This window comes from Saimiri boliviensis, chromosome 5 (assembly GCF_048565385.1).
Source record: "Saimiri boliviensis isolate mSaiBol1 chromosome 5, mSaiBol1.pri, whole genome shotgun sequence".
In the NCBI taxonomy this organism is placed as follows: Eukaryota; Metazoa; Chordata; class Mammalia; order Primates; family Cebidae; genus Saimiri; species Saimiri boliviensis.
The window spans coordinates 34017180-34305537 of record NC_133453.1 but is presented as its reverse complement, the minus strand read 5'-3'; the positions used below and the strand labels follow the sequence as shown (position 1 = coordinate 34305537).

General features: G+C 38.5%; 3 protein-coding genes across 6 annotated transcripts; 2 read left to right on the top strand and 1 right to left on the bottom strand.

Annotated features, from left to right (window-relative positions):
- Positions 1–60688: 60688 nt before the first annotated feature.
- On the bottom strand, positions 60689–68464 carry LOC141584553 (syncytin-1-like). Its single transcript, XM_074399169.1, has 2 exons — positions 68278–68464; positions 60689–62596 (listed from the first exon to the last, which is right to left on the bottom strand). Exon 2 carries the CDS (start codon positions 62589–62591, stop codon positions 61179–61181), a length of 1413 nt encoding a protein of 470 aa, XP_074255270.1. The 5' UTR covers positions 62592–62596; positions 68278–68464; the 3' UTR covers positions 60689–61178.
- Positions 68465–91100: 22636 nt separating this feature from the next.
- ADAM23 (ADAM metallopeptidase domain 23) lies at positions 91101–258395 on the top strand. Of its 4 annotated transcripts, none has more exons than XM_003925736.4 (26): positions 91101–91646; positions 92875–93092; positions 125508–125584; positions 172119–172182; positions 183844–183926; positions 185003–185066; positions 188791–188863; positions 189675–189748; positions 191513–191578; positions 198378–198449; positions 200566–200729; positions 201718–201802; positions 202778–202868; positions 205250–205298; positions 207374–207473; positions 211194–211265; positions 211848–211937; positions 213228–213308; positions 223634–223684; positions 224402–224465; positions 225724–225829; positions 228864–228983; positions 230940–231108; positions 233673–233784; positions 247028–247118; positions 254686–258395. In XM_003925736.4, the coding sequence occupies exons 1-26, from the start codon at positions 91433–91435 to the stop codon at positions 254732–254734; spliced, it is 2499 nt and encodes an 832-aa protein (XP_003925785.2). In that variant the 5' UTR covers positions 91101–91432; the 3' UTR covers positions 254735–258395. The 4 variants fall into 4 exon arrangements, with proteins under 4 accessions (XP_003925785.2, XP_074255268.1, XP_074255269.1 ...); XM_074399167.1 differs by lacking the exon at positions 247028–247118 and adding an exon at positions 242899–242989; XM_074399168.1 differs by lacking the exon at positions 247028–247118 and having other exon boundaries at positions 91370–91646.
- A 23193-nt stretch (positions 258396–281588) lies between these two features.
- FAM237A (family with sequence similarity 237 member A) lies at positions 281589–285869 on the top strand. Its single transcript, XM_003925616.4, has 2 exons — positions 281589–282000; positions 285724–285869. The coding sequence occupies exons 1-2, from the start codon at positions 281589–281591 to the stop codon at positions 285855–285857; spliced, it is 546 nt and encodes a 181-aa protein (XP_003925665.2). The 3' UTR covers positions 285858–285869.
- The last annotated feature ends 2489 nt before the right edge of the window (positions 285870–288358 follow it).

Below are 288358 nucleotides of genomic sequence, written 5' to 3'. Positions count from 1 at the left end.
TGAGAACTCCCTCACTCTCACTAAAACAGAATGGGAGAAACTGCCCCCATGATCCAATCACTCATCAGGTCTCTCCCTTGACATGTGGGGATTACAATTTAAGATATAAGATTTGGGTGGGGATACAGAGCCAAATCATATTATTCCATCCCTGGCCCCTCCTAAATATCATGTCCTCTTCACATTTCAAAACCAGTCATACCTTCCCAATAGTTCCTCAAAGTCTTAACTCCTTCCACCATTAGCCCAAAAGTCCAAATCCAAAGTCTCATCTGACACAAGGCAAGCTCTTTCCACCAATGAGCCCATAAAATAAAAAACAAGTTAGGTACTTACAAAATACAGCAAGGGTACAGGCATTGGGTAATTCTTCCCATTTCAAATGGGAGAAATTGGCCAAAACAAAGGGGCCCATAGCTTTATGCAAGTCCAAAAGCCAGTGGAGCAGTCATTAAATCTTAAGCTCTGAAATGATCTCCTTTGGCTACATGTCTCACATCCACAGTATGCTGATATAAGAGGTGGGCTTCCAATGCCTTGGGCAGCTCTACCCCTGTGGCTGCTTTTATGGGCTCATATTGAGTGCCTGGTGGATTTTTAGCTGCATGGTGCAAGCTGTTGATGGATCTACCATTCTGGGGTCTGGAGGGTAATGGCCCTCTTCTCACAGGTCCACTAGGCAGTGCCCCAGTAGGGACTCTGTGGGAGGGGCTCCAACCTCACATTGCCCCTCTGCATTGCCCTGGTAGGCATTCTCCATGAGGATTCTGCCACTGCAGCAGACTTCTGCCTGGACATCCAGGCATTTCCATATAGCCTTGGAAATCTAGGCAGAGGCTCCCAAAGCTCAACTTTTGTCTTCTGTGCACCCACATGCCCAGTGCCACATGGAAGCTGCCAAGGCTTGGAACTTGCACTCTCTGAAGCAATGGCTCAATCAATGGCAAATATCTTGGCCCCTTTTAGCCATGGTTGAAGCTAGAGTGGCTGTGATGCAGAGCACCAACTCTTGAGGCTGCACAGAGCAGTGGGGCCCTGGGCCTAGCCCATGAAACCATTTTTCCCTCCGAGGCCTCTGGGCCTGTAACTGGGAAGACTGCTGCAAAGATCTCTGACATACCCTACAGACATTTTCCCTTGGCTATTATCATTTGGTTCCTTGTTACTTAAATTTCTGCAGCCAGCTTGAATTTCTCCCCAGAAAATGGATTTCTCTTTTCTACCTCATGATCAGGCTGCAAATTTCATAAGTTTTATACTCAGCTTTTCTTTTAAATAAAAGTTCCAGTTTTAGATAATCTCTTTGTGAAGGCATGTGACTGAATGCTTTTAGAATCAGCAAGGGCACTTCTTGAACACTTTGCTGCTTAGAAATTTATTCTACCAGATACCCTAAATCATCTCACTCAAGTTCAAAGTTCCACAGATCTCTAGGGCAGGGTAGAATGCTTCCAGTCTCTTTGCTAAAGGATAGCATGAGTGACCTTTACTCCAGTTTCCAATAAGTTTCTCATCTCCATCAGAGACCGCCTCAACCTGGACTTCATTGTCCACATCACTATCAGCATTTTGGTCAAAATCGTTCAACAAGTCTCTAGGAAGTTCCAAACTTTCCCACATCTTCCTGCCTTCTTCTTCATTTTTAATACATAAAGGATTATTTTCTTCAACTTTTAAGTTCCAGGATACATGTGCAGGATGTGTAAGTTTGTTACATAGGTAAATATGCACCACGGTGGTGTGCTACACAGATCATCCCATCACCTAGGTATAAACCCAGCATCCATTGGCTATTCTTCCTGATGTTCTCCCTCTCACAACCACTCCATTTTCTTCTGAGCCCTCCAAACTGTCTCAACCTCCATCTGTTATCCAGTTCCAAAGTCACTTCCACATTTTCAGGTTATCTTTATAGCACTGTCCCTCTCCTGGTACCAATTCTCTGTATTTGTCTGTTTTCACACTGTTTTTTTTTTTCTGAAAAAAAAATCTCTTGCCATGCCACTGACTGGAGTACAATGGCCCAATCTCAGCTCACTGCAACCTCTACCTCCTGGATTCAAGCAATTCTCCTCCCTCAGCCTCCCAAGTAGCTGAGATTATAGGCACATGCCACCATGTCTGGCTAATTTTTTTGTGTCTTTAGTAGAGATGGGGTTTCACCATGTTGACCAGGCTGGTCTTGAACCCCTGACCTTGTGATCTGCCTGCCTCAGCGTTCCAAAGTGCTGGGATTACAGATGTAAGCCACAGCATCTGGCCCTGTTTTAACACTGTTAAAAGAACTGCCTGAGACTAGGTAATTTATAAAGGAAAGAGATTTAATCGACTCACAGTTTTGCATGGCTGGGAGGCCTCAGAAAACTTAACATCATGGTGGAAGGTGAAGGAGAAGCAAGTATCCTCTTCGCAAGGCAGAAAGAGAGAGAGCCTACGGTGGGGGGGGGAACTGCCACTTTTAAACCATCAGATCTCATGAGAACTCCTTCATCATCGTGAGAGTACCATGGAGGAAACCGCCCCCACCCCCACCATGATTCAGTCACCTCCCATCAGGTCCCTCCCTTGACACGTTGGGATTACAATTTGAGAGGAGATTTGGGTGACGACACAGAGCCAAACCATATCAGCTCTCAAATGGATAAGTAATGGAGACCCTTTATTAATTGGGTTTTTATATATATGCATAATACATTTTTATCCTTGAAGGTCCAGTTTTAACTTCTGTTGGGCCATATTAACTATTTTAACCAGATGTTCACAGTGTCATATTTTATCAAGCCAGTTTGTAAGTACTAAAAACTTATTTTAATTTTAGTTTATTATTGTGTTAGAGTATATACATCCAATATAGACAGCAGCGGATACTCTGACTATGGGAAATTTAGGCAAAGCTATAAAGTGAGGCATAATCATTTTTTTCTTTATATTATATTTAGTTACCTTCTCAAGATCATAGGGAAGGACAATGTTTAAATTTCATGTGATTCCCACGTGACTATAATTTGAGCCCAGTATTGATTAAATCCATGAAGTTTTGTCAACTGCAATATTTTAACAAATGCTAAAGTTAAAACCTGTGTTGTAGAGGCATAAAAGCCAGTCAGACCTTTTAAAATCTTTTTGTTTTAACTTAGTATATACATTTTGGATTTCCAGTTGGGTCAAATTATGGGACTTAGTTTAGATTTAGTTATATATTATGATAGGTAGACAGATGATAGATAGGAGGTATCTATTTGTTACATTCCCTCCCTCCCTTCCTCCCTTCGTCTTTTCCTCTCTCCCTTCCTCCCTTCCTCTTTCTCTTCCTGGTAGTGCCTGAGCCTCCAATTTTTTTCCCTCATTGTCTGTGAAACGCCTTCCTAGTACTTGATACTTTAAAAGGTTTGTTGAAAACCTTACTCCTTAATGTAATAAAAACTAAAGCTGGGCTGGGTGACTCGTGCTTGTAATCCCAGGGAATCAGAAGGATTCTGATACGGGAAGCTTGCTTGAGCCTAGGAGTTGGAAGCTGCAGTGAGCTATGATCATGCCACTGCACTTCAGCCTGGGTGATAGAGTGAGACTCCATCTCTTAAAATACACACATACAGACACAGGCACGCAGACACACACACACACACACACACACACACATACACACTGGCTGTAACTATTCTAGTACATTATCACTTGGTAGTAGTGTAAATGCATACTATACTTTAGATATATTATGGGGATAAATAGATTTATGCAGGCTTGCTGGGGCTAACGACTATTTTTGAACAAAAATGTTTTTTGTTTATAAAAAAACTGGAGTTGGTATTAGAGGAAAGTCAGTTATAAACTGCAGAAAATCAGCTGATAAAATTGATTCTGTTCTTGGAGATGCCATAGAAGCTATTCTGTAGCTTTTGGTTTAACCTTAAATGAGACTGTATGAAGCCCGCGGGGCAGATTCCGCAGTGACGGAGACGAGGTGAGAATGAGGGAGCTGGTTGCAAAAATAATAATTTCCAATTTTTGTGAAAGTACCACATATGAAAGAACCAATTTAGACAGATACATAAGAGATGAGGAAGTGCATTAAAATTTATTGTGATGAAATCTTATTCCATGTTTCCCTTACAGACAGATTGAATTTTTTAATCTCTAAGCAAATTTCCATGGAAGTGAAGGATAAACCAAATTAGGTGAAACTACATGAAACAGGCATTTTTCTTCCCCTTTGTCTCTCTTTTTCTTCCCTTTCCCTTCATCTTCCTCTCACCATCTTCCTCCTCTTTTTCTTCTTAGATGATTTTATCCCATTTAGTTAAGTAAATTGTTGCTGCAGTTGAGAGTTAATATAGCCAAGAGTCAGGGTTTAGGCCAATATGCTTTGTGTTTTTCAGTTTATAAGGCAAGCTTAAGAATTTAAAAATACAGATTTAAGTTCTAGTTAGTTGTAAATGGACAATTTAAAATGATTTATAAAAATTACCTTTCTTATTCAAGTAAAATGTAACTTTAACACTACTGCTATTTTTAGGCTCTAAAATGGTCTTGAGGGAAATTTCTTCTGAGGCTGTAGGACTATCAAAATGACGTTAAAGCTCTCTAGGATGTGAGAGAGGCAGCATGACAATTCCAAGTAGGAAAGAGATCATGGCTTATTTTTGCAGTAAGAAATGAAATAAGAAAAGCATTTTTTTAAAATGAAAGCTTGAACGTAAAAAATATCTGAGCAGTTCTGTGCTTCTTCCTGCTTTAATATGACATGACATATTTATGTCCTTTCTGCATCATGTATATTTACGTGAACAGAAAACATCCTCAAGGACCCTCAGATGCTGCAGTAACCTTCAAGCAAATACAGCAGACAATATGTGACGTCTTAACTGTGGTATAGAGGGAGAAACCTCTCCAGCTTCCTTTCAACTTTATTTGTTCATGGCAATTTAAAGGCCTTGCTTCATTGCTCTTTGCTGGTTATCTGGCAGGTAAGCCTAGTTAAATAAACCTTCCCTCCAGTTTTTTTTTTTTTTTTTTTTTTTTTTGAGGTGGAGTATTGCTTTGTTGCCCAGGTTGGAGTGCAGTGGTGCAATCTTGGCTCACTGCAACCTCTGCCTTCTGGGTTCAAGCGATTCTCCTGCCTCAGCCTCTCAAGTAGCTGGGATTACAGGTGCCCACCACCACACCTGACTAATTTTTGCATTTTTAGTAGAGACAGAGTTTCATCATGTTAGCCATACTGGTCTCGAACTCCTGACCTCAAGTGATCTGCCTGCCTTGGCCTCCCAATGTGCTGGGATTACAGGCGTGAGCCACTGCACCCAGCCACTTCCCTCTAGTTCTTAATGGGCCCTCACCGTCTGTTCCTGGACTTCCATACCCCCCATCTAATTAGGCCTAGACAGGAAGTCAGACATAACCTTTTAAAAATCTGATCATGTCACTTTTTTGGTTTAAAAATCACCCACATCCGGTCCCATATGTTTCTGGTAAAGGCGAATATGTATACATGTCTTTTGGAGGAAGGTGTTTGCCAATATTTATCAAGAGTTTAGAAAATATAGCCAGGCCCAGTGACACGTGACTGTAGTCCCAAGAACTTGAGAGGCTGGGGCAGGAGGATCACTTGTGGCCAGGAATTGGAGGCCAGCCTGGGCAATATAGTGAGATCCCATCTCAAAAACCAAATGAAACAAAAAAACCCCTACTAGTCGAAGGTATATAAATATATATTTATGAGACAGAATCTTACTATGTTGCCCAAGGTGGTGATAAGGGATCCTCTTGACTCAGCCTCACAAGTAGCTAGGATTACAGGCACGTGCCACAGCACCAGTTTAGTTGTTCTACTTTTATTTATTTATTTTTAAACTGATTTTATTTTATTTTATTTTTTTGAGACAGGGTCTTGCTCTGTTGCTCAGGCTGGCGTGCAGTGGCATGATCTTGGCTCACTTCAACCTCCACCTCCAGGGTTCAAGGGGTTCTCATTCCTGAGCCACCTGAGTAGCTGGAAATACAAGCACATACCATCACACCTAGCTAAATGTTTAAAAATTATTTTTAAAGAGATGGGATTTCACCATATTGCTCAGGCTGTTTTTGACTTCTTGGCCTCATGTGATCTGCTTTTGTCTGTCTTGCAAAGTGCTGGAATTGTAGGCGTGAGCCACTGTGCCTGGCCCAGCAGTTCTACTTTTAAGCACCCATCCTCAGCAAGTAGTTGTAGAAAAGTGCTGTATATGAGAGATGTTTATTGCAGCCTTATTTAAGATAATAAAAAATTGGAGAGAAATCTAATGTACACATAGGAAAGAGTTAAGTAGCCATCATATATCTATTCAATGAAATCTTTCGTAGCTACTAAAAGTACTTAATTATAGTATTTTTAGCATGGGAAAGTGCTTATACTATAATGCTAAGTAAACATATTAAAATATAAAACTGTGTTAAAATTCAAAATCACAAAATACAGAAGAGTTGGAGCCTTCATTTTTCTCCTCTCCTCTCCATCACTCTACCCTGAGGTGAGGTAGAGAAGTGGTCTAGATGGGGGGATAATACATCCTCATATTGCCTTCTGCTACTGCCAAAAGCTAGTCTTTGAAATGCCCAAAGAAAAGTATTTACTATAATAGGAAAGAAAAAAGTATTTTCAATGCTTTGGTGTTTCTTTATTTTTTATTTTTTTAAGACAGAGTCTTGCTCTGTCTCGTAGGCTGGAGAGCCGTGGTGCGATCTCAGCTCCCTGCAACCTCTGCCTCCCAGGTTCAAGTGATTCTCCTGCCTCAGCCCGTAGTAGCTGGTATTACAAGCTACTGCCACAATGCCGGCTAGTTTTTCTACTTTTAGTAGAGAAAGAGTTTCACTATATTGGCTAGGCTGGTCTTGAACTCCTGACTTCAAGTGATCTGCCTGCCTCAGTCTCCCAAAGTGCTGAGATTACAGACATGAGCCACTGTGTCTGGCCTAAAAATTATTTTTTAATCAACATATAATAATTGTACATATTTATGGGGGACAGTGTGATATTTTGATACACACTGGGTATCATACTGATATATACAATATGTTATGATCAATTCAGGGTAATTAACATAGCTATCACCTTAAACATTTATCATTTATTTGTATTGGAAACCATTTAAAATCCTCTCTTTTAGCTGTTTAAAAATACACAATAAATTGTTGTTAACTATTCACCCTACAGTGTTATAGATTACTAAAACTTATTTTTTCTATCTAGCTGTAATATGATATCCATTAACCAACCTCTTTCATCCTTCCTCCCTCCTCTTCTTCCTAGCCTCTAGTAACCACTATTCTACTGTCTACTTCTATGAGCACAACTTTTTAAGGTCCTACATATGGGTGAGAACAACTTCTTTAGCTCTTGTATATGAGTGAAAACGTGGTATTTGTCTTTGTGCCTGATTTATTTCCCTTAACAGAATGGCCTCCCAGCTCATTCATGTTGCTACAAATGATAGGTTTTTATTCTTTTTTACAGCTGAATAGTATTCCATTGCATATATATCATATGTTTTTTTTTTAAATCCATTTATCTGTTGATGAACACAGGTTGATTTCACATCTCGTCTATTGTAAATAGTGTTGCAGTACACATGGGGGTGCATATATCACTTCAATATACTGATTTCCTTTTCTTTGGATAAATATCCAATAGTGGGATTGCTGGATCCTATTGTAGTTCTATTTTTAGTTTTTTTATTTTTTAAATCTCCATACTGTTTTCTGTAAAGGTTGTAGTAATTTAGGTTCCCACTACTAGTGTAAAAAGTCTCCCAGTGAAGAAAAGCCTCGGACCCGGTGGCTTCACGCCGACTTCTACCAAATCTTTAAAGAAGAACTAACATCAATTTTTCTCAAACTATTCCAAAAAAATGAAGAGGAGGGAATTATTCTCAACCCCCTGATTTATGAGGCCAGCATTTTCCTGATACCAACACCAGACAAGGACACGACAAAAAAGGAAAACAACTGGCCAATATCCCTGATGAACATAGATGTCAAAATCCTCAACAAAATGCCAGCAAATCCAATCCAATAGCACATCAACAAGATGATGATAAGTGGGATTTACATGATGATAAGTGGGATTTATCCCAGGGATGCAAGGATGGTTAAACATATGCAAATCCATAAACAGGATACCTCACCTAGACAGGAGAGCATCTCAACAGACACAGCAAAAGCATTAGATAAAATTCAGCATCCCTTCATGATAAAAATGCTCAACACACTGGGCATAGTAGGAACATACCTAAACATAATAGAGCCCATATATGACAAACCTATAGCTAACATCATACTGAATGGGGAAAAACTGAAGTCTTTTTCTCTAGGAACTGAATCAAGACAAGGATACCCACTTTCACCGCTTATTCAACACACTTCTGGAAGTCCTAGCCAGAGCAAGAGAAAGAAACAAAGGACATCCGAATGGGAAAAGAGGAAGTCAGATGGTCCCTGCTACAAAAATTTGGCCTAGGAATCAATTTAATCAGAGGCAAAATATCTCTACAATGAAAACTTCAAAACACGGATGAAAGATGTTGAAAAAGACACACAAAAATGGAAATCCATCCTATGTTCATGGACTAGAAATATTAATATTTTAAAATGGACCATACTACCAAAAGCGATCTACAGATTCAATGCAGTCTCTATCAAAATGGTGATGACATGTTTCACAGAGATCGAAAATATAATTCTCAAATTTGTATGGAACCACAAAACACCCATGTAGCCGAAGAAATCCTGAGTAAAAAGAACAAAGATGGAGGCATTACACTATCTAACATCAAAATCTATATAGTAACCATAAAAGCATGGTATTGGTAGAAAAACATATACATAGACCAATGGAACAGAATAAAGAACCCTGAAATAAATCCACATATTTACAGTCAACCAGTTTTTGGCAAAGATGCTAATAATATACACTGGGGAAAGGATAGCCTCGTCAATATATGGAGCTGGGAAAATTGGATATCCATATATAGAAGAATAAAACTAGACCCCTATCTCTCACCATATAAAAAAATAAACTCAAAATGGATGAAAGATTTAAAGGTAGGACCTGAAACTATAAAACTACTAGAAGAAAACAAAAGGGAAATTCTTCAGAACATTGGACTGGGTATAGATTTTATGAATGCAGTGCTATTTCTTTGGCACCAAAGCACGGCCATTGAGGCATGTGGCTGTGATGCTTTAAAAGGATGCATAAATGGGGCAAGTAAACATCAACAGGCCTCTGGGAAGGATTTCTAAGCAAGAATGTAAATACTAGTTGTGGGTAGCTGAGGTTATTGGAATAGTAAAGTAAAAGATCATCTTCAATATATATGGGATCTATATGTTAATTCACGCTGAGGAGAATGTTTCTCTATATCCATGATATGTGCTTTATCTGTGAATTTCCCTCTCTCTCTCCCCCTCTCCCTCCCTCCCTCTCTCCCTCTCTCCCTCTCTCCCTGTCTCCCTCTCTCCCTCTCCCCCTCCCTCTTTCCCTCTCCCTCTCCCCCCTCTCCTCCCCCTCCCCCTTCCTTCCCCTCCCCTTTCCCCTCCCCCTCCTCTCCCCCTCCTCTCCCCCTCTCCCTCTCCCTTGGTGTGCACATGTGCATGTGCATTTGATTCAGTGGTTAACTGCTGAACTATTAGGAAGAAATAAAGAAGTATATCTTTACCTCACAATGGTAGAGATATCCCTTTCCATATTTTATGGAATGTTATTCTAGACTCAGAAACTCATATTTTGGGAACCATCCTGAGGGATTGCCTATGGATTGATTAAAGGAATGGAGAGGGCAGAAGGCAGGGGTCTAGGTGAACATTTTTTTGGGTGGTGGTGGTGATTTTTCCTTAGACTATTGAAACAATCACATTTGGTGCCTGGCTGAAAGTTTTTGTTTTGCTCTACAGTCTCCTTTCATTGCCTCCCATCTCCCGGTAAGGCTGCTATTCTCTTCCAGCCTTGTGGGATACCGTTGTGAGGAGACTAAGAGGTGAGTCCGTAATGTCTCTGTAAGGCGTTTCCTACCTCACCCTTCCACCAGATCAATGGCACAAATAGCAGCATTGCCCTGGGAAGGACAGCAGCCTGAGTTCCAGGCACTGACAAGCAGAAGAAAGAGCCATGGCAAGAACAGAACAGGAAGTGGGGAGCAGGACACCATCGGGAGGAAAACTGCCAAATGGGTGACTCCAAAGTGCACTGAGACCACGGGCTTCATTTCCAAATAGATTAAACAGAAGTGCGACCTCAGCTTGTTCATTAGAACAATCTGAAGCTTTTAAGTGCAGCTAATGCTGGGCCCAGCCACCTAACAATTGAATCTGAATCTCTGTGGACGGGTTCTGGGCATTAATGTTTTCTGAAGCTTCCCAGGTGACTCTAATCTGCAGCCAGGTTGAAACCACTGCATTAGAGGAAGATGATCATGAGTGGGAGAAGCTCACCTCGGGTAATAAATGTATCATATAAATCTCAACAGCAATGTTGCAAAAACTTTACACATATTAGAAAGTCTAGGAGGAAATATGGTTGATTCTCATGATGATAGTTATGTTCCACAAAGTCTGGGAACACTGAATTAGTGAGTACGGAGTCATTGTTTCTAGGGGAAATAAGTATGTGTGTATACATCTATCACTTGCGTAGATATACACACACATGTATATATCACATATCTCAGATTATAATCTTAAATCCTAAAAACAAGTCATCTTGGTAGATTCTGCTTCCTTTATTTTACAAAGGAAAAAAACGAGGTTTGGAAGTGTTAAGAGACTTGCCTAAGGCTGTTGCAATAAATGTCAAGCTGGGCTGCCCCTGTCCTACTGGCTCCAAAGCTGAAGCTTCTTGCACTTCTCTGCCCTCCCTGCTACCTTCTGAATCCTCTGATCACATCTGTATAGGAGCTGAAACAAGAAGGCAGAGCATGGCCTTCTTTGATGTCAGTTATGAGCATCCTCCGGTTAGAACGACTCAAAGTTTGCATTGCTGTCTGCAGTCCATGAATGACCACAAGTTTTGATTTTTGGATTATGAATAAATTTTAGGGGTAGGCAGCATTTGCAAATACAGAATCTGCATTTGCATATCCTCTGTCTTGTGAAGATCAATTCTATATTATAATACCGGCAGTAATTGTATGTGGATAGAATTAAGTGACTTTTTCTTCCCTATTTCTCTATTGTTCTAAAATGTCTTTAATGAGCATGTGTTGCTTTTATTTAAAAATGTAAAAAACAAAAAATATTGTCCATGGCTACCTATAGCCTAATTTCTTTTCAAAGTGTGGGCTTGACATCGTTATGTCGGAATTACTTGAGGAGTTAGTAGAAAAGGTAGATTCCTCGTCCCTTCCTTCCAAAACTACTAAAATAGAACTCAAAGGGATGTGAGAAACGACATTTGACAAACTTCCCCAGATTACTTTTATGCATACTAAAGTTTTAAAAACATTTGCTATAATAGTCTCCAAAGACTGAGGATGAAATAAGGGTGTTTTAGATAAAGTAGCTGAAGGAATTTACCATTTACAGACCATTGCTGAAAGAACTACTAAAGAATATACTTCAGTACAAGAAAGGACTTAAAGGAAGAATTGGGATACAAGAAGTAATGAGTAAAACACTTGGTAAGCATGGGGTGAGTCTGAGTAATTGTTTTTAGCAAAAACAAAACAAAACAATTTAAAAAATGAATAAAAGGGAAAGGAAATCAAAATGAGATAAAATTAAAAGACAACATGTAAACCAAAAAATAAAATTCGAATCTACTCTTCCAACTGAATGAACCCCCTCCTCTCAACCCGGGGCGATTTTGAGAGAAACCTAAAATACACACGCACACACACAAAACATGATTTCAGGTCATATTGGTAAGGAGGTTCTGGACAGGCCTCATTATACTCTCCTCCTGCTGGAATTTAGGCTCAGCTGATCAGCATTAACATTAAAACAGAGATCTTAAGACTGACAAAACAGATTATTTGTAGCAGTAGGATACTAAATTCCAACCTGACTCCAGTATGGCATCACATGACAGGGAGCAGACCCTGACAGTATCTAATTATTTTACCTCAAAATATAGTTCTTTGGAGTATTTTGAAATGGCCCTGCAAAACTGTCTCTTGTAGGGAAAATTTATATTCTGTAAAGAATCCTCTTTTCTTTCCAGGACTTTTTCTGAGCCAGAAGAGATCTAACCAAGAGTCTGGGATCTTTTAAGATCTGATGAGAGATATTTGCCATCTATTCTCTCTGAAGCCTCCTACTTGAAGGCTTCATCTACATTACCAAGAACCTTGGTCTCTACAACCCCTTATCTTAACCCAGACACTCCTGTCTATTGAATCTGAGTCTTCAGATGAGAACTCTTTCGGCCAATTGTCAATCAGAAAATCTCTGAATCTACCAATGACCTATAAGCCCCGCTGCTTCTAATTGTTCCACCTTCCCAGACCAAACCTATGTGTACTTTACATGTATTGGTTGATGTCTTAGGTCTCCCTAACACATGTAAAACCAAGCGCTGTAACCAAATCACTCTGGGAACACGTTCTTAGGACCTCATGGGCCATGGTCACTTATATTTCGCTAAGAATAAACTTCTTTAAAGGTTTTACAGAGTTGGACACTTTTCATTGGCAATACGTAACATGGAAAAAGTAGACATATGATTTGTGTTAAAGCATTCTGATATCTTTGTAGTTTGAGAGAAGGGGATACTGATGAAATTTTTCAGAGGGAAACAAATGCATAACCTAAGGAGAATTCATCTGAGAATAAATGTAGAAAGTATAATTTTGAAGTCTGGAGGAAACAAGTGGATTTAAAAACTATTATCCATAAAAGAAGGTAAAAAAAGAAGTCACAAAAAGCAAATGCTGGAGAAAAGATATTTCAAGCTAAGGGAATTGTGGACAATGTAATAGAAGTGAGAAAAATGCTCCATTGTTGAGTCTAAGATTTGTCTTTAATCTGCTTACACAGTATTTACTGAGCCTGTTATGATTTCATGGATATTGGCAGAAGACATGCGACTCCTGGGTAAGTTACAAAGTCTATATTATCTATATCATGGCAAGCAACATGAGCATTGTCAGGGAGGGAAAATTTTTCCTCTATCCTCTTAATTTCTTTAAATGGGGGCCTGCAAGTTAATCGTTTTTCCTCCCATTAAGACAGATTAATGGGAGGAAAAAAGTTTTGTTTGTATGCATATGGGAATTAACAAAAGAAGTAGCTAGCTTCATTAAACGGTTAAAGTTAGAGGTGTATGTACCTAACTTGGGAAAAGGGAGGGAGGAGAAAGGGCTTCTATGGTGAAAACAAATCGGTTTCTGGGGAACAAATGGGAGGTAAGAAAGCTGGTGATAAAGCTTGGTTATGTGGGTGCTGGTGATCTTTTCCATCTTCTCCATGGCCATAAAACTCTTGTGGAAAAATAATTTATGGTAGATTTGCTCTTGGCCTTTTTTTTTTTCCTGGGGGTAAAACCCACCCCAAGGAGGGAATTTATGGTAATCTCATTTCCCAGAAGTTGTTGCTTTCAGTCAGGTAAGGAACGTTCCAACAAGGCTTTCCGCATCTATTAAATCTCTAATGTTTTCAATTTAAAATAATCTTCATACCAACTCTAGGGTTCTGAGTGGAACCCCAGATCTTTGCTCTTTGTCCCAGAGGGAGACATTGCCTCATCCCTGAAGGTTGCTTGCTTCAGGCATAACCCTAAGAAACGGCCTCGGTAAAGATTAGTCAAAACCTTGAATTCTTGATACACCCAGCGAGACACGTAGGAGCACAAGAGACACACAGGGGTGTGTCTCCTGACACACATAACTAAGAACCCACGAGTAAATTGGTTTCCTGGGCCATATGCTGCCTTGGGTTGGGGAAGAGAAAAAGGAGTGGAAAAGGAGGTGAGAGAAGTAAGGTAATTGAAAGCCCTGTTGCTGAAGGCCTTGTATGGGCGGCATGCTATGGCATTTGATCTTTACCCTGCATAGTTGAGTCCACCAATCTCCAGCACAAATTTGAATTGTTGCATTCCCAACAACAAACATTTTTTTTGGTCATTTAATACCAACATATGTGTATTTATTTGTTTATAAATCATATACCTACAATACTACATTATTATGTAGATTTTAAAACATTCATAAAATAGGATGTAAGAAGGATGAGTTAAAATACATAAATATGTATTAAATATTATGTCTAATTTTTTTTGGTGATTATAACCCAGTTTGGGGACCATTGCAGTTTAACATCGATAATCTTTGGAAATGTAATCATGACATCACAATTTATTTTCTATGACCCACTTACCAGTAATTGGGGCTTCTTGCCAAAAAGTGTTACAGTGAACATCCTTGAGCAGCTATTCTTATGTCCTTAGAGGATTTTTTTTTGTAATAGAAATGTTCAGAAATGATATGTGCTTTTTACATTTTGGTAAATGATCTTAAATTGCCCTACAAAAAAGCTACACCAATTTACTTTCCAAGCTAGTCTATAAAGACTCCTTTTTCACTCTCTCCAAGACTAGGTATCAATCTTAAGAATGTTGTCCAAACTAACAGGTAAGAAATAATACCATGTCAGGCCAGGTGCTGTGGCTCATGCCTGTAATCCCAGCACTTTGGGAGCTGAGGTGGGTGGATCATTTGAGGTCAGGAGTTCAAGACCAGCCAGCTGTGGTGGTGCATACCTGTAATCCCAGCTACTCAGGAAGATGAGGCAGGAGAATCGCTTAAACCTGGGAGGCAGAGGTTGCCATGAGTGGAGATCACACCACTGCACTCCAGCCTGGGTGACAAAGTGAGACTCTGTCTCAAAATCAAAAACAAACAAACAACAACAAAAAAAAAACCAAAAAAAAAAAAAACCCAAAAAACTTTTTAAACAGTCTGCCTTCTTTTCTTCCCTCATTTCATCCCTCCCTCCTTCCCTCCCTCCCTCTCTCCCTCCTTTCTTCCTCTCCTCTCTCTTTCTTTTTTCTTTCTTTTCTATCTCTCTTTCTCCTCACCTCTCCTCTTCTTTCCTTTAATTTTTTTTGAGACAGGGTCTTGTTGTGTTGCCCAGACTGCCTTACTGCAGCCTCAACCTCTTAAGCCCAAGTGATCCTCCCATCTCAGCCTCCCAAGTATCTGGGACCACAGGTGCACACTGCTGTGTCACGCTAATTTTTAATTTTTTTGTAAAGGTGGGGACTCACTATGTCACTCAGGCTGGTCTCAAACTCCTGGACTCTACTGATTCTCTTGCCGTGGCCTCCCAAAATGCTGGAATTGAAAGTGTGAGCCATCACACCCAGCCCAGTATTTCTTTAATTATGATTAAGTTCAAACATTTTAAATTGGCTTTAAGCCTCTAAATTGCCTGTTTTCTCTCCTATGTCACTTTTTTGTGTATGTATGTGACGGAGTCTCACTGTATCACCCAGGCTGGAGTGAAGTGGTGCTACCTCAGCTCACCGCAACCTCTGCTCCCTGGGTTCAAGTGATTCTCCCACTTCAGCCTCTCCAGTAACTGGTATTACAGGCATGTGCCATCACGCCGGGCTAAGTTTTGTATTTTTAGTGGAGAAGGGGGTTTCGCCGTGTTGACTAGGCTAGTCTCGAACTCTTGACCTCAGGTGATCCACCTGCCTTGGCCTCCCAAAGTGCTAGGATTACAGGAGTGAGTCACCGTGCCTGGCCAACTTTTTTAAAAAAAATGTAATCTAATGTATCAGTGACTTTTCTGTAGGTACTGATGCCTGGAGTGGCATGAGATGGGTGTCTCAGCATCCACAGCCTTGAGTGACAGATTAGGAGTCAGTGGGGACAAAGTAGACCTTCTTGTTTGTAATGTGGGGATGGGGCAAAGCAAAGACAGCAAAAGGGAGGCAAGGTGGGAAGCTCTTGGGATAGCTAGGTTAGATCACACAGGAAAGATGAACGTGGGCTCTAGAGGCAGACTCCGGGGTGCAAATCCCAAGAGTAATATTTATAGAGTGACTTTGGGAAGTGGGCCAGGTGACTGACCTTACTGTGCCTCAGTTTCTTCATGTAGAAATTATTAGTATTTTATCTAAAGTTTACATGAGATAAGATATCATGGCGCCTGGCATGCAGTGATTGCTTTCTAGTGAAGATATAAAGGTAACTTGAGCTAGGTTGTAGGAGAAATGGAAAAGAATAGACATACTGAAAGACAGAGTCTTTAGGACAGGGAGACTACTAGAATGTAGCTAAAAGGGAGATTGAAATGAGTGAACGGCATCTTGCTGTGATTAAAATCAGGACCATATTAATGAAAGCAACAACCAAACGCAGTGACCCTGTGGCACAGAGGTTCAACAAAGAGATCCTGGAACCAGACAGCTTGTCCATATTCCAGCTGTGCTCCTTACTAGCTTTGTAACATTGGGCAAATCAATGTCTTGGTTTTTTGGGGCGTTGGGGACAGAGTCTCACTGTGTCTCCCAGGCTGGAGTTCAGCAGCAGGATCTTGGCTCACTGCAACCTCTGCCTCCAGGATGCAAGCAATCCTCATGCCTCATCCTCCCAAGTAACTGGGATCACAGGTGTGGGCCACCATGTCCAGTTAATTTTTGTATTTTTAGTAGAGATAGGGTTTTGCCATGCTGGTCAGGCTTGTCTAGAACTCTTGACCTCAAACGATCCACTCGCCTCAGCCTCCCAAAGTGTTGGGATTACAGGGGTGAGCCACTGTGCCCGGCCATAATCACTTAATATCTCTCTACCTTGGCTTTTTCACCTGAAAATGAGGAATAATTAATCATATTTATCTTATAGATGAAAAAATGAAAAATGAGGCAATACATGCAAAGCACCTAGAGGACTATCTGGCATGGAGTATGTACTTTAAAACATTAGCTGTTATTTGGGTATGGCCCTGTTGTCCCAGCTACTCGGTAGGTTGAGGCAGGAGGATTGCCTGCGCCTCAGAGTTCAAGGTTGTAATGTGCTGTGATTGTGCCTGTGAATAGCCACTGCACTCCAGCTTGGACTACATAGTGAGACCCCATCTCTGAAAAAACATGAGCTGCTACTACTAACCTTTCTGTGCTGTATCAGGTCCTCTTTTACTCCCATCTCATTTTAGTTTTCTGAGATCCTTATTTCTTTCAGTATGCATCCACCTATCACCAAGATGCTGTTCTTGTTTTCACTGGGCCCTAAATTTGGGGGCTTTCTTAAGTCTGCCCTTCTACATTCTAGATCTTTCTTATTCTCTGCTAAGCTAATAATATTCTACGTTATTAATAGGCATTGATAGCTTCAATTTATCTCTCCCAGATGACATTTGCATTTTAACAAGAGTTTTCAAGGCCTCGACTCAAAGGAGTGAGTAATGTGGTTATTTTAGGTATCCTGGCAGAGAGAAATAGTCCTTGGGCTGGGAGAGCTTTCCTAAACTCTAAATTTATATCACGCCAGCAGCTGCCTACTCTGCTCACTCAGAATATAATGTGGGGGCTGAATTGGTGGTCAGGGAATAAATTAAATCAATTAACTAATATTTCGATCACAAAGAATTATATTAGGTAATGTAGGGAAGAAAATGAAGATTAATAATCCTTGTTTCAAGAAATGTATAATCTAGTTGAAGAAATCAAGATGTATAAAATTTTTTTAAAAAATCTATTCTCACTGCCAAGGTCAAGACAGACCCGAGAATATAACCTACTGGACCATATACTGGTGTGAGGTCCAGGGGGCCAGATCATACCAGGGGGAAGATTACCTAGAAAGCTGCTCATAAGATTACATCACCACAGAGCTGAAGCAAGAGCAACTGTTTAGAATCGGAGCAGGCTCTGCAGTCAGAGCACACTAAAGAGGGAGATCCTGCACTGTTATGCATCAGTTGCAGGGTCTGCATGAAGAATGAACAGGAACTGAGAGCCTGGAGCTAGGACTGGAGTGTGTGGCAGGTGAAAGGCAGCGGGAATCCACGTAACCTGGAGGAGTATTTTCTTTCAAGTGAATTCTGACATGTCTTGCTTAGGTGGGAATGGGCTTCTTAAAGGGATCAAATTGGGATGAACAAATCGTAAGATCTGTTTCCTTATTTGTGAAATGAGGAAGGATGAAATACGTTGGCTTTAAAGTGAAACCAAGGCTTAACCTGATTAAGCCCACCAATTCTGACCTGCTTTGCTTCCTTTTAATCACTTCTAATTGATCTTAAAACTCCCACTAGCTTCCTTACAGATAACATCTCTGACTGTGGGTCATTCTGGGTGTTTAACGTTATTTTTCAGGAACTGTGGGGCAGCTCTTGTTCAGTTGAAGCTGGTTGAGACCACTGACCCTTCAGCTGGGCCTGTGCAGGTGCCTAGAGAGTGAATTTTGATGTCAGAGGCCCACAGATTCCACCCCTGAGATCATGCTAACACCACCATTTTGTGCACATATGTTTTGTGAAAACATGTAGTTCAATTACATTTGCATAGAAACCCCAATTACCTCACATTTACTACCTGTCAGTCACCTTTAGCCATACTTTGGACCACCCAGATTTCTATCCCATAAGTTCCCTCAAGCCCTATTTTTGGGAAAGTAGATTTGAGACCTGTTCTTCTGCCTCCTTGCTTGGCTGCCTTGTGAATAAACTCTTTCTCTTTTGCAAAACTCTTCATTTCAGTGATTGACTTGCTGTGCATGGGCAGAATAAACCTGGCCGATAGCCAAGTTTCTCCCAGCTCTAGTGACTTGTAAGTCAATCATCCTAAAACCAGACAAGTAGGCAGTAATGAGTAGTATCTAAATAAGTCATATAGATCCATGGTTTATGATTTGGTTTCCCAAACGATAGTCCACCAGCATTCTTTCATTCACCTGCTGTGAAATCTTTCAATGCTCTTACACTGTCACTTGAATCAGCTAAGAAAATGTAGATATTTTAGTTTTCCAAAACTTAAGTTGTCTTCTTTACAATTTCTTGCAAGGCAGGAGAAAGGAAAAAAAGCAAATTGAGCCCAATTCAATGATTTAAATCATCTTTTGGATCTTTGGTCTTTCAGTTTTTACCCTTCTTCTCCCCCCATGATCATCTCAATGGATGCAGAAGGAGCTTTTGACAAGATATCTCTTGGGGTATTTGTTGATATAACCTTATAGCATCAAGAGAAGGGGAGTCATTGGTTCATACAGTGCCTCCTGACTCCTTACTGTACCTCGTTGATGTCAGGCCTGAAAGCATTCAAAGCTAAAGCCATTGCCTAGTGTTATTTGATACTGTGATGTAAACTCCTTGAGATTTGCTTATGGCTTCCATTTACCCCTGGCTTAAGAACCCTGCTCCCCATACAACTTCTTCCCTGACTAGCACTTTCTCTTGTAACCACCAGCCCAGCTTTCAACTATAACTGAATCTCATCCAGGTTACATTTCTCAAACCATGCTCACCACTTGATTTACTTCGAGGAGCTTGTGTCTCTGCTGTGTGATGGTGACATATGATGAACAAGACAGTGTCCTTGCCCTCATGGAGTGTATAGAGTAATGGAGGAAACATATGATAAAGAAGTCAGCAAACAAGTTTATACATACAAATTTTTAAGTGCTTTGAAATATGCAAATAGGACTCTGGGTTGAAAATAAAAAAGGAGACCTGATTTAGAAGTGATTTGGCAAAGGTTTTTCTTTGAAGACACTTGAGTTAAGAAAGGAAGAGAGGCAGCCAACTATGTGAAGATGTGAAGAGTAATTCAGACTTAAGGACCAGCAAGGGCAAAGGCCCTGGATGGGAAAAAGTCTCCATACGGTTTGGAAAAGGATCCATAGATGTTAAGATTTTCCTTCCATTCTCATAAGCAAATGACATAATCTTCAGGTATGACTAAGACTGCTACACAGTCATGCTGAGTATTAAATAAGACCCAGGCTGGGATCAAGCAAGTGACACACTCATCCTGTATCCAAAATTTAAGAGATCACCAAAAAACTCATTACTCAAAAGACGTGATACTTTAATGCAATATTTTAAAAATAAAAATCAATGCAAATGATGAACAAAGCATCAAATTTTAAAATAAAAATAGGATCAGTATCATTGACCTTCCTTTTTGTCACAGGCTCCAGTATGGCTTGGTGTAGTACTGATATAAGGATTACTATTATCTGAGGATGAAGGTAATTTGCTTGCTTTCCAATTTAGATGCTTTTTATTTCTTTTTCTTGCTTAATCACTATAACTAGATATTCCAGTGCTAGATGTATTCCTCCTGTCTAACTGAAACATTATATCCTTTGATCAACACCTCTCTTTCCTCTGCCACCCCTCCCCTCAGCCTCTGGCCACCACCATTCTACTCTCTGCTCCTATGAGTTAAACTTTTTTAGATTTCACATGTAAGTGAGATCATGGAGTATTTGTCTTTCTGTGCTTGGCTTATTTCACTTAGCCTAATCCATGTTCATCTATATTGTAGCAAATGACAGGATTTCCTTCTTTTTTTAAGTCTGAATAGTATTCTAGCATATACACACACACACATACCTGCATACATATACATATATATACATATACACATACACATATCCACCAGATTTTCTTGAACCATTCATCTGTTGACAAACACCAGTTGTTTCTATATTTTGGCTATTGTAAAGAATAAATGCTACAATGAACATGGCAGTGCAGATATCTTTATGAGGTGAGGAATCTGTTTGACTTGGATATATTATGTAAGCCAAATTGGGATTGATGAATCCTATGGTAGTTGTATTTTTAATTTTTTGTTGTTGAGACAGAGTCTCACTCTGTTGCCCAGGCTGGAGTGCAGTGGCGACATCTCAGCTCACTGCAACTTCTGCCTCCCAGGTTCAAGTGATTCTCTTGCCTCAGCCTCCTGAGTAGCTGGGATTACAGGCGCCTGCCATCATGCCTGGATAATTTTTGTATTTTTAGTAGAAATGGGGTTCCATCATGTTGGCCAGGCTGGTCTTGAACTCTTGACCTCAAGAAATCTGTCCACCTCGGCCTCCCAAAGTGCTGAAATTACAGGCGTGAGTCACTGTGCCTGGCCTCCATTTTTACTTTTTTTGAGAGAGCTCCATACTGTTTTCCATAATGGTTATAATAATTTACATTCCCACTAACAGTATACAAGGGTTCCTTTCTCTTCACATCCTCACCAATACTTGTTATCTTTTATCTTTTTGATCATAGCCATTCTAACAGGTGTGAGATGATAGCCCATTGTGATTTTAATTTGCATTTCCCTTATGGCTTATGATGTTAAGCATTTTTAAAAATATATTTGGCAATTTTTATGTCTTCTTTTGAGAAATGTCTATTAAGATTCCTTTGCCCATTTCGAAATTGGGTTTTATTTATTTATTTTCTATTGAGTTGTTTGAGTTCCTTACATATTTTGGATATTAGCCCCTTATTAAATGTATGGCTTGCAAATACTTTCTCTCATTCTGTAGGTTGTCTCTTCATCTATTGATTGTATTCTTTGCTGCACAGAAGACTTCAAGTGAAAATGTAATCCCATTTGTCTATTTTTTTCCTTTTTTGCCTGTCATTTTAAGGTATCCAAAAGTTCATTGCTCAGACCAATTTCAAGAAGCTTTCCTCCTGTGTTTTCTTTTAGTATTTTTACAGTTTCAGTTATTAAGTGTTTAATCCATTTTGAGTTGACTCTTGGGTGTGGTATGAGATATGGGTACAATTTCACTCTTCTGAATGCATATATATAATTTCAAACGCCATTTATTTCAGAGCCTGCTCTTCCCCCATTGTGTGTTCTTGGCATCCTTGTTGAAGATCTGTCGACCATAAATGAATGGACTTATTTCTGGGCTCTCTTCTATTCTGTTGGTGTTTATGTCCGTTTTTTGCCCAGTACAATGTTGTTTTGATTACTGTAGCTATGTAGTATATTTCAAAATTAGGTAGTGTAGTGCCTGGGTTTCTGTTCTTGCTCAAGGATTGATTTGGCTATTCAGGTTTTTTTTTGTGTGTCTGTGCTTCCATACAACGTTTTGAATTATTTTATCCACTTTTGCTACAAATATCCTTGGAATTTTAATAGGCATTGCATTGAATCTACAGATTGCTCTGGGTAGCATGGACTTTTAAAGAATATTAATTCTCGACAAAATTCAATAGCCCTTTATGCTAAAAACTCTCAATAAACTAGGTATTGATGGAACATATCTCAAAATAAGAAAAGCTATTTATTACAAACCCACAACCAATATCATACTGAATGGGCAGAAACTGGAAGTGTTCCCTTAGAAACCTGGCACTAGACAAGGATGCCCTCTCTCACCACTCCTATTCAATATAGTACTGGAAGTTCTACCTAGAGCAATTAGGCAAGAAAAAGAAATAAAGGGTATTCAATTAGGAATATTAGTATATATAGAAGACCTCATTGTCTCAGCCCAAAATGTCCTGAAACTGATAAGCAACTTCAGCAAAGTCTCAGAATACAAAATCAATGTGCAGAAATCACAAGCATTTCTATACACCAATAACAGACTTAAAGAGAGCCAAATCAAGAATGAACTGCCATTTACAATAGCTACAAAGAGAATAAAATACCTAGGAATATAACTAACAAAGGATGTAAAGGACTTCTTCAAGGAGAACTACAAACCACTGCTCAAGGAAATAAGAAAGGACACAAACAGATAGAGAAACATTCCATGCTCATAGTTAGGAAGAATCAATATTGTAAAAATGGCCATCCTTCCCAAAGTAATTTATAGATTCAACACTATCCCCATCAAGCTACCTATGACCGTCTTCACAGAACTGGAAAAAACCACCTTAAACTTCATATGGAACCAAAAGAGAGCCTGCATAGCCAAGTCAATTCTAAGCAAAAAGAACAAAGCTGGAGGCATCACACTATCTGACTTCAAACCATACTACAAGGCTACAGTAATCAAAGCAGCATGGTACTGGTACCAAAACAGAGATATAGACTAATGGAACAAAACAGAGGCAACGCCACGTATCTACAACCATCTGATCTTTGACACATCTGAGACAAACAAGCAATGGGGAAAGGATTCCCTGTTTAATAAATGGTGTTGAGAAAACTGGCTAGCCATGTGCAGAAAGCAGAAACTGGACCCCTTCCTGACACCTTACACTAAAATTAACTCCAGAGGATGAAAGACTTAAACATAAGACCTAACACCATAAAAACCCTAGAAGAAAACCTAGGCAAAACCATTCAGGACATAGGCATAGGCAAGGACTTCATGACTAAAACACCAAAAGCATTGGCAACAAAAGCCAAAATAGACAAATGGGACTTAATTAAACTCCAGAGCTTCTGTACAGCAAAAGAAACAATCATTAGAGTGAACCGACAACCAACAGAATGGAAAAATTTTTTTGCAATCTACCCATCTGTCAAAGGACTTATATTCAGAATCTACAAAGGACTAAAACAGATTTACAAGAAAAAAACAAACAAACTCATTCAAAAGTGGGTGAAGGACGTGAACAGACACTTTTCAAAAGAAGACATATATGAGGCCAACAAATATGAAAAAATGCTCATCATCACTGGTCATTAGAGAAATGCAAATCAAAACTACATTGAGATACTATCTCATGCCAATTCGAACGGCGATCATTAAAAAATCCAGAGACAACAGATGCTGGAGAGGATGTGGAGAAATAGGAACACTTTTACACTGTTGGTGGGAGTGTAAATTAGTTCAACCATTGTGGAAGACAGTGTGGCAATTCCTCAAGGACCTAGGAATAGAAATTCCATTTGACCCAGCAATCCCATTACTGAGTATATTTCCAAAGGATTATAAATTGTTCTGTTATAAAGACACATGCACACGTATGTTCACTGCAGCACTGTTTACAATAGCAAAGACTTGGAACCAACCCAAATGCCCACCAATGATAGACTGGACAGGGAAAATGTGGCACATGTACACCATGGAATAGTATGCAGCCATAAAAAATGATTTTGTGTCCTTTTTAGGGACATGGATGAACCTGGAAACCATCATTTTCAGCAAACTGCCAGAAGAACAGAAAATCAAACACCACATGTTCTTACTCATAGGTGGGTGTTGAACAATGAGAACACATGGATACAGGGAAGGGAGCTCACACAGTGAGGTCTGTTGGGGGGGACTAGAAAGGGGGCAGTGAAGGGTAGGGAGTTGGGGAGGGATAACATGGGGAGAAATGCCAGATATAGGTGATGGGGATGGAGGCAGCAAACCACATTGCCATGTATGTACCTACCCAACAATCCTGCATGTTCTTCACATGTACCCCAGAACCTAAAGTGCAATAAAATATATATATTTTAAAAAAGAATATTCTTCCAATCCATGAACATGAGCTGTTTTTCCACTTATTTGTTTCTTCAATTTATTTCATCAATGTTCAACTCTGTCGATCTTTGCTTCATATGTTTTAGTGGTCTGTTACTAGTTATTAGCTGTTTCTGCACTTAATATATCAGTCCACTTCTGCTGGTCTCCAGAGTTTCTCATGAGAATTGCTTTTTGGCCTTTTGGCTAAGATCAAGTGCAGAGTTTCTCATGAGAAATCTGCTGAAAATCTAACTGAGGATTCCTTGTATATAACAAGCTGTTTCTCTCTTGCTGCTTTTTCTTTGCTTTTGGCTTTCAACAGTTTGATTGTAATGTGTCTCAATATAAGTCTTTTTGAGTTAATCCTACTTGAAATTAGTTTTGCTTCTGGAATGTTTATGTCTTTCATTACTTTTGGGAAGTTCTTGGCCATTATTTCTTCAAATAGTTTCTCTTCTCCTATGACTCACAATGTGCATATTGGTTAGCTTGATTGTATCTCACAAGTCCCTTAGGCTTTGTTAATTTTTCCTCAATTTTATTTATTTCTTTTACTCAGAGTCAATAATTTCCAGGGTCCCATCTTCAAGTTTGAATCTTTCTTGTGAATGTTTCCTTTCAGTTATTGTACTCTTCAGTTCCAGAATTTCTTTGCAGTTTGTGTTTAGGTTTTCTATCACATTGTTGATATTTCCATTTTGTTTATATTCAATTTTCTTGACTTTTTCCATGTCTTCCTTTAGTTCTTTGAGCATCTTTAAAACAGTTGTTTTAAAGTCTTTGTCTAGTAGATCTGCCTGCAGATATTTTCTAAGGACAGTTTCTGTTAATTTATTATTTTTTTTCTTTTGAATGGGCCATGCATTCCTGTTTTTTATATGCCTTGTGATTTTCTGTGGAAAACTTACATTTTAATCTAATGGTATGTTAACTCTAGAAATCAGATTCTCCCCCTTCCTCAAAGTTTGCTGGGTTTTTTGTTTTGTTTTTGTTTGTTGTTTGTTTAATCCTATCTCTGTGCCAAGGATCAGACTGAAGCATGAACTTAAGGGTATTATTAGGCTCTTTCTGAGCCTGGACCTTTCCCTGAGTATGTGAAGTGAGTCTCTAATTTCCCTTTTGTATCTAGGTGCTTTTGAATGCCCTACTCTTCAGTGCCTGGCTCCTAAAAAAAGAAAAAAGAAAAAGAAAGTGATGGTGGTGGTGTTGAAATGGCAGCCCTTTAAGTGCCCTGGAAGTCACTTCAGTCATGGGAGAAGGGATTGCAGTAACGGGAAGGGGGTGCAAAAACAATTGCCACCTGCCTCTTTCTCTGCATCTCTGTGATCAGAAGCAGCAATCAGCAATTAGAGCACAGATTCATGATATTTGGAAGACAGAATCCTTTTTGCCCACCTTGACTCCTGCAGCTTACCTGCAGGCTCTTCAGAAAAATGCTGTCTGCTGTGGGACTATGGGGTGGGGGATGGGTATCTGTTGCTGTTATAAGAGCTGAAATTGACCAAAATTAACCTGAATTTACCATCCATGCTTTTTCCTAGAAGTTACAAGGCTTTAATAGATGCTAGAATTAAAAGAAATATATCAGACAGATTCTGCCAGTGCAATTGTTGTTGAGTTGAGGAAACAGATTTATGGTGCTTCCTACTGTGCCATCTTCCCAGAATCTTCTCTCCTCTTAAGAATTACTACAAATTCAAATTTATAAAAGCAGAGCAAACATGGTGGCACACACCTGTAATTCTCATTAGGCTGAGGTGGAAGGGTTGCTTGAGCCTGGAAGTTTAAGACTAGCCTGGGCAACATAGTGAAACACTGTTTCAAACAAAACAAAACAAAAAACCAAATTCATAAAAGCTGGTTGAACATGGTGGCTCAAATCTATAATCCCAGCATTTTGGGAGGCAAAGGTGGGTGGATCACTTGAGGTTAGGAATTTGAGATCAGCCTGGCCAACATGTCAAAAACCCATCTCTACTAAAAATACAAAAATTAGCTGGGCATCATGACCCATGCCTATAATCCCAGCTACTCAGGAGGCTGAGGGAGGAGAATCAGTTGAGACTGGGAGGCAGAGGTTGCAGTGAGCCAAGATCTCTCACCATTGCACTCCAGCCTGGGTAAGAGAGGAAAACTGTCTCAAAAAAAAAAAATGAAACCCACCTCAAAAACTCCCAAAATTCATAAAAGCAGATTACAATGTTCTTCTTTAATTTTATTTTTTATTTTGGATCTTGCTATGTCGCCCAGACTTGTCTTGAACTTCTGGCCTCAAGTAATTCTCCTGCCTTGGCTTACCAAAGTGTTGGGTTACAGGCATTTGCCATCATACCCAACTGTCAGTGTTGACTTGAATTGGTAATGGCTTTTATTGTTATGCTCATGTTCATTTACATAATAATATTTATTAACATATATGAAAAATAATTAGATTTTTCATTTGTTCTATTTTTTCTTGTATTGTTGTAATCTCGATTATTCTTCTCAAATTCTTTTTTTCTGCTGAAATTTAGAAATGAGTGGGATAGATAGATTGCCATAAAAATGTTTGATAAGTGCTAATATAGCCCATAAAGTAATGACTGGATCAATATGAAAATGCTTTATGGTGATGTAGTGTAGAAAAATCATATAGAGGTTTAAGCTGTTATTTGTGTCTCCCACCACTGGGGAGAAGGCTAATCTGTTAAGAACTGTAGTTCCCAGGGCTAGAGATGGAGTAGGGGCTCCCCACACAATTCAGCGGTAAGTTTGAAACCAGAGAAGTGCCTAAAGCGGACAACAGTTGTACAGCAGTCGTAAGATTGAAGGAGCTGTAAGGCAAGTTCTAGGGGCAGCTGAAGGGAGCTGGAGGCAGCAAGGACAGCCAGTTTTGAAACAGGAGTCATAGCTTCTGTGGTCTCACATTCTTTGGGTAGCAGTCAGAAGCTCTGACTAGATTGGGTGCTGTGAGTATGAGTAGATCCAGACAATATCACTCACTTTCTTATTCTCCTTTAAAACCATCTGAGCCATCAGCTTCCCTTACTCTGTCTCCATGCCTTTGCTTAATTGTATGCAGAAAGTCAAGTTACTGCAATCAGAGTAGCTGACAGAAGGGTAGATTCCTTGTGTGTTCTTTGCTAATTTCACCATCTGACAGTCAGCATGCTGTCAGCTCTCCATTAACTGGACTGCAGAACCACCTCCATTGAGCAATCAGAAATCCTGAAATATCCCCATAGAGTAAGACTTTGGCTATCCTGGTCAACCTCCAGGAGAAGCAAGACTCAAGACAGGCTATTCCCTTGATCCTGGGTGTCCATATGCAACTGTATTTAGCATAGAAAGTCTTGGAGTTTGCTAGTTTTCTCCTGGAAACACAGCTGCAGTCTCTCCACTCTTAATTTTGAATGTTGTGCTTAGAGCAGAACCACCTGTCTCTGTATCTGTATTTTCTTTCCAAAGAGCTGAGTGATTGCCTGGAACAGCTGTGGGTATTTGTGTTTTATTTTTATAAGCCCTAAGCAACTGAGTGAAAAGCAAAGCCGATTATGTCATTGAGTCCTTTAATATGTATGAACAGGAAAGCAGAAAACTGAGTTAGCCATAGCAAATACAAGGTTTGCATAGAAGAAGAAACACTGAATTTTGCTGGGGAATCAATGAACAAAGAGGCAAAATGTTTGCATTTTGGGGAAAGACTTTTTTATTTTGTTTATGTTGATTCAGATAAATTATCTTTACACGACATCTTTTTAAATCCTGCAAACACTGAATTTATCACCACAAGACGTAAGAGAAGCATAGTGGAGAACATGCTACATACAAGTTTGGCAAACAGAGTCAGATTTTTATGTGCAGCAACCCCTACACATTTGTTTTTTCTTTGCACTGTTTAAAATAACTTCCTCTTGGCCAGGAGCAGTGGCTCATGCCTGTAATCCCAGCACTTTGGGAGGCCGAGGCAGGCAGATCATGAAGTCAGGAGATCAAGACCATCTTGGCCACCATGGTGAAACCCTGTCTCTATTAAAAATATAAAAAATCAGCCAGGCGTGATGGCACATACCTGTAATCCCAGCTACTTGGGAGGCTGAGGCAGAAGAATCTCTTGAACCCAGGAGGCGGAGGTTACAGTGAGTTGAGATACAGCCACTACACTCCAGCCTAGCGACAGAGTGAGACTCGGTCTCAAAAAAAAAAAAAAAAAAAAAAAAAAAAAAAACCCGTCCCAAAAAACCCAAACCAAACCAAACCACCTCCTCTTTGTCTTTGAATTGTATAGAGTTTAAATGCCACTGGAAAGTTAAACCTTCACTCTGAAAACTTATTTGTACTATCAAAACATTGTCAAGAATCTAGTAGCTAGAACCAGATTTCATGCCAAATGCCAGAGGATCTTTGGCTACTATCACTGGAGAGTTTTTAGGTCAGTGTAAGTGAGAAGACAGTCTTATTTAGTATTGTGTAGCAACTTATTTAGAATTACAAGTTTCTTGGATTCTTGAGGGCTACATTTTGGTGGTGGTGGCAGTGGTGGGTGGTAACATTTCAACAAAGTGGAATTTCTAATCTTACTATGACAAACCATAGAATCCTTCTACCTAAAAAACTGTCAGAAAATTTAGAATATTTTATTTGCTTTTTCTCCTTATTTCCCTTCTTATTTTAAGGTGAATCCAGTTTATCTCAGTTGCATTTTTTTCTCCTTCAATATAAAAATGCTACAAAATTTTATTTCTAAAACTTTGGAAAATGCAGAAAAACCAAAAATAAGAACAATCATATTCCCAAGGGCAAGCATTGTTAGTGTCTTACTCAGTCCTGTTTGTTTTTATTTTTGTTTTGTTTCATAATTGTGACCATATTGTATGTGTGATTTTGTTTTTTAAAAAATTAGCCCTCTCATAAGCTTTCTCCAGTGTTATTAAAATTATGTAAGCAACTCTTATTCTTTCTCTTTCTTCTCTTCCTTTTCATTCTCTTCTTTAAAAGTGTTTATTGCCTTCCTTCTTTCCTTCATCAAATACCATTAAGGAGACTTCTGCTTTTGGACAAGACAGAATAATAGGAACTGGGGTTTTCTTCCAGCATATTAGGAGGTGGTAGTATGAGTTCAAGCATGTCATGGCAATTACAGTTCATGAGACATAATACTAAAGAAGAGAGGTCTGCACAGAAAGAAGGCTCTGGAGATCTGAAGAGCATCCCCTTTGAGTTTTTATCTGAGTACTGAACAGCATGTATGTGTGAAGAAACTACTCAAGTTTTCTAGGAGGAAAAATTATTGGGGTTCACATAGAGTTTGGAAGAGTTTGTATTCCTACATACCAGAGTGGATAGAACTCATAATTTGTGGGTATTAGTATCCTCAGAAGGAAAATGCCTCAACAATGGGATGAAGTTAATCCTAGGTTAAAAACTGCTCTGATCCTGTATAAAACAATTATGAAAGCAGGTCTCAAAGGATCAAACTGTTTCCAAGTAACTGAATTCTAAGAACAAAGCTCAAGAATATTTACAGAAATATAGAAAAAAAAAATCCAGTACTCAAAAAGATAAAATTAGTAATGTCAGGGATCCAATAAAAATATTACCAAATATACTAAGAAGCAGGAAATATGAGCCATAGTGAAAAAAGTAATCAATAGAAACAGACTCAGTAATAATATAGATGACAGAATTAGTAACCAAGGATATTAAAACAGATGTTGTAATTATATTTCTTATGGTCAAGAAGGTAGATTATAACTTGAGTATGTTAAAAAGGAACATGAAAGATATTTTTTAACTGTAAATCAAACTTCTCGAGATAAAAATACAACACCTAAAAGAAAAAAAACATTGGATGGAATTAACAGCAGATCTGTCACTTCAGAAGGAAAGATTGATAAACTTAAGGCAGAATAATAGAAACTGTTCAAAATGAAACCAAGGAAAAAGACCATTGAAAGTGAACACAGCCCCAGGGAGTTTAGGGAAAGTTTAAACAGGCTAATACACACATAATGGGAGTTTCCAAAGGAAGTGGGAATAGAAAAAAAATTCAAAGAAATAATGGCTAAAACTTTTCCAAGTTTAATGAAGCCTCTAAACCACACAGATTCAAGAGGTTCAAAAAATGCTAAGTATAAGAGACATGAAGAAAACCATGCTAAGTCACGTCACAATTAAATTGCTTAAAACCAGTAATAAAGAGAAAAAATAATAAAAGCAACTAGAGAAAAAAGACACATATGGAAAAAAGAACGAAGATTAGAATTATCACAGACTGCTAACTGGAAACAGTGCATGTTAGAAGACAGTGCAGAAACATCTTTAAAATACTTAAAGAAAAAAAACCTGTCAACTTAGCATTCTACAGCCAGCAAAAATATTTGTCATACCATAGATGTGTATTGAACATGTAGTTACCATGACATAGCAATTCTACTCCTAGGTTTATATACTCAAGAGAAACGAAAGTGTATATTTACATAAAACTTGTACAAAAATGTCATAGCATTCCTAATGTTTACAAAGTGAAAACAACCCAAATATTCATCAAATAATAAATGAATAAGTAAAACATGGTGTACCCATATAATGGAAAATTACTTAGCAATAAGAAGAAATGAAGTACTGATAACATGCAACAACGTGGATGAACCCTGAAAATGTTATGGTAAGTGAAAAAAACAGTAAAAGATGATTAGATATTTTATGATTTCACTTATATGAAATATCCAGAATGGGCAAGTCTATAGTGACAGAAAGTTGACTAATAGTTGTTTAGGGCTGGAGGTGGGAGGATAAAATGAAAAGTGGCAGATAAAGCAAGTTAGGATTTCTTCAGGGAGAACAGAAATGTGGAATGGATGCTTAATCTTTTGAATATCCTAAAAATATTGAAATATACACTTTAAAAGGGTGAATTGTATGGTATTTGAATTATATCTCAATATAACCACTAAAATGATGATAAAGGTGAAATATTTTTTCAGATATAAAAAGCTGAAAGATTAATCAGCAAAAGACCTGAAATAAAATATTGAAGTTCTCAGGTAATACCTGAGAAAGAAGATGATACCAGATGGAAATCCGAATCTACACAATGGGATAAAGAACACCAGAAATGATAAATATGTGGGTAAATATGAATATCCTTTTCTTTTTTCTTTTTTGGAAGACAGGGTCTCACTTTGTCACCCAGGCTGGAGTGCAGTGATGCAATCTCAGATAACTTCAACCTTTGCCTCCTGGGCTCAAGTAATCCTCCCACCCCAGCCTCCCAAGTAGTTGGGACTATAGGTATGCATCATCACTTCCAGCTGATTTTCATAATTTTTTTTGTAGAGAGAGGTTTTTGCCGAGTTGCCCACGCTGGTCTCAAACTTGTGAACTGAAGCAATCAGCCCACCTCTGCCTCCCTAAGTGCTGGGATTACAAGCATGAGTCAAGCACCCAGCTTCCTTTTCTTTTTATTTAAAATATTTTTAAAAAATATTCTTGAGGAAAGCAAAAAAAATATGATGGACTTTATAACAATGAAAAATTAAAATGTGTAACCACAAGACCTAGACCAGAATGGAAAGAGCTGGAACTTTACTGTTGTAGGGTTTTAATATTATACATAACATGGTATAATATTAGATGTATAATATAAACTCTGAAGCAATCACTACAAAAACAATACTACATTTTATAGCTAGTAAACCAACAAAGGATATAAAATAGAATTGTAATTAATTAATTCAAAAGAAGGAAGTAAAAGAGGCAATAGGAGACAAAGAATAGGTGGGAAGACTAGAAAAGAAAAAAAGAAGGTAGATTTAAACACAATCATATCAACAATCACATTAAATATAAATGTTCTAAATTCTCTAATTAAATGCAGATAGTCAGACTGCATTTGTTTAAAAACAAAAACAAAAACAAAAAACAAAAAAAACGCAAGACCAAACTACATGCATGGCTTAACAACAAGGATGCATTCTAAGAAGTGCATCATTAGGCAATTTTCTCATTGTGTGAATATCATAGTGTGTACTTACGCAAACCTAGAGAGTATAGCCTTCTACATACCTAGGCTATATGATATAGCCTATTGCTCCTAGGCTACAAACCTGTACAACATGTTACTGTACTGAATACTATAGGCAAGTGTAGCATAATGGTAACTATTTGTGTATTTAAACATAGAAAAGCTACAGTAAAAATACAGTTTTATAATTTTATGGAACCACATTTGGTTCCATATATAGCTCATCATTAACTGAAGCATTGCTATTTGATACCTGACTGTATATGCTGCCTACAAGAAACTTACTTTCAATACAAAGACACAAGTAGGTCTGTGATTGCCTCTTATTGGATTGACTTGGATTGACTGAACTAAATCTCCTGTAATTTCCCTTCCTGTATATATCCTATTAGAGTAGACCACAGGAGGGATTCTTATGGGCTGTTTGGAGGACGGAAGCAAAACAGCAGCCATTTGGTTGCTCACACACATTGTCTCTTATTTGCTAAGTCACCACATTTATCCAGAAGCAGGGCTTCACCTGCAATTGCTCTGCATTCTCCTGAATCGTTCAGCTTCTCTGATTCCTTGACCAGCTCTGTGATGAAGAACCTAGCTTCTGTAGGACATCCACACAATCAAGAAACTTCAGAAACCAGTAAAAGAAGAACAAAGTATACAAAAAGGAGGCAGGAGAAAGTTAATAATAAGAAAATAAATGAAATAGAAAATAGGCAAATGTTATGGAAAAATCAGTGAAACTAAAAGCTGGTTCTGTAAGAATGGTAATAAAATAAATAAATCTCAAGCCCAGCTGATCAGAAAAAAATAGAGAAGACATAAATTACCATAAGCATGGGTGAGAGAGACGACATCACTGTAGGCCCTACAGGTAAAAGAATAATACATAAATATGAATAACTTTATGTCAATACATTCCATTTTAAAATATATATTTTATTGCATTTTAGGTTTTGGGGTACATATGAAGAACATGCAGGATTGTTGCATAGGTAAGTACATGGCAAGGTGGTTTGCTGCCTTCCTCCCCATCACCTATATCTGGCATTTTTCCCCATGTTATCCCTCCCCAACTCCCCACCCTCCACTGTCCTTCCCCTAGATCCTCTTACAGACCTTAGTATGTGATGCTCCCTTCCCTATGTCCCTGTGTTCTCATTGTTCAACACCTGCCTATGAGTGAAAATATATGGTGTTTGATTTTTTGTTCTTGTGTCAGTTTGCTGAGAATGGTGGTTTCCACGTTCATCCATGTCCCTACACGGGACATGAACTCATCATTTTTTATGGCTGCATAGTATTCCATGGTGTATATGTGCCACATTTTCCCTGTCCAGTCTATCATCAGTGGGCATTTGGGTTGGTTCCAAGTCTTTGCTATTGTAAACAGTGCTGCAATGAACATACATGCGTGTATGTCTTTATAATAGAATGATTTAGAATCCTTTGGAAATATACTCAGTAATGGGATTGCTGGGGCAAATGGAATTTCTATTTCTAGGTCCTTGTCTTCCACAATGGTTGAACTAATTTACACTGTCACTGACAGTGTAAAAGTGTTCCTATTTCTCCACATCCTCTTCAGCATCTGTTGTCTCCAGATTTTTTAATGATTGCCATTCTAACTGGCCTGAGATGGTATCTCAATGTAGTTTTAATTTGCATTTCTCTAATGACCAGTGATGATAAGCATTTTTTCATATGTTTGTTGGCCTCATATATGTCTTCTTTTGAAAAGCGTCTGTTCATATCCTTCACCCACTTTTGAATGAGGTTGTTTGTTTGTTTGTTTCTTGTAAATCTGTTTTAGTCCTTTGTAGATTCTGGATATAAGTCCTTTGTCAGGTGGGTAGATTGCAAAAATTTTTTCCCATTCTGTTGGTTGTCGGTTCACTCTAATGATTGTTTCTTTTGCTGTGCAGAAGCACTGGAGTTTAATTGGATCCCATTTGTCTATTTTGGCTTTTGTTGCCATTGTTTTTGGTGTTTTAGTCATGAAGTCCTTGCCTATGCCTATGTCCTGAATGGTTTTGCCTAGGTTTTCTTCTAGGGTTTTTATGGTGTTTGGTCTTATGTTTAAGTCTTTCATCCATCTGGAGTTGATTTTAGTGTAAGGTGTCAGGAAGGGTCCAGTTTCTGCTTTCTGCACATGGCTAGCCAGTTTTCTCAACACCATTTATTAAACAGGGAATCCTTTCCCCATTGCTTGTTTGTCTCAGGTTTGTCAAAGATCAGATGGTTGTAGATGTGTGGCATTGCCTCTGAAACCTCTGTTCTGTTCCATTGGTCTATATCTCTGTTTTGGTACCAGTACCATGTTGTTTTGTTTACTGTAGCCTTGTAGTATAGTTTGAAGTCAGGTAGTGTGATGCCTACAACTTTGTTCTTTTTGCTTAGAATTGACTTGGCTATACGAGCTAATAAATTCCATTTAGATGAAATAGACAAATTCGTTGATTGACTCAAAATAACCAAACTCACTCATGAAGAAATAGATAACTAAAATATTCCTATATCCATTAAAGAAATTGAATTTGTGGTTAAAACCTTGCTATAAAGATAACTGCAGTGTTAGCTGCTTTACTAGTCAAGTCTACTAAGCATTCAAGAAAAAAATATTACTAATTCTTCATGAACTCTTCCAGAAAACTGTAGAGGAGGAACTACTTCACAACTTATTCTGAGGCCAACATTACTCTGACACCAAAATTAGACAAAAACATTGCAAGAAAAGAAAAGTTTAGACAAATATACCTCATGAACATGGGTGCAAAAATTTTTTTTTTTTTTTTTTTTTTTTTGAGACGGAGTTTCGGCCTTGTTACCCAGGCTGGAGTGCAATGGCACGATCTCGGCTCACCGCAACCTCCACCTCCTGGGTTCAGGCAATTCTCCTGCCTCAGCCTCCTGAGTAGCTGGGATTACAGGCACGCGCCACCATGCCCAGCTAATTTTTTGTATTTTTAGTAGAGATGGGGTTTCACCATGTTGACCAGGATGGTCTCTATCTCTTCACCTCATGATCCACCCGCCTCGGCCTCCCAAAGTGCTGGGATTACAGGCTTGAGCCACCGCGCCTGGCCGGTGCAAAAATTCTTAACAAATTTTAGTAAATTGAATCCAACAATATATGAAAGGATAATATGTCATAATCAAATGGAGCTTATCCATTGAATGGAAGGTTGGCTGAATGGTTTAAAAAAATTAATGTTATTTATGTTACTAACAGACTAAAAAAGAAAAACCATGGATCATCTCAACTGACTATAAAATGTGTTTGGAAAAATCCATCATCCATTCCTAATTAAAAAAAAAAACCTCTCAGCAAACTCAGAATAGAAGGGAATTTACTCAACCTACAAGTTATTTCCGAAAACGTACAGCTGACATGATACTTAATGGTAAAAGACTGGATACTTTTTTCCTAAGATGAGGATCAAGTAAAAATTGTATGCTCTTACTACTTCTATTCAATTTTATAATAGAGATTCTACATGCCAGTGAAATAAGGCAAGAAAAGGAGGTAAATTTGTCTTTATTCACGGAAGAAATATCGTATATGTAGAAAAAATTACATAATATATTTTAAAAGCTATTTAAACTAATATGTGAGTTTAGTAAGATCAATACATAATATTAGATGACAAAATCATTTGTTTTTTCTATATTCCAATAATGAATAATCAGAGATTGAAATTTAGGAATACTACTTAATAATAGCAATTAAATATATGACATGCTTAGTGATAAATTTAACCCAGGATGTGCATGGATTGTGCACTGAAAATTATAAAGCATTGCAGAAGAAATTCAAGGAGATTTAACTAAATACAGACCTATGACACGTTCATGAATTAAAAGCCTGAGTATTGTTAAGTGCCAAGTTTCCCCAAGTTGTAATCCCAATCAGAATTCCAACGAGATTTTTAAAAAAGTAATTGACAAGATAACTTTCAAATTTATATGGAAATACAAAGAACCTGAAATAACGAAAAACTTTGTAAAATAAGAGGAAAGTTTGGGAGCTGACTTCAAGATTTATTATAAAGATACAGTAATCCAGGCAGTGTAGTATCAGCATAAAGTTAAAAAACTAAACCAATGAAACACTACAGAGTCTAGAAATAGACCCATATATATGTATATTCTAGACATATATATATATATATGCACACACACATATGTATATATATATATATAGTCAATTAATTTTTGACAAAAGTGCCAAGGCAATTCAGTGGAGGAAAGGGTAGTCTTTCAACAAACTGGTGCTAGAAAAATTCTATAAAGCAGGGCATGGTGGCTCATGCCTATAGTCTCAGCACTTTGGGAGGCTAAGGCAGGCAAATCGCTTGAGTTCAAGAGTTTAAGACCAGCCTGGGAAACATGGCAAAAACCTATCTCTACAAAAAAATACAAAAATAAGCCGAGTATGGTGGCACATGCCTGTAGTCCTAGCTACTTGGAAGGCTGAGGTGGAAGGATCAATTGAACCCCGGAGGTGGAGGTTGCATTGAGCTGAGATAGTGCCACTGCACTCCAACCTGGGTGACAGAGCAAGTCCCTGTCTCAAAAAAAAAAAAAAATTATATAGATACCAAAATAAATATCATCCCTTATGTCACATCATACAGGAAAATAAAGTTGAAATTGATCATATCCCTAAATAAAACAATAACTTTTAGAATAAAATATAAGAGAAAACCTTGGTGATCTGTTTTTGTCAATGTTTTAAAAATGTAGCATATAAAGCAAGAAATAAAAAGGGAAAGTCAATTATTTGGACTTCACCACAAAATTAAAATACTTTGTACATCACAGACATTGTAAGAAAGTGAAACGACAAGCCACAGAATGAGACAATATCTTTTGAAAGATATCTGACCAAAGATTACAGTATAAAAAGAATTGTTACAACTCAAGAATATGAAGACCAAAAAAACAAAACAAAACAAAACTGGTAAAAATGGGCCAAACTTACATAAAAGTTAATATAAGAATGGCAGATAGGCCCATGGAAAGATGCTCTATAGCCTTACTCACTAGAGAAATGCAAATGAAAACCACCTCACACCCACTAGAATGACTAACATTATAAAACCTGGTAAAATTACAAAGTATTGGTAGGGATGTGGATTAACTGGAACTCTCATATAATGCTGGTGTAAATGGCACGATCTACTGGGGAGACATTTTGTTAGTTTCTTAAGAACATAAACCTATACCTACCATACAACCCAGTCATTGTCCTCTATGCAGTGATCCAAGACAAAGTAAACCTATGTTCACAAAATAAAGCCTAATAAAGCCTAGTGAATGTCCATAGCAGCTTTATTTGTAATGGAAAAAAACTGCAAACAATGGCCAGGCACAGTGACTCATGCCTGTAATCCCAGCACTTTGGGAGGCCAAGACAGGCAGATCACCTGAGGTCAGGGGTTCGAGACCAGCCTGGCCAACATGGTGAAACCCTGTCTCTACTAAAAATACAAAATTAGCCAGGTGTGGTGGTGCATGCCTGTAATCTCAGCTACTCAGGCAGCCGAGGTGGGAGAATCACTTGAACTCAGGAGGTGGAGGTTGCAATGAGCTAAGATCACGCCATTGCACTCCAGCCTGGGTGATAAGAGCTAAACTCCGTCTCAAAACAAACAAACAAACAACAACAACAACAACAAAAAACTACAAGCAACCCAAATGCCCTTCAGTGGGTGAATAGATCAACACACAGTGATTCATCCATGCAATAGAATGCTTTTCAGCAATAAAAAGGGATGAACTATTGATCCATGTAACAGAATGGATGACTCTCGAAATAATTATGCTGTCTGAAAGAAGCCAAAGATGAGTGCATACTGTGTGATCCCATTATATAAAATGCAAACAAATCTATGGTGATAAAAAGCAGATCAGCGGTTGCCTGGGAACACAGAGGATTATTGTGGAGAGGGGCAGGAAAGAGAGATTATAAAAGGGCATAAGGAAGCTATTTGAGGTGGATGATATATTAATTATCTTGATGGTTATGATTTTATGGGCATATATCTATGTCAAAACTCAACATGTTGTGCACTTAAATATGTTCAATTTACATTATACCTCCATAAAGCTGTAAAACAAAAAGCCATTAGGCAGATCCACACAAGTTAGCCAGCTTACAGAGGCAGGTTCAAATGAGTTTTGGGTGAGAGAAGGAGGGGGATGCAGAAAGATTGGCCATTTACAGGACAGTTCATATAAGAGGAGCCAGACTTTTCACTGTTGGAGTTGAGCACAATTACAGAAAAAATAAAAGGAAACCAGAATGAACTTTGGGTCGTTAGACTTTGTGGTATCAGTGAGAACCTCATGGTTTTTATGTGTGCAGATATGGAAATCTATAGAGATTTGGTACTTGCTGGACAGAGAGTAAAGCCAAATAAATATAAAAATAAAGAGAGAGAGAGAGAGAGAGAAACATCAGACAAATCCACTGTGTAGTCAAGAGTTAACATACTAGACTTGGGACTTCTATCCTTAGAAAGGCCTGCTTGCAAGCTTGCCATGATTGGTAGCTAGGAACTTGGATTTAAAGAGGGTTCCCATCACACAATATATGGCTCATTCTGCCTAAACTGCTTGTAAAAGAATGAGGATTGTGTGGAATTCTGCTTTCCTTTGGGGAGTCTGGAATTTTGGTACTTGCTGGACAGAGAGTGCCTATGTAGCCAGCCCAATAAAAACCTTGAATACTGAATTTCTAACAAGCTTCCTAGTAGGTAACACTTCACATGTGTTATCTCAGCTCATTGATACGGGAATTAATATGTCCTGTATGATTCCACCAGGGGAGGACTCTTGGGAGCTTGCCTGGTTTTCTCTGGACTTTGCCCATCGTGCCTTTTGCTAATTTTGCCTTTTATTTTTATTTGCTAATTTTGCTTTTTATTCTTTGGCTTTAATAAATCATAGCCATGAGTGTGGCCATCTGCTGAGTCCTGTGAGTCCTCCTAGCAAATCATCAAACCTCGGGTGATCTCAGGGAACCCAACACACCCACATTGAAAGATATGCCACTAAGCGATTGTCCTATAATCTTTAAAAAATGTAGAGGTCATGAAAAAGGGTCATAACAGCTGTGAACATATGAGATCTTGAACTGCATCATTTTCTGTAAAGGATGTTTCTGGGATAACTTGCTAAACTTGAATGACATCTCTGGATAATGGGTCCATGAAAATTCTTTACGCCAACCTTGCAAGTTTTTGGTAAGTTTAGAACTGTTTCAAAATAAAATATGTATTTTTTATTTTCTTTTTTCAAGACAGGGTCTCATTTGGTCACCCAGAATGAGTGCAGTGGCAAGATCTCAGCTTACTGCAGCCTCTACCTCCCTGGCTCAAGTAATCCTCCCACCTTAGCCTCCTGAGTAGCTAGGACTACAGGTATGTGCCACCATGCCAGGCTAATTTTTTTTTTTTTTTAGAGACGAGGTTCTGCTGTGTTGCCCAGGCTCTCCTTGTACTCCTGAGCTCAGGTGATCCACCCACCTCAGCCTCCAAAACTGCTGGGATTACAGGCATGAGCCATCATGCCCAGCCCTAAAGTATCTATTTTTTCAAAACTCTGAAAGCATTTTTTAATCAGCTGCATAATATTCTACTGCATGGTAATCTATCATAGTTTCTTTAGCCTAGTGATTTTCAACCCTGGCTACACATGAAAGCCACTCGGAGACTTTTAAAAAATATATATGCCTAGGTCTCAGTCCTGGAGATTTTGATTCAGTTGTTCTGATATAAGGATTTAGGCAACATTATTGTGAAAATATAGCAACCCAAGTAATTCTAATGTGGAACGAGAAATGAAAACCAGAAGGCTAAGAAAAACTGTAGTAATCCCTTAATGTTGATTATTTAGGTTGTTTCTAGCCATAGTATTTCAATACAAATATTTGTGCCTAAAGCTTTTCCCTCATTTTTTATTATGTTCTTGGTATTAACCCCAGAGGTCAAAAGGTATGAATATTTTTAAGGCTGCTATTGGTATTTTTCCAAATTGATATTAAACGCAAGTTATTCTATCTCTTTTCTACTATATATAGGTACAATGTTCTCAATTTTAAACATCTTTGTTAATATGATAGAAAAAGGTGTTACATTATTATAATTTTTATTTTAAAGCTTTCTTTAGAGGTGAACTATTTCCAAATTTTGTTATGCATTAGTGTTTCCTCTTTGGGAAATAATTGTTATATTCTTTTATGTATTAGGGTGATAGTCTTTCCCAGATAGTCTTTCTCAGATAGTTTTATGTAAGTGATTTATCATATGTAAGTGCAGTGTTTCCCCAGTTTGTGGTTTGACTTTTAATTTTGGTCATTTTACTCTTTAAGAGAAAAAACATTTTCTTAGGAATGAGAAAATATGCTATAGCAGCAAGAAGAGTTGCCAAATTCAAGGCTTGTTCTATATCTAGAAGGAGTTCCTAAGACAGAAGAGGAAAAAATACTGCAAGCTGTGGCTAAGGAGTTCTGTGTTTTGTATTCCTAAGGTGTTTTGAGGGTTGAGGAATATGTATCAAACCCAATAGGGTTTATTTTATTCTTATTCATAGGACTATGTGCCCTATTTTAAGTACCACCTTAGAGAGAACGACACATGCTAGAGTTATTTTTTTCTCCTTGGTCATAGGAAAATCAGATACTAAATTAGTTGTAACACAGCCCTGAAAATAAAAACTTGCAAAAAAAAAATGAGTTCACATAAAAAGTGTAATGTGGGTTGGCAAAAACAGAAATAAACAGATCATGCTGTCTATTGAGAAGATATTCTGGGCTAACCCCACTCACAGTCACTGCAGTATTCAATGTAATAGGACAAGAAGTCTTATCACAAAATGTTATTTCAGAAAATGCTGTAAAAAACTTATATCCCAAAAGATAAGTGAATTGCACACAGAGCTGAGAAATCTAGGCTAGTCTGCAAAAATCCATTCACCCCTTCATGGTTAGTGGAAGGATTCCGCCATGTGGGGGAGCTCAAATCTCACTTCCCTTTGCTATTACTCCACCCACAAAGTAGTTGATTACTAATATTGGATTTGTCAAGTCCAGGAACACAGTTTAGGTCACTATGCTTGGGCCTGGAACTTTCTTTGTGCTGAAGGAAATGTTAAATATGGTTCCTGGCGGCAGAATTTCTTTTTTAGCTCACTTTGTAGGGTTTTTTTCTCCCTTGATTGACTTTTTAGGAAAACTGGTTTCCTACTCAACTGGGTGATAAAATAGTTTGAAGGCTTTGCTGAGACCTTTGTGCCTCGCTGGCTCCTGGAAGGTCTTGGGGGGCAATGGATGGTTTCTAAGAAAAAGAAAACTTTTCCTATTTCCTTGCTTTAACTGAATTTGATTGGAATTGCCTTTTTTTTTTTTCATTAGAGCCAAACAATAAGGATGACTGCAGGCCAGGCAACATCTTCCGGGTAATGAGACAGAACTGATTGTAGTAGCTTAGGAATTAATTTCAAGGGCAAAGGAAGGCTTGTCTCAAAACAGACAGAATTTCACTGTAGACAATTTTGGACTGATGGTGCTGGTATTGATGGACAGGAGGAACAACCTCAGGGTTTTATTTTTCTTCTTATCTCTTTTTGTTCTACCTGGACTGAGATGAATCCTGATAATGGCAGGAATTTTGTAGCACTAAAATTATCCAGTAAATCAAAGTTATGAAATTCATCACTAAACAAATGAAGACGGGTGAAAGTCATTTTTTCTTTCTTCTCTTTCTTCCTTTCTTTTTGTTCATTCATGCTTCTTTTCCTTTTGGAGGTGGTTCCATTTAAGATTTATCAGCAATTGCTTTTCCTATTTAAAATTGATTTTTAATTATATAAGTGATTTCTGAATACTTCCTCCTTCCAAAAAACTGGAAACCTACAGCTAAAGCTGCTATTAAGTCCTTTCTGAGCACTATCCAACTACCCTGATGCCATATCCTAGACATTAGGGTAAAGTAGTATGGGAGGGCTGGAGCCAGATTGCTTAGACACAAATTAAACCAATTAGCCAGCTATATAAGTTTAGACAAGTTACTTGACTTGTCTGTGCCAGAGTTTTCTTATCTGGAGAATGGATATTAATGCCTACCTCATAGGGTGATTTTAAGGATTAAATGTAATAATATTTGTAAAGCACTTAAACACCATATGGCATGCAGAAGCACTTAATAAATGTTAGCTATTGTTATTCCACTTCCCACTTGTGATATATGCTTCTTTCTGTAGATCATCCAGTGAGTTATGGTTGCACCACTGCTCTCCAGCCTGGGTAACTGAGTGAGCTGCTGTCTCATAAAAAAAAAAAAAAAAAAGAGATCGAGAGAGAGAGAGAGAGAGAGAGAGAGAGAGAGTGAGAGTGATATGGTTTGGCTGTGTCCCAACCCAATTTTGTTTTTGAATTCCCATGTGTTGTGGGAGGGACTGGGTGGGAGGTAATTGAATAATGGGGGCAGGTCTTTTTGATGCTGTTCTCATAATAGTGAATAAGTCTCATGAGATCTGATGGCTTTATAAGGGGGAGTTTCCCTGAACAAGGTCTCGCTCTCTTTGCCTGCTACCATCTATGTAAGATGTAACTTGCTCCTTCTTGCCTTCTGCCATGATTGAGAGGCCTCCCCAGCCATGTGGAGCTGTGAATTTATTAAACTTTTTTCTATATAAATTACTCAGTCTTGGTTATGTCTTTATCAGCAGCATGAGAAAAGACTAATATAGTAAATTGGTACCAGGAGTGTGGCTATACCTTGCAAAGTCATAGGGGTGGAGCTGCCTAAGACCATGAAAATCTACCTCTTGAATCAGTGTGACCTGGATGTGAGACATGGAGTCAAAGGAGACCATTTGAAGGTTTAAGATTTGAGGCTGGACATGGTGGCTTACGTCTATAATCCCTGCACTTTGGGAGGCTGAGGCAGGTGGATTACCTGAGGTCAGGAGTTCAAAACCAGCTTGGCCAACATGGTGAAACACCATCTCTACTGAAAATACAGTATTAGCTGGGTGTGGTGGTACATACCTGGCCTGTAGTCCCAGCTACTTGGGAGGCTGAGACAGGAGAACCACTTGAACCTGGGAGGTGGAGGCTGCAGTGAGCCAAGTTCATGCCACTGCACTCCAGCCTGGGCAAGACAGAGTGAGACTCTGTCTAAAAAAAAAAGATTTGACTGCCCCACTGGAATTTGGACTTGCATGGGGCCTGTAGCTCCTTTTTCTTTGGCCATTTTTTTCCATTTGGAACAGCTGTATTTACCCAGTGCCTGTATCCCCATTGTATCTAGGAAGAAATTAACTTCCTTTTGATTTTACAGGCTCATAGGTGGAAGAGACTTGCCTTTTCTCAGATGAGACTTGCTTTTTCTCAGATGAGACTTTGGACTATGGACTTTGAGTTAATGCTGAAATGAGTTGAGGATTTGGGGGACTGTTGGGAAGGCATGATTGGTTTTGAAATGTGAGAACATGAGATTTGGGAGGGACCAGAGATGGAATGATATAGTTTGGCTGTGTTCCCATCCAAATCGCATCTTGAATTCCCACTCATTGTGGGAGGGACCTGGTGGGAGGTAATTGAATTATGGGGGCAGTTCTTTTCTGTGCTATTTTCATGATAGTGAATAAGTCTCATGAGATCTGATGGTTTTATAAGGGGGAATTTCCCTGCACAAGCTCTCTCTCTCTTTGCCTGTCACCATCCATGTAAGATGTGACTTGCTTCTCTTCGTCTTCCATCATGATTGTGAGGCCTCCCCAGCCATGTGGAACTGTGAGTCCATTAAACCTCTTTTTCTGTATAAATTACCCAGTCTCAGGTATGTCTTTATCAGCAGTGTGAGAGCAGACTAATACAGAGAGAGTGAGAGAGGTAGGTAATCCTTAGGGGGAAATGGATATGGAACAACAGGAGTAAATAGTTAGATTGTGTTGCTGTAGAAAAAGAGGTCAAGAGGTAACCAATATTATGAGTTTTCAGAATATCATTTTAGTATCATCTGTGTATATGTGTTTGACAAAATAGTGGCATATGCATGTTATTCTACAGCTTGCCTTTTTCAATTAGCAATAATGTTTTGAGATTTATCCATGTTGATACAAATGGATCTAGTATATTCATTTTAACTATTATTGCTACAAATACTAGTCTGTCATAAACAGTGCTGCCTGGATCCTTTGAATAAGTGTCTGCAAAGTAAATATGTGCCAGAGTTTCTCTCAAATAGAAATCTATATGTGGAACTGCTGGGTTGTAGGCTATGTGCAAATTGCTTGAACCAATTTATATTCTCACAGCAGTATCTGAGAGTACCCAGTTCCTCAAAACCTTGCAAAAACCCAAAAGTAAAATTAAACCTTTGTGCCAATCTAAGGGAGAGAAACAGAATGTCATTGTTTTACTTTGCATTTTCCTGGTTTCTAGTGAGATTGAGCATCTTTTCATGTTTATTGGCCATTTGCATTTTCTCTTTTGTGAATCATCTGTTTATAATCTCTGTTCAGATTTCTATTATATTGCCTGATTTTTTTCTTATTAATCTATGTGATGATCTTTTGTTAAGTATGCTGCATATACTTTTTCCTAATCAGCTTTGCTTAGCTTCCAGCTTTTCTTCATGAAGTCTTTGGTCAGACAGGCCTAAATGTTAGTGCAATCAAGCTGATTGGTCTAGTTTCTCATTTTGGGGGGCCTGCTTTTCATTTTGCTTTTCGATTCTCATTTAAGAAATCCACATATTTGTAAGAATCTTCCTTTATATCCGTTTATATATGTCTCTTTCTATATACACATACAGGGAGATACATATTTTAAGTGGACCCTTTCTATACATGAATTTGTCATCTCAGAAAATATAAAGGCCTCTGGTGCCAGAACACTCTGGCTATAGATACGATGTTTGCTCAGAGTCAGAAGAAAAACTACAGATGAAGAAGAAAGATTCAAAATATGATAGAACATCAGAAAAGTACTGCTTGGGCTTTAGTAGTGGTGAGTCTGAAACATGAAGGGAAACAGGACTAGCTTTAAGAATAGACTTTTTTCTTGAGGTTAAGTGGAAAGAGAACATACTGGGAAGGATGACATCAATCAGACAATCGTGTAAACCTACATGTTGTAGAGGAGGAATGAGATTCCTCTAGGAATAGATGAAATTTGGGAAAATATGTGAATCTACATGAAAGAGATAGGGAATCTGAAATTAACTGGAAGTGGTGGTGCATGCCTGTAGTCCTAGCTACTCAGGAGGCTGAGCGGGGAGGATTGCTTGACCCCAGAAGTTGGAGGCTGCAATGAGCTGTGATCATGCCACTGCACTCCAGTCTGGGCGACTGAGCAAGAACATGTGAGAGAGAAAGAGAAGGAGAGAGTTAGGGCATCCTAAGGAGAGGGAAATATATATTGAACAACAGGAGTAAAGAGGTTGTGTTGCTGTAGAAAAAGAGGTCAAGAAAGCAGTATTTCTGTTGGTCTGAACAGAAGCTAGAAAGCACGTAGGAGAAGACATGATGCTTTTCCCTGCAGCACTGAAGGCTTGAGAAACATCAACAACAATAACTCCAGTTCAGAAATGTGTTGATGGAAGGATGTTTCAGCTGGCATAAATGTGGAGGTAGAGGGGAAATCTAACCTACGGAGGAGGATTGTTGGGACAAAACATTTCCAAAGTATAAAACAGTAGCATCTTCAGCATAAACAATATCATCAGACTTAAAACAAGCAAACAAACCATCAAACCAGCCAATCATGGTATCTGGTGGGAGATAGAGAAATAGAAGTAGGAAATTGGGTCTAGGGGAAATATAAGGCCAAGAACATAGAGTGCTTGGAGATGCCTTGTGTAACTAGGCAGAGCACTATTGCAAGAAGGCAGAGCCTGCACTCTTAGATGGGGCTCCGGCTCAGTTCGTATGTTGTACTGCATTTGGGCATCAGGAAAATATGAAGATAAACATAAAAGCAAAGGAAGAAGTTTTTAAAATGCAGAGTGGACACAAATAGGAAGAAAAGAACCTCAGAAATTCCTGGGGATTGGTGATACCCTCAATGCAAATTTCTGAATTGTGCAAGAAACACCAGCATATAAGAGTGTTGGACTTTTCAATGAAATTTGGAATTTAGTACCACAATTAATCTCCTGATCATGTTCTTTCCAACTGGGTTTAAGTTCATGAGAGTTGACAAGGAGGAACCCTGGACAACTGCATGGATTGACTGGCATGCTGGCAATCCCGTTTTGTCTCCTTCCTCCTTTTCTTTGAATGTCTGTGTATTGGAATCTTACAGTGAATATGTGTTTGGGCATCATTCATTCCTCAGCTGACATACCTGCTACCTTTGATTAGAATATTTTTGTGTCTTTGAAAGCAGGGCCATCCTTAAGCAAAGCTGTGATGTTCTTCAGTTTCTGACCCTGATCTACAGATTTGTCTATAGCTACACCCTTCTTTATCTTCTTTCCATACTTCCCCATCAAGTGTGTTGTATGTATATCTTTAACATTTTCTTCTCTGCTCCAAACTTAAAAGACATTAGCTGTGGAAAAAAAAAAACAAACAAAAAAAACCCTAAAGCTAAACATTTTCATGGGCCAGAAATGGAAACACTCAGTGGTAAGCTGGACTGCAGTATAGGCCTGCTGGGCTGTAGGTCCAGAAATAGACAGAGTGAGGAGGGTGACTCCTACAGGGCGATGAAAACCAAAGTGGCCCACATGTGGTGGGGCACCAGAGCCAGCATCACTGTGTAAAACCAAAGGCTAGGTGGGCCTGCCTGACCATGAAAGGAGGTTGGAACCGCTCTGATCGCTGCTTGAAGCAATGGCTTTATAAAGCTGAATCTCTGTAGGGAATGGGAGGAAATAGAGCAAGCCAAGCAGCAGGATCTATTTGGCTCAGTGACTAGATCTACAATAGTCCCATCACTCTGGGCTAGGAGCACCATACCTCCAGAGCAAGACCTGGTTCTGGATTTGTGTGCTAAAGTTCTCCCTGGGGGCTGAGTGGAGGCAACTGCAGAACTTACACATAGGGAGAGGTGACCACAGAGCAAGTCAACAACCCAAGCAAAACAACAGCATAAACAACTCCACCCAAGAGTGGTCTACCGACCCAAAGATACATAGTTTCCATTAGGAAGACTACCACTAAAAAAGACAGTAACAAAATTATCAATCAGGAGAAGAATCCACTCCTAATGAAATACAAAACAAAATAAAATTATCAAGTGATTTAAAAATTATATTTCAGGTCTTTAAAGGGACAAAGAAGAACAAGTGATTATTTGGACCTAGTAACAAAAGTTATATGTCAATGAATAATATTTTAAAAATTACTGGGGAAATAGAAAAGACTCAAATCTCTCAAGCCCTTGTCGTATAAGTAGTTTTGATTGGCTACTTCTTATTCATTCAATCAATTTTACTTGAGATGTGTAATGTGCCAAGTGCTGTTCTAGGTGTTTGAGATGCATCAGTGAAAGACAGAAAGAATCTCATGGCTCTTGAGTTTACATTCTAGCAAGGGCATGCAGTGAGCAAAAATAAATAATTAAATCATCTAGCTTTTCTAAAAGTGATAGTGCTGTGGGGTGGGGTGGGGGAGAAAAGAAACAGGGCAGGAGAAGTGGGGAGCTCTGGAGTGGGGGTGGGTTGCGAATAAAAGTCTTATTTTATTCATTTAAACAGGTTCTGCAACACTCACTAGAGCGTGTCAGGAAGGTGGGGAGACAGAGTATCAGGAAAAAGAGCTAATGCATGCTGGGCTTAATACCTAGGTGATAGGTTGTAGGTGCAGCAAATCACCATGGCACATGTTTACCTATGTAACAAATCTGCACATCCTACACATGTATCCCTGAACTTAAAACGGAAAAAAAAAAAACCCAGCTTCTAACGAACTTATATCTGATAAATGTTAAGCCTGATTTAAGTTACTCTATATATATTAAAGCAAAACATTTCATTTACAAATGAATTTCATATTTTCATTCATCATGTAGGCTGCGTTTAGCCTGAATTAGTGTTGTTTTCATGTTTTTCTGCTTTTCAGTTGAGAGGAAGTTCATTGAAATCATTTTTGCTTTCAGAAGAATATGTGTGTGGCTCACTAACGTACACTTGTGTTTTTCTTAGCTCTGTAGATTCATAACAAGGTGGGATTTGTCAGGCAAGCTACAGTGCTTGGAGTTGAAGGGAACCAATCATCACAGGACAATGTCCTGAGAAATGTCAATCAAAGCTGGAAGTCCACCCAAGCCAACAATCTAAGGAGACATGGTAGAGCGTGAAAGTCCACATGGAAGCCCCAGGATGGGCAGAAAACATCAAGAGATTTGGAAATGGAGAGTGTAAATGTCAACAAAGAGTTGAACTCTTCACTGTGATCAAAGGTCTGTGACACAGCCCCCAGAAGATCCTGAGAACATGTGCACAATGTGTTCAGGCTACAGCTTGGTTTTATACATTTCAAAGTGATATAAGATATCAATCAACATATGTAAGATGTACATTGGTTCAGTCCTAATAGGCAGGACAACTCAAAGCAGGGGCTTCCAGGTCATAGGCAGATTCGAAGATTTTCTGATTGACAATTGGTTGGAAGAGTTAAGTTATTATCTGAAGACCTAGAATTAATGGACAGCAATGTCTGGGTTAAGATAAAGGGTTGTGGAGACAAGGGTTTCCATTATGCAGATAGCCTCAATAGTAGGGAATAGATTGTAAAGGTTAAAGAGTCTGTTCTATCAGTCTTACGGTCTCTGTGTTGATGTTAATGCTGGTCAGCTATGCCTGAATTCCAAAAGGGAGGAATGTATAATGAGGCATGTCTGACCCCCACATCCCATTATGGCCTGAACTAGTTTTTTATGTTAACTTTAGAATGATGTTGGCTGAGAGGAGGTGTCCATTTAGATAGCCTGGGGGCTTAAAATTTTATTTTATGTTTACAGAAGACAGAAAGAGAGAGAGAGAGAGAAAAATAGAGCCCACTGTGGCTGCTATTTACAGAGTCCTGTGGCCTGGGATTTTGGTAGAGAAAGAAAGAACTTTGCCCTGGCCTGGACATGTATATTTCCTTCTTGTTTAAAAAATAATATGTAATAGTCTTTCTAATGCAACTTGAAAGCAAAAATTTTTTAAAATGTCTACAAAATGATTTTTTTTTTTTTTTAAACAGAGTTTTGCTCTCGTTGCCCAGGCTGGAGTGCAATGATGCGACCTTGGATCACTGCCACTGCCACCTCCCAGGTTCAAGTGCTTCTCTCAGCCTCCCAAGTAGCTGGGATTACAGACATATGCCACCACACCCAGCTAATTTTGTGTTTTTAGTAGAGATGGGAATTCTCCATGTTGGTCAGGCTGGTCTTGAACTCCTGACCTCAGGTGATCCGTCCACCTTGACCTCCCAAAGTGCTGGAATTACAGGTGTGAGCTACCATGTCTGGCCTACAAAATGATTGTTCTAAGTGTGGTCAGAAAAGATGAATTCTACAAGGAAGGTGAATGCTTCAGTTCTCTCGAGGCTGCTGCTTCTCCTGCTAGATCTTGATCAAGAATACTACCTGATGGGCAAAGGTGAGGCCAGTGGAACCTACACATATTTCTAGATATGATTTGAGGAGCAGGCACTTGAATGACATCTCTATCACCAAATTGCACCTCTATCACTTTCCATCTTGCCTGAAATTCCAATTCATGTAGATTAAGATATTTTCTTTAGAAAATCCACATTAAAATGTAATTGTGTCACATATGAATTCATCTACAAATTAATTTGGCAAACAAACAACAGAATCTAGAGATCAAGACATTGAACAAGAATGGAGAAAGAGAGTGGAAAAAAGAGACAAGTTAAACCAGAAGAACATCTTCTGGGGAATTGTGATGAAGCCTTTCTGAACCCCAGGAGGATGTAGAAAATTATCCAAAGGGGGCATTCAGGCAAATCTTACTAACACTTAATTTTGTTTCTGTACTGAATATTTATAGATAACCTTTTTAAAATTTGACATCTATTTATAAACATTATTTTATTTTGTTATTTCTAGGTTTTAAAAATATCTGCTATGGAAATAAAGATAAAGTAGACCTTAGAGATCCAGGAAGGACTATTGTATACAACTTTACAACCTGCAAGAGAAGGTGCCAAGATCCTTGTTAGCATAACTTTAATTTCAGCTGGTCATAGGATGTTGCATGGCTTGGAAGTATTTCTGGAGCAGATTCTGCATTCGAGTAAAAGGAAACTTACAGATCAGATAACTACAGGGATATGGCTGTTGGGAGGTTGGGAGCCATCAGGGAATGGGGATGATCAGTTTTTTTCTGAGATTTTAGGCTGAAGTGCCCAGTAGCCAGTTTGGAAGACCTCAGCCTGAGGTAGAATCATGAGCCAGCAAAACATGTGACTAGTAGACCAGTCAGGAATCAAATGATGGCCATTTCCTAAGGAATGATAGATGCCTTAGTGCACTTTAGATAATGCATTCTTTGGAGTTTACAAAATGGAGAAATGCCAACTTAAGAAATTGTTTAAGTAAATATCCATAAACACTTTGAAATCATTAACTTTTTTTTTTTTTTTAAGATAAGTCTCCCTCTGTCGCTCAGGTTGTAGTGCAGTGGTGCAATGATGGCTCACTGCAACCACTGCTTCTCAGGCTCAAGATATCCTCCTGCCTCAGCCTTCTGAGTAGGTGAGACTACAGGTGTGTGCCACCATGCCTGGCTAAGTTTTGTACTTTTTGTAGAGATAGAGTCTCACTATGTTGCTCAGGCTGGTCTGGAACTCTTGGACTCAAGCAGTCGACCCACCTTGGCCTCCCAAAGTGCTGGGATTACAGACACAAGTCACCATGTCTCATGTTTTTTTCTCCTTTTTTTTTTTTTTTTTTCAGATGGAGTTTGCCCACTCTTGTTGCCCAGGTTGGAGTGCAATGGCACAGTTTTGGCTCACTGCAACTTCCGCCTCCCAGGTTAACCAATTCTCTTGCCTCAGCCTCCTGAGTAGCCGGGATTGCAGACATGTATCACTATGCCTGGCTAATTTTGTATTTTTAATAGAGACATGTGTTTTACCATGTTGGTCAGGCTGATCTCAAACTCCTGACCTTAGGTGATCCATCCGCCTCGGCCTCCGAAAGTGATGGGATTACAGGCGTGAACCAACATGCCTGGCCTCACATTTTTTTTCAGTAAAAATTACTACTCTTTTTTACTTTCAAATGGCATGTTTCCTTGACTTGGTCTGCTTGTTGTCCATTACCCTGATTAAAGGTAGCTATGCAGGTAGAATTGGGAACCGAGCACCCAGAGTTGGTGGCTTATGGATACCTCAGCATTTATCCTCTTCCTTTTGTCCTTGTTGAGAGGAAAAGACTTTTCCTCTACTTTCTTATGTTCAATAACAGGGGGCCTGAAAATTAAACTGACAAAAGATAGACTAACAAGAAGAAAAGGCTTATTATTCAAATAATAAAAGAAGTAGCTAGCTTCATAAAGAACTGAAGTTTATACACCTACCCCAGTAGGAAAAAGGGAAGTGGTAGAAAAGACTTCTATGGGAAGAACAAATAGATTTCTTTAGAAAAGAAAAATGGGCTTTAGGAGAACAAGTAGGAGATTAGAAAGTTTATGATCATGTTTGTTCACGCAGGAACTCTCCGTCTTTTTGTTGTCTTCACGGTCGTGCAACTCCTCCAGAGAGTAGATGTACTCTCAGTTTTCTTCTTGGGTGTAGACTTGCTCTAAAGAAGGAGTATATGGAAGCCTCTTTTCCCACAAGTTGCTGCTTTTAGTTATATGAGGGAAGCTCCTAGAAAGCTACTTTCTACATCTGTTAAATCTCAAATATCTTCAGCTTAAAAGAATTTTCATACTAACTGTGGGGTTCTAAGTGGGTCCCCACATCCCTTTTACATCTCGGACTAATCCCTAGAGACACTGACATTTCTTTGTGAATTAAAAATTTTTAAATGTCTTTATGTCATAGAACTTTCCATTTTAATCATAGAAAACCTAACGCAAATAGATTTTAAGTATGAGGGAGAATTTATTGATTCACCTACCTGGAAAGTTCAAGAGTAGATGTTACCAAGCTCTCTTTCTTCAGCTAGCAGCTTTGCTTTCTTCTATATTGGCTTTCTTCTCAGGCAAACTCCCTCTTACGGTGGGAAGATGGGAAGAAGGCCCCTCTCCCAGTTGCTTTAGTAAATGTATAGAATTAGCTTAAGTGAATAATAGACCCATCAATGGACCAATTACTGTGGCCAGTGGGATTCCAACTAGCTAAACCCAGGTTATATGCCCACCCCTGGACCACATTGTGGGCTCAACCCTTTTGAACCTCACATATTGAAAGTAGGTGAAAGATGAGTCCAGAAAAAAGTTCACTTACCAGAGGAAGGTAAAATGGATTTTAGTGGCCAACACCAACAGATGCTCTTTTTATTTTTGTTTTGAGACGGAATCTCGCTCTGTCACCTGGCTGGAGTGCAGTGGTGCAATCTTGGCTCACTGCAACCTCTGCCTCTCAGATTTAAGCGATTCTCTTGCCTCAGCCTCCTGAGTAGCTAGGACTACAGGCATGTGCCACCACGCCCAGCTAATTTTTGTATTTTTAGTAGAAATGGGTTTCACCATGTTGGTCAGGATGGTCTTGATCTCTTTACCTTGTTATCCTCCTGCCTTGGTGTCCTAAAGTGCTGGGATTACAGGCATGAGCCACCATGCCTGGCCCCACAGATGCTCTTTATAGTTTTTTTTTTTGTTGTTGTTTGTTTGTTTGTTTTAAATGTTTGGTGTATAGTTAAATAGCGTCCTTAGGATTTATGATGAAGTTACTATTTATTGGATGTTGGAGATGCAATATGATTCAGGATGTGTGAGGATATAGAACTATCTGGGAGTTTCTTCATAGCTAATGGGTAGGTACAAGAGCCTCCCAAATAAAACAGTGGATAAGGCTCCACAAAATGAAAAAAACCGAGTTGAAGGAAAATAAGTTCCAGGGATGACAGCATGACGACTAGGTGACAACAGTTAAAAATACTGTTATTTTATACTTGATATTTGTTTAGAGAGTAGATCTTAAGTGTTCTCACTACAAACAAAAAATCTATGTGAAGCAATGGACATGTTAATTAGCTTGATTGTGGTAGTCATTTCACAATGTAGACACATTTCAAAACATCACATATACTGTAAATATATATATATAACTTTTATTTGTCAGTTACATCTTAGTAAAACTAGGGAAAAAAAGATGTGTTCCCTGAACATCTACACCCCCACCACAAAAAAAAAAACCTAAATTGAATTGAAGGAAATTATATTTGCAGTCTCTCCCAACAATAGTCTTCCTAATTATCAGTGGGAATGGTTTTAAAGATGATAGTGTTACTGGAAAGGGGTCCAATCCAGACCCCAAGAGGGGGTTCTTGGATCTCACACAAGAAATAATTCAGGGTAAGTTCCATAGAGTAAAGTGAAAGCAAATTTAGTAGGAAAGCAAAGGAATAAAAGAACAGCTACTCCATAGGGCAGCCCTGAGGGCTGCTGGTTGCCCATTTTTATGGTTATTTCTTGATGACATGCTAAACAGGGTCCTAAATTGGACCTCTAACCCAACCTTATCCTTTACCCAGATACCCCACCACTTACCCAAAGTTGGTCAATCAGTGCTGCAGTCTGTTTCCTTTGGGTGGGGGTGGGCAAGGTTCCTTCAGCATCATCCCTAACATGGTTCGCCATAAAGATGTTACCGGACCCCACCACTCACCCAAGTTAGCCTTTGGGTCGGTGGTTTCCTTGGTATTATTGCTTCGTGTCGATACCCACCCATGGGGTCCAGCAACATTTTTCTGGTGACCATGAAGCGACAATACTAAGGAAATCCCTGACCGAAAGGCTAATTGGGTGAGTGGTGGGGTCTGGTAACAATAGAAGGGAGAAACTGAACTGGGTAGGAATTGTTAAAAGTATTGTGCCATTAGCAGGGACATATTAGGTTGCTGCAAGAGTAATTGCAGTTTTTTTCCTTTAAAAGTAATGGCAAAAACTGCAACTACTTTTGCACCAATCTAAGACTTCATATAACCTTTATCAAAGTTGAGTCCTGGAACTTGGTATCATGAAATTAATAAAATTTCCTAAGTATCAATCAGTCAAACTAGGTTCTGATTTCCTCATGTTATCCTAGCAAACTCAGGGTGTTTATTAAGGAAGGTGTCAGGAGAAGCAACAAAATTAACAAGACCTTTCTGTACTATGTAAACTGGTTCTCAGTATGTGTGTGTGTTGTCTTGACCTGTCACTTTCTTAAAGAGATGGTATTATTCCCTGTAGCTTTCTGCACATGGAAGGTTATTGATGAGACAAATGGATTCCTATGCTAGCAAAAAGACTAATTATTGCACTTCTCTCATGTCACTAATTGACGGTCTTTCTGGACATTCCCCAATTTGAGTTATAGTCAATGTTAATTGGGATTACTCATATTTTACTCTTAATATTTACTTTCTTTTCCACCTAACATACAGCAATTGTAGTTTGTCTTGAACACAAAGGGCCACTCAAAATAATAACAGCTAAATCCATTTAATGCATATTTGACTCCAGTTCAGGTCTTTATAACTTTTTCATTTCTTTCCTTTCCTTTCTTTCTTTTCTTTTTTTTTTTTTTGAGATGGAGTCTCACTCTGTCACCCAAGCTGGAGTGCAGTGGTGCCATCTCGGCTCACCGCAACCTCTGCTTCCTGGGTTCAAGCGATTCTCCTGCCTCAGCCTGCCAAGTAGCTGAGATTATAGGCCTGCACCATGATTCCTGGCTATTTTTTTTATGTGTGTGTATTTTTTTAGTAGAAATGGGGTTTCTCCATATTGACCAGCTGGTCAACATGAATTCCTGACCTCAAGTGATCTGCCTGCCTTGGCCTCCCAAAGTGCTAGGATTACAGGCATGAGCCACCATGTCCAGCCACTTCTTCATTTATTTCTGATTGCCATAATATTTCTAAGCCAATACTGATTGAGACCTACTCTGTACCAGGCATGGTCCTGGGAACTCTAGATGGAAAGGTGGTTAAGAATACAGTATTTGCTCACTGTGATAAGTCCTATAAAGGATTCACATATGTAACCCAAATATCTCCAACAAGTTTCTGGCTCTTGGATGAAAAGACTTCAACTGTTTTCCCCTATATGTGTGTCAATTAATAGCATCTCTCAACTTACCTTCTCACCTTACCTCAATCTTTCTTCTCTCTGTGAATCTACAAAAATGGGAGTATGTTTCTCATCCAGTTTATGTCAATAGCCTGTGCTTGCCATCCTTCTGTTTTGGCAGCTTCCATCATTGTCCCTCATTAATTATTAATAACTATCTATTGGTTTGTCCACATGGATAGTGCCTAACCTCTCTCTTGCTATACTTGGGATGTGTACCCAGGGGAACTAACCTGTTTCCTACCTTTGGTGTTCACTCCTTTCTTTGGCTTTTTGCTAACATTTCCGCCCCCCCCCACCCCAATCTTTGGTAGGGATTGAGACAAGGGATGAGAGTGAGGTAGAAGAGAAAAGAGATCTTCTGGCAAAATTGCTTAGGCTCATAATAATAAGGTTTTTTGTTTTTGTCTTTTTGTTTTTACTTTTTTCCCTGATAATCTTGCTTTTTAGCTTCATAGTATGTAGGCAACCAGGTGGATCAATGAGGGTGGCTTAAGTCAAAGCTCATTTGAACTCAGGACAAATGTTTCCATCTATACAGCACTTATCCTTAAGCCCAGATCGCTGTGGCAGACTCCTCTCTGGAGCCTGGCTTATGGTGGCCCTTTTCCCAAGCCCACTGGACATGCCTATATATTTCTGAATCTTGGCTGTACATAGGTTCAAATTCATTCCCATGTAGTCCTCAGGAGTCATGCAAATAAGTATGTTTTGATCATCTTTGCTGTTAACAAGTATCTCTAAAACCTAGTAGCTTTAATAACCATCGTTTTATTATTTCTCATAGTTTCATGGGTTGATTGGGCTCAGCTGGGCAGGCCTGCTTGTCTCATTTGGAATCTCTCATGTGGTTACCGTCAGTTGGTGACTGGGATTAGAGTCATCTGGACTTTACTGGGATCACTGTGCCTGTTTATTCCCTAAGGAGACTCACTCAAGACCTCTTCTGTTCTTATGGTCACTCCATGCGGTTTCTGTCACAGGACTTCTTATGTGGCAGCTTAGGGTTTCCCAAAGCGAGCATTCCAAGACAGAGAAAACAAAATCTGTCAGTTCTTTTAAAGGTTAGGCTAAGAAATAGTGTAGCATAACTTCTGCTGAAGTCTAGTGGTTAACTCAAGTCACAGGCCAGCCCAGATTCAATATTGGAGGCTTATGCAAGGCCATGAATACTGAGTGTCATGGTATAATGGGTGGTCATCCTTGGAGACTCGCCAGCACAGTCCACCCGCTGTTTCTCAATGATGTATGTCCTTCCTCCATGCAAAATACAGTTTTCTCCCTTCCAAGGCTATTAAAGTCTACTCATACTATGACATTGGATTTGGGTTTTAAATCCAGGTTCATGTCACCTCAATCATATGTAGGCAAGCTTAAGGTTTCTTGGGTTTGGCTACTGTCACCCTGAGGACTGATCAAGTAAAAAGACAAAGAATTTGCTCCTCACCCACACACACACATACAATGGTTAGGCAGTGATGAAAAATGGAAAAGGACGTCCCATTTATGAAAGGAAAAATAGGATACATAGAGCAGTCACTGGTTCATAGCAATTCGGAAATTAAGTTGGGAAAATATTGCAATTCTTTGATCAAAATTCAGTTCTACTCCCTAGTGTGGGCATCTGTGGCTCTGGGTTCCACCACTTAGGCTTTTGTTTTCACTCTCTGAGTCATCTTTTATTTTGTATAAGAAATGGCCTCACTTTGGGAGGCTGAGGCGGGTGGATCACGAGGTCAAGAGATCGAGACCATCCTGGTCAACATGGTGAAACCCTGTCTCTACTAAAAATACAAAAAAATTAGCTGGACATGGTGGCACGTGCCTGTAATCCCAGCTACTCAGGAGGCTGAGGCAGGAGAATTGCCTGAACCCAGGAGGTGGAGGTTGCGGTGAGCCAAGATCGCGCCATTGCATTCCAGCCTGGGTAACAAGAGTGAAACTCCATCTCAAAAAAAAAAAAAAAAAAAAAAAAAAAAAAAAAAAAATCAAAGAAATGGCCTGTATTTACAGCTGAGTAGCTTCCTTAGCTTTCTTTCTATCAATACAAACTTGGAGCCCAGAGACTTCTTTTCATTTTAAACTATGTTTGCATCTTTTAGTCCAAGCTGATAGTACCTTATGAGTACAGTTCTCTTAAACTGTGTGAGTGTCCGATAAACCTTACAGGGTTCACTTGATTAGACGGAAGCCACATGCACAACTGTTTCTGAGACAGACCCTGTCTACCTTGGCCTAGGAATCAGGGTGCTGTGGGATAATGTCTTAATATTCTCAGAAGCTCTATTGTCTGAGTGAGAGTGTCTATGAGACATACCATTTAAGGTTCTTAGAAGTCTTTCTGGTAGATAAAAGGGTCTATGAGGACCCTTCCTAAGGGTTATCACTTCCTAAGATCTCAACAAATTAGCTATATCACTGATGCAAAATTAATCCTGGGATCGTGTTTTGCTAGAAGTGTCCTGGATTTGATCTTTGCTCTGAAATCATCTCTTCCAGGATCTTTCACTGCCTGTAGGAGCTAGAAAACAGAAAGTGTTAGGTTTGAATCCAGAAAGTCTTAAATTCTGTTATCTTTTCCCCTAATTTTGGTTAAAAACTGAAGAGTTACTTTTTTAGCTCATTTTGCTCCTCCTGTATGTTAACACAGGCAGCCAAAAGAAGCCAGTTGGTGCTTTCGATACAGTCATATGTGTGCGGAATTGGTTTCAGGAACACTGCAGATACCAGAATTCGAGGATGCTCAAGTGATTTATTGAAAATGGTATAGTATTTGCATACAACCTATGCACGTCCTTTTGTATACTTTAAAACATCTCTAGATTACGTATAATACCAGATACAATGGAAATGCTATGTAAATGATTGTTGTACTGCATTTAAAATATTTGTATTATTTTTATTGCTGTACTATTATTTATTTGAATATTTTCCATCCATGGTTAGTTGAATCAATGGATGAGAAACCCATGGAGGCAGAACCCACGGATATGGAGAAGCTGCCTGCATTCTGACTGAAAATCTCCCAGCCAGAGCATCTGTTTATGACATATTCTTTCTGTCTTCCATGCTGCAGGTGATAGTTTTGCTAATTGGGCTGCATATAATTCAGGTCACGTTTTCTTCAGTTTCCAACATCAGTTTCCTTGGTGTCCTTCAAGTCTTCGCTATTCATCTCCTCAAGGAGCTTTCCAGCTCCTGCCTGCCACTAAATTCCAAAGCCAATGCCATATGTTTTAGGTTTTTGTGATGGCAACACCCTACTTCTATGAACCAAATTCTGTTTTGGTAATTTATTGCTGTGTAACCAACTACCTTAAAACTTAGTGAGTGCTTAAAACAGAAACCAGTTTATTAGCTCTCCTTGTTCTGTTCTGTGGTTGACTCGGCACAGCCATGGAGTTTTACAGATTTAACTGGGGTCTTTCTTGTGGCTGCAGTCAGATGTTGGCTGTGGTGTGGGTCACCTGGCGGCTGTGACTGGGCTCCCAGGACAACTAGGCCTCTCCCATCCTCAATATGGCCTCTCTGTGTGGCCTTTTTAGTCATGTAGCTGTCTTTCTTTCCTTCTTTTCTTTTCTTCCTTTTCCTTTCTTTCTTTCTTTTCTTCCTTTCCTTTCTTTCTTCTTGCTTTCTTATTTTGAGACAGATTCTCACTCTGTCACCCAGGCCCAGGCTGGAGTGCAATGGTGTGATCTTGACTCACTGCAACCTTCGCCTCCCTGGTTCAAGCAATTCTTGTCCCTCAGCCTCCCAAGTAGCTGGGATTTCAGGCACATGCCACCACACCTGGCTGATTTTTGTATTTTTAGGAGAGACGGAGTTTCACCATGTTGGCCAGGCTGGTCTCGAACCCCTGATCTCAAAGGAGCCTCCCACCTCAGCCTCCCAGAGTGCTGGGGTTACAGCCGTGAGCCACTGTCCCTGCCCTAATTACATGGCTGTACTTCCTACACTGTAACTCTGGGCTCCACAAATGGAATGTTCCAAGAGAGAGGAAGATGCAGCAGCCAGTCCTTTTAAAGGCTCATACTGGTGTCGGACCACTTTGACCATATTTGACAGGAAATCTTGAGTCAGTGTAGGAGACAACCACATGAGGGCATGAATACCATGAGGCATGAAATTTGGTTTCCATCTTAGGAGACTAGTTACCACATAGTATATGTGACTAGATATTTGCAATTTGAAGACAGTAACAATGGAGAAGTATTCCTTAATTATGGACACATTCTGTTAGAGGATCTGCTCCAGTTCAGCTAGGAACATACCTACGTACATTCAGGTATGTTTATGGATGTGTGTGTGTGTGTGTGTGTGTGTGTGTGTGTGTAGACAGATATTTAAAAATTTGAAAATACATGCAGTCATTGCCTAATAGCAGACAATTCACAGAACATACTTTGCTTTGTGAGGTAATATGGAGGAAAATGGGAAAGACAAGAAGCATTAACCTGAAAGTGAAGGGATTCCTCATCTAAACCAAGTATTGCTACTGTACAGTAATGTGACCATGAACAAGTGCTCTGTCCTGCAGAGCAACAAACAGGAACCCGAGCAAGCCTGTCGTGGATGAGAAAGGGATGGGACAAGAGGCGCGAAGAATGGCAGCAAGACAAAAGTTCTGATCAAGCTGCAAAGTTTATTTCAAAATGGGTTCCTTATATAGGGAGGGGAGAGGGTAGAGAGGGGAAAGGGGAAGTAGTTCTGATAGGCTGGGAGACGAGTGTTTAGCTCATGATCAGCTACCCCATTGGTGCAGCCATGCATGTTCTGTGCGTGATCAGGTCCTCCATTGGTGGCCCTGAGGCATGTCTTGCCCGTGATCAGGTCCTCCATTGGTGGCCCTGAGGCATGTCTTGCCCGTGATCAGGTCCTCCATTGGTGGCCCGCCACCACGCCCGGGGCATGCTTTTGGCGGGGAGGGCTGATGCAACCTTTTGTTCCAATAGCATCAGCTTAGCCTGGGTTCCCAACATCTCCTCCCTTTTTCTTTAAAAAAGAGGAGGCGGACCTTAACCAGCTAGAGGAGGTAGAGGCTGTGCTCCTCCTGAGCCTTAATTTTCAGGCTTACAGGTACCTTTTTGGGAGGAGAGGATTTTTCGAGTACCAACCTCTATGCAAGCCAGCTTACCTCTCAGGAGACTCGACAGTAGCCTTAGTAAGGCCTCTCCTTGCAGTGCCTTGCCTTGCACCTAGCGGTGTCCATTACCTTCGTAAAGCATAGTGTCGAGCGGTATGCTGCTCCCGTAGGAGGGGAACCGGCTACAGTCTGCCATATTCTAGATCACGCGTTGCTAGTTGGTGATAGTGGATTTGTATGGGCTTTCCCAGTAGGGAATTGAGCTGATCCCTGATTAACGCTGTTACTCGTCTTAGGATCCAAGGGGCAAAAGAGAAGAACAGGATGATAGCGAATAAGGGTCCAAGGAAGGGGAGGAGGTAAGGGAGAAGTCCATTGAGGCCGGTGAGGAAGGGATTGTCTGCAAGTGCCTTGCGTCTTTGTTCGAGGTCTTCTTGTAGATTTTTTATTTTATCTCGGACAATTCCTGACTTGTTGGCATAAAAGCAGCAACGTTCCTATAGAGCCAAACAGATACCTCCCTGTTCTGCAGTGAGTAGGTCTAAGCCTCTTCTGTTTTGTAGGACTACTTCGGCTAGGGAATCTAGTTGGTCCTGTAAGTCATTAATGGTGCTAGACAAGGCTTGGACGTCGTTAATAAGTTGATGGGAAAGTTTTGTGTAAGATTGAACAGCCACCCCGAGTCCTGCTGTACCGGTAGCGACTGCTGTAGAGACACCCAATCCTACTAGTAGGGGAATCAGTGTAACGGCTCGTTTCTGCCGCCCTGCAATATAGTCAAAGGTAGGGATAGGGACAGGGTCATCACCAGAAATAATGTCTATATCTGGCAAGAGGGCGGCTAACACACATGACCCTGTCCAGTTTGCAGGCAGAGCAGTAAAGGCGAGGTTGTTGCCGCAAACAAAAGCTTGGCCTGGGCCAGGGCAAAGGGCCTCACTGTGGTTGGAACTACTGGAGCAGTTTACAAAGTTGGCAACGCCAACCGGAATATCAAAGCTGTTGTTTTGTGCACCTTTAAAGAAGCAAGGGTATACTTGGGAAGGCATGGGCTGGACTCTAAAGGGTAAGCTGGGGGTGCAATTATTTTGTGAGGCATTAAAACTAGATATATTGACAGGGAAGGCTAGGGGCATGGAGGTACCTTGATTTAAGCATAACCAGCAATTTTGGGCTAGGCTGGGGTTGGAGATATTGAGGGCCTGGTGGGTGGCTGACAGAATATCAAGCATTTGCGCATCAATGTCAGGTCCTCTTGGTTTTGAGCGAGCTAGGGGGTGGTAGGATAACTTAGGGAATTGGCTTTGAATAATAAGCTCTATTTGTTTTTGTACATAAAGCTCTCTCACAGCATCTTGGGGTCCGCCACCGTCGGAGACGTGAATAGGGGCTTGCTGATTCCAACAAACCGATTTTCCAATCGTGCCATCGCATCCGGCCTGGAGGACCCCATGAGGTTGTAGGCCGCTGGTGACAGGATTGGTTTCTGAGGTGCTCATTGTTCTTTGTAGAATGGCAGTAAAATAAGTATTATTGCCTTGAGTACACTGTGAGAAACTAGAATAGCAGGAGGAGTGCATCTGGGATTTAATGTTGTTTGTGCACTCGCTTGGGCACGGGCCTGGGCGGCCATTAATGACCGGTATACTAGGAGGCTTGCGCACACAAAGCCACTTAGGTGAAGATACTCCATTCCAATTGGTGTCATAGGTAAGATAGGCATTTTTGTCCCCACAATCTGTTACCTGAGTGTAAGTTGGGGTGGCATAATTATTGGTCTGAGTCCCCCCTTTACAGTCACATGGCGCTCCAAAGAGGGCAGTGTAAATGTCTTCGGATGGCTTTCCAAGTCCTCCCTTTGTGACTGGGCAGAGGCGTGGGTGCAGTAGGAGGATGAGGATGCAGAGCATTCTTTCTGGAAGAAGAGAAAAAGAGCTCCTCAGGGCGAGCCTTTTGGCCCTGGGGCTGTATTTGGGTTACTTGGCCTGTCACACAAGGGGGCTGTCTGATTATTGATGTGTCTAATTAGTCGCTCAGGGAGCCAGCGGGGGCCATCCTCCTTTTGATCGTATATGCAGGCTGAGCCTCGCCCCCATATGAGGACAGGGTCAGGGCCCTTCCAAACACTGGTGAGAGGGTCACGCCACATAACCGTAGCATGCTGCTGAGAAGTTTGGGGATGCCATAGACGGTCAGCTGCCGAGCGACCTTGACTGTCAAGCTGTAGAAAATTTAGTTGAAATAGGGCATGACTAAGAAGGTTTCTGGGTTGTTGCATAGAAAACCCAAGGGGGGAGCGGGCTAAGCGATTTAGGGCATTTTTTAATGTTTGATGAGCTCGTTCAACTACTCCTTGACCCTGGGGGTTGTACGGTATACCAGTAACATGTTTGATTTGGAGTTTTTGGCAAAAGTCTTGGAAGTTTTTTCCAGTATATCCTGGGCCATTGTCTGTTTTAATGGTGTGCGGTTTTCCTATGGTAGCAAGACAGTGGATAACATGAGAGATAACATTTTTTGATGCTTCACCTGTTTGGGGAGTGGCTAAGATAAAACCACTAAATGTGTCAACAGTAACATGAACAAACCTCTGTTTTCCAAAAGGAGTAAAATGAGTGACATCCATTTGCCAAATGGCATTGGGGACTAAACCACGGGGGTTCACGCCAAGATGGGGTACAGGGGTGGCTACGACACATTGTTTGCAAGCTTTTACAATATCTCTGGCTTGTTCTCTAGTAATTTTATAGAGTAATCGTAGGGTGTGTGCATTGAGGTGATGTAGGGTGTGAGCTTGAGTAGCCTCATGTATTGGGTCACTTATAATGGGGAAAATCTGTGTGGCAGCATCAGCTAAGGCATTGCCTTCAGCCAGGGGTCCTGGAAGATTTAGGTGGGCCCGAAGATGTCCGATAAAGAAAGGGTGTTGTCTGTTTAAAATTAGCTGTTGCAGTTTAGAAAATAAGGGGGTAGCATTGGTTGAGGATTTGATAAAGGGGACTGTCTCCAAAAGAGGGACTGATTGAGCAATATACGCACTGTCAGTGTACAAGTTAAACGGTTGGTGAGCTAGAACTGTGAACACCTGGAGAATAGCATAGAGTTCAACAAGTTGAGCTGACAGGTAGGGGGATTTTATTGAGACGGGTTGATTATCAATAACGTATGCAGCAATTCCGTTTGAGGATCCATCAGTGAAAACTAGCGTGGCTTGAGGAATTGGGGCAGATTTTGTGATCTTGGGGAATATGAACTGGTGAAGCTTGGCAAATTGGATAACAGGGTCACTGGGGTAATGATTGTCTATGTCTCCTGTGAAGGAGGATAATGCAATGGCCCATTCGTCAGAGGTTTGCAGGAGCCAGGTTAATTGATCCTGGGTGTATGGAATGATTATAGAGTGGGGGTCCCTGCCAAACAGTTGGCGGCCAGTGTACCGACCCTTAATAATTAACATGGCGAGGAGCGAAGGGTAGGTGAGTAAGACCTTTGATGGGGAGGCAGGTAGATGGAGCCAAAGGAGGGGGCTTCCGTATTTAGTAGGGTCTGTACCGTTTGGTTGCCAAAACACCGCGGTGGGTGTATGGGGAGTTGGGAGCAAGAGGAGTACTAGGGGAAGGTTATACGAAATTTGGTGAACACTTTGATTTTGGATAGCCTTGTTGATGAGGGCTAGAGATTGCTTTGCTTCTGGGGTCAGTGCTCGAACCGATAAAGGATTTGGATCGCCTTTTAGAATATTGTTAAGGGGAACAAGGGCACTGGTGGGCAATTTTAAATAGGGTCGAAGCCACTGAATGTCCCCGAGTAATTTTTGGAAATCGTTAAGGGTTTTTAAGTGATCAGTTTTTAAGCAGACTCGGGGAGTAAATACTTGCTGATGGTGTAACTCAAATCCTAAATAAGAAAATGGCTCAGACACTTGTACCTTGTCTGGAGCAATTTTTAGTCCATATGAGGTAAGACAGGATATAATGTGAGCATAGCAGGCCTTGGCTGCCTCGGCGCTATCACAAGCAAGAAGGATGTCATCCATATAATGGAGGATATAGGCCTCTGGCCACTGGGATCTTACTGGGGCAATGGCGGCAGCAACAAATTTTTGGCACAGTGTGGGACTGTTGGCCATGCCCTGTGGCAGAACCTTCCACTGATAACGAGGCATAGGACTTTGGAAGTTGATTTGAGGGACGCTAAAGGCAAAGTAAGGTCTGTCTTCAGGGTGTAAGGGGATGGTAAAGAAACAATCCTTAAGGTCAATAACAATTTTGTGATAGTTTAGGGGAATGGCTACAGGAGAAGGAAGACCAGGCTGAAGGGCTCCCATGGGGACCATTACCTTATTAACGGCTCTTAGATCCTGTAAAAGACGCCAGCTACCTGATTTTTTCTTAATGATAAATATAGGAGTGTTCCATGGAGAATTTGTAGGTTCAACATGTCCTGCTGCGAGCTGTTCCTGTACTAACGCAATGGCAGCGAGGGTTTTTTCATATGTAAGTGGCCACTGATCAACCCACACAGGGTCTGTAATTTTCCAGGAGATTTTGTCAGCGTGGGGTACAGGAATGTCAATGGCCGCTACGGTAAATTTTGGTGGAATCCTAGGCCTGTTTTGTCTTTTTTGGGGGTAATAGTAATGGGCTGGGTGATTCCTTGATTATTTTTTCCCAACCCTTGGCCGGGGAGATACCCCTGGCTTAGCATTTGGGTCATGACAGTATCGTTGGGACTGCACATGACAAGTTTCATTTGAGAGAGGATGTCCCTTCCCCAGAGATTGACTGGCAGATTGGGGAGGACATAAGGGGTAATGTGACCATTATTGCCTTCAGAGTCCTCCCACTTAAGCATTTGAGCACTTTGTTGGGGGTTGGTGGCCTGGCCAATACCGCGCAGGTGAGTAGCAACGGTTGTTAACGGCCAGTTCCTCGGCCAGTGAGTGTAAGATATAACGGTGGCATCGGCCCCTGTATCAAGAATGCCAGAAAAGAGCTTACCATTTAATTTAAGTTTCAGGGTAGGCCGCTGTTGAGAAATTTGTTGAACCCAGTAGACATCAGAAGACCCAGGGGCACTAGCCCCGCGGTAGGGCTTATGGAAATTGGAGTTAATTTGTTGGAGGGGGAGAATGACTATTTGAGCTAGTCTGGTGCCCTTTGGGATGGTGACTAAATCTTTAGTTGTAGAGAGAATGATATGGATTTCTCCATCAAAATCATTGTCTAATATGCCGGGCAGAACTTGGATCCCTTGGAGGGTAGAGCTGGCTCTGCCTAATATGAGGCCGAATGTCTGGGGTGGTAAGGGTCCATATATTCCAACTGGAAGTATCAGAGGGCTATTTTGGGTGGTTAGTATTGTGTCGGTGGTGGTACAGAGGTCCAGTCCTGCACTGCCCGCTGTTGCTCGCCAGAGGTCTGTGACGTAGCGGCGTGGTTGATTACTGGGAGGGCAGGGGTTGGCTGGCGGTATTGGGGGGTGAACTGTGAAGCCCCGGAGTTCATCCCGGTAGTGGGGCCCTGGGGCTGGCCCCTGTTCAAGTTTCCCTGCCTAATAATGGGTTGTCCATTAATGTCTAATCGAGAACGGCATTCTGAAGCCCAGTGAAATCCTTTTTTGCAGCGAGGACATTTTGTTGTGGGACCTAAATTTTTTATAAGGCTAGCCTGTGGGGCATTAGGTTGAGTTGGGAGTTGAGTAGGTGGTTGTATTTTTTGGGGGCAGTTTCTTGAAAGATGGCCGGGTTGGTGACAATTATAGCAAAGGCGGGCCTGGGCTCCAGGCAGTTGCGCGGGGGCAAGATTTTGGAGGGCAGCTCCTATGGCTAGGCCAACAGCATGGGCAGAGCCAATACCAGAGCAGAGGCGAACATAGTCGCAAAGCTCCTTCTGCCTAAAAGGCCGAATTGCACTTTGGCAAGCGGGGTTAGCGTTTTCATAGGCTAGGTGTTTTACAAAGGAGCTCTCACTTTCCCCGGAGCCAAAAAGGCGATCTGCCGTCTCCTGGAGGCGGCTTACAAAATCACTGTATGACTCATCGGGGCCTTGTCTAATCTTTGCAAGGGAAGTAGTAGCCGCTCCCTTTTGAGGGAGTCGCTTCCAGGCTTTTAGGCCTGCGGACTGAATCTGGGTTAAAAGCCCTGGGGGGAATTGGGCCTGTTTGTCATTGCTCTGATAAGGGCTGGCGCCCAGGAATTTTTTAAGGGTCCATCCTTTGGAGGAGGCCTTACGCGCGTTGCGCTCTGCAAACTGTTTGGAAATATCCTCATACTCAGACTTCCAAAGGATATTGTCCCCTCCGCTCAGCGCAGCACGAGACAAGAAAAACCAATCACTAGGGGTAAGCCATCTTTCACTAAGACTCTCTACAAGGGCCACGGTAAAGGGGGCAGTAGGACCATAGTTAGCAACAGCAGTTTTAATTTTTTCTATGGTCTTTAGATTTAGCCGCTTATAGGAATGGGTGTAGGTAGGCTCGGTGGGCTCTGAGCTTTCCTCCTCCTCATCCTCTGAGTCAGATTCTCCGGAGTCTGCTTCCTCCTCCTCAGGGATGGTGTGTGTGTCAGGGTGAGGAGACGCTCGGCCCGTGGTATTGGAGCTAACCTGTCCCTGACTTCTGGTAACGGGAAAAGCCATAACTCCCGCGGGAGGTAGAAGGGCCAAATCGGACAGTTTTGTGACTAAGGTTTTAACCCCATCAAGAAGAGAAACAGTCTCATCAATGGGACCGGAGGGTTTGGCTAGGGCTACACCGGGCAAGTTTGGGGCCGTGGGGGAACCAGGAACGCCTGAAGTAGGGGCATGCAAAACAGGAGCCGCAACTGCCACTGGGGGCACTGCTGTAGGAACATAGGGCGGTGGCCGGAAAGGTGGCAATGCCGGGGTGTTAGTTAATTGGGGCCAATCAGGGTTGTTATATTGGGCAGCTGCCTCTTCCAGATCTGCTTGATCGGCGGGATTTAGTTGATCATCCTGACTACCCGAGTTATGGAAGGTTTTAGAATTAGCAAGCAAGGGCAAATGTTGGGGCGGAGTATGCGCCCGAGAATGAGGACTTTGAATGGGGGGGTCCGTAAGGGTTGCAAGGTTGGGGTACAGTGAAGACTGCCCTGTATCATCTGAACCAATGTCAATTGCAACCGAGGGGCAGGTAGAAGGGGCCCTAGAGGGAGGGCGAGAGGAGGCCTTTTCAGAGGTGGTAATTGTTACAGGGGCTTGTCTAGATGGAGGTCGGGAGTGGCTAATAAGAATTTTGTGACCCTCCTTGCAGAGGCGTTGAATGTCAGGGGAGTCGCCCTGATTAGTAAGGACGTCCCTTATTAAATTATAATAATTAAAAGTGGTGATCGGAATAGTCTCAGGACCAAAAACACGGTAATAGTCGTTCAGACAATCACCAACACGTCCCCAAACACGGGAGTCAATAGACCCTTCCTGGGGGAACCATGGACATGTTTTAAAAATGAAACTAAAAAAGGAGACAAGGTCTTTCTTGCGAACCCGAATTCTACGCACCTTGAGAGATTCCTTTAACTGACTTATAAAGAGATCATTTTCACTGTGTGAAGATGCTTGTCCCATGACTGGGTCTTACCTGAGTAATGCCGCCGTCGAAATGAGGAACGAACTCCAGGAGTCGGCTCGCGGTCGGGTGGTCCGCGGTGCTCCGTGCGGGGAATCGGTTAATCGGGACGGCCGTGCAGGGAACCGGTTACAGGGGACGGCGGTCCACGGAGGCCGGCATCGAGCCCCACGTCTGGGCGCCACTTGCTCTGTCCTGCAGAGCAACAAACAGGAACCCGAGCAAGCCTGTCGTGGATGAGAAAGGGATGGGACAAGAGGCGCGAAGAATGGCAGCAAGACAAAAGTTCTGATCAAGCTGCAAAGTTTATTTCAAAATGGGTTCCTTATATAGGGAGGGGAGAGGGTAGAGAGGGGAAAGGGGAAGTAGTTCTGATAGGCTGGGAGACGAGTGTTTAGCTCATGATCAGCTACCCCATTGGTGCAGCCATGCATGTTCTGTGCGTGATCAGGTCCTCCATTGGTGGCCCTGAGGCATGTCTTGCCCGTGATCAGGTCCTCCATTGGTGGCCCTGAGGCATGTCTTGCCCGTGATCAGGTCCTCCATTGGTGGCCCGCCACCACGCCCGGGGCATGCTTTTGGCGGGGAGGGCTGATGCAACCTTTTGTTCCAATAGCATCAGCTTAGCCTGGGTTCCCAACAAACAAGTTCCAGCCTCTCTGGCTCTTAGTTTTCTTATCTTAAGAACCTTTCCTGTTTAAAATTCTTGGACACTAATCACATGTTTTTCTCTTACTCATATTTCAAGACTGAGCTGAAATGTTACTCTGTTACTTTCTCTGTGATGTCTTCTTCCAAATCTAAATAGAATCATATCCTATGTAGAGTGATATGAAGTTCTCAGATTCATGGCCACCAAGTTAGCAAAAATGTTTTCAATGTTTCACTACATCTAGAGAACAAGGGTATGTGAAATCAAACAGTAATTTGAATTATTTATCTGTGGGCTGAAAACAGAATTTGTCATTTTTTAGGTTTCTGCTTTTCATCATGGATATAACAGGTAAAGTTCTCTATGTGGATGGCTGTTTCAACAGTTGTTTAAATAGATGTTATTATGGTTGTAGGGTAGCCTAACTGCTAAAACAAGCAACTCCAACATTTCAGTGCCTTAACATAATAAAAGTTAAGTTTTGCTCATGTAATAGTTCAATATGAGCATTTGTGGACAAACAGTTCCTGGGCAGCTCTCCTGTGTTATTTCCTCACCGTTTTTTTTTTTTTTTTTTAATTTTTTTTATTTTAAATGCCATTGAGGACTTCTCCAATCAACTTGCAGGTGAGGCAAGAGAGACAGGATTGCATATGGAGGTTCTTCTGGTCCAGGTCCGGAAGTGATGTCATCTCTTCTTCCTGCATTCCATTGGCCAGAACCCAGTCATGTGACTGACTACTCATAACTTCAAGGAAAGCTGGGAAATGTAGTTTACCTGTGTGCCCTGGAAAGACAGCAATTACATATTGGTGAGCAGCTAGCATCCTCTGCCACAATGTCCTTTTTTCTGTTTTTCATATTTTACTCCACAAGCCTTTGACATTTATTTATCTGTATTCACATTCTATTTTTCACTTTAATATTAGAAAATTCAGAAAATATAGAAAGGTAAAGAGAAAAAACCAATAATTTTCCATAATCCTATCACTCAGTAGCTATTTGGTTATTTTTGGAATAGTTACACACACACACACACACACACACACACACACACACACACACACACACATATATATATATATTTAGGATGGTTGAAATTATAATTTTATACCACTTTGTATTCCATTTTTGATGACCTGATAGTGCAAGAGAAGTACTTTCCTATGTCTCCAAAACTCTCCATAAATGATGCCTAAAACGTTTTATAAAATTCTGTCACATGATAATTTACTGTGTGAGTAGGAAGAATAGAGAGAAAGGTTTCAAAAGATCTAGTGTATCAATGAATTCCTGTGTTAATGGTAAAGCAGCTCAGCGTTATAGCCTCAGGATGGGATAAGGGGAAGGAGGCTTCTTGATAAATACTTTGTCTGATATATTGCATGCTCCATTAGAAAAATAATCTTAGTTTAAAATTGATAATTTATTATCAGCTAAAATGCTGTTTGAGATTAATTTCTTTTTTCACTCTCAGTACATTAAAACACAAAGTGAGTGGCAGATTATACTCCAAAAACAGAAGAGATTAATTTCACCATTTGAATTATTTTGCATTTTGATAACCTTCTTGTTTTTTTTCTGTTTTCACCCCTAAGTAGTCAGAGTTGTTATAAACATACAGCTGCTTATTTTCCAGCCCATTAGAAGTAGTGTCGGACAGTAACAGGGCTTTCTGATGCTCACACTATCAGATTTATGAAGTGGAAGAAAGAGATTCCAGCAATAGGGAAAATTCACTTCCAGGGAGGAAATGCCAACCAACCATATTGCTAGTTAACGTCAACATGGATCAGCAGCAAGAAATTCTGCCTGATCATATGCAAAAGGCTGTGTCCCTTTTTGGTAAACTCTCCACAGCTGTCACTTCTTCACAAATGAATCTTTATGCATTTATATATCACTTTGTATTCTATTTTTCATCACCTAATAGTACAAGAGAAGTACTTTCCTATGTCACCAAAACTCTTCACAAATGATGCCTAAAAAGCTTTATAAAATTCCATCACATGATAATTTACTTAATGACTTATTATTGTGCAAATAATGTTATAATAAATATCTTTAGGTATAAATTTTTATTTTCATTTTTGAAATTTTTCTTAGGGAAAATTCTTAAAAGCCCAAGGGTATGAAAACGTTAAGGTTTATGGTTCACATTTTCAGAACTGTGCCATGTGGTTGTGTTTCTACCAGCAGTGAATGTGTGGATATCTGACACTGTCACCTGCATTTTATTATTTTTGAAAAAATCCGTGCAGATGATAGTTAAGTATTAACATCAAGTTTCTCTGATCAAGCTGATTCTGAGTAGTCAGTACAGTATTCTGAGGACTTCGGCTATTTGAATCCTGCCCCTTCCATTCCCTGGGGTTAGAAGGAGCCTGTGTGTTCATGTCTAACTTTTTTTTTTTGGAGACAGAATCTTGCTCTGTTGCCCAGACTGGAGTACAGTAATGTGATCTCGGCTCACTCCAACCTCTGCCTCCCGAGTTCAGGCAATCTTTCTGCCTCAGACTCTCGAGTAGCTGGGATTACAGGCACCCCCTAACATACCTGGCTCATTTTTTGTATGTTTTAGTAGAGATGAGGTTTCACTATGTTGGCCAGGCTGGTCTCAGACTCCTGACCTCAAGTGATCCACCTGCCTTGGCCTCCTGAAGTGCTGGGATTATAGGCGTGAGCCACCATGCCCAGCCCATGTCTATCTTTCAATAAAGATTTTTGAGTGGTAAAACCCTCTGCTAGATTACAGGGAAATAAAAACAAATAAGCTATGGTCACTGAATTTAAGGCAGAGTTTTTGAACTGATGTGTATAGGCATAAGGTTGTGCTAAGATACTGAGCTTCTTGGCCTTTGGAGGACTTAGGTGGGACCTGAGGTGACTAGAATAACTGGGCTGTTCATTTCTGTCAGACAGTGAGTGAACTTTGTTGTTTACCCCAGAGAGTCATAGAAATATTATCATTCTCTATGTGGGCCCTGATGTGACCAAGATAGGAAGCACTGCCTCCTGGTCATCTTCTAGGTCTTTGTCTTCCTCAGAAACACAGACTCATGGGCAAGAACAAATACTTTGTAAGTCAACTAGTCTTTCTTTCATTGCCTCCAACACACACACACACACACACACACACACACACACACACACAGACACACACACGCACCCCATGCTGCTGATGGTGGTGAGGGACATAATCACATTCTCCATGACCTATAGCAGGCGCCCCCAAACTTTTTACACAGGGGACCAGTTCACTGTCCCTCAGACCGTTGGAGGGCCACCACATACTATGCTCCTCTCACTGACCACCAATGAAAGAGGTGCCCCTTCCTGAATGAAGTGCAGTGGGGGGCCGGATAAATGGCCTCAGGGGGCCGCATGCGGCCCGCGGGGCCGTAGTTTGGGGATGCCTGACCTATAGTATAACCTGGTAAAATACAATATTCCTTACTATGGGCTGAATTAGGCTCTTTGAAAGGCTGCAGGGCTAACTTAGGTAAGATTAAATACATTATCTTTTAGTTGTAATGATTTGTGGTATTTCAGAATCTCCCTAGTTGGGAAGGAACATGGTGAATTGCATTTTTCAGAGAGCAGAGTAAATAAATCCTCAGTTCTCTAACCAGGTTCTGTATAACTTAAAAGACAGGTAGAGGCCAAAATATCACCCTTACTGATGGAGAACTTCTGTTCTCTGTGGGTATCTCAATCCCAGTAGGAGAAAGGAAATTCCAGGGTAGGAGAAAAGAAAGCTGATGTAAGCATGCCCAGTTTATTATTCTCAAATTTACTCATCAGCTAAATCACTTCTGTATGCCAGAGATGGAAAGAGTACAGGGACAGAGAAAAGCAAGAGTAGACTGCAGCAGACTTCCACCTCCTTGGAAAGAAACATCAGGAATGGAAGAATCATTTCCTGCCAACAATATGTTAGAGCAGAAGGTACAAACTGGGAGATTTAAATAGGTAACCGTGGGCCAGACCACAGACACACTGAAAATGAAAGGCAGTAGAGACTTACTGTAGATACTTGAGAGGGAGCAAGATGAAGACAATTTAAGAAAAAGCATAAAACAGAAATAAATAAATTTAAAATGATTGTTTAGAGAGCAAAGAGAGACTGGATGTATTAGCAAATCTAAAAGTAAAGGTAAAAGCTTAGGCATTGTTTTTGGAGGACATTTCAAGAACAAAAACGAAACACATACAAACACATACAGAGAATAGGGTTATTCGGTGTTGATCCATAGGACAGAATTATATAATCTAAAGTGGAAGTTGTGCCAATATGAGCTTTGGTTCAGTGCAGGGAAGAGCTTAGGATTAGAGCTGCTGAAATTTATATCGGCTATTAGACAGGTTTTTCACAGAGCAGAAGTCACTACTATGAGCCAGGTCTGGTCCAGTTTCATGTTTTCTTTGACTCCAGGCAGTGTTTCAAAACAGTAGAATGAGTAACACTTAAAGATTTTAAAGTTATTAAGAATCTGGATTTCAAGATTCTTCTGAAAAATGGGAAAATCTAGCAGCACTGGGCCCATTTGCCAGAAAATAACAATTGAATAGGGGTGGCCTGATGTAGAAAGACGTGTTTTATCGTTTGCCACAGTCTTCACCGCTCCTTATTGCCTGGTACTTTTACTTTCTTCATTACCTGCCTAATCCCTAGAGGACTTCGACTTTTCAACCCTTGTTTTATAGAAGTCCCTCCACTGACAGGGAGGATGGATTCAATGACTCTTGACTCCCAGCTTCTCTGACTCTATTATCTTTGGCCATTTTATCTAACTTTATCTCATCTTAAATATGGCCATGTTTCTTTTGTGTTGTGCTGTTTTTATTACATATGTTTTATTCTAGTAATAGTCCTTCTTGCTTGGGAACAACCATGTGAGGTTTTTGTCAGGCAATGAATGCAAAATGGCCAACAGAATCTTCAGACAGGACTGATCCCAGGTCAAAGGGGACATGGTCAAATTTGTTGGAGTGATTGTTTCTCTGACTCAGCACTCATCTCACTGGGAAGGAAGGGTCCTTCGGGTACTTAGGAGTCCTGTTATTCCAGCTTGTCCTCATTAGTCACTACATAACATGACCTCACAGCACCCTGCATGGCTCCTGGTTGGTCTATTGAACTGCATGTCTTAAGTGATGAGACATGATTCCAAAGCCATTGCAGATGAATATATTCCCCATAGTCAGTCAAGGAAATCTGATCCACAAGAGAGTAGGTAAATCATGTGATTCTAGAGAAGCTAGGAAAAGATGCAGAGGATGGTGAGGAGACAGGAGCAATGGAGGGGGGCACAGAGGGCCAAGGAGATAGTGGTAGGGAAGGGGAGGGACAGGTAGGGGTAGGACAGAACAAAGTGTGAGTGCATTGCAGAATGGGTGCAGGATGAACTTTGTCAACTAGGGATTCTGATCACTGTTATCACCTTTATACAAAGTTTGTACTACACTGGAGATGGGTTACTTTTGTGTTTGCCTCACCTTGTTGACTGAACATGGCTTGTATCTCATTTCTTTATGGTGATTGATGGCCAATAAAACAGAAGAAACTTTGCTATTATGTTACAGCGACAAGGGACCTTAGATGCCATAAAGAATATGTATGTTAATAATAATAACATCACTACACAATATATGCAGTGCTTTACTTCACGGGGTGAAAGTTAGGCTTATAAATGTAGCTGCATCTCTGGGAAATGTTCCAGAAATGGAATAGGATATGCATCCCTGTGTATCACCAAATTACAGCCTATGATCAGCTCCAAGGCTCAAACCAATAAAGCATGGTTTTCTTCTATGATATAAATATCATCAAATATTAGAGACATATGCCACACCTGTTTCCATCTAACAATTTATAGCAACTGGCAAACAACATTTAACTAAATATAAATACCCAAATATAGTAATTGATCATTTTGCAATATGTTGCATTTTACCAAGTGCTTCCATATAAACCACTTTTTGAACCCTCGTAAGACTGATTCTGGACCCTTCAATTGTGGGTCGCCTGGTTCTGCCACTGCACGTCACTGCCTTTCTGCTGCTCTCAGTAGTTCTTGGGTTTTGCTAAGATGCATTTCTTGTTAACTCTTTATTAAAACAAATCATCATAAAATGGATTGTGAATTCCCAAAAGAACAATGTTATAATTGAGGGTTGCTTTTTTGACTTAGAACATGAAATCTCATAACAAATAACAAAGATTTATTACCAATATATTTTTTAAAAGATAATAAAATTAAGTGCCATAAAGAGGAAAGGAATGTCTTTACATGTTGATTATGCAATGGCTCAAATATATTGTAAAGTTTATATAAAACCCAGAAAAACTCTACCTCTACTATATCATAAATATGACTCATTTAAAGTGAATATGCTTGCTAGAATATGTTCTGTTAAATATGCAAGATAGACCTACACATTTTAATGTAACAGTGATTTAATTCAACAATGATAAAGTTTCCAGTTTTATACTGTAACTAACCTTTAAGAAACTACTACTTGGGTAGTTTTAGTTTATGTCAAAGATGAATATCTACAATTATCTGAAACATTTACTAACTTTTTTCATATACTTCACCCAAAATAACAAGTTAAATGCATAAGCAGATATGAAAATCCACCAGTCTTGTAATGAGACACAAAAGAAAGAAACTTGCAAAAATATGAAATGTAAAAGAATCCCCTCTTCTCACTATACTTTTTTATTTTGGAAAATAGCAATTTTCATGAACATATATTATTTCTATTCTTATATAATAATTATTAATATTCTAAACCAATCAATATTTAAAAAAACAGTTAAAATATAACCATCAATAAAATATTTAGTGATCATTTTCTTGTCATTTTAGACTTCAAAAAAACTTTGGGATATTGTTTTTATAATCTGAATGTTTTAAAAGTTGGGCAAAACAGAAGATTGATGCTTCTGTGGCAGGTTCTCTGGGAAGCAAACTTTGAGATGGAGTTTCACATAGAGGATGCTTTCTAGGGAATGGCCTTGGGAAGGAAGGAGGTAGGGAGAGAAGCCAGCTGATCTGAGAGCTATTTGGCACACCTCACAGGGAGCTCTGGGGTGAGAAGGGCCCATCAGAGTTGTGTTGCATGGGGCAACATTAGGGTCGCCAGATAAGATGCTGCACATTTGAATTTCAGATTCAAATTTTGATTGAGGTTTACTTATTATAAAAATTTATCATTTGTATGAAATTCAAATTTAATTGGGCTTCCTGTATTTTCCTTTTTTTTTTTTTTTTCCTGAGGTGGAGTCTTGTTCTGTAGCCCAGGCTGGAGTGCAGTGGCATGATTCGGGCTCACTGCAACCTCCACCTCCCAGGTCCCGGTTCAAGCAATTTTCCTGCCGCAGCCTCCTGAGTAGCTGGGATTACAGGCACGTGCTACCACGCCCAGCTAATTTTTGTAATTTTAGTAGAGACGGGGTTTCACCCTTTTGGCCAGGCTGGTCTTGAACTCCTGACCTCATGATCTGCATGCCTCGGCCTCCCAAAGTGCTGGGATTACAGTCATGAGCCACCACGCCCAGCCTGCATTCTGTATTTTTATATGCTAAATGTGGCCAGGACTTTATATCCTCACCTCAACCAGTTTTTGGCTGTGGGTCACCCCAGAAATGATGTGACCCTGGGGGCATCATTGCTCTCCACTACTGAAGTAACCCTTACAAAGGTTGAGAGCTGAGGGTGTCTGCTGACAACACTCCCTGCAGCTGCCGCAGTGAGCTTTCCTGGAGGGCCGTCTGAGCAGCCCCACTTCATGTCCATCACACCATCCTTTTGCTGTTGTTTTTAGTAAGTTTCTCTAGCAACCAGAAATCTTTAAAAATAATTTAATTAACCTTATTACTATTATTAAAGTAGAGACTATTTTTTTCAAAACTAGTCTCTGTAATATTCAACTACTAGATACATAAATACATACATAAAAAAGCGCCATTGTCCAATCCCCATTGTTGTGTCTGTCAGGGACTGTTTATTGGTAAGGACTAGGAGGATCATAAACTTGAGCTTGTCTAAGATATTTTAGTTTATGCATCTTATCCCTTTCACTGCAAAAGCGTCATGGTTTGGTAAATAATTTATGTGCTCTTCCTAGCTAGAACCCTCTTAATGCTGCTCACTCCAGGTAGATGTTACCCTCAACTTCTGTAGAATGGGAAACAGAGCAGCTGAGCTTTATATCCTGTTTTATCCAGTTAAAAAAACAGCTCCCAGTAAGAACTTTGATTGGCCTCACTGAGCCAATCAGTTGTGACTTGAAGAAGAAGTAGTGCTGTGAGTGGTCCAGCTTGGGTCAGGTTCCCGACCCTAAATGAATGAGCTGTGATGGGTGAATGGGGGAAGGCCCTGGGGGAACAAAGTTCTAAGGGATAGACACGGCCACCATGGGGATGTACTTTCTTATATTTATTTTTTACTTTGTGAAAATAATGTTTATTATTACATTACATTACATTATACACCAGACATCTAAACATTTTTTTCAGCTATACTTAGAAAACGGTTTCGAATAGATTAAGTTACTACCCACTAGAGCTAAAGATAAAGGAAAAATTAAAGTGGGATGTTCACAAATAATGTCTAAGTCTGTTATGGGAAGATCATTACATGAATTGTATAAAACAATACATTGTAAACATTGTATTTGTAAATTACAATGTATAATTTAAAATGTACAATTGTACATTACAATGTACATTACAGTTGTACATTGTAAATTGTACAATTACATTGTAAACAATACATGTAAAATTATTTGCAGTAATCAGGAAAACAGTAAGTGTTCAACATGTCACCTAATGATTATTATTATATTTAAAGAATTTCTGAGCTGATAATTATATTTAAAGAACTTCTGAGCTGAGTATATCTATGACTCCTCCGTTCAGTATTTAAGGAGAAAAATCTGGACTTACTTCTGATATCTGAGCAGGGGAGATTACCAAAGAGAGGTCCACGACAGATTAATTCAATGTTATGTGCAGTATTGCTTGTTATTTACTCAAAATTTCTCTTTCAAATTTTAGACACTACCCCTTCATTAAAATAATTAAGGGTTTGGATGGTTATATTCACCTTATCTACACTGCTTATGATTTTAAAGCCTTAGAAAATATTCTTTCTCATTCTTTATTTTGCCAGATGGTACAATTCTTATCTTTTTAGATTTTCATCTGGCAGCAGCTTTGTCATTTAAAATGATTTTCCTGAATTGTATCCAATTCCTTAATATGGCTTATACATCAGAGTTTGGTGTAATTTTGATATTTTCTATTTTGTTACCAATGGTGTAATGTTCGCATTTTTTAGATGAAATTGTTTTATCCAATTCAAGGAATAGTCAATATTAATTAACTTCACAGTCTGTTTCCCATATTGGATCTGAGTGTGTGTGTGTGTGTGTGTGTGTGTGTGTGTGTGTGTGTGTGTATGTGTGTGTGTGTATGTGTATGAATGCCAGTTATAATTTGGATAATAATCTATGTGTGCAGTGATGTTTCAAGGTTGGAAGAATGGCTATTTAGATATGTAAATAGTTTAGACTACTTTTTCCAAAACTTACTTATGGTTATTAAAATTCTTCTAACATCTTTTCCTTATGTCCTAAAGCCTCAGAAAATCTGTTTATCGTTTATCCTAGTTCACCCAAACATTTGAATACCTGAAAGAACTTAATAGTTTTTTTGTATGACCGGGCATTTTAATATGACATCTTTCAGATAATTTATCAAAATATCAAATAAAAAGTCTTAGATTTGGATTCTAGAGAATCCTAGATTTTATCTTTTCCTTCTGGAGAAGTGATTATTAGTCTCTCTCATCGATTACTGTTTTTAAGCCATGTCTATATCCATATCATGAATAGTCAAATCCTATGACAATCCAACAGAAATAATACAGCTAGTTCAGCATTGGCCTATATACCGCAATGCACTAAATGACATTAGGTGTGCAAAAGCATGTTGTGTGGTTTAAGGAGCCATACAAATATTGGCTATTTTTTTCTTAGGACAACAGCAGAATAAAATTACTTCTCTTCAGGGCTTAAGCTTTTAGAGTTAGGTCTTTAGAAATCTGAAAATCTTAATATGGTAAAAGCTAATGTTATCTGATATGGGGAGGTAGTTAATAAATGTTGCTATTATAATTGATCCTATTAATTTAATGGGTGGTTATATTGGTTAATTTAAAATTTAGAAAAAAATAAATTACCTGGTAAGTGGAGATCTTGGCCTTCTCTTGTAGAGAGGTACTCCAACGTAAGAAACAAATCAGATTTTGTTTTGGAATTATACAAATAATTGCATACAAGGCTACATTCAAAAATATTTAATGTGAAGTTAGGAATATAATTAAGAATAGTTCTGTGTGGGGATCAATGTGCCAATGGTTTTATGTGTTGTTGTTGTTTTTTTTTTTTTTTTGTTTTTTTTTTTTTTTTTTTTTTTTAGACAGAGCCTCATTTTGTTGCTCAAGCTGGAGTGCAATGGTATGATCTTGGCTTGCTGCAACCTCTGCCTCCTGGGTTCAAGTGATTCTCCTGCCTCAGCCTTCTGAATAGCTGGGATTATAGCTGTGTGCCACCACATCCAGCTAATTTTTGTATTTTTAGTAGAGACGGTCTCACCGAATTGGCCAAGCTGGTCTCGAACTCCTGTCTTCAAATGATCCACCCATCTTGGCCTCCCAAAGTGCTGGGATTACAAGTGTGGCCTTCCAAAGTGCTGGGATTGTAAGCGTGAGCCACCATTGACAGACATAATATTTTAAACAAATATAAGAAAATATAAAACTGTGTTTATAGCCAGGAACCATGATTTCAAATGTTACATTTCCTTTGAAGACACTGTTTCTGGTGGTTTGCTTTGGGGCTGTAGTCAAATAGATTAGACAACATCAGTTTGTTTTTTTACTCTAATTTTAAACAAAATTGATCACTAATGAAATGTGGAATTCATAGATTGAATTTTAGCAGTTTTTTTGTGTGATTTTGATTGTGACACCTGATAGATTGACAGTATTTGTGAGTTATTATGGTATGGTTGGGGGTTTTTGCTTTGGAGTCAGGCATATATGGATTTCTGACCAAGTACTGCTTTTTAGACTTTAGACAAGTTACTTACCTTCTCCAAGCCTCAGTTCTCTCATCAGCAAAACTGAGAGTAACAATAGTAGCTCCTTCATAAAGTTGTATAGAGAGTTAAGTGACATCATCCAGTTAAAATGTTTAACACAGCATCTGGCATGCAGTAGGTGCTACACAAATAATTCCTTTTCTTTCTCCACCTTCTTCTTGTTATTATTTTATTTTTTTTATTCCCTGCATTCTTTTATGTTTCTCGCCAAATTTGGTACTACCTAAAATAGGATTTAAGAAGCTGCAGTTGTTGAGTTTGTAAGATATATTAAGGGCATCATAAGAAACTCATCTGATGAGAAAATTTTTCCTTGGAAATCACCTTTTGTATTTGAGATACAAAAGATAAGAGAAGTAGGAGAAAGACAAGTGTTTTATTTGGGTAGATTACCTCCAAACATGTGTGACCTTTCCTTTCATACTGGGCTTTCTTCATGCTGCAGAATGAGACTATTTTATGCTGCCGAGCTGTGGAATTGGGCTTACAGGAATCGGTAATGTAGGGACCCAGACCTCATAGCTGTATCCTTCTCTTTACAAAGCAGTGTCACATGGGAGACTGGAAGTGGATACATTGGAGAATGACTGGAATTTTTCTAAGTCAAAACACTTTTTCAATCAAACCTTGTACTCAACACTATGAAAGTACTGGAAAGCCAGGAAAAGGCTTGGATGTTAGTCCCAGCTCTGCACAGACTGTTGTGTGACCTTGGAAAACAAGCTTAAACTCTGAGCCTTTGTTTCCGTAATTGCACAACGAGTTTGCACTCCTAGATGATCTCAGAGGTAACTTCTGGCTCAAATGTTTTCTAATTCTATATTTTTTAGGTACTCCAGCAATTATATTAAACTTGTTTCCTATCTTTCCTTATTCAAGGTTAGCTTGTGGTAAGAGCAGAAATAGGAAAGAAAACCTTGGGAACGGCACAGGATTCCAATTCAGGGTTTGAATTCCAGTTTTGATGCTGATCAGCTATGTAACCTCAAGGAAATCTTTTTGCCCAGTGTATCTTAACTGTGATTTCACATTTTATTAATCTGGGAGAATTTTCAATAACACTGATGTTGAGCCCTAGTCTCGAAAATCCTAAACACTCAGGGATTGGTAGAGTATCAAAGCTCTCTAGGTGCAAAATAACTTCACAATGAGATATCACCTCACATCTGTTAGGATGGCTACTATCAAAAAGAGACAAATGTTGGCGAGGGTGTGGAGAAAGGGCAGTGTTGTATACTATCGGCGAGATTGTATTAAGTTGGTGCAAAAGTAATTGCGGTTTTTGCTATTTTTTTTTTTTTTTTTTTTTTTTGAGACTGAGTTTCGCTCTCGTTACCCAGACTGGAGTGCAATGGCGCGATCTTGGCTCACCGCAACCTCCGCCTCCTGGGTTCAGGCAATTCTCCTGCCTCAGCCTCCTGAGTAGCTGGGATTACAGGCACGCGCCACCATGCCCAGCTAATTTTTTTTTTGTATTTTTAGTAGAGACAGGGTTTCACCATGTTGACCAGGATGGTCTCGATCTCTTGACCTTGTGATCCACCCGTCTCGGCCTCCCAAAGTGCTGGGATTACAGGCTTGAGCCACCGCGCCTGGCCGGTTTTTGCTATTTTAATGGTACTTTTGCACCATCAAAATAGATTAGTGCAGCCATTGTGGAATACAGCATGGAAGTTCCTAAATAAATTAAAAAGAGAACAACTACATGACAGAACAATACCTCTTCTGGTTATATACCCAAACAAAGTGAAATCATCACTTTGTAATAATATCTGCCATCTCCCATGATCATCACAAAATTATTGACAATAGCTGAGCTCTAGAAACAACTGAGGTGTCTGTCAGTGGATGAATGCATAAAGAAATTGTAATTGTGTGTGTATGTAAGTTTTTTTCTTTCTCAGTTGTTGCACAAGAGATGCATGTAGTTTGAGGGTACATGTGATAATTTAATACATTCATATGATTTGCAAAGATCAAATAAGTCATACAATGAAATTTTAATCAGCCTTAAAAGGCAAGGCAATCCTGCCATTTGTGACAACACGAATGCATCTGAAGGACATTATGCTAAACAAAATAAATCAGACACAGAAAGAAAAATACTGTGTGGTTTTGCTGATATGTGGGATCTAAAAAGAAAAGTGGAATATATGGAAACAGAGACTAGAGCTGTGGCTACCAAGGGAGGAGGGCGGCAGAGGGTAGGATGGGAGGGAGACTTTGGGGAGTTGAGTGAAAGGGTACAGAGCTGCAGTTATATAGGATGACTAAATCTACAGAGCTAATGTATAGCACGAGGACTATAGCTATTCATGTTGTATTGCATACTAGAAATTTGCTAAGAGAGTAGATTTTAGGTTTTTTCTAGACATACACAAAATGGGTAGTTATGTGAGTGATGAATATGTCAACCTGTTTGACTATAGTAATCATTTCACTATGTATATCATAGCATCACATTGCACGCCTACAGTGTATACATTTTTTTTTTTAAAGCTCTCTAGGTGATTTGAATGTGCCAGTATTGAATGTGCCAGGATTGCAAAGACCGGCGAGTCTTAGTGCCCTTACATCTAAGCTGGAGCTCTTAAAAACAGTAATAGTAACTGCCCTCTCTGTGTCACACTGTTGAGGATCATGTAAAGTAATATAGACAAAAGCACTTTACAGTGTGTAAGTGCACAGTAATAGTTAAAGCAGACATTATTAAAGGACTTAGCCTTCGGTATTATGCAAGTGGGAGGGATTACATTAGCATATTAATTCTGTTTGCTGGGGTTCTAACCTCCTCATATGAAATTCAGCTGCTGTAGTTGAGCCCCCAACCCCAACCCCCAGTAAGATGCGGTAATTTACTTCTCTAGAAACTCCTAGTGCTGCTCTGGGACCCAGTGAGGACTTAATGATTATCTGTTGACTCAGTGATTATTCCTAATAAACACAATTTTTCCAAGTTTTGCAGAGCACATACTATCACCACGAATCACCATGACATGCTCATGTACCCCTTTGTGCCACAGCTTGTAAACATAAAAATGTGGGATAAATAAGCCTAATGTTTTAGGGTGGGGAAAAATTAACTGTTTTTCAAATGTATCCTATTCTGTCTGAATTCCTAAACTCGGTTTAACATAATTTCCTTTAAGAACTTAATTTTAGGTTTCTTCAGTGGTTACTTTTCTTCCGATATTTTCATGCTTAGCATTGTAACACATTTTTGTCTGCTTGATTACTCCCCTAGAAATATCTGTTAACATCCAAGATGGCTGATCACTAGCAGCTCGGGATTGTAGCTCCCAGTGAAAACGCAAAGAACGAGAGGACGCCACACCTTCACATGAATTCTTGTTGCTCACGCACCAGGAGATTCCCAGCGGAGGAGCCCCACGGGTCGCCAGCGCGACTCTTGTGACCGGTGAGGCGGTTTTGCTGGCGGCTTGGAGCGTGGGTTCTTGGTGCAGAGTCAGAAAAGCACCATCAATCTTAATGCCGCTGATCTAGTCAGCGCAGTGGGTTGCTCAGATTTTGGCGCTGAGAATCAATAAGTTGGACGTCCACTCAGAAACCCAGTTACAAAGACGGTAATTATAAAGACCACAGATGGATAAATCTACAATGAAGGGAAGAAAACAGTCAAAAAAGGCTGAGAATACCCAAGATCAGAATGCCTCTCCCTTAGCAGGGGATCCCAGTTCCTCATCAGCAACGAAACAAGGCTTGATGGAGAACGAATGTGTTCCAATTACAGAAGCAGGCTTCAACATGTGGATAATAAGAAACTTCTGTGAATTAAAAGAACTTGTTCTAACACAATCTAAAGAAACTAAGAACTATGAAAAAAGGTTTGACAAAATGTCAACAAAATACAAAATTTAGAGAGGAAAATAAGTGAATTGATGGAGCTGAAAAACACAATACAAGAACTACGTGAAGTATGCACAAGTTTTAACAGCAGAATTGATCAAGCAGAAGAAAGGATATCAGAGGTCGAAGACCAACTCAATGAAATAAAACTAGAAGACAAGATTAGAGAAAAAAGGATAAAAAGGAACGAGCAAAGTCTCCAAGAAATATGGGACTATGTGAAAAGACCTAATCTACGCTTGATAGGTGTACCTGAATGTGACGAAGAGAATGAATCCAAGCTGGAAAATACGCTTCAGGATATTATTCAGGAAAATTTTCCCAACTTAGTAAGGCAGGATAATAATCAACTCCAGGTAATACAGAGAACACCACAAAGATATTCCTCAAGAAGAGCAACTCCAAGGCACATAATCGTCAGATTCACCAGGGTTGAAATGAAGGAGAAAATACTAAGGGCAGCCAGAGAGAAAGGTCAGGTTACCCACAAAGGGAAACCTATCAGACTTACAGCAGATCTTTCAGCAGAAACCCTACAAGCCAGAAGAGAGTGGGGACCAATATTCAACATCCTTAAAGAAAAGAACTTTCAGCCAAGAATTTCACATCCAGCCAAAGTAAGATTTGTAAGTGAAGGAAAAAAAAAGTTTTTTGTGAACAAGCAAGCACTCAGAGAATTCATCACCACCAGGCCTGCTTTACAAGAGCTTCTGAAAGAACCACTACATATAGAAAGGAACAAACAGTATCAGCCTTTCTAAAAAATACCAAAAAGTAGAGAACATCAATATAATGAAGAATTTACATCAACTAATGGGCAAAATAGCCAGCTAATATTAAATGGCAGTATTAAACTCACATATATCATTATTAATTATAAATTTAAATTGACTAAATTCCCCAATTCAAAGACAGACCGGCAATTTGGACAAAAAACTAAAACCCATCGGTATGCTGCATCCAGACACATCTCACATTCAAGGATACACAAAGACTCAAAACAAGGGATGGAGAGAGACTTACCAACCAACCAGAGAGCAAAAATAAATAAAAAGCAGAAGTTACAATTTTTGCCTCTGATAAAATAGTCTTTAAAGCAAAAAAGATCAAAAGAAGCAAAGAAGGACATTATATAGTGATAAAAGAATCAACATAACAACAAGAAGAGTTAAAGATCCTAAATATATACCCACCCAATACAGGAATACCCAGACATACAAGACTTATAAAGAGACTTAGACTCCCACACAATAATAGTGGGAGACTTCAACATTAATATTAGACAGATCAATGAGACAGAAAATTAACAACGATATCCAGGACTTGAATTCAGATCTGGAACAAGTAAACGTAATTAACATTTATAGAACTCTCCACTTTAAGTACACAAAATATACACTCTTATCAGTACCACATCATATCAACTTAGAAGTTTAAATGAAATGTTGGTTGGCTCCTTGTTTGTTATTCTCTTCCCTCATTTTCTTTCATGTCTCCATTATTAAGGACAATTATAGGCATACCCATATTTAGATTGCATTCTAGCCCGGGCAACAAAGCAATACCCCCATTCTCTCTCCCTCTTCCTCTTTCTCTTTCTTCCTCTTCTTTATTCTTTTTCTTATTCTTCTTTTTTTCTTTGTAAAAAAAAAAAAAAAAAAAAAAAAGAAAGAAACCTCAGATTGAACTTAAAAAAAAAAAAAAAAAGAATTCCTTGGGTTAATTTCTGCTTTAAATACCTACAGTAGGTTGCATTGTTCTGTGTGAACCTTGTCTATTACCCCTGTCTAGCAATAGAGAAGATACAGAGAGACATAGGAAAGAAGATCACAGGAAGACAAGGCAGAGGTTGAACTGATGTGTCTACAGACCAAGGAATTGCAAGCATCACTGGTCATTACAACAACCTATTTAGTAAGGTTATTGTAAGGACTAAATAAAATAATGTATAAATGAGCAGCGTGCCCGGCATGAAATAATAACCCAATTTGCATTATTATGATTGTTCATTAAATTACATATCAGACTTTTCTTTGACAAGGGCTATAGCAATAAGCAGAAAAGAAAATTCTTGCCAGTTTTCACCGGGAGAGAAAAAGGAATAAACAAAGCAAATAATTAAAATACATAGAATGTGGCCGGGCACAGTGGCTCACACCTGTAATCTCAGCACTTTGCGAGGCCAAGGTAGGGGGATCACCTGAGGTCAGGAGCTTGAGACCAGCCTGACCAACATGGCAAAACCCTATCTCTATTAAAAATATAAAAATTAGCCAGGTGTGGTGGTGCACACCTGTAATCCCAGCTACTTAAGAGGCTAAGGCATGAGAATCTCTGGAACCCAGGAGGCAGAGGTTGCAGTGAGCTGAGATGGTGCCACTGCACTCCAGCCTGGGAGAGAGAGTGAGACTGTGTCTCACCAAAAAAACAAAACAAAACAAAACAAAACAAACAAACAAACAAAAAACATTGCTCTTTTGGTATTGAATACTTTTTCTTTTCCCAGTAGTGTTGAAATCAGTCATACAGTGACTTCTGAAATGGTCCTACTGTGGTCTGGTCTTCAGAATGAGTAGTGGTGTAATTAACACAGATTTGCAGACTTATTTTCGTAAACTTGAAGGTTGCCTGTGACATGGTATGTGGCTCTTTGTCAGGAGTGTGTATTCCCTGCCCCGTGGCCACTCTTCAGGATTGAGTTTGAGAAAGACAGGCAGATCCCAGATGGTAATAGGCTCTGGGAAAGACCAGAGTGCATGTGTTACTACATTCTCTGACCACTCATGGCTCTAGCATGCATTCAGCATGCTCTATTCACCATAAACTCTAGCTTGCAAAACAGAAGAAATGTCTAGAATCTTTTTGACATATGTATTTTTTTTTTTTTGGTGAATGACTTCTGACTTTTCTCCCATTATCTACATTTGAGAATTCACTCTAAGGGGAGAAATATGTATTTCCTTTCTTTCCTTAGGAATCCCTTCAAATGATGAACATCTTTTAAGAATTTAATGACTACTTATTGATTAAGCAAATAGCTAAATTACAATGGAGAGCAATCATTTCTGGAATTAGAGCCCTCTGTATTGTGGCACATGCTTCCTTCCCTTTTTCTGCTTATACGCATAGGACATAATACAGCTGATGAAACTGGAGAGAGAGAGAGAGAGGAGAGATTTAAAAATGGCTGACAAACTAGGGCCTGTAGGCTGCATGGTTTTTACATTCTTAAAGGTTTGTAAAGGAAAAAAAATGCAGCATAGACCATATGGCCCACAAAGCCCAAAATGTTTAGTCTTGTGCAGAAAATGTTTGCTGACTCCTGAACCATGTGGCAAATACCAATCATGAAGCCCACTCACTTTTTACTTTCATGAAGAAGCGCACTGTCTTTTCTCCTTTGAAGTATCCACTTCCACCAGTAAAATCAGTCTTCACAGCTGTTCTAAAAGCAGGCTGAGAAAGCTCCTCTAGCTGGCTCTGTAACACAGGCTGCCCCAAAGAGCTCCTGGGTGTAGGCTGCTCTTGAGCCAGAGCTGCTGTTTGATCTTGGTTAGTGCTCTTGCTCTCACTCCCCAAACCTCTCTCAGTATCAGAATCGTCCACTGATTTGCTGCACACCTTCTTTGACCTTGGCTTTTTGGCCAAATGCTTATTCTACTCCAATTGCTCTTATGAGCTACCTTCCCCCCACCTCCCCAAACCTCTCTCAGTATCAGAATCGTCCACTGATTTGCTGCACACCTTCTTTGACCTTGGCTTTTTGGCCAAATGCTTATTCTACTCCAATTGCTCTTATGAGCTACCTTCCCCCCACCTTTTTTTTTAACCTTCTTTTACTCTCTGGGCCTCTCTTCTGTCACCCCTTCTTCCACCTTCTTCCGCAGCATCTCAGCCCTCTTGAGGCCAATGCCTTCCACAGTTAATATTTCTGTTCCTGTCCTTTGCTTGATCCTGTCTAGACCTAGTTTTCTCACTGGTTGCAAAGTGGGTCCAGTTCTACCACTGGAAACAGATTTTGGCACATAGAGACCTCTGGTATCCTGTCTCACAAGACCAATGGATCATTTTTGTGAACAGTATGACAGACCCTTTCTGGGTATTGCTCACATGCACCCTTCGCGGTAGTTACCTAGTGTCCATATTGCCTGGTATAATTGCCTTTCCATGGACCTCTGGCCACCTGCCTTCACCTATGACTGCAGCATTTCTCCATTCTTACCACTTTGACTAGATCACTCCAATGGTCCTCTGATGCCTTAGGATCAGACACACATTTGTAACCAGGGTAACCAGGGCCATTATAGCACTCAAGCTTCTGGTATATTTCTTTGTTCCAGTCCAGCTTGCTGAATCCCTCCCTTTCCTACCTGTGAGTTCCCCTCTAAATCAGCATTTATTGAATGCTGATTCTATTCTTGGTACTATACTAAGCTCTGGAGTCAGAGATGACTAAGATGCAGCTTTGCTCTCAGTATTTTTTAATAGAAGAAGGATGATATGCACATACACAAATACAGAGCAAAGCAGAGGTGGTGATTAAGAAAGCCACTAAATGTTATGAAAGCACAGAAGGGAATATTTAGAAGTAAACTCTATAACAATAAAAATTCTGAACTACCTAATAAGAATATTACTAACTCTATCAAGTTGACCAATTAAATTATTATTTAATCAATTCATATTTGATTCTGTTTTTAACCTTCCCTTAAATATATGGCTTAAAGACTAAACTTCCAGTAAAGTTTTTCTAAGTAACATACTCTTTCTCTGACTCATTATTTCATTTACTGATACCTTATTTTGACTCTAGCAATGTCTGTAAACATTAAAGTTCCATAAATAAAAGCAGTATTTTGATTATAGTACATAAGACAACATCCTTCTTTGTAAATACCCCAACCCCTTATTAGAAACTATATTGAGGTTGGGTATGGTGGCTCATGCCTGTAATCCCAGCGCTTTGGGAGGGTGAGGCGGGTGAATTACCTGCGGTTAAGAGTTTGAGACCAGCCCGGCCAACATGGTGAAACCCCTGTCTCTATTAAAAATACAAAAATTAGCCAGGTGTGGTGGCACATGCCTGTAATCCCAGCTACTCAGGAGGCTGGGGCAGGAGAATCACTTGAACCCGGGAGGTAGAGATTGCAAGATCACACCACTGTACTCCAGCCTGGGTGACAGAGCAAGACTCCATTTCAAAAAACAAAACAAAACAAAACAAAAAGAAACTAAATTGAATCCTCATTCCATACCCCAAGTGCATGAAATGGTGTGTTGTTACTGGTGGGTGCGTTTGGTCAGTCCAGGTTGGCTGGTAGGTTTATTTATTGGAACAGACTTTAAGAGGTTGTCACTCGATTGCAAGAGATGCCTTTCAAGTAACTTGCATCTGGATGCTTTGCACCTTTCATTTCCCTCTCCCTTCTCATTCCTTGTACATCTCCTTTCTGGGTTGCTTTCTGTTAGGCCCCTTTTCAGGATGTACATTGTTTCAAATATAAATTTGGAAGACCTAGCCAGAGCACGCTTGACTTGAGGGAGACACCCCTAGAACACTGACCTGCAGCGGGCACTCCAGGGGGGCTAGAGTGTTCAGTAGCCTGCTCCAAGTGTGACTTCTGCTTGTGTATACCACCAATTTCTTTGTTCATTTAGTATGTATTTTTCAAGTGATTTCTCTGTGCCTTAAATACTACGTTAGGTCTTAGGGACACAATAGTGTGTAGAAGGGGAAACTGTTGTTGCCCTCACATGGGAAGTAGCATCAGTTACAAATGTATATGGATAAATATGTGGTGATAATATCCTAGCTCAACATAGAAAGAAGTTAACTCGTTATTAACCTAACAGTTCTGTAATGTGTGTGTGTGTATGTGTGTGTGTGTGTGTGTGTGTCTGTGCATGTGTATGTCTTTCTCTTTTCTTTTTGTTGAGTGTAAGTGGAGAAGATAGCTAACATTGAGTTCTGATGTGGCCATGGTACTTTCTACCCACATTCTTTCTTTTAATCATGGAATTCTCCACCCCAGCCCCCACCCCGTAGATGTCGGAGCAAGACAACATTGTTACGACTCAGACTGTCGTTGGGAGGGTGAAGAAATGATTGCTTGCCTTATGAGAGTTTGGGGGCAGAAATATGCCACAGACTCTTATCTAAAGCCATCAGATTTAGTGGCTGTGAAAGCACTGAAGTCAGATATTTACATTTTTTACAGCAACGAGAGAAAATTTCCCCTTTCCTCTGCAGAAGTCAGGACTAGATCTCAGAAATAGAAATGTGTCCTCCTAAATGCGTGCCCACCCCCGTGGTTGACAAACAACGGATTTCCCAAGATAGCTGCCACACGCTCGGGTTCTAATCTCTGTGTTGCTTCCCCGCCGGAATGTCTAAGTCCTTACCGAATATGCCCAGTCATACTTTCTGAACTTTTGAGCAAACACCGTCCGGCTTCTTGTGCTTTCCTCAAAGACCCCAGGAGGGAGAGAGGACACAGGCCGGGGCGAAGCGCCCCTGCGCGGGGGATTCCTGCCACTCCGCGCCACCCTGCGGCGCAAACGCGCTTCCCAGCTGCCGGTCCCATCCGCTGCTGGCACGCTGAATAAGGAGCCGCGCTATTTTTGCCTCCCCGGCTGCAATCCTTTATTTTTACATGCAAGAAGGAAATAAATAAGGGATTAAGAAGGAAATGCATGGCCTTAGTTTATCCCGAGCAGGAAGGGGTTGGAATAGGAGCGGGTAGGTGAAGTCTGGGGTGGTGGAAAAGGCAGGAGGATTTCGACTGGTGGTTCTCTCCCGATCATCCCTGTCTCTGGCCTGGACGCCCCCGCACTCTCTTTCTGCCCCTCTGGCTTATCGGTGACTGCCAGATCCCCCTCCACCGCCCCCGTCTTTGGAGGTACCACCGTCACCTCTGATGGTGCCTGGGCTGCTGCATCACTCTGCTGCTTTTCCCCGTTCCCCGCCTCCCACCAAAGCATGCGCAGTGCGTTCCGGGCAACAGCAGCAGCAGCACAGCATCCAAGCAGCAGAATCAGCATCCGAAGCCCCGCTCGGGCGCGCTCTCGGGTGGAGGGGGGGCGGTGCGCACGCCCGCTCCGCGCGTCCCCGCACCGCTCGCTCCCGCGCGGCGCCTCAGCATCCTCAGGCCCGGCGGCAACCCCCGCAGTCGCTGAAGCGGCCGCGCCCGCCGCGGGAGGGAGTAGCCGCTGGGGAGGCTCCAAGTTGGCGGACCCCTCGACTCCTCTGCGGTCCGCCCAGGGAGTGGCTGCGAGGCGAGGCGAGCCGGGACAGGGGGCGCCGCCCAGCCCCGAGCCCCGAGCCCCGAGCCCCGAGCCCCGAGCCTGGAGCCCCCTATCCTCCGCGGCACCATGCGCGCCGAGCCGGCGTGACCGGCTCCGCCCGCAGCCGCCCCGCAGCCAGCCCGGCGCCCTCGCAGGCCACACTGAGCGGCGCCCGGGAGCTATGAGCCATGAAGCCGCCCGGCAGCAGCTCCCGGCGGCCGCCCCTGGCCGGCTGCAGCCTTGCCGGCGCTTCCTGCGGCCCCCAACGCGGCCCCGCCGGCCCGGTGCCTGCCAGCGCCCCGGCCCGCACGCCGCCCTGCCGCCTGCTCCTCGTCCTTCTCCTGCTGCCTCCGCTCGCCGCCTCGTCCCGGCCCCGCGCCTGGGGGGCTGCTGCGCCCAGCGGTGGGTATGGCCCCGTGCCCTCTGCCTTGGCTTTCCCGCGGGGCCCTGCGGGGGAAAGGGCGCGCGGGTCCGTGCGCTCCGGGCTTGTCCCCGGCTCGGCCTTTCCGTCCCTCCCTGCCTGCCTTTCCACCCTTCTCGTTCCCAGACCCTTGTTCATTCCAGCTCACTTTTGGAAGTCCATTTCTGTTGCATTTACTAAAAACCCATTCCAATTCTTGTTGGTTCCACTGGGAGGTGTTTAGTGGATCCTGGGTCCCTCAGCGATCTCTGTGCAACTTGCGGAGGGGAAAGCAGAGGATGGGAAATACAGCGAGGGAGCAAGTTGCTACTGGCGTGGTGGAGCCTTAATAGAATGCGGGGAGGATGTAGTCATAATAGTGGCAATGGGCTGTTTCCTCAAATTTGCTATCGGGCGTATTCAGTGCGGTTGGAATTAAGGTGGGGGGAGGCACACTCCGGGGACCAAAGAATTAAGGTGCCGAAGACATACTTCGTGCACGACCTTTGGTTGTGATTTCTCAAAGTGCTTGTCATTATAAGGAACAGTTAATATAATACAATCTTCAATACACATTGATGATTGGCAATTATCACTAAAAGCAGAAAGCTAGCTTTGTCAGGAAAATAAAAAGAAATTGGAAAGCTGCCAGCATCTGCATCCCTACATGGAAAAGAATGTTTGCTCATCTCAAAGTTAAAAGATAAGGGAACTGTCCATTTTGTTAAAAGTGTCAAGTACTGAATACATTCGGTTTCCATGAATTCAGTACTCAAGTTATCTCAGCGTTCTTAGCTCTCGGATGGGATGCCACTAGAGAGAGTAGAGTTGTGCTTCTGTGGACTTAGAGAAGGGGTGGAGATCGGGGGCAGAACCCCTGAACATGTTCATTTAATGACTCTTCTTCCCTCGAATTCATTCTACCCCCTCCCCCAAACACTTAAATTATAGATTTGAGTCTGACTAGAAAATGTATATGTAAGACATAAATCAAAATTAAGAGTGCACAGTTGTATAAGCCTTACTGGCTATTTATTAACCTCTCCAGGCCATTTTATTGTTGAAATAACTTGCTTTACTGTAGCTGTACTTCTTCACTACGTATAAAGAGAAAACTTTGTGTTTGCAATTAAAGGAAAAATGCATTTTAGTGCTTATATATTTATGGGGTAAATATGTGTGTTTGTGTATGTTTGTTTCCTGCCTCCCCCGCCCCCCCCCCCCCACCAGCTCCGCATTGGAATGAAACTGCAGAAAAAAATTTGGGAGTCCTGGCAAATGAAGACAATACATTGCAACAGAATAGCAGCAGTAATAGCAGTTACAGCAATGCAAAGCAGAAAGAAATCACACTGCCTTCAAGACTCATATATTACATCAACCAAGACTCGGAAAGCCCTTATCATGTTCTTGACACAAAAGCAAGACACCAGCAAAAACATAATAAGGTAGGCAGGAGGCTGGCTTTGCAAAAGTAACTATCATGAAGAGTTTTCCTTTGATTTGATTTTCTGCCAGAATCTGATTTAACAAATTTTACTGCAGCATTTTATTAAGAAAGCAATTAACATGCTAGGAGAGAAACTGGAAGGAATTAACTTGGGATCTACTGGGATAGGACTGTTTCTGTTCTCTGACTAAAGTGGAACTAGAATTTTCTGATACCTGAAATGATATCTATGTACCTTTCAGGTACATGTAGAACGTAACAGTAGTTAAGTGAACGTGTTTTTGATTCTGACTTGTTTCTGTGAGGCTTTATGTAAGGGTGCAGTATTCTGCCTTGATATAAAACTGCCTCCCAAGATATAAAAACCGCTTTCAATCTACACGTGTAAGATTGCTTCAAGAAGCTATTTGGCTGCAGTGTCTCCATCAGTCTTTCCACTTAGAAATTGAAAGTTTAAACAGTCTCTTTCTTTCTTTAATTGATCAGTAGGAGGAAAAATATTTTTTCTGTTGTATTTTCCATAGGTAAACAATTTGACATTTAAAAAGATTATGGTGAGTATACACAAATTATTTGCATAATATGAAGATCAATTTTGGTTGACATAGTTCTTCAGTACTTAATCTGCATTGATTATGAGCAGTTGCTTTACTTTCAGGTTAGTTCAGAAAGTGGGACTGATACTTACAAAGGTTTCAGTGGAAGACAAATGTGCTTAATATCTAAAGAGTTTAAGGGATCTTTTTCTCTGCTCACTATCCTTTACTTGAATTAATATTATTTTGGACCCCAAGCAGATTTACACAATGGGTTATCTGTGCCTCTGTTGTTTATTGGGAGCAGAAATTAGAGTCTATATGTTAAATGTTTCATTTTGACCTATGTTTGTTCAGGTGAGAACAGTTAACTGTCTAAATATCTAGAATTTAAGAAAGTATCTGCAGTTTACATTATTGATTTTATTAGTTTTCTAAAATATAGGTGAGTGGTTAACAGTGTTTATTCCCATTTTACAAATGGGGAGCTAGAAATTTAAGGCTTTTGGGTGATTTTCCTAATATTGTAAAGCGGCTAATATAAAATTCAGGTGACCTGAATGTTTAAGTTTTACTATTTTTTACAAGTTAGGTCTCTGAGAAAGTGCTTCCTTCACATTGAATATTACTGGAGAGGTGAACTTTCTTTCACATTATTTTGAAGTGGCTGCTACCCACCATGGCTGAGATAAATGGGTCTCTGTTCCAGGCCAGCCCTTTTCCCCATACGCTCCTATATAACTGAATGGGCTGACTACTAGGTCATGTCTAACTCATTTGTCTTATCGATAGGAGAAATGGGTGTTGTCTTTAAAGTAGAGAAATCCAAGGCCCTTTTGATAAAATGCATTGAGACTTTTATACCTTTTCTTATGAATGGGACCTTCTAGAGTTAAGTGGTTAGTTCTCAAACTCCAGCACCTTTGCTTATGGTGCTGGAGGAAGGAGAAACAGCTGCCTCAAAGCCTGTTTCAAAGAATGCTCAAGCCCTCCTCAGCAGAGACTTGAGATTTCATTGGAACTTTTTAGTAACTCAGATGTTGGAGGCTATGACTAATGCTTGCCTTATAATTTAACCTTATGTGGCTGTTTTCTTTGGTGGGATGTGGTTTGACTGTAATATACCTGACTTCCTATGATAATAAGGTTTGTTAAACCTGTCCCCACCACTTACCTAGAGGAATAGACTTCTCACTGTGGATCACCTGCTTGCCCTTGGAATGATTCTATGTCTCACCCTCCCCCCTACGCTCAATCGTAGTTGTAGTTTTTTTTTTTTTTTTAAATACTGTACTTTGAAAAGAATGTTCATATGGAAATCATATTTGAAAGCATTTTTCTTATTAGTTTAACTCGATGAACATTTGTTGCACCTTTCTCATGTGCAAAGCAGTATGCTAACTATTCAAAGATAAGGTTAAAAGGATGAAAAGACATGATCCATCCCCCAGGAGATGGGAAAATGAGATGAGCAAGGTTCTAAAAGTGCTCCCGTATGGGTATAGACAGTGTTGTTTGGTGTGTACCCTGAAATTTCCCTTAATGTTCTGTGAGCTCCCTTTTACTTCTGTTTTTAGGCATCCCTTGAAGTAGTTGATAAAAAGTGTTCCATTTGCTTTCTGCTGTATCTTAGGATGACTTGCTTAATAACAGCGATGAGAGATACTTGCCAGTTCTGCTGCTTTAGAAATGTTTCAGTAAGAATAGAATTTCATTTCTGCTTTCATATAAAGAAGTTTTGATTTTAGTATCTCTGTTATGTACCTTTTTTCCCCTCCCCTGATTTCATTGCACTGAAGCACATTTTTAATGAAAGCCTTAGAAATGCTGAATCACTGTGCCTTTCTCATGGATCCCTAGGCTGGGGGTAGAGGTGGAAATGGAAATTCTCAAATATAGGTTGCAAGGCCAAGTTTCACATTTATGTCTGAAGAAATTTCATAAATGTTCAGTGTTGCTTAGTCTTTATTACTGTACAGCTATGAAAGTTAACATGTTTACGAACTCTTCCAGAATTTGTGAGTGTAAAAGCAGATTGTGCAAACCGCCTCTTTACATACTAATGCTTCTGAATGCCTTAATATTTCTTTGTCAAAGAATGTTGAAAAATCTTTTTTATCTCCGTAGAGTGATGTATAACTAGTTGTCCAAATGCCATTTTTGAAAGTGTAAGTGGCACTCCTAATAATTATGCCAGGATAGTAGGCATAAACCAAGGTAGTCCAGAGCAGGCAGGGAGTTTTGACACGTTGGATCTAAGTGCTATATTCCTTGATTTTTGGTGCTTACCAGAATTCAAGATTCTTTAAAGACAGTTTTATTTTCTGACAATTTAGTATAAATTCTTTCTTACTAGCTAGGAAGTCAGTGTCCTGCCATGTAGCAGTATTAGGGTTTGAAATGGAAAAATTTAATTTCGCTTTGTGTGATATTATAAAATATATTTGGTAATTATCCTGTTTCCTGGTACACAGCTTTGAAGACCCTTGGAATCTCCAGAGTGATGAGTGTCTTTCATATGCCAATGAGATGACAGGTGGCTGGGGGTCCCTAGATAGCTTCAGGATGGGAGCTGGTCACCAGAAAGACCAGCACATTATCAGAGGTTTGGGACTTTCAGCCCTCCATCTCAAAGAGGGAGGCAGAAGGTTAAGTTGATCACCAATAGCCAGTGATTTAATCAGTCACGTCTACATAAGGAAGCATCCATAAACACCCAAAAGATTGGGTTCTGAAAACTTTTGGATAGCTGAACGTGTGGAACTTCCTGGAGGGTGGAGTTCCTGGGGAGGGCATTGAAGATCTTTGCCCTATGTGTCTCTTCCATCTGGCTGCTCATCTGTATTCTTTGAAATATCTGTTATTACATAGTAAGTGTAAGTAACGTATTTCCTGAGTTCTGTAACCGATCTAGCAATTATGGGGATTTTTGCTACCCCAGTTTATAGCTGGTCTGCCAGGAGCACAGGCCTCCATGTGGGGCTTGAGATTGGCATCTGAAGTGGGCATCTGTAGGCTTGTGGGACCAGGCCTTCAACCAGTGGATCTGACACTGTCTCCAGACGAAGAGGTCAGAATTGAATTGAATTAGAGGACAACGAGGTGGTATCTGATGAAGAATGTGCAGAATTACTTGGTATGTGGGAAAAACGCTCGCATACATCAGATGTTAGAAGTGTTGGTCTGAGTGTTGTATGAGACTAGAGAAGTTCTTACTTTGTTATCAAGATCAATCTTTTTCACTTGTAGAGACTTTTATGGGCATAAATGGAATTGTATGATTACTAAATATAAGCATTTTGTTAACCACTAATGCAATATATTAATAAAATGGACCATGCATTTAAAAAGCAGGAGAAATACTAGATTCATTCATTTATTTTGAGATAATCCTATGTGGTCTGTTCCTAGGAAGGTTAAGGAAGCTTTTCATGGAACTTTAGTCAAAAAATACTTATCCTATTGGGTGCGGTGGCTCGTGCCTGTAATTCCAGCACTTTGGGAGGCCAAGGTGGATGGATCATCTGAGGTCAGGAGTTCGAGACCAGCCTGCTCAACATGGTGAAACCCCATCTCTACTAAAAATACAAAAATCAGCCATGCGCAGTGGCACATGCCTGTAATCACAGCTACTCAGAAGGCTGAGGCACAAGAGTTGTTCGATCCTGGGAAGTGGAGGTTGCAGTCAGCGCCACTGCACTCCAGCCTGGGTGACAGAATGAGACTCTATCTCAAAACAAAAAGTGAAAAAACTGCTTGTCCTGTATCATATTCCCTTAGAATTTTCTTCTCTTCTGGTTGAGAAGGGATTGTGAAGACGCACGATGCGTAGCAGTGGAGCTTGGGGAAAGCTGCCTGTAGTTGGCCCGTGTGCGGCTCAGTCTTTTGTTGCTTTCTCTGCTACCCACCACTCCAGTTGAAGAGAACAGAGAGAAGTTTAAGTGAATTTAGATCTTGATAATTATTTTTATTTCATTTTCTATTTTAGGACAAGACTGGTTCCACATTTCTGGACTTTCCAGAAGCCAGTTTTTCCGTTGTTGTTGGTATGGGACAACAGAAAGAGGAGCATGGGACGAAGAGTCCCACCTGTCTCTGCCATGAGGTGTTAGCACACTTTTTTACGATTCTGGAACATATATTTTTATGACCTTTATTATAAGGAATTAATTAAAAAATCAATAGAAAGTTTTATACTGTGGAATGTTGGGAAAAGATTTCCCTTCTGGAAATTTCTTTAACAAGCCCAGATTTTAGTAAAGAGCTGTTTGTATAACCTTATGGTATATACCATGGACATACCTTGCTTTTCCCTAGCTTAAACGAATTTGATTGTTTGACAAGTCAGTATTGTCACAGGGCCATTTCTCAGATTTGATTGAGGGGCAACTGTTACATTATATGGTAATGCAAACCTTTGTACTGATCTTAACAGCCTTCCCAAGTTTTCCAAGTCTTCCTAAGCAGTCATTACAAAATTGTAATATATAGAATTCAGGCTTGTAATGATTTCACTTTTAATACTTGACATGTAGTAGGCCTTCTGTTGAATGAATTGATGATTGAACACTCATGTTAGAGTATAGTGGTTTTCCATGGAATTTATGTTATAATCAAACTAAAATTCAAAAGGACTTTCAAAATACCATTAAGTATTTTTGGCACTGTGCTGGATCAGTAGGAGAGATAATTTTGGTCTTGAGTTTTTAGCACTGCATAAATCACACTAACTATATGCCGATACTACTTAAAGTAGCAAAAATACTTATATCAATAATTCTTAGATAATGTCTCTCACTGCTGCCCGTCGTTAATGTGATAATCAGTAGCTGACTCTCTGGCAGTTTCTGTTATTGTTATGGTGGAGCAAGATGTGTCTTTCTACTCAAATAATTTCCAATAAATCCGATCTACACATGGTGGGTGGTCAGTTTTGTTTGATTCAGCAAACATTTATTAAATGCCTCTTTTGAATCGGGCAGTGCTAGACGGTGGGGAAAATGAAGAAGACTAACACTTAGTCCCTACCTTTGCTCACTGATGGAGTGTCAGCATCAAGGCAGCTGCTAATGTGTGGTTTGTGTTAGTGCAGTTACTAGTGGAAGGAACAGAAGGCTGTAGGTATCCAAAGGAGAGAATAATCATTGTCTAGGGAAGTCAAAGAAAACCTCATAGAAGAAGAAACAATTGAGCTGGTCCTAAAGATCAATTAGGAGATAAGTTTGTGCAGAAGGCAGAGAAAGGAAGCTCCACAGAATTGGCAGAGCAGAGGCTCCAGGTGCAAAGGCCTGACTTGCTTGGGTAGTAGCAGGGTTTTTGAGTGGTGATTGCAAGAAGGGAAAACGCAAGTGTAGGAAACTTAAAGATGGGGTCTCGCTCTGTCACCCAGGCAGCAGTGCAATGGCACGACCTTGGCTCACTGCAGTCTTTGCTTTTTGGGTTCAAGTCATTCTCCCACATCAGCCTCCTAGGTAGCTAGGACTGCAGGCCTTTGCCACCATGTCTGGGTAATTTTTCTGTTTCAAGTAGACATGGGGTTTTACCATGTTGACCAGGCTAGTCTTGAACGCCTGACCTCAGGTGATCCACCCACCTCGGCCTCTCAAAGTGCTGGGATTACAGGTGTGAGCCATCGTGCATGGCCTAGTATAACATTTGTTACCAATTTTTGAATATCCTACTCAGTTCCTCTAGGAACCCGTGACATAGACGTTTACAGATGTAGCAGTTGAGATTTATAGTTAATATCTTCAATAAGGACAAACAGCTGGTAAGTGGCAGAGAGAGTCAGGATTTGAACCCAGGTCTTTACTTTGTAGAGTCATTCTGGGGAGAGGTATGATGTATTGGGAGTGGCAGGAAGTAAAAGTTGAAGGTTGTGAAGACTGTGAAGATATGAGGGCTCTGGATTTATTTCATATCAAATTGTAAGTCCTGGGAAGTCAAGAGGTGAGTGCATATTGATTGAGCATAGGTGAGTGCCAGTTATGTGACTCCCCAGTGAGCTTTACTTTTAGTAGGAAGAGACAGACTGTAACATGCCCACTGCAGCAGTGACAACCACACGAAAATTTTAGGTATTGACAAGTGCTGGCAGAAGATAAAAAAAGATATGATATGGTAGAGAGTGGTGGGTGTGATGATTTCTCTTGAAGAATCAGAGATTGGGCTTACAGCCCTGGGTGGGAGTAATTCACCTAGGGAGTAACCCACCTACAGGTGAGGTGTGGCTCCTCTTTAGATAGGATGGCACATGCTGTTTACTGCAGTGCCCTCACTCTTGTTGCTAACATGAACCCATCTGCATTTCCGGTCCCTTTGGGCATTTGAATTTGAACCCTTGTCTTTGATTCTTCTCTTCCATAAAGTCCGGACCATTTTTGGACGTTTTGTCCTGGTTTGGTCCAGCCATTATCATGCTTTCCAGAAGCCTATGGCTGAGCTGTGCTGTTGAAAGTCTTGGTTCAGTGTGTGTTCCTAAATAATGCTTTTTGCTCACAGGTTGACTATGTAACTACTAGTATCATTCTGTCTTAACTTATTCAGGCTTTGTTAACAGGATGGACCACTATCCTTCTCTTTACAGCTGGTCAAAAAATAACCCAGGAGGCCAGGTGCAGTCGCTCACACCTGTCGTCTAAGCATTTCGGGAGGCTGAGGTGAGAGGATCACTTAAGGCTAGGTGTTTGAGAGCAGCTCAGGCAACAGAACCAGACCCCATGTCTACAATAAGTTTAAAAAATTAAAAAGAAAAAGTAACCCAGGAGCATTTGCTCAGTGGTGATACCCAGGGTTGGTGGCATCACCCAGTGTGAAGGTAAATCATGTAGGAAAAGAGCTCTCCTTCCTGCCTTCCTCATCTTTCTCAGCCATATCCCTCTGTTTTTCTAGCCATCTAGGAGTGAACCTTGGGAGTCATCTTTGACTCCTCTCTCTCCTGCCTATAAATAGTCACCGATTAAGTCTTGACATTTCTCCCATGACTCCATACCTCCCCGCTTCTCTGCATTGTGTTCTTGTCATCGCTTCTGGTTTCTCTCTCTGTCAATCCGTCAGTCCCACTGCTGACAGATTAATCTTCATGGAATACTTATTTCATCATGTGACTCCCTTTATCCACATTCAACAAGCATAATTTCAGCTAGATAAATTTTCCTCATGGAGCAAGGGAGAGGATGTAAAATTCTCTTGAGGAGAACGGCTGCTTTCCTTCTTAATGCCACACATTTGCTGTTCCCTTCTCCTTTCAGCATTTTTCCAGGCCTGTTTACCCAAAGGTCAGACCATAGCAGGAGATAATTTTGTATGATTCTATTAATTGCTGTCCAAACTCTGGGGCTAGTTATGGGAAACCCTTGTGACCAGTGGCAGGAACCAAATCTGTCAGTAATGTGTTCTTAGGCTTTTAAGTCCAAATTCTGTTAAATTCCTGCTTCAGAACATCATGTCATCTCCATCTTTAAGATCTGAGTAATTAATTGCTCCTAGAGTATGCATTTTTTAAATGAAAATATTTTATTCCTTTCAAGAATTACACAATTATAAGGCTTTATTCATACAATGTATTCAGTTCACAATTGATATGGGCACCCTTTAACCTTATGAAAGACTCATTCATCATGTAATTCATTCATTCAGAATCTACTGAGTGAATTTTCAATTTTAAAAGGGAGTCTTTGTATTTAGAATTTGTATAAATTCAGTATGATTTTAATTAGATTTAATGGTAGACATACTATTATAAAAAGGCTAGATCCAGTTATTACGTTTTACTCAGAATAATGAGAAATTAAAAACATTTAGGTTAATTCATGGCCAATTTGAATAAAACTTTTGCTTTCTATAAAGTGAGATGAGAGGTTCAATCTCCATCAAAGGGCACCCCAGGCTGGGACAGATGTGAACCTGTGAATTGGCACAATGTTTCAAATAAAATTTTGTTATATGGGTGTCCTCTCTGGCTAAAGAATAAAGAGAGGCTGATTTCCTCATCTGAAACATTACACATTGATAAATTCAAGCCCTATTTGTTGTGAAAGCTGTTTGTTACCAAGATCTACCTTAACACGAAGTGTTCTCTAAGCCTTTTATTTAGAAATGAAAAGGATGAAAATTCAAACAGGTCTCCTCTACTAATAGTCGCTAATTACAGAGTAGTTAAGTTCAAACAAACCAATGAACCAAAGTGTAAATAGAACCTTTATATTAGTCTCTTCTCACACTGCTGTAAAGAACTACCTGAGACTTGGTAATTTATAAAGAAAAGAGGTTTAATTGAGACGTAGTTCCACAGGTTGTACCAGAAGCATGGCTGGGGGGAGTCTAAGGAAACTTACAGTCATGGTGGAAGGTGAAGGGGAAGCAAATAAGTCTTACCATGGCTTAACAGGAGAGAGAGAGAAAGAGGAGAGAAGTGCCATACACTTTTAAATCATCAGCCCTAGTAAGAACTCACTATCATGAGAACAACATGGGGGAAATCTGTCCCCATGATCCAATCACCTCCCACTAGGTCCCTCCCCCAACACTAAGGATTACAATTCAGCATGAGATTTGGGTGGGGACACAGAACCAAACCATAACGTTCCACCCCAACCCCTCCCAAATCTCATGTTCTTCTCATATTTCAAAACCAATCATACCTTCCAACAGTCCCCCAGAGTCTTAACTCATTCCAGTGTTAACTCAAATGTCCAAGTTCAGAGTCTCATCTGAGACAAGGCAAGTCCCTTCTACCTATGAGTCTGTAAAATAATAAACAAGTTAGTTACTTCTAAGATACAATGCGGGCACAGACAGTGGGTAAATGCTTCCATTTCAAAAGCGATACGTTGGCCAAAACAAAGAGGCTATAAGGCCCCATGCAAGTCCAAAACCCAGCAGGGCAGTCACTAAATCGTAAAGCTCTGAAATAATTGCCTTTGACTCCATGTCTCACATCCAAGGCACACTGATGCCAGGAGTGGGCTCCCACAGCCTTGGGAACCTCTACGCCTATAGCTCTGCAGGGTACAGCCTCTGTGACTGCTTTCATGGGCTGGCATCAAGTGCCTATGGCTCTTCTAGGTGCATGGTGAAAGCTGTTGATGGATCTACCATTCCGAGGTCTGGAGGGCAGTGGCTCTCTTCTCACAGCTCCCTGAGGCAGTGCCCCAGTGGGCACTATGTGTAGAAACTCCAACCCAATGTTTCCCCTGTGCCCTCATAGAGGTTCTCCATGAGCATTCTTCCCCTGTAGCAGATTTTTGCCTGGATAGCCAGGTGTTTCTGTACATCCTCTGAAATCTAGGCAGAGGTTCCCAAGCCTCGACTTTTACCTTCTGCATACATGTGTGCCCAATACCACATGGAAGCCACAAAGTCTTGGAGCTTGCACTCTCTGAAATAAGAGTTTGAGCAGTACCTTGGCCCTTTTTAGCCGTGGTTGTAGCTAGAGCAGATGGGACACTGGATGCCATGTCCTGAGGCTGCACAGAACAGTGGGGACTGGGCCTGGCCCAAGAAACCATTTTTTTTCTTCTAGGCCTCTGGACCTATGATAGGAGGGGCTGCTGTGAAGGTCTCTAAAATGCCTTTAAGGCATTTCCACTCACCTCCTCTTATGCAAAGTTCTGCAGCAGGCTTGAATTTCTCCAAAGAAAATGGGTTTTTGTTTTCTACCACATGGTCAGGCTGCAAATTTTTCAAACATTTACACTCTGCTTCTCTTTCAAATATAAGTTACAATTTCAGACCATCTCTTTGTTCACTCTTAATGAACATATACTTTTAAAAGCAGCCAGGCCATAGCTTGAATGCTTTGCTGCTTAGAAATTTCTTCTGCCGGATACCCTAAATCATCTCTCTCAAGTTCGACGTTCCGGACACAGATCTCTAGAGCAGGGCATAATACCTCCAGTCTCTTTGCTAAAGCACAGCAAGAGTGATCTTTACTCCAGTTCCCAATAAGTTCCTCATTTCCATCTCAGATCACTTCAGCCTGGAATTCATTGTCCATATCACTTTCAATATTTTGGTTAAAATCATTCAACACATCTGTACGAAGTTCCAGACTTTCCCACATCTTCCTCTCTTCTTCTGAGCCCTCCAAACTGTTCCAACCTCTGCCTGTTACCCAGTTCCAAAGGTGTTTCCACATTTTCAGGTATCTACAATGCTCCACTCCTGGTACTGGTTTTCTGTATTAATTCATTCTCACACTGCTGTAACAAACTACCTGTTACTAGGAGATTTATGAAGAAAAGAGGTTTAATTGACTCACAGTTCCACAAGCTGTACAGGAAGCATGACTTGGAGGCCTTAGGAAACTTATAATCATGGCAGAAGGCAATGCGGAAGCACTCACATCTTACCATGGTGGAGCAGGAGAGAGAGAGAGTAAGCAAGGTGGGAAGCAACACACACTTTTAAACCACCAGCTCTCATGAGAACTCACTCACTATCATGAGAATAGCATGGGAGAAATCTGTCCCCGTGATTCAGTCACCTCTCACCAAGACCCTGCCCTAAAACTGGGGATTACAATTCAACATGAGATTTGTGTAGGGACGCAGAGCCAAACCATATCAACCCTGGACCAGTGACTATGAGAGCAGCATGGGGGAAATCTGACCCATGATTCAGTCGCTCCCCAACAGGTCCCTCCCCCAATACTGGATTACAATTCAACATGATACTTGCTTGCAGGCACAGAGCCAAACCATGTAAACCTTGGACCATTGAGTGTATTGCTCCTGAGCTTCAACCAGTAATTACATAGCTGGGCACACTTTTTACCTATCTGCATGGCAGCGAGGGAGTCATCCTGTCACATTTTAAAAGAATCTCAGGTGGTAGTGGGAACAAAGTAGTTACATACTCCTGGACCACCTCTTTTTGCCCTCAGCAGGGCTAAAGATTAAATTTAGAAGTAGTCAAATCCAAGCACAGCTAGAGACATCATAAAGGACATTTCACAGCCATGAAGATGGAGGTTTTTGAGTATCTATTGAATTCCAGTACCTGTTTTAGAACCTCCTTTCCCTTTGTGTGGTTGTTGAAGAATTTACTGCATCAAGTTGTAGTCTGGTTCACTTAATTGGGTGCTTTGTGCTGTCTTTTAATTGTAAGCAGACCTGCTAATACCCTACACTATATTAGCTGTATTGCAGATGGGCTCCATTAACAATGTGAATTAATCAGTGCTTAGGAGAGTCCTCTCTCTCCATGTTTATCCTCGCTTTTTATGTTTTCAGGTAAGTACAATGCATGAAATCAACTTCAGCTCAACTCTCCAATGCATTAGTTATAAATATAATATATAGCCTTTCTATGGAACCTGAACAGTTTTATTGAGGCACCTTCATATCTATAATCTCATATGGTCCTCGTAGCATAGCTGCAAAGATGATTATTATTTCTGTGTTCTGGGTGAGGAAATGCAACCAGAGGATGAGTCAAAAGCCCAAACAAGTCAGGTCAGTTTGCTGTAGGTCTTAAGAATTATTATCCTGACCAAACGATATGTCTGTGGGTTGCATAGGGAAGCTTCTGTCCTTTGTAGACACCTTCCTTCTTGATGATAAAGACCTCCGAACTAATTACAGCTGAACTGTATGCATTGTATACACACCTCCCTTGGCCTTTCTCTGTGATATGCTGGTTTTCTCATCTTTTTTTTCTTCCCTAAATGAGTACTCCAGATAAATAATCTTGTTTACACTTGTAGCATTTTTAGAATATTTTGCTTATCTGCTTACCTTTCTTTACTAATCTTGTTTAACTTTTGTTTTCCTCTAGCAGTTTTTCCTTCTTTTTTGTATACTGAACAAAAGTGGTCATGTTTGGTGTTTACAAATAATATGTCAGACATTTGAACCATTCTAGAAGTAGATTTTCTCTTTTTTTCGAAAAAATATTTTCTAATACAGAAAATTCTATGAAGAAGTAGGTCTTTAAAATAAGCTGAATTTAATTAGAACTGGTTAATACAGCCTTTATTTTTTACTAATGGAAGAAATGATATATACCCAATTTAAACTTTTGTCAACATGTGAAATGCAGTATAGCCAGTGTTTCTACACTGACATCATATTTTGGTGCAAAGCAAGGAAATTGGCATTTTAGTGATCCAGTATAGCCATTTATTTGTGTGATAAATACAATTGTGCTTCTAGGCTGTACAGAATATCAGAAATTTCTTTGACTTCTCTCTTCTGGAGGAAGAATAGTTGGAGGTCAAGTGTCTGGAGGTCTGACAGATTGGCTGTCACCAACTATCTGGAACTGGACAAGTTACTTAGCCTCTCTAAGCTTCCTTATCAATTACATGGACATAGTAATAGTGCCCATCCCAAAGGCTGTGGCTGGCCTACATGGCATCCCCATGTAAAGTGGTTTGCATGGTGCCTGGCATATGGGAAGTACACAGGAAATGTTACCGATTAATGACTGACTAGAGGCTTAGGGAATCTAAATTGTGAACTGCTCTTTCATGAATAAAGAATTTCTTTTACTAAAAAAGAAAGGAAATTTAAAGGTAATTGTGAGACAGTCATGGCATGGGGTGATTCTCAGGATCTTCCTGGTTGTATGGCTGCAGATGAGCTTGATTGGTCTACCTCAGACAGAAGTGAACACCTAAGAAGAAGAGACTACATTAGGATGCACATGATGTCTCAGAGACTGCAAGCCCTGGACCACATAGAGGTAGTTGTACCGTGGGGAATAGGGAAGTTTTCCGTAAACCTTTGCCTATAATCAGGGCACTCTAGGTCAGGCTTGGAAATTAGGCATTTTAGTGGGTTGTCGAGGTGAACCATTTCCTTCTTGGAGCTAATTGCCAAGATGTGTATGATGTGGCCTCAAATACGTATTCTATAAATAGCATACATTCAGATGATAAATTCCCCAAGAAGTATTCCAATTAGACATCCACCCACCTCTCCCTTTCCCCCAACTCCCCAAACAAAATTAAACCTAAGAAATACTTTCATCTGCCTTTGGTAGTTTTCTGGCTTTGGAATGAAATGTAACGATTATAAAACCATGACAAATAGAATAGGATATAGACCACCCAACCAGAAGAAATTTAACAGGGTAGAAATATCAGATATAAATTCTGTTTTTATTTAGACACTAAGATAGTTGAATATGTTATGACTAGGAGATAAGATTTGATCTTTGCATCTTAACAGTCTTAACCAAGAAGAGTTAACACACTGATTCCCCTCTTCTTATAAGTTATGGCTAAAATTATGAGAGTTAGTAAACTTGGTAATTACTGTGGACAGCCCTGTGTGATGTAATGGACTTTCATCTCTGCAGAACGTTTAGACTGTAGTTAGAAGCATTTATCACTGTTGGGATGCATGAGTACTGTCACTTGTTCCCTTCAGCAGCAGTGTGATACTGGGATGATGCCGTCTTATTATTTTTGGCTTTGCAGTTGTGTGTTAAACAGTTTTTGGAAATGGTTAATTATTATTATTTGCATTTATAATTAACTATAACTATATCCTTATTTCTTCTTTTATTTGGGACATTAATCCTTTTAAGACCTACTAATGCATTTTAGGATTATTACCCAAATAGTATATTTATGAATTGTCTTGTCTGCCATCAGATCTTAAATTTGTTTTTCCATTTAGTTTTTCAGAGTTCTTGTACTTCCCCTGTGTTTTCACACCATAATGTGTTAAACATTTATTAGCTTATTTGTATGAAGCACTTGTTTGTGATGTAATCATTTGAGAATCTTTGTTCTTTCACAGAGAGCATAATCTCTTCTTTGATACCCAGACCTACATATCCAGCTACTTATCCTGTGTCTCCACTAGGATGTCTCAAGCTCAACATACCCAAAGTGGAACTCTTGATTGCACTATCTCCTACCCAAGCCTGTCCTTCTCACATCCTTCCCATGTGGTTAAATGGAACACCACCTTCCAGTTGCTTAGGCCAGAACCCTTTTCCTTTCTCTTCCTTTCAAGTATCAAGCCAAGCCATCAAGTCTTGTGTTCCCTTCAAAAACTATCTGGAGATCCAACCACTTCTCCTTTGCTGCCAACCTGGTCTAACCCACAATCTCTCACATGAACTGTTACAGTATCTTCTTTCTGTCTCCCTGATTTTGTCCCTCTCTTTTCACTCTGGTTCTCCTGTGTTTCACGCATATCAGGCAGAGTGATCCTTTTAAATTCTGATCGGATCATTTCATTCTCAGTTGGACCTCCAGGCATTTCCTATGTACTCAGAATGACCTTTTTTTTTTCCACCTCCAATCATAATATGGTCACTGAAGAAAATTAGGTTACTGTTAGTTGTTATAGTTGGTTGGCAGGAAGTGTTCTTTATGTTTATGTATTTAAACACATACCCTAGAAAGACTATTGAGATATAACAAGCTGGGCACTTATAATTATTTTTTTAATTTTTGGAGGAACCTCCATTTTCCATGGTGGTTGCATCGGTTTATAATCTCACAGATGGTGCACAAGGGTTCCAGTTCTCCACACCCTTACCAGCACTGGTTTTTATTTTCTGGTATGTACATATTTTTGAGATGGAGTCTCACTCTGTCATCAGGCTGGAGTACAGTGGCACCATCTTAGCTCACTGCAACCTGTGCATCCCAGGTTCAAGCAATTCTCCTGCCTCAGCCTCATGATTAGCTGAGACTACAGGCATGCACCACCACACCCTATTTTTTGTATTTTTAGTAGAGATGGGGTTTCATCATATTAGCCAGGATGGTCTTGATCTCTTGACCTTGTGATCTACCCCCCTCAGCCTCCCAAAGTGCTGGGATTAAGGTGTGAGCCACCATGCCCAGCCTCTGTTATTTATTTTTAAAAAGTATTAGCCACTCTAATGAGTATGAAGTGGTATCTTTATAGTTTGGTTTGTGTTTCCCTGATGATTAGTGATGTTAAACATCTTTTCATGTGTTGATTGGCCATTTGTATATTTTATTTGGAGAAGTGTCTATTCAATTCTTTGCTCATTTTCTAATCCAGTAGTTTGGGTTTTTTTTTTTTTTTGGTTGTTGCTGTTGAGTTGTAGGAGTTTTCTATATACTCTGGATGTCAATCCCTTACCAGATATATGATTTACAAATATTTTCTCCCATTCTATGGTTTAGCTTTTCATTCTATGAATAGTGTGCCTTGACAAACAAAAGTTTTAAATTTTGATGCAGTCTGATTTATTTGTTATTTTTTTGTTGTTGCCTGTGCTTTTGGTGTTATATTCAAGAAATCATTGCCAGATCCTATGTTATGAAGGTTTTCCCCTCTATTTTCTGCTGAGTTTAGTCATTTTAGCTCTTATGTTTAGGACTTTGATCCATTTTGAGTTAATATTTAAATGGTGTAAGGTTAGGGACCACCTTTGTTTTATTTTTGTGTGTGGATGTCCAGTTTTCCCAACAGCATTTGTTGAAAAGACTGTCCTTTCCTGTTGAATGTTTTCCCAGTTGTTTGTGTCTTGTTTAATTTTTTTCATTATTTTTCTTTTCTTTCCTTTTCTTCCCTCCCTCCCTCCTTCCCTCCCTCCCTCCCTCCCTCCCTCTCTCCTTCTGTCTGTCTGTCTGTCTTTTTCTTTCTTCTTTCTTTTTTTTTTTGAGATGAAGTCTCCCTCTGTTGCCAGGGCTGGAGTGCAGTGGCATGATCTTGTTTCACTGCAGCTTCCACCTCCCAGGTTCAAGTGATTCTCCTCCCTTAGCTTCCTGAGTAACTGGGATTATAGGCACCTGCCACCATGCCTGGCTAACTTCTGTACTTTTAGAAGAGATGGGGTTTTGCCATGTTGGTCAGGCTGATCTTGAACTCCTGACCTTAAGTGATCCACCCATCTTGGCCTCCCAAAGTGTGTGATTATAGGCCTGAACCACTGAGTCTGACCTGAAGTAGTTTCCTTTTATTTGTTTTTGCATATTTTATCTCACAAGTTCCTTTAAAAGGGAGACCAGACTATGAGTAGAATAATTAATTGGCTGTGCATTAGGTAGCCACTTTTGGGTAAGATTATATCTGTAGATTTGGGTGCATTAGGTAGCCATTTTTGGGTAAGATTATATCTGTAGATTTAAATTTCCCAATTTTAAAAATAAGGAGGTTGTAGCCTGGTGACTTCTTTCCCCAAACCTCCGTTGGGTGAGATAAAGGGGCCAGGCTCTGGAAGTCGAAGCAAAAAAAAGTGAAAAAAAAAAAAAGGTTGAATTAGATTTGGGAATCTCAAACTTTAGTGTGAGTTGGAACCACCTGGGGAAGTTGTTGAAAATATTTTGTGTGTGTAGTTCTGTATGGAGTCTAGTTGTTTGCGTTTTTGTAAGTCTCAGGTAATTTTGATGTGGATGCATTTGTTCTCTAGAACCCCTTATGGCCCTAAAATTCTGTGAAATATCCTTCAATAAGAGGCATTTGGGTATTTATTAGAGGACATGAAATGAGGATATCGACCATTGAATTAGGGATTGTTCGTTATTCCAAGCCATGTTTGCATTTGTGGACTAGCTGCCCCCTGAGATTTGGGCATATTGGATGGACAGTAGGAATTATGAAGTGAGGACATTTATTGCTTGAAAATGAAGAGAGTAGCTGGCTTCAGGAGTGGCTGGTGTGAGATGATTCAGGGACAAAAGAGCTTTTGCAAAATAGAAGCAGAGGAGAGGGGCTAAGGAACAGAGGTCAGCAGAGAGGCTGCTGGGGGTATCATACTGCCCCCTTGATTTATCGCTAGGAAATCCAGAAAGTCCTGATTTACCACCACGAAGTCCAGAAACAAAGACAAGGATTCTGGTCTGGGAATTCCAAACAGGAGTTCTGGGAGCCCAGAGCAAAGGAATGTTACTGGAGGTGAAAAACTGATGACCAATTTGCATACACATGCACACTTATGCCTGTAAAATTAATGGAAATATGTTGTGTAAAATTAATGGTTACTCTGGTATATTTACTTACATGGTCTAAGAATTCAGAGTTCATAAAAATATAATATGGAAAGTGAAAATTTCTCTCCCAGCACTCCCTAAAGGCTGTTACATTTCTGTTTTTAGTTCTCACAATGTTAAATAATTTATCTGTACCCTATTTTTAGATCCTTCAACCTAAGTACTATCTTTTGTCTGCCTGCTTTGAAAGGCAAAGACTATGTCCCACTATGGTGTTCTTCCCCTTTTCACCCTACCACTTTGATTTTTATCCCTTACTTATTTTGAATTTGCTGTGGTTTTAGCAGTCATTTTACATTTAAAAAGGACTTGGAGCAGCAGGATTTAGGGTTAGAATTCTGTGTTCAGTTGTTGTCTTCTACCTCTGGGGAGAAAAGTAAACTTGGAGCCTCAACAGGAACAGCTGGAACCCAAGTACTCCCATTTGAGGATTTGCTGGGAGCGTACAAAGCCTCAGGAGGTTGATGGTGAGGGATGGAGAGACATTTTTGTGGAGGAAAAATTGTATATTTCCTGCTCTGTTATTTTTTTTTAAAGTTAAGAAAGGGCCAAAGGATGAAGGGTCCATACAGATTTTGTTATGGGTTCATCAGGAAGCTACTGATGGGTTTTAAACAAGGAAATACCATTACCCAATTTATATTTTAATAAGATAATTATGGCAGCTCTCTGGAAGACGGACAAGACAGAGGCAAGAGTGGCTGTAGGATACCAGTTGGGAGTGGCTTGCATCTGTTCAGGCAGTGATGGTGTGGACTGCACTGGGTGATGAGCAGAGGAATTGCAGGGAAGCAAGTAGATTTGGGATAAAGTTTGGAGGTAGAGACTCCAGATTGTTGCTGGTTTGGAGGTGGGTAGACTAGAAGAGGAGAGGAATTATAGTAGACAGATTCCCTTAAAGATGTCCGCATCCTAATCCCCAACACCTATGAATATGTTCTCTTACATGGCAGAAGAGACTTTGTAGCTATGACTAAACTGAGGCTATTGAGACGGGAGTATATCCTGGATTATCTGGGTGAACCCAGTGTAATCACAGGGGCCCTGATACAGTCAGAGAGAAGAAGATGTGATGTTGGAATCAGAGGTTTGAGTGATGTGAGGAGGGACCCACAAGCCAAGGAATATGGACAGCCTCTAAAAGTGGAAAAGATTAGGAAAGAGGATCTTCCCTAGAACCTCCAGATAGAGCCAGCTCTGTCAACACCTTAACTTTTAAACTCTAGACTTTGATTTTGGACTTTTGACCTCTAAAGTATAAGATAATAATTTGTGTTGTTTTAAGCCCTGACATCCAGGGAAATTTGTTAGGGTAGCAAAAGGAAATAATCCAGAAGTCAAAAATGACTTTTATGCTTTATCCTGGAGAATAGTGCTACTGTGTCCCAACATGGGGCTGAAGAGGAAGGTGTAGAAGGCTGACAGGAAACTGAGCCTGTTCAGCTCAGGAGGACTGTTGGTCATCTCTGTGCACATGTTAATGACCTCATTGTCCCTGGGCTCAGGGACAGGTCAGGATGAGATGGAAATGTGGTAGCCTTCACTAGGCAAGTGGAATTTAGAGACCTGGGGGTTTTACCCATGGAGAGACTATATTACGTGAATTGTGAAAAAACGGCTTAGTAATTTCCAACAGATGCCGCACAGAGACCTATTCCCTCTCATTGCTTGCTGTCTAAATTATAGTTGTTTTCTTTTGAGTCATCAAATGACATTTCAAAAGATAATATGAAGTTGCCACTTTGGGAGAAAGAAAGCAATATTAAGCAGCTTTTTCAAAGATCAGATTTCTGGGCTCCGTAGATAGTTGCATTATTTCTTCTGTTATTATTTTTTGAAGGATACATATGAGCTTATTTGACAGATTTAAACCTGTAGTTTAATTTGGAGGGAAGGCTTCTATGGCTATATATTTTTAAAAACCGAATTCTTTTCAGGGTGATTATATTTAATTGTTGAAAGAACGAAACTCCCATTTTTGTTTGCAGCAGTTGCTTCTTGCTGTTTTGTTTCAAGGGCCTTGGTGACAGCTGAAAATAAGCTTTGAAAATAAAGTTGAATTTTGGCTGGGTGCAGGGCTCACACCTGTAATCACAGTACTTTGAGAGGCTGAGGCAGGTGGATCACCTGAGGTCTGGAGTTCAAGACCAGCCTGGCCAGCATGTTAAAATTCCATCTCTACTAAAAATACAAAAATTATCTGGGCGTGGTGTGTGCCTGAAATCCCAGCTACTTGGGAGGCTGAGGCAGGAGATCAGTTGAACCTGGGAGGTGGAGGTTGCAATGAGCTGAGATTGCGCCACTGTACTTCAGCCTGGGTGACAGAGTGAGACTCTGTATCAACAAATAATAATAATAATAAAGAAAATAAAGTTGAATTTTGTGTTGAGGCAACACATCTAGAGGAATCTATACATGCATCTTCTGTCCATATAGAGCTGGGGTTCTCAACCAGTTTGCTCCCTGCCACTGATGCTCCCCCATAGGACATTTGGCAGTGTCTGGAGATATTTTTGATCGTCACAACTGGGCGGTGGAGGCTACTGGAATCTAGTGGGTAGAGGCTAGTGATGCTGCGAAATGTACCACAGGGTACAGGACAGTTCCCCTAAAATCAAAGAAGTATCTAGCCTAAAATGTCAATAGTGTTGAGCTAGAGAAACCCTGAAATTGGATTTGTAAACCTGTAAGTTAGGAATACGGCAATTGTTATCTTTCTGTCACTGAGCACTGTTTCCTACATTGCATCTAGTTGCACAGTGAATCAGCTGGCTTAGTCTTTTTCTGCCCTATGTACTACAACATTTTCTTTCTTTGTTTTTCTTAGAGTTGGGTTTTTGCTCTTTTACCCATGCTGGAATGCAGTGTTGTGATCACTGCTCACTGTAGCCTCGAACTTTTGGGCTCAAGCAATCCTCCCACCTAAGCCTCCTGTTTAGCTAGGACTATAGGCTCGTACCACCACTCCTGGGCATTTTTTTTTTCTTCTACTTTTTGTAGAGACAAGATCTTATTGTGTTGCCCAGGCTGGCCACAAACTACTTGCCTTAATTCATCCTCTGGCCTCAGCCTCCTAAAGTATTGTGATTACAGGTGTGAGCCACTGCATCTGGGCTACATTCTTGCAGATTCTCTAATTTTTATTTTGTGGGAAATTGGCTAATTTAGTATTCACTGGAATTGGATGCAGAAAAGAGTTTGCTTGAAGTCTTTATTTAAATGGATTTTAGAATTTTCTTTTTCCCAAGATAAAAGTGTTAAATTTATTATAGTCTTCTACTTTTGGAAAAAAATTAATGTACTATAAGTAGCTTTTATACTGAGCTCTTTATCAAGTGTTAATAACATTATGTTTCCTCTAATTCTGACTAACCGAATATTGCCCAGATATAGTTATTTGCTTATTTCAGGTAATTAAAAACATCATCTGAAATAACTACTTGAAATAATATGAAATTGTAAAAATTGCTTTGTTTCTTTTTTATTCTTTGGCACTATTACAATATTTTGAAGCATTGTGAATTTTTGAAAAATTCAAGAAAAGTTTCCTTGCTGTCATTTGGTGACTTAAGTAGCAGCACAGAGAACAGATGTAGGGATGAGGTGATTTACACAATGCTTCAGAATCTTTTTGTTCCTTAATTTCACAATATATGTCTTCTTCTGAGTCCTCCAAACTGTTCCAGCCTCTGCCTGTAACCCAGTTTCATGGCTGCTTCCACATTTTCAGGTATCTTTACAACAATTTCTCGCTCTTGGTACCAATTTTCTGTATTAGTCCATTCTCACATTGCAATAAAGAAATACCTGAGACTGGTTAATTGATAAAGAAAAGACGTTTAATTGGCTCATGGTTCTGCAGGCCGTACAGGAGCCATGATAGAAACTGCTTCTGGGGAAGCCTTGGGGAGCTTTTACCCATGGTGGAAGGCATTCACATGGTCAGAACAGGAGGAAGGGAGAGGGGAGGAGGTGCCACACACTTTTAAACAGTCAAATATCATGACAACTCACTATGGTGATGACAGCTCCAAGGGGGATGGTGTTAAACTCTGAGAAACCGTCCTCATCAAATCCTCATGATCACCTCCTACTAGTCCCCACCTCCAATGTTGGGAATTACAACGGAACATGAGATTTGGGTGGGGACACAGATCCAAACCATATCAATTAGTTTAAAGATTTATTCTTTATGTCTAACTGCCTGTTCCACAACTCCACTTGGGTATGTAATGTGCTTATCAAACTTAGATTCAGAGTCCTGAATTCCTACCACCACCTCCTTCTCCTGCAGTCTTCCCCGTCTTAATAAATTGCTTGCTCCTTCTGGTTACTCAGGCCAGACATTTTAGAATTTTCTTGTCTCCTCTATTTCATTTATAATCCATGTCTAATCTGTAAGCGAGCCCTGTTGACTTTGCCTTCACTGTCTCCCCAGAATCTGACCAAGTCTCATCAACACCGCTGTTCCCCAAGTCAAACCCCCATCACTTCCTACCTGGATTATTATTGCAACAGCTTCTTCACTGGCCACTCTGTTTCTCCCTTGCCACCTGACCACTTTAGTGCATTCTCCACACAGTAGCTTCAGGTGAACTTAAAAAAACAGAAACCTGATCATGTCCTTCCTTGCTCAAAATCCTCAGCAAATTACTATTTCATTCAGGATAAAAGGCAGGGTTCTTACAGTGGCCCACAAGGGGCTACACAATTGACCCCTCATTGGTTCTGTGACTGTTGCCTGCACAAATCCTCTAGTCTCCCTCCACTTGAGCCAAACTGGCCTTTTTATTGATATTCTTTGAATAGACCAAGTGTGCCCCTGCCTCAGGTCTTTTATAACTAGCTGTTCCCTCAGCCTGGGGTTCTGTTAGGTATTTCCTTCACTTGCACCTTCACCTCCTAGTCTTTGCTCAAATACCACCTCTTCAAAGACTCTTTCTTTGACCATCCCTTTAAAACTGTCACCTCTCTGTTCTACAAATTCCCTAACTTTTTTTTTTGACTCATATCTACTTTAATCTTTTTACTTATATCACTCATCACTATCTAACTTACTTTGTGTTTACTTTTTGGTCACATTAGTCATCCCCAACAAAACACACACCCTAAAATGTAAACCCTGGAAGACCAGAGCTTCTGCTTGAAATGTGGGAGACACACATGATTATTTGCTTAATGAGGAAATGATTTCATGTGTGATGTAGAAGCCAACAAGGCAATATATAATCCAGGAAATAGTCATATTCCTCAGATGTATAATAGATATATTCTATTTTTATTTCGGTATGTCTTCAAACCTCTATGTAATTTCTGGGTTCACATTTAGAAATAAAAATGAGGTTTCTTTTTCCTGAGATGGAGTCTTGCTCTGTAGCCCAGACTGGAATATAGTGGCGTGATCTGGGCTCACTGCAACCTCCGCCTCCCAGGGTCAAGCAGTTCTCCTACCTCAGCCCCCTGAGTATCTGGGATTACAGGCATGCGTCATCATGCCCAGCTAATTTTTGTATTTTTAGTAGAGATGTGGTTTCACCATGCTGGCCAGGCTGTTCTCAAACTCCTGACTTTGTGATCCACCCGCCTTGGACTCCCAAAGTGCTGGGATTATAGGCGTGAGCTACCACGCCTGGCCAAAAATGGAGTTGTAATAAGCCTAAAACATTACATGGATGTGGTGAAACCTATCATCTGTGTATGAAAATAGAATATTCTTCATAGTGGTCAGTGTTCTAAATGTTTTAAAATTGTGCAAATACCAATTGAGTGGTTAATATTTTCCAGAGCTCTGTGGAAGTTGGATATTAGAGAACATGAGGTCATATATCAATATTAGCTTTTCTACATCTAGCTTTGGGTAAAGTATGTATAGCACATATATTTGTTTTGAAAATAAAATTGTGAAACAGGACAATTGTGGGCCTCTATGTCGATAAACAGGCCTTAATCTTGTTACTTAGGAAGTCTACTGGCACTTGCATTCTTTTAAAATGGAGAAATCCATTTTTGGCATGACTCCCAAATTTGAAAGTTACTCTTTTCTTCCAAAGGGATAGAATGCAACCCATCCATAGTCATAGATAAGATCAGAATTCTGTGCAAAGGACAGAGCCAGACATGGCTGAGGACCAGAGAACACTGACCTTTCTGTAGCTGTAGTTCTCTGTAGATAAAAGGGATCTCTGCCCCAGTAATATGCAACTTGCTGAGGGTAGTCAAGGAAAGCAAAGGCCTCTTTGGAATATCATTGTCAAACAGCTATATATTTAACATGAACTTTGAGCAATCTTATAAACAGAGCCTGAAAAATTCTGCAAATGGAAATAACAGCTCTGGTATAGAGATCCCAACACAAATCACTGGGTAGAAATAGTATGAAAACTACCAACAAGGATCAGTGAATCGAGGTATTTCAAGAGAAGAGAGCTCTGGCTTGGTCAGATCTGCTTAGCTTTCTTTGATTATGTGTTTTCAGTAATTTATAAATGAGGGAGAATTGGAGATTAATATTTGAATCTACTCTGTATCATTTATGGTTTGCTAGATTCAACAATGCTCAGATGGACTGCACAACTACAGTACTGTAATTTTCATGTTGCATTTCAGAATTACTCATTTTTAACTAATTCTTATGTGGTCATCATACGGGCCCAAGTTACAGGAACTTATATTGCCTTGGATAGATATTTGCATTGACATGAGTACACTGGGTGGTTATAGTCAAAATTCCAAGGACAGAGTAGGCAGACCAGGGAAGTAGGGCTCCTTAAGGAGAGTTGCCTCACATGAGGCTGTTTTTTTCTTTCAGGATAGTATTCACATTATATAAGCAAATTTGAAAAACTGTCGTATAATGAGTCACAGACACTAAGCATGGTGCTTGGTGTCTTGCTTTCCAAAACTTATATTTTATTTCCATTCTTTTATTTAAATTATTTAGTGGGTGTTCAATAATTCTGGCTAGAAAGACAAAATATGTTCTTGCTTTATGATACAAATGTTAGCAGAGAGAGAAACCCTTTTTCGAGTTGTGCAGTTTGGTGATGTAGGAATTGATGAGGAAAAAGAAGAAGGTGAATCACACCTCAGCTACTAGATTAATGCATCAAATTAAATGTTACTATTCAGGAAGGCAGCCGAAAGAAACCGCTTCCATGGTAACTGTTGTCATAGTTGTATTTTTACTCATCTTTCAAAAAAATATGAAAGTGAAATAATACTGCTGTAGTGATACTTGTTCTGCTTTGCCCATTTTAAATAGCGAGTGCTCCGAAGGCTTGTAATTCAGTCTTTCTTTTTAGTTGGCATTGCCAGTTTAATATCCAGCAAACATTAATCACTAATGGTAAATGTATAGAAGACATTTTATATACATGTCCAAGGATGCTTTGTCAGTGAAGTGTATTGTTACAGAGTCCTCCAGGGTTGCTAAATAATCACTAAAGAAAATCTTAGTTTGACCTTCCCCCCACCCACCATAAGATTAAATGTAGCTTCTCTTCTTTGGCTGGCCATGAAGAATTTTAAAAAGAATAGGGCAGCTAATGTGATTCACTGGAATATGTATTCACTGGAATATAAATGCCTACATCCTCTTTTTCTTCAGCGTCCATCTTTTGTGTATTTAAGAGTACCTTGGCCAGCCACAGTGGTTCATTCCTGTAATCTCAGTACTTGGGAGGCTGAGGTGGGCGGATCACTTGAGGTCAGGAGTTCAAGACTAGCCTAGCCAATATGGTGAAACCCTGTCTCTAATAATAAATAAATAAATAAATAAATAAATAAATAAATAAATAAATCAACACAAAAATTAGCCAGGAGTGTTGGTGTACACCTGTAGTCCCAGCTACTTGGGAGGCTGAGGCATGAGAATCACTTTTAAACCAGGAGGTGGAGGTTGCAGTGCTGAGATTGTGTCACTGCACTCCAGCCTGGATGACAAAGCGAGACTCCATCTCAGAAAAAAGAGTACGTCAAACTGAGGTACACAAGGAAAGGGAGGAAGATGAATTTGGAATCTCTTTAAGATCGATTTATTCAGAAAAGAGTTCTTGTATAACGTTTGGTCAGAAAATAAAATTCACATTAATTCATGCTTTCCTTTTTTCTGTATCATTAGATTGCATAATTGAATATAGGCTATATTTCTTTTACTGTAGAAATTCCATCTTTTCCAAATAGGAAAAGATGGCACAGAGAACAAAGTCAAACAATGATTTGCTTCCTTTAATGGGAGATGTTCATCTGTGGCCTGTGAGAAGAGTGTGTTTGCTGATGTTTGGATCTTGTTTTTGTAATAGCCTTTGAAAGGTATGACTTAAGCTTCCTAATTTAAGGCCAAAAGATAGATTGATTAACAAAATACATTAGCATTTTCAGGTGTGTATGTTTTCCCCCTACTTGTTAATCTTGGGAAATGTTTTATTTTATGATAAATGTCATGTTTAACTCATACCACAATCCACATTGCAGTGTAACACTCCAGAATGGAAGGCATCCTGTGTTTTACTTTAAAAGCATATTTCTTAAGCATTTATTTGTTAGCAAATAATTAGAAACACTTTGTAATTTCATCCTATCAAATCAATCCTAGAAGAGCTGTCTGAATTCTGTCTTTAAATGCGAAGAAAGTCTTTCTCATAAGCCATTCTCAGCTCTCTCCAGCCCCCGGCAGACTCACTCCATTAATTCAAATGTACTTGTTGCCCATACTCCAAATTCAGTAATTAATCTTGCTTATATTATATGTGGAATCTTTACAAATAATATTTATGCCAGGTGTGGTGGCTCACACTATAATCCCAGCACTTTGGGAGGCTAAGATGGGAGAATTGCTTGAGGCCAGGAATTTGACACCAGCTGAAGCAATACAGTGAGACCCATCTCTATAATAATAATAGTAATAATGATTCTTATTATTTGATATATTACATTTTTCACTCTTTGCAGTTACTCATTTTATTTCCTTAACCATATTATAATCTTTTTGATGTCAGTGCTAATTCTCACCTGGGCACAGTGGCTCACACATGTAATCCCAGCACTTTTTGGGAGATCAAGGTGAGTGAATTGCTTGAGCCCAGGAATTTGTGACCAGCCTGGAGAACATGGTGGGATCCTGTCTCTACAAAAAATAAATAAAAATATTAACTGGGAATAGTGGCACATGCTTATGGTCCCAGCTATTTGGGAGACTGAGGTGGGACGATTGCGTCAGCTAGGAGGTCAAGGCTGCAGTGAGTTGTGATAGCACCACTGCATGCCAGCTTGGGCAACAGAGCGAGACCCTGTATCAAAAAAAAAAATACTAACTCCTATATATTTACATCTGCTCTAGTATCTTACATAAGGTAGGTATTCAATATAAATCTGTTGATGGGTTAGCCCATAATACTATCAATTGGAACGTGGTAGAAGAAAACATGATAATATTTTTCTCCTTTGAACTACCTATTTAAATGCCTCATGGCAAGAATGTTCAGCAAATTACCCTAATTTGCAGAACTGCCTTCATGTAACATTTGCAGCTGTTTCACTTCTCAGGAAAATGATTCATATTATTTTAAAGACATGTCAACTTGAACAATGTCAAAGCATAATACATAATGGTAATTAGCAATAAAAACATAAAATTTACAAATTTTGCAGAGTATAAGTGCACATTGGAATTTGCTAGATGGTGGCTAACCTGGGAGGGAACTTTAAGGTGGAGCTAATTGATACCCTTCCAAAATGTTACTATATTCTTTTTTCTGTTTTTCCTACTTTACTGTCTCCTTCCTAAATGATTGAGTTCTTTCAGTGTGGCTGAGCTACATCGGTCACATAATTATTATTACTGTTTCCTTTGAGACTGGGTCTTGTTCTGTCACCCAGACTGGAGTGCAGTGGCATGATCTTGGCTCACTGCAGCCCCTCAAACCCCTGAGCTCAGGTGATTCTCCCACCCCAGTCTCATGAGTAGCTGAAACTACAGGTGTGCGTCACTTCACCTGGCTAATTTTTGTATTTTTTGTAGAGATGGGGTTTCACTATGTTGCCCAGCCTGGCCTTGAGCTCCTGGTTTCAAGCAATTCTCCTGCCTTGGCCTCCCAAAGTGTTGGGGTTACAGCGTGAGCCACCGCTCCGGGCATAAATATGGCACTTTTTGTCATTTAACTAACCAACACTTCATATTTCTTCCTTTAATGTATGACCTTGGACAATAACATTACTTAATCTCTCTGTGCCTTTAAAAAATGTTTCTCTTTTATAAAAGGGTAATAAAAATGTCTGGTCTACCAACTGCATGGGGTGCTGTGTTCTAGATAGACATGATAGTACTTTGAAATGATTAAAACGTAAGAAATATGAGGCACTATTATTTTTATCCTAACACAAGCCTGTGCGATCACCAGTGTGTCAATTTAGAATGAGGGATTAAAACCAAATTACAATTAAAAATGGCTAGTTACCCAAGTTGCTCGATTTCTACTAAATTTTAAAATTCAGCCTTATAACTTTTTTTTAACTCTGGGAAAGTGTTATTTCCCATTTTTCTTTTCTAGTTATGGGTACTACTCTACAGAGCTCACAAATTCTTTCCAAGTATTGAAGAATACTGTTTGAACACCTATTATGTGTGAAACATAGTTGCATGAAAACGTGTATCCTGCAAATGACTGCTTTTTATTTTTATAATTAGATCCAGTTATTTTTCTTCTGTTTTCATGTCTTTATTAACTATTCTAGAATATAAGTTCCAAGAAAACATAACGATGTCTCTCGAGCTTATTCAATATACCTTACACAGAGCTGAGCATGTATGAGATCGCTTAATGTCGTAACATTGCTTGATGATAAGGTACAAAACAAGTCCTAGCTGAAGAACCCAACAGCCTTCTTAAAGTTATTTAATGTTATACCATTAGATGCCATCTACTAGAAAGAAAAAATAAAAACAAAAGCACATTGCTAAGATGTGTAAGTTGTTCTCCAATGAAGGAGGTTTGTGTATATAATTGAGTTTAATTGTTTTTGTTTTTAGAGCTCCTGTAATTTCCCTGTGCCAGATTCTGAGTTAAAAGAAAAATACTAAAGTGGTTAGGCAACAGCTGTTCTCAGTCCTTCAGGGTGGTAATTCTGAGCCCAGGGACGTGCTCATTCTTGTTGTGAAATGATTTTCTTTGGCTGTAAAACCCTGCATTCTTCCACAGTGCTATTATAGTCAATGTGCTTATAAAAGCAAGGCTATTTAACAGATATCCCAAAAGAGAAAATAACTAATTAAGACCTAATATGTGGTTCATGACCTCTTCTCTGAAGTATTCCTAGGATCTGATTTTGTATTACTGAACACATTTCTAAACCTCACTGTATAGTTCCTTTGTAAGATAAGAACAATACTGTAGGTAGTCTTTGTATTTTTAGCGGATTTCATCGATGCTGGTCAGTTAACTAACTCCAAAATCTATTAAATCAACCAAAAATGATATGGCTGTGTGTTATAAGACTTTGTACTCATCCCAGCCATTCTTCTAGCTTTTCTACCATTTGGAAGAAGCAAGCCAATATTTTATAAAAAAAATTATAACTGACAATGTGGTTTATAAAATAATAATGATGAGGACTCACTTTACATCGTTTGAAAACATATTTAAAATGGGCATATATAAAAACTGTATGGTATTTTGTTAAAGAAAAAGTGACAAATTGAAATGGTATAACATAGAGTCCAGAAGTTAAACACTATTTTAATTGTGTCTAAGACAGGGCAGAAATAAAATGATAAGGAAAAGTAGCACTTGTCAAGTATTTATTTTGGTATAGAGAAGAATGTGTACTGTATATACATTTGCAGAATGTATAGCAATGGAAAGAGAAACAGAATGTAAGATAACACACATCGATATATTTAAATGACTTAAAGTGGATGTAAATATATTAGATAATACTAATTCCATTTGGTACATTCACAAAGAAGATGAATATAGTGAGGAAATCTTTTATAGAAAATGTGCTTCCTCTTAGAATTAAAATAAATTAAAATATTAAACATTCTGACTGATAAATGTAATAAAATCAGATTTTTTTTTTTCCTACGGATGAACAGATACGTTGTTGCTGGCATGGTAAATTGATTCAGTTCTGGAGAGAAATCTGTTAAGATGTTTAAATTATATTAATGATAATGATGATGGCATGTGCCAGAAATGGTGTTGAGTGAGTTTGAGGGAACGGTCCTTTAGGGGAAGGCCCATTGTTTTGGCCACATGTCCTTGTTTGTGATCATAAATGTCACTGATCATGTCACAGGAAGCCTGCCAGTCTCCATCCCACCTTTTCAGATTCATTGTTTAACATTTCATCTGAAAGGCATTTTCCTACACTGATCATGTCACAGGAAGCCTGCCAGTCTCCATCCCACCTTTTCAGATTCATTGTTTAACATTTCATCTGAAAGGCATTTTCCTACAGGCCATATTCATTTTTTAAAAATTTAAAAAGCTTCTTTTTCTCACATTCATTTTTGACATGATTTTTGTAAATGTTTTCCTCCAAGCCCTGAGTGTCTTTTTCCTTTTTCCCCGACACGAGATTCTTATTTATCTTTTGCATTTTTGTTCAAATAGCGCCTTGTCAGTGGATCCTTTCTGCACCCCTCTGCACCTGGGTGGGTTCAGCCTTCGTCCCTCTGGCCCATTAGTCAAGCTGAAGGTGGCAGTTCTGCTTGCCCCTCCGGAGACTATCACTTCTTTGAAGGTGGAAGCTATGTCCCAGCTATCTTTAGATGCAAAGTGGACTTAATATGTTTGTATGGAATGATTGAATGCAAAAGCAAAAGAAAAACCCAATTATGATTTGCTGGCTCTTGGATTAAATTCTGTTAAATGGAAGCTAGTCACATTGACTTGGTATAAACCTGTTTTAGCAATTATCAAATTGTGTAACTCCTACAATTCTGTAAAATGAAGATACTGCATTTACCACCAGATTATCTTCTTTTGCAACAGAGTTGCCAGTGTTTGTACTTGTCTCATTGCTTATTTGCTATAAAACAAGCCTTTTACTGGGTTACTGTCAAGTTCTTCTTAGTGTTTATAAAGATGTTCAAGGAGGTATATTTATCAGCTCTTTTAGACTAGGGTGCCACTAATGAACTCATCTCTACTATATAATATTCTTAAGAGAAACTATACTTAAGGATTTATTTTATTTTCGGGAATTAAATTTTATATAATTAAAGCTTTTTGGATCCAGAGCCGAAAAATCTCTCCTTGTACAAATTATTTATCAATATAAATATCTTTATGCAAAAATTAATGCTTCAAGGTACAGAATGGATTTACATTAAAGATTAGTGGATATTTGTATTGAACAGAGGTTCTGCTATGGATAACAGAGACCACACTTAACAGAAGTTTCTCTCTCTCTCTCTCTCTCTCTCTCTCTCTCTCTCTCTCTCTCGTAGTTGCATAGATACAGGAGGCCCACAAGTATGGTGACCCTGTTTTAGAAGGTTGTTTGGAATTCGACTTGGCCTCCTATGGCATTAAGGATTTAGGAGCCTTCTTTCTCATTGTTTTGCATTCCTTTTTACATTTATGGATTGATTATTATTGAGTGACAATCTGATTTGGCAATATGCTTGACTGAAAGTAGAAGTCATGGTTTATTTGTAGTGTTTTATAGGTTTGGTATAGCAAAACAGTCTTGACAATGAATATTTCGTGAATTACTTGGAAGGGCAGATATTTTGGGGAAGAGTCATTAATCTAGAACTGTTTGCAAGACCACTATGATATGTGTTGTGGAGCTCAACACCCAGGGGAGAGATAGGAAAGGAGAGACGGGGAGAAGTAAATAAAGTGCTTCTGAAACCCTGAGTGTGAAGATTGTGTGAAGGAAGACTTCACGGAAAGCACTGCAGGTGGGATGCCTTTGAAAGATGGAGAGGGTTTCAATCATCAAAAATATAGCGGAAGGCAAAGAGGAGAAGGGATAGTATTGGGAGAAAGGTGGGAATAGAAAGTACTAAGAGGGGGATGCCTGGTGTGTTCATGCTGATGTCCAGTTACCATGCATGGAGCACTTCACAGATGATTTGCAGCATACATTGTGCCTTAGGAATGCAGTTCTGGAGGAAGGACATTTGTGAGTCAAGGAAGGAGGGTGTAGGTGTTTCATTTAGTCTTGTTCTTTTTTTTTTTCTTCTTGATAGTGTGACAAAGGAAAGTTTTATGTTAGCTAATACTTTGACAGAACTTCATTGATTTGTTAATTTGCAGTACTCAAGATGCTTCTGTGAGCTATAATAATCTTTAACACCTAGTAGATAGGATTCATGTTTACATGGAATTATCTTTGTATTTTGAATTAAGACAAAATAATGACAGTATTTGTAAACATATGACTCTTAAAGGGGACATAAACTTTCAGTATACACAAAAGGCCAGGTTCTAAGTGCTTTCTGAAGTTAGAAAGTTGTACTCTCCCATTTTACTGTCACATTCTTCTGATACATCATTTAGAGAAAGTTCCAGAGAAAGTTCTAATTCCTGCTGAAGAGCAGAGCACTGACATGATTTTTTACTTAGGTGTGCAAAAAAAATTGGTTATCTTTGTGCACAAAACAGACTGAAATCAAGCTTTAATTGGTAAGACTTTTGCATAATTCATCACAGTCACTTTGGAAGTCCAGCAGAATATGCTGTTGGTTTTTATCTTAGTGGGTTCATTTTCAAGGATGAGTTGTCTTACTAGCTCTTTGCTGCCCAAATATTTAGATTTTCCTAGCAAAGCCATGATACTGTACCTAGTCTCCTAAAGAAATGAATTGTTATGTGAAGATACATAAGGAAATGAATTGATACATAAAAGTTACTCCTCTTAAATATCATTCTTGGTAATAATCCGTCTTAAAGACAGGAAAGGAAGTTAAGGTTCTTCTGTCTTTCTGAATCCATAGGCTGTCCATCTGGCCCAGGCAAGCTTCCAGATTGAAGCCTTCGGCTCCAAATTCATTCTTGACCTCATACTGAACAAGTGAGTATTTAGTCATAATCCTCTTAAGAAGCAGGTGCAATAAAGCTTTGTTTTTATAATATTGGTTTAGTCAAAATAATGTCTGTTGTTTAACAACTATTTTCTAGCGTATTATGTATTATAGAGCACATAAAGTATAAAAATCTGAATGGTCAATTTTTTTTAAAATAAATGACATTTAACATGTTAAGTATCTCAAACACAGCACTTATATATTATAAAATGGAATAAACATTTGAAGAAATGCTAGTTAATTAAATGTTAATTATAATCATCACTGTATATAAGAAGCATGATAAATTACTGATTCAAGTATAAGTTGACTACAGTCTAGAAATTTCTTCCATTTACTTTTTATAATGCAATTCACATGACTTCTGTGGGAGGAACAGAGTAAGTGATGACTTGCAAATACTTATTTTGAGAAGATTCTTTGCTTTATCATTTGCTCTAATATGGTTTCTTAGAAATTTTTGTCCTGATGAAAATTTACCCAGTTGTCTCTGAGCATGTGTTTGTTGATATTTAAATGCTGTTTCCTAAGTTGGAACCAGTTGTACAGATGTCATTGTACAAAGTGTGAACAAGAGCTGTTGACTTAACTAAGGCTCTTCAGCCTCAAATAGATCTAGCACTGAGCCTTTCTTTGGTGAAAAGATTTTCTTTATGGTTTTCTTGAGTTACAGAAATTATAGTCAGTATTTTAAGCTTTGTCAGAATTTTGATCAAGACTGCATCTTTGCAAGAAAAATAGCAGTTAATACGATCATACACTATAATGTAGGTGACCACAACCAATATTTGAGAAATTGCGAAGATCATAAAGAATAACTTTAAATTTCTTGTATGCGAAATTCTGTGAACTCTGCAGAAAAAAATGCAAAGTCAGCTTGGGTGTTCCTTACTCAAGTGTTATTGCAGCTTTAAGTCAGAGTGAATCAGCAGAACTCAGAACTGCCTGTGTAAAGGTATTGCAGGTTTTCCTCTGTAGTTGAGTTATGTTTCACTGTGCTGTGTCAGCAGTTTACTTGCCTAAGAGACTTGTCTTGCCAAATCTTACACTATGTTGAGTGGAAGACAGAGCTAATTTTAGTTTCAGTCTTCAATTCCTTTAACTCTTACTTTGGTGGAGACCATTGTTTCAAACTGTAGCGAGATGATTGCAACCAATACTGCTGTGTATTTTGAAGAATAAAATATCACAGCCATAGCAGAGCCTCCCAGTCAATTAGCACATGGCAGAGAAAGGGCCATATTGGATGGCCAGGGTACTTAGAGGTCTGGAAATGTGCCAGAAGTTATCAGTAACATTTAGCATGCAAAGGAGTCAAGTTGAGTACCTATTATGAGCAGTCCCTGACTTGAGGAATTTAGAGTCTACTTGGGGGAAGGTTGATAGACAAATACATAATTTTAGAAGAGTATGAAATGTGCTAGAGGTTAAAATGGAAAGTTATGGTAGCACCAAGGAGAGGCAGCTCTCAGGCTGGAGGAGTGTGAAAAGGCATCTTGGAAAAGGTGATGCTTGAGCTAAATCTTGAAGTGTGTTCTAGGCATGTGAGATAGTGTGTCTGAAGAGGCCAGGCCATGTTGCAGTATGGAGTGTTAGGGGAGCATGAGCCTTTTGTTGAGCTTCCTCATAAATGACAAGGTTGAGGCAAGGGAGATGAGTTGGGAGAGGTAAGCCTAGGAACAGCTCGGCTCATGGAAGTTCTGGTATTTCATGCTCAAGTGCTGGGTCATTATCCCCTAGACTGAAAAATCAAGTCAGGAGAATAAACAGAGATCCTGTTCCCAGAAAGTGCTAAGAGGCATGGAGAGGGAATGCTTTCAATACATCTTCAGTTGATAAAAATTACTAGGATTGCTCCATGTGGACGCAGAGAGGATAGTTAAAGCCAACAGAGGTACCTCGATTGGTTGGCTTGGTGAAGGGTGATGTCTAGCTTAAATTGGCAGTATTGGGGAACAAACAGGTTAAATGGCAAAGAGAAGAAAATGTGACATCATAAGAGACATAATAGATTTGAGGGGCTTTGGGAGATACATGAGGCCATGTCTAGGATGTAGCTGGATATAGCCTCAGGGGAGAGATGGCCAGAGATGGAAGACATGGGAGCTATTTTTATATAAAGATTAATGATCAACATGGCTGTGAATGAGGTTACCCAGGGAGGATAAGTAGAGTAAGGGGAGAGAAGCTGGGAAGACAGGTCAGAGGTGGGGAGAAGAAGAGGAACTCATGAAGGAGATTGAGAAGGAGGAACTGGAGAAATAGGACACTCAGGAGAGTGATTAAACAGAGTTTCAAAATGGGAAGGTGTGATTTACAGTGTCATCTGCAGCAGAATGATCTACTGGCATATACTGTAGAATAATCTACTGAGGTAAGAGGCAAACTTTGCCCTTTGTATTTACCATTTGAGCAGTCACTGGTGGTTGGAAAGCAGCAGTTTCAGTGAAGCTCTGGGTGGGGGAAATGAGAGAGGACAGAACCCAGGTTACCATAGGCTAGGAGTGATTGAGAGGAGATGATGTGGAGGCAGCAAATATCCATTGAGGAGGTTTGCATGAGAAGAAAAGAGAGCAGAAGACATTGGGGTCAAGCCAGGTCTTCTTAGTGATGACAGAGCAAGTTGGCAGACTGAGAGACAAAACTGGTAAGAGTGACAGGTTGAAGATACAGAAAGGAGAGAGGAGATAATCTATTGGGCAAGAGCTGGGTAGAGACCGAAGGGAATGAGAACAAAGCACAAGGGCAGAACTTAGTTTTGAACCAAGAAAGACAGGTTGTCCTGCACTGGTGTGAAGCTGTAGGGTGTGTGCAGGTGGAGACTGATTTACAGGTGACAGGATGGAGTTGAAAAAAAAATACTTCTGAAGATCTTCTTGGAGACATTGTTATCTACTGGAGGGATTGGGATGGAGATGGAGGTTGGGTTGGGGCTTGAGGAAGATGATGAAATGGCTGGGAAGAATGGGTGAGGAAGCCCATCAAGGTCAAGTTCAAGAATTTTTGAGCAACCTTTGTTAGAAATAATGTGCTACGTGTTAGTCTTTGTGTATTTCTTCCTGGTGGTATTTTTAACATTTATTGTTATTACTTTTTAAAATTAGAGTGCTTTGTCAGCAGTGTGTGAATGAAGGAGGCAGACTGTAGTGTGGACCCAGGGCTCAGTCTCTCTGGTAGCGCAGAAGAATAACAACGGAGGCAAAGCTCTTTGAATACTCATGAATAACTTGGGTAGTTAAGTATCATGCTCCAATCTGGGTAAGAAGAGAGATATGGTCAAGAGGAAGCTATGAACTGGGGGCAAATGGAGGTCTCTGAAGGGGTAACCAGATGCAGTGAGTGAGAGGCCATAAGACCTGCACTCATGTGGTGTCTCCCCTGATATGGTTTGGCTGTGTCCCCACCCAAATCTTATCTTGAATTGTAGCTCTCATAATCCCCATGTGTCATGGGAGGGTCCTAGTGGGAGGTAATTGAATCATGGGGGTGGGTTTTTTCCTTGCTGTTCTCATGATAGGAATAAGTCTCAAGAGATCTGATAGTTTTATAAAGGGCAGTTACCTTGCGCATGCTGTCTTGCCTGCCACCATGTAAGACATGCCTTTGCTCTTCCTTTACTTTCTGCCATGATTGGGAGGCATCCCCAGCCGTGTGGAACTGAGAGTCCACTAAACCTTTTATTCTTTAGAAATTACCTAGTCTCAGGTATGTCTTTATTAGCAGCATGAGAATGGGCTAATGTAATACCTCCCCCACGCTGTCCTGAGCCTTCTGAGTGCAACCTGAGTGTGCAAGGCTGGCATGATGAACTGGAAATGAGGGAATTGTGTTAGAATATGAGATGCATTGCTGAGGGTGGGCTCTACTTTAGATGACTTCCACTGCCTGGGATTAAACAAAAAGTCTGATATGTGTTAGAATAAAGGTAGAGAGTCAAGAGAATGTTAAAGTCAGCAATAGAGAACCCAAAAGATGTGAGGAAGGAGGGACCTCATTTCCACTATAGGATGATCATTGCCACATTACAGGCAAAGGTGTTAAGTTATCAGAGGAGGGAAAAGGTGTATGGTAAGTAAGTGTATGGGCTCAGGGTGTGGAGGAATGAGCACATAGGTGGTGGCCATAGAATCTGCGTGGTTAGTGACCTCACCAGACCCAGACGCCCAGCTTCTGAGGACTACCATGATGGGAGTTCCTGAGAGGAGAGCCTGGTTTGCATCTGGCTTGCAGAGGCATCTCATGGAAGTACTGTGTGTTTTATTTATTTGTTCAGCAAATGTTGAGTGAGCATTTGCTATGTGCCTCTGGCTGTTATAGGTGCTAATGTTGCTGAGAATAAGATAGACAAGACTTGTGCCTCCCCTTTTAGAGCTTCATTCCAGAGGAGGAGGCAGACAGTGGACCACCACATAAAGACATATGGGAAGGAGAGGGACTGCAGGTGGAGTGTCCAGCGTGATTTAGAAGGTCAGAAGAAGCAAAAAGGCCTGGCTGAGGAGGGAACCTGAGCTGAGCCCTGGTTGTCAAAGAGGAGCCACCACATGTTGCTGGAAGGCTGAGGGTTCTGCACAGCTGGGACAGCAAGACAGCCAGGGCTGAGGAGTATGTGGGATGTTCAAGATGGACAGAGTCCATTATGACCAGAGTACAGTGCAGGGCAGGAGATGGTGAGAAAATGAGGAGAGGAGATCAGAGAGGAAGCAGCTGTGCAGCCAGGTCATGAAGGACTGCGGTCCATGGTGAGGAGTGTGAGTGGGGAGCCACTGGATGGCAGTAAGCATGAAAGAGACATGGTCAGATTTCTATTTTATTTAGCCCCAAAGGTTCTAGTCATGCCCTTAGAGGTCCTTTAATTACACTCCTTTTAGGGTACTCCTCTTTTAAAATTTTGTTTTGTTTTTCCTCTAAAATAATCATTGTTCCAAGTTACATGTTTTAAAAAGATCACTAGGGTAACATTTTATTCTTTTTTCTTTCTTTCTTTTTTTTTGGTGTCAAACAAGCATTTTAAGTATTTTTAATTTTGATTTTTACTATCTACATTTTTGAGGTATGATTGACATTAGATCAACAGTTCTTAATGTTGTCAGGCCTTGGACGTCTCAGAAGGTCTAAGAATTGATTGTCTCTTCTCTGTGTGTGATTAGAATTATGCCAAAGCCTAAATTACCCATAATTATATTTGCTGGTGTTTTCAGCAAATGTTTACTGAGAATAACCATGATCAGAGTGACGTAATGGTTGAAAGCATGGGTAACTGTATGATCTTGGGCAAGTTTCTTAACTTCTTTTCTTCTTTTTTCTTCCTCCTCCTCCTCCCCCTCTTCCTCCTCTTCTTTCCCCTCTTCCTCTTCTTCCTCCTCCTCCTCTTCCTCCTCCTTTTCCTCCTCTTCCTCCTCCTCCTCTTCCCTCTTTCTCCTCTCCTCCTTCTCCTCCTCTTCGTCTTCTTTCTCATCCTCCTCTTCCTCCTCCTCTTCCTTTTCATCCTCCTCCTCTTCCTCCTTTTCATCACCCCCCAATAAACCTTGTACCCATTAGCAGTCACTTCCCATTCCCTTCTCCCTTAAGCCCCAGATGAGTACTAATCTACATTCTGTCTCCACGAATTAGCCTATTCTGGACATTTCATACAATGTGTAGCCTTTTGTGACTGGCCTCATTTACTTAGCATAAGGTTTTGAGGTTCATCCATGTTGTAGCTGAGTAATACACCATTGTATGGGTATATTCTAAGCATCTTAAGCTTTAGTTTCCTTTTGAAGCTGTAGGTTGTTGCAAGGATTAGATGAAGTAATGTGTGATGCTTACACATGTTTGTTAACAATGAATTATTATTACCTCATTGAGACAGTCACTGCACTGGGATGTTAGGGGATTCTGCATTCAGGAGAAGAGTCATTGATCTCATGGAGTTTATGATCTGGTGATAGCAATTCAAGTCATAAAAATTGCTGCCTGTCTTCCCTTTGGTTTCGGTCAGTCCTTTTCTGACTTCAGTAAGTGAGAAGGGAGGGTGCACTCTGTAATCTTTTCTCTTCTGAAAGTGGGCGGAAGAAAAGAAAAATGGAGACAATTTGGCAGGCCCTGGGTTGATATGTCCTCAAGGTAGTGAGCACTGGGAATTCAGATAACATACTTCCATTGAGTTGAAAGCATGCTTGCGAGACTTGGTATTTGTCCAGTTTTCCCAGAGCTGCTCACCAGACATCCATTAAAGAACATGACACAGCTTGCAGCCTTTTGCATACATGTGGATATGTAAGTTTCCAGGCCATCTGACTGGTCCAAGGTGAACATCCAGGCCTGCAGCATGCTGTCCTGTTTATTGTGAAGTGAAATCCCTGTGTTTCTTTTGGCCCCTGCCTGATACAGAGAGGGAAGAATTCTAAGGATGCATCGAGGGTAATACCTTCTTGGTTAAAAAGACAGCAGCATGTTCCTAATAGAACACTACTCCAGCGAGAGAGTGTGGGGATGTGACCCGTCTTTGTATGTTCATCTTGAATGATGCCCAGGGAGAACTCTGGGTGAAATTGATTTAAGATATCCACATTGGGTGGCCAACTCCTAAAACTGAGGAGCAGACCCAAAACTTGGAGAGTAAGGTAGTTTTGGATTTAGGAAAAAAAAATTTATTCTGATTTTCTGGGAATCAGGTGTTTGATTTAAGATGAATATCTAGAAAATGCTGATTTAAAGAAATATATGCATGCAGTGATTTGCTCATTAAAAGCAGTTCGCACTGTACTTTGGAAAGAAGCAGACAGCCACACTGATGTAGCTTCAGTTAGCTGAAATATAGAGCCCAACCTTCCTGCTGACTGGTGTGGTTAATTCATTCTTCATTCAGTCAACAAACATTTATTGAGCTTCTCATTTGCTTAAGACACTGTGCTGAGCAACATGAGGGAATTCAGAGCCATGTGAAAGAATTTCTCCTCTTCAAGAGCCCATGGTCGAGAAAAGATATTACTGTGTATATGAACAGTGTTAAAACATAATAGAAAGTCACTTGAGAGATCTTGATGATGAGAAAAGGTTTTCTGGGGAAGGTGGGATTCCATGGGAGTCCTACAGGATGCTGCCTTGGTTTTGGGTCCCCTAGTAGCAGACCCTGAGGCAAGGATTCCAGAAAATAACTGTGAGATAGTGGGGAAGTGAGATAGGGAAGAGGAGGGAGCTAGGAAAGGTGAGTTCTCAAGCTGTGTACTCCTCTGGGCAGCTGGAATTCTCACTTGAGAGCCCTGGGAGTCCGTGGGCTCATGCCAGAGAGCTATCCAACCTAGAGGCATGCAACTGGAGTTTTGTCCACCAACTGCTAGTCTGTTGTTGGCTGAGGTCTGTTTCTCTGGGCAGTAACTCTTTACTACTTCCTCCTGGGTAGAATAAAAAGCCCTCAGGCCCAGGATCTCAGGCACTTCCAGTCAGCTGCCTTCAGTGTGTGGAAGTGAATGCCAAGGGCATAGTGGCAGGGCCCAGGAGAGCCCACAGCAGGTGCTTCAGACTTTGAAAGATGTAGGAGGAAGAAAGACACAGTCTCCACGAGAAGTGGCCGGCAGAGGTGTGGGAGCCTGGAAGCACCAAACTCCTGGTGTGAATCAGGACTGGTGAGGCCCCTGTTTGAAAGAACTGAAAGAACTACCCAGCTGTGGACAGAGGCAAACTGCCTATTGGAGTCCCCGGATCCTACAGGGGATATTCTGCTTCATTTGGCCAAACTTTTTTTTTTTCAGCTCTGTGGATTTGGAGAGTGAACTTAAATGTGGTGGTAAGAAACATGTGGAGAAGAAACAGGCCTCCTGCTTTATTTTTCTCTTGTGGTTGAGTAAGATCAGGATAGGAGCCAGGAGCTGTAGCTCGGTACAGCTTCAGGCACCTTGAGCTGTACCAGCCTGAGCTGTGGTGTCCCTGTCATACATCTTGGTTTCTAAGTTTCTGTGAATCCTGAACCCAAATTGGCTGGCCTTTTTCTCTCCAACTAGCAGCCCATCATGCTCACTGCTGACATTTCTCTTATGTCTCAGAGAGGGAATCAGGGAAGGCACCAGCCCTAGGAATTTGGAGTCAAGACTTCCAATCTCAACTATACTGTAGAGAGCTGGGCACATACTGTGGGCTTTAGTCCGAAGGAATTAGAGGAGATGGTGTGAACATTGCTTTCAGTTTCAGGAGTCTCTGGGTTTATGATGCTGCTAACTCATAGGTTAAATGCTTTACTTCCCAGTTTCAAGAGATCTACGGAAGGAAACCTTCCTATTATGGTAATAGACACTGTGCCCAGCCCTTTACCCATGGTCACCTATTTAAGTTCCTTTGATAACCCTGTTAGGAAGATGTATTATCCCCATTTTACTGCTGAGTAACATGAGGCCTGGTGAGATTCAGTCACATGCAGAGACTCCAGCGTGGTCTGTGTGCTTAGAGTCTCTTTCACCGTGGCTGCTGTGGTCACAGCACTGGACTACCAATTTGCAAGTGAGCTGAACCTCATTCTCATGATTGCATATCTGTTCACATTAAGTGAGAAAAAGAGTGGAATTGTTTTGGTCAATTTGTAACAATATAAGGAAAACACAGAAGGTCCCAATAGGATTGAAAATAACGCTGTTCGTTGAGCAGAACCATCTGTCGTGCTATGAATTGTGTGTCTCCTCCTCCCCATTCATATGTTGAAGTTCTAACCCCTAGTACCTAAAACTGTAACTATATTTGGAATATAGTCTTTAAAAAGGTAACTAAGTTAAAATGAAGTCTTTTGGGTGGTCCTTAATTTAATATGGCTATTGTCATGAAAAGAGAAAGTTTGGAGAAAAGAGAAAGTGTGTTGGAGAAAAGACCATGTGAAGACACAGTGAGACAGACAGTGGCTGTCTGCAAGCCAAGGGGAGAGCTTTCGGCATGAAACCAGCCCTGTGGACACCTTGATCTTGGACTTCTAGCCTTCAGAACTGTGAGGAAATACAATTCTATTGGTTAAGCTACTGGTCTGTGGTACTTTGTGGCATCCTTAGCAAACAAATACTAATTCACTTACTGCTTACTTATTGCAGTGAGACATTCAGCATTAAGTGCTGCTTGTTAATGGGTAAAACTGTTTATCTCCTATACTATGATTTTCAAGTGCTGTTTTGAGAGATTGTGGTTTCTTTTGCATTTAGGTACTTTCAGAAGATTGGAACTATTTTGGTAGTTTTAAAAAAGTGTATGATAAGGAACCTTAAGAGGCAGAGATCCCCAAAATTGCTGTAAATATTGATTGCCACTGTCCTGTGTGCAATGTGATGTAGTAGAATATTGCATTTTATATGTCCTAGAGGCCCGATAGTATTCTGAGCTTTCCAGTACTGGTAGGAAGGAGTTGCTGCAGATTTTTCTCTCCTGAAGCCACCCTTTCCTGTCTAATTCTGAACATGTTAATTCTAGAGTCCTGGGTAGCTGTTTTTGTTGCCATATTTTCTCCGATCAGGGTGATGAGACATTTCTGGTTGAAGAGTTAAACCTATATTGAATGACTTGGGTATTATCATTTGCTTTTGATGACTCATCTTTATGCTGATAGATCAGGTCCAGAAGATCTTGAAAAAATTTAAAATAAAAGAAATATAATCTAAATTTTAATAGATTCTAGTTCTATTTATTTAGGGCATCTGTCTATGTGATCTACTTTCAAAATGGTTTGAGAATGACGTTCACAATTAAACATAATAAGATTATTAAAAATAAAATTACAGCCAAACGATTGATACTTACCTACTGATTCTTGATTTTCATGGATGAACAAAATCCAGCATAACTCTTGGGTGGTGAAATTCAATGGATGTTTACCCTCTGCCTGCCCCTACCCCTGCTTGCCTGCTGACAATAATTATTGTAAGTGACTGAAGAATATTAAACACCAGGCTAGAGAAAATGAGGAGGGCCATGGGAGCTAGATTTAAATTTTCTAGGTTCTGGGAGATGAGAAAACTGGGATTGCCCAGAAAAGAGGACCCTGTGGCTACAGTCTCTAGCAGAAGAAAAAAAAGTATGGCAACTACGAATTTCTGGCAAAATCAAAAGAATTTAATTGTCAACGGGATCATGTTACACTGTTTATCTTATCTAGGATATAAAAGACATCTCTATTGAGTCAGGAGACTATTTCTTGACCGGTGGATAAAAGGAGACCCTTCACAGTTATCCACCCCAATGTAGAATATGGGCAAATAAAACCAGAACTCGAGTCATTTTTCAGAGCACTTCTTAGTCTTTTGAAGACAAAGACAAAGTAATTTATAAAAATTCCAGCAGAAGTTAATCATGACAAAAAATTGAAAAGCAGAGAGAATTAGATGTGACCAAGTGTCTGAAATAAGTTAATTACAGTAGTTACTGAATTTAGATCTTACTTTTCTGACAGTTACATGAGAAAGGTAAGATAGTGGGTTGTGTAATTTTCATCATCTGATATAAGAAGTTTATCTGTCGAGAGATATAAATGTTTCCTTGTCAAAGAGGAATTTATCCCTTTATGCCTGATGTAACAGGACATTCAATAGCGTAATGGTTAATATGTACAACCATGGTTTTGCAAATGACCAGAAGTATTTCTTAAATGGACTTCTCAAACTGATCCTCTGTATTAGCCAAGTGCATAAAGTTCTTTCTAACCTCTGAGTTGACTGGTAGATTTCCATTGACAGAAGCCTTTCATGAACGATTCCAAGCACTTTTATTTCACAAATGTTTACTGAGTGCCAGACACTGTTAAAATTACCCTAGAGAAGCCCTTCCCTAGAAGGGCTTCCCATGAAGCTTATAGAACAATGGAGGAGGAAAGACAAATCTGTAGGCATTTAATGACAGTCTGAGAAGTACTGTGATAGGAAAAATAGGGAAAATACAGGATACTTTTATCCCACATGGAAGGGGTGCCTAACCCAGATTAGAGGTGGAAATGGACAGGGAGCTACATGTTTGTGGAGCTAAATGTCTCAACTAAGGCCTAAAGCTCATTTAAGAGTTGGTCAGAAAAGTTTTGAAGGGGAAGAGAGTGTGGAAGCCTGAAGGTAAGCAAGAGACTTGGGGCATGGAGTGAGACAAAATGGAGGCTTTGAGAGGTGAACAGAACCACACAGCTAGTAAGTGACAGAGCCAAGATCAGACTAGGAATGCCCATTGTCAAGGCTTTGGAGAGTTGAGACATTATTTTAGTTCATTTGTGCTGCTTACAACGAAATGCCATAGACTGGGCAATATATAAACAATAGAAATTTACTTCTGGTGGTTCTGGAGGCTGGAAAATTCAAGATCAAGGCTTGGTATCTGGTGAGGGATCTCTGCTTGCAAGATGGTGCCTTGTTGCTGTGTCCTCATGTGGCAGAAGAGCCATATGGAAGAGTCAAATTAATCTCATTGATGAAGGCAGAGCCCTCATGGCGTAATCACCCTGCAGAGATCGCACTTCTTCATAGGTGGGGCTTAAGTTTTCACATGAATTTTGGAGGGACCCATCCATTCAAACCATAGCAGACCTTTTTCAGTGATAAAGAAGTCTCACTGAAAATGTTTGAAAAGCTCTACAAAGGTGAACTTTACAGAAACAAAAATCTTTATATCATTTATGTTTTACCCTTGCCTTATTTTGAGTACTATTATTCATTGCATAAATTTAGCCCAAACAATAATTTATTAAACTTTCCCCTTGGCTCTCTATAGGTTTATATAAAGTAAGGGCTTGACGTCAGATGAAATGGCTCATTAGGACTCTTGGTGGTCATCTGTTGTCAATGAGAATTGTGTTATCTTAGAACCATTTTTTTGGATGATTCATATACTAAACTAGAATCATCATCTAGAGTCATTTCTCCTAATCTTTTAAAATTAATTATAAATTAGAATCCCCAAATAAGAATACTAACTATGGTTTATTATGGGCTGTTTATGAAAGTGTACCCTTTAACGTGTTCATTCTATTTCTTCTTCCATGATGATATCCACGAGCCTTAATATAATATTTAGATTGTGTTTAAAAACAAAGTAATCTATATTGGCTTTTTAATTTTATTTTTTGAGAAGGAGTTTTGCTCTTGTTACCCAGGCTGTAGTGCAGTGGTGGGATCTTGGCTCACTGCAACCTCCATCTCCCAGGTTCAAGCAATTCTCCTGCTTCAGCCTCCTGAGAAGCTGGGATTATAGGCACCAACCACCATGCCCAGCTAATTTTTGTATTTTTAGTAGAGGTGGGTTTTTGTCATGCTGGCCAGGCTGGTATCGAACTCTTGACCTTAGGTGATCCACTCGCCTCGGCCTCCCAAAGTGCTGGGATTAAAGGCGTGAGTCTGGCCTGTATTGGCTTTTAAAATGAAACATTTCTATAGAAAGTTTCAAGTCCTTTAATATACTTACAGATATATTTGTCTGTTTTACAGAAACATCTTTCAAATAAGAAGATGGAAGTATCTAATACATTGTAGAGTGCACATTTCATTTCTTCCTCCTTTATTTTTTGCCCAAGTGAGTTCACACATCCAATAAATTAGACTAAAATACATGTGACCAGAAGGATCTTGTAGCATAAGGATAGACTATATCTCTTATAAATCCCCAGGATTTTTTGATTTTCTTAAATATCCCTGTCTCAACTTTATTGAGGTATAATGGACAGATAAAAATTGTACATATTTAAGGTATACAAGGTGATAATTTAATTTTTGTATACATTGTGAAATCACTACACTCCAGCTAATTAACATATCCATCACCTCACATGGTTATCTTTTTTTTTGTTTTTGTGCCAAGAATATGTAAGATCTACTCCCTTTGCAAATTTCAGTTATACAATATAGTATAATTAATTATAGTCACCATACCATACATTATATTCCCAGAACTTACTCATCCTACACAATGGAAACTGAAACCCTTTGACCACCAAGGAATTCTTGGAAATTTACTAGTGTCCGAGGCTCTTCCTTATTACTGTTCATATTTATTCATTAAGCACTGAGCTAATACTTGACCCCAAAATGTTTGCTCTTTAAAGCTGTTCAGTGGCAAAGCGTTTCTTTATATGATTGCTAGAATTTGCCCTCCTTGTGCACTGTGCTAGCTCATAGGGAAATAAGAATGAGATGTAGCTCGTTTAAGGAGCCTACAATTTAAGGTGGGATCAGGGAAAGCTACACAGAGGAGGGGATGGCTGAGCTGTTTTGAAGGATGAGTAGTTCAGTACTTCTGGGTGTGGTAAGGGACAATAACTTTTTGAGCATCCATATATTTCAGCTGGCCATTCAATGGTTGATAGCGAATGTTTACTGGATAAATACAAGTGATGGATTGTTGATACAGCTTAGCTATTTTGCATATTTTTCTCACTGGTATTTCAACCTGACACAGCTTTAACCGCCAGAAGTTTTATAACCTGCAAAAATGACTGATACCTTAGCTGAGGTTAAAAATGTGCACGTGATCTCTCCTTGAGAGGTTTTGTTAACTCTGTTGCTGTGAAATCAGTAATGCTCTTATGTCTGAATGTAAATATTTAGTGACACCAGCGCTTTTAGAAGTAAATAATATGTCTGTCTTCATGCAGCTTTGAATTCCTGGGTTCTTTGTATGCTTTTGATTCAGTGAACTATGAAAAAATGAACAAACTACAAGACACCATTAGATATTTTTCATAAAAGCAGCTTGAGACAAGGTTTCCAGGTTGATGGATTAAAGGAAGCCAACTGTTCCTGTACCCAGCACCGTGAACAATACCAGTACTACATTTTTCTTTTTTTGAGTTTCTTTCTCCTTAATATATGCTGTTTGGAAGCATTTTTTTAGGATTAAAATGTTGCATGACTTGCTTGAAAATTTATTTTTGCTATTTATTTATTTATTCTATCTTCCTGTAAGGCCCAGATTATAAGGCTTGCGTCATGCCTGGTTGTGTTGATCAGATATCAGTGTAGAGGATTTCATACTCGTTGCATTATATCTATTATCATGTAGCCACATCATATAGGAAGGAAAAGAAAACCAATATTTTTGTCTCTTTCTTTGAAGACAGCTTCCTGATAAGTAGTAATTAAATTATGTGACTATCAAAGTACAAAAAGAACACAATTTCTTAGATATTATTCCATACATGTGTACCACAGGCATGTAGGTAGTTAGCCGTGTTAATGGATAATATATTCATGAAAAATGGGTGCTCAAAAGTGGCTTTTAGGAGAGAAACAAATCCTTGTATATTAGTAAGGTTTATTTCTACCTCTGCAGTGAATGACACAGGGTCTGCAATCAAAATGCTTTTCTGTAATCAAAATTTGAGCTCTATTTACCACCCTCTGAGTCCATCTGTAAGAGGGGTCCCTGGTTAGCTGGGAGATACTTTCCTGCCATCATTTTCATCCACTGTTGATGAATCACCTTCTCTTATCTGCCAACTCTGGTAGGGCTTTGAGTGTCACAATCTCATGGTTTTAATTATTTATTTTTTAGTAGAAGATAAAGTTTTCTTACTGTTGAAGAAAACATAGTCCAACCTCTTTTTTGAAAGTTGGGTTTAGGTGTTTTTCTATGTTTAAAGTCAAGATATTAAAGAAAGCTGAGAGGTGAGCCACTCACTTTTTCTTTTCTTTGACTTGGTTAATTGTATAATGTTTGAATTGGAGGGATTTATACAGGCTACTGAGTTGAAAAGAACTTTGATTGTGACACCTCAGTGAAAACAATTACATGTTTATTTGTGTATTTGTTTCCTGTTTTCAAGAACAACTTGTAGCTTATTAAAAGTCAGCTTTCTTTTTATTATGACATGTTGGGGTTACATAAATCTTTAAAAGTCATGCAATCTAACTCCCTAGTTGATTTTTGAATCTCTTCTTATCCCCATTGAGACCTCTCCTGGTGTATTCCTGAACACTTCCAGGCCTCAGGTAGCTGATTCTTAAACTATGCTGACTGCTATCAAGTACTTTTTTTTCTGTCATTCTGTAATGTTTTACCCCTGGTTTCAGTTTTTGCACTTAAAAGCAACTCACCCATGGAGACTGAACATCAGGCTACTTCATTCAGTTATCAACACCTCCTGGAAATTGGTTCCTGACATGTCTATTGTCCCAAAGATAACAGCCAAAGTTCTGTTCATATGAATTTACTTAGAATACAAAATAAGAATACAGAACATTTTTCAAGAAAAGAGTGGAAAGTTATAAAAAGAATTTTTCTAATACATAAAAATACTATATTTTAAGCATATAAGAAGCTATTTATAGTTTCTTCCTGCCAGTATCCAGTACTATTAAACAGTAGGAGATTGTTATAGTCTGAAAAAGGATATTTTGAGTCTATAAGAACTTTCTGCAAGGTGATGGCAATCTCAGGTTGAATTCTGCGAGATTTTTCCTGTCTCAATATGTTTTATAGATGATTTGATGATAATATCATCTATTAAGAGAGCAGTTAATACCTACCCATTATTAAATATAAAACCCATGTGTTAAATATAATTTAGTTTTATTTCTAACATTTCATTGAAATGTGATAAAATATTTTAGCATTCTGGCTAGAATTTAAATGCAGTAACACAAATATGTTTTTAGCATCTTCTTTACAGAAAATATTAGGTCATCGTAAAAATTAATTTTGATGCCAAAAATGAATTTGTATCTGATTGCATTGGGAAGAATAATGTTAAAATGCACCAACTTCCTTTTGCCTTAATTTTGGGAATGATGGTGGTGTATAAAAATGATTTAGAAACCATCAGCATGCAATACCACAGTTTTGTGATTACTATTATATTTTGTTATTCTTAACATATTTATCATCCAAATCTGATTGAAAACTCCCTTTTTGAGCATGCACAGCAGGCACCTGTATATAAGGGCAAGTTGTTTAAACTGGTTCTTTGGCTCTTTGTTCACAATGGGTCACCTTTTGATGATTTTTATCCAAAAACATTATATAAATAACTGTAGTTATTTTCTCCTGTGTTACCTGTGAGCCGGCAGAAACTCTTCTTCTGTGTTTATAGATTTAAAAGAGTTTTTTTGTTTGTTTTTGGTTTTGTAATTATGACATGAAGCTTATTGCTGCTTTAATATGTAACACAAATGTTGGCCAAAAATTGGTATGTCTCCATTGACTTTGAAGAACTGTAGAAAAGAAGTCAAATGCTTATAAATCGTATGTTTTGGTGACTATAAAGGATACTCCTTGAGTTTCTAGTGAACTTCAGGTACAGAGGGTTGTTGTTAATTGTCTTTCTTATTCATGGCACATTACATCACTGATCTGAGCAAAGCCCCAATATTATTTAATGTTTTTATTATCTTTATCTATAATCTTCAGTCCCCATCTTATTTTCCCTGCCCATATCCTAATGAGGCAACCATCTGAGGTGTTTTACATGATCTTTTTATTATATGTGTTCTTAAAATATATAGTTTGTGGGCATGTAATTTTATTTCATAAAAACTAGTGTTATGCTATACATCTCTATTAAATGCAATGTTTAAAGATCTATATGTAAACCTGTGTATATCTTTATATCTAACTGTGGCAGAGTACCCTATATTGTGTCCCTAACTGCTTCATCCCCCAGGGAAAGATATGTAGATTCCCTGTGGCTGTTCACACCACAAGCCATATTATAATGTATATGTATAAATCAGGAAGGATAGAGCTCATTTATACCTATACATTAGCTGTATAGGCCGATGGGCTTTATCCATCCTGATTTATACACATATATTATAATATGGCTTGTGGTCGTGTTGCTGGTTTATTGGGCCAGTGTGTACTTAATTTGATGAAGTACTTACTTCAGGATCGTCTCCAGAAAGGCTGCACTGATCTCCTCTTGAGCAAAGCATGATGTTCACTGGAGTGTTCAAATCTCATATTCGTTTTTGGGATGGACTAGATGACTTTTTTTCTCTAGGCATAGTTACTCTCTGTATGTTGAGAAGCTAATTGCTTATTTTCACTGATTAATGATTTCAGAAACGCAAGGTTAAATCTTATGAGGTGAAGCAGCATCTCCTTTAGTATAAATTAGTTCCCTTGGGACTGCATTAATTTGGTTAGGCCACTGTGATCCTTACGGGAATAGAGTTTTGCTCTTGTCATGCACTGTGCTGTCCAATGTTGTCATGGTAGTAACTTGAAAAGTTAGCATAATTAAAAAGGAGGAGCATATTTACTTTACAGGATTAGATTCATACTTATTTAAAGCTAAGTATTAAACCATGTACCAAAGGAGACCTTGGTACATGTGGAATGAGAGTACAGGTTTGAATGGATGATTTCTTACAGTAAACAAGAAGGTACTGGTCTGAAAGTTAAAGAAGAGGAGATAATGAAGTGAGAAAAGAACAAGGGAAAAAGAAATACATTGCCCATCAGCTCCTAAAACTGGGCCTGACACAAGGTAGAGGGTCAGTCAATATTTGTATAATGAGTGAATTAATAGTGTGGTGTGGTACATGTTTTAGATTTATAGTTACATATTTTGACTTACATTCTGATTCTTCCACTGAAGGGAAATTATAAGACCATTCTGACCCTTGGTATATGAAACTGTAAACTGAGATTGATGGAAGGGCTAGTGGAGGTACAGTATGTGAAGGGACTGGCATGTGTAATCGGCATTTAATGGGTGTTTCATTCCTTGGACGAAGTATACTTTCTATTACATGACCAGTAATAATCAACTTCTTGTGCAAATATTCTAAATTGATTCTGGTCTTGGCCTTTTTGGTGGCTGCTGTAGGGATTTGTAAACAGTCTGTTATTTCCTATTTTACTATTCATGGAAGCATTTGATTGAAAATACAGTAAGGTTCTACTTAAGAACTACTCAGAGTTATCATGACTTCACTAACACAATTGTGTTTGCTGCAACTATGTAAATTTTGACCTAATTTTTTCCCCATCACCTAAAACCTATAAAGACCTATTTTGAAAGGTCTTATATTTTAAAGCCTCATTTATACAAGTTTCTGGGAATGGATTTTTACACATTAATTAAGTCAGTTTTCCAGATAACTAAAATGTATTCCTTGGTATATCCTTGATATATTCATGATCTATTTCTTGATATAAGTTTTATATTACTTTGATATATCTTTAGTACAACTTTTTAAAAAAGGTGCCATTTAAAAAATCCTCTATAATATGTTAAATACATTTTTTCTTGAATAGAATATATTAGATGTAATTTACTTTTTTAATATGCAAAATTATTGTTTTAACTGTTTAATCAGCAATATGATAGGCTTTGTGACTGTTTTCTTATCATGTCATATTTGCCTTCAGTGAACCTGTTGTATCAGCCTAGCTTTTACTTAATTTGTTTCTTTTTAATGTGTTAGAGCCAGAATAAGAAATAACTAAAAGTAGTAGCATTTTATTTAAGTTATGGGTTAGTAACCTTGAATAAAGACTTGAGGTTTTCTCTGGCCAAGTGTAAGAGATGCCCTGCCTTGAAGATAGTGCTTTTGAAGACTCAACGGCCTTTTTGGCTTTGTATCCTAGATGCTAGCCATGTTCCAGGTGATTAAGAGTATCATGAATCTGAAGTCTGGAAAACAAAGGGCTTTATTTCACTTTTTAGCAAAATAACTTTGGAAATGTAGCTATTAATTTGACACATACTTTGTAGAGTTACAGAGTTTGTACCAAATTTCACCATCTACAGATGAAGACCCAGAAATTTAGCAGTGGACTCTTCTGTCCAGGGTGCCCTTGGGATGTGTTGAGCCTTAGAACCCAGGACTCTGGACTTTCAGCCCGTAGTTCTTACCATTCTCCTTTACTAATAGGGACAATATTGCCTCCAGGGTTCTTATGTGTATAAGCTATAGATTATGTATGTGGAATTATTAAATGTACCCTCTGTACCTAAATATTTCAGAATATTTAAATAGTAAAGATTAAATAGAAAGAAGAGTAAGTATGTCAAAACATTCATGAAGATCCTGGGACTGAGAATATGTTTGGAGTTATTCAATACCAGATTTGATCGCTATATGACTTATTCTCCGTTCTCCTGACTTCAGTAAGGGCCGAGTGGCTTACAGGGTAAGAAGGGGCTGTCAAACCTGCTAGCTATAGAATTTGCCAGGAGGTATATGTTTGTAAAGTAAAGCTTCTAAAATGGTAGTTCAGAGCTGGTTTTCACTTCCAGAATTATCAGCAAAAGGATAAAAATTTTAGCTCAGACAAAGTTAGCAGAGAATCCGGGCAAAATAACAAAGTTACCTGGAATCCAGGCAAAATAACACTAATAATCAACTTAATATGAATATTCTACACATTTCCAATGTACGCTGCAGTGTACAAAGTGTGTTGTGTGAACTAACTCATTTAGTCCTCACAGCAACTGGTGAGATAGTTACTATTTGTATTAGTCTGTTCTCACACTGCTACAAAGAAATACCTGAAACTGGGTTATTTATGGAGAAAAGAGGTTTAACTGGATCTTGCTTCTGCAGGCTCTACAGGAAGCATGGCTGCAGAGGCCTCAGGAAACTTACAGTCATAGTGGAAGGTGAGGGGAACCAGGCACGTCTTACATGACCAGAGCAGGAGGCAGAGAGAGAAGGGGGAGGTGCCACACACTTTTAAACAACCAGACCTTGTGATAAGTCACTCACTGTCATGAAAACAGCACTTAAAGGGTATGTCCTCCCCCATGATCCAATCACTTTTCACCAGGCCCCATCTTCAGCACTGGGGATTACATGAGATTTGGGCAGGGACACAGACGCAAACCATATTATGGTTATTATCCCTGTTTGCAGATGATGAAACTGAGATGGGGGAGTTAGATCTTGCATGTTAAGTGTTTACGTCTAGTCGATGGTAGCCCTGGGATTTGATCCACATTGTGGCTCTGGATCTCTATTGGCTCTGTAAAGAGGCAGCCTTATCTAGTTGTAAGTGCAAAGGACAGAGAAAGAGTGTGGGGTTTTTATGGATGACACAGATTTGCATTGGTTCTTGGGAAGATCCAGCCTTTTTTAGTTCTGTATTGACACTTTATAGAATGTATCATCACATTAAGAAGTGTTAGAGTTCTCTCTCTCTCTCTCTTTTTTAGAGTTCTCAGACAAGACAAAATAATTTATTTCCTGTTAAATTAACATAAGCCTGGTAGAGGCTACCAAGTTTCATGAAATTTCTTACCAAGACTCTAGCCAAGCCTTTTGTTTCCTCACCATGACAACTGACAATTTCTGCAAACAAAAGGTGGTCTTTTTCTACACAGTTACTCTTTGTTATATTTAAGCAACTTTTGCAGAGGAAAGGGCTTATGGGTGGGGATGCATTACCATGTGCTGATCCTAGACTCTGTAGGATGGTGGAGAAAATAAAGTAGAAGCAGAATACAGGTACAAAAAGTAGTAACTTCAGCTGAAAAGTGAAATGTAGTGGGCTATGCCTCTGCTCTCAAGGTTCACCAAGTGGCTAATGTTTTGCTAGGTAGAGGAAAACTTCAGTATAGGAGTCTTTCTCCAGGTCTTCTCCACCTACTCACAATATGGGCTGTCATGGACCTTAACCGCCCAGGTTCCCACTCTTTGACTTTTACTCTTTCAAGCATTTCCTCAGTTATATCTTGAAATCTATATTTGCGTATTGAGGTAAACAGAGTACCATCATTTGGATTTTACCTTCTAGATTGCAGGTCTAGTCTGTTTATTTTTATGGATGTTTGCTCCCTGAAGGATAAAGCCTGTCATGCTTTGTCATCATTTGGAATTTTTTTAAAACTTCTCTGCTGTTCACAAAACAGTCTAATTCTTTAAGCAGGTGTATAGTCATGCCCCTTAGTTTTATCTAAGTGAAATGTGAAAAATCTTATTTTCCAATCAATCAAACTTGCATTTTGACATAAAACAGCAGGTATTTGTCAAAATTAGTTGTTGGGTAAACCTAGAAGTATAAGTGAAAAAGAGTAGGATGGCTGAAATCATTTTTAAAAATGGAAAAAGGTGCTCAGAGGATCTGAAAAACATTATGGGATTAGATTGTACCTTACCTTGCAATGAAAGAAGATTCACATCTATTTTAAGGACTCTCGCTTTTCAGCATTCACATACTGAGATATAAATGCTGGGTTATTTTTGTTTTAACTATAAGAAAGTATATTTAAAATTTGATTGTTGATAAAACCATGACATTGCATATGACAAGTTGCTTTCAGATGCTTGCATGGTAGGTAATATAGTTTGGATCTGTGGCCCCACCAAATCTCATGTCAATTGTAACCCCAATGTTGGAGGTGAGGCCTGGTGGGAGGTGATTGGAGCATAAGGCAGATTTCTCATGAATAGTTTAGCACCGTAGCCCTTTGGTATTGTCCTCATAATAGTGAGTGAGTTCTCATGAAATCTGGTTGTTTATAAGTAGGGTAGCACCGCTGTCTTTGCTTCCTCTTCCTCCTGCTCTGGCCATGTGAAGTGCCGGCCCCCACCTTCACCTTCCACTGTGATTGTAAGTTTTTTGAGGCCTTCCCAGAAGCTGAGCAGATGCCACCATGCTTCCTGTACAGCCTGCAGAGAACTGTCAACCAGTTAAACCACTTTTCTTTATAAATCACCCAGGCTCCTGTATCTCTCTCTCTTTTTTTTTTTTTTTGAGACGGAGTTTAGCTCTTGTTACCTAGGCTGGAGCGCAATGGTGCAATCTCGGCTCACCTCAACTTCCGCCTCCTGGGTTCAGGCAATTCTCCTGCCTCAGCTTCCTGAGTAGCTGGGATTACAGGCATGCACCACCATGCCCAGCTAATTTTTTGTATTTTTAGTAGAGACGGGGTTTCACCATGTTGACCAGGATGGTCTCGATCTCTTGACCTCGTGATTCACCCGCCTTGGCCTCCCAAAGTGCTGGAATAACAGGCTTGAGCCACCGTGCCCGGCATCCAGTATCTCTTTATAGCAATGTGAGAAAGTACGAATACAGTAGGATTTATTGTATGGCTTTTTCCCAGGTGTTTCATTCAAAAATGTACTTTTCTTGATGAAATTTTGTCTGAATGTCCACGGTGTGTTTTTTTTTTTTTTTTTTTTGAGACAGAGTTTCGTTCTTGTTACCTAGGCTGGAGTGCAATGACGCGATCTCGGCTCACCGCAACCTCTGCCTGCTGGGTTCAGGCAATTCTCCTGCCTCAGCCTCCTGATTAGCTGGGATTACAGGCACGCGCCACCATGCCCAGCTAATTTTTTGTATTTTTAGTAGAGACGGGGTTTCACCATGTTGACCAGGATGGTCTTGATCTCTTGACCTTGTGATCCATCCGCCTCGGCCTCCCAAAGTGCTGGGATTAACAAGCGTGAGCCACCGTGCCTGGCCCCACGGTGTGTATTTTTAAGCCAAATCTAATGCTTTTGTTTAGTCTCACTGATATAAAAATGCAAACTTGCCTTTTAAGTTTCTAGGTGTCTTTAAGCTTTTCAGGAGTCTTTTATTTCCTGATAGACTTTATTTTAGCCCGTAAATGTATAGGCTGGTATTTGATGGTGATTATAGAGCACGGGTCTGTAGACGATGATCCCATACAGTCTGCTTGGGTTTCCCTCATTTCTAGGTCTGTCTTCCAGTGGAGGTAAGGGTTTAATGAAATAAAGAAGAAGAGACAAAGATTTTTTTCTCCTTTCTAAATAAATTGCCTAGTTCTCTTTATATCACTTTACTGACAGGCCTTAGAAACGGAAGGGACTAGGCTGGGCACGGTGGCTCACACCTGTATTCCCAGCACTTTGGGAGGCCGAGGCAGGCGAATCACCTGAGATCAGGAGTTTGAGACCAGCCTGGCCAACATGGGGAAACCCTGTCTCTACGAAAAATACAAAAATTAGCTAGGCGTGGTGGTTCATGCCTGTAATCCCAGGTACTTGGGAGGCTGAGGCAGGAGGATCACTTGAACCTGGGAAGCATAGGTTGTAGTGAGCTGAGATTGTGCCACTGCACTCCAGCCTGAGCAACAAAGTGAGACTCTTTCTTCAAAAAAAAAAAAAAGAAAGAAAGAAAGAAAGAAAGGGGCTTAGTAAAGCCGTCTGCTTTTCAGATATCACCAAATTAAGCTAACCATAGCATGCATTGAGTACCTCCTAAGTTCCACATGATAAAATAGGCATTTTGTATTTGAGTAATAAAGACCTTGTCTTATTTCTGAGAAGTCATCAACAACATAAGACTTGTAACAGAAGCACCTTAGTAACTCAATGAGTAATTTTTCTCTCTGAGATCACTGACAAAGTTTAGTCTTACTGATTTCCATCAAAAACCAAGGATTTATTAAAATAGCAGATTGCCATGATGAAGCAATGAATATGCCAAGTTACTTGTTCATCCTCAGTATTGCAATTAGAGACCTGTTGTCACCAAACCATCATATAAAAAGAAGATAGCAGTAGATGTTTATATTAGTTTCTTTTTCACTGTCAGAAATCTTTGTACTTTTGAGACATAGAAGAATAGCTGTTAAATCAAAAGCAGTTTTTTGTAGAGATAATGTTTTTGAAAAAGTGGCTCAGCTCATTATAAAATGTCAAGTTGATACAAAAAGAATACAAAGAAAAAGTGAAAAACAGATTAGTATTTAGAAGTAACCATTATTAATATTGTTAAACTTAATTCAGAGTACTCTCTACGTATACTGATAGAAGGCTTGATAGCTTACAAATATGAGATTATTCTATAATGGTATTTTAAATATAAATGATTAAATTTAACAAAATTTGAATTCAATATTAAATTTATTTTTCAGGGGGAGATTATTTGTGTGTGTGTGTGTGTGTGTGTGTGTGTGTGTGTGTGTGTGTGTGTTTGGTTGGGGGGCTGGAGTCTCGCTCTGTTGCCCAGGCTGGAGTGTAGTGGCACAATCTCAGCACACTGCAACCTCTGTCTCCTGAGTTCCAGTGATTCTCCTGCCTCAGCCTCCTGAGTAGCTGGAATTACAGGTGCCTGCCACCATGGCCAGCTAATTTTTGTATTTTTAGTAGAGATAGGGTTTCACCATGTTGGCAAGGCTGGTCTTGAACTCCAGACCTCAGGTTATCCACCCGCCTTGGCCTCCCAAAGTGCTGGGATTACAGGTGTAAGCCACCACATTGAGCCTGTATTTTCTTTACCTCTGTATTTTTGACATTGTAATGAACTTGCATTATTTTCATAGTTAAAATTATATGGTAAAAAATAAACTATGTAATAAAGACAAGTATCATTAGTGGTGATGTGATAAATGAGTGATTCCTTCTCTCCTACTGAGCCCATGGCTTTAACATTACCTAATAGTTGTGGGAGTCATCATCACTGGTTATTAGAGAAATGCAAATCAGAACCACATGAGATACCATCTCATACCAGTCAGAATGGTGAACATTAAAAAATCTGGAGACAACAGATGCTGGAGAGGATGTGGATAAATAGGAACACTTTTACACTGTTAATGGGACTGTAAATTAGTGCAGCCATTGTGGAAGACAGTGTGGTGATTCCTCGAGTACCTAGAAATATAAATACCATTCAACCCAGCAATCCCATTACTGGGTATATACCCAAAGAATTAGAAATTGTTCTATTATAAAGACACATGCACACGTATGTTCATTGCGGCACTATTTGCAATAGCAAAGACTTGGAACCAACCCACATGTCCATAAACGATAGACTGGATAAAGAAAATGTGGCACATAAACACAACAAAATACTACGCAGCCATAAAAAATGTTGAGTTTGTGTCCTTCATAGGGATATGGATGAATCTGGAAACCATCATTCTCAGCAAACTGGCACAAGAACAGAAAACCAAACACCGTGTGTTCTCACTCATAGGTGGATGTCAAACAATGAGAACATGTGGACACAGGGAGGGGAGCATCACATACTGTGGTCTGCTGAAGTGGATAAGGAGGGACAGTGGGGAGTGGGGAGGGTGGGGAGAGAGAACATGGGGAGAAATACCAGATATAGGTGATCGGGGGATGAAGGTGGTAAACCACCTTGCTGTGTGTGTACCTATACAAAAATCCTGCATGATCTGCACATGTACCCCAGAACCTAAAGTACAATTTAAAAAAAAAAGGAAAAATAGTTGTGGGAGTCTTTCCTTTGGATCCCAGGCTTGACCTCAGAATCTTTATCAACATAGTTTTGTAGATAGTTAGACCCAACTGCAGTTAGTCTTGAATTAAAACTAATTTCCTAAACTTAATATAGACAGTCTCTTTAGATCCTTCCTAGTTTTTGCTTTCTAATTATGCATCATAGTTATGAAGTGCATATACTGTGCATGAAATCACATTAAGAGGAATTATACATGGAGGAACCCATGGTCTGTGATTCTAATTATGAGCAACTTCTTTTGGGACTTTAATATTTAATAATAAATATTAAATTTAAAAGAAAAACAACTGAAATGAAAGGAATTGGTAAAGATCAGATGAATACTGTATTTCTTCATAACCAAAGATATTATTTGCTAAAAAAATCCTACTGAAGCTATGAAGAACCTTGTTTGGGGTCATTTAAAAAGAAATGTCTCAGATTGTATATTTAAGAGGAGAAGAAATTTATGTTCTAAGACTTCCTTCACTTTTCTTCATCTTCATCTGTACGATATTCATTTTACATTGCCAAGATTTATGAAATTTGTAGTTTGTTTAGTAACCACAATGAATATTAATTCTTTACTTAAAGTAACTGGGTCCAGCATGGGTCTTTTTTAGCATGGTTTCTCTGTACTTCCTGGATTATTTGTGTTTTGCTTGACTGGAATTAATTAAAAAGCAGATTGTCCAAGAAAGACTTTTGAGTGTTGTATTTCATGAGCTCTTGAACAGTTGGAAATGTTTGAAGAATGACTTTGCTGGATATGAAATTTTGTATCATCCTTTCTTTGGGACTTTATAGAAATGGCTCTGCTGTCCTTAACCTGGAGATTTGCTCAGTGACTGTGAGGCCACCTAGTTTTTCCTTTTAGAGAGCTCTTTTTCAGCCTTAGATATCATATTATTTTTCTTTATCAGTAACTTCCAGGTGTACTAACACTACTCATGTTAATTGTTGTACCAATTTTTCCAGGAACATGGTGATTTTTTTGAGCTGCAAATTCAAGTCTTTCTTTGATCTTAGGAAAGTTATGTTCTGTTATATTTTTATTTATTTATTTTTCTCTTCCATGTGTTTTATTTTATTTAGGAGTACCAACAGTGTATATCTGATATCTTCTTTGTCTGTCATCTCTGTATCATTTTATCATGATTCCTGACTATATTTTTATTGTTTTTCCTTTTCCTAATTTGGTTTGCACCGTTGTACTATTTTTTTTATTTCATTTTTTTCCTCCTCTGAGCTTTGCCAGCTTCTTTTTCATTTTCTTTTATGATGTCTCTTTGACTTCTTTTACAAAAGAGATTTTTTCTATAATTTCTTTGAAGTCAGAGTATTTGAACATTCCCTCTGTTTTCTTATGATGCATATCCTTCATCTCCCTTGGGCTTTGCTACTTTCCTTCTTTCTTTTCTTCCCCATTATCTGTGTTCTCTTCTTTCTCATTATAATTCATACATGCATGAGGACCGCTATTTGCTGAGGCAGAGTGTGGGGAGGAGAGCCAATGGGGACCAGGAGGAAGGAGTGAGCCAGGGTTTCACAGCTTGTTTGGAGTTTGTTGCTTTGATCACTCTTCACTGGTCTGTTGTTCTCTGCGTTGGAGAGGTGCATCCTCCCTAGAGGCATTATCTGGTCAGTGGAGCTCGTAGCAGAGCCTCCCTGGAGCTCTGTGTGGCAAGCAGGCATCTGAACTTTCACATTTCTTCACTTCACCTCTGAAAGGTCCTCTGACCTGTTGAAATTCTGGGAATACACGTGTTGCTTAGACTTCTCAGTGTTTAGCTTTGTTGTTTTTTTATCAACTTGAAATTGGAGTCATTTCTTTCTAGAGGGAATGTGTAGTAGTTGTTTCTTCTTCTTTTTTATTCCTTTGTTGTTATTTATGAGGAATGTATTTCTGCAAGAAATCCAAACATGGAAAAATTAGTGATAGTCTAAGACAGAAATGAGAGGGAAGGAAACATTTTCATTCTCTGGAAGTATTTTGACTGTTACATATTTCTCTTAGGTATGTTACTGTGGCAGTGGCCTTGGATGATGAGGTAACAATCAAGTTCTGTTAGGAACGTTCACTGAGTTATTCAACACTAGGTGGATATGACTGGGATTTGGAATATTTAGAAGGTAGTTTCAATGACACGTGGTGAAATGTAGGCAGCTCAAGGAAATGGTGTAATGCTTAGCATTCACATAAAAGAGATAAAGAGAACTGATATCCACATGCTTATTACATGAGATTATGGGTTAAAAATTAGAATTACTTTCAATTTTCTAAACAAGCTGCTTAATATCCTCTTAAAGGATGAACAAATTAAAATTCTTCTCTAGTTAAGAATTATAAGAATAATCAGGCATGAGACAGGAAAAAAGGAAAAAAACCTTATTATGCTATTACTTCACTCACCATTTCTGACTTTGAATTGAGTTTAGTGTGGGTATTTAAATTAATAGCTACTTCAAAAATGTCCTCTGGTTTTAGATATTATAGTCATCTGAAAAGGTTATTGAGTACCATTACATGGCCTCAAGATTTAGAAACTTGTGTATAAAAATAGAGCAATTTATAATACTGATCTGACCCTCTGAGCATGCATGTGAAGACATTCCTAGAATAACCCCTTTCAGAATTATTGGATGTTCTAAATAGTCTAACACTGTAATGTATTGTCTTTGATGCAAAAATAGAAACTCTGAAAAAGACTTTATTTTTTTGAGCAAAAGGCATTTGGAAGTGCCTTGAACTGTATGAGTACACAGACATACCTTGTTTTATTGTGCTTCACTTAATTGTGTTTTATGGATGTTGTACTTTTTGTAAGTTGAAGGTTGGTGGGAGCCCTGCATCAAGCAAGTCTGTTGGCACCATTTTTCCAACAGCATATGTTCACTTTATTGTCTCTGTGCCACTCACTCTCACAGTATTTTAGACTTTTTCATTACTATTTAAATTATTATGGTGATCTGTGATTAGTGATGTTTGATGTTACCAGTATAATTGTTTTGGGGGTGCCACAGAGTGTACCCATAGAATCTAGTGAACTTTATGGATAAATGTGTGTGTTCGTGTGTTCTGACTTTTCCACCGATTGGCCATTCCCTTTCTCTCTCCCTCTCTGGCCTCCCTATTCCATAAAACACAATAATTTTGAAATTAGGTGAATTAACAACCTTATACTGACCTCTAAGTGTTAAAGTGAAAGGAAGAGTCACATGTCTCTCACTTGAAATTAAAAGTTAGGGATTATTAAGCATGGTTTCAAGGCATGTTGAAAGCTGAGACAGGCTGAAACTCAGGTCTCTTGAGCCAGTTAGCCAACTTGTGAATGCAAAGGAAAAGTTCTTGAAGGAAATTAAACGTGCTATTCCAGTGAACACAGAAATGATAAGAAAGTGAAACAGGCTTATTGCTGATATGGAGAAAGTACATAACATCTAGCTAAAATAATTAATAAAAGTAGCTACACTAAACAACAGATTTTCAATGTAGATGAAACAGCCTTCCTGTTGGAAGAAGATTCCATCTAGGACTTTCATAACTAGAGAGGAGAAGTCAATGCCTGCCTTCAAAGCTTCAAAGAACAGGCTGACTCTTCTTTGGGGATAATGCAGCTGGTGACTTTAGGTTGAAGCCAGGACTCATTTAGCATTCTGAAAATCCTAGAGCCGTTAAGAATTATGCAAAATCTGTTATGCCTGTGCTCCATAAATGCAACAACAAAGCCTGGATGACAGCATATCTGTTTACAATATGGTTTACTGAATATTTTAAGCACATTGTTGAGACCTATGGAGCAGGAAAAAGACGATTCCTTTTTAAAATATTACTGCTCGTTGAAAATGCACCTGGCCATCCAAGAGTGCTGATGGAGATGTATGGGATTAATGTTGTTTTGATGCCTGATAATACAACCTCCATTCTGTAGCCCATGAATCAAGGAGTAATTTCAACTTTCAAGTCCTATTATTTCAGAACTATGTTCTGTATTATATTTTGTAAGGTAATAGTTGCCATAGATAGTGATTACTCTAATGAATCTGGGCAAAGTAAATAGAAAACCTGGAAAGGATTCACCATTCTAGGTGCCATTAAGGACATTCGTGATTAATGGAAGGAGGTGAAAATATCAACATTTACAGGAGTTTGGAATAAGTTGATTTCAGTCCTCATGAGTGACTTTCAGGGGTTCAAGAGTTCAGTGGAGGAAGTCACTGCAGATGTGGTAGAAATAGTAAGAGAGGTAAAATTAGAAGTGGAGCCTGAAGATGTGACTGAACTGTTGCAATCTCAAAATAAGACTTGAATGGATGAAGAGTTACTTAAGTGGTTTCATGAGATGGAATCTACTCTTGGTGAAGATGCTGTGAACATCGTTGAAATGACAGCAAAGGATTTAGAATATTACATAAACTTGGTTGGGCAGAGTTTGAGAGGATTGACTCCAATTTTGACGAGGTTCTACGGTGGGTAATATGCTGTCACACAGCATCACATGCTACGGAGAAATGTTTCATGAAGAGTCAATCAATGAGGCAGATTTCATTGTTGTCTTATTTTAATAAATTGGCACAGCCACTCTAGCCTTCAGCAATCACTCAGTCAGCAGCCATCAACATCAAGACAAGACCCTCCACCAGGAAAAAGATTATGACTCGCTGAAGCCTCAGGTGATCGTTAGCATTCTTTTTTAGCAATAAAGTATTTTTAGATATAATGCTATTATATGCTTAACAGACTACAGGATAGTGTAAACCTACTTTTTGTGTGCACTGGGAAACCAAAAAATTGTGTAACTCACTTTATCATGATATTTGCGTTATCATGGTAGTCTGGAACAGATCCTGCAGTATCTCCAAGGTGTGCCTATATCTCATTATAGTCGTGATTACATAGGTCTTGTTTTCTTTAGATTCACTGTTGGTGCTATCATCCATGAATTTCACTTTCCTGTATACAGACATCTCTTAATACAGTAGGAGAATATGGGAGTCAGAAAAGGAAGACATTTATTGTCATTATGAATTCAGAAAAATGTTTTCTAGTGATCATCAAAACAACTGAGATTGATGTTTTCCAGACATGGCAGTTTTGGTGATTGAAAACAAGATCTGTTTTTTTTGAGACGGAGTTTCACTCTTGTTACCCATGCGCAGCTAATTTTTTGTATTTTAGTAGAGACTGGATTTCACCATGTTGACCAGGATGGTCTCAATCTCTTGACCTCGTGATCCACCCGCGTCGGCCTCCCAAAGTGCTGGGATTACAGGCTTGAGCCACTAGGCTCGGCCAAGATCTGTTTTTTAAAAATCAAATATCAGCTTGCAGATTCTTCCAGGGAAGGGCCTGGGATAATTTCCCTTGCCATTTTATTCTGAAACCAGCTTTGCCATGGTGGCACGCTCCATGAGATTTGCCCTGTGTTATACCACATACAGTCTTTGTTCCTCTGTGTCCTTCCACAGAAAAAAACAGTGTGGGGAAGGATTTGGTTTGTCTCATCGTTTAATCTTCTGCCCCCGCAGCTCTCTGGTCTGAGAGTTCACTATTTTGGTAATAAGGTCAGATATAGCTCAAATCCTGTCTAGTTTATTATTTTGTGAAATTTTTGAACTTTTCCATACTTTGGCATCCTCCAAGAACTTCTTTTTCCTTTCTAAGTTTTACTCTTTTAATAGAAATGGACTCCTACATGAACACTGGAGTCTAAAAGTGGCCTAATAGGCTCCCTATTTTTAGAGAAGGAGAAAGTTGCCTTTTGTTCTCTCTGTGCTTTTCACCTCCCACATGTTCTTTAGAGTTTTTTTCCTTCTGGTCTTAGTAGTGACAGCTTTCTAATTCCAGAGGATTTTTCCTGGGTCTGTTTCAGGCTCAATTTGTCTCATACTCAGAATTTTTAATGTCAGAATTGGACTGGGCTCTTCTGTTTCTATTATCTGTGGACATTTTGGGTTTCTTTTCCTCTAATTTATTAAAATTATGAAATGTACACATAAAGGATTAGAAAATATATTCACCCAGCTTAAAGAAGATTAATAAAGTGGACATTCATATATATATCTACCATCTGGCTTGAAAAATAGAATACCGCTTGTGTGTCTCAGAAGTTGTCCGTGTACCTCTCAGTCATATCCACCCCTGTCCATACTACACAAGGTAACTTCTTATCCTGAAGCTTATGTGGAAGATTTGGACACTTTTCTTAAAAAAGAAAGAGAAAGCAAAATAAAGATAAAAAATAGTAACAATAAAATTTTCAGGAAAAAAAATAATGTAGATGCATTTTTTTTCTAACAGTCCACAAAAGAATAATTTGTTTAGGATTGAGAAGATTAATGCTTGTCTTAGTCTGCTCAGACTGCTATAACAAAATTTCATCAACTGGGAAGCTTAACACTGATTTCTCACAGTTCTGAAGGCTGGGAAGTCTAAGATCAAGGCACCTTGAGGTTTAGTTGTGGTGAAGACCCTCTTCCTGGCTTATAGACAAACCACCTTTTTGCTGTGTCTTCACCTGGTGGAGAGAGAGAAGGAGAAAAAAAGTTCTTTGGTCTTTTCTTAAAAAAGAGTGCTAATTTCATTCTGAGGACTTTACCCTTTTGCCTCTCCTAGTACCATCACATTGGGGGTTAGGGCCTCAATGTATGAATTTTGGGAGGGCACAGACATTCACTCTTGAAGGATTTCAGCTATTTACACTGTGTCACTGAAATTAGAACTAGTATAAAAAGAAAAGTTCACGTACATATAATGCAAATATTCAGTGGGGGGCTGGCACCCAACCCACCCTTGTCTGATAAGGAATAATTGGAAATTTTCTCTTTTGGCCTAGCGGTTTGAGGGCAGACAACTTCTTCTGACCTTATTTCCTCCTGATCTTTGTGGACATATACCAGCAGCATTTCCTTGTCTTACTATTTGTTATAGCTTGCTAAAAAAAATCACATACACACACACACAACACATACACCTAAATACACATATGCACTTTCTTTGTAAAGCTCTGTTTGAAATATACTAAAGAGGGCTGTTCCTGGAGTAATCTTGCAATCATGTCTGCTCTCATCCTTTGTTCTTCTTTCAGCCACACATTCCCAGTCTTCATGGGTTGACTGCCTGGGATTGACTTTTGCCTTCACAGGTACTTATCTACAAAAGATAGAGTCAGAAAGGCCTGAGTCTCAAAGTTTTCTTGCTGCTACTGCCATGTGCTATCTCAGGCCCCTCACTGCTTACCTGAGGGCTGAGCCCTGCCTCTAGGACCCTCAGGTTCCTGTGGATTCCTGTCTTGAATGGGATATACCAACTTGTTTTTTCTTGACTTGTTGACTCTTCATCAACAAACATTAGAATGCTAACTCTGTATAGGCAGTTATACCAAGAACTGTGGATGCGATATGGTGCCTGTCCTTTTTATGGGATGGTCATTTTGGAGACTGTTGTGTGCTTAACTAGTATTCACAGGCTGATATGATGTCTAGACTTTATAGACATTTCTGTTGACCCAGAATTCTGACTCTACTAGACCACAAGCTTCTGGATTTTTCCTGGAGTGGCCACTTCATTTTTCTACCCCTGTCAGGAGTTACCAACCTTGGTGTGGCTTTCCTGGATGTGAATCAGTTCATTTAGGACTTCTCTCCCGTCTTCTCCAGTCCTAACCATTCTGGTTCCTGGAACTGATATTGATAGTAAATTTGCCATAATGGACCGTATACAGTTAATGCTAGAATTTCTACCAGGGTTCTAAAAATGTATGGTTTTAAGATTAAATTAAAAATAGTTCCTCTGAAAGACCTAAATAGAATAGCTTCTCTCTTTTTCTGTGTCAGTCTCTTTGGGATTTGGCTGCTTCTGGAATCTTATAAAGGTTTTGCTTTTGATCCAAACACTGTAAAACACTTTGTGAATGTGAGTAAGATTGTCTATATGGACTGAAAATTTAAGGCCATTTAATGAAAGTTGTCTGGCTGCAGGAAAAATGCTTATTTTATAGAAATTATCTTAAAGCTTTGATTTATAAATTTGTTGTTCTGCATTTTTCTACTACCACTGATTTTATTTTATTACTGGCACAATATATAATTAGGATAGAAGGAATGGGTGTGCTTATAATTATTTAAAATGATTTCAAGACATATACTTAGAGAATTGAGTACAAACAGTTAAAAGATAAAAATTCAGTTTTAGTATTTTGCAAAACATCTAGACTCTATGATTAGCCTGGAGTAGATTAAATTGTGCACCTCTAATCACTATTTTATACATCTTTCAAAGTGACATCAGTTGTCATCAAATTTGCTTACTATAAGATTTTGCTGGATAAATGTACTTATGTTTTCAGTATATTTGCTTTTTAGTATCTTTATGATTAAAAACATGTTAGTATGACTAAGTCTTTTAAAATTTGTTTTCGTTACAATTAAGTAATGGTTTTGTGTTGTCTGATTTTCAACAGATCACTTAAATAGGTTGGTGTTAATGCAACTGTGGCTTTAGCAGATCTTGATTATTAGCTCTCAGATTAATTTCTATGTAAAGGAATTTTGTTATCAATCTAATCTGTAGAATGAGTGTATCACTTTACATCTTGGTAATTGAGGTATAGTGTTTTAGTTGAGGTACATAGAATATGTAGAATTAGAAGAAACATTCAGCAGCTCTTTACAGCATATAGGCAATATGAATGGAACTGTTCTTTCAGCACCTTCTGAAAAAGATTGGCCTGAAGTCATCCCAGTATGCAATAGCTGATTATTTGACAAAGCATGTATCAAATAAATGAAAATATCAAATAGATGTCTATGTTAATAGTCCCCAACTTCCAGTTTAGCATAGGTGTATGTTTAGGGAAGGAGATGATGACAATCATACTCATATTCACTCTTTCAGACTTAGAAGTTTCCTTAGAGATCCTAGAATCAACATTCTTGCTCTATATAAGGGAGAAGACTAGTTTGACAGTGTTAGTGACTTCTCTGGGATCTCAGAGATGGTCAGCTCCTAGGTGATGTTTAGTTCAGGCATTCATCTGTGACTGGGGATATGACAGTGAGCACAGTGACAAAAGGCTGGTTAGCACTCTCATAAATGACACTTATCTGAAAGTCCACACCAGTTGGATGAATTCTCCTTTCCAAAGGAGCTGCAAATGACTGGTAGTTTTTCCAATAAATTCTGTAATTTTCAGAGGTATCTTAGCTTGTTATTATTTTTAAATGGCACATAATTTAGAAGTAGGAAAATCTCTTTGTTAGAGAAATTAGTTGTGCTTTAGGTAAATCATGATTTTTTTTTTAAACAATGGAAGGCCCAATGAATAATTTTTTTATGCCATGAAATGTGCTCAGAAGGTGGGCTTATTTGAAGGTAATTTTTCTAAATGGTAACTAAAAAAAAGGTGCCATTTTGTATGACAATAATTTTTTACCCACATGAAGAAAGCATTAAAAATTACCTGTTCTTTTCCTCTTCTTGCTAGGTTGTGTTCTTATCTGCCATAGTGGTTTGATATTGCAGTGGAAGTATGTTTCTAATTGTTACATTGTGACAATTACTTAAACATATCTACTATTTAAGAAGAACCAGGCTGGCAAGGTGGCTCATGCTTGTAATACTAGCACTTTGGAAAGCCAAGGAGGGAGGATTGCTTGAGCCCAGGAGTTGGATACCAGCCTGGGCAGGATAGTGAGACTCCCTCTCTCAAAAAAAAAAAAACCAAACAAACAAAAAAAACAACCCTGAGCTGCGCATGGTGGCACACACCTGTGGTCCCCAGCTACTCTGGAGGCAAAGGTGAAAGAATTGCTTGAACCTAGGAGATTGAGGCTGTTGTGAGTCATGATTGTTCTACTGCCTTCTAGCCTAGGTAACAGAGCAAGAGCCTGTCTCAAAATAAATAAATGAAAAGGACCAAGATTATCATCTCTAAACATTCCTGTGTTATGTATAAAGGGTACCGTGATTGCACAGGATATTGTTTTCTGTGTAGTACAGAGAAATCTAGGGTGACAACTTCAAATGCCTTTTACTTTACAGGGTTGTGCAGACATGCCCTCAGCCTGTCTCTTGGGGATTTGTTCTACAGAGGCCTCCTGTCTCAGTTCAGCCAGTAGATACTTTCCAAGCTCAGACTGTGGTGGTGCAGGAGAAATCAAGAGTTTGGGCACAAAGAGGGGAAGAGGTAGGACACAAAGAGAGGAAGAGAGCACACAAAAGACAGTAGTAGTTCTTACTATTCCTTTATGAAATCAGTGTAAAATTGCAAAGTACACATTAACATTTGCATAACAAATTTTAGGACAAACATCTATGATTTACAATGAAAGAATTTAAAGAAATGGCAACATTTTGTTAAAAACCTTTATCTTTGTTAATCGTTTCTTTATTTCTCATCTTCTTATTTTTCCTCTCACTCAGTGTCTTCGGCCGTTAATTGAATGAGTGGAGGACAGTTAAAGCCATAGGTTTGCATATGTGGAGAGGCTGTTCCTTAGTGTCTTTGCTGGTCTCTTGCCGTTCTCTCCTGCTGCTAACATTAATTACTTTGCTGATGGCTCTAATTGACCCAATAAAAGAATCTTATTCGTGTTCAGCCTTTCCCAGGCCTTGAAGTCTTTGTAGCTTCTGCTTCCTCTCAGCCTTTATAAATAGCCTTCCAAGTTCTGAGTTCTGGTCCTAGAGTTCCCTTTCCTTTGAAAGTCCTACCCCCTGCTTAAGCCTGTGGGTCTCTGTTTCTAAACCAACCTTTTCAACACTATTGTCTCATGTCACTGATGCCCCAGCTCAACTGGACTTTTGGCTTTTCCCTGAATATGCCTTCTTGCCTTTTCCTGTTTCATGGATTTGTACACACTGGTCCCTGTCTATGGGATCTTCCCTTTCCTGCCCATATTTCTCTGTCCAAATTTTATCATAAAGACTGCTTAAGCCCTGCTTCTTCACTGAAGGGTTCCCTGATCATATTAATTGAAATTAATTTTCTCCTTGAGGGCTGCTTTGTTATTTGTGGGAGTAGGCTAAATGTTAACTTGGCTTATTTTAGCAATGAGATTATAATCACCTTGAGGGTGAGAGTGCATTTTGTTTCTCTTTCTGTCCTCACCTACTCCCACTAGCGGATGTTCAGGGACCATCCATCTCATTGAGTTTAGGGGACGTAGGGGAAGCCTGGCCAGCTGTGGCTCCCTGCATGGTGGGTAATGATATGAATGTTTGTGGCTCTTGGCCTTTCCTGGACCCGAAACTAGTCACTGATTAAATAATTCTTTCTTAAAGGAGCTATGCTTCTTTTCCTTTAAAAGTATAGCTTGTATTGTGGTTTCTTCTTAAAATGGCAGTATACATTCATTGTAAAAATTTTAGGAATTAAAATTAAGCAAAAAGAAAGAAAATAAAAACTATTGAAAGTTCTGAAGGAAACAATAGCTCACCCTTATATTTAGTGTATACCTATTCAGACAGTTTTTGATATGTAGATGTATACATATAAACATACTTCTATATAAAGTAATCAAGCATAGTATTCTTTTATTTTTCTTTTCACTGAATGATGTTGTGAACATCTTTCTAAGTGTTTGAAAGCACATAGAAAGCTACTCTCACCTACATCATGCCGTATTGTTTTTGTCTAGTAATTTCCTCAGGAAACCCTTATGAGTAGAACTTGTGGATTAAAGGGTGAACATGCTTTCAGGGCTTTAGACACCTAGCCAAATTGCCCTCTGCATGCCAGTTTCCTACCTCCTTGCCAGCAGTGGCTACTGTCATTCATTTTTATTTTCCAAAGTGATGATGGAAAATGATCCTTTTCTTTATTTTAATTTACAAGTATTTTATTGCTAGTGCAGCTGTGGGTTGGTATATGATTGATCACCATTAATATTTCTTGTTTTCTTTTTTTCATGAGTTGCATTTTGTATATTTTCAATGTTTCCTTTGTCTACTTTTCTATTGGGTTATTTGTTTTTATCTGGTTTAGTTTTTAAGTGCTTCTTCTGTTAAGGATAGTAATCCTTTGTTTTTCATAAATGTTGCAGATGTGTTTTCTTAGTTTGCCTTGAAATTCTGTTTATGATATTTTAAAAATTATTCATGGAAGTTTAAAAACTTTTTATAGTCTTATCTATTTTTATCTTTATGACTTCTAGATTTAATATCCTACTTAAGAGGCCTCTTCTCTTTAATATTCAGCTGTATTTCTATAGTAAACTTATGGCCTTATGTTAAAACATATGTACTTTTAATGAATATATCATTTGTTTGGTATAAAATGTGATTTAAAGGTCTTATTTTCCCCAAATGTTTAGTCATTTAATCTAACCATCTTTATTCTTTATTAATTCTCTTCTTTATAGATTTAACATATCATTATTATTGTGTATTAAGTTTTTGATATGAACTTGAATCCCTTTTTGGACTTTCTGTTCTGCCCTTTGGGCCACCTGTCTAATTAGGCCAGTGTTCTATACCTTTAGTTACTACAGTAGTAATAAAAGGTCTTTTTTGTTACTCCTCTTTTTTCAAAAAACGTTTGGACGAGTCTCAAGCATTTTTTAAGACAAATTTTAGAATCATTTTATTAAGTTAAAAAACTTCCCAAGGTTGTATTTGGAATTATATTAAAACTATAGTGTAGGCTAAGGGTAATAGACATCTTTATAATATTGAATATAGACAATCAGATAGTATGATTCATTCAGTCATGACTTCTTTTGTTTCTTAGTAAGGATTTACACATACATATTTCTTTGTGTTTATTTAAACCCAAGTTTATTCATAGGTTATGTGTGTGTGTGTGTGTGTGTGTGTGTATATATATATATATAATGTATATTCATATACATATATTTCTGTATACATTATACATATATAAATAAATCCAACTATATTTGTACATATATAAAATCTGTTGTTGTTAGTAGAAACTTTTCCCCCTAGATTATTTTTAGATGTTTTTTATTGGTTGGTACATATAGAAATGTATTTTGTTTTTGCATATTTATCTCATAACCAGCCACCTTACATAAATCTTATTATTTCTGATAGTTTTTCTGTTGGTTTCTTTGTTATTCTTTTGGCTATTTTATATATACCTAGGAAGAATAGAACACCATATAAACAAATGTGCAGTTTTTCTGTATAGAATGAAAAATGAAGAAAGACCAAATTATTTTCCTAAAGTGTGGCAAAAACTGGACTTGGAAGAGAGTAGTTTCTTCTGTACAAGGTTACTCAAAGGCAGGGCTGATCATGGATCCTCATCCATTTTCTGCAATTTCATTATGTGTGATGCTTGCTTTATAATTATATTAATAAATATTAGATATATCAGAAAAGAACCTGTATTAGCAATATTCACCAACTATATTCATTATTAGCTTTGAAATTTGTTCATCATAGCACTTCAGTCATGTGCAACTGTGCAGAAGATATGCCTTATTTGGATCCAGTTTTCCTTGTTTTCCATTTTTTTTGTTTGTTTTATGACATATGGTGGGGTAAAGCTAAATTGTGAGAGGAACCATGATTCTGTCATAAAGGAATCTCAAAATTACTAGAAACTTGGAGAGACCTGGTAGCCACAACCAGAAATGTGTTATCCACTTCATATGGTCAGGCTTTAAGTTAGGGCGGAGAAATGAAACATCTTTCATTTTTTATGCAATGATTTTTCTTCTGATACCACCCTCCTCGCAAGGGAACTCTCACTGGCTTTTATTGGCTGATCAAGCCAGCTGAGTGGGGTTCTCAGCTTTTACACCACCTCAAGTTCATCCCTATTTCTCTCCTAACTCTTCCTTTCTCCACTCTACGATTAGCTTGCAGCCCTGCCTATGTTTCTTGTCCTCATTATACTGGGTTTTTCTAAACTTTATTGCGGTTAATGGGACCATTACCTGAGATGCAGGAGTACCTACACATTTACATTTCCAATGCAATCTCTCATGTGGTTTAGAAGCTCATTAAATTTCTCTTGTTACCCTAAAGAAAACCTCTACACCCTGTTCATGCAAGGAACATTCTCCGCCTGCAGCTCTGTTCCTATGAAATATGCCCACACTTCCCAGCCCTTGCCTGGCATGCCATCTTTGTCTGACTTAACACAAAGCCTCTATGCAACCTATAATTATTTTCACGCACTTAATATATCATTGCTACACGCTTAAATCCCAGCCTCTCCATGTCCTCAATCTTTTAACGTAGCTTTAAAGTTTTACTGTATTGTTTATATTCAAAGGAGTATATATTTTTTAGCTGAAACAATTTTTGGTATAAAAACTATTTTAGGTGGTATAAGTCTAATTTTTTCTTAAAACTTTAGAAAAGTAATGATTGAAAAATTGTTATACTTTTCAAGTCTTCTGTTTGCAAAAAGAAAAGCAATATAAGAGCAAGCATAATCATAGGTTACAAGCTTATGTTTATATGCATGTGTTGAGTTTAAATTCTGTGTCTTTATTACCACATACAGTAATTATCTAGTGAATTTAAAATATGTTTATAAAAGGACAAAACAAAGAAGCTTCTAATAGAAAGAGGGAGCGGGCATGGTGTTTTACTGTGGCTTCATGGAGCCTTGGGCATAACAATGTCACTATGGTCGAGGCTCCATGAAGTTGAGGGTCCCAGAAGGACAGCATTGGTTATTATTAAATGAATGTAATGTGGACCTGGCAGGAAGGGGCGGTAGGATACTTCCTGGATGAATGTCAGCGCTCATTTGGGTGTGATTAGGGTTCCCAATTCTGAGAAGTTAAGCGCTGTCAAGATGAAGATAATCAGATGACAGATTTTGCATGAGAAATATGGGCATTTGTGGTACTCCTTTTGTAGATATCATTTAATTTTTTACTCTTTGTTTAACTTCTGTTCCAGTCCCAATTTGAACACATATGGAAGTAATTTACATGTTTTACTACTGAGAATTGAATTAGGGTACAGTATTTGTGCTACTGTTTACTTAGGAACAAAGACATTGTATGGCAAGGTGCGTGGCCAGTCACCACCTGACAAGTTCAGTGTCTTGCAGTGAACATGATCTCATAGCTTCCTGACTTCCATATCTTATACTGCTGACTCCTATTCCCCAGATCTACCTACTGATGTTACGCACTGAGAGAGAGAACCTCAGGCACCTACTCAAGGCCTTCCCAAAACAGTGGCTGTGTTAGACTGTTTTCACACTGCTAATAAAGACATACTCAAGACTGGGTAATTTATAAAGAAAAAGAGGCTCAGTGGACTCACAGTTCCATGTGGCTGGGGAGACCTCACAATCATGGTGAAAGGTGAAAGGCATGTCTTATATGATGGCATACAAGAGAGAATGCAAGCCAAGTGGAAGAGGTTTCCCCTTATAAAACCATCAGATCTTGTGAGACTTACTCACTTTCATTAGAACAGAATCAGAAAAAACCGCCCCCATGATTCAGTTATGTCCCACTGGGTTCCTCCCACAACCTGTGGGAATTATGGGAGCTATAATTCAAGATGAGATTTGGGGGGTGACACAGCCAAGTCATATCAGTGGCCATGTGAAACATGACAGACCCAAAAGCAACTGGAGAAGAAGACATACTCACAGACTGCTTGCTTACTAGAATCTCAGCTTTTGAGTATTTCCCACCTTGTAGATCAGCCTGACCTTCCATGTAGAACTCGATATGTGTACCTTAAATTTGGCCTTTATGTAGGGTAACCATATGCCCCAGTTTTCCCAGGATAGCCCTTCCTGATTTATGATGTATGTTGTCCTGACACAATTGTTAATATGCCTCTTTTCATTTCCAGAAATGTCCTAGTTTGGATAATATATTCTATGGCCATCCGGTTGTTAGATGTTGGTGCTTGCTACCATTCATCTAGGTTTTTTTACCTAGTTCTGCTGGTGACGGAATGCTGTGTGGGCCTCTAGATTGTTTGAGACAAGCTAGTTCTTAACAACTCACCCAGTTTCCTAGCTAGAAAAAAGCTGAGTGCTTAACACAACATTTCAGAGACTATAGATTTTAGAACTAGAAAGAACTTCTAGAGACTGGTAGTTCAACCACTTTTTACAATGAAGTAAATGATTTTAAGTCATACCAAAAAATGGTTTCCTTTGTGGTCCAATGTATATCTTTTCTAGTAGTTTTCCTCAACGCCCAAGGTCCAGTTATCCACGTTGTCTTGTTCTGAACAATTATTTTCTTTGATTAGCTTGCCTCTAAACTTTCCTGACCAGAATTGCTCCAAAGAGAAGCTTTTTTTTTTTTTTTTTTTTTTTTTTTTTTTTTTTTTTTTTTTTCTGGAGACAGAATCTCCCTTTGTCACCCAGGCTGGAGTGCAGTGGCACGACCTCAGCTAACTGCAATGTCCACCTCCCAGGTTCAAGAAATTCTCCCGCCTCAGCCTCCTGAGTAGGTGGGATTACAGACACATGCCACCACGCCTGGCTAATTTTTGTATTTTTAGTAGAGATGGGGTTTCACCATGTTGGCCAGGCTGGTTTCAAACTCCTGACCTCATGATCCGCCTGCCTCATCCTCCCAAAGTGCTGGCATTACAGGCATGAGCCATTGCACCTGGCCAGTTCTTTATTTAAAGTAAGGGATTCAAGTTATTTTCCAAAAAACTGGGATATACCCTTCTTGGTTAATAGGTTTCCTAGGTACTAAGGAATCTTGGTATCTAACTTTTCCAATTATTAGAATCCTTGGCTTCTCCATATGGAACTTTTCTGTAATTGAAGATATAAACTTTTGGAAGTTTTGATCACATGGCTATTTATGTGTCTACTTATATTAGAAACATGAATCTTGGCTTTGTGCTTTGGGAGGCTGATGCAGGTAGATCACGAGGTCAGGAGATTGAGACCATCCTGGCCAATATGGTGAAATCCTGTCTCTACTAAAAATACAAAATAATTGGCTGGGTGTGGTGGTGCATGCCTGTAGTCCCAGCTGCTTGGTAGGCTGAAGTAGGAGAATAGCTTGAACCAGGGAGGCAGAGGTTGCAGTGAGCTGAGATCACACTACTGCACTCCAGCTCAGACACAGAGTGAGACTCTGTTTCAAAACAAAACAAAACAAAACAAAACAAAAGAAATGTGAATCTGATACGTAAGGATTCCAACAAATACACACACACACACACACACACACATCTATACACAAACACACAAAACCTTCCTGAAGTAAATCTCTTTTTGTGAATTTTCAGTTCCTAAATATAATAGCAGTTCTGCTCGTATATTTGCTGATGATTGTGAAATTCTTTGAATATAAATTTCTAAACTTTTTTTTGTGATAAATCCTGCAATCAGCAATCAGGATAGTTTAGACAGTATTTCAGTAACAAACATAAAATCCGAGACTTTAACACTGTAAAATATTGTCTCTTCCCTACACTGTGGTCCAGTGCAATTTGGGCAGGTCTTTTAGGCAGTTCTTCAAATCATGATGGAAGGGTCTAGGCTGCATTCATATTTCAGTTATGCCATCTGGAGCATGTGGCTTCCAGGGTTGCCATGGAAGAGAGAGCCTAAAATCCCCTGCAGGGATTTTAATGGTCACACTAGAGGGGCAGACATCATTTCCTTCATCTCTCATTAGCCAAGATCCATTGTCTTGGCCCTAACCTAACTGCTGGAGAAGCTACAGTGTGGTCTTATCATGCCAGGAAGGGAAAAATGAAATCTCATTTGGTAGATACACAGTATTATTTCTGCCACAGTTCCCTCCATTGACCTGATTCTTGGCTCATTTGTCATGTTTCAATAGCTTTATATTCTCCTGCTCTTACATGTTCTTCATATTTTGAGTAAAATCATATTTAGTCTGATTCTAGAGTTTTTAGAGGTTTTACAACTTTGGTGGTACAGATTCACCATGAAGGTGTAGAGCAAGTGGGTTCAAGAGTTTCCTTGTTCTAGTTCTTCCACTCTCTTTCACTGGCTTTGAACTTCCATCCTACGTTTATCCATTTACTTATAAACGTCACTCTCTTTCAACAGATAATCTGCATAAGAAGCATGGGAGTAGCCACAGAATATAGCTTTTCTGTAGCTTTGGTGATTGAAAAAAGATGTTTGTTTTAGAACTTAGGACGTTCAGAGTTTTCCCACAAGTTATTAGCATCTTCAGAACCAAATACCCAATTGGCTGATCAACAAAGTAAAATGCCAGTTTATGTTTGGGTCCACAATTGCTAAATCAGTGAGTATTACCATTTCAGAACATTCTGTTTCCAACAGGAAATTGTATTAGGACTACAGAGAGCAGAGGTGGAGGAAAGGACACTCATCTTCAGGGAGATGGAGGGGTAGATTACTTGTTTCTTCTCTGCTGGGTGGGGCAGGAGACACATCACTGCACAATCAACTATTCACTTCTCCCTTTTCAGTGTTTCTTGTCCATCATCAAAAATTACATTTCAATATTGTTTCAAGACTTTTATAATTAATTAGGTTACATTTCAGTTGACATAATTCACTCTCAAGGAGATTACAAAATAATGTTTTTGAGTGAGGTGATCAGTCTTGCACATTTGTGCTGATTTTGCTTAGTTTCAATTCAAGAGTTGCATTCTTCATCCTTTTTCCAAGCCGATATAGCAGGTGTTGGTAGATGTTTGCTTACTCAGCACATATTGATTAAGGCCCTATGCATTAGGCATTATGCCAAGTGCTAGGGATACTGTGATGAGCCGAAGAATTAGTTTCAAGGGAGGCTGGCTGTGGTCAGACAGAAGGAAAGGGTGGAGTAAATGGGGACGTGTGCTATTTATAGGAAGTAGAAGAGTGGACTGGCACAGTGAGGAGGGGCATATGGTGGTATTTGCCATAGACCTCCTGAAAAGTAGCTGTTTTTCTTTAAGATTTTAAAATGCCAGAGATACTAGAAATAGGTATGTGCACGAGAAAAAAGGGGCCCTTAAAAAGAGGGAAATAGGATAATTAAAGTGACCTTTATCAGATTTGAGAATTCATGATTAGAAAGCAGTTCTCCGTCCTTCTAATTACAGACAAAATTAAAATAACATTGTTTCCAGCTCTATGACATGCTTCAATGATTGTGTGGTTGAAAATGTTGAAAATAATAAATTAACTGTAGAAAGTCACAGTTAGATGGCAGTTAGGGAGACCTCTCTGCCTCCTGGTGTTGCAGAAGCTTTCTGCAGAAGAATGGTACCATCACAAGCTCTGTCTATGTATGTCACAGTGCTGGTAGCCAGTTGAATTAACTAGCAGTGAAAGAAGTTTCTGCACCCTGTCAAATATTCCCCAAGTATACAGAGTTCAGTAGTTATCATTAGTTTTACTATCTGAGATTTTTAAAAGAAAATGAGTAGACATACCACAATTTAGTTTCAAGTGTAGAATTATCCTTCAATACACATTTGATTTGTGATTTTAATGGGAAACATGTCTAAAGTTTAAGCATTGGCTTCCTTTCTGTGTTGGAAAGGTTGTCCTTCAGCATACACGGGAAACTATGCTGGATGTACCCAGGAGGCCTCCAGTTACTCTGTTGACTGATGCTCAGCATCCCTTTGAAGCACTGTTCACTGGATCATTTTTAGAATGCATCAGATGCAGCTCTCAAAATGATGCAAAATCGTTGAGTCCTCCCATTCTTCAGTTAAAGAAGTAGTGTCACAGTTTCCTACCAAGAAAACCTACTATGAGGCTTAATTATAGAAAATCAGAATAGCAGAGTAGGGCAGGAGCTGAGGAATGTTCTGCTTCAGCCTTTCGTTTTACATAAAAGAAATAAAGACCCAAATTTAGGGCATATACCTGGCTCAGAATGGGACCTACTCCTGTCCTTCAGTTCCCATTAGGGTATACACCTGGCTCAGAGTGGGACCTATAGCTCTGACATACCATTACAGTCCTTATAACAGTACCTGTGCCATAGTAAGTGGTCAGCAAATGCGAGTTATCACTTGTCATTATTCCTAGCGATAGAGCCCAAACAGGAACTTAGATGCCCTAACAATCCAGAGCTCTTCTGGAGGCACATATTTTATATTTCCACACTGTATAGGAAGAAATATGTTTTAAGAAGTTGAGTTAAAATAAAGATAGTGACAGCCACAATACCTATTAATATGTACCTACTCAGCATACTCAGTACTCTGTACTGAGTAAGTACTAGGCTAAGTACTGCATTTCTTAGCCCAGTACTGCATAGTCTGAGCTAAGTACTGTATATTCATGATTTTTTAAAATCCTCACGGGGTTCTATGAGATTCACACTCTTGAGCATCTCCATTTGACATACAAGTTGGGAAAATTTCTCAGGGTCACACGATTAATTAATAAGGCACTGAACTAGATTTTAAACCTTGTTCGACTTCAAAGACTTTCTTAACCTTTATTTTATTATTATTTTAAATTTATTTTTCTTTCTTTCTTTTTCGTTCAGAGACAGGGTCTCTGTCTGTCACCCATGCTAGAGTGCAGTGATGCAATAATAGCTCACTGCAGGCTCAACCTTCTGGTCTTAAGCAATCCTCCCACCTCAGGCTCCCTGGTAGCTGGGACCACGGGTGCATGCCACCACACCTAGCTAATTTTTTTCAATTTTTTTAGATATGGAAGTCTTGCTATGCTGGTTCTCAAACTCTTGGCCTCAAACGATCCTTTGCCATGGACTTCCAAAGTACTGGAATTATAGGTGTGAGTCACTGTGCCTGACTCCTTACCCTTTCTTTTATACCAGGAATTGGCAAACTATTGCACACAAGCAATATCTGGCTATTCTTAACTTATACAGTCTGCAAGTTAAGAATGTTTTAAGTATTTTTTAATTGTTGAAAAAAATTAAAAGAAGGGTAACATTCCATGACATATAAAATTATGTGAAATTCCAGTTTTAGTGTCCATACAGTTTTATTGGAATATAGCCATGCTCATTTGTTTACATGTTGTCCATAGCTGTTTTTGCAATATAATAGTTGAGCTCGGTAGTTGTAGTGAAGACTGCATGGGTTGCAAAACCTAAAATATCTACTCTCCGGCCTTTATGGAAAACACTCGGTGGCCTCTGTTTTATACTCTTTCTTGGTGATTACATTTTATGACATTCCAATTGTGTAGGGCGTAATTGTGAAATTTTTATAGGATCTGTCTCCTCATGTTCCTTGCCTTTTGGTTTGTTCCATATCAATTAACATATCAATCAGATCCTGAATAGTGTGTATAAAAAGAGTTCAGCCTTAGATTGTGTCTTGTCTTTTTTTTTCTTTCATAGACTGGGGAGAGATTTGTTCCTGGATACTGTATGAGACTCTTAATGATAGCCTGTTTTTGTTTTTGTACTAACCATGGACTGCAGCTATTTGTGGTTTGCATGCATCTCACGTTCCTTTATTCAGCTGATTGTTTTTAAATCTCCAAGTGTCTTAGATGCAGAAATCACTCTATTTTCTTTTCTTTGTAGTGGTTTGTTGTCTTCTGATTATGTGGAGATTCACTACGAAAATGGGAAACCACAGTACTCTAAGGTACGGTTACCGGCGTCGGCAAGTCCTGCGGTATAAGTGTACTTACAGAGTTGATCAGTGCACACTGCATTGTTTTGATGTCTCAGTAAAATCACCTGTGCTCTTTTACAGTGATAACTGTTTTTAGTGAGGAGAAATTTATTAAAATGTGCAAATGTTTGAGGTAACATTAGATATTCAGGACAATAAGGAAATGTTTATTGTTTTGATTATAGATACAGTACCTTTTGTGATAGTATATACAGTTCCAAATCAGCACCTGAAAGTAGTCAATAAAGAAGGACCAGGTGCATGGCCATCGAATCTGGATTGGGCTGTTAGGATGACTCTTTAGTGCAAATGACTTTGCTGCCCACGAAGGGCAGAGGACAGGTGTGGGAAGTGAGATTCAGGCAGTACTTTTCCTCTAGCCTTCACAACAATTCTATGAGGTGGATGTTACTATTCCTGCTCTACTACGGAAGAAACTAAGGAAGAGAGAGGGAAAATAAGCCTGCTTAAGGCCACTGAGCGTTGAATATGAGGGTACTTGGGTATCTGGTTCCTTCATTTGGACATGAACTTTCTTTTCTTCAGGGAGAATTAATAAAGAGGAAGTGGATTAGGATTAAAGCAAGAGAGGGATGATTTGTATATAAGAAACAGTGATCTCCATTAGTCAGGGTGAAGATCCCCAGAATGGCTACAGAAAGAAATTCAGACTTTTAGGGAGTCAGCATGTGCCACGGAACCTAGCAGTGTCCTCAGCGTCCAGCTACTGGGGGCACAGAAAAGGAAACAAAGTAGGGAAACATCACTAGATTTGTTGTTTGTTTTTTTCCTAGATTGCTAACACACGTCAGCATAAAAGCAGCACCTTTCCCATGTATGGACTTGTGCAGCATAGGTAACTGGGATTTTCAGTCTGATGGCCTCTCAGCAAATATTTATAGGTGTCCTTAATTATAAATACTGCACAGGAGGCCCTGGCATTTCTCAGGCTTTATAACATTCCAATTCACAGTGGGCACATTTGTAACTGGACGTGTTTTCCAGCCTTTGAGTTTTGTGCCACAGATTAAGAACTTAACATGTATCATTCTTATTAGTTGTCAGTTCTTGCCTTAGGTTGCATTTGGGGGTTGTTGAATCTCCCTAAAAGTTAATGCTGTGGAAAGTGAGCAAAAAAGCTAAATCAAGTGCGGGAATGAGCTTCCTGGCATTTGTACAAACTGAAGCTTCTGTCAGCTGTGCCAGGAGCACTGCGGATGCTGAATCATGAGCCTGGAGTAGACGAGATTGCAGGGAACTTTATAGACTCAGCAAATGAGCCACCTTTGCAGGACAGAGAAACCTGATCCAAGCTTCTCACTAAGGCACTCAGTTACTTTTATTTTTTATTTTTTTAAGAAACAGAATAGTTAATTGGCCTCCAGAGGTCATTTGAGGTCCCAAAAGGAGGCCTTATCACTAATAAGACACTCCAAATCTGGTATCAGTTGTAACTAAAACTTAAAAGATATTTCAACTCTAGCAAAAGAAATTGTGTTCACTGCAGTTTGTTTCTGTGTTCACTGCTTTTCTGTCATTCATGACCCATTTTCTCCAAACAACTCATATACCCAAACTTATGTGCTTCATAGATAATGAATTAACTATCTCTTGTTTATATGTCTATATTTATGTACATCAAGAAAATCCAAGATGATATGGTACACACTATTTTGTATCAGGATTTTTAAAATGTAACAAATTTTAAAACATTTTAGCATGTATTAAGTAATCTTCTAAACCTTTAATTTTTAAAAACTTCATAGTATTATTTCTAATTCATTTGTTATAATTTGTTTAAAAATGCCATGGTGATAGACATTTTGACTGTTTCCTATCTTTCACTATATGAATAACTTCAAGGAAAGGACTTCCAGATGCATTTTGAATACATCCCTTATAATTGCCTCAGGATTAATTCTGAGAAAGGAATTTTCTGGGTCAAAGAGTTGGTACAATTTTTTTACATTCTCGAATATATTAACATTTTTTCTTTCTGAAAGTTTGTATAAATTCATACTCTTACCACCATTACATATATATGTACACACACACACACACACACACGTCACATATGTGTATATATATATATACACACATATATATATGCACATATATGTGTATATATTTTAAAGCATTTCTAAATAAACTTCCTGAAGATTGTCTTTTATGCTGTTTCAGAAAATCTTTGTACAGAGTACCAGAAAAGGAAATTAATATGTAAGAATGGCTAGGTTAAATGTATTTTCACATATAATGCAGACTTTTTTCCCCAAAAAATCTCAAACTATTTAGACAAAAGTACATGCATACAATGTACACACACACATAGACACACAGTAATATCCACATAGCTAAAGAACAGTCTATTTGGCTGTGAAGTTAAATATCAATGTGGACATGACATTGGCAGTATCCCAGGAATTAGTTGCAACCATACTTTGAAAAGAGGATTGTCTAGCTTTTCCCATTTCACCACTACCAAGCCCCTCCTCATTCCTATTTCTCACTAAGAAAAGATTAATGTCTTGGCTTTTACTTTTATTGCATGGAAGTGGGTTAAAAGTGCATCTTTCCATGTGAAGTAAATTTAGGAGCTGGAGAGGTCAAAAAGAAGCATGTAATATAAATGCTAGGTATCAGTCCATGGATAAGGAAGAACTTTTGTTCTGCACTTGATGGAGCAATAGCTTTTGTTTAAGTTCCTGCCAGTGCTTTGCACATAATGTATAATAAAACTATTTGGTTGATTTTTTTTTTACTATTTTAAAAAGTAATTTATTTACTTTTTTGTTTAAATAAATTTATTGGAATGTAACATATATCATAAAGCATATAATTGTTTTTAGTAGATCTGCAGAATTGTGCATCAACATAATGTAATTTTAGAATATTTTTATTGCCCCATAAGGAAACCACACCACCTATTACCTATTAACAGTTGCTCCCCAATCTTTATTTCACCAGTCTTAGATAATCACTAATCTATTAATACTTCCTATCTCAATAGATTTGCCTATTCTGGACATAAATGAAATCATATAATAGGTGGGCCCTTGTGACTAGTTGCCTTTTTTGTCCCAAGCTTTAATGAGATGTAATTGAAAAACAGAAATTGCATATATTTAAGGTATATAACTTAAATTGTGTATATAGGAATTATATATATTATGCAAAACATTGTGTTGATAAATTTATACATTGTGAAATGGTCACCACACTCAAGCTAATGAACACACCCATCACCTCACATAGTTATCTTTTTTTTTGTAATGAGAACATTTAAGATCCACCCTCTTATCATATTTCAAGTACTGTATATAATACATTATTGTTAACTGCAGTCACCATACTGTCCATTAGATCTCCAGAATGCATTTGTCTTGTGTAATGGAAGCTTTGTATCCTTTGACCAACATCTCACTTCCCCTTCCCTTCAGTTCCTGGCCACCACCATTCTGCTCTCTGCTTCTATGAGTTAGATTATTTTAGATTGGACATGTAAGTGAGATCATTCAGTGTTTATCTTTCTGTGCCTGGTTTATTACACTTAGCATAATGTCCTCCAGGTAGGTCCATGTTGCCACCAATGGCAGTATTTTCTTCTTTTTTAAATATTCCTTTATACTACATTTTCTTTTTTCATTCATCTGTCAATAGACACTTGGACTGTTTTGATATCTTGGCTATTGTGAATAATGCTTGCAGCTATCATTATCTCTTTGAGATATTTTATTTCCTTTCTATTTTTAATTCTCTGAGGAACCTCCATACTGTTTTCCATAATGGCTCTTTGAATTTAAGTTCTCACCAACAGTTTACAGGGATTCCCTTTCCTCTGCCTCCTCCCCAACGCTTGTTATCTTTTGTTCTTTTAATAATAGCCATCCTGACAAGTGTGAGGTGCTAGCTCATTATGAGATGATTAGTGATGTTGAGCACCTCTTCAGGTACCTGTTGGCCATTTGTATGTCTGTATCTGTTTTGAGGTATACCTGTTCAAGTCCATTGCCCATTTTTAATGAGGTTATTTGTTTTCTTGCTGTTGAGTTGTTTGGTTTCCTTATACACTTTGTACTTTAAGTCCTTATCAGATGTATGCTTTGCAAATATTTTCTCCCATTTTGTAGGTTGTCTCTACAATCTGTTGATTGTTTCTTTTGCTGTGTAGAAGTTTTTTAGTTTGATGTAGTCCTACTTGTCTATTTGTGCTTCTGTTGGCATGCTTTTGATCATGACCAAAAAACTGTGGCCAGGACCAGTGTCAAAAGCTTTTACTTTATTTGTTGACCAACTTTGCTGATGAGCCTATTTAAAATTAGTTGATTTTTAGCTTTTCAGTTCTTATAAAAGAATAAACATCAATAAAACACTATAAAAGTGCTTTTTAAAATGAACATTTCTGTTGTCTTTTTTTGGTGAGCTGTTAATACATATTTGTCAGTCTTACTAATACTTTGATTTCTCTTCTGCTTATAAAAGGAACTACTTCCTGACCAGCAGCATATGATGAATAGATAGATGAAGTGCCCCCATCTCAACTTCCCTCTACCTTTTTGCTGTCATTCTTAGGTGGGGAAAGTGTCTTTTCCTCGGTCTATTTTCTCACTCTTGCTTCTTCCTATTCTCTTGCTCATTTTTGCTCAGGGAAGGAAGAGCAGCTTGACTGCTGGGAAAGTATGTCTGTGTGGCCAGTTCCTCCCTCCTTTTTTTTTTCTTTGTGGGATTCACCCTCCTATAGGAAGAGCATGCTATCGCCACCTTTCTCCTCTCTGAATTGTACTGTGGCCACCCCCCGTGTATGTGTGTGTGAGAGTGTGTGTGTGTGTGTGTGTGTGTGTGTGTATGGCAGAAGTTAGGTTGTCCCATGTTGTCTCTGTTTGGGTAAGACTAGCTAACTCATGGGTGCAGCATTAGCAGGCCTATTGGATTCTCAACTAATCCTATCCTCCAGTATAGCACTATAATAAGGTGACGTTTTGATGTTTCAATTCTATGTCACTCTCTCATTTAATTTTAAACTTGGGTGTGCACCAATTCATACCCACTAGGATGGCTGTAATAAAAATGATGAACAGTAACAAGTGCTGTTGAAATTGTGGAGAAATTGGAACCCTCATACACAGCTCGTGGGAATATAAAATGTTGTGTGGCTGCTTGGAAGAACAGTGTGGCAGTTTCTCAAAAAGTTCAACAAAGAGTTACCATATCACCCAGCAGTTCTACTCCTAGGCATACACCCAAGTGAATTAAACACATATGTCTACAAAGAAACTTGTACCTAAATGTTCATTAGCATTATACATAGTAGCCAAAAGATGGAAACACCCGAAATGTCCTTCAACTGATGAAGAAATAAAGGAAATATGGCATATTCACATAGTGGAATTACTATTTAACCAGAAAAGAAATGAAGTACTGATACATACTACACCATAGATAAATCTTATAAGCATTATACCAAGTAAAATAAGCCATAAACATAGGAGCACATATTATATGATTCTGTTCATTTGAAATGCCCAGAATAGGCAAATTCATAGGAACTGAAAGTAGATTGTGGTTGCCAGGGCCTGGTGGAGTGGAGGAGAGGAAAAATGAGCAACGATTGCTAATGAGTATAGGACTTATTTCTGAGGTGATGAGACTTTTCTGGCTAGATAGTGGGGATAGCATATTCACAGAGTTGTAAATTCACAGAATTGTGAAAAAAAACAACAATAATCAATTGTATACTTAAAAAAGAGAAACTTTATGGTTTGTGAATTATATCTAAACAACAACAACAACAAAAACCCAGCTGGGGAATAAAAGTTTACTTACCTACCCTCTTCATCAAACAAGAATCCTTTAAGATTGGCCTTGTCACATATGCTCATGAATAAGCCATTCTGTTCATTCATTAAACAAATATGTTTTTACTAATATAGCATAATGTCCTTCAGGTCACCCATGTTTGGCAAATGCCAGGGTCTCCTTTTTTTAAGGCCGAATGCTATTCCATTGTGTGTGTGTATGTGTGTGTGTGTGTGTGTGTGTGTGTGTGTGTGTGTGTGTTGAAATAAGCCAGGCACTGAAAGAAAAATATTCTGTGACCTCATTTATGTGTGGAATCTTAAAAAGTCAAATATATATTTAGGCTGGTGCAAAAGCAATTGAGGTTTTTGCTATCTAAAGTAATGTCAAAATCCACAATTACTTTTGCACCAACCTAAGAGAAACAGAGAGAACAGTGGTTACCATGGGCAGGAGGTAGAAGGGTGGAAGTGGAGTGGTGGGATGGGGAGATTTAGGTCGGATGGTACAAAGTTGCAGCTATTCAGGCTGTAAGTCTATAGATGGAATGTATAGCATGAGGGCTGTGGTCATTCATATTGAATGATGGGAATTTGCTAAGAGAGTAGATTTTAGGTGCTCACACCATACGCTCACCCAAAAGGTAATTGTGAGGTAGAAATACAACATGTTAATTTGATTGACTATAGTAATAATTTCACTATGTATATCAAAATATCATGTTGTATATTTTAGATATACACAACTTTTTTTTTTTTTGAGTTGGAGACTCACTCTGTCATTCAGGCTGGAGTACAGTGGTGCAATCTTAGCTCACTGCAACCTCCTTTTCCTGGGTTCAAGTGATTCTCCCATCTGAACCTCTAAAGTATCTGGGATTACAGGTATGTGCCACCACACCCAGCTAATTTTTGTATTTTTAATAGAGACAGGATTTCACCATGTTGACCAGGCTGGTCTTGAACTCCTGACCTCAAGTGATTCACCCATCTCAGCCTCCCGAAGTACTGGGATTACAGGCATGAGCTACCGCTCCCAGCCTGATATAGACAACTTTTAAAAAACAAAAAAGGAAATATATGTGTGTATATCTATATCTATCTATCTATCTATCTATCTATCTACACACACACACACACACACACACACACACACACACACACACACATTGATTTAGCTCTTACTGTGACTTAGTTTAGGTCATAGTTTATGTTCTAGGTACTAGGTATGTATCAGTAAACCAAACAGATAAAGATCCCTGCCCTTGTGGGTCTTGTGTTCTCATCTCACTTTTATTCTTTTCTTTATCAGTATAACCACATCACCCTTTTAGAATATTTTTTGTCTTTTCCTTATCAAATCATCATCACAGCTCAGGTCAAGCTTGCTTCTAAGAGTGAAGGCTTTTTGGCAGGAGAGCATGGATTGTGGTCGGTTGCTGTGGGTCTCTGTGCACGTGGCTCCTGGCTGGGAGGTAGGGTTGATGCAGATTGGAGGAGTGAGTGTTCTGAAGACGCTGTCCAGTGTATAAGTAAGAGAGGGTGGGCTCTGCAGAAGCTCATCAGAGTCCCGCCGAGGTGCTATATTGGAGCCAGGGGTATTTTCAGACACACAAGTCTGTCTTCCCTTTTCTGAGTTTTCCCCCACTTCTTTCTGCTTCTTTTCCTTTATTTTCTTCATTACCTCTTCCTTCAGTAATATTTTAATAAATTTTTAGACGATTTTTTATCTATTTTCTCTTCTTTTTTACTGCCTCTTAGCCTGCCATAACTGGGTTTAAAAATTCACGTTTGTGTGCTTTGTCTGTAACCAAAAAGTTAGATAACTTACAGTTTGTATTTCCCCTCCAATACTAAAAATGACTCTTTTACTTCTGTATACACTAGAACTTTTTCCCTGGTCTTTGAATTAATAGCCAGTTCTAAGAAACAGTTTCTTACCACTTCATAAATAATAAACAATTTAAGCAATAACAAGGAAAACAGAACTATCCACACTAAATCACTTAAGTTAGATCCAGGGTTATCAGTTATTTGAATTTTGAGTATAAAGTTGAAATTATTATTAATCATTCAAAATATTGCCCTTCCTGGCTACATTCGAGTACATCATAAAATGTGAAAGGAGCATGGGGTTAACAAAATACCCCCAAGGAATCAAGATAGCAGACTATAGCAGCTCCTCACAAAACTATTTTAAGTTTGAATAGTATAATTTATATGAACTATTAAAAATTTACATAGCATTGGTACAGCCAAACTGTTCTAATACTTTTTAATTAAACTGCTGCAAGAACATTTTTCTCCATTAAATTTAATGAAAGTAAATAATTAAACAAATTAATAATTTGTGTGTTTGGGTTGCAAGTTCCCCAATTGTCCAATATTATTTTTTTCATTTCCTTATTCTACAGTACTCAAAGTCAGGTATACACGTCCAATTATAGGTATCTTTTTTCTATTTCTCATTTGTTATCAGCTCATTGATTTTTAAAATAGTTTAGCATATCCTAGTAGTTGATAAGCTTTAAGTATTTGAAGATATGTATATGGAATACTCAGAATCAATATATATAGTGTCATAGTTTTATTAGTATATTCAGAACCTAGATATCATAATATGCATATTTTCTAGTTAAGGCCTGTGTAATTTCCTTTCAAATGTTTATCCAGATTTTCAGGAATAGATTGAAAATATCCATGCATGGTCACAATGAATGTCCAAGTTTTTGGGAGTTTCAAAAGCAATAAAGAACTGGCTGATGGAATTTTACTATGCAGATGAAATAATTAAACAAACGCAAAGGTGGGACGATTTTAAAAACCAAATTGAAACTATTGGTTCTATTTCCACTAAAGTGAGTAGAATCCAACATTTCCTGTTATTATTATCATTATTATATTTTGTAGAGGCGGGATCTCACTACATTCCCCAGGCTGGTCTCAAACTCCTCCTAGGCTTAAACAATCCTTTCTTCCTCAGCCTCCCAAAGTACTAGTATTATAGGCATGAGCCATCACGCCTGTCTAGTTCCTGTTATTAGATTAGTAATACCAGGGAACCAGGTATCTTTCCCCCTACAAGTTGTTATCACTAGAGTCACAGGGTCATTATCTGCAGCCATTTCTGGTTAGGATGTGTTTTAAAAGATGAACAAGGCTTCAGTGTGTCAGTATATGAAGAGCAACCTGGTAGGTTCCAATGGGATTCTGAGCTTGGAGACCTTCTGGAGCAGAATTATTATTTGAGCATGATCCGGCTTGTGGAGTGTTCAGCTGTGCGCAAGTAGCAGGCTAAGAAAGGTAGGGAGCATGCTAGAATTTTTAATTTCCTGTTTCCACTTATCAGATGCTCCATTTTTGTTAAATTTAATTAACTGACAGTTTTGGATCTGAAAATGCTGATGGCTGTAGGGATGCACAGAGACTTGTGTTATGGGCTGAACTGAGCTCTTTTTGGTTCTGCTTGCTGCCATTTGCCAAGTCACAGGTCTGTGACCCACTCCTAGGTGGTCAGGGCCAGCCCTCTTTAATTGTCTGAGGTCTTCCTAACTGGAGAAAGAAACATGGACTTGAGAACCTGAAGATGTGGGAATCAATTTGTTATTGTTATTCTTAGAAGACCCTTTGGCACTTTGTGTTTGTCCCCCTGTGGGTACATGGAGACAACCGTCACTGTGAGGTAATGGTTGTTGAAGATGGCTAGATCCCTGGGTGGAAGGCACTCCTGGAGCTGACTGCGCAAAGTCGTAATGGCCAATGCCCTCTAGAATTAGGCTCCCTGCACTGGCCCACCACTGCTATGCTTGGCACCCAGGAGGGATTGCTCCTTCTCTCTCAAGATTTATTTTATATGAAATAAGATGTTACTTTACAGTGGTCTGAAGTGTTACCACATAATATTTTTCCATAACGCTTTTTAAAAACTTCCTATAAATTTATTAATAAAAGCTCAGAAAATCTTCTCATACTACTGGTACTAATACTAAATTGGAAGCTGCCAGTTTGCTTATAATGCTTAATATAACTACATAATTTAGCTATTAAAACTTTATTATGATGATAAACATCAGAGAGTGGATGTCACCTGCCGTCTCATTTAAGGTTCAAAAAATACAAGGCCAGGCACAGTGGCACGTGCCTATAATCCCAGCAACTCAGGAGGCTGAAGCACAAGAATTGCTTGAACCTGGAGGTGGAGGTTGCAATGAGCTGAGATCATGCCACTGCCCTCCAGCTTGGGTGACAGAGTGAGACTGTCTTTAAAAAAAAGGAAGAAAAGAAAAGCAGCCCTTTACCATACACACCACACACACACACACACACACACACACACACACACACACACGTACAATTGATCCTTGAACTGCACAGGTCCCCTTATATGTAGACTTTTTTTCAACCAAACACGGTATTGGTGGGATGCAAAACCTGTATATATAGAGGGCTGTCTTTTCCCGTACGTGAGTTCCACAGGGCCGACTGTGAGACTTGAGTATGTGCAGATTTGGGAATATGTAGGAGTTCTAGAACCAACCCCTGACTGTATAAATATGTATTTATCTCTGTTTTCTCCCAACAACACACCTAAATAACAGGGGATAAAAAAGGCCGTGAGCCCACCAAGACAAAGACAGGAGAAGAGAAAAAAAGTAGGTCAGACGTAGCCATAAAATTTCAGGAGATGGAAAGTGAATGAGGGGTGACTTTTAGCTTTGAGCTTTTCATGCTCTGCTAAGTTTGTTTGGGGGAAAACCAAGAAGAAACAAGTCAACTTACATCACTTATCCCAGAAAGGCAGAAATGAAAGCACCTGAAAAAACGAAAAGTTGGTTGAATGTAGATGTAGAGTAGTTAAGTCCCCAATTTACTGCCTATCTCATGCAGCCAGGTAGCCACGTAGGAAGTCAGGGACTTCCTTAGTCTACTAGAAGCTCATGTGCAGAGTACACCTAAACAATGAATATAGATTTAACTAAAACCGGTGATACGCATTAGAATGTATTGAGGGTGAGAGGGGTTTTCAAGATTCTAGGAAGATTAGGAAGGTAATTTCTAAAATGGAATCAGTCAGAACATAGAAGTATAAACATTCAAAATATGTAGGCAAACAACAGAAGAAACAGCTTAAAAAGTTAAAAATGGTTGCCTTGGAAGTAGAGGGGAAAGAGGGACAGAGGAAACAGCTGTGTGTGTGTGTGTTTTTTTTAACTTGCAGTTATTATTTGACTTTGAAAACTACATTTATATGTTGTTCCTAAAATGTTTTTTAAGTTAATTTTCAAAGGTAAGGAAACAAATAAGATTTTTTACAGTTTTCCATAAAAAATGATTATAAACAACACTTTTGGAGTCTCTCCTCAGTCAAGTGGAAGTCCTTATTCCATAACAACATCTGAAATACCTATACTCCTGTAATACATACTTAAGAAATGTGGGGGGATGGGTGCAGCAAACCACCATGGCACATGTATACCTGTGTTACAAACCTGCACGTTCTGCACATGTACCCCAGAATTTAAAGTATAAATAAATAAATAAAATGTACAAAGAAAAAAATTTTTTAAAGTAAGGTATGTTTTACCAGTTACATTGGTGTCATTCTTTTTAAAAGCCTTTTTTCCTTCATTCAATTTAATACACACATGCTTGTTATAGAAAAGTTGAAAAATTGCCCAGTCTTATTTGCAACTTCATTTAGGAGGAGTTTCTAGGGTTATTAATACAGTGCACATATATGCCCATCCTTGCGTTTCTTTTTGCTTTATGGAAGCACCCAAAGAATTAATCATGATGCGTAAAATACAACCAATCAATTAAACCTTCTGCTTTCCAGGGTGGAGAGCACTGTTACTACCATGGAAGCATCAGAGGCGTCAAGGACTCCAAGGTGGCTCTGTCAACCTGCAATGGACTTCAGTAAGTGGGAGTCTCATTGGTATTTTATTCGTTTACCCTCTTCAGTTTCTCTTTTATGGATATATATTTTAGTGACTCTTCTGTGCCAGTGCTGTGTAACGGACTGCCTATGGAGTGGTGCATAAGGAGGGCAATGTTCCTGTTTTCTTGAACACTTAGTGTTTGCAGGAGATGCAGAGATTAACCAAATGATTACATAAATGAATGTTTAATTACCATTGTGCTAAGAGCTGTAAAGGGGAAGGACAGGAGCTTGTGGAGTGGCAAAACTAGTCCAGAAAGGTTTCCCAGAGGTGTATTCCAGAGAACATATCAGTTAGACCTACAGCTAGACTTGAGGTCAGTAGGCTGTAGATCTAAGAAACTTAGACCTAACAGTAAGTTGGAGTTAGCCAGGCAAGGGTGGGTGACAAAGAGCAGAGTTCGCACATTGACCTAGGGATGGGTTCTAACAAAATCATGTGTTGGTACCTTTTAGTCCCGAACACAGTAGCACCTCATATAAAGATTTAGTTTTGGCCATATGATGACAAAGAATCTTGAAACTTTTTGCATTTTTATTAAAAATCTTACGTCTCTGAAAATTAAATGTAATTTTTATGACATAGAGTCATACTGCTTGATGGCAATTCAGAATTTACAAGCATAAAGATACCTCTGTTTGCTTCTTCAGAACCAGATAGTTTTAGATTATTCTTATTTGTAAAGGACCTGTTTTCTTACAGATGATATTGAATTTGCATAACCAGAAATTTGTATAGTTGTACATGGTTCTGGAATAATAACTTTAGAGACTGCCATTGAGTGAATAGTCTTATCCAAGAGTAATTTTCTAATCTATGTGTTGAATTTCAGACATTAGAAAAGTAGACAGTTAGAGCCTCTATGCTGCCTAGTAGAGTGCTGGGACCACAGTGAGACTCCATGCAGATATGTGAATTACATTTGAGACCATGTAAAGGGGTTTGTTCAGTTATACTCTTTCTTTTGAAGACACAATAATGAAGCTCACTTGCTGTTTCTTGCCATTTACTGTGTGTGTTTATTCCCTCCTTGTGTGGTTTCTTTTGTGCTAGTGGCATGTTTGAAGATGATACCTTCGTGTATATGATAGAACCACTGGAGCTGGTTCATGATGAGGTGAGTTTATGCCATCAGGTGCTTGATAGTGTTCTTCTTTAGCAGCATCTTTGCCTTTGAGCAGAAAAAAGAAAAGAATGTAGATTTCAAAGTGCATTTGCACATGTTACCTTATTTCAAACTTAGAATGGTATCCTGAGTTTTGAAGTTTTAAGTTGCAGATGCCAGGCCCACATACTAGTAAGGGATCATAAGAAGCATCAAACATAGGTTTTCTGAAGCAATTCCTAGTCCTTCCCAGTCTATGAAAAGAGCAGAGAGGATATTTTGGTTTTTTACTAGACAGCCTCTTTAGTTTAAACTAGCTTTCATAAAAGTCATTATACAAAAAAGACACTTGCAGACACATTTATAGGAGTGCAATTTGCAATCGCAAAAATATGGAACCTGCCCAAATGCCCATCAATCAATGAGTAGATAAAGAAAATGCGAGCTATAACCACACATACATACACACGTGCGTGTGCACACACACACACAATGGAATATTACTCAGCATTCACAGCAACCTGGATGGAATTGGAGACTATCACTGTAGGTAAGTAACTCAGGAGAGGAAAACCAAACATTGTGTGTTCTTAATCATATGTGGGAGCTAAACTAAGAGGGTGCAAGGGCAAAGTCCAATACATTGGACTTTGGGGACTCAAGAGGATGGCAAGGGATGAAAGACTACACATATTTGGGTACAGTGTACACTGCTTGGGTGATGGGTGCACCAAAATCTCAGAAATCACCACTAAAGAATTTATTCATGTCACTCAGCACCACCTGTTCTCCTAAATCCTATTGAAATTAGAAAAAAAATAGCTTTCATTTTTACTGTCATCTTTACAGAATTGAGAATGTACTTAACTTTTATGAACCTGAGAATCTTTTTTTTTTTTTTTTTTGAGACAGAGTCTCGCTCTGTCACCACGCTGGAATGCAGTGGTGGGATCCGAACTTGAAAATCTTTAGTGGGGAAATCAGTGGCCTGAACTATGATTACATTATAGAATACTTAGTTTTCTTTACAGATACAGAATAAAATAATGTTGAGAGCAGAAACCAGTGATTTAAACAAGAAATCATATACTCTTTCCAATAGTGTTAGAATAGAATAGAATACATTTGCGAATAGAATAAAACCAAATTTAAAATTTGACATATATTCAGTACATATTGTATTGAGGGCTTACTATAAGCTGGGTATTATTTTAGGTTCTGGGGATACGTTAGTGACAAAATAGGTGGAGACTGAAGCAAATGGGGCATATAGTCTATAGGGCAGATAGGGATACACAGAATGAATGAGTAATCACATATGGTATGTTAGATACATAGTATTTAGGTAGGGATACATATAGCTAAGTGTATACATGGTAAGGAGAAAAAGTGATAGGCATACATGGTAAGGAGAAAAAGTGAAGCTAGAAAGGTAGAGAGTTAAATTTTTATATATACACTGTTCAGGGAAGGCCACCAAGAGAAGACAAGCTGTGAATGAAGAACTTAAGGAAATTAGAGAGCTGGAAGAACATTCTAGGAGATGAGCAAATACAAAGGCCTTGAGGCAGGAGTGTGCCTAGGGAGTTCTAGAAACTTTGAGGAGCCTGACAAGGTTGAAGAAGAGTGAACAATGGGGAGAATGGTAGGAGATGAAAGTACTGTACTACCAATGGTAGGAGCTGAAGGCACTGAGAGGTTAACAGTACAGAAGTCAGATCAGTGAAAAGAACTCTACCAGGAAAATAATATTTTGAGAGTGGTAGAGTCAGAATATTATAATTATTTGATGGGGAACAGAAAACATTTTTTGTCTTTAGGGATTTTGAATTCAGATAAAATAAATTTTGAAACAGCTAATAGTCATGTAGCCTACTGATAGTAAAAGCTGAACAAACCTATTTTCTTGGTTATGGCAATGTAAATTTGAATATGGAATAAATTTCAAAGTTGAAGAAGAAAAGTTTGAAAGAGCTGATGTTTGAATAAACCTCTGTCATTTTTCAACTAGTAACTGTAAAAATTATCAGATAATGAAGAGAGCCCACTCAGATAAAGACATTTTGATTCAGTAAAATGTTTTTTCTTACTCCAGTAAGGACAGGTAATCTGTGTACAGCAAAATTATTTGACTCATTCAGCAAAAACTCTGACTTTGATCTCTGGCTTTGATTAATGGCCCTGGTATCCTAAAAAAAAATCCACAAAGAACAAAACATAGAATCCCAAATAATAACTATTTAAGTCTTAGAATGTTTTAAATGTATAAAATGAGATAATTTTTAATGCATTCATAGTAAGGTTGCAGATTTGATGAATTAATAAATGTAGGTGACAATGTCTATTAAACTGTAATAAGGAATTATAAACTATTGTTATCATAATTTTAAAAGCATTGGGTTGACATTGTTTACTCATGATCATATTATTCAGGACCTGATTGTTACAGGCAAATTGCCTTCTCTTTGCCTTCCTTCCTACTGCCTACTTTTTGTTGATGTAATGATTTGTCGTCATCCACACTATGGGTGGGGGAAAGGAATAGTGCTTGAAACTTTAAATTAGTTGGTTTTTTTAGTTGTGTTGCTGATCCCATTGTGAATTTTATTACTATATTTTCACCTTTTATCAGAATTTAAAGCTTACTATAATTAATTTTAGATTTTTTTAATGTTTAATTTATTATTGTTGATTTTGGTATGCTTTGTGATAAGTAATATGGGTGGGATATTTCTCATGAGAATTCATGTTTTCTCTCAATAAATGAATAGCAAAACATTATAAGTTTCATGTAACCTATTAAGAAGTTTCTTTTTTATAATTTTTCTGATTAAAAACTAATACATTATAGGAAATTTGGAAGCGCAAAACAAATAATTATAGTAATTGTCAATTATCCTGTCCCCCAAAGATAACTTCTTGTTATGTTTCAGAGTATGTTCTTCCAGATTTTCAATGATATAGTCCCATATATTTAAAAAAATAAATTGGATTATTATTTTATAAAATAATTTTAAGACAATGACATAGCTCTCTGAACCTTAATATCTTTTTGTAAAATAGGGATAAACCATGTGCTTTATGGGGTCTTGTGAGGAATAAACTAAGTAATGTGTACATTAACAATACCTGGCACATACTATGCACTCAGTAATGGAAGCTAATAGTAATAAGAATAATGGTAATAGACATACCTAAAAGTGTAATTTCTAGGGCAAAAAATATAAATGTTTTCACGTTTGTTGATAGACCTTGCTAAATTTCTGTCTCAAACTTTGCTACCAATTTCCTCTCACCAGCAAGGTGTGAGAGTGCTTTTTGCCTTGCAACTGTAATTAACTATAGATACCATAATTTTTAAAACTTCATCAGTTTTGTGGCAAAAGTTGGTGCTTCATTTTTTTTTTAAAAAATTGTGTGTTGAAGGGATATGAAAGCTTTCGGCATGTTTTTACATATTTATTGTCAATTTTCCATTTGTAGCTTTGAAGCAAGCTAAGATTTAAGAATAACTATAATAACACTATGCTTTTATCTAAACTGGGGCAATTAGATGATACTCTTTTATTTAAAACTAAGATTTCAATAAGACATATACATTTCACTTTTGATACCTAAAATATTGACATATAAATATTCCCATTTTAGGAAGGACATTAGAGAAAGTTCTAACACTGTTTCATAGAGACTTGTTCACATCTTGCTTTCTAAATTGCCTACAATCATTTTGTTTCAGAAAAGCACAGGTCGACCGCATATAATCCAGAAAACCTTGGCTGGACAGTATTCTAAGCAAATGAAGAATCTCAGTAAGTTTTAATTAAAATATAGTGATTATATTTTATGTAGTAGGAGCTGTTACTTGGTGGAGCTCAGTAGATATACAGGCTTGTTGGAAGTGAAATTGGTCTGATATATCTGGGGTAAACATCATGGATCGGCACTGTAATGAATGGTGGCTCTCGTATAAAGAAGCATGGAGAGTCACTTCCGATGCAAAGACTAAAACATGAAGCCTGTGAGTAAAGCTGCCTTGGGAACCAGCAAGTGTGGCCAAATTTAGTAGAGTGATTTACAGTGAGGCTCATCCTGAAATTTTCCTGGCAGTTTGCTGCTCTTGAGCCAGCTTATATTGCCTCCCTCTCATGCTCTGCTCCAGACGCATCTTAAGTATGCTAATGTTGGCAGAAGCTTCTTTTGGATTGTTGGGGCATGTGATCTTATTTCTGTATATTACTGCCAGAAGTCCTTAATAACTTATGCAAAAGCTAATGCCATACATTATTTTGAATGCTAATGTCATACATTATTTTGAATGCTAAAATGAATTAGGCATAGTAGAATTCTCTCAAATTTTCAGATATTGTTAAGTGGTTGTATGTCAAATAGACATCTTCTAAATGAATCTTGAACATTATGTTTTCATGATGTTTGGAACAAAATTACATTTGAACTATCTTTATGGTCATGAGACTTGAAATATATGATGATCAGTGTGCTTTTTTTTCACCTTTAGTTTGACATATATTATCAATACCGCTATTTCTTTATATCATATTTTAAAACATACTCCCATTGAAATAAGCATAAAATTTTGATGCTCATTTTTCTTTTACACAGCTATGGAAAGCAGTGACCAGTGGCCCTTTCTATCTGAATTACAGTGGTTGAAAAGAAGGAAGAGAGCAGTGAATGTGAGTGTGCCATTGAGCCTCAGGTGGGGCTGTTTTACTCAGTGAAGTCGTGTGCCTATCATCACACAGTATCTAAGCGTACCTAAAACAGTTTAGATTTGGGGACTGTTGTTTAAAAATGAAAACAATAAACAAAAAACTCTATGATATGAGCCTTATCAACACATTGATTTTTATTCATCTCTTTCTGTTAGTGATTCAAACTGATTACGGTAGTCTCTGAACCCTGATATCATCTAAAGAATGTGTTGTTTTAGCTCTATTTTCAGAGTGTTTTCTGATGATAATTGCAGTGCATTTTATTTTCTATTTAAAGTACAGGAGACTTTTCTTTCTATACGGCTTATATAGCATCATATAAAACATTTCCGTTAATAAAAAAAAGGGAGAGGAGTTAGGTTTTGAAATGTTGGCTAATCATGCTTATTTATGTTTCTTTCAAGTTAAAAACTTTGTTACACCAAATTTTAAAGCTGTATGTGTTTTTTGGAACACAATGAATTTATTTGACTATTAGCAATATAGTTTTCTATAATGCAAAACAGTTTCTGAATAAAAATTGCATAATTGTATAATCAGCTACATTGTATACTTCACATGTATTGTTAAACTTATAGGGGCTTTGTAACTGAAATTATGTTTCTGGTCTTTTCATAATAGACTAGAAATCTGTAATGATGGGGACTGTTTAGTAATTACATGGTGAATGCTGTGACACAGAATTAATTCCACAGCTTATAGATTACATGGTAATTTACTAGATAACTTAATGAGTAATTATAGTAGCAATTGCACATTTTAGATGATGTTTTGCTGAGTGTATATTTTTGTGAAAAAAACAGACCACCAGCCATCAAAAACTTAGTTCCAGGTTAAATTGTCCTCCCTTTTATGAAACTCTTATTATGATAATTATGGACACATTTATTATATGTTATATAAATTATCATTATAAGATCTCTTTTGGCTCATTCACGAAGATGTGGTTGGTAATAAGAAGTTTTACGATGGCTGCTGTTCTTTCACTACAGTCCACCCCATCAAATGTAAAGTGATGAACGACTATGTACATAAAGAAAAAAGAGCCACCATTATAATTTTCCAACTATGGAAAAGAAATAAAAGTCCAAATGAAGGCTAAAATACTTACTCTTAAAGGATTATCTAGTATAATGAAAATTTAGAAGACTTTAGAATATAATAATTGGCAGTATTTGTTCCTTTGAAAAGTTGTGCAATTAAGAATTAGTATATTATTTTTAGAATTTCACTTCAGTCAATTAATGTTTCTATTAGAATATGTTGATATCTGTATCAGATATACCTGGAAGTAATTATAACTTATGCTGTTCTTATTAAATGAGTTTTACATAGATTTTCATTGAAGTTTTAAATAAATATGAATATTTTATCACATTTTAATGTGAAATTGAGATTTATTTGTTTTAACAGAATTATGCTATAATTTTTTTTCTAGAATATTTTTACATATAAAAACCATATATAAACAACATGGCTGTTTTCTATGTAGATAAGTAAGTACTTTAATAATAAAATATGGTTATTTTCTAAGTACTTGAATATGTACCCATATTTTATGATCACTGTTTTTTTGTTTCCCTGACCGAGTTTCTTCTAAGGTATTTATAAAGTAGGCAGCAGAGAGTTGTTCTGAATTCAAAGTCTTATCTACACTCTACCAGTGAGCACTAGAGAGATTTTATGTCAATCACCATTCTGACCATGTATTTTTATTTTCCATAGCCATCACGTGGTATATTTGAAGAAATGAAATATTTGGAACTTATGATTGTTAATGATCACAAAACGGTAAGAATATGGAGTAAATGGGTTTTAGACCAGATAGCTTACTTAAGAAAGAATACATTTTACTTTATATTTAATCATTATTCTTTACTTATTAACCCCAAGATATTCAGACATATTAAGTGACTTGCTTTATTTCTTGGTGTTTGGAGACTCTGAGTTTTATAGAATTTTCACAACTTTAAACTTTCCTTATGTTTAATAACGATTGTAATTAATAGATTTAGCTATGTGGCATCTTTTGTTTGTCTTTATTTAAAATTCTTATTCTCTACTTTTCTTCATCTATGTATTTGGTCACTGCTTTCTAATTTTATTTTATGCTTTTGTGCTGCTAATATGTTATTAATTTCTTACTAATTAATTATGATTGTGGTAGATATAATTGTAGGAGATAAACATAAAATAAAGATTTATCTAAAATGAGTATCTTTTATGATTTATCTTCTTTAAATATTGGAAAGATGAATAATCTTGTGTTACTTCTGTGGAAGTAAAATGTGATTGAATATGTCATTTCAGTAACAAATTTAAAAGATATATGAAAGACATTCACTGTTACTCATTTTCCCCTCTTGAAGATACAATAGAAACTCTGTTAACTATACTTAACCATTTCCTTTATAACATTACTTGCCTGAAGCCCAGAAGAGTCTTGGTCAGTAGGCTGTATGCTAGTACACCCAATACTAGTGGTATGCTGGTAAATTTTTATAATGTTTGCTGATATCTGTGGTAAAAATACTCCCACTGTAGCTGATTTCAAGCTATCAAAGTAAGATCACTGATGAGGAGTTTGGAGAGGATGTATCTAGTTGGCTGTTGTGATCTGATGGGAGCTGGCTCAGGCAACCACTGCCATACCCCCAGACTGTTTAAGCCAGTTATAATCTCTGTTGTTGTTCTGTGATTGAACTTTAAAAGTTGTATACGCTAAGGCAAAAAGTGCTTGTTTTTATCAAAATGAAATTACATTTCTGAAAGACTGTATATAGATGAGAATCTTTTAAAAAATGCGTAGAAGTCAGGTATTAGTGACAAACTCATGAAAGATTGGAATAAAAATTGAGACTGCTTTGCAGGTATCTTTAAGTCCTTGTTTTACTTTAAGGAAACCAAAATTAGATTAGCAGACTATGTGATGAGGTTGTGCTTCATGCTAAAATGATGTGAAATTCTAATTAGCAGACCCTACTCAGAGAAGGCCTTGAAACCATAAATTTAAAAAAATAGTGTCTTAATTTATATTTAAACTTTTAAGTTTCTACTTTAATGGATGTTTTCCATTAACAGTTTGTGTTGAAAATAAAGTTTTCCAACAGAATACCTCTTACTTTTGTATGCAGATTTATTTTCTGTTCCAGTTGCCTTTAAATACATTGCTTGAAATGTTAGTAAGAAGCAGAATTTATCAGAACACATATAATTTAATAGAGGTTCTTACAGGTGGAAAAGAAAGCCAGATGTGTAGGCAGTCATTTTAGACAATAAAGGCTACAATGTGAGTTTCTGAAGGACCTTAATTTGCTTGAAACCCCAAGATACATTTTTTATCTGAATTATTTTTGTTTATTGGAACATTGAGATTTTTTTCCCCAGTTGATTCTCAATCTTGAGCATTGTGGCATGCTGTGAAATTATGGCTTTTGAAGCCTAAGCTTTTTTCAACATCCATTATATAAATACTTTTAGAGTTGTGGAAATAATAATTAAGATATATACAATGTCTTTGAATGCACAAAGTGCATTCTCAAATAGCTGTTAATCTATAGAATCCATTCTCAAACCTTTACTTGCAATTCCAAATCTCTTGTTCTACAATATTGTATCAGGAAAGTACATGAAATTATCAATCAAAAGAGCAAATCTCAGTAACTGTGCAAAATAGGAAACAGTTACTATTAACTGTTAATTACAATTAAACCATTATAATTTTTTGGTAATTTTTAAAACAATGTATTTTTAAAATTTAATTTGTATTCCTTCTCAATGGTAAACATTTAAATGATCTTGTTCTTATGAATAATAAAATAGCACACTTCTTAAAATACTGTTTTATATATAGAAAATTTCTACACACTGTCATATGTTCTGTGATAAAGTTCCTTATTTAGGCTGTCAAATCTTTTAAGGGTAAATTTTGATAATTCACTTTATTATTGTTATTATTATTATTATTTTGAGATAGGTTCTCATTCTGTCACCCCAGGCTGGAGTGCAGTGGTGCAATCTCAGCTCAGTGCCCTGGGCTCAAGTGATCCTCCCATTTCAGCCTCCTGAGTAGCTGGGACTATAGGCGCATATAACCACACCTGGCTATCGTATTTTTTTTGTAAAGACTGGATTTTGCCATATTGCCCTGGCTGGTGTTGAACTCCTGAACTCAAGCAATCCATCTGCCTCAAACTCCCAAAGTGCTGTGATTTCGGGCATGAACCACCATGCCCGGTCTATTATTATTATTATTAAATGGGTGAGAAGTACGCATGATATGGTCATCTGTTTTTGAAACAAGAAAAAGGAATTGTAATTTGGAGTGGTAAATTTGGAGGAAATAGATGTTCAAAGAGGAAACAAGACCGCATGCCGTGGCTGACACCTGTAATCACAGCATTTTGGGAGGATGAAGCAGGCAGATCACTTGAGGTCAGGAGTTGGAGACCAGCCTGGCCAACATGGTGAAACCCCATCTCTACTAAAAAAAAAAAAAAAGAAAAAAAAATACAAAAAATTAGCCAAGTGTGGTGGTATACACCTGTAATTCCAGCTGTTCAGGAGGCTGAGACAGAATTACTTGAATCTGGGAGGTGGGGGTTGCATTGAGCCAAGATTGCACCACTGCACTCCAGCTTGGGCAACTCTGTCTCAAAAAGGGGCAGGGGGGAAAGGAAAGCTTTTATTTTTGAGTGGCAATAGTGCCTGAAATAGAAATTACCTAATATTTCTACTATTTAAAAAAATAGTACTTCTTGGCTACTAGAACTAAATATATTCCTTTTGCTTTAAGACAAAGTTACATTCTAATCCATAATAGTCCCAAATAAATATGTCATTTTATAAGACTTTTTGAGAGCTGAAAAAAACTTTTTGAGGTATGCTTTCAATGAGATGAAGGTTGTTTTAAAATGTGATTGTCACTTCAGTAGTAAATCAGAACTTATTGAATCAAAGTACTTAAATTCACGTGTTGAAAGTCAAACTGAACTAGAATAATTAATACATTTATTTCTGAATATTTGGAGATTTGCTACTCGGTTTTAGGATAATCATCTCACTGAGAGTACTCATCTTAACAATCTTTATACTATATGATCCAGAATAGTTATTTTGATAATTCTCACCTTTGGGTTGAAAATCAAATTCTAACCTTATTTTTTTTTTCCCAAAAGACAGTTTTCTTAAGGCTTGCATGTGTTCAGGACGGAAAAGCAAATTTGCCAGTTTAGATAAAGATAGTTTTAAACTGATCAGAAAATGTGAAAATAAGTTTTATTGTAAATGGTGATTGCACATTTTTCCTTATATGCAAAATTAGTTCTCATTCATGTGGGAAATAGAAACATTCTGCCTACATTTGCATTCAAGCTGATCCCTTTAATTGAGAGTGATTTAACATTGGCTGGCTGAAAAAAAATCTTATTTTGAATAGGTATCACATTATCAGTGGCTTTCCATTAGAAAAGAAAAATCCCTGAATCTGATAAAAGGCATCTTAGTACCTGGCTGGTGGAACCTCATTTGCAAGTAATTATACCCTTGATAAGAGTCTACAAACATGTCTTTAAGCTGCTTAAGTTAAAAATAAATATTAAAAACCTATTCTATTAGAAAATTGGGTTGAGATTTTAAAGTGCATGAAAAGCAAATGTTTTATGTTTTTTGCTACATTCTTAACTATGTATCAATAAATGTAAATATGTGCAGATAACTTAAATATTTTTCAACTTAAACCTCACTTGGTTTTCCTTATTCAAAAACTACTACATTTTATATACACCTAACAAATTATGAGTTCTCATGAATAATCATGATTGGTTAGGAATATACATAAACGATTTAATAGGAATTGTTAACTGAACCAGCTTATCTCCTTTCTCAACCAAGTGACTAGAAGGATTTAAATTCCAGCTGTGTGATCCTGAGTAAGTCATTTGGGGTAATAAAACCCACCTCACAGAGTTGTGAGGAGCAAATATTTGTTTCAGGAGAGACACTTATAGTTCCTACTAAGTCCTAGGTGTCCAGTTAAATGACAAAGTTAACAAATCTAGTGGTCATTGTTCTGGCCTTGTCTGACTCTCTCAACAGTATTGGACACAGTTGATTACCCTCTTTTTTGAAACATTTTATTTCATCTCTTGGCTTCTGTGACATAGTGACTCTCTCACCTCACTGGCTATTTCTTCCAAGTCTTGAAAAATCTGACCTCTCGAATCATGTGAGTTCCCTGGGGCTTGGTTCAGGGCTCTCTTCTCTTTCTATACCTAAGTAACAACATCCGGTCTCAAGTCTTTAAGTGGTACTATGACTTTAAATTCGCTACTCTATACTTTTAGCTCTAGCCTTCTAAGTTCTGTGCTCACATACGCAACTGCCTATTTGATATCTCTACTTCAGTATTTACTTGAATAGAATTTCTGAATCAGAACTCTTAGTTTCCTAGTCCTAAACTGTCTCTTCTCCTAGTTTTTCTTATTGTTTTAAGTGGCACCACAGTCTCCCATCTATTCAAGTTCAAGTTCAAAACCTAGGACTTATCTTTTAATTCTTCTCTTTCCTCACTTTCCACATCCTATACATCAGCCAGTCATGGGAGTTCTGCCCTCGTAGTGGTTCTCGAATTCATTTTCTTCTCTCTGCAGTTGTTTGGCCTCCATTATCTCTTACCTGGACTGTTGCAGTAGCTTGCTAACAGGTATCTCTTCTTCCATTCTTGGCACTCTCTAATTTACTTAACAATGGCAGGCACAATAATTTTTCTAAAAAGAAAATCAGAGAATTGAAAATTACAAATATGAAATAAATTTTATTTTGTTTCATAATTTCAAAAAATACATTATATTTTGATAGACTTTTAAAAGACTTCATTTTGTTAATTTTTAAAACTTGAGATGTTTTAAAACTTATGTTTTTCATGATCTTTATACTATAAAAAGAAATATTAAAAAAGAACAAATTAATATTCAGAAGCAAAACACCACTGCATTAGAAGAATAGATATTAACTAATATTTTTCCTTTCAATCCACAGTTCAGTGGATCTAGAACATTTTCATCATCCCAAAGGAACTTAATGTTAATATGTTTGCTTTTACTCTTAAGTGTATCTTGGAAATTTTTCAGCTTGTAGAATTTGCTAGGCAACTGGAAATGCTGAGCTATCTATAGAAACTTCTTTACGCCAAGTTTACAAATGTGTTAAAATGCATGCACATTTTTAGATTAATAGGATGTTTTATGACCCAGTTGTATGTACACATTACAGTTTAAAAGAACACAAATACAGACAATTTGAGTCAGATTACGATGTACAGTGGTAGCAATAACATGAACAGTAACAGTAATACTGTACCAACAGTTATATATTAATGAATACTATAATACTAATAGCACAATATTAATTTATTAATTTAATCACTGTTTTCATTGTTATAAGAAATAAATACTAGATACGTAAACACTGAGATGTATATTCTTTGTTTAAAAAACAGTCAGAGAATGAAATGAAGGGAATCTGACAAATTTATAGGGTTCAAGTGGGCAAAGGACAAAGAAAATAATTTTCTAATGTAGAAATATTTTGAATCTTTATAAAAGATGCATTCTTTTCATAATTACAATCGAAGATAAATTTCAAAGACTTGTGCAAATCTGAATCGATGGTTTTAAGCAGGTTTTTCTTTTTCTTCAGTGTCATGGAAATAACAATAGCCTCATGGACCAGTAGAGGGCATGATCTTCCTATGGTAGACTTCAGTTTTCAAATGTCCTCTTAAAGACATGTTAAGCAAAATGTACTACTACTCCTTGTTAAAAACATAGCCCTCTGGATGTCATTATAGAATTACTCTATTAATTTACTTTATTTTCTTAAATAAACATAAACAATCATAAACTCTCAGCACACTTCATTTTTACTTTTTGTCTTTGTTTTGACTTTGAGCAGTCAAAAGCAAATGGCTTCATTTGGAGGAGGCATTCCTCTGCAAGGATACACTAAATGCGTGGCAAATGCTGTTTATATCATGGAAAGTACCTAAAATGCTGACCAAGATGTTTTCTTGATCTGCGTCTGGCCTTGAATTTAAAGTGAGAAAAGTGGGTTAAGCCTTTTGTATAAGCTACAAAATGTCATTTCAATGAACACAAAAGGATTGAATTTGTAGATATTAAGACTAAATTAAAAACTTACTTTTCAGGTGTGACGCTTCTCCTATAGATTTCTGTAGGCCCTTACTATTATTCAGAACATCATAGGTTTTTTTGAAAAAAAATTTTGTAGAGACAGGATCTCACTGTGTTGCTTAGGCTTGTCTCAAACCCCTGGCCTCAAGCAATTCAGCCTCTGCCTGCCAAACTTTTGGGATTACAGTTGTGAGCCATGGTGCCCAACTAACATCATGTTTTAGAGTTTTGCCACCTAACAGAGAAATAACACCACCAAATCCAATATACCACAAACTAAATTATGTATTTTTAAATCCTTATTTCTACTATTGCTGATACATTTCTGCTTTTACAGAATTTTGAAATGTATTATTCACTTATGATTTGGCAGTGACTGGTATATATTTCCCCCCTAGTATAAGAAGCATCGCTCTTCTCATGCACATACCAACAACTTTGCAAAGTCTGTGGTCAACCTTGTGGATTCTGTAAGTATCCTGGTTTTCTTGAATTTGTGCGCCAAGATGGAACAGTTTATCTCTATGTGCTTACTTATACTTTAGGTATTTCTTGAACAAATTTAAAAATACAATCCTAAAGCTCTTCTGGCTAAGGAATTATAGGATGATCTGCCTCCCAGAGTAGTGCTCTGACAGTTTCAGAGGACTGGGTTATTCCCAGAATCTCAAAGATATATTAGCATTGCTCCTAAGTCGTGTCTGTACACTGTTGCCACCAGTCTATAGAGGACAAAAACAATGGAGAAAAAAACTAGCTACTGAAGGTCTCATTTGCAGTTGTATTGGCAAATGAGACTTTTTCAAGAAACAACTGGGCTTTTCTTAAATAAATGGAGGTAACAGAGAAGAACAAATGGATTGAGGCAGAGGATGTTCAGAGAATGTAGGTAACACACAAAAAAATTTTTAAGGACACAAATGTATTTTCTTAGTGTTCCCATTGGTGTGATGTTTCAGATTTGATTTCCAGATTATGGAAATGAGTGCAGTCCCCAAATAAAACTAATTCAAAATGATAAAATATATACCTCATTACAAAGACTTCTATCAGTACAAATCTCTAATACTGAGGTGTTTTCCTCACCTATTTTGTGAATTACAGAAAATGGTTAAGGTTTTCTTTTTTTCCTGCCTTAGGTTAGAACTCTATAGATATGAACATTATACATTATGTTCCAATGAATAATTCAGTTGACTAGTCAGAAATTAAATATAGAATACTACTTCATATGTTGTAAAGTGCTACTTTGCTCAGCTAAATATATTTTTATCTGGTATTCTACTGTGAATTCCTTCTTAAATGGGAAAAAAAAATCCACCATTTTTTGTAAATTGACAAATATCTAAATGATACTTATTTACTCCAAAGTGCTGCCTTCTTTTCTGCCTTTTAAGCAGTCCACAAACCTCCAATCATGTAAATACTCATATGTATGTTATGTGCCTGGTGGGCATAGCTGAGCAAAAGTATAACATGAATGGATGTGCATGGAGTATGTCATATAGTGTTAGGATTGCTCCTCAGAGCCAGTTTACACCTGGTTTATTAATTTTCTTTAATTTCAGCTCTTGTTATTTTTCTTAGAGGAAAACCACAAGTGAATATGGAAAGGAGAATCTTAAACACATCTTTTCCCCTACAAAAGCTGTTTACTTGGTAGCATCTCTGAATTAGACATTTCAACATGATTGAATAGAATCACGTCATGCAAAGTGCAATTTTTAACGTGAAGCTGACCACTGATTTTTAAAAGACATTACATTTAAGTTGTTTTTGTTGTAAAGTCATTATATAATAGCTTCAATTTCATTTAGGCATAATGGTGTTCCCCTTCTTCAGGGCATTCAAAGATCATCCATCCATTGTATTATTGATTAGTTTGAAAATAGGACAAAATGACAGCATTCATTAAAGTCGCTTAATTGTGTGAATTGTGTAGCTACTGGGCCAAAAGTAGAGAAAGAGAGCAGAAAGGGAACAATTTAAATATTGTGGGTGATGCCACCCTGTGGTGAGGATGAGATGAATGATATGGATCTGCTCTTTTTTAGCCTCAGATCCTTGAGTTTTTCTCTGTCCCAGTGTTATTTTACTTTTCATGTAATATGACCTCCAAGGTCAAGCCAGCTACATTGTTTGGTGCTTATCTGTAGATTTAGTGATCCTTTCCAATCCAGCAGGAATAAATGGTTGCACTGCACCTACTCAGAACTAGTATATCAGGCTTCAACCTGTTACGCACTCTGAGATTTGAAAGGGTGATTTGTTGAACCTTCTTTAAATTTATGTCCTTGCTTTCGAATCCTTACTGTCTTTCCCCTAGTGAGATGCCAGGACAGTGAATGTATTGATCTGAGATCAAAATAACCCTATAGGAAAATTGAAACCAAATTGTGTGATCGTTCTTTCTTTATTTTTGCTCTTGGAAAAAAGAAAGGAAAAGATTCTCTATAATGGGCTAATGATGACCCCATGTTCTCCTCTCACCTCCCCCTTCCTGTCCTTCCACTGACTCTGACTCACTGATCGTGCATGTTTGACCCAGTGTTTTCCTCCTGCACCTGTCCTGTTGTATACCCTCAGATTTATAAGGAGCAGCTCAACACCAGGGTTGTCCTGGTGGCTGTAGAGACCTGGACTGAGAAGGATCAGATTGACATCACCACCAACCCTGTGCAGATGCTCCATGAGTTTTCAAAATACCGACAGCGCATTAAGCAACATGCTGATGCTGTGCACCTCATCTCGTATGTACTCATTTCAGCCTTTAGTGTTGTCTTTGGTTTGACGTTTATCCTTATCCCTTTTTTTGATTCAGTTAAGTTAAATATCAGAAAACAGTATCTTGAACAAGATTGCAGTGGGTTCCTTTGTCTGTTAGATAAGAAGCATGGAGTTAGGATATCCAGTGCTGGGATGCTGGTGGTTCTATAGTCATGATATCTAACTTCAGAGCCCATAACTTCATCCTCAAGGTCAACTCACAATCTAGGATGCCTGCTGGCCCTCCAGCCTTCATTACTGGCAGTGGAAATGACATGCCTGGGAGAAGAGCAAAAGGGTACTCCTCCTCCCAAGCTGACTCCTGTAAAGCAGGTTTCCTGAAAGCTTGCACATGTCAGTTTCACTAGACGTTTGCTAGATGGTAGTCACACGAGAGACTAACAAATGTAGTCCTTTTAGATGAACCATTCAGCTGAGTTTCTGCTACTAAGGAAAAAGTGTTCCATATTTTCTTTTTAATATAATAAGCTATTCTCTTCCCCAGTCATGACAAAGCTTTTATCAGGTGGTCCTTTAAGGTTGTGTCCTGGAATCAAACCAACCAAATGATTCCTTCCTTTCCTCCCACTGTTACCTTTTACTTCCTGTTTTTTCAGGCTTTCATCAGCAATTTGTAATAATCAGCAATATTAATTCTTTTTAATCACTGCTAGATAGTCTCTACTAGAAAAAAGTCCAGAGCGGTGTCTGTTTATCTTTGTGTTTTCAATTGCTGTGCTCGTACATGGTGCTTAGTAGGTGCTCAGTTGGTGCTTGCTCAACTGAAATTATTTTACAGAACAAATTTAAAGGTAATTATGTCATAAATTTTAAGGTATTTGAACTACAGTTTTTGATTTCTTGGAGGAGGATGGTTTGGGGGTGTTCCACATAGGAGGGCAAACATATTTTGGGAGAGTATGGAATGATGGTCACCACACTGGTTTCCTAATAGCACTGCTTTTTCTTAAGGCGGGTGACATTTCACTATAAGAGAAGCAGTCTGAGTTACTTTGGAGGTGTCTGTTCTCGTAAAAGAGGAGTTGGTGTGAATGAGGTAAATTTTACCAATTTTCTTAAAGTAGAGCTTCATCTTTGCATCTGTTCTCCTTTTTTTCTATGGCCCAGTTTACATCCTTTCTCGTGCTTGTTTAGAATGAGTGGCTCATGTTATCAATGCATAGAACCCCATGTGGTCCTTTTGGTTCATAGTGACATATTTTGGTATCATAATGACAATTTTTCATATATATCAGGCAAATGCAGCTGAAGATTGGCCTAGAAACTTTTAAGCCTGTATAGATAGGTTGTTAAGCTTTTATATGCTTATGAATCCTTCCCTGACTTCTTTTTGTTATAATGCTCCTCTGCCCATGTTAAATTTAACTCATTAAAATCAAAGGATTTCTGATACTAGTACTATATCTTTTTATCTCCCTATGTATATTTTTTCATCTTCATGCCTTCTATCTACCTATCTGTAGCATGAACTCAACACCTATTTCCTTAATCTCATTGTTTGGATTTTAATACTTTCAGTTTTATAAAGGAAATTCTTAACTGGCAACAGCACCCAAAAAGTATAACCAATTATATCTAAACTCTTGTCAATACTGAAATATATTATACGAGGTTATCTCAATAGCCCACAATTAGCCTGGAATAATATTGGAGTATATTATACCATGTTATCCTAATAGCCCATATAGTGGGAACCTCTCTTGAAGTATTTGAGTAAGTTGAATTTATTCTTAGTTTGGTATAAGTTGAATTGGAGCACAGCCTGTGTGACTTGTATTTTATATTTCAATATGACAGCTTCAAATTCTGAGAGATACCACATAGTAAGAGGGGCTTTCTGCTTGTTGGGCCCAGTTGTAAGGAGGAGGTGAGAAGGAGCATATGCCATCTTTAGATACTCACAGGCTCGACTTAGGGAACTGAGAAGATTTGTGGTAACAATTAAGAAATAATAACTAGCTTTGTGCACTCTCTCAAATGTCTCCCACACACTTTCAACTCTGAAAAACAGTATGGTCTTCCAATGGCAGTGGCACAAGTATTATCGCAGAGCCTGGCTCAAAACCTTGGAATCCAATGGGAACCTTCTAGCAGAAAGCCAAGTATGTACATTGACCTTCTTACTCACTTTCATGTGCCATTCTGTCTGTATAATGCATGTCCAGTCAATAAATAAATATTCTAGTCATTGTAGTTTAATTGTAGAATATCTCCTTCCTCTATTTTTACAAAATAAGCAACTTAAGGTGATTTTTAATCTGTTTAGGTTGGAAAAATTTCCCTTTCAAATCTGTAAAAGCAGAATGAGTCAGCTCTTTCTCACACTGCAGAATGTGGGAATGGGGGTGGGGAATACTCTCATGCTCTGGGTTCTAGTGGCTGAGCAGAGGCATAAGGTGCCACATTAAGCTTCATCACAAACAGTAAGATCACAGTCGGATTGGGAAACTGCTTAGATCTAGAGTCAAAGAGAGCTCATTTTTAAACTCTCATGAAATTTATCCGCCTAGTCCCATCAGAGAAGTTGAAGAAAAAGACTCTCCAAGGAAAGACTCTGCCCCAGAGCCTTTTAAGCATGGGAATAGGTGGTAGAGGATAGGCTTCTCCTCTAGTGGCCAGGCAGGTCCAAAAGGAGAACAAATAGGGCCACACATCCCATCTGTAAAAAACATAGCTGGTGACTGTTAGGTGTCATTTTTTCATTAATTAGATTAGAGGTAAATAGAGCTAATTTTCTAGTAAGCAAAGGGTCTAGGGCTCACAATAATGTGAAGGGTGCATGAAAAATATTAATTTCTTTTAAAGTCAGAGTAAAATTCAACCAAGATTGTATTTATCTTTGTACCAACAGAGTGGTAAAATATACTTTTTAATATATTTTTTATGGCATTGAGCAGCAACCTGATATGTACCTGCGGAGAGACCAATGTGTTCACTCATATTATTCACTTAAGTCCCCTCATAGGTTTTGAAAATATGAGGCACTGGAAGTAAAGGTTTCACTTGCCACCCCACCTCCCCAGAAAAGAAAAGGACAAAATCTACCTTAATATCATTCTATATTTTATATTCTTTTTTAATTAATGCATAATGTTCTGGAAAATTGAAACAAAATATATGTACACAGGCTTCTCAATTACCTCTATGGCTACGTTAAGATAGTCATCACAAGTGTCTGGTGGCGTTTCACAAACGCCCACAAACTTCCATTGATTATCTCGGTCAGAGGGTTTGCTTTCCCAGGAATCACCTAGTACACATTAAAGGAAGTATTTAGAGTTTCGCCATCTGGCATAAACACCTTAAAGCCAGAGAGGTGTATGACCAGGTTTATGCCCTTGTTTAGAAATCTTGGATCTGGGAAGAGGCCATTGCTAGAGTCAGCTGAGAGATGGTACTGAGTTGCATGGTGAAATAGGGTGAGAAGTAGAGTTCATTACTAATGCCTGCCATAGTTCCCTCCTTCCGAAAATTCTTTATTTCTTTGTGACTTTGTTTAGATAGCTATTTCATTGGTTCTAAACTTCGAGTTTAAAAAAATCCATTTGGAATTGTATCTTTGAATACACCTCTCTCTATATAGGGGTGTGTGCGTGTGTATATATATATATAGAGATATATATGTATACCTCTCTAGATAGATAGATAGATATAGATAAATATAGATCTAGATAGGTAGATACATAGATATATAGATAGATAGGTATAGAAAAGAGAAATAGGAAAAAATTAATGAAGAGAAGAGCCCATCACAATATCAATATGTCAGTCTCTGGTATCTAAGTTATAATTGTTTTTAAATGATTAGGTACACTTCTGTTTTAGATTGCACTCTTTTACTAAACCTTTTAGCATAGTGTTCATTCAAGTCTTTTGTTGATCCTCACTTTGACTCTAACAAATTGAATTCTCTTCTCTAACTTCCGGCATTCTCTGTTAGAAAACTTCAGTGATCTGTTGTGTTGGTCCAACAGAGCTTTATACTTCACTGAGAGCACATAGGCACACCGTCTAGTGTGAAACCCCACAACCACTCTGGGAGATAGACAAAAATGTGTTATTTCCATTTTAGAGGTAGAAACACTGAGATCCAGGAAATGCCAAGTCACTCAGTTATGGGACTCTCTCATATGGCAGAACTGGGACCAGAACTCAGGCTTTCTAATTTGTAGACCAGGGTGCTTTTCACTAAACATTGGAACTAGGAACCTAATTGAGTTGTCAGAGTTACAAAAATGAAGAGAGGCACCATCTTATTTCTTGCCAGCTGTTTTCTTAGGAAGTGACCAATAATTCTGGAAAGGATAAGAAAATATTGATTTAAAAAAAATAAATTTTGTTCTATAAGACTTCACATTCCGTGTCTGTTTGCCTGACATGGAATTGGTAGTAAAGAATTATTGTAGGAGTTGTAATACCAATTAAATATGTGACTTTTTTGTTTCCTTTTTCTTCTGTTGCTTTTATTATTTTGTTGGACTAGAATGTGACTGCACAGAATCCTGGGGTGGCTGCATCATGGAGGAAACAGGGTAAATTTTCATTATGTGTGCATTTGATATATGCCTTTTGCGAAAATTGCTGCATAGAATTAGAAACAAGGTCTCTCTGGTATTGATCTTTTAGGCTAAGCACAATATAAAATCAATAATTAAGTGTCTGATATTTTTAAACTGAATGGGCAAATTTACTTTATATTTTAATTTTTTATTTAAGGTTGATGATAAAAGTAAAATGTATTAACTTCTTATTAACTCTTGAAGGAAGCACATTATTAAAGGCTTCTAACTTTAGTGGAGGCATTAATTTTTTAGTACACTTAGATTAAAAGCTGGTTGTCTACCTGAAGCAGTCAGTGAAAATCAATTTAGTCATCAATTTACATCTTAAGGAACTGGTAAATATATATGTTTACGGTAATAAAAATTATACTATACTGTTTATAAATCAATAAAGCTTTTCTAAAATTAAGACAGGCTTATTGTGTCTAAATCAGGTCATCTTCTAGTAATAGGCGTTTGAACATTCCCTTACTTTTCTTTTGTGAATACTTTGGGAACTAGCGCAGCTTCCCCAGACTGGTGTTGCTTCAGTGAACCAAGGCCTGGAAACATTGCCCTCTTTCATAGGGACCCCTGCCGCATGGGAACCACTACCCCCAGACCCCCTAAACCATAGACTACTCCTAGTAGAGAGGAGAGGTTTCCTCACCCATGTGCCTCTCTTGCTTTCTTTGCCACCAGACACCTGCTCAACACACCAACCATTTCTAGTCTTACCTCCATTCCTCTGAGCCCTGGTTGCCAGCGGCCCTGACCTACTTGGACAGAGTCCATTTATTATTCTTTCACCAGCCCCACCTAGGAGTCCAGGGTGGGAAGAGTGTGGGCGTGAAGGTTTGCACAGTTGGTCATTATCCTTGCCACTTTAGAAGGCAGTTCTAGAAATGGAGTATAAATGTGAAACCCTTAACTTCCACGGTTCCCTTACTATTACCCCATAATTTAGTAATTTATAGCTTAACCAGGCTTTTCTAGGGAGTACCATAAGAAGGTAATACCTATAATATCGGTTCTATAGGGAGATGTCTTCTGTCTTCTAAATTAATCTGAGTTTTTTTTACAGTGATTCTTCATAGGAGATATTATAATAAAGTATTTTAAAGTTAATATATATTTTCTCAGGAATACATTTCTGTATAGTTTTTCTAAGGGGTTCCTATCAACAGTGGCAGGTTTTACATACTTTATAAACTACCTTCCTAACATCAGAAAGCATAAAATTACTGAATTACTTCCTGGAATAAGTGGCCTGTCACTCCCAAGTCAATCGTTGTTATAGTCACACACTGTATTCCTGAGGAATAGGTGTGTGTGTGTGATTCAGCTTAACCACAACCATTTGTATAATATTCCCCTGTGTTCTGACACAGAGGTATTAAATTTGATTAAGTAATTCACTGAGAGGCTCATTTTCTATTCTTGCTTAATAATGAATATCACCAAATAGTCTTTGAAATTGAGAATAAAGAGCTATTATTCATGGGAGCTTATCCCAATTCTCTTGTCACTGTGCATATACATGCTGAAAACATATATATATATATATACATACAAGTATGATCTAACACAGCTCTTTAGGGTTTCCTTGTTTACCTGAATTGCATTGTTGGCCTGAATGATATAGTCTTCAGTAAACTGGCCCTAGTAGGTTGATGAGCTCTTCTTATTTAGAACAGAGGCAAAAAAAATGTTTGATTTTAATGAGACATATCAAATAAAAATTAACAAACTTTAAAATACAGCCTATGTGAAGAGGTTTTGTAATGAGCTTTTTAAAAACCATTTCTAGCCTGGTTACAAAAGGGCTTTTTGCTGAGGAGGTTTTAACATAGTCCCCAAATCTTTGATTTTCTTTGAATTTTCATCTCTGCAAACTCCACCACACATACTTAAGTTGCAATTTGAACATAAGTGCCTTGCCAAAACTTGTGTAGATTCATTTGGATCCAAAGTGAACATTTCATTCCAATTTTGGGGTTTTAATTTTCTTCTCTGATGATTGCTTTTGGTAAATTATTTACATAGTTCATTCTTTGTTTCCTCAGGGTGTCCCATTCTCGAAAATTTTCAAAGTGCAGCATTTTGGAATATAGAGACTTTTTACAGAGAGGGGGTGGAGCTTGCCTTTTCAACAGGCCAACAAAGGTTAGTAACTTAGAAAATGTACTAAGAAAGTATATTCTTTCTCTAGTGTTTTACAGTGGAATAGTGCTGGATATCAGATGCCTGTCTTGGAAGGCAGGTATTTTTGTCAATCAGGTTAATATTTAGTTATAAAAGGCCTTATCATGTTAAAAATTGAGTCCTGTTTAAATGAATGACAAAACCATAGATTCAGTGTTCTCTGTTTCTGGTTTTTCAGTGCTAGCTAGAACTCCCAAATCCTCCCTTCCAAAAAGCAAACAATTCTTCAATTATAATATCTTTGAGATTTTCATGTTAAGATTTTCACTCTGCTGCTAAGAGATGGTGGGTTAAATTAAGATAAAATATTATTTTAACCAATTTCTCTGATAAAAATTCCATTTCTCCTTGACATTCTTTCTATGGACAAGTATTAGTTCATTTTCACCCTGTTATAAAGATATTATCTCAAACTGGGTAATTTATAGACAGAAGAGTTTTAACTGACTCACAGTTCCACATGGCTGGGGAGGCCTCAGGAAACTTAGAATCATGGTATAAGTAAAGGGGAAGCAGGTACCTTCTTCACAAGGTGGCCAGAGAGAGAGAAAGAACGTGAGGAAGTGCCACACTGTAAAACCGTCAGCTCTAGTGAGACTCACTCATTCTCCTGAGAACCGCATGGGGGAAACCACCCCCATGATTCAGTCACCTCCCACCAGGAAGGTCCCTCCCTCAACAGTGGGGATTAGAACTCAAGATGAGATTTGGGTGGGGACACAGAGCCAAACCATGTCAGGGCCTAACTAATTTCTTGACTTTTTTTTTTTTTTTGAGTGATTTGTCCTCCTGAAACATTAGTTCCTTAGGAATATCAGCCAGCCAAAAAAATTACCCAAGGTATTTATGGATACCATAAATACACATATGTGTTTTGTTTGTTTGTTTGTTTTTGAGACAGAGTTTCACTCTTTCGCCAGGCTGGAGTGCAGTGGCACAATCTTGGCTCACTGCAACCTCCACATCAAGCGATTCTCCTGCCTCAGCCTCCCAAGTGACTGGGACTACAGGTGTCTGCCAGCATGCCCAGCTAATTTTTTGTATTTTAGTAGAGACGAAGTTTCACCGTGTTGGCCAGATTGGTTTCGATCTCCTGACCTTGTGAATAACCTGCCTTGGTTTCTCAAAGTGCTGGGATTACAGATGTGAGCCACTGTACCCCATCAAATACACATATGTATTTATAATGTATAGTCTGTTTACCTGGTGGGGGGGGCCACATTGCCAATTGGCATTTCATCAAACTTTGTGTATACAGTCTCACAATCCTTTATTCACATAGTTTTAATTCAAAAAACTGAAAATTTTCAGAAGCGTTTTTTATGTTTGTGGAAAACACATTTGACAGTAAAACTTGCCCTAAACTAAAAATATTTATACCTCATAAGGTAAATATTCATAAGTCTTGCTGCAGAAATATTAACTGATTATAGGGTGTGTCCTAAGCCCCTCAGGACTATTACGTAGAATACAGTAAATGCATCATACTTCTCTAAACTTCAGCAAAGCCAGAAGTCTCAAACTCACCAGCTTTGCATAAATGGGGGTTGTGGACCTGCAGTAGCATGTTTGGAAATGAAGTTGGTCAACAGGCAAAAAGATAGGATCAGTGCTAATCTGCAGATGGTATAGAAATCCTAACGTGGCAAATTTCGTATTTCTTTTTAAAATACTACTGCATGAGTCAAATATAGCTCATTGCTATTCAAAATGTTTAATACTGTGCAAATTGAGAGAGCAGTGAAATAATGTTAACATTTTTTAAACAAAATCAATAACTAATGTGGTAACTGACAGGATAATTAATTCACTAACCAATAATTAAATGACACTATGTAGTCAGGAGATGATCGCTTAAGGCCTGACATCTGTATAAAATCTCAGTATGGCTGTGGAAAAAGAAACAGGACTTTTAACGTGACCTTGCATAGTTAAAGTTAGTTGCCTGCTTTTCATAGCATTGGTCTCAATGCAAGAGAAATCCAAAAGCTTCAAAGTGCTCAAAATGGGTGAAATAAGCAAAAATGAACGAATGTGAGCTGCTGGCGTTTTTGAATTGCAGTGTACATGGCTAATTTTACCACCTTGCAGCTTACCAGCTAATTGTAAGCATCATGCCTGAGAAAACAACTCTCACTTGTTTGGAAAGGTTCAGGTTTCTAGCATATGCTTAAGGGTCCATCAGTGGATTTCTGAAATTGCCTATGAGTTAGGAGAAAATTATTCCAATAACTTGGAAATGAAATAAAAATAACTATAAATCGTCTATTTTTAAAGTTAGTAAATATGGAATTATGTTTTTTAAAACTACATAGAACAATGGTTAATAAACAACTATGGATTCCAGTGGAATAGTATCAAAGAACCGACTTTTCCCCCAAGTGTTTTGAATGTATGTATATGCTTGTGTGTTGTGTGTGTGTGTGTGTGTGTGTGTATTTTTACATTATACTTGTGCGTATTTTCTGTGCTTTGGGACTCTTCCTCACTGCTATGTTTTCCACATGGTTGGAGATCGTGACCCATCTCAGGATGAAGGCAGAGTACAAAGAAAGAACGAACGGGGAGCCTGGTATGAAGTGCTGCCCATGTTCTAATCAGCCCTTATCTTTTCCATTTTCTCTTGCCTCCTGATCAAAATAACACAGAGATGCACAATGCTGCTTTTACTCATAGGACTTTGCCACAAGGAGATTCCTACCCAAGTAGTCTGGAAACCTTTTCTTCTCATAATAGTTTTGCCTTTCTGAAAGTGGAAGGAGGATCAGTTCTTTCTCAGGTGAATTTTGTGGAAGGCAACCCTTCCTCGAGGTGTGTGCAGCTGCTGGGGATGGAGCTTGTTACTCCCTCTCATATTCAGGGCTCAGAGCATTTGGGTGGGAATGTGCTGCTCCAGACTTCATTTAAGGTGTAATGATTATGCCCAGAGAAATCCTGCCCCACTCCCTGCCACCCCCGGAAGTATGCATGCTTTTCTTAAACAGTCAACTACGTTTACAGTTGCTCTATGATGTAGTTTATCTGGCAAGCAAGTTCATGACGCCAGTAGAGTAGATTTTTCTAGAAATTGTACTCTTCTATTGCCCTAGGAATGACTGAGAGACTTCTATATATCCATATATGTGTCTTATGCTTTCAGACACTTGAGATTTCTTTTCAATGAGAATGATGGGCTTGGATTTCTAGCAACATTTTTTTCCTCTAAGTTTACTTGCATTTACTTGATTGTACATATCACATTTGGCTATGACTGAAGCATTTTTATCTTTTTAACAGTTTTTATTGCTTCTTAGCTGTCTTGAGACAAATCAGCAAATTAGGTATCTGTGAGCCTTATTAGCAATGCATTTTAGCTCCATTAGCAAATATGAAAAGTGATCTATTCCTCTTGACAGCTTATCTCCATAAAAAGCAACTCTAATGCTAGAGGTCATCTCCGGAGCCATGGCAAGAGAATCCCCCAAGAGATATTGCCCCATTTCTGATATATATTTTTAAGTGTTATTAATAAATGAACAGTATTTCCTGCACAGTCATTATTTATAAGATGCCTTAGCAAGAGGTCATAGAAGAATATCACATGATAGCTGATTATAGGGCTCTTGTATGTGGCCCAGTTGGTATGTTGATTTTTCTGTGATAAATTGAAACATTTTTCCCTTCTTTCCCTAATCTCTTTAGTTATTTGAGCCCACGGAATGTGGAAATGGATATGTGGAAGCTGGGGAGGAGTGTGATTGTGGTTTTCATGTGGTAGGTATAAGAAACCTCTACTTACAGCACAGATCTTACTTGGTGCAAACAGGAGTAGCGTTTGTGAGAGGGCAGCACATTCACTGTGGTCTTACTGCTTTTCTTTCTCATCTCTCTGATCAGTGCTTAATTCAGCTCAGACCCGTTAGAATTAGTTATATGGCCTTGTCTGAGAAAACCTAATGGATTCTTCTAATTAAATTCCCTACCTCTTAAAAATTTATAGCACGTATTCATCTCAGATAAGTTGTACCAAATTGTAAAACATTCTTTCCATGTTGTATGTTATTTTTATCTTTATAAAATAGATTGAGTATTAGAATGTAGTGGAGCTAATCAGAGGACAGTTGTCTGCTAAAAATATAAGCTTTGTATTGAAGTCCTTTCATAGAAGATCTTACTTTGCTGAGAAGTATGGCAGGAAGGAATCTATCCTTGTTTAAAGTGATTAATTCTTTCCTAGAATATTTGCTTACTATTGTATAATTGTACTCATTTAGAATATGCATGCCACATATGGAGAGAATATAAATGACCAGCAGGTAAGGCTCTTCGCTTACTCACATGAAGTGTTTTCTCTAGGAATGCTATGGATTGTGCTGTAAGAAATGTTCCCTCTCCAATGGGGCTCACTGCAGTGACGGGCCCTGCTGTAACAATACCTCATGTCTTGTGAGTTTTCTAACAGTTTCATCTTTCTTTTAATTGACAGATTATTCAGATATCTCAGTGTGTACACTGAGCATCTGAATAACTTGTTACAAATTTCTTGGGTGCAGTGTGCATATTAGCCCTACAGTTTTGTAGAATCAATGTCTTAAATCCTGTGGGCCACAACATATATCTCTCCTATAACTCACTACCAACCGTCTTATCCTCCAATGCCTCATTAATAAAATTACCTAAACTCCTTCCAAAAGAGTTGCCCTACTAACACAGATGAATTCCAAGTTAAATTTTTTTGTAGAGGAGGGCCAATTTCTGTGGTCTTTTTAATAATATGGCCTACTTATAATAACATTTTTCTTCAAAACTTACTCTAATTTATTTTAGACTTGAACATAAAAGTTGGTGTTCATATTTTCCCATTGGGCTTTTAAAATCCTCTGTAAAGGCAAGAAAGTGAGACAGGAAAGTAACATATGAATGCATCCTCATATATGTATGTACACAGTTTGTGTGTGTGTGAACATATACAGTCTTCCATCTACAGAGACCACCAGTTAGTTTTGAAAAGTCATTTTAATCTTCCCTTTTCTCATATACACAACCTTTAATATTCCTTATAACCATAGAGTTACATAATTTTATTTTGTCAATGTTAAAGGGCATTATGCATTATGGTATTTAGAAGATTCTAGTTTAGTTTCTCCTTGCTTCATGTTCCCAACCAGATTATAAATTGCTTGAAGGTAATGGGCTCTTTCACCTTTTACCCACACCCTCCCCAAGTAAAATGGTTTGTATAGAACAGGCATTCCCTGGGGTTACTAAAGGTAATTCATATGAATTTATTAAAATTTGATTATCTATATTTAGCAAGGACAAGTTTAATATCTATGCTAATAGGTTATTTAATGAAGGTTGTGTATATAAACGAATTCTTCAGAGAGATCTTAAATATTTATATTATAGTGTTTTGCTATTTTGTCTTAAGCCAAACCAGAATTTCTTCTTTAGGCAATTTTCATCACACTGTTTTCTGAAAATAGTTCTCTGAGACAGTGGGTTTTGAAATCTGAACATTTAAAGCTTTGGTTGGTGATTCATCTTTAGTATAGAGGGTAGCATCTGGGCCTTGTTTCTATTCTGCAGTAGGGTATTCTGTCTTGCTAATTCTTAAAAAGAGTTTGGTGTTAATTATGCGAGAGTACAGGCATTGTTGGTGACTCTAAGAATGTTATAATAACTCTCTGAAATATTATGTAATCCTAACTCTTAATATTCAATTTTGATTTGCAGTTTCAGCCACGAGGGTATGAATGTCGAGATGCTGTCAACGAGTGTGATATTACTGAATATTGTACTGGAGACTCTGGCCAGGTATGACACACTGAGTTTTCGGTAATACATTTTACTTGTAAGTACAGGATGAGTATTCCTTATTCACCATGCTTGGGACCAGAAGTGTTTCAGATTTAAGAGTTTTTGGGGTTTGGAATATTTGCATATTCATAATGAAATATCTTGGAGATGGGACTCAAGTCTAAACACGAAAGTCATTGATGTTTCATTATCACTTTATATACATCACCTGAAGGTAATTTTATGTAATATTTTAAGTAATTTTGTGTATTAAACAAAGTTTGTGCACATTGAACCATCAGAAAGCAAAGATATCACTATCTCTGCCACCCATGTGGTCCAGTAGTTCTATGGTATCACCATCATTCCTGACTCTGAATCTGTATGTTACCAATAGCCAGTCATTCTCCTGTACTTTTTCACACCTAAGTACTTAACAGTAAAGAAAAAAAAAAACAATTGACATATCATTAAGACATTGAAAAAATAATGGGTTCATGGTAACCAAGCAGCACAGTAGCATCACCCAAATACCTGTATCAGCTGTTAAAAACAGCAACAAAGAAAATTGCAGGGTTTCAGTCACTGCTTATGATGCAGTGTTTTCAACCTTTCAGAAGGTTACTATAAACTGCGTTTTATTTTATTTTTTTTAGTTGAGAAGAAACATCAGAAACAGTCGAGGGACCAGGAAGTGGGTCCTCTAAGGATAAAGGGATTTTCTGCTGGATGGGTTTTTAAAATGTTTCCTCCAGAGTCATCTGCCTCATTAACAGAGTTTTTGTCTTAGAAGTCTCTCTTTGACTTTGTTAGGTTGATGCAAAAGTAATTACGGTTTTTGCCATCAAAAGCAATAGCAAAAACCACAGTTACTTTTGCACCAACCTAACATAAACTGGCATGATGTCTTGTTCTGTTATGAATGCACACCTGCTCCAGTTCTTCCATAAGCCCATCATACACTTTCACCATATGTCCATAGGCACTTCTGCAGTGTTAATGACGTCATCTTCATCATCACATCAATGCTCAAAAAGTTTCAGATTTTGGAGCATTTCAGATCTTGGATTTTTTTATTAGGGAATCTCATTCAACCTGGCTCAACCTGTACATATTCTAAAGTTTTCAGTATAGATTACATATGTGAATATGCTTTGGTTCCTTTGTTTTATGTTTTGTTTTGCTTGGTTTTCTGGTTATTTCTAGCTCTTCACCATACCTTTATTTTAGGAAAGTTTGGTGTGGTTTTCTTTTTTTGTTGGAGGGAGGAACCTAAATCTCTTTTTCTTCCTAATTTCTGCTCATAATTAGTTCTCTTTATTATGATTTATACGCAATTAGTTGGTTTTTCTTTTCTGTTCCTCACATCTTAAACAGTACATTCACATTGATGAAGCACTAATGTACTGTTTTCAAACATTTTAAAGCCACAAAACTTTTACTGGACAAATTTTTGATGGAAGCCCAATGTAGAAAATAAGGAACAAGCAGCACTACTCTAGTCGAGGTGGGATTGGGAGCAGAAGTCCGCCTTTCCTAATTCTCTGTTGCCGCGTCTATCCCCCATGGGTAGCCCTGGCTTTATGGCCTGTGTGGTTTGGCATGATCCTCTTCCCATTATGTCACATAATTACTATTGGCCTCTAAAATTCCTTCTTTATATAATGCTTATGTTTTTAATTTATACAAATTATTTCATGTGTTTAATTTATACATATTAAGTCTTTATTTGTCATTCAAATGAATATTTGTTGAGGGCCTACTATGTGTGAAGCCCTGCTCTAAATGCTGGGACATGGCCTTACTCTCATGGGACCTACATTCTGCTGGGTATAGAAAGGCAAGTAAGTAAACAAAAATATCAGACGGTGATAAGTACAAGGCATAAAATAAGGCGAAGTGGAAAGAGTATAGCGTAGGATGTGATAGACAGGGTGATCAGATATGTCTTCCCAGAGGTGATGGCATTGAAGCAGAGACACAAATAAGAAGGAGCTCATCAGTAAACAGTGAGTCCAGAAGCTTAGCTTCTCCATGAAATGGAATGAAAGCAAGCATAGCTGGAGAACAGCGGAGACATTTCAAAAAGGAAGTCAAGAATCAGGGCAGGTAGGGACATGTAGACATGCAAAGAATTTTAGATTTCATTCTACCTTCATTTTAATTCTGACATTATTTTAAAAGCATTTCCCCATACTATTACACAATTTTTATAAGTAATTCTTTTCACGATTGTATGATAGTCTGTCATGTGGATTTATCAGTTGATTTATACTCAATTTGTGTATTTAGATTTTGGCAGTGTATTATTAGTAATATAGAAGTGAACATCTTTGTGAATTGCTAAATGAGTGTTTCTTGTTCAGGATTAGCTCCTTAGGACAAGTTCCTGAAAGTGGGGGTTACCTGTTGCTAGGCATTGTGTTTTCCAGGAAGCTCCAAAAAGAGTACACTTGGCAGTCAAAATATCACTTTTATTATTGAAAATGCCTAAGTTGAAGGCTGTAGCTTAATATGAGGGCTAAAAAGTTATCTTTAAAATCCCAGTTCAGGCTATAGCAACAGGTTACTGACAAAATTGGGTCCAGAGGGAAAATATATGACCTGAAGAACCAATGGAAAATGCATGGTTTATGTGGGTAGGCTTGTTTCTAAAAGAAGAGCAAAACTGAGGCACAATGCCTAGTTTGTCTTCCCAAATTTATCATTGGTCAGTCGCTCCACCTCCTAGTGATGGAAGTGAGTAAGGCATAGGGCAGCTGGGGTTACACTGCGTTCTTTAACTGGAAGAAAACATGAGGAGAGAGAAAGAAGGGTTCCTAATTAACATTTTTGTAAATGTGTTGATATATATTATTTGAGGCTCAATTCAAATGGACCCTCTTAAAGAAATAATACAGTGCAATATGTTCAAGCCATGTTTTCATGATTTTTATGCATATCTGTTTCTTAGTCATTGCAAAATGACTAAGTTTTGAAACTTACTCATTTTGCAATGACTAAGAAACAGATATGGTTTTTTTTTTTTGCAAATTTTCTGTAATATAATGACAAAGTATGAGAATGGTAGGTTCTGTGTTTAATGACAAGTGTATTGACAATCCTGGTATACTGTTTCACTGAGTGTTTTGGTGACTATGGCCTTATAGTATAGTTTGAAATCAGGTAGTGCAACGTCTCCAGATTTGTTCTTTTTGCTTAGTCTTGCTTTGGCTATGTGGGCTCTTTTTTGGTTCCATATTAATTTTAGAATTGTTTTTTCCAATTCTGTGAAGAATGATGGTGGTATTCTGATGGGGATTGCATTGAGTTTGTAGATTGCTTTTGGCAATATGGTCATTTTCACAATATTGATTCTACCCATCCATGAGCATGGGATGTGTTTCCATTTGTTTGTGTCATCCATTATTTCTTTCAGCAGTGTTTTGCTGTTTTCCTTGTAGAGGTTTTTCAACTCCTTTGTTAGGTATATTCCTAAGTTTTGTGTTTGTTTGTTTTTGGTTTTGGGTTTTTTTTTTTTTTTTTTGCAGCTATTGTAAAAAGGGTTGAGTTCTTGATTTGATTCTCTGCTTGATCACTGTTGATGTATAGAAGAGCTACTGATTTGTGTACATTAATCTTGTATCTGGAAAGTTTGAATTCTTTTATCAGTTCTAGGAGCTTTCTAGAGGAGTCCTTAGGGTTTTCAAGGTAAACAATCACATCACCAGCAAACAGTGACAGTGTGACTTCCTTTTTAGTAACTTGGATGCCCTTTCTTCCTCCCTCCCTCCCTCCCTCTCTCCCTTTCTTTCTTTTCTTTTCTTTCTTATTGCTCTGGCTAGGACTTCCAGTACTATGTTGAATAGGAATGGTGAGAGTGGGCATTCTTGTCTTGTTCCAGTTCTTAGAGGGATGCTTTCAGTTTTTCCCCATTCAGTATTATGTTGGCTGTGGGTTTGTCATAGATGGCTTTTACTACATTGAGGTATGTCCCTCATATGCTGATTTTGCTGAGAGTTTTCATCATAAAGTGATGCTGGATTTCATTGAATACTTTTTCTGAACCTATTTAGATGGTCATGTGATTTTAATTTTTTTTTTTCCCGCTTACTGGTGTTCAAGTGGTTTTTATTTTTAATTCTGTTTATGTGATGTATTGCATTTATTGACTTGTGTATGTTAAACCATCCCTGCATCCCTGGTATAAAACCCACTAGATCATGGTGGGTTATATTTTTGATATGTTGTTAGATTCAGTTAGCTATTATTTTGTTAAGAATTTTAGTATCTATGTTCATCAAGGATATTGGTCTGTAGTTTAATTGTTTGGTTATGTCCTTTCCTGGTTTTGGTATTAGGGTGATGGTGCCTTCATAGAATGAATTAGGGAGGGTTCCTTCTTTCTGTATCTTATGGAATAGTGTCAAAAGGATTGGTACCAATTCTTCTTTGAATGTCTGGTAGAATTCTGCTGTGAATCTGTCTGGTCCTAGACTTTTTTTGTTGGTAATTTTTAAATTATCATTTCAATCTCCCTGCTTGTTATTGGTCTGTTCATGGTATCTAATATTTTCTGATTTAAGCTGGGAGCACTGTATTTTTCCAGGGATTTATCCACCTCTTTTAGGTTTTCTAGTTTATGTGTGTAAAGGTGCTCATAGTAGCCTTGAATGCTTCTTTTGTATTTCAGCAGCGTCAGTTGTAATATCTCCTGTTTCATTTCTTAGTGAGGTTATTTGGATTTTCTGTCTTCCTTTCATGGTTAATCTTGCTAATGGTCTATCAACTTTATCTTATCAAAGAACCAGCTTTTTGTTTCATTTATCTTTTGTATTTTTGTTGTTGTTGTTTCAATTTCATTTAGTTCTGCTCTGATCTTGGCTATTTTCTTTCTTCTGCTGGGTTTGGGTTTGGTGTGTTTTTGTTTCTCTAGTTCCTTAAAATGTAACCTTAGATTGTCTGTGCTCTTTCAGTCTTTTTGATGTAGGCCTTTAGGGCTATGAAATTTCCTGTTAACATCACCTTTGTTGTATCCCAGAGGTTTTGATAGGTTGTGTAATCAGTGTCATTCAATTTGAAGAATGTTTTAATTTCCATCTTGATTTTGTTTTTGACCCAATGCTCATTCAGGAACAGGTTATTTAATTTACATGTATTTGCATGGTTTTGAATGTTCTTTTTAGAGTTGATTTCCAGTTTTATTCCACTGTGATCTGAGAGAGTACTTGATGTAATTTCAATGTTCTTAAATATATTGAGGCTCATTTTATGGCCTATCATATGATCTTGGAGAAGGTTCCATGCACTGTTAAATAGAGTGTGTATTCTACAGTTGTTGGATGAAATGTTCTGTATATATCTGTTAAGCCCAATGGTCCCAACGTATAGTTTAAATCCATTGTTTCTCTGTTGACTTTCTGCCTTGATGTCCTGTCTAATGCTGTCGCTAGTGGAGTATTGAAGTCCCCCACTATTGTTGTGTTGCTGTGTATGTCATTTCTTAGGTCGATTAGTAATCGTTTTATAAATTTGGGAGCTCCAGTGTTAGGTGCATATATGTTTAGGATTGTGATATTTTCCTGTTGGACAAGGCCTTTTACCATTATATACTGTTCCCCTTTGTCTCTTTTATCTGCTGTTGCTTTAAAGTTTGTTTTGGCTAGTATAAGAATAGCTACTCCTGCTTGCTTTTGGTGTCCATTTGCATGAAATGCCTTTTCTACCCCTTTAAGTTTATGTGAGTTCTTAGGTGTCAAATGACTCTCCTGAAGGCAACAGACGGTTGGTGAATTCTTATCCATTCTGTGCTTCTGTATCTTAAGTGAAGCATTTAGGCCATCACAGTCAATGTTAGTATGGAAATGTGAGGTATCATTGCCTTCATCTTGCTTTTTGTTGCCTGTGTACTGGATTTTTGTTTTTTGTTTTTGCTTTCTAACTTGTATTTTTGTTTTATAGGTCCTGTGTGATTTATGCTTTAAAGCGGTTCTGTTTTGATGTGTTTCCAGGATTTGTTTCAAGATTTAGAGATCCTTTTAGCAGTTCTTGTAGTGGTGATTTGGTAGTGGTGAATTCTCTCATCATTTGTTTGTCTGAAAACGAGTGTATCTTTCCTTCACATATGATGTTTAGTTTCATTGGATACAAAATTCTTGGCTGATAATTGTTTTGTTTGAGGAGGCTGAAGATTGGTCCCCAATCCCTTCTAGCTTGGAGAGTTTCTGCTGAGAAATCTGCTGTTAATCTGATAGGTTTTCCTTTATAGATTACCTGAGTACTTCTGTCTCACAGCTTTTAAGATTGTTCCCTTTGTCTTAACTTTGGATAACCTGATGACAATGTGCCTAGGTGATGATCTTTTTGTGATGAATTTTCCAGGTGTTCTTTGTGTTTTTAACATATGCATGGCTAGGTCTCTTGGAAGGTCAGGGAATTTTTCCTAAATTATTCATTCAAATATGTTTTCCAAGCTCTTAGAACTTTCTTCTTCCTCAGGTACACTGATTATTCTTAGGGTTGGTTGTTTAACATAATCCCAGACTTCTTGGAGGCTTTGTTCATACTTTCTTAGTTTTTTTTGTTTTTGTTGAATTGGGTTAATTTGAAGACTTTGTCTAGCTCTCAATTTCTTTCTTCTCCTTGTTCAATTCTATTGCTGAGACTTTCCAGAGCATTTCACATTTCTAAAAATGTGTCCAAAGTTTTCTGAATTGTTTTAGTTTTTTTTTCTTTAAGCTATCTGTTTCTATTAATATTTTTCCCTTCACTTCTTACATCATTTTTTGGATTTCCTTGCTTTGGACTTTGCCTTTCTGTAGTCTCTCCCTGATTAGCTTAATAACTAACCTCTGAATCCTTTTTTCTGGTAAATCAGGGATTTCTTCTTGGTTTGGATCCCTTTCTGGTAAACTAATGTGATTTTGGAAGGGGTTATTGAAGAGCCTTGTTTTGTCATATTACCAGAGTTGGTTTTCTGGTTCCTTCTTATTTGGATAGGCTCTGTCAGAGGGAAGGTCTAGGGCTAATGGCTGTTGTTCAGATTTTTTTGTCCCATGGGGTGTTCCCTTGATATAGTAGTCTCCCCCTTTTCCTATGGATATGGCTTCCTGTGAACCAAACCACAGTGATTGTTGCCTCTCTTCTGGGTCTAGCCACCCAGCAAGTCTCCCCAGCTCTGGGTTGGTACTGGGGGTTGTCTGCACAGAGTCCTGTGATGTGAACCTTCTGTGAGTCTCTCAGCCATGGATACCAGCACCTGTTCTGGTGAAGGTGTTGGAGGGTGCAGTGGACTCCATGAGGGTCCTTAGCGTTGGTGGTCCAATGATCTATTTTTGTGCTGGTTGACCTCCTGCCATGAAGTGGTGCTTTCCAGAGAGCATCAGCTATAGTAGTGTGGAGAGGGACCCACACTACTATAGCTATAGGCGGGGACTGGGCCCTAGAACGCCCAAGATTATATGCCCTTTGTCTTCCACTGTAATCAGCCCTTCAGTTTGCATGGGAGCTCAGTGAGGGCCTGTGACTACCAGCTTTCTTCCAGTTTCCTGACAATGGCATGACTCAGCAGAGGCAGCCATAATCTTCCTAGGTACAGAACTCCAGGGACCTGGGAATTTTAGCCCCATCCCCTGCAGCAGTCACAGCAAGACCTGCTCAAAGATAGTCTGAGCTCAGACACACCTAACCCTGCCCCACCTAATGGTCCCAGCTTGGAGAGAAAAGGGCTTCAGTTCTTCCCCCACCTGTGAAGTCTCCACACCCAATTCATGCCCTACCCCGAGTTATGGCCAGGAGGCTTCTTGCCCAGTTCAAATTGTTAGAAAGTTTAGCTAGAGATTTCCTTCTTCCTGTGGAGTTTTACCCCCTGCTCCTCTGGCCACCCTCCCAATGGATCCCTGTGGTACCAGGCAGGAATGAGCAGCTAGGGGACCCAGCAAGCTCCCAGGACCTTTCTGCTGCTTCCCCCACCCCTATATTTTGCTCAACTCTCTAACTTGACTCAGCTCCAGGTAAAGTCAGAAACCTCTCCTACAAAAAAGACCTTCAGCTTCTCCAGTGTAGGTATGTGTTCAATAGAGGAGGGTCTCCTTTTCCGCCTTTTGGGGTACTCACAGTATTTGGGTGTCTCCTGGGTACTGCAGGAGCAGTCTGCCTCCTTCAGAGGGTCTGTTGGTCTTGAGATTGCTGGTTTGTTCTTGCAGTCAATGTGGAGCTAAAATTCATAGTGCAGGCCTCCACGCATTGCTCTGTCCAGAGCTGCAATCTAGTCCTGCCTCCCGTCCAACAAGATCCCCATCATTGGTTGTATTAGTTTTAAAGTGAGTGAATAATTAATGATAGTTGATTAATGAGGTAATGATTGCATTTTGAATGGCTCTGGATGGGTGAAAGAAACCACAGGGATTACAGCTTTTGTGCAGTTGTGTAGTTGTATATTTCTGCTTTTTTAGTGCTGACTCCTTGAATACTCATTAGGTTGAATAAAAAGCTTGGGCAAATGAAACTTGTATGAGTCAGTTATTCTTTAGAAAGGTGTAGAAGCAAAGCCTCTGCCTTGGAATATTGGTTAGGAAATTACTGCCTCTTAGGAATGCTACATTAGTTCTGTTATCTTTCTGTGGTGAACTTGATAAATGGCTCAATATGTACAGCATAGAGTAACATAGTTGTATCTGGTTATTGGGAAATTCATTTATTTTCTCTGTCAGCTCACAGTACTTGCACATCTGCCACATGGCTGGTGGTGTTGTAGGTAGTGGGGCAGCAACAGGTAACAAAACATAGAATCCTGCCTGCCTGGAGCTCACATTATGATGAGGGCAACAATAAGCAAACAAGTAGTAAAACATGAATTGTCAGTTGGTGCTAAGTGCTTTAGAGAAGGAAAAAAAAAGAACTTGTAGACTTCTCTAATAAACAAACAAACAAAGAAAACCTTAAAGCCCTTATCCTAAATTCGCACAACTGCAGAGAGTGCCAGCATGGGAGGGGTTGCGACTTTGAAGAACGGGGGTAGAGAAAGCCTCTTTGGGACGATGATACTTGAGCAAAGCTCTAACAAAGGTGAGGGAATGAGCCATGCAGAAATCCAGAGCAACAACGGGAGAGCAAAGGCAAAGGTTGTGGGTGGCAGCATGTCTGGTGTGTCTACGTGGAGTCACGTCAGCCATGGTTGAACAGAAAATGATGTCACAGAGATGACAGGGTGAGAGAGTGTAGGAGCAGATCATGTTGAGCTTAGAAGGTCATTGAGTAAGTTGGGAAATGGAAGATACATGTGATTTGATATGTACCTTTTTAAAGAGATCACTCTGATAGCAATGTAAACTCTAAGGTGACTAGGGTGGGAGCAAGGGACTCAGGTGGGAAGCTTTTACAGTAATCCAGGTGAGAAGTGGTGGTTGCTTGGACAGGGTGTGAGCAGTAGGGATGGAGAAAAGTGGTCAAATTGGAATTATATTTTGAAGATAGAACTAGCAGGATTTATCGACAGACTAGATGGAGGGAGAGTGAGAGAGTAGAGGAATAGAGGATGACTATGGTCTTTGGCTTGAGCAATTGGAAGGATGGAACATCGTTTACTGAGAAGGTGAAGACCGAAGGAGGACCTCGGTGCACATTGCTGTTTCTTATTAGTTTGCCATGCCTGCATATTTTTTCTTTTTGTATTTGTTTTAAACACTGTAGCAGAGCCTTTGACTTGACCTTTTTATATTCTCTTGAATGTGGTAAATAAAATGTACAGAGAGTAATTTTGGGGGGAAATGAAGTTTTTTTTAAATGATTTGATACAGACTTATAAAAAGAAATAACCATCACATCACAGACTGTTCTAACATGCCTGTGCTTTGAAGAGGTCAGAACTATTAATATAATGGAGGTATGGCACTTATTTTGTGTGGAAAGGCAGAGTATGTCTCTGTTTCACTAAAGTAGCCTATAGGTAAAATGTCATGATGTCAAATGCAGATTTGACATTTTCACAGAGCTGAGCAAGTTCTTGTAAATTAGTTTCTTGAATGTGTCCCCTCATATGTACCAAGCTGATTCATTTCCTTCATTGTTCATTTTAATCTCTTCTAATTTTAACTCTGTAGGCAAGTGAATGTGACTTGTTATTCTGGTCCACCTCACCATAAACAGAGGAAACATATAAAACACATGTAATATGTGGTCTTTATTTACTTATTTTACCAATAATAGGATAAATAAATTTGAATTAATAACTTAAGAAGTTGCATGTGTTTTTCTCAATGCTTCTAGTTATAGATAGCCACCATGCTTGCATTTTTATATAGTATGCACATTATCTGAAGGTACCTAGCATGCTGAATATTAACTAAAAAGGTAATATTTTGCAGTGCCCACCAAATCTTCATAAGCAAGATGGATATGCATGCAATCAAAATCAGGTATGCTGGGCTATAAATTTTAAGTGTAATTTAAAAAGGATTAGTTGGAAAGTTTTTTTTTTCCTTTTTTGATAAATATTAATATAACTTCAAAGGGAATTTTACTCAAGTAAATAATTACGGTGGGATCCTAATTTAGAATTGCTTCATGTATGCCAAATATTAAATATATTTACCTCTGGTGACAAATTGTCCAGATTAAGAGAAAAAAACTAATGTTAATAGCTGAAGAACTGGAAGTCTCATTTATTGAGTTATGACCATCTTTCAGTAATTTCAGCCTACCTGTTGTGGGAAAGAAAATATGACAATCTGTCATGAGTTTTTTTTTTTTTCCTGGAAGCCATATTATAACCTGCACATGAGTATCATGATGTCAAATGCAGATTTGATGTTTCTAACCATCCATACACAAAAGAAGCTAAAAATCTTTTTGGTGTCTCTCACAGAAATGTACCAATCTTTGTTTACAGTAAAATTTCAAATTTTTGATGTTTAGTTTAGATTTAGAGAGCTGCACAATGAGTGCTGTTTTGAATTCTACATTTTTAACTGTTAGTCTTAAGATGTGTATGATTCTTATAGGTTACTATAAAAATATTAGGGTATGGAATGAAAAAAACCTTGTCCAAGTCAACTAGAGGGAGACATTGTAGTAAAAGTCTGGAGGAAAACGAACTGACTCTGTGTGACTCATATATGTGCTCTCGTCCCCAGGGCCGCTGCTACAATGGCGAGTGCAAGACCAGAGACAACCAGTGTCAGTACATCTGGGGAACAAGTAGGTTGCATCTCCTTGCTTGGTGGTTACACATACCATTTTCTCTTAATAGTGTTCTTCTCTGCCGGTCTTGCTGAGAGAGAGGCACAGCTTGGAGTGATGTTTAAAAAAAAAGAACCTAAAAAGGATGAGAATAAAGAGAACTGTGAATCTTAGTCACAAAAACTGTAGAAAACAACTGCTTAAGTTGGGTACTTGTCAGAACTGAGCAGTTCCATTTAGTGGCTGTGGTTCTCAGAGAAGAATGTTGCATTCACTTGCAAAGATTGGGCTGAGTTCAGTGTGATTATCCAGCCACTTGTGTGATTTGTGTTGTACCTTGGATTTAACATTTGACCCCCCCCTTTTTTTTCCCATTAACACACACAAGTTAGCTTTCTGGTTTTTACCCAGGAAAATACCAGATTTATTTTTTAAATTTTGTCATTTACTGTCTCACTTTAAAGTGAAGAGATGCAGATACTTTCTGAGATGCAGGCAGGTACATGGTGGCTATGGTTCTTATTACATTTCCTAAAAGTTCATGCACATATTCTCTTCCTGACATTTACATTGCCTCTCCAATGAGTATCAGTTCATGAGGGCCAGATGGGAAGAATGAGAAATGAGTCTGCCTTGCTGGCTGAGGCTGGGTTCACCCCAAAGGGGAAAAAAGCACACAGAAGAACAGGGCTCCGGCGCAAGTGATTTTAGAGTTTGGCAAATATCATTTATTTGAAAGATTTACATTCAGCACTTTAGTTTTGACAGAGAAAAGATAATAGAGACACATTTGTATTTTGAAAGGTTTAACTATCAAAACTCAGGTGCCAATATAAAATCTCAATGGGCTACAACTTTATAATTAATCTCCTAATATTAATAGAAAAGAAGATTAAGAATGTTAGTTTCCTGTGTATTGCTGCACTAATTACTGCTGATAATCATTCTCATCTTCTATCTTCAAACACACCAACAAGGATTGGAGAGAAATCTGTTTCTCAGGCTAAAAACAGTGCTGTGTTAGAGCTTTTTTGTATTAGCTTGCAAGAGCCAATTGTTAAATTTTTAAAAATTTTACAAGCCAGTGGACACCACATTGATAGTGTGAGATCAGCCATGAAGAATTTACACCATGGAAACTTGCAAATGCTACAAATCTGGGTGTTCTTTTTCCTTTTTCTGGAGAACCAAGTGTTAAACACTTACTGCCACACTATTGGTTATGGATAACAAAGAAAATAAAGATTAATTTTCTTCTCTTACCTGTCTCCAAAAGAGGCTGCAGGGTCTGACAAGTTCTGCTATGAAAAGCTGAATACAGAAGGCACTGAGAAGGGAAACTGTGGGAAGGATGGAGACCGGTGGATTCAGTGCAGCAAACAGTGAGTGGTCAGCTCTGAGGGCATAATCACTGGACTTGGAAACCCTTACACAAGTGCAAAATGAGCACAAAATAAATGCTACTGATTTTTTTCCTAAGCGTTCACCTATTCAAAAATTTGAAATATTTATTTTTAATAGATATTATTACATCTAGAGGCAAATAGCTGTAAACTGTTACTGTGCTACAGACTCATGCCATTTCCACAGAATTCAGATTTCTCATGTGCTGCATTTTACTTTGTTTTTGTTCTGACGAGATACTTTGCCAAAGTATTACAAATTAAAACTAGCTTTTCATTTTCTACTTTTACTAGAATATATGGCCTATGATGTATTAGTATATGTGGATATTTTTGTGACCAACATGAAATCTTACTGTATTTTTTTATTGTTTCACAAGTGTAGTAACATTTGATTTAATCAGACATCTAATGTCTACATCAGAAATTTTTTTTCCTTCTAAAAAGCATCTAGTTAGTGCATATTAGAGGCATCTTTACTCAGGAAATGAGATGCTTTCAGAGTACATTGATACTTCTTTTTTTCTATTCTTTTTTTTTTGAGACTGAGTCTTGCTCTATCATCACGGCTGGAGTGCAGTGGGATGATCTCGGCTCACTGCAACCTCCACCTCCTGGGTTCAAATGATTCTTGTACCTCAGCCTCCTGAATAGCTGGAATTACAGGTGCCTGCCACCATGCCTGGCTAATTTTTGTATTTTTAATAGAGATGGGTTTCACCATGTTGACCAGGCTGGTCTCAAACTCCTGACCTCAAGTGATCCACCTCCTCAGCCTCCCAAAATGCTGGGATTACAGGCATGAGCCCACCATGCTCAGCCCAATATTTCCCTTTGATTAGCTAAGGAAAGTTAGAATTCTCATTAATTAGGTTATTAAGGTTAATTCAGTTACTGTAGATCAATGGAATTATTAATAGTTCAAACCTCTTTACTTTTCCTTCTAAAGCAATGAAAATTCTCCTAACTTTGAAGCAGGGCAAGACTTTAAGGGAAGCTTTATTCTCAGTTAATGATCTCTGTGCTATATTTTATGAAACTGCAATTCCATGTAGTCTTTGTCAATGGATGAGGCCATAGTAGGCAACAAATCTTTGACTATAATTTAAAAAAAATTAAACCAAAATAATAGAAAACAGAGCTTCCCATCTGATGTCTCATGAGCGAAGCACAGATGTTCCAGTCCTTGAGATGTCACAAGATAGGTGCAAGGGGAACCTGAGGTAGTCAAGATTCATGGGATTGGACATCTTGAATTTGATTAGCTTTATTCTTACACCCCATGTCCTAGAGATATCTGATTATCTCTCTGTGTCTCATGACTTCAAAAAGTTTGAGAGGCATTGGATTAGATTATTGTAAAGCATAGCTTTTGAAGATCTGATAATAGAATACCCAATCCCCAATAAGTTAAGGGAAATTAATGTGTTTTGAAACTTGAAAAAATTGTGAAATAGGGCAGATGTGGTGGTTCATGTCTATAATCCCAGCACTTAGGGAGGCTGAGGCGAGTGGATCACTTGAGTACAGTTCAAGACCAGTCTGGACAACATAGTGAGATCTCATCTCTAGTTTTTAAAAATGGTGAACTATATAAACATAAAAATAAGTAACACATAAACATATATTTTACCAAATAAATATGAAGTGAACTCCCATGCCACTCCTACATGGGTCAAGAAATAGAACATTGCAGCATCCCAGAAATAGTGCAGATACTTTGATCCTGACATTTGTGGCAGTCACTTTCTTGCTTTCCTTTAGAGTTCTACTGCCTAAGTTTTCATCCCTAATGCTTCATGTATTATATTGTATTTTGCCTCTCACATCCAGCATTTTTAGAGTTTTCTGTGATGTATATAGCTATCTGCTGTTCATTTTTATTGTTCATTTCACTTTTATAAATGCACATTTGAATGAATATACTATACTTTAGTTCTCCAATCTGTGTTGATGAACATTGGATTGTTTTTATTTTTTGGTTGTTAGGATCTATGCTGCTGTGAATATTCTTATATATGTAACCTAGTATACATTTGTACCTGTTTCTGTAAGGCCTATACATAAGTAGAAAAATTGCTAAGTCTTAGGGGATGTTATCAGTATTACCAAATGATGTCAAACTGTTTTCTAAAATGGTTGAACTAGTAAATTCTACCATCAGTATTATGTATATGAGAATCTTGTTGTACCATGTTTCAGCAAAACTTGGTATTATCAGACTTTTTACTTTTATCTGTTCTGGAGGATGTGACCTACTATATTATCATGGTTTTAATTTGCATTTCCCCAGATTACAAGTGTAATTTAGCACATTTTCATACATTTATTGGAATAGATTTCCTTTTTTGGGGTTGTGCCACTTCAATTCTTTGCCCATTTTTTAGGAGTCATTGTTTACTTAACAGATAGACTGGAGGTAGTGGTCCTCATGGTGCATGAGTTTAACAAGGTCATCAAAGACCCAGATAATTTCTGCCCCTCTATTCTGCAACCCTTAGCATATTAACTTTTTGTCCTTATGCTTTGTGAACTCATGATTGTGAAGTGGATGCAAAAGCTATGTATTCAAAGGTGGGAAGTAGGGATAGGAGCAAAAGGTATTCTCCCTGTCAGTCTCTAACCTTTTATCCAGGAAACAAAATCCTTCCAGCCACTCCTGAGCTGACTCTTCCTCACATCTTCACAGCCCAGGGGCCAGTTTTAACTCTAGGAAGATGAGAAGTGGAATGGATAGGAAAGTAGGTGTCAAGAACGGAAGTACCAAGAATAGCTTAGATACCAGTCATGGTCCATCTTTCAGGGCTGGGCACTTTGCTGTTCCAGGCAAAACTGTGATCCTCTTAGCAAAGAGGGAGGGGGTTATCACCTACCACTGATAAATAATCAACTGTTTTTGTTTAGGAAGAAAGAGAATATTTTTAAAATGTGAATAAATGTGGACTGAATCATTTTGATTTTTTTAGCTTGATTCCTCCTGTCTGGTCTGTTTGTTTTTTTAACACATGTTCAGTGATGTGTTCTGTGGATTCTTACTGTGTACCAATCTCACTCGAGCTCCACGTATTGGTCAACTTCAGGGTGAGATCATCCCAACTTCCTTCTACCATCAAGGCCGGGTGATTGACTGCAGGTAACATAATGTTGGAAGAACTAATAAGCCATGAGAATTACAAATTTCACAAAAATCAAAAACCAAAGATTTTTCTAGTTGTTACAAGAGGAAAGTTAATTTAGATTTTATTGTCAACTTTTGTGTTGACAGTCACTTAAAAAAAAAAACAAAGTTGTATATTGACTTGCAGCTTACATTTGCTCAAAATTAGACTAGTTAGTAGTAATATGACCTTGTTCATCATCATAATTTTAAGAGTAGAATTATGGTGTTCATTCTAACCCATTATTAAAGTTTTAAACATTAGAGTATGCCACTATTTGAACACTGTGTGTGTGTGTGTGTGTGTGTGTGTGTGTGTGTGTGTGTGTATGTGTGTGTGTGTGTTTTAATGACTGAAAAAAAAAAGAATTTAAACTATGCTTTATGTAGTATATGGTTTGGAAGATGGCTTAACAAATACCTAATCACATAGAAAATATTTTTTAAAATATTATGTATAGCTATAAGCAAACATTTGATATCTAGTTGTCTGTGAGTATAAGGCTTATTTTTGTTTAGCCAGGGAATAATATTATATTCCAAATAGGTATTGTTCCCTTCAGAGTCGTCATAATTCTGAGATACTGTTCTCTTACTCAGTGGTATTGTTGTTGCTCGAAACACTTTTCGCCTTCCCCCTACAGAACTGCCTTCAACGTCTGCAAACTTTTACTTTTAGTACCCTTAGAGCACCATATTGTAACCTTAAGTGAGATAATACAAGATTTGGGATTATCCAAAAATAATTTTAGTACTTTGATTGGGTACCACTAAATCGGATAATGCTGTCTCAGTCAAATGGTTACTTTTTTTCTGGCTTTTAAATGGTTCTGAAGGCAATTCTAACAGGGTCTTCATAAGATCCCTCCTGGAATAAATTTGTAGTCTTCTAAAGCTAGTTACTTTGATGTATACAAACTTTATTTGAATGTGTGTTTTCATGCCTTTAGGTAAAATAGCCTTGTTAAATTATATTGTTGTATACTAAACTAGCATATTTGCAAAATATTCAGCAAGTTAATTCTATTAGTGACTACAGCATTATCATTCAATTTCAAATTTTCCTAATTTTGAAATTTTAGAAGTAAGCACTGAAACATGAAATAATCTTATGAAAACACTGTCATATATGTGGTCTGTCATTGACTGAAAGTTTTTACACAATGGTAAGTACTTGCCTATCTAAACATAGAAAAGTCATACTACTCCTTTTCTATGTTTAGATACGTTTAGATAGGCAAGTAGTTACCATTGTGTTATAATTGCCCAGTACAGCAAGATGCTGTGTAGCCCAGGAGCCATACTAGACCATATAACTGTGTAGGTGTATAGAAGGCTATACCATCCAGGTTTGTGTAAGCTCATTCCGTGACATTTGCACAAAGACAAAATTGACTAAAGACACATTTCTTAGAATGTCATCCCGAGGATTAAGCTAGACATGTATGTAAATATCAATAGAAATTAACCAGTTTATTTTTTTTCAATTATAGATCATTAGATCTTCGAAGTAAGAATAATACTTTTCAAAATATTTTTATTTGCTGTTTTTGTTCATCATCTGCTTTCTTCTACCATGCCACATCTGAAAGCCTTGGAGAGCTGATATATTTGCTTCTTTTGTTCTCATATGGATACTTCTCCTCCAGTCTTAATATTGGGTCTTGAAACAAGTGAAGATTTAGAATATACTTTATGCAAATGACATTGTACTGTACTGTAACAATGATAATGAAAGAGAGTTTCTTTTTCGTGCTCTTTTATTAAGGAAAGGTAGGCAAAGGAGAAGAGGAAGCAGAGTGAGATAATGCTAGGAGAAATCCACATCCACTGACAGCCTCTTTAGTCTCATGAAGAGCAAACCTCATTCATATTGATGTTCTGTTTCTAAGTGTGGTGCGAATGCTTATATGTATATCTTTTTCATTTTAGTGGTGCTCATGTAGTTTTAGATGATGATACAGATGTGGGCTATGTAGAAGATGGAACACCATGTGGCCCGTCTATGATGTGTTTAGATCGGAAGTGCCTACAAATTCAAGCCCTAAATATGAGTAGCTGTCCACTCGATTCCAAGGGTAAAGTCTGTTCGGGCCATGGGGTAAGTAGATATCAATGTGCCAGCTCGAACCTTCATGGTCTGGCATGGTCACAGTGGTTAGACTTCCATTCCAGCCATTTTCCTATTGTGGCTGTTAATATCTAAGCACTGATTATGATTATTTCCTTAGTACTCTTATCTTCTGTGAATAAACCATGTGTTAATATGGCTTCTTTTTGTTGTTGTTCTTGTTTTTTATCATTGGCTATTTTTATTCACTGCATTCTTCATATATGACTTGACACCTGTGAGGCTGGGCACGGTGGCTCACACCTGTAATCCCAGCACTTTGGGAAGCCAAAATGGGTTGATCACTTGAGGCCAGGAGTTCAAGATCAGCTTGTCCAACATGGCAGAGCCTCAGCTCTACTAAAAATACAAAAATTAGCCAGGTGTTGCAGCATGTACCTGTAATTCCAGCTATTTAGGAGGCTGAGGCAGGAGAATCACTTGAGCCTAGGAGATGGAGGTTACAGTGAGCTAAGATCATGCCACTGCACTCTAGCCTGGGCAACAGAATAAGACTCTGTCTCAATTAAAAAAAAACAACAAACCTTGACATCTGTGTATTAGTCAAGGTTCTCCATAGAATACATACATATATATGCACAAAAGGAGACATTATGAGGAATTGACCCATGTGATTATGGAGGATAAGCCCAACAATCTGCTGTCTATAAGATGAAGAGCCAGGAAAGCCGGTGGTATAATTCAGTCTGAGTCCAAAGGCTTGAGAACCAACAGAGCTGATGGTATAAATCCCAGTCCTAGGGCTGATTATGATGAGATAAAATGTCCCAGCTTATGCAGTGAGGCAGAAAATAAAGGGAACACATAAAATTAACCAGCGCATCACTTACAGTTAGAAGAAAATTGATAAGGCTCATAAAGGAACTATAGACCCCTGGTGACTGTTTTGTACAATTCAAAACAACTTGAACCATCTCAGTAATTCACTTTTAGCTACTCAGTATACATACTGAGTATCTATGTATACAAAATCACCCTTGAGACTGGGTCATTGATGTATTTCACATGAATAAAGTTGTACAGTTATGCTTGGACCATCGTCAGCCAAAGAGAAGATGGTGTCGATATTCATACCTGCACGCATCTGTAATTCTGTGAACTAAGTGTTTGGGCGAGTTGCTCTTACTGGTAAACCTAATCTTCATATCTATCCAAAAATAAATTTTAATGCTTATTTAAATTAGGCTTAGCTAAAATAAGGTATTTCAAAATGTGTACAGACTTCAGAGATGGAAAGAGTGAAGAAACTGTGAGCAACAGTATAAAAGGGAGATACTGGGATAAAGGTAAAAATGATCCAAAATAGACAGATAGGCAGGTGATATGGAGTAGAACAAGGTGGGAAAGCCCAAGAAGCTTGTGCCTAACAAGTATCTAGTGTTTTGAGTTTGGTTGAATCATGGCTCATGGGGAGACAGAGGAGACAGTATCAATTAATGATTAAGAGCATGGATCTGGGGGCTAGAAATAATCCTGGGTTTGAATCCTGGCTCTACCTGTTGCTATCCAGTGGCTTTGGGAAGTCACTGGTGTGAGGATTAAATGACATGCCTTGCTTAAAGCATATGGCATAGATACTGGCACATAGTAAATGCTCAGTAATTATTACATTAAAATAAAATCACTGGGTAGGTCTTTTGGTTATTTCAGTTATTACTCTGAAAACATAAAACTTAATGTGTAAAAATGCCCTACTGCCTCTCCCACTTTTTTATCATTTTTTTTTTTTAGCTAAATTCAGCCTTGTCAGTGCAATGATGGTATTAGAACATTTCAGATTAAAAAGCTTCCTTGTTTGATTTTTATCATCTCTAGTAATCTGCCCTGAATGTATTTCTCAGGAAGATAAGGGTTTAAACACTCCTGTCTCTAGTTTTCTGATTATTATTTATTCCATCTAGATTACAGTTTCATTCCAGCATTCTGGTGGGTCCTCAGCCTGGCTGACAGAAAAGAGGGTTACCGGGGACTGTGGGTGTGGGGATGGGGTGAGGGTAATGCTTGTTGGGCAGGGAAAGTGCCACTAAGTAAGTTTGGTGTTGAACATGGTGATGGTGAGGTCATACAAGGAATTGGTGATTTATGTCTCCTGGCCTTTTATCTCTGGCAGTGCTTTTGAGCCCACTATCTATTAATTTATTGAATTAAGTGTATATATTTTTAAAGTATGTTCCTAAAAACAGCTAATTCTGAAAAAAGTAGAAAAAAGTATCTTATCAGATATTTGTGTACTTAAGTAATATCATGATTCAATTTAAGAATAACATAATTCAATTTAATTTAAAAATAATAATATAAATAAATTAAAAAATTTCTTCCTTTTAATCTTTTTTCTTTAATTAATGGATCAAATATTACACATTTGATCTATGCGTTATTACTTCATGCCTAGTGATCAAAACCATGGGAAACTTAAAAAGAAATTCCAAATGGCTTTTAAAGCTTTCTCCCTGTCCCCATGTCTCTTTTACATGTATCGCCATTATTCTACAAAATACAGTGAAAATGCCATATCTGTTCTTTTTTCTTCACAGGTGTGTAGTAATGAAGCCACCTGCATTTGTGATTTCACCTGGGCAGGGACAGATTGCAGTATCCGGGATCCAGTTAGGAACCTTCACCCCCCAAAAGATGAAGGACCCAAGGGTTTGTGTGATTTCAGTTTCAATTCACGGAATACTGAATTCATCAACACTGTCCGATGCACCAATTTAACTTTCTAATTGATTTAAGAAGAGACACATAGGAATATCTCTTTTTGCCTTTAAAGTATATAGTTTATGTTACTGCAGAATTAAGGATTCTGATATATTTTTAAAATGTGTTTGAATTCTTAGTCTAGAACTGAGATTAGGAAGAAGTAAATATACACATTTTCTTTAATACAGTGTTCTTTTTCATTAAACCTTATTCTTTTTCCATAGTCACAAACTGTTTTGCAGTTTGTCTAAGCTATGCCATTTTTCTAATAGATCAAATCTTTTTGGCTGACGTGAGGTCTGGTTACTTTCCAATGTTGAAATCCCTCCAGAAGGAAGTTGTCACCTTCCAAGCTCTTTTTGAATGCTCTTTTGATTAGGAAGGAGTTGGAATTCTTCACAGAACTTTTGTTCTTTAAAGAAAGTGCAAAAGATCTGGACCTTTGTTTTAATGCATCATTAAGAGGAGAAAAATTAGAATTTTGGGATTAGAAAGAGACTCAGGGGCCACCTAGGCCCACTGTTTTTGCAGATGAGAAGGACCAGGCCCTGAGGTTAGGTCACTTACTATAGTCACCTAGGTAGTGGGAGGCAAGGCTGAAACCAGGGCCCAAGTCCCAAGTGATCTCAGACTCATGTTTTCTTCCCATTATATCATCTTTTTTTCTTTCTTTCTTTAAGACAGGGTCTTGCTTTGTCACCCAGATGAGAGTACAGTGGCACAATCGTGACTCACTGAAGCCTCAAACTGCGAGGCCCAGGGATCCTGCCACTGTGCCCAGCTAATTTTTCATAGAGACAGGGTTAGGGTATGTTGCCCAGGCTGGTCTTGAACTTCTGGCCTCAGGTGATCTTTCTGCCTTGGCCTCTCAAAGTGCTGGGATTATAGGTGTGAGCCACTGCACTCAGCCCCTCTTACGTCATCTTTTTCTTGTGTGTGTGATAGAGTCTCACTCTATCGCACAGGCTGGGGTGCAGTAGCAAAATCTTGGCTCATTGAAACCTCTGCCACCCAGGTTCAAGCAATTCTTCTGCCTCAGCCTCCTGAGTAGCTGGGATTATAGGCACCTGCCACTGCACCCAGCTAATTTTTGCATTTTTAGTAGAGACAGGATTTCACCATCTTAGTTGGGCTGGTCTTGAACTCCTGACCTGTGATCAACCTGCCTCTGCCTCCCAAAGTGCTGGGATTACACAGGCATGAGCTACTGCGCCCAGCCTCTTACATTATTTTATAATGTAATCTGTGTTATCAGAAGTATAGTAATTATTTTTCATTATTCTCCCCATTTCCATCCTATCATATGATTTTCAAAGACCTAGGAAAGCCATCAGTCACAACAGGCTTACTACAGCATCTATAACATTGTACCTGAGAAACCAAGAAAATACTAGAACCAGTTTTTTTTGATACAGGGATGACATTGTACATCAGCTGCTTTATCATGGTCCTGCTAATAGTCTTTTGTAAGTAACTGCCATGCTTTTCTTTGACAGGTAGGAAAATGCATATAGGAATAGGACCATTTTGATCAGCTTAGTTTTGGATAAAAGTTTATTGAAACTCTCTGAACTTCAGTATAGTTTATGTGGGAAAAGATGATTTCAGACACAGATGAAGCTCTATAATCCTTAATTCCTGAAGAGATTTAGGCTGATGCAGGCAGATGTGAATTGTTCAGTAATAGTGGGTGTGTTAAAACACATTTTATGCATTTGCTTAATATGCCCATGATATTAAAATTCTGTAGAATCATAATCACACCCTCACAGTCTATTTCTGTTCTCCTTCTATTTCTAAAAGGGAACGTATTCCACTTTTACACTTAGTCTTTTGTTACTTTAAAACTAGAACAGAAAATTCTTGGATCCACCTTCTGAAGTTAGATTTAGAGAAGATTTAAGCTCTAACAAGAGAAGCCAAGGTTCATTCTTTCCAAATCTCTCTCCACAGTGTGTCTGTGATTTTTTTTTTTTTTTAAGATCTAGATGCTGTTTCCTCAAGTGATGTATAAAGACGCCTCAACAGATGAACAGAGCTAAATTTACTTAGACTCTGCCTTTTTTTCTTTAAGTAGGGTAGGGGATTATTAGTTGTCTGGTTCTATCATATCTGTTCCCTGTTCCTTCACCCACCCATGCCTAAAACACTTTGGAGGGATTATGTAAACAAAGCTACATTCTAGAGAAAGTACTCACTGCTCCTTTTTGTTTTGTTTTGCTTTGTTTTCTCCATTTAATGTGGTGGTATCCCACATTATCTTTAAAAAAAAAACAACAACAAAAAAAAACTTTTTTGATCCTTCAAGTAATACATACTTATTGTAGAAAAATTTGAAAATACAGAAAATATTAAAACTCAGAGCTGCTCAAGATAAGCATTCTTGGGCCTGGCGCAGTGGCTCACGCCTATAATCTGAGGACTTTGGGAAGCCAAGGGCAGGTGGATCACCTGAGGTCAGGAGTTTGAGATCAGCCTGGTCAACATAGTGAAACCTTGTCTCTACTAAAAATACAAAAATTAGCCAGACGCGGTGGCATATGCCTGGAATCCCCGCTACTTGGGAAGCTGAAGCATGAGAATTGCTTGAACCCAGGAGGCAGAGGTTGCAGTGAGCCAAGATCGTGCCACTGCATTCTAGCCTGGGTGATAGAGTAAGACACTCTCCCCCTCTTCCACCTACCCCTCCTAAAAAGAGGCTAGGCGTGGTGGCTCATGCCGGTTATCCCAGCATTTTGAGAGGCCCAGGCAAGTGGATCACCTGAGGTCAGGAGTTCAAGACCAGCTTGACCAACATGGTGAAATCCCATCTCTATTAAAAATGCAAAAATTAGCTGGGCATGGTGGTGGGTGCCTGTAATCCCAGCTACTCAGGAGGCTGAGGCAGAATTGCATGAAGATGGGAGGTGGAAGTTACAGTGCGCCGAGATCGGGCCATTGTACTCCAGCCTGGATGACAGAGCGAGACTCCATCTCAAAAAAATAAAATAAAAGAGAGAGATAAGCCTTCTGGTGTGCTTCTTTCCTGTTGCATGTTTCTTTTGTCATTCTTAATGAAGACAATAGAGTCATAGTAAAGGTATCCATTGGTTCTAAAATTATTGAAAACCTTATGAATCTCTAATAATTTTGATTAAATTGAAAAGAAATCATTAATTGAAATAAATGAATTAATTATTTTTATAAATGTTTAGATTTCCAGAAAATCAAGCAATTTTTGTACTGGTAAAATAATGGCTTTTATCTATAAGGGCTAGCTATATCTTTTTAGCCTCTATTAAAAAATCTATTAATATACTGGTAAAACAGAAATTTAAAAATGTTAAAACTTTATGTAGACTTTATTATTTTTATTTTTAATTATGATGTTACAAGAAGATTCCAAGTGAGAAATTATGTGCTTTACTTTTCTTTCAATTCGGTTAGCAAATATTTATTGACTGTCTGTTACTTAAAAGATAACATATGCCTGGCACACACACACTCTTCTCTTTCGAAATATGTAAAGGAAATGAGATGCTGCATGCTAGTGCCACTTCAGTTTATCCATATTCATTTGTTTTGTTGCCTTGCTAAAGAATAATAGGTAATGGACTCAAGTTATTAAAACAATCTGTGCTTTACCGACTGTAGGCTCAGCAGTGTGTGAAACTAAGATTTTTCTCAAAAACTGAATGTTGTATCTTTTTTCTCATGATCCAGCTGGTTTGGTTGTCACTTGCCTGATTGAGCACAGTGTTTGGGCCCTCCCCAAATGCTTGCCATTTATAATGGGCACCACCCACAGTGTCCAGTCATATCCATAGATGAAGGTTTTCTGAATAGGTGCAGGAAGAGAGGAAGAGAGTATTAAAAGTACTTAGTGTTATTTAATTTCAATGTACTTCCATTATAGAGGAAAAAAAAATTTGAGAAACATAATGAAAATATGGCCTTTTTTAAAATCATGAACATGGGCATAAAAGATAAATTGTACCCAACTGCCCTTTGGATCAAGACCAGATTAGTAAAAATAAAGGTGAATTCTGTAACTTCATTGAGAATATCAGAAATGAACTGACCTGTTTTGGATATTTCTTTTATTTTAACTATAAGTTCCTGGAAGAATAGGAAATCCAACCTCTCCTTCTGTGTGGGGACTGGAAACATACCTGAAAGCATTGCCACTGTAGGCACCCTGTACTGCTACAGTTGTCTGCTGTGGACCCATAATTTAAGGCATGCTGTATTATTCACTCCAACTTCTCAAACCAAACTATTGAAAGATAAGAAATAGAATCAGCGCACAAACCATGTGAGCAAGGATTTTTTTAAAAAGATTTTTGTTACATGGTACTTTATTCTTTTTTTTCTACATTGTTGTTTATTTCACATACAAAAACCCTTTTTAATTTCATTTTTAATTTTTTTTATTTTGTAAGCCTAGTCCTTCTCTCAACTTGTTTCCACTGAAGTCATTATGGAAAATTATTTTGCTTTGTTCTACAAGGACAGAATGTATTTTAACTCTGTTTAAAAGACCTAGAATTACCTCCTGTTGTAGGGGGATCCACATCAAGTACCCTAATCATTGTCTGTATGTAGACACTGACTCAAGGTGCTTACTGTAGAATACAGTGGAACTTTTCTCATTTGATAGTTTACATCACCATTATAAAAAAGAAGAGAAACTGGGACATAGCTAATGTTTTCAGTGTTATGTATGTGCAGAGATATTATTCCTGGGAAGCTTTGGTCACACCTTTTTATCACAACCACATTCATCAAATCAGAGATAAAAATTTAGTCTAGATCTGTTGTTTCACAAATGAGAAAAGTAAGTTTGTTTTCAGGGTTAACAGTGAGCCAAGAATATAACATAATCACCTTATCTTGAGCCAAATACTTTTTTCTGTTATTCCACACTCTTCTTTGGAAATTGAGCAATGGGACTAGGCACAGTGGCTTGCGCCTGTGATCCCAACACTTTGGGAGGCTGAGGTGGCAAATTGTTTGAGCCCAGGAGTTCCAGACCAGCCTGAGCAACATGACAAAACCCTGTCTCTACAAAAAAATAAAAAAATTAGCCAGGTGTGGTGGCGTGTGTCTGTAGTCCCAGCTACTTGGGAGGCTGAACTGGGAGGTTCACCTAATCCCATTAAGCTGAGGTAGTAGAACCAAGATAGCACTACTGCACTCCAGCCTGAAAAACAGAGTAAGACCCTGTCTCAAAAAAAAAAAAAAAAAAAAAAAAAAGTTGAATATTAAGTTATTCTACTAGTTTTTATAGCATAATAGTAAGTAGAAGCGAAACAGGTAGTAATCAAGCTGATTAGCTCATCCATTACTTGTCAATGGTGCTTTTTTATGGAATTAGATAAGAGAGGAAGTATTACATTATTAGCATTTAGTATTTTTAAAACAATAGTTTTGAAGTCTTACTTTCTAAGGTATTAACCTTGAGGAATATTTAGTGTTTACATTTACCTTTTGCAGTATATCCTTTTGGCAACTGTCTTTGTCAGTGCACAAATCTTTGATTTTATAGTTTAGATGATTAGATATGAGAAGTTATCCTTATCATATATGATTATGCTCATGTATGATTACGTGTTACCTGTGTATTTTTCTCAAATAACAATGGCCTTATCAATAACCCAAGGATATACCAAGTTAAAAATTTTTTTTAGTAACTTTATTTTGTTTCAGTTCAGAAAAACTCTATTTTCATTGACAGCATACACTGAAATATATTTTTACATGAAATTATTTATTTTGCATCCTTTTAGACATTTGTCCTTGTAGCTAAAAATGAACTTAAGTTTTTCCTTTTATGGAAAAGAGGAAGGAGATCTGATTGTTATGTGTAACATCTTGAAATATGGAGCTACCTACCAATATTATACACTAATGTATAAATAGTTTATTTAGTACTTCTCTAATCTTGAATTGTAGTGGAATAATAAGTCCCTGAAGAAAGTCCATGGAGTGCAAATGATGACTTTGATACCTCCTGCCTGTGAAGTATTAAACGATACAAGATTTTAATCCCCTTTGGAATCACATGGAGGAAATAATGCACCTTCTTATTTGAGAAACTCTCCAAAAATAAGGGGGAAAAAAAGCCACTCAATTTCAAACCAGCACATTTTCAAAATGTCCGAAGCATGACTTGTCTATAAAGAAATTCTACATATAAATAGAAAATCTTAAGAAAAGGAGAAAATTTATAGTTTTTGATATTTTATACTTATTAAAAATTCTTTTAGCACAAATAAACCTAGATAGCAGGGATCGAGACTAAAAATAATAAACCAACAAGTAATGGAAATTTAAGCAAGTAAACAAAAATGAAAACATACTGTTAGGTAATAAACAGATTCCACAAACACATTATACTGAAAGGTAAGTGTGTCAAAGAGTTAGGGAGCAAAGTTAAGTTCCTAGTACAAGGATTGTGTTGTCAACTAGAAGCTTTAAGAGTTCCAGGTTTGGTAGGATGAGAAAGAGAGTAAGATATATCATTGTGCATCCAGCATAGTTCCTCGAACAGAAAAAGGTATTTAATAGCTAATAGATGAGTGAATTAATGCATATATTAAAGAATAGATAAATTAGTATAGAAGTAGAATTTTTTTTCAATGAGATAAATTCTTTGTAGCTATGAAAACCAGCTGCAACCTTCGATTTCAAGTATGTTCCCTGTAAAAATCCACCCACCTTTGAGCTACTCAGTTCACTTATGTCAAGCTGATGCACAAGTAACTTTACCACTTGCCAAAACAAAGTTCAGCACTGTCTGAGGCAGACATCCCCAAACTTTTTACACAGGGGGCCAGTTCACTGTCCCTCAGACCGTTGGAGGGCCACCACATACTGTGCTCCTCTCACTGACCACCAATGAAAGAGGTGCCCCTTCCTGAAGTGCTGTGGGGGGCTGGATAAATGGCCTCAGGGGGCCGCAGTTTGGGGACACCTGGTCTAAAGGAATAGAACAAAAGCAAAGCAGGATAGACAAAAAGAAAATCTCTGCTAGGTCTAGGTTAAGTCATTTCTTTAAGAGGTAACCATGTTCAGTGTAATGACAAAGAATCAAATGGCACTTTACGTGTATTTGCAGGATACTGTGCAACTCAAAGTAGTGGGAGGGAGAGAGAACAGGAAGGGTAGGGATGCTTTTTAAAAAGCCTTTTTCCCACCTCTATCTTGCTTTAGTGTTAAGAGTACTTACCAGTTAAGAATGTAGAGGTAATTAGTCTTTCTTATTGGAGATTACAGACTTATCTGTTTATCCTGAATACCCATTTGAAGCCTCTGTAGAAATGTCTTGTTCCTCATGTTGTATTTCTAAAACCTACCTGATGGGTTGCCTAATTGTCTTGTTTCTGCAGTGAGAAATTATGTCCATAGCAAAGACCAAAGTCTTTTAAAATTATTTTTATCTCTCATATAGTTCTTATAATTTCTAAAAAATTAACACTCATTTAGTATCACAATTTATGGGAGAGGGTTTCTTTCTAATATGTAGCATATGTGGCTTATATAAAAATTGCAGAAGTCATAGGACTCTCATGAATTGCAGCTCTGTGAACCAATGCCTAAAACCTAAGCAAAAAAAAAGTTATAAAATAATGTATACTTGTTAATTTAGTATTCTGAAAGCAAGGGTTTTCTAAGGTCTTTATTAAAATGGGGCTTTATATTTGGAATACGTTTTAATCTCAGTATTTGCCCCTATAACTTGAAAATCAGAGTAGTTCAGGTGGTTTTGCATTCGAATGCATTGTCATATTGAAAGCTTGCTGCCACTTTCTATGTTGGTCTTCTTTCCTTAGCCCTCAACACTCTCAGGGAACTTTCTCTGTTCTCTGTTGTGTCCCCATCTTTTTTTGTTTTTTAAGAATGCAGGTTGTGCTTAGCCAATGACAAAACTAGAATTTCTCCCTCACATTATTATCCTTTGATAAGAAGAAGTAGTGTACAGTTGCTTAACAAGGTTAGAAATCCAAGATTCTCTCTTCCTTTAGGAGAATATTTAGCTAAAAAGGTCAGTGAGTCCAATAGTAAGCCTTAAAAAATGGTGGCTTTGAGTCGTGGGTCTTTGTTTTGTTTCACTGTCTCAGAGCACACAACACGTGTGAAGGTTAGCCTTGTTGAAGCTAACCTCTGTTTCCATGGGAAAGGTGATTTGAAGCCAGTCCTTTTGATTCCTATAGAAATATGAGATAACGTGTATATATGTCCACACACTTGTGTGCACACAGGCACAGACGCACAGCTGCAAACAATGTGTCTTCCTACTTTAATACTAAACTTTATTTTGCCTTTGTAGAGGGAACGTTGGGGATCTCCACTCATTCTAGGCCCATTTTCCAGGATAGGAAGGCAGTACACAGAACAGTGATATAAAGTCTCACTCTGGTCGTCATCTACCACTTGGTAGTCTGGTTTCCCAGAGACCCTAACTCTCTATCAGTGCGTAGTTTATGCACTGGTGATGATTAAACAAAAAACAAAATGTCCAAATACTGTGATAGAAATCCAAACATTGCAGAGTTATTTGAAATATACTTTTCAATAAATTCCCAGGTTAACATGTATTTAATTTTAAAGCTATTCTGTCTTGAATTTCTAAGGATGCTCACAAAACTGAATGATATATTCTGAATTTTGAAAAGATGTAGCTTCTTAGGTATATTTAACAGTTTGAAAATTTTATAAACAATTACTAATGGTTCATTACTTTTTAATTAAAATACAGATTTGCTGTTACACAATTTAAATTTTAAATTTTACCTCACATCTGGTAGGAACTATAACTGAAATTGAATTATTTATGTGTTTATAAGTATGTATAAGATACTATGTTTTTTAAAAGTAGGGTGTGTAGAGTCTGAAGGTAAATTCACAGTTATCCTCAAATATCTTCAATGTGTATATAGATCTTAATTTCAAATCTATAGCAAAAAAATTCAGTGTTTAGCTGACTTTAAAGCATGTCCTGGATAGATTATTTTATATGTTAGTGAAATCAGTGTGTAATTTCCTTTGTTAAAAAATCTCCATTTTCCCTCCACACAGTGAATATGGCCACAAGCAGGCTAATAGGGGCTGTGGCTGGCACCATTCTGGCCCTGGGGGTGATTTTTGGAGGAACAGGGTGGGGAATAGAGTAAGCATCCTTGCCAGTTTCAGACTGTTTCTGTGTGGTGCCTGGTGTGTGAGGTGATGCCTGTACCTGACTCCATGTCTCGTCCTGTTGACTGTGTTTCCCGTGGTAGTGTACTTTGTGGTGTGACCTGGATGTTGCTTGTGTCCTGTGTTTTTCTTGTGTCCTGTAGAACCTTCTCCTGTCTGGAACAATGTGGGGCATAACATAACACTGGGTGTGCTTCCGATATCTTCACAATTCAGGCAATAGTCCTAGTACTTCCATTGCTCCTCCACTTTGTAAAAGTAATTTTAAAATACAGAATTTATTGGCAAAAATACTTTTATGTGTGTGTTTTCTCAGGATTCTTGTAATAAAGTTAATCTTTGCCAGTCAAATTTACTTATATAACTAGGAATTATCAACAGTTATTGCACTTTTTAAAGGTAATAAAAATGATAGCTACTATTGTTTTCTTCATTTCTTTAGAGTGATATAGGAGGCTGCAGCTTATTTTTTTAAAAAGAAGATATTTAGCATAGTGCCTTCCTATTTTTCCTATAAAATAGGTAAATACTTCAAAATTGAAGTCTACATAAATATTTGGAAGCAAGGAGCCTTAAGAATGAAAAAATATTTAATTCAAACCTGTATAACCATAAGCAAACAGCTGCAAATCACCTGGTGGGTTGGTCTTCAAAGTATCCAGGGTGTAAATAAATAGATTGTGTGCCACTTGCCCATTAAGCTCTCACAGAAATAGCACCCTTAATCAAAGCGTCTCACCCTGATGCTTTGATTTAGGGTGCTCTGTATTTGATCCACATCCTCAGAATAGCTGTCAGTTCTCCATGGGACTCTGCTTTCTGAGATTGCTAATCTGTAGGTTAAAAGATTATCATGATTTTTTTTCTTCTCTCTCTAATTAGAAAAAGAATGTTTAAGAATGACAAATGTAGCCCTTTACACTGTCTTTTCTATCTACTGTGCTGGTGGTAACACTTCAAAGTGGCCCAGGAATGAATTACCATTATCTTCAGGAATCACTAGATACCTTTTACTCAGCCACCCTCAAATCATGGGCTTATGGTGAATATCAGACATGTTTTTCTTTAGTCCCATTGGTTAGAACAAACGGGTACTCCTCTTACCTACTGGAATTCGGAGACCCAGGCACCAAAATAGCATCAAGAGGAAAGCAGGTTCATAGTTCACACCTGTGTTGAAGATGACATGAGCCTTCTTCCTCCTGGATTCAAGGACTTCAACCAGACTTAGATCTTCTTAACTCACATCTCATCACTATGGACTGTGAAGCTGGTTAGCACAGGGGAAGCTAGACATACTAGAAAAGAGATTTTGTTTCTCTTATGTATTAGATAACAAAGATCATAACAGATCAAAATATTTAGAGACAAGAACTTTGTCCTGTAAAATTTCCCCTTAGATCTGTTGACTGGATTATATATAGGAGAAACATTCCTTTTTCAGGACCAATTCCATGCATGTGTTTATGTGAAATTCTTCCTTGACAAATGGTAGTTTTCTGAAAATCATCCCAAATGCATTTTTTAACATTATAGATCGGCTGTAATTTTGGTGTCCTTGAATGTACTGATTGAAAGGATCAATTTTAATAATCCTTCCTTTAAGTCTTAGAGATAGGCAACATCAAAGAGGCCTTTGTTGTAAAACATAGTCCTTGTTACCAGCATTCGTTTTCATCAGTCATTTCCAGTTTTGTTTGTTTGTGACTATTTCTAATTGTGACAGGTAAGTCTGTGTAAGTGTATATATATTTTTTCTAAAGACAGATTTGTTATTTTTGGTTTATGAGCGCCAGTTGTCTATTAGCTTACTGACTTTTTTCCTTCCAAGTTTTAGCATAATTGCTCAAGAAGTAAATACAGCTTTTAAAAAATAATATAGTACAATATAGATTGTCTCAACATTTTTTAGTTTAACTGATAATGTTCATTCAGTGTTTAGAAATTCCATGGGCAGGAATTTTTTTTGTTTTTTTTTTTTTTTGTTTTTTTGTTGTTTGTTTGTTTGTTTTATTTCTACTCCTTAGTTTATAAGTCAGGAATCATTTTTCATGAGTTATGTATTGATTCTAATCCTAGCCTATGTTTTCTGAAGCTAACAAAGTACAAATTATATCCAAAGCATAGGGTATGTACATGGTTATATGTTTTTTAATGATTGTTTTGAAATTTGTTTCTCTGTTGAGATGTGGGGAGGAAATACATGTAAATGGAATAAAGTTTCATTAAAACAGAGGTTAGCAATCTTTCTGCAAAGGACCAGATGGTAAATAGTTTTGGCTTTCAGCCTACAGGGTTGTTGTCTATCACAACTTCTCAGTGGTGCTGTCTTAGCATGAAAGCAGCCATAAACAATATGTAAATGAATGTTCATGGCTGTGTTCCAATAAAACTTTTTTGCAGAAACAGACAATGCAGCCAGATTTTGTTTGTGGGCTCTGGTTTGCTGACCCTTGACTTACAGGGTATGTTTCAGAGTCAAACAAATCTGTGTCCAAATCTTGCTGTTATCACTCACTAACTTCTAGAGGACTCTGTTTCCTCATCTATTAAGTAAGAATAGTCATAGTTCCCACCTCATATGGTTTTTGTAAAGGTCAAATGAGATACTGTATGTTAAGTGCTCAGAACTGTGTCTGGCACATAGTAAGTGCACAATACAGTAGCTAAAATATTTTTATGGCTCTCATTATTATTATTATTGGTGTATCACTAAAGGCAACTGAGATTCATTATCTAGGCGATCAGCGGTTAGTGTTAAGAGCATGTCACAAGCCCAGGAGCCTGAAGAGACCTGCACCCCTTTGCAGCTGTCCTCTACCTGCCCACCAAGCCCTGGGTGATCTCCGAGTAAAAACACATTGTGCATGCAATTTGAGTGCCACCGAAAGTGGCATCCATTTATGTACACAGTTGAGGGCACTGATGTGAGCAGAAAAGAGAATTTTTACTCAGAAATGAATGTATACACAAAACTTGAGGATTTTAGAGAAACTAGTGATACTGACTTTGTGATTCCTGGAGCAAGGATAGATAGGACCGAAAGTGTTTTGTTGTTGGGGAACACTCTACCTGCATATTAGCATCCCGAAGGATGTGATATTTCAAATTATTATTATACTAGGTTTAATGTTGCTTAGATTTTAAAATGCTGAGCTTAAGGAGAGGAGTGAGCGAGTGGACAGGATTGAATATGGATTAGCTCTTCACAATAGATAGAAACACCACCTTATCTTTTCTTTCTTGCTGTCCTTTGGCTCTCTGCTCTTTTGTATCTCTAAGCCTCAAAGTTCTCTTAGTAATCAATGGGAACTTTAAAGCTATTCTCAGCTGAATCTAAGGAATCTTTTTACCATTTCCCCAAAATTACCCAAATGAGAGTTGTGCTTCCTTATGTCTTCCCTTTGAACCCCATTTTGGTCTTTACCACTGTAAGGACCATGAAGAAGTGTATCTTTGAGAGCAAGCCTTCAAAAGTCAGATCTTTATTGGTGACTTCCTTCTGACTGCTACATTTTAACTGTCTCCAAGTGGGGAATGAAAAAGTTAGCATTCAGACCACTTTTAGGTGCTTTTTGGAAGGGCATTGTAGCAGAATGTTTTTCCTTTCCTCCATGCCCCCATTTGTCAGTCAGATGGAGCTAATCTGAATGCGATGGTGTTCTCTATTCGCTTTTACTGACTTGATTTATGATACTGGGAAAGGGCAAGAGAAGAAGAATGTGCCAAGACAGCAAATGGGGCCTATTTGCTTCAAATTCTGTGAAAGGTGAATTTAATGGAACTTAATTGTCAATGGTGCAGAAACTTTAGATTTAAAGACATATAAATCCAAGCAATTGCTCACCATAGCATTTAAAGTGCAATTAAGCTAAGTAAATAAAGTCAATTGAAATGTTTAGCCATCTTTTACACAGGATATTTACTTCCTGAAACTGCTTAACTGCCTTTCCCTTGTGGTAACAAAAGTGGTTGGTTCATATGACTCTCTTCCCATGATCCTTTGTCACAGGTCCTAGTGCCACCAATCTCATAATAGGCTCCATCGCTGGTGCCATCCTGGTAGCAGCTATTGTCCTTGGGGGCACAGGCTGGGGATTTAAGTAAGCAACGCCGCATGTCTTCTTCTCAGTGGCTCTGGCACTTCTCTTTTCTGCTTACATAACCAGGTTTTGAGTTCCTGCTACAAGAGTTTAGATTCTATCCGTCAAACTGCAAAAAAATAAGTCTTTTTTATTCAGAAATGGGTTAGAAAAGAAGAAACACAGACCCCCAACTGTCATCTTCAGGCAAGTGGGAAATGTGGATGGAATTCCTATACACTAATTTTTAAGGAGAACAAAGAAGCTCTTCAGTAGAAGACAGTCCAGCTTGTAAGAGCAGGCATTCTGAGATACATTCATTTATACACAGGTAATCAAGGAAACCATGTAGTTGAAAGTAAGTGGATGTAAATTGCTTGTATCTGTTTCAAACTTGTTTATAGTCCACTGATATTTTGAAATTTTTACAACGTAAGTAATCATGCAATCATTACTTGTATTTTTCATATGTGACATAGTATATGTAGCTTTGTGATTTAAAAAGCTTTATAGTTTAAAAAAAACATTTAAAAAGTATTTGTATAATTCTCAACCAACTGAATTAGTTTTAAATCAGAATTTGAAAAATGTGGCTTTGTGACACTTAATATTTTCTAATCAAGGACTAAATATTGACCTGACAGGTAGACTTGGTGTGTTTTCCTAGTGGCCTTTTAGTTTGGATGGCACACTGATTACTGAACTAAGATTCTTTAAATAGACACACTAGGTATTCACAAATAAACCTTAACTGTGATCAAAATTTTTAAACCTGATTTATCCAGGTTGGATGTTTCTACACTCCAGAATCATTGGATAATTACTTTTTATGCCTTTTCATGCTATAGTGACTTGATGATTATGATTTGTAGGTAAGCCCTCCTGTACGTCCTGTGATAAATTTTCAGCCAGATTTACAGAAACAAATTTAAGTGGAAATAAGACCATTACCCAAATTCAAAACCTACCTTGCCTCCATCTAGTTGCTCAGTAAAGGAAGCTTTTGCCCTGAACTATCTGAATATTTGCCCTAATTATAAACTTTATAAGTCTTATATTTGGGATTTTGAATTCAATAAGTTTGAGCCAGCTAAAGTGTTATTATTAGAAGCTGATTAAATAAACCAAAGGTGATTTAAAGACATTCAACATTTTCTGCCAATTTGTTATTATATTAAGATTTAATGAGTAAGCCTACAGTTTTTGAGTGCCTTTAACTTGAAATAGTATGATAAAATTATACTTCTTTTCTCTTGGTATATTTATGAAGTTGAATTTGTTTAGTAAAATAGTTTTGGCATCAGTGTGTTTTCAAAAACACACACATAAAACGGGCAACTCATACTTAAAGTTACTGTTTTGCTACATTGCCCCCATAGGAAATCACGCATGTGGCATCTAGCAAGAAATATGTTTCTGTTTGGGCCGGCCTAACTCAAGCAAAACTTTTCTTAGTGTTCCACTGCTACAAAAAAAGTCATTGAACATTATAGTACTGCCATACTCTGTTATTATTTTATAATGCTTCCTTGAATTTTTTCATAAGTATGCCTCAAGAAAAATAAATCTGGATCATGCCCGGGTTTATGCCTCATTTGGCATTAAGAAATCCTGGGTTCAAAGGCCTGGGAAACAGTCTACTACTAATCTTTGCCATCTAGCCACATGCAATGCCAAATTTATCATTGCGGTGTTGGAGAGAATTGCACACTATTCTGTAGCAGGACCTCAAAACAGTGGCCTGGCCTAGCTCACAGCTTGAATTGCATGTTTCTTTGGGGAAAAATGGAAAAGCCTTTATCACTGTGTATATAAGTGGATTAGGCCCTGTTAAGATTATTTATATCTGAGAGAGTGAGATCTCATTATCACAAGAGCAAAAAACAAAAGGTAGGGGATCAACACTTAGTGGGATGAGAAACAGCCTTTGCTGACTGCTGCCTGGTTGTTGCTGTGCAGGGACCTGTACTGCTGAACTAAGTCAAAGCTTCTTCCTGTGCCCTAGAACTCTAATAATCACTTTCAGGGAGAACTGTGTAGAAAGTCACACAATAGGGTGAAGCGAAGAAAGTGATGAAGAATAAGAATAATTCCAGAACATGTAACTTGAGGAGTTTATGTTGGAGAATGTGCTACTCCTGAACAACTATTGGTTGCTACATGAGGGTCTTAATTTGCTTTAAATTTTAGTAGTAGCTGTGTGGTTGTGTTCAGCTTTAAATAACACTTCTACCTTGTCATAAAAGGCTTTTGGTGCTGAATGATAATGTGTAGGTTTTCCCACCATTTGTTCAGTTTTGGAGATTACTAGTCTGGAGATAATTCATAAGTATAATTATTTGCTAGTTGAACGGAAAGCCTTTTTTCATTGAGTTCAATGTAAATGTTTGAAAAGAGATTCCTTGAGACTCAGAAGTTGAAAATAATTTGTACAAAAGATTGTTCTAAATACTGCTATTGGGAATCCCTCCTGATACCAGGTTTTTATTTCAAGAAGAAAAGTTGATAAAGTAACCTGAACAATTTGAGGGCAGTTCAACTTTTAGATTGAAGGAAAATATAGTAACTGCTCAGGGAAAATACTGCATTTTCCTAATATCACATTTCTTTAGATGTACTAGTGAGTAATTTGGATGTAGAAGTATCATACCATATGTGACCCGCTCAAGTATAAATGAGAAATACAGCTATGCACTGAGCCCTGACCTTGCCTGCCATTCTTTAAAGTTCTTAAACTATATTTCCTCTGAAACAGGTGGTAAAAAGCATGAAATGTGTGCATGCATGTGTGAATGTGTGCACACTTGTGTGTGTGAACTGATAACAAAGATGTATCAAGATTATTATAATCTGAGAATAATACAAATTTAAATTACATACTTCCTTTTAGCAGAGCAGTTGAGTCAGACATCTTTGGTTAAAGCAAACAAGGCTTCCACAAGCAAGGCTGTGGATTTCCTGAAGAATTTTTAAATGCTTTGTTTGGTAGATTTTAAAAAACATGTTCTTACATATTGTGTAATGTGATGAGTAGTAACGTTGCTTAATTTAATTTAGTATCTTTGCTTAATTTCTTTTTTGGGGGGTGCGGGGGAGGGGACGGAGTTTTGCTCTTGTTGCCCAGGCTGGAGTGCAATGGTGCAATCCTGGCTCACCACAATCTCCGCCTCCCAGGTTCAAGGGATTCTCTTGCCTCAACCTCCCATGTAGCTGGGATTACAGCCATATGCCACCATGCCCAGCTAATTTTGTGTTTTTAGTAGAGACAGGGTTTCTCCATGTTGGCCAGGCTGGTCTCCAACTCCCTACCTCAGGTGATCTGCCTACCTTGGCCCCCAAAATGTTGGGATTACAGGTGTGAGCCAATGCGCCTGGCTAACTTTGCTTAATTTCATACTCCAGAAGTATGAGGTTACTAAGGCTATGATTAGTCTGTTATAGATTCCCAGGTATTGAGGGTCTTAGGATTTTCTCTATGAAATGCTGTGAAAAATGAATATAGGCATGTGGCATACCAATTTGCTCTACTTCTGTATCTGCATTTATTTTCATTCACCCCATGCTCCTGTTCCTCCCCGGCACCCACACAGAGAGAATAAAGTTATGAGCTGTGGACACCTACCCAACAATGAATAATAATACTCCTTGAATTGACTGTTAGAGATGTTGCTTTTACTGGACATTAGAAAAAGCAGGATCACTTTAGTAGCATCTCCCCTAAAGCTTAGGAAAGGTGAAAGGTATATGAAAAGATAATTTCATATCTCCATTTAAAAGTGAACAGAATTGCCTTCAGCACTTTAGACATGGCTGTTTATCTGATATTTCCTAAACTTGAATGTAGTGTTTTAGATGTGAGCAAAGTCATTTACATGGACATTAGTAGGTTGATGGTAGTAGGAAAAGAGAAATTCTAGGTGATGGTGGGAAAAGAAATGAAGGTAATAATGATGACTTTTGTTGACAGTTGAAATAGAAAGGACTATAGGATGAACACTGAGCTATTCCAACCATACTGTAACATTTCAGTCTGTGGAACCTCATTACCACGTCTTACTCTACCACTACTTGCTCTGTCCATGGGATTCAGTGGCCAAGTGGGTTTCAACAGTGGCCATACTGACCTGGCATAGTTACTCCTTACCTTAAAGTTGTGAATTTAATATTAATAACCCCATGTAATTATCATATGTGGTTTCTTCTCTCTGAGAAGTTACTTGTGTTACAAGCTCATGCTGAGCATTACTCTGGGTCTAAGAGATTGTGTCTGGCCTACATTCCATTTTATTGGACATGTTAAAGAAAAGGCTGTTTATGTACTTACACAAAATGAAATTTAAAGAGCTATATCTAGACTATTGCCAGAAACATTAAGAGCTATCTGAGGCCGGGTGTGGTGGCTCATGCCTATAATCCTAGCACTTTGGGAGGCTGATGTGGACAGATTGCCTTAGATCAGGAGTTTGAGACCAGCCTGGCCAACATGGTGAAACCCTTCTCTACTAAAAATACAAAAATTAACCGGACATGGTGGCGCACGCCTGTAATCCCAGCTACTCAAGAAACTGAGACAGGAGAATCCCTTGAACCCAGGAGGCAGAGGTTGCAATGAGCTGAGACCGCGCTGTTGCACTCCAGCCTGGGCAACAAGAGCGAAACTCTGTCTCAAAAAAAAAAAAAAAAAAGTTATCTGAATGTCAAGTCAGATACAATCTGAAAGGAACTTAATATTGCTAATTATATTTTCTCAAAAGAGTAAATACCTTTTTTGTGGGGGTCTTTGGACTTTTGCAGAATTAAGAAATGGAATCAAATTTGGCTAGTCTTTCCATGAGGAGTATAACCAGACTGCTTTTTTGAATTCCATGACTGTATCCCAGTTCAAAAACGAGAAGCCTAATTCCCTTAATACCTGGGACTGCTGGATTAAGCACTTTCTCTTTCATGGTGCCAGACTGGCCAGGAAAATCAGTGCATTCCCTGCCCCAACACCCCAGGGAAGTAAGCTCAGTGTAAGGTGGCTTAAGAGGGATTGAGCTAGAGGGACTTCGCCGGGGTGTGGGAGGTGACGATAAAAATGTGATAACCATGGATACAAACATGTCCTTGAAAGATCTAAAGACTTTCCAGCTCAGAGATGATTACTGTTATGCAAAGAGTTTTGCTTTAATTTTATGTAGTTTATGTGTATAATGTATATTGTAGACAAAAGTCCAGATTATTTTAGAATTAGTAAAAATTGATGAAAGCTGTGGCAATGTGAGCTTTATGGATTATGCTAGTGTTTTATAATGATCCAGAAATACCTTGCAAGTTATGATAAGGAAGTTAATTACCTTCAGAATCCTAGTGAGCAGAGGATATTCAGAGGAAACCATTATGGAAGAAAGACAGCAAGGACCTACCCACAATAGTTGTATTTTCACATTTAAATTGAACTGAAAGAATTTTTTTTCATAGAGGAAATTCAGGCCTTTCTCAACATACAGTGGCCATAGTGGTTTTACAATTTATATGTGAGACGCCTTCACAGTCTGCTTGCCTCAGGAACATTCATCTCTGTTTTCATTGTGGGTTTGCCTCCCTGGTTAAAAGAGCTCACCTTCCACCTGCTGGAACATCAGTGGAAGAGCTAATGTCTTGGAATGCCCCATTGGTGTTCAGAGTCCATTTTCATCCAAAAAAATATATAGTTCTGCAGGATGGCTTGGCCTCTCGGTCTGACCTGGGACCCGAAGAGCAATATTTCTGTAAAAAGGTGCAACCCAAGCTTCAAAAACGAACATTTATAAAGAGCACAAGCTTTCGGACCCCAGAGGTTACCTGTGTGCCAGACTGAAATAGAATTTCCTATCTCCATTTAAAAATGGACTTCGTTGATATTATGACCTTGGACATGGCTACTTGTCTGTCATTCCTGAAGTTGAATAAAGGAATTTAGATGTGGGCAATATAGTCATTCACATGCACAGTGCTAGCTTGGTTTGCCCCTTCCTCTACATTTAGATTTATTGAGGAAACTTTAGTTTAACATTTATCTTGAGTTCTAGCAGTACTCTCTAGCTCACAAGATTGGGGCCCCTGGTCCTTCAGGGTCATTTCACAAGGTCAGGCAGCCTCTATTTTTCCTCCTGACTCACAGAGTGTGTCTCCTTAAACCCTACCTTCCAGGGATATGAACATAGGTGACAGATGGAGACCCTGTGCTCCTCAGCAAACTAACTTGGTGGAGGATGCATTGTGGGAGACTTGCCTTTTGGTCTCACACTAGTTTCTTGGGTAGCATCGGCAGGGCCCACTCTCAAGAATATTGACTTAAAAGAGGGCTGGGTGGGAATGGTGATGAAAAGTAAACAGCATTGTTGCAAATAGTGTTTGCTGCAGTGGTTACCTGCTAGGCCAGTGAGTCACACGCTTAGGTTACTCATGAAGGCGTTTTAATATAAACTTTTAAAAATAAAAGACAGGTTTTCTTTAAATACTTTTATATTATTTCAAAAGAGAAGCATCTAAATGACCATCTTGGGAAAAACAAGAATTTTGCAGATGCCTTTATACCATTTTGAGCTTTGGTATTGTTTTTATTTTGAATTACTAGCGGGGGAGGAGGATATATTGCAATGGTTTTGATACTTAGGGCCCGTAAGGGTATCCAGCTGGCCCTGAGTCAGTGGGCAGAGGAATGAGGGCTCTGGGGACTCCTCAGTCTCCAGTTTTGCATGATGCCTCGGTGGCAGCAGCCTTGCACCCGCCCAGTATGCAGACTAAATGCATGAGCCCCTTGCTTGATGCCCCACATGAAGCCAGACCATGGGGAGGTTGCAACCAATTTTTATTGTTGCCTTGTAGTGTCTTGCTGGTTCTTTCTTTTCTCTTTAAACATAGGAGCCACTTTTTAGGAGACTGGACACTGTGAGCAAAGCATTTTAACTTGCCGATTTTCAACAAAGCTAAATGCTGCATTTGCTTCACTAACCTGAACCTGTGTCCACTCTCCTTTGAGTGTACTGTCTTACTGTGCACTCTGTTTTCCAACTTTCTAGATATAAAAAATGCTTGTTCCATGGTGTGGTAAGAGCTCACACACCCAAGGCAGCAAGATAAGTGAATAGAGCAAGGCTTTTTTGCCATCGTGGCAAAGGCCAGTCCACTGCTATAGAACTGCTATAAGCCTGGAAGGAGTACCTATGAGACTGTCCGTTTTTCATAGCTCTCCCAATACGCCCCTTCACGGAAGAGGCCTTCCTGTAATAATTTTCACCTAATGAATTAGCAGTGTCATTATTTCTGAAATAAGAAACAAATTGGGCCTTAGGGTCTTCCTGTGATTTAAAATGAACAACTCAAAGCTTGTTTTGGTCTTCACCAAAGGACATACTCTAGGGGGTATGTTGTGAAGACATCCAAAAGCATTAGCTGTTCTGTCTTTCAATTTCAAGTTATTTTGGAAACTGCCTCCATGTGAGTTAATTACTCTGCTCTGGAACTAGCATTATTGTTATTATCATTACCACTCTCTCATCATCATCTGATTAATATTGTGGATTTCCCCCCTCTGCTTACATCTTCTTTTGACGCACTCTGGAAGAAATGTCAAGAAGAGGAGGTTCGATCCTACTCAGCAAGGCCCCATCTGAATCAACTGCGCTGGATGGACACCACCTTGCACTGCTGGATTCTGGGTATGACATACTCGCAGCAGTGTTGCCGGAACTATTAAGTTTATAAACAAAACCTTTGAGTGGTAATGACTATGGAGCTAAAGTTGGGGTGACAGGGATGGGTTAAAAGAAAACGGTCTCTTTTGGAAATAATCTCAAAGAACTGCCTTCGCCAGCTATCAATAAAGGGGGGAGAGGGCAAAAGACCATGCTGTAAAAAGAACTGTTTCTGAATCTTTTTTTTTTTTTCCTGACAGAAGAAGGAACAACACACACACACAAATTAAGTGCAATAAAAGAATCATTAAATAAATAGCAAATGATTTTTTTCCCTCAGCCTGCTGGCACTTAATATCTTCTAAATGATTTGGCATGAATTTTTTTTTCCTTTCCTACCAATGACGAACTCCAGTGGCATGAAGAACTAATTTTCGAAAGGGTAAAAACTGCATGGCATATATACAACCAGCTAGCAAGCCAATTCTCAGCAAAACCTGCAACAGAATTCCTAAGGTGAAGAAGACAGATGAACACACAGAAGCTGCCTGGGCCTCTTCACTCAGACATGTCCCCACACCGCATCCTCCCACTTCTTAGCCCCCACCTCCCACCCTCTCTAGTCCCCACTCCCCATTGGAGACCAGGCCAGGGTGAACTCCACGGACCTTGCTCTTGTTGATTCACTTTCCCCATTGTGTTTTCTCCTGGACTGAGCATCCTTTGGGAATGGGAGCTGGAATTTGAACAATGATGCTATTGTATAGTTCTTTTATAAATGTAAATATGGAAATAAGAGATTTTGACACATCATTTTCACTTCTCTGTATTGAGATATTTTCCTTGTAAAGTTTCTCTGTAAACTTCAGTTTATTTTTTGCTCCCCATCTTTTTTGTTTCTTGTCTCTCTTTGTTTCTCTGTCTCTGTTCTTATCTCTTGTAACAGGTTACACAATGGCTCTTGGGCTTACCTAAAAAGACAGATGTAGCCACAGATGCAGGGAGTTTGGACACAAAACAAGTGCAGTTTAAAGTTGGTGTGCGTTAAACCAAAAATAAACAAAAGTAGGGGGACACAAACAACAAAACCCATATCAAAGACACAAAATTATGTAAATGCAAATATATGTACTATCTAAATTTTTTTGATGTCATTATAAACCTATGTATATAATGTAAGAAAGTAGACACCCTTTCAAATTAATCACAAAAGTGCCAAGCTCATGATTTTAGTTTCAGTTTTGACAATTTCCTTTCCCTGTCTTTAATGTGAAAGGAGGATAAACTTAAAGCCTTAAATAATAAAAAATAATAATTTTTAAATGTTAAAAGCTTGGAAACAGTGAAGCTTTACATTTTATTTGTATTTGTTAGTGTCAATATTTTGTCCATGTTCATCTTCCTGCCTCAAAATATATGTGGTAGAACCCTATTGGAAAAGTGGTCATGGGAATAGAAGGAGCAGTTACCTTTGTATCAGCATTATTAAAATAAGCTCTTATGTTGTCCTGTGCTATCAAGAAACCTTGCTTGACCTCTGGTATTTTACTGGTCAGTGGAATGTTGCATTGGATTATCATGGGATTCTACTATATACAAATCCACATTCTTCTTCTCCAGCCAGATTTGCAGATGTAATCTGGGCTTTCCAAGTCCCTCTGAGTTTCCTTCACTTTCACTGATTTTGTTCTTCTAAATATGGTCAAGATAGCTTCTGTCACATGCTAAGTAAATAAGCTAAAGAAATTTGGCTGCAGCTTTGTTTTTTAATGTATAAACTTGTACGTGATCACTTAGATGAGCATCCGTCTGTAGATGAGCTTTAGTAAAGACTCCCGAAGAGCTCCTACTTCTCTAATGCTCCCCCCTTTTAGGAGAAGAACATGCAGTTGTACTTGTCACTCTTCACGACACCAAATCCATTGGTAGATTTAGCTCCAAGGCCCTTTTCAGCAAGATTAATGTTAGCAGTCTTACAACTTTGACTTTGGAAAATATTATGTTCTGAAAATGCACTGCTAGACACAACGGGGGTTTCTTCCCCCAATGTGTCTTTAATTGGGGAAGTATCAGAATCATAGACCAGAAACTTTAATTTCTGTATTCTATAATAGACCATCGCCAAACATCTTATCATGTGTTGCTTTCTGAGTAATAGGTGCTACACAGGTAGCTTTCTCTAGGACAAGCTGTACATTTATATTGTAATAACAGGGCCATCTACAAGGCCTCTCAGCCTTACTCCTGGCTTCATAGGACACAGGTAGCATCCCTCTAGTTGGTGGCAATGGCTCTTTCAGCTTGGAGGAAGCTTGGAGGAAACTCAGATTACTTGGTATCTTTTCCTGTTGCTGCATTGCTTAGTGTTTCCTTGTTGCTGAGTCCTATTCTCTAGTAGATGCTAAGCTGCTGCGAAGTACACCATACACATTTCACTAAGATTCCAGGGGCACCATGGAGACTTAATAGAAACAAAATCATGGTGGTTACAAAACAAGTTAAATCTCTATTGTTGACTTTTAAGCATTTCACAAACAACATTGTAAATGTGCGATGTTATGTTTTAAATCAGACCACAGTGGTCCCCAAATGTTATGTACATATGGCAAATGTCAGTGTAACTTTTTGTTACACTGACCATTTCATAGGTAACCGAACCCATGCTCCAATGTTGAATTATTTGTTTATGTAAAATACACAAGCTTTAAGCTATTTGTGTATGAATATGAAAGATAATGCAACCACATCAATCGTAAATGATGGAATATAATTATTTTTGATGGTATTGGGTAACATAATTTCAAACTCTTTGCTGTATTTTCTTTTGCACATGCCATTCATTTGCTGATTTTTGTGGTGTGGATATTCCTTTTTATTAGTTTGAGCTCAAAGCACAAGTGTATCACTGTTTAATGTTACCTAACAAGAGTTAGTGTTAAGTGATGATCAAGTTCCTATTTCACCTGCTATACTTTTACTGCATCAATTAATGACACCTGGATGAGGAGACGTGCGCTAACTTCATTGCTCATCTGGGATCGCGCATGAGCCCATTGAATTAGAGCTACTCCTACTAGATAACTGAGCAGTACACATAAGTGCATGTTATGAAACATGAATCACATAGAGCTGTGGAGTTTTACCAAGTGGTGTGTGTGGTTTTTGTTTTTTACTATGCAAAGATTGGAAATGCACAAACCTTTCAAAGTCTAGTGTCTGAAGAACTTTACAAACAATACTTGAACCATTTATTTAAATTTATCCCATCATGTTTTATAGTCATTGTTGCTTCCATCATTAATTTCCACTTTTAAGTGCTTTGTAATTTTTTTAAGTGCACTACCTGAAGTTTTGTTTGAAATTAACAAATTCATTCATATCTTGTTGGCTGCCTATGAATGGAGATTTAATAGTCATTGTATGCATCTTTAAGTCAAATGTGTATTAAAACTTTCGTTAACATAGAATATTGTAGCTTTATGCTTTAATCATTTCGTTTAAACCTCTTTTCTGTGTCCTCTTGTATTGCTAATTAAATGGTCCATGTGCCTGATATCATCAGAGTTTTAGCACCCATCCAAAGGCTCACTGAAAATTTAAGCAGTCAAAGGCACAAAATAAAATCTCTGATTAATGATAAGTATATGCCTAATTAGGATTCAGTTTTATTCGATTCACTGGAATTTTTTGCTTCTTATAAATCAGAAAAAACCCTACCTTAGAATCGATAGTTGTTTTTGTTGTTGTTGTCGTTTTTGGTGTCTCACTTCTTAGTTTTAAGAATGGATGGCTAGTAATAACATCCACACTTTGGACCCGGTACCAAATTTATAATCAAGCAACAAAGAAACCAGAAGAAAAGTCTGGTTATATAAGTTGTATTCTAAAAAACCTTCTAAGGAAGGCACTTCTTCACAGCTCCCGTGGCATTGGTCACCAAATTATAGTCCTCCTTCATGAATGTCTTCAGTGTGTCTCCTCTCCATCCCATTGCCATGCCTCGGTTTGGCCTTAACAGACACATACATCTCACATGTATCTATTACATTGACACACAGTTGCTAATCCAACCACATCACTCCTTTGATGTAAGAACTGCAGGGCTTTTCATTTCCTGTAAGTTAATAACACAACGTCAAGTGCTGCCCACCTCTCATGATCTCAAACCTGCTTCTTTTGTAGCCTCATTGACTCATCCTCTTGGAGTCACCTTAAAGGTCCCTTAGAGAAACTTCTTGTACTCAAACCCCCAAAATCTTATTTAAATGTTATGTCCATTACTCATAATTCATTCGCTTCCATGTCATTTCATATAATAAATATAGAAACACTTTAAAATAGCATGAATATTATACTAAAAATTAGAAAGCTTATTGGAGTATTTGTTGTTTATATTTGACTTTACATGAATGATTTGTTTTTGTGTGTGTTTTAAGTCATTCTGTTCTTGAGGATGACATTGAAATGAGTTCTACTCCATGCTTCCTTGGGAACTGCTTGAGAAAGGTGATCCAGAAACTCCCTGGATAATAGCGCAGCAAGCCTCAAGTTAAATTTTGATGTGAGTAAGTAGATAATCCATATGCTTATGCTGGAATTCCCAAGTAACTTTTAAAATTTAAAACAAGTGCCCTTTAGGTTAATGTGCAAAGATTAGGGACTTCCACTCACTAATTTATTCATTCAGCTTATTTGTTATACCTCTATCCTATGCCAGGAACTCCTAGGAACTGAAAAAAAAAAAAGAAAATTCTTGGCTTAAAGTTGCTCACAATTTAGCAGGAAAATACATATTTTTAAAAAGTCACTAGACCCAAGGTGATGAGTTAACTAAGCTACTCTTGTGCTAGGAGTAAAAAGATCACTGATGGGCAGGTGGGAGAGGGATGCAGAAGCCTTTCCAAAAGAAGTGAGTTTTGAACTATATTGAAACCTGACAAGAATTTACCAGTCTAATAAAATGGGAAACGTACTCAAGACACAGGAAGCAACAAGTGCAAGACCCAGGAGGAGGCGCCAAAACCCTTGGGTAAGTAAAGGTAAATGTCCCATCAATTCAGCCTCAGATTCCTCTCTCCTCAGTTCCCTCCCTTCTTTCCTACAAACTCAATCTATAAGAATCCTACCGTATTATTCCTGGCTCCAAGGACACATGATGAGCTCAATCTTGTGAGCAAGATGCAACATGAAGTCCTATGTGACAAGTACCATAATAAACATTAGGTGCTTCAGAGCAAGAGAAGAGCAAGGCTTTGTCCCTGAACTTGGGGTCAAGCAGAGTTTCATAGACATTCTGGCAGTTGAGCAAGAGGCTTATACCTGTGTGATTGTGCCTAATAATGTGATCCCTTATTGTGCGGTTTAACTGGGGCCTGCTCATTTTGATGGTTGACTCAGGGGAGCCCATTCATAAATGCCTTGCAAGCAGAACAACCCATAATGCTCAGAATTGTCCTCACCAAATTTCTGAGTGTCTTTTGTTTGTGTGAAGATTATGATCTCTGTTAAAACCTGACATTTTTAGACAGTTTTCCACTGATGTGCTCATCATAGATCAGTCTTAAGTGCTTGAGGCTGTCAGTAATGACAAAGAGGGTTTTTTGACCTGGCTGTGAACATCTAATATTTTCTAAGCATAAAAATTCCTAGCTAATCTCAGTCTGGAGTGAGGGGTGGGTAAGAAGAACAAAAAAAGCTTTTAAAGCATCATTTAGTACGTCCTTCCACTAATTAGGGGTCAACATCCTTTTCTAAGTGTAGCTGTACTTCTGGTGAACCAAAATTAGCATTTATCTATCTGCTACGCTTTGGAGAGAAGATGATCATTCCTCAGTCTTTTCTGAAGCCCATCCACAGGTCTGACTTCTTGACTAGCACAAGTTTTTGGCCTTGTATGTGACTTCTAGTGAGCAATGAAATGAGTTGATGATTCTTCACATGAAAACAGATTTCCTGCAGGGATTTGCTGCTGATGCTCCTTTGGCAGTTGATTGCATGTGCACACACATGCCCTGGTGTGATTGTAAGGACCACACTTGTGGCCCCATGGAGTCCACCCTTAGGAGAACATTTATCTGACTGTGATGATCATTGAAAGCCAAATTCGCCCAGTAAATCAATTGGTCCTACAAAAACAAGGCAAAACAAAACAAAACAAAATCTCTCTGAATGATCAAGAGTATATGAAGAGTTCTTCAGATCTCTTTGAAGCTTTAAATAGCTTCCAGCCTTCAGGAGGTAAATGAGGTTGCAGCAGAGTTCCTTGCTTCTTTAGGCCCAGAACTCAGGATAGGAACAGAAAAAGGTAACTTGGATTATAAATGACATCAGGGAGGTCTCTGTTTTGCAGCAACAGACACAACCTTGTAGAGCCATTGTAACTCCTGTAGAGATAGCAAATGAATTGTATGCGGTAGCTTTAAACTGCTTTTCCTATATAGGTGAAGGGGCTACAAAGCAAAAGTCACAAATGTTTACAGGAGCCAGTCCATTACCAAAATGAGTCGAATAGGGCAATAGAGCCAAACAAGGGCTAAGGGAGGCTGAGCTGAGTTGGAGAGCATGCACCTTGTCCTGAAGGGAGCAGCCTCTACTCAGCTCCAGACACTTGTCATCATGTGGAAAAGTGGGCCTGTCATTTTCCATTCCATTTCTTTTTCTAGAGAAGACCAAAATCCAGGCTTTTACATAAAATTTCCTTTTTTAAAAAAATGTTAAAACCTATTCATATTTTTTAAACACTGTGGATGAAGTCAGTGAAAACAGAAGCTGTCTTCACATAGGATTGGGTCTACTGGCACCTGTCAGGTAGCTTCTGCATAAGATAATAGGACATTTTTATGTCTGTTCTCTGGAATCAGCTGATAGCCCTAGTGAGTATGCAGACATGGCCTTGCTTCCAGTCAGGGTTACAGGGTGCCACGTGAAGGCTCAGGCAGATATTCCCATGAATTTCCACTTACAGTGTTGACTTAACTATTGTATTGTGTGGATAAGAAGTGGCCCCTGAAAGCCACAGAGTATCAAAGAGAATCTGCCTAAAGATATTTTTTTTATGATGGTGCTTTGTGTAGTAACTAAACTTACTCAGATACGCTTATTTATGGGAGATGAATTAATCTGGCATTGGCAAATTGAGGCTTATTCCTCACTGCTCACTGAGGCTTTGTCTTGATGTTCACTAAGGTGGCGTAGTGGCTGCCTGGATCCTGAGCCAACGATTAGAGAAAATGCTGTGATTGATTTTGGATGTCTGCTACCTGGCAACCAGAAGTACCTGAATAGATCCACATAAATCTTAAAACGGTGTTTCTTTCTGTCTTTGATTCTCAAGGATAATTGGAGATAGGGATGAATCAGTCAATCTGGCTAATCTAGAGGCCCCACGTAATATTCTAGATCAGGGGAAATAAGGGAAGGATTCTTGAGCAGAGAAATACAGAAGCTGAAAAATCCAGCAGGAAGGAACAATTATTTTTTTTTTAATTTCTGATAATTATGAAATCCTACATGTTTATTGGAGAAAATTTGAAAAAAATTTAAATAATAAAATCAATATCATCACCACTATATAATCTCCATTAATAATTTGTTAATTTCTCAAACTTAACCATTTTCTAGTTTTTTTCCCATGAACAGAAAAGCAGCCTACAAAGTAGGCAGCCAGTGGTTCTTGCAGAGGATTTGTGTTGACTCCCCTGCTCGTGTGTGTGTGTGTGTGTGTGTGTGTGTGTGTGTGTGTATGTGTGTGCCATGTACCATGTTCTGCTGGCTTCAGAAAAGGATGGGAGAGTATCTTCAGGGCAAAGAAGTACTAGCCTCTTAGTTTTTGGCTTAACCTGTTTATACTACTAGGAAGACTACTCCTGCTCACCACAGCCCATCAAATTCCTGTACGTCCCTGAGTGTCACTTCAAATATGTACTACCTCCTTTATGAAGTCTTTCCTGGTCTTTTCAAAGCTTTCTAGAGAGCTTTAAAAAGTTCTCTACAGAGAACATGGGAACTCCAATTAGTGGTAGAGCTGACATGAACCCCCAAGTATTTTAGGCTCCAGAGCCCCTCTTCTAATTATATCATTTTATTGCCCTTCTTTTATTCCCATTTGATTGGCTGATTGATTGATTGAGATAGGGTCTCGCCAGGCTTCAGTGCAGTGGCATGATCATAGGTCACTGCAGCCTCAAACTCCTGGGCTCAAGGGATCCTGCTACCTCAGCTTCCAGAGCAGCTGGGACTTCAGAGCACACAACCATGTTATAGCCAATTACAGTTGAAAAAACTCACAACTGGAAAGGTTAGTACCTTTTTTGAGATCGCCATTCTATTAAGTGTCAGGGCCACAATCAAGCCACGAGCAGTCCAAGTTTGAATACTTTTCTGGACCCAAGAGAACATGGAAAATAGAACTTATGATACCAAAACATGAGCAATAGGGGAGAAGCAGTAGATCCTCAGAGAGAATTGCTTTCTGCCTACTTTCATGAGCTGATTCTGCTTGGAGTGCTACTGGAACAATTATTTGTCACCACCAGCAGATCTGTTTTGGAAAACCTTAACTCTAAATGTAAATTCTAGCCTTTTGTCAGAACAAGAGAGAGTGGGTGTGTGTGCACACGACCCAAGGGAAATTTGAAAATTTATTCCTAGGCCACTCCACCTGAGAGGGAATATGCAGAGCAGCTTGAAATGTCGCTCTAGGGGTGGTTGAAGAAGAGATTGAATTTTTCTATTCCCTCTGATGAGTGAAACAGTTTTCTTTTTCTTTTCTTTTCTTTTTTTTTTTTTTTTTTTGAGACAGAGTTTTGCTCTTGTTACCCAGGCTGGAGTGCAATGGCACTATCTCGGCTCACTGCAACCTCCGTCTCCTGGGTTCAAGCAATTCTCCTGCCTCAGCCTCCCGAGTAGATGGGACTACTGGCGTGCGCCACCATGTCCAGCTAATTTTTGTATTTTAGTAGAGACGGGGTTTCACCATGTTCACCAGGATGGTCTCGATCTCTTGACCTCATCTCTTGTCTCAGCCTCCCAAAGTGCTGGGTTTATAGGCGTGAGCCACCGCACCTGGCCGAAACAGTTTTCTATTACAAAACTGGTGAGTGCAAAATCACAGGAATGCCACTGTCAATCTCATATTAAAAAGAACTTCATTCAGTCAACAAGTAGTACAAATATCTACCAAGTAAAAGACTCTTTGGTGCACATGGTGGATAAAAAATATATGCTCAGATGTCCTACCATATAGTACAGCTTGGTAAAAGGGCTAAGGAATTGGAAAATAATTTCGTTAATGATGAAAGTGTCATTCTTGGTAAGGAAAATACAGATAAATCATTATGAAAAGTCAACAGAGGAAACAGCTCTATACCCCCACTCTAGGAGTGCAGGGAGGAGAGCCATGAAATTCCATGGAAGAGGTAGCATTTGAACAACTGGTGAAGTATAGGCATATGGAAATGGAGAGAAAAGTGTTGCAACTTGAGCTACGTAGGATGTGCAAGTTCAGCTGATGTAACGATAACCAAAATACCAGAAGTTTAAAGAAGAGCAAAGATTTTCTCTGCAGCATGAGCAGTCCAGAGCTGGTAGGGAGGTCATGCACACCTACTGGCTTATTGCTGCGCAATCCTTGGCACTAGCCTTCACCTCATGGAACAAATGAGTTGTTCCAGCTCCCTGCACCCTGTCTGCCTTCCAGGAATCAGGAGGGAAATGAGGAAACATGGGAGGCCTATCAGTTCCTCTGGATACCAATCTGGCAGTTGAGAATATCACTTCTTATCCTATGGATTGCTTAGAACTTAGTAACATAAGCACATCTAGTGCAAAGAGGCTAGAAAATGTAATGAGGAGGAGGAACATTCCTAAAGAAAGATGGTTAGAAAGAGGCATTGAGAGACAGCTAGCAACCTGCCACTGAGCTTAAAGAAAAGTGCCAATGTGAGGTTGTGGGAGCGGATGGGGGTAAATAAATAGGTGCCATGATGGGCTTATTCCTCGGGCCCACTTTTGAGGAATAAAGGGGTTAGATGGTATTTATGTCTCTATTGGGAAAGATGGGCACCTGCAGTTGGTCCTTTTGGAGAATGCCTTTGCTGAATAAAACTGACTTTCTCAAAGTAGACTGCACCCAATGACTATCAACATGGGGCTCTCAAGGCCCAGTCCTCTTACTCCAACTCAGGACATCTGTAAAAAGTCATCCTAGCTCCAAAAACTCTTCCTTTGCTAACAAATCTTCTGCATGGAAATTCGTCTCCCTCCACCCAATCCTGCCTCCTTCCATCTTTTCCACAGCTGTAGAAAAACACTTCCAGTTAACATTGTGCCTGCTAATCTCTGCCCCAGAGACTGCTGCCTGGGAAACTCCATCTGGAACAATAAGCAGTTTGTTTTTATCAGCCCATAGAGTGTATAAAGGGGGAAGGAAGGAAGGGAGGAGTGAGCTGCTGTGCCTTTGAGTAAGGTTGTAGAGATCCTGAACAGCAGCTTGTAGACTTGGTTCTGCAGGCAGTTGTGAGCGGGCTTCTGAGGATCAGAGTAACGGAAGCTCTCTGGCAGTCATATATATAAGTTATACATAAGTAATTCATATATGGACTGTGGGTAAGAGGGGCAAGAGGTGCACAGAACAGGATGCCAAGGCCATACCACAGGTCCAAGATAATGAACAACTGACACGGGGCTCTGGCAATGCAAGATTAAGAAGGGAAAGATGACACATGCAGAAACAACAAAACCGTGCCGTTGATTTACGGAGCAAGAGGTAGGGAAGAGTAAAAGATAAAGGCCAGGTTTGATGTCCAGTGACTGGACCGATGGTGACTTTCTGGAAGAGAGCCTGATTTAGGGAGCAAAGATGTATCCCATTTTGATCTGTTGGAGTTGAAGGGGTAAAGGGGATCTCCAGAAAAATATTCCTTGGCCACTGTGACAAAACAGCAGAAGGTCAGCACAGGCAGAACACAAAGAAAGTTGTGATTGTTCTTGAGTCTCCAAATTATATGCTCAGTGTCATAGAAAAAAAGAAGTGAGACGCTTAAGACATTTCATCAAGCATTTAGTATCTTGAGAAGTGTGAGCCGAGCCTGTGAAACAAAAGGAGGCAATCCAGGTAGGAAGGAACGCGTACAGGTAACCAAAATGGCTCTAGTTGTTATTCACTGAGTTCTCAGAAAGTTGTACAATCTATCCTTTCTTGGTGATGTATTGCCTAGAGCCACATTTAATTTGTGGTGGTTAGAAATAAATAATAATAAATAATTTTTCTTTATTAAAGTTAAAAATATGAGTCCCATTACTTCAGGTTTTCTAATTCCAGAAAAAAATATATGAGGCCTTGTATCCACATATTTATATGAGACCAAACACTCAGATGAAAGGAGGAAAATGTAGCAAATTCAGTCCATTTTTGCTTTGTTCTCAAGATATATACTGAGTGGGTAGCTGCTGATACAAAATAAAAAGCTTTTTCTTTTTCAGATGAATGAATTACAGGTGAATATCTTTGAAGGAAGTCCTTTGACTTCATGTATACAGTTTCCGGTTATGCAGAAAGGCAAACAATTGATATATCCACAAATCACATATCACTTATATTAGGGGACTATTACAAATATTTTGTAACATAGATAATCTCTCTGGCTGACTTGTCTGCAATATTTTAATAGTTAGCTAAGTAGCTTTGCAATTCGTTTGGATATCAAGTCTTACATGTATTTACTTTTATCGTAGAGAAAAATAAAGATAAATTTTGAATTGCTTGTACAAGAAGTTATCAATATCTAAAACAGAACTCCTTACAACAAATGTGAGTGGCAGTTTGAAATATTACTTTTGAAAACAAGTGATATTTTCTATTATGGAAAAATTAAGCCCTGGAAGCATCCTGAAAGAATAATCCCATCCCCTCATAATATTCTTCCTGCCTCCAGATATGGGGGCCTGCGAATGCCTCCATGCCTACTCTTCAATGTGAGACAGGTTTTTCTATAGAATGTGTTGTGGGGTTGACCCTTGTCCTGGGAACAATTTTAGAGAAAGGGAGAAGTGTGGTATCTGGAAAGCTTCTGAGGCCTGTGGGTCTGTACAGAGTGTTCTTAAACTGCAGTGATTTAGAAATGAAGCAGGTCATAGCTCAGTCAGTAAATATGACTTTTCAAAAATGGACAGAGAAAGTGGGCTTAAATCTGTTAGCAGATGAGCATGGCTTTAACTCTGTTTGCAGTTTTAATTTCCTCCCCTATTCTACACTTTTACATCTGAAATGTTTATCACTGGAAAGGGTAAGGGTTCAACAGTCTTCACAACCAGCAACAACAACCCATCACAAGCACTGCTGGATGTTTATGAAATGCTTAAAGCAAATGCTTCTAGTGTGGGTTATTGCACGGCATTTTTCTGGTCCTGAAAGGGATCGATGCAATGATCGTGTAATTTATCTCCTCAACAGTTCCATCACTTGCGCTTGTTACCTAGTGAGGAAGATGTGTTGACTAAAACCTCAAGAAACTTGTTCCAAGATAATTTTTTTCTACTGAGGAAGATAAGCTATGCTGTATATTGAGGATAGATGTCATGTTTGAGAGCAGAGGTGGTCAATTTTCTGAGAGCAACCCTTGATCAAGTCTATGAGTTGAAAAAAATTACAAACTCATATATCAAAGATATACAGGAAATTGTAAACTTCTCACTAAAATTTAATCAGTATTTTGGTTGATGTCACCGCTCTGAGTCTAGAAGTTTTCTATATGATTATTATCATTTTTATTATTATTTGAGACAGAGGCTTACTCTGTCACCTAGGCTGGAGTGCAGTGGCATGATCTCAGCTCACTGTAGCCTCTGCCTCCCAGGTTCAAACAGTTCTCCTGCATCAGCCTCCTGAGTAACTGGGATTAAAAGTTCCCCCCAACATGACTGGCTAAGCTTTGTATTCTTAGAAGAGATGGGGTTTCACTATGTTGGCCAGGCTGGTCCCAAATTCTTGACCTCAAGTGACCCACCCACCTTAGCCTCTCAAAGTGCTGAGATTACAGATGTGAGCCATTGTGCCTGGCTCTGCATGATTACCAAATCGAAATGATGTATGGATGGGCACCTCAAGATGTGTATTAGATGTGAAACTTAGTCTAAATATGGGATACACAGATAGCATGGAGATTATTTGTATTAATATTTGAATATATATTATAATATACATTTGAATATGTAACTTGCCTTTAAAAATCTGTGTTTCTGTATATACACATACATTTAAATTCTCTTAGATATAGCCCTCAGACATGTGAGAAACATGGGCCTGTTGAATGAAATGTACTCTTCTTCAGTAGCTGCTAGTTATTACAGAAGGTTCAGGGGGCACCAGTCACCCTGAAGGTTTTCAAGGAAGGGGAGGATACTAAACAGGAGTCTGATTGCAGAGTGGCTGAATGCTGAAGAGGTTTAAGCTCTCCACATACACTTTGGTTACATTTCAGTGGTTTCAGATGTACATGCCTAATGATACTTGAATTTGGATGATAGAAAATTCAATTCGGATGATCCATTTTATAAATATAAGGAGTTGTGATTTTTGCTCAAATGAGCATTGATGCAATTTCAAAGCCAGCACGGATTGAAGATCTTAAAAAGTTAGGAGGACTGAAGTTGTTTGTACTCTTAACGCAATGTTTTTCTCCTTGATCTCTATCATAAGACATGCTTTTATTGCCTTTGTTTCACTTTTGCTGTTTTAAATTATCCTGTTGATCTATTTTTTTACATTGTTAGTCTTCTCCAGGAAAAATGGAAGTTCCTGGAGAGCAAAGACTTTGCTTACCTTGTCCATTGATATATTTCTTTATGGCCATAACAGACAGTGTGTGTGTGTGTGTGTGTGTGTGTGTGTGTGTGTGTGTGTGTGTAATACTAAACAAGTGAATTGCTTTGGTTTGTGCATGTCTGTCATTATATTTCAATCCCTTGTACTTTGTTTACTCTTGTCTGCTGTGCTTCCCATTAGCTTGTGGAGTCATTAGTGGTTTAGAACATACCTTGATGATCTTTGATGGCACCGAGTAGAGAATGTGCTTTGAAATAGCAAGTATTGGCTGGGCGTGGTGGCTCATGCCTTTAATCCCAGCACTTTGAGAGGCTGAGGAGGGCAGATTATGAAGTCGGGAGTTTGAGACAAGTCTGGCCAACATAGCAAAACCTCATCTCTACCAAAAATACAAAAATTAGGAGGTGTGGTGGCATGTGCCTGTAGTCCCAGCTACTTGGGAGGCTGAGGCAGGAGAATCACCTGAAACTGGGAGGCCGAGTTTGCAGTGAGCTGAGATCATGCCACTGCACTCCAGCCTGGGCAACAGAGCAGACTCTGTCAAAAAAGAAAAAGAAGGAAGGAAGGAAGGAAGGAAGGAAGGAAGGAAGGAAAGAAGGAAGGAAAGAAAGAGAAAGAAAAGAAATAGCAAGTATTTGGTCATCTCATCAATCTTCTCTCTGCTCAGGAAGATGCTGTGGATGGACCCTCACATCTCGCTGTCTTGACCTCACTTTGGTGAAGGAGCAGGGGCAAGACTGATGGTCACAGAAAATAGACAGTGACTGTTGTCTTCCATGTTGGCATCCCAACTAGAGTTCAGGACAGTGCGTGATATATTTCTGGTTTCCCTCCTTGTTTTATTAACACAAGTTAAATGACTAGGTGCTTTAATAGAAGACATCTTAAATAACTAAGATAATTCTACTATTTTCAATGAATTAGTGTTTGCCCCACCTGTTTTACATGAGGAACGAAGAACATTAGCTGAGAATAAAGATGTTCCATAGGCAATATGGACTTCTATTTTCTTTTACTTGAAATGTAGGTGCACAGAATGGATTTAATCATAATCCCTATCATTGATAAACCTTATATTTTGATATACCTATCATTAGTTCATCGGCCTTTCATATGCATAGAAGTATTCATATACTTACATATTTACTTAAAAATCATAACTATCCATGAGTCTACCACTCAACATGATAATTAGAACTTTGACAGTAACTAATATTGCCTATGTTAAACTCCCCCATTATGTTCAAGGCCTCCTCTCTCCTAACGTAATTACTACCTTAATTATGGTAACAATGATTTTATTCCCTGTTGTAAACATACTTTTTTACACAATTTTTATTATTCTTAATAAATGTGTTATTAAGTTGTAGTTGTCTTAGCTTTATAAAAAGGGTATTGACATTATGTATATAGTCTTTGGGGACTTAAGTTTTTCTTCTCAATATTATATCTCTATCATCCATTCATGATGTTCCACCAGCTGTAATTCATTCATTTTAACTGGTGTGAAATAGTCTGTTGTATAAATATACCACACTTTATTTATTCATTTCCTACTCTTTGAGCATTTGAGTTTCTTCCCTGTATTTTCTATATGAATAGTGTCTCTGTGAATATTCTTGTGCATATTTCTTAGTGTAAAAGCGGAAGAATTTTTCTCTCATTTACATCAAGGAGTGTAATTGCTTCTCTTGAGATATGTCAGTGTTAAACTCTTTCCTACATTGATCTTACCACTCTAGTTCTTAATTTTAATAATTTACTAAACACTAGGATATCTAGGCATTTATTGAGTTAATAGATTAGTGTCACAAATCATAGAATGAGAAATTGGTAAAGCAAGAAAAAAAATCTGAGATTACCTAATTGGACACACTCAATTTACAGAGAGAACATTTGTGCATAGGATAGATGAATGATCTGCTTAAAGTCATAGAAATGATGAACTTTCAGATGCAGTCCCAAATAGTTCATGGAATCATCATTGCATTCTTACCAGCATCTTCTGTTTCTCAAATATATAATGTTTGATGAGTAATAATAAACTTTCATTTTTAAGAGAATAAGTTAAGACCTAAAAAAATAAAAAGATAAGCAAAAAAGAAACCATCCCAATTTAGGGTTAAGCTTGAATTTACTCAATGCATTGTTTCCCATCAGCTCATATTACCTTGTATTAAACTTGCTGTCTCCAAAGAAAGCCATTCTCAGCTCCTTGGACAAAGTACTTTACTTTCTCCCACTGAAGATCTTTCTCTCTAAACTTGTTTGCGTCTATAAATGACCATGTAATTTAGTTATAGCTCATGGATTTCAAGCCTACATCCACTGTTGGGTTTGTGAGATGCTTTTACTTTCTTCCTTAAAAAGAGGCATCTGTGGCTGGGCTGGAGCATTCCTTCCATTTAATTACTGCCTGAAATGTAGATGTTATTTTTGGAGCTGTGGCAACCAACCTATAGGTTTAAAAAAGGTCAAGAAAATTATAGAAATGTAGGGTCTAATATCCTTGGACCACTGAACTAACATTAGCAGACACATATAGTCAGCTTTTCTGTTGCTTACAGCTTAATGCATTCCTAGCTGATACACCTTGTTACAAAAATGATCTCAAACTAGCTTTAGAATATTTTTTATTTTCCAATGACAGAAATTTAAAATCTTTTCAATGGATATGAAATTTTTTTCTCAGAGGAAAATGCTGTTATACTTTTATACCTGACATCTACTTTTCAGATTATAGTCTTTCAATCAGAAATTTCATTTTAGAAAATTTGGCCCTCATCACGTCAAAGCAGCATCCTCATTCAGCAAAAGTGTAATCAACATTTTGGGCACTGGATGAATAAAATAACTTAAATTAGTTGACTGACATTTTTACTTCACTGTCCAGACATGCGAAAGAAAATTCACCAAAGTTAATTAATTAATCTCCAGCCTCAGATTGAAAAGGGGCAATTCTCATACATAAAATCAACCAGTATTGAATAGGACATTATCATACATATGTTGGGCTCTAGGGCTGAGAGTGGTTAGACATGACTCCTACTCTGAAGGAGCTCACAGTCTAAGCAGTAGTGGGACAGTGGGGAGAGACAGGTAGGCATGTATAACAATTAAAATACACTAGGCAAATAACGCAAGTATGAACAATATTGTATAGAAACACAGAGCACAGCAGAACCCTTAGACATACACAAGTCAAGGAAAGCTCCACATCCCAGAAGCCCTGCCCAAACTCTAAGATGTTTTATGCATTCAACATATAAGTCTATGTCCTCGTTTTTCACAGATGTTTTCAGCTTGGCAAAAGTCCATGACTGTCACTAGACTCCAGGCTTTGTGAATCTTCCTGCTCCTATAAGTTGAAGCAGAAACTTTATGGTTTGTTTTGTTTTGTTTTTACTACACAGTCATAATTGAAGCCTTAGGGAAAAGAAACTTCCTATTCTAAAATCTTAGACCTTTGTCATTGTGATCTTTGTATGTAAACTAAATTGAAAATGAATTAATTATACTGTAGTGTTTTTTGGAAATGAGTAGGACAAAAAAGTAGGACAATTCTGAAAGTCAGCACCTATAATAGTCACTCTTGAACTGCTGAGATAATTGCGAAAGAAAAACCCAACTCTTGACAAAGCCAAAAAAATCCCTATGGGTTTTGAAACCTGCTTGAAAGAATGGTCAAAGAATGCACCCTGGGGGAAAAAATAACACTACTACATCTATTATTACAACTACAGTATCTACAGTTAGACAAGTAGAAAAAATATGAATGAACAATTCCTGTATTCTCAAGTAACTTTCCTTTTTTACACATTTTGGAATCAATGTCCAATATCATCTGACTACCTCACTGCAACTTGTCCGTAGAAATTTGATGACACTTTAAGAATGACTCATCCACTTAACCCAATGGATATTCCAGGAAATTGTCCTTGTTTATTGCCATTTCCAAATGATGGAAGAGCACAAAAGAAATGAGAGAAAAATAATTATTTTTACTATCTGATCCTAAATGTTAAAGAAGCACCCTATTCTTAAAGGTTGTCCCCATCATTTGCAAATTAATGCACTGCTGAAGAAGCAAACTATCTATATAACTGCTCTCAAATATCATTAAAACTAATCAGAAGTCCTTTTTAATGTCTTTGAGAATTGCTTCAAGTGGCAAAAATCAGAAAGTCTACCCATGGGGCACATTTAGCTAATTGCAATTTACTTTTCTTCTAGTCATCCTTTAGCCTTAGGTCGCAACTGCGCAAAGATGAAACAAAAATGCCAGTCGAACCAGTTATTTGATATGTAATTCTAAATAACCATTGATTTTCTGAATATGTTTTAACAATCCAGAATGATGATGTGATGAACTGATTTCAGACGAAAATAGTTAAATTTTTTCTCTGCAGTTGAGACTGCTCTATGCTCCCTCCTGGTTGGTATTGGGGAGCAAGTAGAGGAATAAGGATAGATCATATGGTAAAGAGAATAGAGAGTGACAGATAATGCACATCACTTAAGACAGATAAATGACAGTGAATAAAGCTAAGTTTTGGAAACAGAACCATCCCTCTTAATCAATTAAGTGACCCAATGAAAATCCCTCCATAGCAAAATGAGAAAAAGGGAGGGAAAAATGGTATTTTCTTTGACATCACCTGAGACTGTGTATATGAAAATAATGTTTTGCAAAATGTAGGTGCTGTCCAAATGTTAGTCACTACTAGAGAGAGTCTAATCTGTGAAAATGAAACTGCAAAGATAAGACATCTAACTAAGCATCCCGATGTGTTCAACAGAATATAGAGTGTTTCAATCAAATGGCTTGGTGGTGGCTTTCTTTTAATCTAAATGCAGAAATTGAAATGTCATTTTCCTCTTGCAACTATCAAGCTGGTAGTGGGGATCAGGATTGAAAACCATATATCCCCCTTCCCAAGAATATTGTCAAGTTGCCCTGATAATCAAGAAATATAAATATATGCTATAACAGAATACGTATTGGTTAGGTTCTTATTCTAAATTCAAAAATTCAATTAGATGATTTCTTAATTTACAAATGTAAGTTGGTAACTTATATTTATGATAAATGTTTAATCAGGGCATTACATTCCAGGGTGACTGTATAAAAGTATACTGAAGGTCAAAACTGTCCATTCCAAGTAATTACTGTAATGCATTACTTAACATTGGAGATACTTTCTGAGAAAAGCATCGTAAGGTTATTTCGTTGTGCAAACATCATAAAATGCACTCATACAAATCTAGATGGTGTAGCCTACTGCACACTTAGGCTATAGACTATAGCCTATTGCTGTTATGCTAGACTTGTATGGCATGTGACTGCACTGAATACTGTAGGTGATTGAAACACAATGGTAAGTGTTTGTGCATCTAAACACAGAACAGATGCAGTAAAAATACAGACTATAATTTTATGGGAGTATCATCTTATATGCAGTTTGTTGTTGACTGAAACATCATCCTTATGCAACACATGACTGTTATATTGAAAAGGAAAAAAAGCATTTGAGCAGACACCAACTAGACATAATTAAATCATCTTTTAAAATAATTTTTATTCCCATTGTCAAGAGCTGTTCTAGGCCATCTGATTAGGATGGTGCTGTCACACACCTTCAGCTTCTATGAAACAGTGTGACCATTTCAATTCATTATTTTCAGACTTGTAAGAAAGGTGGAGCTCAGTCACAGTGGCCTTTGTTACTTCATTTTAGCCACTTATTTCAGTGGTTGTGCTTAGAGTTCAGAAGACAAAAATGGGAAAACCTCCATCTCTGAAATCTGAGTCATGAATCTCCCTCTCCTGCCTTTCAGTATCCCCTTTCCTTACTCCACTTACACCTGTTTCATCTGACTTCAGTGAGACTTCCAGTTCCCCACTTTTCTCCCAGTGTTTCACTTCTCTACCCACAGTCTCTCTTGTTTCTAACCTGCTTACACCATGATTCCTTTAATTAGTGGTGTAATGACTATTCTTTTCTTCTACATTGAGTCAGATGAGCATTGTAGAAGGAAAAAAATTAACTAATACTTGTCAAGTCTTGCTACGTTTAGCACCATTCTAAGTGTTTTCTGTATATTAGCTCATTTTATCCTTACTAACCATTAGGAACATTTCTGCCCATTCCACAGACAAGAAATCTATTTCACAAAGATTAACATGCCCAAAGCTTTATATCAAATCTAAGGCACTTGATTATATCAAATTGTAGACATCTCATCATTAAAAAAAATAAATAAAAGAAAATGCTGCAATTCTAATTACAAGGTGCCATCAGTTGACATGTACATCCTAATTTCAGTGGGGTTAAATGTGCAAAACAGTGCATCTAAGAATCAATAACCTATAACAATTGAAAAATTCATAGCATGATTGTCTTCACTGTTATGTTATTCTACCTTGTAAAAAAATTAGACAAACATGCAAAATGATTTATGACAAATTGATGCGGACTTTACCTGGGATTTGAGTCCTGTTCTTTAGTCTATCTCTTCTCTCCTATTTCTTTTCTCCTCTCCCCTCTCTCTGCTTTCCGTCAAGGATTATTCACAGCTCTTCTACTCTTTTTAAGCTTCCTACTTAATTTTTTTGTGCCTCACTATGCATCTTATTTCATTGAGAAAATGAGGCCACTGGTCATGCGTCTCTTAACTTCTGCCCCCCTCCCCCACCATACTACCTGCAGAGAGCAGGTGTCCACACCAGCAGAGAGACTCCCTTCCTCTCTCTGTTTTCCAGCGCAAGTGCCCTCCCCTTGTGTTAGAGGCTGGCTCCTCCTTATCCTCTTACCCCTATTGCTTAATGTTTCCTCTGAAGTTATTAGTCATCCTTTTCTCCTAATCTGCAACACCCCTCCTACAAGTTTCTCCCCCTCAGCTTGTAAACATAACCAAGGCCCAACTCCTAACCCTCCACTCTTGTCTTTCTCCCTCTCATTCGAACTTCATGAAGAGTGCCCCACAAACACTGTCTTCATTTTCTCACCTCCCATATCTGCTTCAGCCCACCACAACTTCTCCTCACCTAACATTTAGTTGAAATTGCCCTTAATAAGCTCCTCAGTGACCTGGCATTTTTGAGATCCAATGAAAACGTTTTTGCCTTCATTTTATTGTCCCCCTCAACTGAGTTTGTGTGATATGGTTGATTTCTTCTTTATGTGAAAAGTTCTAGCTTGCTGCCTTCAAGGCAGCACACTTTCCTGATTCGTCCTATCTCTTTGTTTCTTAATCATTCAAATACTGGCATTTTCCAGGTTCTATCCCAAGGCTTCTATTGTAGCCAGTTTCCACACTTTTCTCTGATGGTTCAAAATATTGCCAGCATGTTGACGAAATCCCAAATCTGGACCTTTTTCCCGAGCACTGTATCCCAAATATTTATCTTAAGTTCTGCCTTCTTTCTCACCTACTTAGAATTTCCACTGGATGTCAGTCATCTCATCCTCAGCATGTTCAAAACCGGATTCTTATTTCCCTTTCCTAAACCTGTTCCTCAAACCATTTATCCTTTCAGCTGATGGTGATTCAAATTTCCAGTTACGTAGTCCTCAAAACTTGTCATCTTCAATTTCTCTCTCTCTGTTGGACCTTATACCTAGACCATCAACAAATCTTGTCCCTTCTACCAACAAAATATATTCAGAATCTGACCACTTTCTCCATCTCCACTGCTGTCAGCCTTATCTAGTCCACCATCTTATCCCACCTTGATTGCAACAGCTCCTAACTGAGCTCCCTGCCTCATTCCTTGCTCCCCTCTGCTCTGTTCTCTACTGAACAACCAACATGGATTTTTTGGTCACTTTTTGTCACTTCTCTAACCTCATGTCCTGCCACTATGCATCAAAAATGTCCTTCTCACTCACACCACACTTGTTCCAACGCCATCATACCTGTTTCCCCAACCCCTAACCTGAAGGTTTTTTTTTTGACAGTCTTGCTCTTGTCACCCAGCCTGGAGTGCAGTAAAGCAACCTTGGCTCACTGCAACCTCCCTGCCTCCTGAGTTCAAGCGATTCTCCTGCTTCAGCCTCCTGAGTAGCTGGGACTATAGATGCGTGCCACCATGCCTGGCTGAACATTCTTTTACTATGTATAACTCACTCTCTCACTTTTTTGGGTCTTTGCTCAAATATCTTCTTACCAGGAAGGGCTTCTCTTAGTATTCTATATAAAATAGCTCTTTGGCCGGGTGTGGTGACTCATGCCTGTAATCCCAGCACTTTAGGAGGCTGAGGTGGGTGGATCATGAGGTCAGGAGATTGAGACCATCCTGGCTAACATGGTGAAATGCCGTCTCTACTAAAAATACAAAAAATTGGCCGGGTGTAGTAGAACATGCCCGTAGTCACAGCTACTTGGGAGTCTGAGGCAGGAGAATCACTTGAATCCTGAAGGTGAAAGTTGCAGTGAGCCGAGATCATGCCACAGCACTCCAGCCTGGGCCATAGAGTAAGACTCCCTCTCAATAAAATAAAATAAAATAAAAATAGCTCCTTTTCCCTGCTTTACTTTTTGTTGATGACCCTTTGTCTTTTTGACAGAGACTCGCTTTGTCACCCAGGCTGGAGTGCAGTGGCATGGTCTTGGCTTACTGCAGCCTCTGCTAATGGGTTCAAGTGATTCTTGTGTCTTAACCTCCTGAGTAGCTGGGACTACAAGTGTGTGCCACCATGCCTAGCTAATTTTTGTTTATTTATTTATTTATTGAGACGGGATTTTACCATGTTGGCCAGGCTGGTCTTGAACTTCTGACCTCAGGTGATCCACCTGTCTCAGATTCCCAAAGTGCTGAGATTACATGCCTGAGCCACTGCACCTGGCTGACCCTTTGTTTTTCTTATCACATCTAACACATTACTCATATATTTTTTCCTGGGCTTCAGAATGGCAGATATACTTCTCTTTATTGACTCATGCATGGTACTACTTGTTTATTTAATTAGCTAGTTGTGTGTTTGTTTTTGATAGCAGTAAACTCACCAATAAACAAGAAACTAGAAGCATAAATCATTTTATAAGTGTGTGTACACAGTATACATATATACCTATATATGTGTATAGATATAGTTTTAAAATTAAAATATAAATAAATCTTTTTCTCTTTCACTCCAGTCTCAACTAGCATGTAAGCTACATGCATGCAAGGACTTTGTTTTGTTCCTTCTGTGTACACAGCATGTCAAATAGTGCCTAACACATAGGCACTTGAAAATAAAGTAAGCACTGCATATTTATATATCAATGTTTTCAAGAGTAATATAACTATTGACATGTCCCAAACCAGGGGACACCTCTTTACCCCTATTCTGTTTGGCCTTCTCTCTCTATAGTGCTTTCTTTGACTTCACTCCCTCGAAGCATGAACTGCTGTGAACACTCCCTCTCTGCCTTCGCTTGTTCTGTCTTCTACCCCTGAAAGTGATCACCGCTGGCCCTTTGGCTTTAGGATACTTGTACAATTCCTTTTTCCACACATTCACGAGTCACCTCCAAGATGCTTTCTCTGTCCTTTCCAGACCCCTTTTCCTCCTCTGGGTTCTCCTATGCCAGTCTCCAGCCCTGTACTCACACACTGTGCTAAAATGCCTTGTTTCTCTGATAACCTTCTCCAAAGGCACGAGGTCCTTGAGGTTCAGGAAGCAAGTCTAAGACTTCACCCTTGATCTTTTCCCACAGCCCTATGGGGTGAATAGAAGCAGGCATTAGATAAGATACCCAGCTCACACATAGAGAAACTGAAGCACACTCCATCATTTGCAAGCAGGAGGAATAGCTCAGCGCCCCTCAGAACTCCCTTCAGACCTCCTATTTAACCGTACCTTGGGGAGGGGGCTGGCTCTCTGTTGCCTCAGTAAATCTTACTATAAAGCCTTGTGCCCCTCTGGAAGGTAACCATGGATACTATTGAGCTGGCACAAAAGCCTTCAGTTAATGGAGACTACAAGTGGTTTTCAGGAGCTGAGGGAATTTTGAGGGAAGGGGCAAAACCTGGAAACACATGCAAAGGGAAGACTTGCCTCAGGCCCCTTGGCTGGGTATGTTTCAGTTAAGGTGGGCACTTAAGTTCAGCAGAGCACTGGTGCAGTGACAGGGCTCTACTCTGGGACTGGGATAGTAACTAGCTGTGAGGTGAGAATCAAAGGGAATCCGGGGCACTTTTTTTTTCTTGGAAAGCAGGGACCCTGCTGTGAAGGGGGCTTGAAGGGGTGCTGAGCAAGGCGATGCCAGCAGCAACCCAGTCTCCTGAGTGATCCAGGCCAGGCTCTGGAAACAGCGGGGTGCCCTGGCCCCAGTCAGGGGACGCTTCCAGCAGCACTAAGTTCCTGTCCACATCTCTGCCCTCGGGGGTGTTTTCCTCCTTTCAGCGCAGGGCTACAGGCAGGCAGGAGAAATTCACACCTGGAATGTTGGGGAGGCGCCTTATTTCCTCTGAGCCCTTGCTGAGCGCTGAGAGGGTGCTTATGCTCTTTCTCCGACCCCAAGAGTCCACAGTCTTATCTCACATCTCTTTATTCTCAGACGAGGCCCTTGTGGTGAGAGGGGACCCCCTATCTCCCCTGGACCCGCACCGAGCTGGGCCCTAACTTTGCAGTTCCCGCCGCCGCGGCACGCCCCGCGTAGTGGAAGCGGGAAGCCCAGCCGCACCGAGGCTGAACTCCGCCAGGTGCAGAGTGGGTGCGGATCAGGGCCAGTGAGGGTGTGTGTGGCCCGGCCTGCTGTTCCCTGAACCGAAATTCTCCGGGGAGGGAGAGAAGAGGAGGGTGCGGGAGATGGACTTGGAGGCGAGAGGTGGCGGCAGTTTCCAGGAGCTTTGACGTAGACTTGGAGAGGCGCCGAGCACTCCCACTGCTTAAGTAGAGGCTCGGTAGCCTCCGGGACGCGGAAGCTGGGAACAGCCACTCGCTCGGGAGCAGCCTGAGCATTTCCTCTCCGCGCACTCGAGGGAACTCTCTACACGCATTCGAGGGAACCCGGAGGGGCCCAGGCGGGTGAAGGCGGAGGGAAGTCCTTCTGCCATCCTGGACTAGAACCGCCGAGTCGGGAGGTGAGTGGGGCCCAAAGGACGGAGCGGGTCCCTGGCAGCTCCGCTCCGAGGAGGTTGAGGCTGCGGAATCAAGTGCGGGGCCGAGACTCAGCGCAAGGCTCGTAGAGGGGTGCACGGAGGACCCTAGGTTCAAGGAACTTAGAGAAACACCTTTCCAGGCTCTGGAAAGCCTCTCCTAAAATTTAGAAGGAGACCTAAAGGAGCCAATTTGAGCGCCGGGGCGCTAGCAAACAGGGAGTCCCGGAGAACACCAACTTCAGCACCTTGGACAGAGTCTCGTCCTCTGAAAACTTAGACTTGTCCTTCAGGAAAACCATCCTTCAAGGTGTCTCGATATTTTAGTTCGGAAAGGGACACAACAAATATGATTTTGAGTAGAGATAATGCATATGTGATATGAAAGAGGAAATATTTTTGAATAATCTTGTATCTCTAACATGCTCCTTCAAAATAAGAACATGAGTGTTCAAAGACAGTTTCTGAAATATTTATTTAACGGTACCTCAACATGTCCTACTGCTGTTCAGAAGAGACAGATTATCCATCTTATGGTGTTATCATTAAATATTCCAATATAAGAGTATTCCCATAAACTATATTTTGCTTGCTTTCATGATATTACCATCTAAAAGGTTTGGAAATATAAATATAATGCAAACCTGAAAGTAAGCTGTATGTGCCCTTCCTGTTTTTTCTTTATGTTAGACTTGTTTAAGTGTGATATACATTTTCTATTGCCTGTGAAGGAATAGATAAGCTTTTTCTGACAAAAAGTGAACATTTATGTTATTATTATTTTAAGGGCATCATTTCTCATTGCACTTGTCTGAAGTAGTAGCAAAAGAACAATATCGAAGTGGTATGTGGATGCCTCAATTTTATGGCAACAGACATTGAAATCCAGAAGAGTTGAAGACAGTCAGATTTTTAAAAAAAAATCCTTGAGATTCATAGCAAGAACAGAGAAATTATAAAACATTTTTATGAAAGTTATATCAGAATTGCAGAACATTTTAAGTGTTTGTAAAATACATATTGAGTTTACTCTAATGGGTTGAATATATGTCTCTTTGTTTCCACATGTATTCATACATAATTTTAGCACATTATCTGGTGTTAATTTTACTATAACATTTGACAATTCAAATGTATTTTTTTAAATTAAAAATCACTGTGAATAGGAAAGCATCTAAAGGTTAAGTATATTCAAATTCTTATTATATAAGGGTCCTAGATTAGGATAGCCTTCACTAACATATTATAGAATAGTTAAAGCCATGCAGAATTTTTTTTTTTTTTTTGAGACGGAGTTTCACTCTTGTTACCCAGGCTGGAGTGCAATGGCGCGATCTTGGCTCACCGCAACCTCCGCCTCCTGGGTTCAGGCAATTCTCCTGCCTCAGCCTCCTGAGTAGCTGGGATTACAGGCACGTGCCACCATGCCCAGCTAATTTTTTGTATTTTTAGTAGAGACGGGGTTTCACCATGTTGACCAGGATGGTCTCGATCTCTTGACCTTGTGATCCACCCTCCTCGGCCTCCCAAAGTGCTGGGATTACAGGCTTGAGCCACCGCGCCCAGCCGCAGAAAAATTTTAAATGTTCACTTTGTATTCTTTTAAACTACATTCTTCTGTACCAGGGAAAACAAATTAGCAGATTAATGTATTCATTTTATAAAGAAACAAGTCTTAGGAGTGCATATTTCTTGGCCTAATTATCTTGCATTTATACTCACTCCCTGGCCTGGCAATGAGTCATTTTAGATAGAATGGAACTTATCATATGGGAGCTAGGCTAAGATTTCCCTACTTTGTGACAATGATGTGTTTCCTTTGCTGGAACTAAGGGTCTTAAGGGCATACTTATTTCCTTTACTAAGTGAAGCACATGCAAGGACTGATACAAAATATTTCCATCCTGTGCAGTTTTATGGCCATGGCTGATCCTGGGAACAGAGGATGGATCCACCGCCCCTTGAGTCTCACCTGCTCCCTGCTCATTGTGGGAATTTGCTGTGTATCTCCTTTCTTCTGCCATAGCCAGACAGACCTGCTGGCTCTTAACCAAGCTGATCCTCAGTGCTGGGAATCCTCCTCAGTGCTTCTCCTGGAAATGCGAAAGCCTCGCATTTCCAACACTGTTTCAGGGTTCTGGGATTTTATGATCTACCTGAAGTCATCTGAGAACTTGAAGCATGGAGCACTGTTTTGGGATCTGGCCCAACTCTTCTGGGACATCTATGTGGACTGTGTGCTCTCTAGGAACCATGGCTTAGGAAGGAGGCAAGTGGTTGGAGAGGAAGAGAAAATCTCAGCAGCACAGCCACAGCATACAAGAAGTAAACAAGGTGGTCAACCCCAGCTCCCATGTCTTTTGAAAGGGTCAATCAAGTATGAATATACTGGAGTGTGAGGAAAAGGGAAATGGCGTTAGGGGAATCCAATGTCATACATATTCCTCTCAAGAGGTGAACCCCAAGAACACACAAGTGATAGGAAGAGATATAACACTTGTTTTTGCATAGCATAGTAGCTGTTTATATCAACATATTGTCCTCATCCTCATACTTCCTGTGAACAGCAGCAAGGAAGAGTCAGAAAGAAAAGAAAAAAAGTACGATTCCCAAAATACAACACAAAAGTATAAAGAGATGCCCCAAGATCAACATTATTTTTTACTATTAGCCTGAACATTGGCAGTCATAACCTAGTATTTTCCACTTGCCGTGGAATTGAGAAGACTTGAATATAAGCTTAGGGAATATTTGCAGCACGCAAACTCTTGCCCCTGTTAAACTGAAAATAAACATTGCTTTCATGTAAATGGAGAGGCCCTTTAAGAGGTATTCAGTTGAAGAAATAAAGAGTAAAAAAGTCAGCTGGCATGTAGATTCACTTCATGTTGCTTTTTGAATGAATCTCAAATAAGTAATTAAGACCAATCTGAGTAATTTTTAGTAAGTTGGAACTTGCTACAAATTTAGAGATTTTTCACTGAAGTAAATACTATATTCAAATAGTCTCATCTGAGGGTATAGAAAATAATGTCCCTTATACAATTAGAATGAGGTTGCATAAGCCTCTCTGAGTTATCAGAGAGATGCCTGGACCTTATTCATACTATTTTTATTCCTTTCTGATGTCATTTCAACCAATGAGCATTGAAACCTTGTACCAAGAGCTGTTTGGCAATAACTCTTTAGAATTACATATGCTACAGTAGAAAACAGGGGCATAACTAATTTTTACATTTATACATTTTATTGTTAGAATTGTTACATATTCCTGTAATCTCCATATTTAAATAAGAATTAACAGTGGTAGTTCTAGTGCTACCCTTTCCCAAGATATTTTGGAGCTTTTATATATCTAGCTTGTTTTAACCTTAATAATTAAAAATCCTCATGATTTGCTGATCCAAAAAATCCTGATAATTCATAGCTGTAATTTATAGATGTTTATTATTTTAGTAAGTGTTATTGTAATTCAAGCCAGTTTTATTTTTAGAGGAAATATTCTTTCACCAGTCTGGCTACTAAAGTGAAAATACCAAATGAATATTTTTAAATGTTGGTTATTCATATCATGAAAATATTTTGAACAGAGGCTGCCCAGGAATCAGCACCAGTAAAGACTATATATTTTTTTATTCTATGCTGCTGAGGATGATCTGTAGGGCCTTTTCTTCAATATTTAAAAAATCATATTTAGCTGTCATACTCAAATCACTAGCAATATTTTTTTCTATCTTGCATTCACTTTGAATAACTCAAAGAAATTGTCCAATGAAAAAATGAAAATATTATTTGGATTCAGCTGAACACGAAAACGTTATGTACATATATAATACACTTATTTTATAAAGGTTTTCCCCAAGTCAGCTTCAGCTTTGGAGGTCACTTCCTTCATCTTGCTAGAGAGTTGTTAGTGATTCACCTGGCCTGAAAACTTTAGAGAGCTGGTATGCAAGTAGCCAAGTAGCAGGAGTGAGCATTTCAGATTATTGAGGTTATTTTAATGTTTGACACAAACAATTGCTTACAGACCAAGAAACAAGACTTTCCATCTGGTTTGTAAAACCATAGTCAAAGAGGGTCTTGGGTCAAGGAAATGCCATGTCCAAAACTGAAATAGTTACAGGAACATTGAGATTTCATCTCAAGAGGCTTAGTTAAATCTCTAGTGGTTCAACTGGGCTCTGAATGTACCTGCATGGATCCTCCAGTAATTTTTTCTTTTGTCCCTGGGGATAATATGTTGTTAGATTGGGATGGGAGTGAAGGTGAAGAAGTGCTTGTCTCTATAGTTCTCAAGGAAATCACATCATCGGGGCAGAAGACAAGAAGAACTAAAATAAGTGTCTACATATTATGCAAAAAAGTTCTTTTTATTTTGTTTTCAAATCAAATAGTTTAAATGCACTTGATAAATCTTACTATGATCAAAAACATAAAACTCCTATATAATTTTGCATGCTAATATATCATATTTGTTAATACTGAGTCAACAAATATGAAAACAAAAAATATCAAATAACTGTGTAACTGTGAGCAGGTTAACTAACTTATTTAGCCCTCAGCTTTTTCAACTGAAAAAGAAGTGTACAGAAAGTAGATGATATGCAAAGTCTCATCTTTTCTGTTCCAATGTTCTATGATTCTATAAAAAAGAATCATATGAAAGGCACTTATTTAACTATGTGCCTGGAAGAACCTGGAAGAGCCTTCACCCCAAGGACAGTTGACTGAGTTGGATGATGACCTGGATATTATGGCTGTTTATAATAATGATGAGCAGGAATAGACGAGGTTCAGAAATAAACGGTCTAGAGATGTCTTTATGAGAAAAGCCTCTAAAGATCATTGTTATTTAGTCTAGAAAGACATGGGCTAATAACTGAAGTATCCAAGAGAAGGTATGAAGAAGACGTAACCAGGAGCAACCAGTTAACCACAAAATTCTGATGAGTTACGTCAAGGAAGAAAGAGAGAAAGGGACACACACACACACACACACACACACACACACACACACACACACACACAGAGAGAGAGAGAGAGAGAGAAAGAGAGAGAGAGAGTTAGGGAAAGAGCATACTGATGACTCCTAAATAGAAAATAATAGAATTGAGAGTAACTTATGAGTTAGTAAAGGCTTCAATGCAAATGAAGAAATTTCAATGTACATTCTTCTTCGTGTCAAAATGGTGGCCTCCTCCTTCAACAAACCTTGCTCTGCCACTGAGAGGGACAAAAAACCCTGCCTTCTGGATCCTGGTATTTTGTATGCTCTAGAAAGATAGTGAGTCTTTGTTTTCCCCTGTGATGAGAAAATTAAAATTTAGATTTATAAACTGATGGTGTTTGCAGCTGGTGTCACACTAGCTGGCAAATGTTCATAGTGCTTATATTTTAAACACTAACCACAAGAGAAAACAGTGGTTCAGAAACAGAATAGATGCTCCAGTGCTTGATTTTCTACTTCACCCACTCCAAGAAATTTTCTAAGCCGTGTATTCAGCAATTACCCATCTAGAAATCTACTATTAGGAAACAAGAAACATTTAGAGATACAGTCAATGGTGTAGTCCAAGGCTATTCATTGCAATATTATTTATAATAATAAGAAATCTGGAAATAATCTAAATATCCCACAATAGGGTAGTGGTTAAATAAATTATAGTATAAAGTGTGGTTACACAAAACTATGGTTATCTCCAGAAGGTTATATTATGGGCAGTTTAAATTTTTTTCTTTAAATTTCTGTATAAATAATTATATAATGACTGTTTTTCACTTTTTAAAAATTAGACAAATATTTCAATGCCTATTAATTGACAAAGAAATGTGTTTATTATAATTTCTTTATTTTAGATTATGTAACTAAACTGCATAGGACCCAAGACTTTGCACAAACACGCATTTACATCTATTTATCTGAAATAAATATATACAGAGTTTTGATATTAGAGTGGCAGAAACATCAAACCACCCTTAAAAATAATTTATTGATATTTAATTAACCAGAAAATAATTTGGTGATCTTAAGAAGTTTCATTTTTCTACTTTCAGGTACATATTCTCAGCTCCTAAGGATCGCTTTCTTAAAGAAGAAAGAGTTGATTGAAGATTTGATAAGCATGCATGTGCATAGGAGTGGGTCTAGTGTCATTGGAAAAGTGAACCAGGAAATAAAGAGAAGATAATTGGAACTTGGAGCTAATTCATGCCTTGAAATTAAATATATATATATATATATATATATATATATATATATATATATATAACATTTCTCTTAACTATTGATTATTTATTTATTTTAAATGGTGGAAATGTCCAGAGGTAAATATTAACCCAAATTCTCTCAGTATACTTATTTAAAGCTTCATTTTTTTTAGGCTCCTAGCATGTTTCTTCAAGGTGACATTACTGCCAGTCTATCCCCCAGTCTAAAGGAGTTAAATAACTTCCAGAGATTACTGGGGGATTGTTTGTATTCATTTAATAGTTCATTTTGGGATGCTTGACATGTTAATAAACTAGTGTGACATACATTTAACTTGAATACACTGCATGGCTTCCAAGCCTTTAACCACTGGATTGCTTATGCACAGGCACATAAGGGACTATATTTATTAATTACTGGTTACTGACAATCTGTGATATCCGAATCTTGTTTGAGAGCATATTTTTGAATACCGAATGAAGCAAAAAGTAAAACAAACAAAAAAAAAAAACACTGGCAATAAAAGCATTCTTCTAATGAAAACAAAATTAATAAAAGCTCTGGACCCCAGGTAATGTGATTGGAGTCTCTTTATTTCAATATTTAATGTTACCACTAATTACATCCAAACACTAATAAAATAATGTTTAAGTGTAAATAGGTACAAATTATTTCCCACTAAGCATATTTGCTATTTGATTAAATATTATAACTCTATACATGGTTACACTTTGTACTGAAAAGCAAAATAAAGTGAACAGCATTATAAGAGAAGAACCCATAAATAATTATTTCTCTGAAAAATGACCAGGCCTGAACAAGGTTTATAGCAGAGAAGTCCAATTAGCAAATGTATTTGAGTTTGAGACACAATGCTATTTTTATCTCTAATTATTCCCAACTCTCCAATCATTCTATTATAACCAATATACAGGATTGACAGCCGGTTTGAATTTCAGGTATGTTAGCAATTCCCTTGCTCTTTTCAGGTCTAAAGGAAGCCTCAGTATATGTTTTCATTGAAGGATTAGGGCCCTCTTTAAACTAGGAATTGTTTTTAAAGGGTTATTATCAGAAAACACAGTTTCATTTGAAGATGAGCTGAGTCTTGACCACAGGGAAAGGAAGCGTGGGGAAAGAGGCTGGGGAGAAGGCCTAGCCTCAGCTACTGGTTGGTTGGGAAAATTAGTATTTAAGCAAAAAGCTGCCACCCTTTGACTACCTTTTCTACATATAGGCTCATGATTTTGCGTTCTGATGCTCTAATGTTTTTCATCATATTCTTCAAAGCTATCATGCAAATTCATTATCTCATAAATCATCGAAGAGATACTACACTTGGAGAATGAGCTTGCAGAAGAGCCTGGGGTTCTTCCCTCATGTTGGTACTCCACTACAGGGAATGCAATCTTTTTCTGTAGTCTGACAGTAAATACTACAGGCTTTGTGGGCCATCCAATCTCTGCTGTAACCAATCAATTCTGCCTTGACAGAACAAAAGCATTATCGCAATACATAAATGAATGAATATGGTTGTGTTCCAATAAAACTCTGTTTATGGACACTGAAATAGAAATCCATACACTTTTCAGATGCCACAAAATATTTTTCTTTGGACTTTTTCAATGGTTTAAAAAGATGTAATAACTACGTTTAGCTCATAGCCTGTTCAAAACAGGGAGTGAGCAGAATTTGGCCCAGGGGCTACAGCTTGCTGATGAAGGGCATGCTTATTAAACGTTTAAGGAACAAGCTGGGATGAAGTAAAAAGGAGAGTAACTATGCTAAATGACAAAACTAAAACCAAAAGTTTAGGACAGGCTAAAAAGCAGATTAAAAACTATTAGGATGAGATGGAACAGGGATAACCTAGTCCTAATCCCATCCAATGGGACATTATTTCACTCTGTAAACGGTTTTAGGAATTACAGATCATATAAAAATCTACAACCTCTATGAATGTTACATGGCCTGCATCTCAAGATAATAGACAAAAACATTGAAATCACCACAATATTTATTGAAAGGAAGTACAGAGTAGTGGTTATAGTATAGGTTCAGAAGCTGAGTTTGAATCTCAGCTTCATCAAGAAGTGGCCACATCACTTTGGACAGGTTACTAAACCTCTTTGTGCCTCATTTTCGTCATAAAATGAGATATATACTACCTAGGTTTCTTGTGAGGATTAAATGAGTTAGCACATAGAAAATGCTTAAAAACTAAGTGCTCTAACAGTCAAAAAAGGTTAGCTACTACTTTGCACATTAGTAAGTTAAGCATCTATAACCTAATCCAACATACAGAGAAAGAAGGCACACAGATGCTTTGGTGAAACTTGTCAAATGTGGAGGTTTTAGAGACAAACATTCATATTAAATGTTTTATTTTGAGATACTTGATTCATATACAGTTATAAGAAATAATACAGAGACATCTGTATGCCCTTCATTTAGTTTCCCCAATGGGACCATCTTGCATAA

Bases quoted from the DNA above. Each gene is read 5' to 3' on its own strand.
- LOC141584553 (XM_074399169.1), bottom strand. From the start codon at position 62,591: ATGCTCTGCATCCTCATCCTCCTACTGCACCCACGCCTCTGCCCAGTC.
- ADAM23 (XM_003925736.4), top strand. From the start codon at position 91,433: ATGAAGCCGCCCGGCAGCAGCTCCCGGCGGCCGCCCCTGGCCGGCTGC. The intron at 125,585-172,118 runs GTGAGTATTTAG...TTTTCTTTGTAG, and splicing joins CTTGACCTCATACTGAACAA to TGGTTTGTTGTCTTCTGATT. The intron at 172,183-183,843 runs GTACGGTTACCG...TCTGCTTTCCAG, and splicing joins GGAAACCACAGTACTCTAAG to GGTGGAGAGCACTGTTACTA.
- FAM237A (XM_003925616.4), top strand. From the start codon at position 281,589: ATGGCTGATCCTGGGAACAGAGGATGGATCCACCGCCCCTTGAGTCTC. The intron at 282,001-285,723 runs GTGGTCAACCCC...TTCTACTTTCAG, and splicing joins GCATACAAGAAGTAAACAAG to GTACATATTCTCAGCTCCTA.